The sequence below is a fragment of the Mytilus trossulus genome, chromosome 3, assembly GCF_036588685.1.
Source record: "Mytilus trossulus isolate FHL-02 chromosome 3, PNRI_Mtr1.1.1.hap1, whole genome shotgun sequence".
NCBI classification, from domain to species: domain Eukaryota; kingdom Metazoa; phylum Mollusca; class Bivalvia; order Mytilida; family Mytilidae; genus Mytilus; species Mytilus trossulus.
Window position 1 is genome coordinate 67,483,557 of NC_086375.1, and position 274,304 is coordinate 67,757,860.

The following is a 274,304-nucleotide window of genomic DNA, read 5'->3' on the forward strand; positions in this document are numbered from 1 at the left end:
GGCTTGCTTGCATTGTTTATATAAATGTTTGCTCAAGCATTGTAATAAAGATTCTATAAGATTTTTATACGCCCGTCAAAATTTTGAAGGGACGTATTATTGTATACAAATGATTATTGCTTAAAACTTTACACACTTCTTCGCTCATGGTGCAGCTGTTTATTGTCATTTACAGAACCATTAAATATAACTATTCTTATTTTACATACCGGTAACACAATTTATTTATGCCTGTTGCTAATCCTTTTTAACAATGTTGGATTTTTTTTATCAAAGATAATTCTTTTACAAACAAGTTTTTAAAAGTACCCTATTTCACAACAGTTAAGTTTTGTCATAACGTTTGTCATAAAGGTATTCATAGAAATTGTCGGACATATTCTGAAATATTAACGAATGCAAACCTGATTCTCATGGAAATACGAATTTAATCATTCTAAAACAATGACACAACGTTAAGGGACACAGACGTCGCATTCACAAGTTGAAAAACTGTGTGAACGATCGACCAAAGTCCGTTTTCAGAGACAAAGAGGCCTTGAAATGTCTATCATCTCTTCATGATAAGAATGTTGTTATTCCTGCGGACAAAGCTTCAAATAATATTGTCTTTGTATGTAAATCGTATTACTACGAATGTCTTGTAAAAGAATTGTGTATAAAGGAGCACTCAGGTTCTTCCACATACAAGGACGTATCATTTGACAAGGATGAGATTTTAGCAAATCATAAGTCCTTCATTGTTTCGATAAACATTACATTGAACACCAAATCGGAGGACTTACTTTGTTTGTATTGGATACCAAAGCTTCAAAAAATTCCGTACAAACAACGGTATATTGCTGGCTCATCTTCATGTTCCACTAAAGAATTGTCCATTAGGTTGACTAAAATTCTGTCCGCAGTGAAAGATGGTCTTCAGAAATACTGTGAAACTGTCTACTCGCGTATCGGTAATAACCATATGTGGCCTCTTTGAAAATCTAAAGAACTTTTAGACAATTTTAAAGCTCGGTCTTTTCTGAAATTTGTTCTATCAAAACTTTTGATTTTTCAAACCTGTATGCCACCATTTCCCATGTGAAATTGAAAAATTGCCTAAAAGAAATAATCCACAATGCTTTTCAACATGGAAGCATATAAATTTATTACTTTGACATTTCATAAGGCATATTTCGTTAATAGTGACAAACAAAAAGGTAGAACAAGTGGTCAGTATGATGGAGTTTCTTATCGAAAACATAGTTGTTGCGTTTAGAGGTGGACTTTTCCAACAAATTGTCGGCATTCCTATGGGAACGAACTGTGCGCCTCTTCTTGCCGACATGTTCTTATTTTCATATGAATCAGAGTTCCTCCAGACAATTATCAAAAACAAGAGGATCAAAGAAGCCAGATTATTTAATTTCCCTTTCAGATATATTGATGATGTTCTTTCCATAAACAATCCGAACTTTTCTGATTGGGTTCCATTAATATATCCCCCAGAACTAGAGTTTAAAGAAACAACAGACACGGCTAAATTCCTCCGCCTCATCTTTAGACTTATATCTCGAATTTGACTTACAATCATCTCAGTACAAGAATCTAAGACAAACGAGACGATTTGAATTTTGATTAAAAATCCCCCCCTAACTAGCCATATACCAACTTCACCTGCATATGGGATATATATTTCACAACTTATTTGATATAGTAGCGGGTCGAGGGTTGGTAGCGTTTCTTTATTGTCTGTTGCCTGGTTTATCAGATACTATACTGTGACTGCTATGCGGAGGGCAATATATACTACTAGACTGCTGGTAAACAGTTGTCTCACTAATCAATCAATATTCAGCTCAACTGCCGCCGCGGTCTTGTTTTTATAGGTAACGATAGCTAAAAGGGGGTGGGGTAGGTAGTTTAACTAGCTGTATAAATGGCGATTTGGCGTTTCAATAAATACAAAGTCGTATTTAATAAGTAGACTGACGAGCTATTGAGCATTACATATTTATATGATTTATATAATCAATACGTTTAACAAATAACTGTTACAACAAGACTCTGTTTTCGCTAACTTTATAAAAGGACGAAATATATATAGTCAGTTAAAACTGGTTACTTCTCTGGTACCTATGATAGTTATAAAAAAGGGGAGGTGCTGGGGTAGCTCTGGTTCAAAACGGGCAAGTGAACAGGACTGGTAATAACTAAAAGTACTTAATAAATAATCAAAGCATATAATCCCTACAGATCCTTACACATTTCAGCATAAATGGAAGACTTAAGTTAATATATTTAAGGAATATTTATAGGTTTTCGCGGTGTTCCGCAATCGGCGGTTCTGTATAAATATTCACAATAAACTTTCTTATTTAGCTAGCGTGATCCTAATAAGCCTTTGTAATAAAAAGATCAAGAATAAATATTAATAATGATCCTCAAAATCCTAAAATATTAGAACCTAACCTTAATAAAATAACTGAATATATATATTTTATATTTCTACTACATGTAGTTTGTTTATAAATGAACAATATGGTTGCCTAGGAGGAACAAGACTGCATCAGAGAGAATGTCGCGCATGAATTTATAGTACACGACACACTTTGGACATGATTTTGGACACACTTTTGACGTTTCTAACGTCAAATGACGTAACGACACAAACTGCACTTTACACATACTGGGACTTTTATAAGAACCTTGTAAATAAACAATGGCGGCCCCAGGGTTGAAGTGACCCGTTAATAAAAAGGGATAAAAGCTACATGTCTGAGATACTTATGATGGTTGATACCAGTATATATAACGTGACGGTACCCAAATTGCACCTATTTTGACAGTTTTTTCACCTACGTTTTTTATGATCAAGAAATAAATATTCTTAATGTGTTTATTTTGTAGCCCTATCCTTCTTTATACACCTTATCTCTATTACCCTACTCGGCCGGCCGACCCGGCAGCTTGACCTTTTGACGCATACACAATCATTTTTCCATAGTCACTAAGTGGCGTCAGATGTTTTGTTTTATGACGTCAAAATTTTACGGGAACCTGTGTGATATCCAGTAATGGCGGACAAATAGCGATAAGGTGTATTGTATAGGTACACCAATTTAAGTTTAAATCCATATTGAGTCATAAAAAAATGGGTTTGAATCAACCTCAAAACTATCCATGATTCTGTAATGAGGAGTACCATTAAACGTATTTACACTTTTGGTATTTAGCTGTATTTTGACGTCAAGCAACAATCACTTTTTAGTTGTGACGTCATATGTTTTGAATTATGAAGTCAAAGTTCACGGGAACCTGTGTGATGTTATGTAATGGCGGACAAATTTGCATACATTCACATCGTCAAAAGTCGAATAACCGAGCTTTTGTTTAATTTCTTCATATATTTTGAACAATTGGATATTAGTCCATGCTTACTCTTTATATTTTACGAAATGGATACTTATAACAAATTGTATTTGCTATTTTTAAAAAGATGACGTTTTGATGACGTAGCACGATGACGTTATTCATACATTTTGCTTTTTCAGTAAACAGTCCATCGGCATCAGTTGATAAAAACTGTGAAGGTTTTGTGTATATCTAAATATGTTTACCTATGTTGAAAGACGTGCATAGTATCAAATCATAAAAATACAAATTGTTTAGTCTTTTTATCTTCTTATATTTCCGTTGCTATTTTTTTCTAAAGAGATGCAATTTGGGTACCTTTACGTTAACTACAACAAGGAACCAGAGAATCACGTTAGTTTTACTTGACTATAAGTACTGGTGGACTTTAAGTCCCCGAGGGTATCACCAGTGCAGTAGCCAGTACTTCGGTACTGGCATGAAAATACGGATTTTGTGTTATTAAAACTTGCTGTTACAAAATATTAGAAATTATTATAAATTAAGGAATGTATCTCCCTCATGCAAAGCTCTGATTCCTTTCACGGATTTGGCTATACTTTTTGGACCTTTTGGATTATAGCTCTTCATCTTTTTTATAAGTTTTGTATTTCAAATATTTTGGCCACGAGCATCACTGAAGAGACATGTATTATCGAAATGTGCATCTGGTACAAGAAAATTGGTACCGTTAATTTTATTAAATGTACAACTCGTACAATAAAAATTTAAAAGTAAATTCTACACTTGTCACATACATCATACAACTAAAAAATAAATATAGTCTGAAACGTCGCACGATACTGGTGTCACCTAACGTTAACGTAAGGGTACCCAAATTGCACCGAGTACCCAAATTGCACCTATTTAGAAAAAATAGCCACGGAAATCTTACAAGATTTCCTAGAGACTTAAAAATTTGTATTTTTATGATTTGATACTATGCACGTCTTTCAACATAGGTAAACATATTTAGATATACACAAAACGTTCACAGTATTTATCAACAGGTGGACTGTTTACTGAAAAAAACAAAATGTACGAAAACGTCATCATGCGACGTCATCAAAACGTCATCTTTTTAAAATTAGCAAATACAATATATTATAAGTATTTATTTCGTAAAATATGAAGAGTAAGCATAGACTTATATCCAATTGTTCAAAATATTTGAAGAAATTAAGCAAAAGCTCTGTTATTAGACTTTTGACGATGTGAAATAAAGCATGGATGCAATTTGGGTACTCCTCATTACAGAATCATGGACAGTTTGGAGGTTGATTCAAACCCATTTTTTTATGACTCAAAATGGGATTAAAACTTAAATTGGTGTACCTATACAATAAAGAAGAATAGGGCTACAAAATAGACACATTAATGACATTTATTTCTTGATCATACAAAAACGTAGGTGAAAAAACTGTCAAAATAGGTGCAATTTGGGTACCGTCACGTTACACACTCAAAGACGTAAGACAAAATAAAAACGTTGGAATGCATGTTGTTCTGATGACTTAGTCTTTTTACACTTAATTATATAAAGGATTGATTTTTTTCCCTTAGAAAAGACTAATTTTTTTCTTAGATAAAAGATGTTCAGCTTTAGTTTTATTAACAAATTAAAAATAAAAAAGTAACTTGAAGTGAAACCATTTAAAAATTATATACACTATAATTATAAAGGCAATCGATTTTGTTTATGGATACACTATGCAAGTTGCAAATGCATTCATTTTTGCACTTCAGAATGGCAAGGTGAAAGGAGTAGTCTACGGCATATCTAGTATGGCAGTTCTGCACAAATATATGCAAAGGAATTAGCGGAAACAATTATTATAGCTGTTTTTCCATTAATTTGTATTTTAGCGGATCCGACTATTATAGTCCGAAAAACACTTCAGTTCCGCGAGGAAATCTCTCTCCCCACCCCTTCTTTATGAATCAAAAGAGCTTCAACATACAACATTATTTTTAAAGTTTTCTTATTAAGCAACTGAATAAAATACCCGTATTTCAAATCGTCTGTGAAATCCGCAATCATGACAGTTAGACGGAACGTTAGAAGCATATTTTATTAAATAACGTCAAAATCGTATGTGGGGACATTGTATCGGACATTTTAGTTTTATCTGATATCTCGTATATTAGACATAATTTATGGGAATTTAATATCAAAATAGAGATAAATTTTTGTACTTTTATCCAAGATAATGATTTTTATGTAGCGAATGGCACTGTATTAAATAAACATCATGAAAAAAACAGAAAACGTAACCCTACGTTTAATTTGGTTTGAAGGGGACAAAATGTCGGACATTGCTAATCAACTCCAATAAAAAGAATTTGTTTTAAAAAATACTGATTATTGCATGAGGCGAAAGTGTGATCTTTGTACAAAATACTAGTATAAGAATGATTTACTTTCGACATGGGGATTGCTCTGGAATTTCCTTTTTGGGGACAATTTAAAAAAAATTACGGCAACCTTTCGCGCATGGGACACATAATTTGTATCATCTTGATCGCTTTTTTTCATATTTCCGTCTTTTCGAGAGAGAAAAATCGACATTAAGTCATCGCCTACTTATAAATTGCTTGTTCTAAACAAACTTTTATATCGTTTGGTAAAAAGAATTATATGTTTTTTACGGTATTCAGAATTTCACAAAACTAAAAGTGTAACGCGGGACAAGGAAATCATATTGCAAACTAAAGGTTTTATTGAGTTTTAATTAATGAAGATGGTCTGTTACATATACAAAATTGCAATAATCTGAAAGAAGAGTTTAAAAGCTTTAAAATGATATACAACACTTTATATAATATAATTTTTATGTTTAAAAATTAACAAGATGAATGTGTCGTGTCCGTGATTTCACCAAAGTAACACCAGTAGCGTGCGACGTTTCTCTAGATTTGTCCCCATTTCCCGTATTTACACTTGTATGCAAATTTGTCCGCCATTACAGAACATAACACAGGTTCCCGTAAACTTTGACTTCATAATTCAAAACATATGACGTCACAACTAAAAAGTGATTGTTGCTTGACGTCAAAAGGTTATTCGGAGGCAAAATATAGCTAAATACCAAAAGTGTAAATACGTTTATTGCCTTCCCATCTATAATAGTATTTACATTTCATCACACAATATAAAGAACGTGATCCACAAAAGAAATGATCAAAAATGAACAATTTAGAATTACAAAACCGTAACATTATTCAAGAGCTTGCAGCTCCTACTCGGACTTTGTAAAACGTCATCAGTGTCTGCGTAGAAAATTGACGAACCAGGGATATGTCAAGCAAGGCCTCGTCCTTTTTCTAAAAGAAAGTTTATCGGAAGGTACCAAGGCCTTGTTGATAAATATTCCGTATCAACTTCACATGATGGGATATATTATACACGATGATCTTGATTTATAGATTCTGCGTACTTGTGTTGTTTATCAAATGAACAACGTGTTTAATAGTGCTTTAATTTATTTGTCTTTGATCAATTATTAATATTACTTTTACTGTTGAATGGTTCTATGTGATATCTGTTTGACGTGGCTCGGTACTTCTACATCTCGTCAATGTGTTTGTATTGTCATTCATTTTTTGGTGGTGCGTTTTATATATGCGACTTTTTGTATTTCTTTGGTTCTTATAACGTGACTCTGTACTTTAATAGATCCCGTCAGTATGGTATTGTTCTATTTTATGTCCTTATGATATATTTCTATTATGAATAAAAAAATACGTTGAACCACAAACGTCAAAATCATTCAATCGCGTAGACGAATTAAAAACTATTTGTGGATTCTTATAAATTCTATATATAACTTTTGGACTAGTTTAAATCTCGGTTTATTTCTGAAATTTATTCTTACATACTTTTGATTTTTTAACCCTGTATGCTAACATTGCATATGTAAATTTAAAAAAAATGGTTATATGCACATTCAACGACAAATCTGTGTGACGTATAAAATTTTCTGACGTCAGACACACAAATCAATGAATGTGTTTGTAGATAGATATTTTTGTGTTCTGTTAAATGGTTCCTTTTAAAATTGTTATACGATGATGACTAATGTACCCATATTTTGACTATTTCATTTATTGTGTCTGTTTAGTTAACGCATCAATGAAAATATAACGGAATCAAAGTGAGAGGGTTGGCGCTATAAAACCAGGTCTAATCCACCATTTTCTACATTTGAAAATGCCTGTACCAAGCCATAAATATGACAATTGTTTTACATTCGTTTGAGTTTTTGATTTTGCCATGTGATTATGGACTTTCCGAATTGAAAGAATAGAACAAAAACAAAGAAAAAAGAACGCAAACAATTGTTTAGCAACAAACTTGAGACACAAGCAAAAAAGAAGGAATATGGGTAAGCGTTGAAGAAGCAGCTGCAAAACCTCAGGTTTAACTAATACCAAGAAAAGACAACTGATCATAAATCAAATCTTGTTTCACTCCAAAGTTATTAACTCTAAAATTCCATCTAAAGGACTGATTAAGTTTCAAGACAAAAAAAAAAACAGTTGAGCTCATAACAACTATTTGACAACTTGAAAAAAATTATTCAAAGCAATTTCACTGAAAATATACCACCACAAGTAGTCACTTTGAATAATGCTACAGAAAATACAGTACATGTTAAGAAGGCAAAAATAGCAAAAAAGAACAAAAAATCAAAGCTCACAAATGCTGACCAACAACTGATGAACTGGCGTTTCAAGTAAATAAAGATTATGTTGTGGCCTTCACTGATCGTTGGTACCCAGGCAGGTGTTCTGAATTGGTAGATAAAGATACTGCCTTTTTTGAAATTTTACACCCATCAGGCAAAACTTACAAGTGGCCTGCAAAGGTAGAGACTGAGAGAGTACATGTAGCAGGTGTTCTTTGTGAAATAAATATTAAACCTATATCAAATGCAAGGCTATGGGTAGTACCAGAACAACAACTGGTTGATAAAATGTTTAATGAATAAAACCTGTATTTTGTTTATTATCTTTAATGAACCCTGAAATTGAATGTCCATGTGTTGTTATCTTTTAAGATTTTAAATATAATGATATAATGACATATAATTGCAATCAAATATTTACTTATGTATTAAATTGTTTATAGACCTTAATTTTTGTGTTAATTTTGTTTAAAAAGTATGTTGGATTTCCATGGATTTTGATTTACTCTATGTGTATGCTGATCACCATGCAGGTTGCAAACTGAAAGAAATTCAGACGTCATTTTTTCAAAAAACTAATTCAGCATTTTTTTCTATCATTTTGACTATTGAAAACTGCCACCAGCATCCACCTTGGATGACCATATTGCATTTTGAATCAGGGTATACATCAATACTGTTCTGAACTTTCCCAATAATTACATGGATATAAGCTTTTCCTAAAGAGTTGTCGAAAAAGAATAATTTATTTTGGGGAAAGACCATTTGTAGGGAAAAAAATGGTTTTGAGTGTAAACTGCCACAAGCAGCACTCTTAAACGGCCATATTGGATATTGTATCATGATTTAAATCAATGCTGTCCTCAAATTTCCTTTTATTTCCACATATGTGCTGTTCCTGATGTTTTCTGGTAAAAAATCTTCAATTTTGGGAGATTTTTTTTTTTTATGATTTTGAGGAATAAAAATTGCCCTCGTCGGCCATTTTGTACTTTTTAAGCCAGAGTATGAATCTAAGATTTTTTTAATTCTGTTTAATTTTATACATATATGTACTGCAACAAATTTCATGGGTATTGCATTTGTGGTTTGTTTTAAATTTAGGTTTGAAAAGTGGGTTTTGTTCAATTTGGGACAAATTTCCTCAGTGGCACCGAAAAATGACAAAGTCCACACTCTGTCACGCCCACTTTGCGACTTATGTTCAACTGAGTTGTTCATGCAAAAGTATGATTTTTACACAAGTCTTCATAAAGTCTTTGAGTTGATACTAAAGTAGTTAGTAGCCATACAAAATTTCATTTCCTGACCAATGGGACGCAAATTTGTGTAAAATTTTCATATTTTCCAAAATAATAGCCAAAATCTGCAACTTAAATCTTTCATAACTTTTTTATTTTTAGATCAATTTTCAAACTGTTTTTTTTTTTGTTTCTTTCTGTTCGTGATAACAAGAGCTATATAATCAAGTTATCAAATATGGTATAGCACACATACATTAATTTCTCCTAGAGTCCCTACTTATGGTAATTGAAAAAAAAAATCAAACCAAAAACTATTGAAATAAAAAGTATTTGACCAAGTCAAAACAAATAAATATTTTGTGTCCTTCTTATACCCAGTTTAAAAAAGGGTAGGTATCGAAATCATTTCATTTTGAGAAATATTTTATTCATACTATATAGAGAGCATAGACTAGACTTTGACAGTCATTTACAAAAAAACCAACATAAAATGTAATGGAAGACAAAAATAGTAATGAAATTAACGAGAATTGGTGGCAGGAAACAGACACATTATTTTTTTGACCCAGTTTAATATCAAAGACAATGTGAAGTGAGCAATACAGACACCTAGGAGTCTCTAGTTTTGCATTCCGTACTGATTTCTAGTTGACGTGTACACTGAATTTCCAGAGAGCAGAATATTTAGACAATAGTAATTTCATTGAAGGATCTCCATTTGAGAGTGATCAAGATGTGGAACTTTCAAATCCAGAATCAATAACCGATATTGATAAAGGTTTAGATCAGAATTTTTGTATTTTCCAAATTCCACCTGGGGTGATTTTAAAGGAATTAAGGGATCTTTTTTTTAAATACATGCAAAACATGTGCAACATTTTTAGCTTATCTGGCCCTAAGGACCAAGTGAGCTTTTCTCGTCACTTGGCATCCGGTCTGTCGTCGTCCTGCGTCCGGCGTTAACTTTTACAAAAAACTACTGGGCCAAATTAAACCAAAGTTGGTCACAATCATCATTAGGTTATCTAGTTTAAAAAGGCCAACCAACCAAAATGACCGCCATGGCTAAAAATAGAACATATGGGTAAAATACAATATTTGGCTTTTATCTCAAAAACCAAAACTTTAAGAGCAAATCAGACATGGGGTAATATTGTTTATCAGGTCAAGATTTATCTGCCATGAAATTTTCAGATATATCGGACAACCCGTTGTTAAATTGCTGCCCCTGAATTGGTAATTTTATGGAATTTTTGCTGTTTTTGGCAGATCACCGGACACATTTTTCAAACTATATAACCTTATGATAATTATATCCATGTTTGGTTTAATTTGGCCCAGCAGTTTCAGGAGAAGATTTTTGTAAAAGATTACTAAGATTTACGAAAAATAGTAAAAAAATGATTATAAAGGGCAATAACTCCTTAAGGGGTCAACTGACCATTTTGGTCATGTTGACTTATTTGTTAATCTTACTCTCTATCTATAATAATATTCAAGATTATAACCAAAAACAGCAAAAATTCCTTAAAATTACCAATTCAGGGGCAGCACTCTAACAAGGGGTTGTCTAATTCATTTGAAAATTTCAGGACAGATATATCTTTACCTGATACACATTATTAAATCATGTCGGATTTGCTCTAAATGCTTGGTTTCTTGAGATAAAAGCCAAAAAATGCATTTTACCCCTATGTTCTATTTTTGGTCATGGCGGCCATGTTAGTTGGTTGGCCGTGTCACCGGACACATTTTTCAAACTGACCCTTACTATGATTATGGCCAAGTTTGGTTTAATTTGGCCCAGTAGTTTTAGAGGAGGAGATTTTTGTAAAACATAACTTAGATTTACGAAAAATGGTTACAAATTGACTATAAAAGGCAATAACTCCTTAAGGGGTCAACTGATCATTTTGGTCATGTTGACTTATTTGTATATCTTACTTTGCTGAACATTATTGCTGTTTACAGTTTATCTCTATCTATAATAATATTCAAGATAATAACCAAAAACGGCAAAATTTTCTTAACATTACCAATTCAGGGGCAGCAACCAATCAACTGACTGGTTGTCTGATTTGTCTGACAATTTCAGAGCAGATAGATCTTGCCATGATAAACAATTTTACGCCTCATCAGATTTGCTCTAAATGCTTTGCTTATCACTGATTATCACTGAGAATATAAGAGTTTCGGATATAAACAGATAAACGTGAAGAGGATTAAAATTACCTCTTGTCAAGTCATTCCGTCGAGTCCCTCAAACATGTCAGATTCAAGGAAGACGACGAATACTTGTTAGAGATGCATATCAGAGTTCCGATGAAGAATCCGCTAGAAATTATATCAACAGTGAAGCTATTTTAGAAAAGTCATTTCATTCTGCACACAATGAGAGAGAAAAGAAACAATTAAGATGAGTTTATGTGTCAAGAAACTTCCGTGAAGATAAGAATAATGATAAAAACAAAATGAAATTGCCAGAACCAAAACAAGCTCAAATAGAAAATCACTATGCATCCAGTACTAGTTCGTTTACTATGCAGTCGTTTGAATTGGCAGAGGGTTAACCATTGATGACCACTGAGAATTTAAGCGGGTCAGATATAAACACATACATCAAAGCAGACAACAAATACTTCGTAATAGGTTCCTACGAGAGTTCAGATGAAGAATGAGTCGAGAATAATATCAACAGCAAAGATATTTCAGAAAAGTAATTCGACTTTCCGCACGAAGATATGACAAGAGTTATCAAAAGTACCAGGATTATAATTTTATACGCCAGAGAATTATGATGAGTTTCGTGTTATGATTCAAGTTCATGAGATTCTATTGCACGAAGAAGCCTCCGTGAAAATATGAAAAGAAAGATGATTGAATATTTTACCATTAATTCGTACGAAAGTTCTGATTCAGGCTTTTAAACTTATTGTATTGTAACAATAAACAATTGAGTGAAAATGGACGTCATACTAAATAAACCCCAAAACATAAAAATAAACTAAAATTTAAAAAAAACATACGATTATGAACAAAGGCCAGAGTGGGACATGCGCAAAAATGTGGCGGGGTTAAACATGTTTTGTGACATCCCAACCTCCCCTTCACCTCAAGCCAATGTAGAATAAAGAACACACAATACAGTAAACATCAGTTTAAATGAAGTCCCTTGTGTATATATTTTTTTTAATTTGTTCTCAACTTTTGTTTCAAAGTGTTATCGGTCCTTGGACTAGCAAAACATGCTTTTAGATGCATGAATTTAGAGGATATATTATATATTTCACAAAATTATGGTACTTACAAATGAGTAATGAGGCAAAATTCGTCCAACATAGATGTTAATAAACTCATCATAGATACCAGGATTAAAATGTTATAGTTACGCCAGATGCTCGTCTACAAACGACTCATCAGTGACACTCGAATCAAAAAATGTTAAAAGGTCAAATAAAGTACGAAGTTAAAGAACCTTGAGGACCCAGCATTCAGCATCTTTATATCAGCATTCAAAAAAAACAACCGGATTGATGATAAATAAATAAACGTAAAACAAATATGGCAAATAAAAACCAACTAAAACTACTGAATAATGAAAATTTCATAACTGGACAATTACAATAGTTATCAAAGGTACCAGGATTATAATTTAGTACGCCAGACGCGCGGTTCATCTACATAAGACTCATCAGTGACGCTCATATCAAAATATTTATAAAGCCAAACAAGTACAATGTTGAAGAGCATTGAGGATCCAAAATTCCAAAAAGCCTGTAATTGGCGACTGGGATCTCCTAATATGATTGAAAGGGATGTGAATTTTGGTCCCCTGTATGTGTTTACATACAATTACTTTAATGAATCGATGCGACCATCTCGTTTAAGGTACTATACTCGAATCATTATCGGCTGCTCTTCTCTGGGTTGTTGTGGAGACAACGTGTGATTATGGTTACTGAGAATCTGTTCTCGACATCAGAATTGTCGATGACGACAATCCATGAATGGCTACTGTGACAGGGTCACTTTTGATTTGGTTTGAGGCCGCTTGCATTTACCATAACTTGAGTTGAAAGAGTACCCACCACATTAATGTTCTGATTCCAACGAGGAATCATAGTTTAACTGGATCAGAATGACAGAAAGCACTCGACTTTAAATAACAATTGGTCTTTTACGCTGAGAAATATTCTTTTTCTGTACACCAGCCAGTAAACTCTTAGGCGGTTGCTTTTTTTTCTTAAGTTTCGTCTGAGTTGAGGATGGAACTGGATTTTACAAAAACAAATTGAACAAGTTTCCCATTCAAACAATAGAAAATGTTGAAGTGACGCCACATGACAGACACGGTCAAAGATCAGAAGGCAAAGAAAAAGGGGGGACTCGAGAATAAATACGAAAATTGACAACAACACTTAAGTTAAAATTGACAACAACACTTAAGTTATCTACAATTTTTATTAAGTCGACATGTTTCGCCGATTAGATCGGCGTCATCAGGACATAGTATACATAAAAATAAGCTCTGAAGTACTAAAATGCGGCATCAAATATTTGACGTCATAGTGTTCTATTATTGTCCATGTTGTTATGGGTTACATGTATTGAATGTATTTAGTGAAAGAGAATGAAACATGATAATAAAGTCATACAGTTTTTGAAAATAAAATAAAATAAAATGTTTTAAAAATTGAAATGTTCTTATCTAATGTTTGTCACTGGTAAAAATGTCGTATATTCCTCGGACTTTCACTTGGTTCATCCACTTGTTTTCTGTGGGTTCATCTCTACATACTGTTTGTTGGCTTGAACTCTAAATTGGTCCCTTGTATGTTTTATAACACTTTGTAGTTTGGTAAGTTGGTATTTCTTCAACTAGATATCCGTAGCTGTTGGTGGTATATTTTAGCGGTCCTGTTGTTTTAACGTATATAACATCATCATCTGAATTTTCTGAATCACTGAGTTGTAGATCTTCTTTAAGTATGTCCATAGATGGCATTTCTGATGTTTCTTGAATTTTGAATGGAGATGGTGCTGTATATTTTGGTGAAAAGTCTTGTGGTGTCTGCGGAGTGTACTGATGCTGGCGATTTTTTTTTATCACATTTTAAACATTGGATTCGTGTCTTTAAATTTTTTTCCCTCCTGAATTTCCAAAGCATTCAACTTTTCTCGGAGTTGTTTTCGTTTTAGCCATATTATCTTCTTCTATTTAGAACCCAATGTTCGGCAGTTCCTAGTTTATGTAATAAGCTTATTATCTTATTAAAACTGTATTATCAGTAAACCGATATATATTAGTGTGGGCTTTGTCATCTTAATACTACTTTTTCTGTTTGGTCTGTTACCTGCGATATCCATTTGACGTGGCTCGGTACTTATACATCCCGTCAATGTGTTTGTTTTAACTTTCAATTTTGCTGGTATGTTTAGTACGTGTGACTTTTTGTGTGTTTTGAACATATGACGTGACCATGTACTTTTAAAGATCCCCTGTTTTTGAAAGAAGTATGTTCAGCAAGGTCCTAAAATGGCCCCCTTTTATAGCGTTAATTTCAAATTCGGATTTATTGACCAAGATCACAATAAATTAAAGCTTATATAGTGACTAGATAAGAAATAAGCTATTTTGTTGAAAAATTTACGGTTTTTACGTAATATTATGACGTCACAAGTTGTACTCATTGATTTTTCAAGAAAAAATCGATGAAAATGGGTAAATTTCAATATATTATTGGACAGGAAACATAGAGCGCATACGTCGACAACAAAGATCTTTTAAAATAATGTTGTAAAGACATTTCACATGTTTTATTTGAATATTAAGTTTGTCGATGTTTCCTGGTCCTTAATTTGGTTCAAATCTATCTCATTTTGTCAAATTTCACCAAAATCCTTTATCTTGACCTTTTTGGGATGTAAAAATCAATGTCTTAGATTTAAACTTTGACAAAAAAAAGTTCTGTTTAACTTTCTAACATGTATTTAAGGCAACTTAAAACCTGTATTGGCTTGTTACTATGAACTTCATAATTTGGGCCAAATATGGCCCTTATCGAACTTACCCCTTTAAACCTATTACGTCTGTTTGTTTTGTTTTACTCATCGTTGTCTAAATAATGACATTTAATACAAGAGAGAGGTTTAGTTAGCTATAACACCAGGTTTAATCCACCATTTTCTACATTTCGAAATGCCTGTTCCAAGCCATATATATGACAATTGTTTTCGATTCGTTTGATGTGTTCGAGTTTTTGATTTTGCCATTTGGTTATGGACTTTCCATTTTAAATTCTCATCAGAGTTCAGTATTTTGTGAAGTTACTTTTTGCTTATGGTAATTGAAAAAAAAACATCAAACCAAAAACTATTAAAATTAAGGAGAGGGTCGTCAAGATAATTAACAAATAAAAAGTATTTGACCAAGTCAAAACAAATAAATATTTTGTTTCCTGCTTAGACCCATTTTAAACAAGAACTATCTTTAAAAAGATATCCGACGTATTTAAATTTGAGTATATGTTTAAAACTATCATTTCGATAACCTTCAGAAGCACAATGACTTAATGATGCATGACCTCTTTAATATAAATCTCCATCTGAATGTAACTACAAGAAATTCTTTACTAAGTCTGATCAAGGCAATAATATATAAGAATATTGTGATGACACCTAAACATTTTATTTGTCAAAAAATCCAGTGCAAATAACAAGAAACAAATAAACATTTACTACTGTTTACATTAAACTTAATTCGTGGTTAACAAAGCTAGAAACTATTGGTAGTATAAGTAGTATCTTTCTGTTTACATTCATCAAAACCCCGCGTAATTCTCACATGCGTAGGTGCGTTCTAATAGTAATGTACGTTCGTACAACAAAGTTTACATTAAAAATTATATTTCCCGAATAAACAGCTGTCATGGATGCAAAGAGCTATTGGAGAGACATTTACTTTAATAAAAATATAAATCTTTGTAAGATCTAGTTCAAATATTTATAGTTTTTCATTTGCTTTCCATCACGATATAATTTTCGAGACGTATTTTCAAACACAACCAAATCACCCACCATGACAGCAGTTTGTCCAATCACAGAAAAGATTTTCGAGCATGCGTATTCTGTTGCCATAGTTAAGCGTCTTAAAGTTCAAAGGGCACAAACCGAAACTATACCGACTACGTCGGAAAAAAAGCGTAATAAATATTTTGTTTCCTGCTTATACCCAGTTTTAAAAACGGTAGGTATCAAAATCATTTCATTTTGAGGAACATTTTATTCATTCTATATAGAGGGCATAGACTAGACTTTGACAGTCATTTACCAAAAAAAGCATAAAATGTAATAAGGAAGACAAAAACATTTAAGAAATTAACGAGAATTGGTGGCCGTAAACAGACACATTATTTGTTTGGCCCAGTTTAATATCACAGACAATGGCAAGTGAGCAATACAGACACCTAGGAGTCTCTTGTTTTGCATTCCTTACTGATTTCTAGTTGACGTGTTCACTGAATTTCTAAAGAGTGGAATATTTAGACGATAGTAATTTCATTGAAGGATCTCCATTTGAGAGTGATCAAGATGAGGAACTTTCAAATCCAGAATCAGTAACCGATACTGATAAAGATTTAGATCAGAATTTTTGTATTTTCCCAATTTCACCTAAAAAGCGGATTGAGTGTGCGCAAGACTGAATGAACTTATCAAAAGAGGGGTGATTTCAAAGGAAGGTATATTTTCTAAATACTCGCAAAACATGTGCAACATTTTTTTATGATTCAAACTCATAGGATGATCATGAGGTTGTCGATTTTTTTTTGATTTTTTTATCACAACCAAATACTTTCGAGGAGAAAGAACCATCAACTTTATTAGGGAACCAATGCGGTACGGCCAAGCCTAAAGATGCATAAAACAGGCAGAGGACGCCCTTATCAATTTTGCAGGTCCCTCAAGAACAACGTTACACATCAAGGAGTGGTGTTAATAAATTTTGGTTACAAACATTTCTTAAATTAGAAACTGATAACTCAACAATTATTGTACCTTTTATAGATACCAAAACTGTCAACGTGTATAATGTTTCAATGCAAAATGATGGTACAGCATTAAAACTAGGCATTATATTTGATGATCAATTATCCAGTACAATTCGGAGTCAGATGAAGAGGAACATAATAATAATAATAATAATAAATTCTTTATTTAAAGAGGGTAAACTCAGTTAGTTATAATAAACTAATCTTCCCTGAGGCCCTCAAACAGCATGTAGCACACGAGATTGAAAACATGGAACTATTTTTTTTCTTGAAGTTGGACTTCAGGCGAGCTGTTACCACCAAAAGTGGTGGAAGTGTAAAAGTGTCGAAGAAAATTTTGTTTGTCTACATGTCAACTTTCAAATATTGCATTCTTATTTTTGTAATGATTATAGTTACGAAAAATTAATCAACATACTTGTAATGATGTTATAAGCCATTTTCAATTTACTTTATTTGTTATTGATTTTCATTTAATGTTAACTGTTTTATCACTTTCAATTCCTTGTTATTTGTTCAAAGCAAAATCAATTTGCTGTAATTGGACCACCGTCTTCAAAGGTACGACTTCACACCTACCAAATTATGCAAAACAGACATCATAAATATAATAGTCAAATTATGGCAACAGCAGTCATCACTGTGTTTCAATCTTAAAACCAAACTATTTCACACAAAAAATAGCACAACAGCATCTATGAAATTAAAAACATGCATTGCTTCGTGTGTCTGACGTCAGAAAAATTATACCTTACATAGAAAGAAATTTTGTCGTTCAATGTTTATACAAACCAATTTTATAATTTCCCATATAGGGAATGTTGGCATACTTCTGGGTTAAAAAATCAAAAGTATGTTAGAATTAATTTCAGAAAAAGATCGAGATTTAAAATGGTCCAGGAGTTCTTTAGAACACATTGACGGGATGTATAAGTACCGAGCCATGTCAAATGTATATCATAGAAAATAGTCCAAACATCAAAGGTAATATTAATAATAGAACAAGTGCCTGTAGCATCGCCCTTACACTTCACTAATACGTGACCATTTTCATGCAAACATGCAACGTGAATGTGATTGGTTATCAAATTATACAGAAATAATGCATGTTTAGTTTAAGAATAAATTAGTTCATCAAATGGATGCGATTTTCACTTTTGACACGAATAGGTCGGGTTGACATTTCTGTCATCGGAGATAATATTTAAATAAATTGGATAAAACGGATAAAACGGACCGTCAAGGAGGTCTAGAGAAGCACATCAGTGGAACCTTAACATTAATAAGTAATACTTACCAAAATTTCTCTAATTAAAAAACTATATAACTGAAATTTCACAAAGATAACGGTAAATAATTTTGTTGATGGTGATGATGCTGGTTAAAGTGGCGCGAAATAATATTCTTACTCCTATTGCATTACGTAAAAAAAAATGTATAGAATTGAAGTTGACTAAAGTTCAGAATAAAAAAAACGTGAATTTGCAAAAGCCTGGTAAAATATTAATGATAAAGTGTGTATAAACTTTCGTATACGAAATAACACCGTCCTCACGTATACTTCACTAAGAATTACATTTGAGGGGGAGGACAGGGGTAAGGGAGACAGGGCGAAAGGAGAGGAAGGCTGAGAGAAAGGAGAAAAAGTTGGAGAAAAAAATAAAATATGAAAAAAATAAAATATCTCTTTTTTCCAGTAAATTAAAAAAAAAAAATAAGGAGAAGAGGGGTAGGAGAAAGAAGAAGGTAGAAGGGTACCCCCTGTCCTCCTCCTCTTATTTGTGAATCGGTTTATTATCGACCGTTGATCTCAGGGTCAACGGAATTTTTAGCGTTGCGTTTAAATCATTGAGGCCATCTATTTTTATTGCGGGTTCCACATATTTTAATCGAAATTGAAAAAAATGGAATGTTGTTAGCAGAATCAAAACAGAATGATGAACATTGCAACATTTTTCATCAAAATATAAATAGGACGGAGGATCTGTGTATTCACATTATTTCTAAAACTCTCCTTATTCATGTGAAGCGTTTGCTTTACATAGAGGCTTGCTATGCTTATCATTGACGCCACAGTACTTCAACCAATCAGACATTGTTTATTTTGGGCATTAAACCTTTTTTGACTCAGATTTTGGAATATTTTAATCGAAATTATAGAAAAATGGAATGTTGTTAGTACATATAAAATAGAAAATGATAAATACTTTTAGCTAAAGATAATTTGGATGGGGGTTCTGTGTATTCACATTATTTGCACAACTCTCCTTACTGATGCCATATTTTGGAATTTCCGTGACCTAAATGGTTCGCGAAAATGAATATTTTTATATATAGTATAGTAAAAAAGAAATTGATAACCGTAAGAAAATAGTAAAAATGACATATATACCAATTTCCGAGTAAAATTCAAAACCGTATCAAATGGCAAAATGAAAAAAATCTAACCTGCAAACCTATGGAAAACAACAGTCACAGTCCTGGCTAGGTACAGGCCTTTTCATATGAAGAAAATGGTGGATTAAACCGGGTTTTATTGCTATCTAACTCTAAACATCTCATTAGAATGACGGACACTACAAAAAATCCATCATTCCGACAACGATGTGGGAACAAAACAAACAGACATAAAAGGTAAAAATGTTTAAAAAAACAACAACAAACAAGAGTATAGCAGTCGACCTTGTGTTATAATTTTAATCACTATATAAACAAACAAATATGTCCACAAAGAAACACAGTAAGGCACGTTTAAACACATTAGCTAAACTGAAATACTGAATACAAAATTTACCATTGCACCATAATGGGATGTATAAGTGCTGAGCCTCGTCAAATGGATATAACCAACAAAAAAGGGTAATAATCATAAAGACCAATAAAAGATTACTATAAAGATGATGAACAACGGCAGTACCTAGAACCTTTACTTCAAGACCATTGTGTATTATTTCAAATTATTTGTGAAGTTGATACGGAATATTCATCAACAAGGAATCATGCTATCTTTAATTGATTTTTTTAAAGGACGAGACGTTCTTTGACATACACCTGGTTCATCAACTTTCTACTCCGACACTAGTGACTTTTACAAAGTCTGAGTTGCAGCTACAATCTCTTGAATGCGGAATAAGTTTGGAAATGCAGGTGAAATTGTTATACTGCTCCTTAGGAAGGGGCTTTTAAGTTTAAAAGTTAAGCCCTTTTCAACTGATTTTTATAGTTCGTTCTTATGTTGTACTGTTACACTACTATCCTAGGTTAGGGGAGGGTTGTGATCCTGCTATCATTGCTATCATGTATAACCCCGCCACATATCGTGAAGTGTATAAATCTAACTAACAAGAACGTATAGCGGCAGCGAGAATGTACGGTTATTCTTTACTTCCAACATGCCGGGGCCGCAAATGAATTACTTTACAAGAAATAAAAGTGATCATAAATTTAAAGATAAAAATTGTGAGATAATAAATTAAAACTTCAAAGTTTCTATGTAATAATATTCAACAGTCCATGGATATTGACCTAAATGTCCATATGCAAATCACACATTTACTTTACTTTTTACTTCAACACACGTTAGTCCATGTTTTTATTTTCTTCTTTGCCTCACGCTCAGCTGCTCTAATTTCGACTTCCAAAGAATTCAGTTCTAACTGATGACGTTAGCTGATTGGTCTAGATGTCACACCATTTTTTGTTCGAATTATGGCTGATCGTGTCAGTCCATCTCTGCCTTAACTAGTTTGTCAATTACAGCACTTTCGTGTCTGCAGTAACGGACGTTGTTTGTTTTTATTTAAAGTTAAAATAATTGATAAAATGTTCACAATGTCCATCAATAATTTAGGAATCAAAATTAAATTCAAATTCAAATTATTTTTATTCAAGAAAACTCACAAAGAGCATAAAATGAACAATATAAATGCATATGTACATAAATATTGAGAAAGAGTTAAAGCTGACAAAGAGATCTAATACACACATAAAAAGGAAATATTATATCATATGGGAAGATAAATATCAAGGGAGACAACCCTGTTCTTATGTAAATACTCTATTAAATTACCATATCCATACAACAAATAAATATATATATATATATGACAGAACACTAAGATGATAATTTTTCTGTTGCTTTGCTATCAGTTTTGTAAAATATACTCAAACTTAGAAATCTAGATATATTTCTACATACATTGGCATGTTCATTACTCATAAGCCAAATAAATTTGTTATCTGTGTTCAGTTTTGAACTAATCTTATTATAATCGCAAAGGAATGAAAGCCTCATCTAAAGCATGGTCTGTTGTGTTATCGCGACTAGCGCTTGCTTTCAGCGAAAGTAGTTGAAAGCCTTCTGTGGCAATTAATGTTAAATTCTAGTACACATAGTACTAAGCAGTTCTACATGAAAGTTCTGGTGGGATCTTTAATTTTATTTATGTTGTAAAGTTCCTGGTAAGGCAAACATATTTATTATGTGGTGGAGTTCCTGGTAAGGCAAACATTATATATGTCTAGGGGTCCTGCTTCGACTTCTTGGTGTCTTGGGTCATTTCCTTCCAGTCCTTGAGTGGTAAGTCCTTGGTGAGAACTTCTCCAGGAAGTTTTACCTGAACCTCCCCAGTCCAGTCCCTCTGTGGAACAATGGCATTCCACCAAGACGTAGCAGAGAGGTTGTCAGTATTCACCTCAGAAACTTACAAAACCTTTGAATAGACTTATTAAGAAGGGATATAATTACGATACTGTTATCAAGTCATTAAAGATTGCATATTTTGGCGTTAATATTGAGTCACTGATAAGGTCTTTGCGTCGGAACTAAACACATTTATTCTAAAAACAGTTGTTGGCATGACACGGGTTATGTTCTTCTCATATATGTTATGATGGTATGGTACTAAACCCCTAACGGGAAGGATTGTGCCTGATGTTCATATGATGAAATCATAATCTTTCAGTCAGTTTAATTGAAGTCTGGAGCTGGCATGTCAGTTAACTGCAAGTAGTCTGTTGTTATTTATGTATTATTGTCATTTTGTTTATTTTCTTTGGTTACATCTTCTGACATCAGACTCGGACTTCTCTTGAACTGAATTTTAATGTGCGTATTGTTATGCGTTTACTTTTCTACATTGGTTAGAGGTATAGGGGGAGGGTTGAGATCTCACAAACATGTTTAACCCCGCCGCATTTTGCGCCTGTCCCAAGTCAGGAGCCTCTGGCCTTTGTTAGTCTTGTATTATTTTAATTTTAGTTTCTTGTGTACAATTTGGAAATTAGTATGGCGTTCATTATCACTGAACTAATACATATTTGTTTAGGGGCCAGCTGAAGGACGCCTCCGGGTGCTGGAATTTCTCGCTACATTGAAGACCTGTTGGTGACCTTCTGCTGTTGTTTTTTATTTGGTCGCGTTGTTGTCTCTTTGACACATTCCCCATTTCCATTCTCAATTTTATGATAGTAGTTATCAAAGGTACCAGGATTATAATTTAGTACGCCTTAGTTTTTCGAAAAATTCAAAGTTTTGTAAACAGGAAATTTATAAAAATGATCACATTATTGATATTCATATCAACACCGAAGTGTTGACTACTGGGCTTGTGATACACTCGGGGACGAAACGTCCACCAGCTGTGGCATCAACCCAGAAGTGTAAATAGTTATCAAAGGTACCAGGATAATAATTTAGTACGCCAGACGCGCATTTCGTCTACATAAGACTCGTCAGTGACGCTCATATCAAAATATTTATAAAACCAAACAAGTGCAAAGATGAAGAGCATTGATGATCCAAAATTTCAAAAAGTTGTTCTAAATACGGCTAAGGTAATCTATGCCTGGGGTAAGAAAAACCTTAGTTTTTCGAAAAATTCAAAGTTTTGTAAACAGGAAACGTATAAAAATTACCACATTATTGATATTCATGCCAACACCGAAGTGTTGACTACTTGGCTGGTCCCCTCGGGGACGCACAGCATGCGCCCGGAGCTATTTAATAGGAACATCTTATGTTGTTATCGTCGCCAGTAACTGTTTTGGTGTAGGGATATAAGTCGGTCCCGGTTAATTTGGTTTTTCAGGGGTGTATGGTATTGTTGAAATCTTAGGCTGTACTGCTGGGTAGGAACAGGTGGTTTGGTTGGTGAGAATGCTCCAGTAGAAGTTGGAGAATGAGCTAAGGTACTTATGGTAACGGCCGGCGCTGTAGGTGGTGCTGATGGTTTAGGTGAAAAGGCCTTTGGACTTGTTGGTACAACTGTAACTGGTGCAGATGATGGTGTGCTGCTTGAAGATGATTTTTCTGGTTTCTTACCAACTGATGAGGAAATGTTTTAAAGAATTCTAAGCCGAAATAGTGGGTTTCAAACTGCTTTTCTTTTGATTATTCTACTTGATTTTTAGTTAGTGGAGTAAAACGTTCTGTCGATGGTTAGGTATAAATAAAGGCAACAGTAGTATACCGCTGTTCAAAACTCATAAATCCATGGACAAAAAACAAAATCGGGGTATCAAACTAAAACCGAGGGAAACGCATTTAATATAAGAGGAGAACAACGACATAACACCGAACGTAACACACACAGAAACGGACCAAGCATCAGACAAAACACCACGAGAATAACAAATATAACATGAAAACCAAATACATGAATTTGGGATAGACAAGTACCGTGCCACGTCTTATCTCAATATCTCAAAAATAAGAGAAAACACAAACGACTCAACGTTAAAATGCAACACACACATAAACGAACAATAATATAACAATGGCCATCTTCCTGACTTGGTACAGGACACTTTTAAAGGGGAATAAAAGTGGTTGGTTGAACCTGGTTTTGTGGCATGCCAAACCTCGCACTTTAATGGCAAAGTTAAATATAACATTGAGATGACAACATAATATTACAGGACTTCAATACAAATAAATAGAAGAACATATTAGACATATTAAAAATCACTCTCTAATCGATGAATATTTGTAATGTATTTTTCTGGAAGTCCTAGTAATTTCATGGCCCATGTTACCCTGTCACTAGATGTTTTATCAAGCAACTTGATGTTTTCGTATAGCGGATTGTTAACTGATCAAATGATCAACTATTGCAAATTGGGGAATGGTGTGCTGTGATGAATGCTTTCATGAAGAGACACGTGTATCGTTTACTAGTACTGTTGTGCATGGAAATGAAGGACTGTTCAACCAATGCACCTTAGGTCTCGTGAAGGTATGCAGGGTTGTCAAAAGAAAGAAAGAAATATAAATGCCAACAACACTTTAAAAGTAATCTGATTAAATCGACGTCATCAGGAAAAGTGTTACTTGTGTCATCAACTCGAACTCTGGGCGTTCATCTCTTCATACTGTTTGCTGGCTTAAACTTTGAACTGGTCCAGCCTATATTTTTTAGCTGTTTAAAGTCGGGCAAGTTTATTCTTGTGCTATATTTTGGCGGTCCTGTGGTTTTAACTTATATTAAATCGTCATCTGAATCCTCCGAATCGCTGATGTGTAAGTCTTCTTTGGGTACATCCATGGTTGACATATCTTGTGTCTTTTGTAAATTAATCGGAGTTGAGACCACGATCCTATATGTTGGTGTCATTTCATGTTTGGTACGGGCTTCTACTGGTGGAATCCATTGTGTAATTGGTTCAGATGCGGCTTTCAGTATTGCCGTTTTCTCCATGAAGTCAGTAGCTGTGTTTTTTCAAATGTTTGGTTGTGATGTGTTGCTTAGCTCCTTAGTAAAACACCTTTAAAAGCAATCGTCCCACAAGAAATTGTCGTAAAAAGAGACATTAAACTTTTGAGATGTTTCTGTTAACAGACCTGCAAGTTCAAATTTAAATATACATAAATAACATTGATAGTATGAGGGGACGACCATTTGATATTCGGGGAAGGGGGGCTGGGAATTTTGAAATACAAAAATAAATGGTTTGTTCTGTGGTAATTTTAAGTCGGCAGGTCTATTATTAAGCTCTTTTATAAAAGCTATTCTAAAGTATGAGATGGCACCAGATTCTTAAAATAGGATTCATTTAACTTTACTATTTTATTGTCTCTGTAACACTTACCTCACTTTTATCAGAGGGTCGAAACTCCATTTAGGCAATTTCTTCATGTAGGAAATTTCAAAACCAAAAGCTTCTCTTCATATCAAATTGTTTTTTTCACGGCGAGTGTCTTGCAAGAAGAAAGTTCTGTTCTTGGACGTAGCCCCTTTTATTCGTGGCCCATGTTTCTTATTTATTTTTAGTTTTCGGTGTTATTTGTCTTATTGTTCGTTTTTTCTTGTTATATCTTTTCCCGGGTTTGTCTTTTGTTCATTGGTTACCCTTCTGTATTCTCTTAGTGTTGCATTCCTTTTGTAATTTAGTAATTTTGTTTTAAACTTGATTATGAGTTTTATTTCATTTAAGACTTTAAAGCTACTTTGTTCAACTATCTAGTGCTTTAAACTGTATCCCAGTTATAAGAAGCTAAACCAAGTTGTATTTGAAATATAATAAAATATTTACTTGACATAGTTATATCAATGATATCCTGCCCCCTCTTGACTTATTTTGAAAAAAAACATATATAAAAAGATTAAATTCTGCAAGTCGAAACACCAAAAAAAAAAGAGAAAAAAAGCAGTCACACACTAAACTATGTGAATTGCATTTTTTGCTTTATCCTACATATTTGTCTTTTGATTTTGTCACTAAAAACTAAAGTCCGTTACAGTAACACTGTATATATACATTTTGCTCTGTGAGACCAAAATATTGACAAAAAGTATTAAAACCGAATTTGCGTTTTCAGATTAAGAAAGGATCTGTGAAACACCCAGAAAGCACGATGTTGCATCATTTGTTCTATAGCTTCTTGCGGCCTTCAGCAGCTTCCGGCCCCTTCGTAATTTTTTTAGACTCGCTCCGCTCAGCATAAACTGTTTGGCAATACTTTTGAAAGAGACGTTCCCCATTTCAATTCTCAACTTTAGTTACAGCCAAAATTTAATACCAATATGTATACATAGCTCAGTGAAATCATTTGGGAATTCAGTAGATTCATTTCTGCAGAGGACGATAATTAATTCTGATTAAATGGAATGACATGCCTATATATGTATTATTTTTGTCGGAATTGTATGTTTTCAAATATTTTGAATAAAGTTGGGAAAATAAATAATCAGTCCCTTGTTTTTATGAAAATGAAAAATCTTGCTTCAACAGTGCAGAAAATAAATAATCGGTACTCTTAGTTTTAAAAAAATAAATAACCGATCCAAAACAAATCATCCTCCCCCCCCCCCCCCCCCCCCTATCTGTTATCTGTTAAAAACGTTTAACTTGAATGGATGTTATGAACCTCTGAAGTCTTGTATTATAGGACTATCCGTATAGTTATGCCCTCATAAAAATGGGGAAATAATTGAAATAAATAGATTTAACGAAAAATCAACTGATTTTGAAATTGTCCTGTCCCCAATTACTTATGAACGAAACAGAAATGACTTTTTTTAAATCTAATTTTGTTTATGATATCACAACTAAAAGAACCAGCTTATGTTCAATGTTGCAATGTTTGTCCACATTTGAAGCTTTATGTTATCATTTAGAACAAAGGACTACTCGATCATGACCTAAATGTTATCTAATTAGGGATTTACGTAGATGATTGGTTTGCAAAATAATGTAAAACGTATTCATTATTTCTAAAAATGATATTTTCAATGCTTATAGTGTGTCATCTCATTGTATTATTTTTAAAATTATAAGATCAACAAATATAAATCGTTGTAATAAAGAGTTTAAAATTCACAATTCACCGTCTTATATTTTATTTTAAAATCGGGAGGTTAATGGAATAGCCTGAAAATGGCGACCATGTGTGTTTGAAACCGGCAATGCACCGGCATATAATTTAAATTTCAACGAATCGACTATATTAATAACAAACACACGCATCGCTGTTAATTTATAAAGCGTTTGCATTTGTAGAAACAGGTATTGCATGACAATATAACATACAACATTTGAAAAAATACGAAGCGTGGGTATTTTTTTCTTTTCTGAAAAAAAAAGCACAAATAATGACAACAAACATTGTCTGATTTAGCTGATGATAGGCAATGAGTTATCGTTACCGTTGCGTTAAATGAAGCTTTATTTATTGCATGCATATTTAGATGATCAGCGGTATATCTCATGAAGCATCTTTTACGTCAAACATAATGTTTATATATTCAAGGGAGGCAACTGTTATCATTTTGATCTAGCAACTTATCAGTTTCATTTGTACTATAATACGCAAATGCTGATGTTGCAGTTGCATGCATTAAAAAAATTCCATACTACTCAAATTAACACTGTTTTATACTCAGCTGCCACTTGGAGTTATGCAAGATGGGATATCCCCTTTATAGATTATGAGATTGTCTGCTGTCTCTATTGTATGGGCTTTGTGGAGAAATAAGGATTTCACTGTATTCAAAACATTTTTCTTACAATACTTGGCCACCAAAACCGGAATCAGTTTGCTTTGTTTTAGGCTTTTGTTAAAATGTTGTCTAAGCTAATTTCATGCCTCCAGGGATCTACATGACCTGTTAAATGATTGTTCAAATATTTTCTGCCATCTGATCATCAAATGACCTGTGCCATCGTTAAAATTTATTTTGCCTGATGCCATTTTTTTTAGCAATTGCATAACCCTTAGGCTTTTTTGTATCAAATACAATTCTAAGTTGGTCTCATCGGGATCTTAGTTGATGTAAGATTTTTGATTTTTTGTAGACATGAAACATGAAAGGCATATTATTGTGCCGTGAAAAGCTAGAAATGAAGTCTAGCGGGACATGGGAAATTACATAGAAATGAGAATTGCTTACGTATATAGTGTAATCTGGATCCTTGATCAGAACCCCCCAATGAGACCCCCCTTTTAAAAATATTTACTGTTAACCTAAAGAAATAACATATCGTGATTCCTAATTCATTTCCTTGTTTACAATCAAATTGACTCGAAAGATGCTTGTTACACAGCATCAACTTGCAAGATAAAGTCATTAAAAACCTTTCTTTTGTCAGCGTTTGCCATAAAAATCTCTTCAACCAGGTTCAATCCACCATTTTTCTACATTTGAAAATGCCTGCACCAAGTCTGGAATATGACAGTTGTTGTCCATTCGTTTCATGTGTTTTGTCTTTGATTAGGGACTTTCAGATTGAATTTTCCTCAGAGTTCAGTATTTTTGTGATTTCACTTTTTACATTTATATATAACCCATACCAGTTGTTTTGTTGTTGCTGCAAATCGGCAATACCAGTAATAGGTTCATGACTTCTGAATTTAACAGTGTCCTTGAAAAATAAGCTCCACATGATTATTAAACCTTAAAACAATTATTAAAAATAGTTATAAAACTACATTTTAACCTTCATGACAAAATTTGGCCATTCTCCACTAAGGGCAACCATGAAGGCTTGGCCTTTGAATGGTAACAAATGGCAATGAATGAAAATATTGATACTTCTATAATGAAATAATTTAGATTTATAAACAATGTATCAGCCTGTACACCATTCCTTACATGGAAGGATGGAATACTTTCGATCACGCTACACTGTACAACTTAGACACGATTTGTGATGTTAAAGATCATCGATTGTTCAATTTTCATCCATGGAGATCCCTGGCCTCACTAAGAGAGATTAGGTTTTTCGGTCTGTGCTTTCTTTCGTCTGTCTGGAACACTTATAACAAATGCTGCTTTATTTCTACTTTTAGTTTCTCAAGTGTACATGTACATGTATATCAACTGATTGCCATGTTAAATGCTACTTCTTGAAACCTTCCTTTAAAACGATCCTTGAATTATGTGTGATACATTTATTGCAGCACAAGCATCTCATTCCTCTCCAATTTGCCAAATAGCAATGCTATATTCAACACAGTTACAATGTATATATGTTGCCCTCTTAGTCTAATTTTCCCTTAGGCAGGAAAGATGGAAAACTGAAATAACATACATCTTCTTTCTCTAGACCATTTTATAGGAATTTTCTTTAAAATTGTACAAATAAGGACTTGATGGTGTTTTAAAATTGTCATTCCTTAGTGGCTTTGTCTGATGTCAACATGTCAGACATTAACTCAAAAACGCTTTAACCAATTTAAATAAAACTTTGGTGAATTTTTTATATTTATTGACGTGAGCTCCCTTTTGTTATATTTATTGATGTGAGCTCCCTTTCATTTTTTTTTTATAGACTTTACGTTTAACAGTTATGGGGTTTTATTCATGAAAAAAAGTTTTTTTCCCAGTTTTAGGACAATTACTCAAAAATGCTTTTAGCAGTTTTCATGAACTTTGGTGAATATTTTATATCTATTGATGTAAGCTTCCTTTTCCAAATTTTATTTTCATGAATTTCTGATACAACATTGAAAAGTAAATGAACTTTATTCTTCAAAAATGTAATCGGCGTAATGCACTCATGGCACAGCTGTTTATTATTTTAGAGTTGGATCCTGTGAACAACTGGCCAATCTCTCAAACTTATCAAACTTCATGACATGAAGTTAAAATTTTCATCAGTTGTGTTCAAGTCTACTTCTACCATCAATGATATTTGATTTAAAAAATTACCCACCTCCCCAATTTGTTTAAGGAAAAAAAGGGAGGCCATGCCCCAGGGATCTGTGTAAAATATGAATAGCAACTAATCCTGTAATATTTTGATATATCAGACTCTTTTGTTATCTAAAGATCAGTTGAAATAGAATGTTAATACATGTAACTACTAAATTTATCTTATTTTCATTATCATGTTAAAGTATCATAGCATGGCCATTGGGTATACATTGTAATTAAATTGTTGTGTTGTAGTGTCATGGACAAATCAAAGGAACCAGATGCAGAAAAAACAGTGGAGAAAAAGAAAGAACCATCTCCTGGAACTTCTGATAAACAGACTGGATCATCAAAGAAGGTAAGATTACAGAAAACATTTTATGAGAGCATGTAGTTATTGTTTGGCCAGATTTTTTTAATAACATAAAGTATCAGTTGCTTGATTAGAATGATATAAGGAAGGGACAAACCCTATTAAGATTGGGTTGAATAGGTCAAGGTCACTTACTGAAAATTGAAGAAATTGTTTCTGAATGGTATCTTTCTAAGGCAGACATTTGTGCTTTTTGTACAGAATGTTTTGGTTTTCTGACGAACATTTGTGCTTATTCAGCATAAGATTTGTCACCAAGAACAGCAAATGTTTGAAAATATGCTTAGGTCTTCACTAACTTAAAAAGGCTTGGACAAAGATTAAAAAGGCGGGATTCGTTTTGAAATTCAATGTGAGACTATGAACCTCCAACGAAACAAATGGTCAACAACTGTCATATCTTTGACTTGGTACATGCATTCTGCAAAGAAAAGTTCCTACTAATCTACATAGGTATTGTCAAAACTTGCATTGTAATTAGGTGCCATGTTTTTTTTTTTTTATCATGTTGATGTTATGACTTAATGTCTCCTTAATCTAGCTGAGGGGGAGGACAGGGGTCAGGGAGAAAGGGGGTAGGAGAAAGGAGAGAAAGGAGAAAAAGTTGGAGAAAAAATAAAATATGAAAAATAAAATATCTCTCTCTTTTCCGGTAAATTAAAAAAAACAAAAAAGGAGAAGAGGGGTAGGAGAAAGGAGAAGAGGGGTGGGAGAAGGGAGAAGGGTACCCCCTGTCCTCCCCCTCCTAGCTATGTCCTTGGGTATTATTAGAGTGACAATAACATGTCTTATTCAATTGCAATATAAACATTGAAATAAATTGAATTATTTGCATAGACAAACTAAGTGTCTACGTTTGAAAAGTACTTGGGTGCCATTTTTATGTAACTTCAAAATTTTAGACTTTTTAGGCTTAAAAATGAACACAAGAGGAATAAAGTTTCCATTTAAAAACTCTGAATTTTAAAAAGTCTTTGGGTTTTTTTGTAACTGATTTGGTCATTTAGTGTTATAGAAAGGGATATTTTTAATGTGATTGTTTTTGGACACTATGGCATGTTTTATTTTGAAAAATTATAATTTCTCACATATATTCCAGTCAAAAAGACAGAAGCCTATTGTAGCTCCTATTGAGCCCCGCACACCATTGAAGAGGCAGAGGGCACCTGTAGAAAGATTCCAGTCTCCTGCAGAGGAATTACCGACACCTAAACCTAAAACACCTCACCATGATGATGTGGAGGTTGTTTATAAAAAGGGGATTTTTCTGGCAGTTAGAGGAGATGAAGGTAATTCTAAAAGAGTCATCATCACTTTCTGTAGCAAAATAAGAATCAACCATAGAAAAAATCTTGCATTAAGTAAACATGTCATTTATGAAAATATTTCCATGCAAACTCCTCAGCTATTGAATCTCTCCAGAAAATTTCAACCCTTAGTATGACAAACAATTAATAGACAATTTTCGAATTTGATGCATTTCTATCAGTGAACATCATTCGTGCGTTTAGGTGCATTGTCACTTCCGTTTCAATGTTGAGCGAGTGGTTGGAAAACTATATATCTTTATTGTACGAATTATGAGTCAAATTGATTTCTCATAATTGACAATCAGCACTGAGCTGTCATTAAGGAATTGTGATTAAGTACCTACAAAACACCTATTATTTCTAGTTTATCCTGCACAATGACAGAGTTTTTTCTGGTGACGGATGAACTCGGAAGTGGTCTATTGTATTTGGCATTGGTAAACAATTCTTAATATTTCAGTCAAAATAAATCATGTGTTTGTTCTTGCAGGATGGAAATTTGATATTTTATTAAGTCATTTTGAAATGATTAAAAAAGCTTAAACAAAAAATAAAATTTATTATGTTTTGTTTTTTGCAGAAACCTTCTACTTGTGCAGAACACAACAGAATGTCTTCAACAACACTAAGAAGTTCAAGATTCAGTGGCTTGACATGGATGAGAAAACCAAGCATTACAAATTTGATTTCCTTGACTCGACAGATATTGAATGTGTCCTTACCAATATCAAGATGGATCGTGTAGCCAGGGAAACCTATACACTTCCAGATAGTGAGAAAACAAGGATTGAGATGATATTAACAAAGGCTATACGTAAGGAGAAAGGCATGCCTATTGACGACATAGATATCGTTCCTGCAAATGAGGTTGATGAGTCAGAAGAAGATGAAGATGAGACTGAAGATGATGAGGGTAAGTAACCAAGTTTATTTTTATACAAACCGTGTCAATTTGCAACGGGTATAGTTGTATAAACGTTCAATGGATAGATTCCAATTATATCTGTAGCTATTGACTTGATTGATGTTGTATAGTTCATAGTTCTAAGAACAGATTCTTTTTTCTGACAGATATTTTGAATTTGTTTTCTATCATTTTACTATTGTATTTGTGTACTTTTTGTTATGACTCCAAGCTTCAGTGTGCTTGCATAATGAAGTTCTTTGTATAAAAAAGAGAGCTGTTGGTAATTAATTATATAGTAGTGAATTACAGATCTACATGACAAATTCAAAATAAGACGAATCTCATGCTTTTTTTTTTAAACAATTGAAAAGACAACCATAATTATATTGACTATACTTAGCTTTGACAACAGAAACAAGATATTTATATTTCTGTGTGTTTGTGTTTCAGATTGGGAAGATGAACCAACTTCAAAGAAACAGAAGCTGTCAAAGTCTAAAACAACACCACCATCTAAAAAAGGTGTGAGGGTGTTCTTAAAATCTGGTAATGGTGAAGTAGTGTTTAGTGGAACAAGTTGTATAGATAACAAACTTTCAGATATTACCAAAATATCCAAATTTGATAGCACTAATGATTTGTTATCAGTAAAAAACTTGAATCTGATACCTTTTGAAAATATCAGAATCATGTGAGCTGTGATTTTAAATGGCTAAAAAATAAATATAAATCATGGTCTGTCATAATCTGTGTGAAACTCAAAAGTATGTAAATCCACTGTTCCAAGGTAAAATACAATGTTATATATTTGTACTCAGATTTTAGTGTAATTGTAAACAAAAATCTCCCTTAAATTACATTTGACGGTAGAGGCTTACCTATACGTTTTTTTCAGCTTCTTGCTGGTTGTAGTCTTTCATCTGATATATCTTAAAGTTTATCCCTCGTTGTTTTGTCAATTTCCCCGTTTGTCTTCTGTTTATGATAAATATTGCTACTATTTTGAAATTACACTAGAATTCCTGCATCAGTCTATATTTTTATAAGACACTGTACATAGTTAATATAGTATTTGTTTGTTGCTTAATGAGCTGTTTTATTTTCAGGAAAGTCATCAAGTAAAAAATCAACATCAAAAACCAAATCAGACAAAAAAGAAAAGAAAGGTAGGATAAACCTCAACTATAGTTAACACTTGTAATAGATTTAGTATCACTTTGAATCAAACTTAAGTATATCCTTTCCACAAGTAGACTTTTTACAGCAATGTCCATACATTGTTTATGGGCAAGAAGTGATAGATTTTTGCACATGTTTGATGAAAATAATGCTAAATAAATCTAATGGTCGTAATTTGCAACAAGATACATTTACCTATCTGGAAATAACATTACATGTAATCTGAATAAAAATACTTCTTGAAAATTAAAACGTATAAAGAAAAGGTATGCAGCCATTTAACAAATTGATAACGAGTCAACTCTTGATAAAATCTTATGTATTTGAATCTGAGTGGAGGCTAGTGAAACTAAATTTGAAACTATTGCAGATACCAAAAAGACACCAAAGAAGGATGGAAAAAAGGAAGGCAAATCTGATAAGAAAAGAGGACCAGACAAAAACTTGAAGCCTAACCTTAAGATTAAGGTTATAGAAAAAGATCCATTATTTGAAACAAAGTAAGTATATACGCAGTAATATGCCTTTATGAAATAGTAATAATAGAAAAAGACAAAACTGTTAACACTGGAAGCTAACCTACGTAGAAAGAAAAAAGTAACATTAAACTCTGTCATCATGATCTTGATTGAACACACTGTATGACAAGAAATTATTCTATTTTTGGTGGTCGTGATTAGTTGTCTGTTTTGAACATGGAGCAGTTTATTTGTCCATGTGTATGCACCGAACCTATTGAAATACTGAACTGTCAGAACTTTTGGAAGAGACTTCTAATTCACGTCAGCTTGCTATATATATGAGATCTAGTATCAGTGATTTTGCTAGCGCTCGTCACTTTCGTAATTACGAAAGGGTTTTCGCATTGACGAAAGTTTTTCAAATAAATTTCGTCACTTAAATTTAGAAAGTGTTCTAAACAATAAACTGAAGGTAAAGTGTCTTCCAAGGTAAATGATAAAATAATATATAGTGACATTTTATGTCAATAAGCTGAATAAGTTTTGAATGATGGCCAACCATTGTGACAAAAAATGTATAATTCATTTTGAATTATCTTTGTAGGGACCATGTACCATTTATTTCTAAGATGTCCCATACCAAGCTGGTATTCAGAGCAGTTTTACAGAATGATATGGAATCACTGAAACAGTTGTTAGAAGATGATCAACACATTTATGATGTAAGTTTTACTTTTAATTGAAATGCTTTCCAACAGTAATAATATTGAATAAGCTTTTCATCTGTATTACTAAGTCACTCTAGCGTTCTTTATGAATCATTAAAATATTTGAACAGCTGTTATTGTTTGCTTCCAAAAAATAAAATATAAAATGTATGGAAATGTATATTCAGCTTTCAGAGAAACAGAAAGGAGATCATGCATTTTTTTTTTAATTTTTGAGTAACTATATTGTTTTTTATTCAGGTTCAAATTCCCAAGTCAATAGCAGATGACAGAAGTCCTTTACAAATGGCTGTAGAAAACAATAATATTGAGATGATGACATTACTGAATAAAGATATCTCGGACACAAATAATAAAAGACTGAAGCAGTCTCCTCCACCTGTTCTATTAGAGGCACTTGGCACAGGATCGTAAGTTTTTAAAACTTTAATATTGCTAATGACGACTTGATACACTCCTACCAATTTAACAAAATGATTTTAAATATTACATAAGATAACCAATATTCATGTTTTTAATACACAAGAATTGTAAAGATTTTCAGCAAAACAGTAATAAAAGAAGTGAAAACATCATTACCTGTAAAGTACTTTGCTGTTAAGGTGTATAATAGATTTACATCTCAAGTTAATTTTCACAAGGAGATTTCCATCAAAATACATTATCTTTTTGTAGATGGCCCCAGTCAAACGGTCACCTTTCCAGTCATAATAGGAACTTAGGGTACACTTACTGAAAATCATACCCTAGGGTACACTTACTAAAGATCATACCCTATTTAGATATCACACTGTCAGAGTACTGTGTATGTAGGTGTGCTATACAACCATATAAAACATTCATAGAACTACAACATGTTTTTCCTGATTTAAATTTTGTTGCTCTCGATTAGCAATTAGTTAAGGGACATATATTTGTAAGTTTTTACCCACTGTACATCTTGTTTCTCAATTTATGGTATAACCCTTGAATTACTTGGTGTATCCTTTATCAGGAAGAGACCAATTAGTGTATTTGGCATAATTTTACATATTTGTTATTAAAGTTTTGGTTGATTATATATCATGTTTGTTATTTTTAGATATAATCCTGTATCTCTTGGTGTAACCTTTATCAGAAAGTTAACAGCAAGCAGAGGAAGCAGGGAAGGAAATGCAGCTTTTACTAAAGTAAGTTACAACATCACTATCTCTTTATGCCCCATTTATGATTTTCGGTCTGTTCGTTCGTCTGTCTGTCCTGCTTCATTTTAAAGTTTTTGGTCAAGGTAGTTTTTGATAGAAGTTGAAGTCCAATCAACTATCAACTTGAAAGTAAGAACACATGTTCCCTATGATATGATCTTTCTAATTTTAATACCAAATTAGAGTTTTGACCCCAATTGCACATTCCACTGAATATAAAAAATGATAGTGCAAGTGGGGCACCTGTTTACTATGGACAACATTTTTATTTTATCTTTCATTTTGCAAAAATATGATATGTTTAAGTACATTTTAAAGTTTCTTGTTGATACTGATCTATTCTTTTTCTATTTCAGGAAAAACATATTGATAATTCTGAGGTTTTGAATCAAGCTATGTTGAAAGGAGTGAAGAAAGAAACCATTGATGCATATATCAATACCATGCCGATCAACATGCAAGGCCGTGTGGTAATAATTAGGAATCTTGTAAACACTCTATTTTACTGTCTCCTAAAATATTGTTACTTCAATATCCCAACATATAACATTGAATGAGTTACTGTAAATTCAGAAATTATAGTGAGGTTTTTATTATTGCAAATAATGTGACAAGGTGAGAATCACAATAATTAGAACCCTCATTCCCATATCTGATACCTAAATATGTATGTAGATTTTCCTGAAATCAAAATCCGATCCTGCAGGGGCTGTATAGCCAGTGAAGGTCATTAAAAACTTCCATTGTGGAAATCACAATAGCCATAATCTTTGTCAATTTTCAAAAATCCCAATAATAAAGACTCGCAATAATTTCTGAATAAAGTACCCAAAATTTTCGCCTTAGTACCAGATTAGGCCTTAGTAAATTTGCCAAGAGATTAAGTATGTTTGATTACGTTTTTTAAAGCCATAGTAAATTCAGGTTTCCCTAAATATGGTTTATAATAATTTTTAAGGCTTATAATTTGTATTAACTTAACACAATTGTTCTGGGATGGTGAAAACAAATTAAAAATTATTTTACATGTAAAGGAAATTGGTTCAATTCACAAACTGTTGATCAATTTTAGTTTGATGGAATAACATTGAAATAGGTTTGTTTACATTTTTCGTAATATCAATTATTCAAAAACAAGCACTGCATCCTATTGTACTATTTATTTGATGACATTAAAATTATTCATACTCTACAATTTCAATGAAAATTAAAAGAATTATTTTAATACTCAATAGTTGTATCATAATACTGTGAACATACTTTTTTTTCAATTTGACAGAAAAATATCTTAAGAAACAGTTTAGAGTTGGCTGTTATGAGGGGCCATTTTGAATTGGCAGGTGCTATCATTAAAGAGAACAAAGATGGATATGGATATAATTTTCTTCATTTAGACGTAAGTAGTTGAAATTCTAAGCACTGCATCATATTGTACTATTTATTTGATTACATTAAAATTGTCCATACTAAAATTGTCCATACTCTACAATTTCATGTAATAGTATTCACGTATTTACACTTGTATGCAAATTTGTCCGCCATTACGTGAAATCACACAGGTTCCCGTAAACTTTGACATAACAATTCAAACAAATTGACGTCACAATAAAAAAGTGAATGTTGCTTGACGTCAAAAGGTTATTTCGGAGGCAATCTAAGGTCATTTGGAGACAAAATTCAGCTAAATACCAAAAGTGTAAATACGTTTATTAATCAATCAACTATATGGTTATTTGTAAAAATGAGACAACTGTTCTTTCATGGAACATTTGTTTATATGCATTGTAGGAATTTTTAATGACTACTGTATTATCAATATCTGTGTTGTAGATGAATTCATTATTAAAACTACTTTTAAAAGCAACATTTGAAGAAAAAAGTGTGTGTTTAAATTTGTATTGGGTTTAATTGTTTCCATGATAATTATGTTTTGTGTTGAAGGTATTAACAAAAACAACAGAAGATCTACCAGCCACCATAAGAGCAGACTCTGTCAGAAAGAAACCAGGAGATCAGTCTATGGTAAGTCTTTTAAGATAAATGAGTAATTATGGAAGGAGTCAGTGTGTAGGTAAAGGTATTATCTTTGGTTTGCAAGCTTGTTAGCTGAACTGGGAAAAACATTATAAGGTAAACTATACTACCCTCCTTTTGGAGAAGTATAGTCCTACAGACAGATAATTAGGTTATCTATTGGATTAATCTACTCTTAGAAGAGGGTAGTATACCTGACCTAATAATGACTTCAAGATTCAGCTATACTAGTAAGCAAGCTAACCAAAGATAAAACTTATACCTACACACTCAATGCATTTTGCTGTAAAGAATAAAACTAAACAGTATTGTTTGCAATGTTTCCTAGCATTCACCAGCAATAGAATAACATCAAGAATAGAGACCAGAAAACAATCATACTCAAAATATTTTTGAAGGTTAATTTTTTTATTTGTCTTTTCAATTTGAGAAAGTTTATTCTGAAGAACATTTCCAAACATAGATATATTAGATTATCTGGACGATGGTGTGATATGAATATTAAGTCCAGAAACGATTGAATATTTATAAAATTGCATTGCAGAAGAAGCCTTTGTATGCCTTGATGTTATGTATATTACACTTTTAACCAAATGAAAAGAAAGTGTGAAATAGTTAAAAACAAATAACTAAAACCCTGTTATTCTTTGAGTGTCTGGAATGGTTTGAAGTGTTTAAATTATGTTTTAAGTATAAATGAGTTCTTATATTATTTTATTATTATTGTATAGACACCAGTTAGGTATTAGTTTTCGATATATATTTTTTTTTGTATTTAACAGTTTAAATACTTATTAATGTCACAAGTATACTAGTTTTCATGATATTTTGCTTCTAGATGACACCACTTCACTGTGCTTGTATCAATCCAAACAAGAAGTACCTAGAGAGGCTGTTATCTATAGAACCAGACATTAACCTGGAGGATAAGAAGGGGAGAAAACCCATACACTATGCTGCAACCTGTCAAGGAACAGGACCTCTAGAAGTCCTACTTAAAAAGTAAAAATGTTAATGTAGTATAGAATTTGTTTTAAATCTGTACTTAAACAAAAGACTGCTGAATTGTTTTTGTCTTGCCTGCAATGATGTCACCAAAAGCAAGACATAGGGATTGCTTCTTTATCTCTGGCTCTGGTGTTCTGCTTAATGTGGTACCTAACACTACTGGGAGATAACTCTGTAAAATCAGCTATACGTTTCAATCATGTTGTATTGTTAAGGAAATATAAAGCTTTTCAATTAAAATTAGTATTTGTCAAAGTGCTATATATCCAACCATTTTTTTTCTGGAAGAAACTGATTGGTTCAAGTTTTTTAAATTTTTTATATTTTTTTCAAAGGGTCAAAGTAAATATTTTGTCAAAATTTTATGAAAATGAAATGAGCCAAATTAATTTTAGTCAAGGTGTGAGGTAACACCTAAAATAAGTTTGATAGGATATACTTGTCAAATGATGTGTTGTTTTTGAATATGCATGAATTAATTTAACAATCAATTAATAAAATGGAGTGTATATTCATTTGATTTATCATTTCATATGAGAAAATGATTTCTTTTGAATTTCAGACCTTTGTTAAACCAAACTCTTAGTTAGTGATACAAATTGTAAAAATGCATACTTTGATTTTAGCTTGTTTCTAATAACATGAATAATGATTGTTTCTATTGTCACATTGTTTTTGTAGAGGTGCTAGTCCATATGATGTAACCAGGAGAAAGTGTTCACCATTGTTTTAGCTTGTTTCTATTCTAATGTTGTTTTTGTAGAGGTGCTAGTCCATATGATGTAACAAGGAGGAAGTGTTCACCATTGTTTTATGCTTGTACAGCCAAAAGAGCCGAAAATGCTGATTTACTTCTCAAGAGGGCAAAGACAGGTATCTATCAGTTGCTCTTAATTAAAAAGCTTCACAAGTGGAATAAGTTTTAAAATTTCACTTCAGGGGCCCAAATGACTATATGTGAAAATTAAGTATTGAACATATGTGAATATTCTGTATAAAGTTAGGGACCCAGCCAAATTTTTAGTAGCAATGGCTAATTGGCTCCTGTTAAGGTGGCTCGGGTGTCTTCCTCCATCTTGGATTTTAAATAAGCAGATATCTTTGGTCTATATATTTGATTGAAGAATTTGATGAAATGTGCAAATTTTGAGAGTTGTATGTAAATTATGTAAAAGACTTTTGATATAAATATAGAAAATTGTGTGTTTTAACATAAGTTCAGTTGTAATTTTGTAAAAACGCCTTGTTTGTGTTTGATTAGATTTTTTCAAACTTTGCCAAATAAGGGGAGATAACACGGATAAAGTAAATTTTACAATAGAAAGTGTTATGAATTTACCTATTTCGATATGTAGCAAGAAAACAAGTTCGGTGACCCCATTTATTCTTTTGCTTATTTGAAAGCATGTTATAAGAGCAATATTCTCACATTTTATCTTAAAGTTCTTATAGTACGTTTTCGTTTTATCACACAAAATTTAATTTTCCATGAATAATCTATACAAAATCTGACAATTTTGCGCAACCTGTAGCGTGAAAAAAAGTCTGGTGACTCATACTTTTTAATACAGTTTTGAAAAAAGCATGATAAAAGCTTTATTTTGACAAGTTATCAAAAAATTCTGTCAGTTTTAATTGAGACACCCCAGCCACCTTAAGCTTATTCCCTGAACTGAATTGTTTATTTAAAATCACTATCAGGTCAAAAAAAGTAATTATGTATCCATTACCTAATGCAAATGCCATGTTCACTTCTGTAAAAGAAACTTTTGTTGGATTTTGATTATACTGGTATAAGTGCTGATATTAATGAGCATCAATCAATTGATAAATAGAATGTTAGCAGATTTATCATATGTTCATGAGCATCAATCAATTGATAAATAGAATGTCAGCAGATTTATCATACGTTGTGTTTACAGACAAAGCAGGTGCTGGAGATGTGTTTACAGAAAAGTTTGGTGTTGGTGGTATAAACAGACCTAACTGGGAGTCCATTTGTCCTATCCATGTAGCAGCAGAAGGAGGGGATGTGGTAGGTATATTATAAACACAAAATAACAAGTATTAAAACAGAGAAAACAAGTAATAAAACACAAAACAAATAGGAAAACACAGAAAACAAGTAATCCATGTAGCAGCTGAAGGAGGGGATGTGGTTAGTATATTATAAACACAAAAATACAACTATTTAAACAGAGAAAACAAGTATTCCATGTAGCAGCTGAAGGAGGGGATGTGGTAGGTATATTATAAACACAAAAAAACAAGTATCAAAACAGGAAAAAAAGTATTAAAACACAAAACAAATAGGAAAACATGAATGAAAACTCAGGAAACAAGTATGAAAACTCAGAGTACAAGTATTAGAATACAAAAAAACAAAGAATATTGTATTCTAAATACTAATCTAAAATATAAATCCCCACTATTACTATTCATTTTACTTTTTGCCCCTTTTTTTCAGGACCTCTTGAAAACACTTCTAAAGCATGGTGTAGATGTAAACAAACCTTTATCAGCAAGTAAAGGCAAACAATCACCATTAATGATAGCAGCTAGTAAAGGAAATCTGGAAATGGTTAGATTATTAGTTCAAAATGGTGCTGTTATTGAACAATTGGGTGAGAACATTGCATACAAATAATAATTCATGATATGTATAATAGTTAAATAGAAAAGTGTCTGATAGAATTTGCAGACGCTTTGGTGTCATTTGATTGATTAATATTAGTGGATGATTTTAATGACATGCTCATATATGTCTGATCGATATGTTGTCTTTAAATCTTAAATTTACTCTTACTTAGATAACTTGTATGTAACATTAGAAATACACTTTAAACATATTGTATGATAATCATATTTTAACATCATCCTGACTTAATATTATCTTTTATTTGTTTAATAAGATAAATACAAGAGAACAGCTTTAACCCATGCAGTAATGAATGGCAGTGTTACAGTAGCCTCCTACTTGTTATACCTTGGTTCTGACCCTAACCATGCTGATAGTTCTGGTAATACACTGGTACATTATGCTGCAGCCTATGGATGGTACTTTGTTCTAAAGCTACTTGTCAATGAAGGGGGTGCTGATCCTAAAATAGCAAATGATTGGAAGGTAAATATCTTTCTTGAAAAACTGACATTAGGGGAAAGGAAAAGGAAATCAAAACTTTTTGGTTTATGCTAGATGGTTATAGTTTTATAATAACTCCTTACTTTTTACAATTATCCCTTTAATAAAAAGCTTTATAGACTTTCAACAAATTCAAATTTACAACACAACAGAACAGAAAAGTATCATAGATGCATAACAGTGGGTGTTAAAGTATCTTAATTTATAACTCTTCACTATAAGCCAAATTTTATAAGCATCCTTACAATAAGAATAAGTGATTTGGTGGTAAAGTTCACTAAGACAGTTACCCAACAACATATAAAACTTTTTAAAAAAATTATGAAGAGTATATCATGTATATCAACAAATTGTTTTCCTGAAGACCAATTGTCAGTGTTGTAGGTCAAGTCAATATAACACTCATGTACTAAAGCATTTAACAAAAACAAAAAATGAAATCGCAATATCTAATTCAGCTTAGCAGTCTGGGTAAAAATAAGATAGATGTCTTTTTTTACTTAGACTGAAATGTAGAACTCTAATGCATATAACTGTTACAGAAGTATCAACTTTAGTGACATTTAAACATTTTATTGTAATTATATAGTTGACCCCAGTGGGTGTTGCCTTTATGAAAGGTCACATGGGATTGGTAGACTTTCTGTTGAAGATGCCTGGTGTTGATATCAATTTCAAAAACGATACAGGTAACTGAATTAATCTATAATTAATGTAAATACTGATAAATTATAACATGCATTTATTATTGCTGCGATTTTGTCATTTTAAACTAATGCGATAAATATTGTTGTGGTATTGTAAAAAATCTGGTGTGATGCATATAAAAAATTTCAAAATGCGAGTTTAAATTATTGCCATTATTACCCTGCTTAATTTTTTCGCAATAATAAAAAAATTGCAATAATTTCTGAATTTACAGCACTTTGCATAATCCTTCTTTATTAAAATGTACAAACCCCATTCATAAGTTCTTTGATCCCTTACAGCTTTTACATTGATGCTAGCAAGACAAAATTTTGTTTGGCTTGCTTGCTTTGTTTGTATCAATGTTTGCTCAAGCATGGCAATTAGGATAGGCGGGGCTTCAGCTTGTATACATCATACTTAAATTTTATTGGACGTTATGTTTGAGGTTAAGGACACTAAATTTTAAAACATCACATGACAAATATTCTCACATGTTTCCTTACCTGTAAATATACAATACAGCCAGGATTCTACTTCGTCAAAATTATCTCCCCATTACGCTAATTCATTTTCACAATCGTAGAAATGGAAGACAAAATATTTTGTTTTCAAAGATCCAACTTAAAGACTGTCGTCATGTACTTTAAGTAAAATAGCTATTCGAACACACCTACTCTAGATTTTGGGATTCATTGGATAGGTATTTCACTTGACCCCTATATTTCATCTATTAGTACTGTGATTTTTTTTATGTTATAATGTCAACCTGTAGCTTTGCTATATAAAAATGATAGAATCTGAAGCGAAATGATGTATCAAATATCTTGCTTTGTACTTTTTCAAGACAAAATATTCATCTCAAACACACCCTTACATAAAAAAGGTGCATTCAATTTTCTCTTTTCGACACAATTGTTACCCATTTTTTGGAATTTTTTCTTGAGTCACATAATGGAAGGGCAGACACAGAAATAATTGAACTAATATATTGATTATAATGTTATAAAAAACAATATTAGGTCAATGTCATAAAAATATAAACTTTTTTTGTACTCTGCGCAAAACTGTGGAAGGCCAGTTTCTCAGCCTCAAACAAGAAAAAAAGTTATTTTTCTTTCATTGACCAATTATTATATTTTTAAAGGTGAGGAAACATGTGAGGATATTCGTCATGTGATGTTTTAAAATTAAATGTCCTAAACCTCAAACATAACCTCCAAAAAAATTTAAGTATGATGTATACAAGCTGAAGCCCCGCCTATCTTAATTGCCATGCTTGAGCACACATTGATACAAACAAAGCAAGCAAGCCAAACAAAGATTTGTCTTGCTAGCATTAATGTAAAAGCTGTATTAATAAGAATGATTTGCGTTTATCTATTTGCTTACAGCGACTTAAATGACTTTATAGATAGATCACCTTTATTATGCTGGAATTATGATATGCCAAATCTTGTTAAAGAAAAATATATTAGAATAATCTGTTACAAGGACCTAGGGGAATCAACATATTATATATTTTTTCTCACTGAATATTTCAAGAAAGTTCAAAGTTTCTTTGTTGTAGCATTTAACAGTTCTGTACTAGATTTTTCACTATGTCTGAAGAAGAGTAAGAAATCTTGTTATTTATGTCTTGCTTGAAAGAATTAATATGATTTGAGTTTGTTTATTATTTATAATGATATTTACAGGAATGACTTTAATGAGTATAGCCTGTAGTAGTGCTTTACAGAAAGGTCTAGAGGATCAAGTTGTTTATCTGTTAAAGAAAGGAGGGGATCCCACAATCACTGATGTTAATGGCTTTAATGCTGTGAGTTTTTTTATTGATGCATACACATAATGTTGTCAGATTTTAAGGATTTTTGTAAAGTCTTTTACTGGATGGTCCTTTCTATAGGTTGCATTTCTGTAAATATTGACAATGCAATATCCCATAGGAACTCCTTTTACGACTTAAACTGTACCAATTTTACTATAAAGTTTTGAAAAAAATCTTATCCTAGAATTGAAAGTTCATATGCACCACAATTTTTTTCAAAGGTCAATTTATTGGGCTGTGCGGCATATTTTCAACATTTATATGCCCTGAACTTCTCAGAGTTTAAACTAACACTAATTTTCATTTCTTAACTACTCCTACCTCGAATGAAAGGTTACCACAGATTTCAATGTAAACAATATACAGTATGTTTACCTAAATTAGTTTTTTATGAATATTCAAGATCTTCCCAAAACAGGGGTGTTTTTGTAAACAGCTGTATTTACAAAGTGCAACCTATACATCCATACTTACAGACACAAATATATTTTCTCACAACCTGTAAAAGATTGATTGTTTTGTTTATCGAATCATTCAGAGAAATTTGTCTTCCTGCTGCTGTCATCCTTAGTTTCATTTTTTGCTGATTTACAATTCAATGAATATAAATGATGAGCACATGCATAATCCATTGCAAACAAGATATGTCTGCAAAGATTGTATGTAGATATCATTTTTACAAACCTACACGTGTTACATAATTCCAATTGACATCATTAGAAATAAAATCAAATGAGCAATACTTTATGTATTATAAGAATAATAATATTTTAATGAAAAAATTCAATATAAACATTGAAGATGTGGTATGGTTGCTAATGGGACAATCATCAATCAGAGTTCAAACGATGTGGAAGTAAGCATTTTGACGTCACTGTTTATGGCCTAATTTATAAAAATTTAATTCAACAAATCACATGCATCTAATTTGGAAATTTTCAACAAACTTTTGCCAACAACAAAACTGAAAAGAAAATGTTTTCACATGCAGAAGCTGAAAAAGATATATAATAATAAACCAATGTCACTTGACATATGCAAATAAGGTAGCTTTAATACTGAAACACTTTCTTGTAAATATTTTGTATTGATAATGAGATATTTTTTTCCAGTTGCATCATTTGGCAGCAAATAAAGTATCTGTTGGATATTATTCTAAAGAGGTATGTTACTACTAGACTTTAATTAATTTCCTTAAGTGCTGTTCCATATTTAAACACAGGAGGAGGTGAGAGGCACTCAAATTAATAAGTTGTGGGGGTTGCATTTTCTTTACAATAATGTTAGAATTCAAAGTGAAATGAAAATTTAATATTATGGGTGGTTGGGGTCTAAAAAAAGATTTTTTAAAAGTCGTAATCTATATAATGAATTTTATGATATAAGTAAATTTTTGCCATGTTTTACCACTACTTAAGTATTCTTGGAAAGATTTACTGGAAATTGTGCATAAGTTTTGCAATTGGTGAGTATAACCCGATATTTGATTAAAAGATATGTTATTCCAGAGGTATGGGGCTTTGACCCTCTGAAAAATATAAGACAAGTTTTTTAATGTCATGCAGAAGCTCAAGTGGGTTTTGATTAAATTTTTTGCATCTTATTTTCTAAACTGAACTGATTTGATGCTGTTTGTGTTTTTTCAGGAGGCCCAGAAACTTGTGAATGAAAAAATGGAACTTACAGTTAAAATAGCCCAATTATTAATTGATGCTGGATGTAAACCTACCCATAAAACAGACAATAGACAGACTGCTATTACTCTAGCCATAGTACAGGTAGCGTAAACATAGCTCATCTCATGTTATCCCAAATTATGCTTCAAATTTAACTGAAGTATATGGTATTTGAGAATTTAAAGTAAGAAGACATGATACAGTGTTGTTTTGTATGTCACTAGTCTGTGGAGTCTAATAATATATTTTGACCCATCTTGTATTTTCTCCATCTGTCAGATGGTCATTTATTAGTTTGATCTGGAAAGTATTTTCATGTCTCAGTTTATACTCATTTCAAAAACTTTTTACCAAAATCCTATAAATGTCTGTGTGGTGACAAGCTGATGTGACACTACAAATATCCAAACATATACTTAATGTAGCTTTTCAGTAGAACTTCTGTGCTTACAAAACAATAACAAAAAGCTAGATTTTTTTTTACTGAAGCTTTACCTTTTATCCGTCAGAAGTGAAATGGATATTATATTCCATGGTTTTGCCAATCACTGCATGCAAAGCCTATATAGATTTTTTATTCGTTAAACTTTTAAATGAGTGGTTCACTTGTACCTGGGAAACCCACAAAATTGATATCCAACAAATAAAAATGAATCCACAGTTAATTGAGTAAGATTTAGAGAAATATTGTCAGCATAACTTGACACCACTATATAAATGAATCCACAGTTAATTGAGTAAGATTTAGAGAAATATTGTCAACATAACTTGACACCACTATTTAAATAAACTCATCATAGATATCAGGACTAAATTTTGTATATACCTCAGACGCACGTTTCGTCTACAAAAGACTCATCAGTGACGCCTGAATCCAAAGAAGATAAAAAGGCCAAATAAAGTACGAATTGAAGAGCATTGAGGACCAAAATTCCTAAAAATAATGTACTGCATCAAAATTATTGAGGTTAAAGGATAAGAACAACTCCATTGTAGATACATAATTTCTAGATTTATTGGTAACTGCATGATAAATATATTTATAACTATTTTTTTATAGACTAACAGATGTATTATTTAACATTGTTAATTTTGGAGATAATCCTGTAAAAAATGAATATTACAATGAATGATGATTTAATATTCTCTCTCTTGCAGGCGAATATAAAATTAATTACATATTTGGTTGAGAAAGGAGGAGCTATATCAGCCGAGAAGAATCAACAGGGAGATAACCCACTTCATCTGTTAGCTAAGATGTGCATGAAAAATGATATGGCTACATTGGTTAAAACCCTCAATACAGAGGTATGACTTATAGTGAAATGATCAGTTATGATGGATCTGAGCTTTAAGAATTAATATGAATATTTTTGATAGGGATACTCAAGGAAAATATCATTTCAATATATCAAAATTAATAGAAATGCTACAGTGAAAAGTGAAGTGTTCAAATAAAACATTACTACTAATATATATTTAGTATAAATCATATTTTGTTATAAAAATTATATGAAATTTCAAAATATTTAAAAACTTCTTCACTCTTCTGCTTTCATGTGTAAAAAATAATTTAGAAATATGAAGGAAGATAGCACTTTGAAGCTAATGAATATCTGTCAGACTTGAAAACATTTAACATGGCAAATTTACTTCTATCTTAATGGAGAGAATGTTGCTTTTAATTGACTGAAATTGTTTTCAGAATGTGTCCGTAGAAATCAAAGAGAATGGTCTGACAGAAAAGATGGAAGTTGATGGTGACAATGATAAAGCATTGGACTTGAGAGCACCAGAAAATAATGTTCCAAAACCTTCCCTAAAGAAAGAAATGTCTAAAGCACGACCAGAATATATGAAACTTATGGCGTCAGATGTTAACCATAACGGTTTTACTCCATTATTGGTTGCTTGTGAACAGTATGCAACATTTAAGGTATTTGTTAAATATTTTCTATTAGCATGTTGTTAAGTTTAAGAAGATAATTTGATATAGGTTGCAAGAAAAAATTGAGTACAATTATTGCTTTATTAACTGAAAAAACAGTGAGCATGACTTTATGTCAGTTGATAGTCAAATGGATACTTCTAAAATGTTTCCATATCTGTTCCAAAGGATGAAATGTTAAACATGGATAGAGTGGAGATAAAAAGATCAAAGCATAGTAGTTATCTAGTAAATAAACATTGCTCAAATATAACAATAGCATGATTTGAGTTGTCCTAGAAATTTATTGTAAAAGAAACATGTCTTCAATTTTACAAACATACCTTTTCATCTGGGTTACTCAAAAGTTTCTGCCCTTTATCCTTTTTCATCCAAGTAGCAGAGGCTGGCCATACATGAAATATTTGCCACTGCACATTTAACAAATTAAGATATTTCATTTACTCTTTATCTAAGTCATTCTTTATTTATTGTATTGGTTATACTTTAATGAGACTACACCTCAACAACAATCTTTTTCACTACTGTAATCAAACCAATTTTCATGTGATACTGTAAACCAACTTATTTTTCGTGACTTTTGCGAATATAAATCGTCCCGAATATGTCAATCTTTGATCTTTCCTTAATAAATTTCATCAAGTCAATCAGATAATCGCGAAATTAAATAGTTGCAAAGTGGTCAAGAAAGGGTAAAACACAAAATAAAGTATCCGCGAAAATAAGTTGGTTTACAGTATTTATTTATGCAAAAAGAAAAAATAACATGAATATAAGTTGTCACGAATATGTACAACTTGGATCTTTAAAATCCACATTGGAAGATATCAAACAATGGAGTGAATATTTAGCTTTTCATTGAAGAAGGATAAAATGGACAATGAAGAATTTCAAGCAGCTTTGAAGAATGGCAGGGACTTTATAAAGGCTGTTTTAAATCTCTCAGGAGCAAATCCATCACAGACTGTTCAGAAGAAATATTTTGAAGGTGTGGAACCAGAAAATGAATCACAGAAATATACATCTTATGGTAAGTGTAATACCACACCACATTTATCTTGACATCTTAATAGATATTGTTCAGATTGATTTCAAGCAGGTGAGACATGTCTTTATATAACATCATATATTAGATTTTTCTTTTGCTTTTTGAAACACAAAATGCAGTCACAATTGAAAATGCAATGCAACTCATTGAAACATAAAAGAATGTTACTAAAAGAAAATATAAAAACAACTCTTAGCTAGAAATTAATTATGCTTATTGTATTACACAGGTAAATATTCAGCTGTCCACTTCATGGTGAAAGCTTGTTCCAACTCTAAAGAAGAAGGATGTAATGGAATAAACTTGATAATGAGTTACAAACCAGACTTAGAGGTCAAGAATTTATCAGGAGATACACCCTTGTCTTTAGCTGTTAAACTCAACAGTCTTTGTTCTGTAGAAATTCTGGTAAGACACATTCATCATTTATATCTTAAATTCAAAGCACTTTACATTTTCATGCAAGAAGACACTAATTTTAAATCTTTTAAACTATCCGATTGAGGATATTTCCTCTTAAAATCAAAGAGAGATATGCTTTAGTGAAACAGTAAACATGACAACACTTAAAACATCAATGTAATCATGGAAAGACAAGTTCTATACAATATTTAAAATGCAAATTGCTCAAGAAGGTAATCATTAATTCACAAACTTAGTAAACGTTCAATGACTTTTATTTATAGCTTGTGTGTAAGATGGCAAGTTAACACATCCATAACTTCTAGAATTATTTTTTATGTTTAATCTTTTCAATTTTCAATCAAGCATTTGCTATTTTTGCCTTTGAATGTAAACTTTCTGGGAACTCTTAAATAATGCACATCAACATATCACAATGAAATCGAGGGAGTGATTGAAATGTTACAAAAGTAGTTTCGGCAACATGGTCTATTGACGTGTAAACCAAGCAAACGTACTATCTCATTCAAGTATTTGTAGATATGCAAATCATATAAAATTTATCATATTATAGCTGTGCAGCTGCAGAAATAAAGTGTTACAAATATCTGTGTTAACAGTTTGATTTTAATCAGCTTCAACATGCAAAATAATCACTTGTTAAAAAACGAAAATCTTTATATTGTGTGCTCTCAGTTTTTGAAAAAATGATCTCATTACAGTTACAAGCTAAAGCCAACCCTAATGTGACGTATATTGTGGAGAAAGTTGGAGAGGACAAGATAGTAGAAGCCCCAATCTTACACTCTGCCACTAAGTGAGTACAAATTCTTTACTAAACAATTAAGCTTCATCAAAACTCTCATAAATTTTATGTAGTTTCAATTGTTGTTCAAAGATTTTTCCAAATAACCATTTAACTGAAAAGTTTAATGAGAAATATTCTGCAATGAAAGATGTAATACTATTGGAATTTTAAAAGATTTCCTTTCTATTTTAAAAGATGGTACAGAAGTGAATATTTTTAATTCGAGCTTGAAGACATTAGATTATAAGTTCTAAAAAAAAACGCCTCATCCAGGGAAAATCTACGATCAAAATTGTTGGCAGCTTTTTATATTACTTATTAGGAGTCAACTTTAAATGTCAGAAATAAATAATTTAGCCGAAAATCATTAAAGTCATTTACTAAATATATTTCACTTCTCGTGATCAGAGTATTTCATAACATCAGCAACAATTATTAATGAATACTTGAACATTGTAGATCTAAGTCAGTGGAAATAGTGGACAAACTGTTGGCCGCAGGAGCACAAGCAGACGGAAGAAATAGTAAAACAAAGAGAACATGTCTTCACATGACTGTTTCAGACAGAGGTAAGGTTGTATTCACTTTATGGTTACAAACTGAAAAAGGGGGAAAAAACAAGGAATATATGTTTTCAAAATTGTAAGATAGAAGTAGCCTCTGTTTGCAGCAGATGCACAATTGCAATACATGGAGAAAAAAAATTAAAGCAAAGAGAACATGACTGGCCCAAACAGTGCCTAATAGGGGTTAGTCTGTACTGTGAGAAATAATTGGAAGATTAAAACAGTATTACAATAAGATTTTTATGAAAGGAGATGAACATGTCTGCCTCAGCCAGAAAAGAGTTAAGTCTGTATAAACAGCAAAGGAACATGGAGATGGAGGAAATAGCAAACCAAAGAGAATGTATCTGAGACAATATCTGAAAAGGTCTACTTTCCATGTCCCCAACTTCACCAGCAATTATATTTTTAATCAACCATCTTTTTTGACAATATTAAGTTTCAGTATAAACTAAATTATATAATGCACCAACTCCTGCCAATTAAACACTCATTCTTGTATTTCTTCCAATAAAATATTGTAATTTAAATGTCCACCCCCCCCCCCCCCCCCCCCTAAAATCATGTTGTCCCCTATGTTTTTTTGAAAACTAAATCATTCAAATAATATCCAAATTAATTCAACAGGCGTCCGGTTCTCACATATATGATATATTATATAATAAACTTGCCCCTAATTTGTCTTTTTATATTATAACTAGAGCATGTAATAAAATTTGCAAATTTTAAGAGGAAAAAAAATTGTCCCCAGGGGTGATTTCCCTCCTGTTACCGTTAGGTTTTTTTTACCAGTGAAAACGTTTACAAGACCAAGAGTTATTTTCCCATTATGTATTTTGAAGAGCATCATTTTCTGAATGCATTAGTACAGAGAAATAGACGGAAAGGCACCCCGGTTTGAAAATTCAAGCCTATCCAAGGTACGAATTTAAAGAAAAATTCTTTATGGTGTTCTATGTGCAGATTACTGTGGATTCATTTATTTTCGTGGTTATCATTATTTTGCGGATTGAAAAAGTGGATATTTGATTTCATAGTTTTGCCAATCTCTGCATACAAAGCCTATACAAAATTAATTTATTATGAATTAAATATTAAGATGAGTGGTTATCATGTACTCACAAAAATTGGTATCCAACAACTAATAATGAATTCACAGTATGTTTGAGGAAGCTGGCTTGTCATGTTTTGGATTTTTTGTCAGATTTTCGGAATCCTCTGGTTTTATACATTTGAATGCCTTGAAGAAATTTGCCCAGTGACCCCCATTTTTCTTTTTGAAATTCTTTAACATGTATAATGATAAGCCATCTATAGAAGTCTTATAAATTTTAATTACTTTTTAACAGTTTTTCAGAACTTTAACTTGTCAGTGATAAAGCTATGAAAAGTCGAGAGAGAATATTTTCCTGCCAAAATTTCAGTGGGTCATATCGAAAACAAGCACGGAAACCTATATTAATTTGCTATTTGGATTCCTTTATTAATTCCTTCTCAATATAAACTAGTGTTTTGAAAAGTTAATTACCATGAAACTGAGAAGCGAACTTCCTTAAGTCTATATTTTGTTTTCTTTTTTTTTAGGTGATGAAGTTAAAGGAGTCCAAATAATGTCAAGCTTACTCAATTCTGGTGCTGATGTTAATGCTGTAGATTCAGACAAGCGTTCCGCACTACATTTATCAGTGAATTCTAACAGTGGATCCTCAGATTCTAGTACAGATTATGAAGAAGTTCTTATTAAGAAAGGAGCTAATATCTTTCAGAAATGTAGTAGTAATAGAATGCCAATACATTATGTCTTTAAAAAGATTGAATCGTAAGTTTACATAGCCTTTAAGCGAACTGTATTAGAAAATTGACTAAATTGTAAATGAAAAGCTTTGTAGGTTGTGAGATACTGTTGATTCATTTTATTTTTGTAGGTACCAAAAACATATTCGTAGATATTTGATTTCAGGGTTTTGCATAAGTCTGCATACAAGCCTTAAATAAATTTATCATTTGAAAACATTTAATTTAGCGGTTCAACTGTACCTATGAAAACCACAAAAGTTTGTATCCAACAAATAATAATGAATCCATAGTATCAATGTAATTATATAACAAAGGAATGGTGGTAGATTTCAATAAATTGCTATAGAAATAGATTAACATGATATAAAAATAAGGAAATGTGGTATGGTATAAGGTCTACCAAATACAAATATGTAAATACCTGCTGATCAATATTATTGGCGTTAACCCTGAGCAACCTTATATTATAAAAGGCCTTCGGATAACAAAATGAAAAAAACATTAAAAAAGAGAGAAATCAATATCCTGTTTAAGCTAATAACATTGAAGAAAAATAATTTATGCAAATAGCAATTATCAAAAACTACTGGAACTTCCTGATTTGTTCACATTGTTTTAAAGTTCAGTTGCATTTCTGCTCCTATATATTATAAATGTAGAAACTGTTGTGTGCATTTAGTATTGCTATTTTTTAAGAATTGACAAAAATATGAGATTAAATATTACAATTCCAGAAAAAGTATTAGCTGATGCAATGTTCTTGAGGTTAGAATTTAAAATTTACAAAGATTATTTGACATTTTATAGACCTGAACTAAAGACCCCAATAGATCCCATTGATGTACTGAGTTTGTTAACTCGGACCATGAAGGACCAGCAGATTGATGACCCAGACTGTAACCTCCAGACTCCCCTACACCTAGCAGCATATAGAGGGGCAACCATATGTTGTCTACATTTAATTAAGGTATATATTGGTACATATCATAAATAGATGGTCAATAATTAGTTTTATATAAATTGAGTTCATGCATAAATGTGGTAACATGTAAAAGGACAGCAATAGGATGTTATATCTTATTCAAATTAATCTTAACATTTTAAAAGTAATGGAAATTAACAATATTGATTGAATGAGGTAAAAAAAAAAAATTAAAAAAGTGAAATAAAGGTTACAAAAAATTCAATAAGTAATTTAGCAAGACTTGGTTTTCAAGGTTTTAAACTATGTGAGTTTATATGTTTCATTATTTGACATCTTTTGTTACAGAGAAAAGCAGTTGTTGACAAAAAAGATATTGACGGAAATACACCATTGTCATTTGCAGTATCAAATAAGCATGACAGGTATAATAGTTTTACTGTTTGCAAAAGTATGATTTTTTTTTTCGAAGTAGTGACACTCATCCATCAACTTTACCTAAGTCTTCTCTTAAAGTACTATTATCAATTGGAACAAAACTAAATGCATACAATGTTTTTTTTTTAAATGGGAATACAGCCCAAGTACATGTTCTCTGCCTTGAGTTTAATACATGATTCATATTATGTATAAAAAAACTTCTTATTTTCAGTTGTGCAATCATCTTGATCCAGAATGGAGCTAATGTCAAAAATAATGTGGTGTTTTCTCCCAAAGACAAGCCAGAACCTGACAAAAATAAGAAACCATTATGGCGATGGAAGCCTCTGGTTCTACCAGAGGTAACACCAGAAAAGAAAACCTACTCCATATTCCAAGAGGCCATACAAAAAGAATTACAGGGTGTAGCTCACATGGTCCTTGATGCTTCAGGAAATCTGGATAGTCGTGTTATAGAGGTACATACTGAAAAACATTATACAAATGAGTTTCTTTGAATTATGTTGAGATTACTTGAAAAGTCAACATATTACCATGATGATGTTAAAGTTAAATACTGATAAGAAAGTGACATGTCGATCAGGCATCTAATGTTTAGTCTTTTTATTCTTCAGTTAAAGACTCTCAAAGTTTAATAATCTGCATATTTTTCTTACTCAATTGTCACATACAAGTTTTTTCACTGAAATGTACTGTATTTCTGGACTAAAAACGCACCCCTAAATGGGGGGGAAGATTAAGAAGAAAAAACCTGCGGCTTATTTAATGATTTTAACGGTAAATGATTTGTTTATCAGTAGAAGTCAAGATGTTTATTCTTGTCAATAAAGTAATACTTAACGATACAAGAGAAAGATATCTGTACATTTTAGAGCCAAAAATGCTTTGTAGGCTCAATTAACTTTTATTTAAAATAAAAGATGGAATCTTGTCAGTAAAATAAACAGATCTAAAAATACATAAACCCTGTAGATTATGTTTAAACCAATTTTGAATAGTTGTTTTCCTCTTTATTATAGGCAGCTCTACGTGTGAACCAGTTTAACGTAGTACTACGATTACTCAGAAAGATCAATGATCGATCTCAACTACAGATTCTCAATGACCAACAACAAAACCTTTTCCATGTGTTAGCTTTACATACAGAACCAGGAACCCCAGGGGTAGTAGATTCTCTACAATTAAAGGTTGGTACTCTTTTTTGGAAAGTAAATTTCAGAAAAATGATTTTCAGATGTGTCTTCTTACAAGTTTCATTTGAACTTTACCCCATTTATATTGATAATAATGAAATAAATTTCAAAAATGAACAGAATGAACAAATAGATAATAAAATGATTTGCAGAAATCATACCTAAATGAACTAAAGATGCTTAGAAATTACTGAACAAAATGACTTGATGGTCAGCAGCTCATTTGCATACTGTGGATTCATTTTATATTTGTGGGTACCAATTTTCGCTGATTGATGAAAACTTGCATATTTGTGGATATGTAAATTCATTGTTTTGGCAAATTCTGCATACATTCCTTTAGAAAACAGAAATTTCGAACATTTAAATTTGTGGTTCCCCTGTCCCCATGAAATCCACGAAAATTGGTATCCAACAAATATATTAATGAATCCACAGTACTCTGGTTTAATAAATAAATGTTAAGAACTGGTGAATTTATAAAACATATAAATAAACATTATATATATTTTTTTCTAGGTAGCTCAGATGCTGTATGACAAAGGTGTCCCATTAAATCAGACTGATGAGAATGGATGTACACCATTACATTATGCAGCTCTCACACATCAGCAATATGATCTAGCCAAGTTTTTTGTCGGTAAGATATTTCAAAATAGTTGGAAAAGTTGAACAAATAAAATATTCTGAGGTTGATATTGAAGAAACCCTCATTTTCGTTTGATCTATGATTAATAGACAAACAAAAAAATCATAAAGGGAGTCATGATTATCAAAAAAAATTCTTTTAAAAAACTTGCTAATTTTGTGTTTATCATGGACATGTTGCATATTTTGTCAGATTTTTTGCTTTTCCTTGAATTTTATTGATTTAAGGCAATAAGAACTTCAATTATATGGTATGATAATTCAAAATATTGTGTTTATGATAAATTTTAATTTACTGAACTTGTAGTGTAAATTCTTTTTTTTTTTTTAGAAAAAGACACAGCTTTAGATTTGAATAGAAAAGATAAATTTGACAGAACAGTTATAGCAGCATTTTTCTGGGACCATCATAAAGTCACAAAACTTTCCAATTTAGAACTCAATACGTAAGTAATGTAAAGGAAAGAAGAAAATAAATATTTGTAGAAAATCTCCAATTATTTAAAATTTGATGTCCTCTTACACTTCGAACTATGGAGAGTAACATTATCAACAGAAACAATTTTAAAGTGCAAGCATGTATGAAAAAGTACACCAACCAGCACACACATACACTAAACTTGGTTAAACAGCAACAATTTGCATACAGGCAATCAACAAACAGTAAAGATAAGTTCATATCCAGGTCAATAGTTACAACATGATAGATTGCTACCTATGATATTTGTTACATCCAGACAGGAAAAGTCTGCAAAAGATTTTGTTTTTATGAATTTATGTTCTATTATCGTTATTTTACGAAGTGTTGCTTTGATATTACTGACTGATACTTTCCTTTCTCAGTACAGTGGAGTGATATGATAAATTATTGCTAGAAACTAAGAACGCACGTGCCGTTGTCAATGTACATGTAAATTTTATTGTGGTCATAGGTAAAATAGCAATAAACAGATTATTACTGGTCATCTCAACTCAATTGTCCTACTCACTTTTGCCGTACTGGCTCAAGTGAGGAAATCAATCTCATTGAGTTGACCAACTAAAATCTTTTAATATCTATTATTTTTAAAGTACAGCTCTTTGTAAGAACCAGGCAGGGTACCATATACATGTGATTTATGAGGGTTTCAGATTTTTTCTATAAATGGCCTAGAAGAAGCAGTAACTGAATACTGCTCAAAAAATAAATATGAGTGGGAAAATATGAGTGGTTGCCATGGTAACGGACACTCTATTTTTTGGTTGTGAAGCATAGTAAAATCTTTCTAAAATCAGCTAAATCACTACAATTCGGAGCCTGATTAGGAAAAGAATCAAGCATTTTTCATTAATTTTCATATGTAACATTGATACAACTAGGTTTTAGCATCATTTTAGTTAAGATTGCATGTAAACCAAATTTGTAGATTTTTTGAAAATTTTTGCCAAAAACTGCATATTTTCAACTTTTCTGAATTTTAGATTTTTGCGATATTATCAAATTTTCTATGGTGTTTTTCAGAAAAGAGCAACTGTGTATAGCATAGTTAGCACTTTAGTTACGAAGTTTGGATACTACTTTACCAAATAAAATAGAAAAAAGCTTGGGACTTTCTTTAGTTTTATCACCATAGCAACCGATTTTTTCCTTAGAAACGGAGTTATTATTTGCAGAATATTGCAGTTTTAGAGCTTAAATGTACTAAATTGTTTCATAACTGATAACAAAATTACATTTAAGCATGACCTTACTCTTAATTACCATCGTTAATAGTTACTGACTTCAATAGTTACCATGGAAATACATATTAACCATAGCAACATCTATTTTAAAATGTATCAAATTTAGAAATTTAGGTAAAAATACATATATTACAAATATAGACGGTGTTAATATTAAAATTGGAATATGACTGCATGCTTTGCTTCACTCACGATCTTGTCTGTTCTTTTCAGAAGGTTTAACAAATGTCATATATAATGAAACATTGGGATAAGAACAAAAGGTTAGGAAAAAAATTTGTAAGGGTTCCGCGGAACCCAGTGTCTCGCCTACTTTTGCTGTAAATCACAGGCTAAACAAAAATGAGGAAAAAAATCAATAAAAATATTCCTCTTGATACTATCTTATAATTGTAAGAAGCTTCTGTCCAAGTTTGGTAAAAATCTAGAATAATTAATGAATCTAATAAATGTTTTGAAAACTTTAACTGCAGACTGTATGTAATGTTCACTGGAAGAAAATCTAAGTCCATTTAAAAGTAAAATACAGAAAAAATGGAGTTGTCTTTTTACAAAATTTACTTCTGGATACTATCTAATGATCATAAATAAGCTTTTGTCCAAGTTAAGTACAAACCCAGGATAGTTTAAGAAAGTTATTAAAATTTTAAAAACTTTTACCACAGAGTGAATGTTATGTTTCCCGCAGAAAAACTAAGTCCATTTAAAAGTAAAATACAGAAAAAATGGATTTATTTGTTTACAAAATTTACTTCTGGATACTATCTTATGATCATAAACAAGTTTCTGTCCAAGTTTGGAACAAACCAAGGATAGTTTAAGAAAGTTATTAAAATTCTAAAAACTTTAACCTCAGAGTGAATGTAATGTTTCCCCGCAGAAAAAACTAAGTCCATTTATAAGTAAAATACAGAAAAAATAGAATTTTATTTTTACAAAATTTACTTCTGGATACTATCTTATGATCATAAACAAGCTTCTGACCAAGTTTGGTAGAAATCCAGTATAGTTTAAGAAAGTTATTAAAATTTCAAAAACTTTAACCACAGAGTGAATATTTGTGGACGCCGCCGACGACGCCGCCGACGCCGACGGAAAGTAGGATCGCTTAGTCTCGCTTTTTCGACTAAAGTCGAAGGCTCGACAAAAAGGGGGGGGGGGGTAGATTTATTTAAAAAATCAAAAAAAAATCATACATGTAGATTCTTGAAAAGATGACGTTTGGTCAGAGAGCCTGATTATGAATAGAATCAATTTCATTTTCAGAAATTTCATATACGTGTATAACATCGATATAACTTGGTTTTAGCTTCAGAGCTTAGTTGGTATTGCAGTTCAACCCAGAATTTTAGATTTTGTTAAAAAATACTAAAACACATTCATTTTTTCCGGAATCATAAAGTTTTGTTAAATTATCAAATTTCCTCGTGTGTTTTTTCCGAAAATTGAAAATATGTAAATCATAGCTAGCATTGTAGTAACAAAGTTTGAATACTACATGACCAAAATAAACAATACATTGCGTGGGGCTCTCTTAAATTATATCACCATGTTAACGTATTTTCTCCTTGGAGTTATTATTTGTTATTATTTGTTGAATTCTGCAGTATTGGGAATTCAATGTTTTCAATTGTTTCCAAACCATTATAAAAAGACCTGCATTGGAGCATATATAAGCTCTAAACTAGATCAGGATCATGCACAGCTAAGGTGTACATTAACTACCTCAGATATACTGCAAAGTTCAAATGTACTCTTAACTGATCATATCCTTTGAAAGGGGTGCAATTCCATAAAATAAAAATAAAAACAGATGCGTCATGTTACGCTTGTCGATTTTGCAAAGAATAATTAAATTTTAATAACTTCTCAATGTCATATCACAAATTCATAAAAAAAAAACTAAAGGGGGGTTAAGTTAATAGATATAAACCCGTCACCAAAGTTCGTAACTGCTCAAAGCATTGTCTGAAAACTGGAATATTCCACCTTTTTAGCTCACCTGGCCCAAAGGGCCAAGTGAGCTTTTCCCATCACTTTGCCTCCTGCGTGGTCGTCCATCGTTGTTAACTTTTACAAAAATCTTCTCTGAAACTATTGAGTCAAATTAAACCAAACTTGGCCACAATCATTATTGGGGTATCTAAATTGAATAATTTGTCCGGTGATCCGGCCAACCAACCAAGATGGCCGCCGTGGCTAAAAATAGAACATAGGGGTAGAATGCAATTTTTGGCTTATAACTCAAAAACCAAAGCATTTACATCAAATCTGACTGTGGTAAAATTGTTTATCAGGTCAAGATCTATCTGCCCTGAAATGAATCGGACAACCCGTTGTTGGGTTGCTGACCCTAAATTGGTAATTTTAATGAAATTTTACTGTTTTTGGTTATTTAGGCAACATTTAGATTTCAACAGTACTAGTAGTTATAGGTGTCTACACAATATGTCAAATTCTAAATTATTATTTATTTATCTATATAAAGATTTTCTTGAGGATTAATTAATATATAGTTGGGATCCTGCTAACATATTTAAGTTAAATTGCACAGGCTAAAATATTTAAGCTAAATTGGGCCAGGCACATACGTAGAGAATGTGGCGGGGTTAAAATTAACCCTGCCACATTCTCTATGAATGTGCCTGTCCTAAGTCAGGAGCATATAATTTAGTGGTTGTCGTCTGCTTATGTGTTACATATTTGTTTTTCGTTCACTTTTTGTAAATAAATATGTTTTCTTGTTTGAAGTGATTTACATTGTCATTTCGGGACCTTTAATAGCTGACTATGCGGCATGGGCTTTGTTCAATATTGAAGGCTGTATGCTAACCTATAGTTATTGTTTCATTTTGGTCTCTTGTATGTGAAGAGTTGTTTCAATTTGGCAATTATACCACATCTTCTTTTTTATATTAACAGAAATGATCAAAAATAAATACATGAAAGTCGAAAAATATTATATGGCATGTATGACAGAAAAAAAAGGGCTCCAGAAACGTTTTCCTTGAAGGTCAAATGGTCCCTTTTAAAAAGGAGTAGGTGCGATAAGGGCCGATTTTGGCCTCAAATTTCAGGTTCATCAAACGAAAGTTTTTGGACACTTTTTAAACACTCAAGAGTCTATTTCAATTGATTCGATTAGTTTAAGTGAAAGATTTTAACTGATGTATTCATTAAAAACGCTCTGATTCAAGCTTAAATATGAAAAATCTATCAAATATGCCAAAAAACGTATTCATCCTCAACCTTTATATATGTTATGTATTATCATCAAATACAACTTACATTTCAATATTATGAATGAACACGAATACGGCCACTTTTATTTTAGACGGAAACCGTCTATAGATTAACCAAAATGCTAAAATTTTGAAGATTTCAGTAATTTAGCATAACGTTATGATGCTAGATCGCGATATTTGTGCATTGTATTTTTAAAAACAGCTCATATTTATTTAGAAAAGGCATTTTTCTTTCCAAAATATAGCTTAAGGGTTAAATTTTCACAATTTCCTAAAACTGCTATATTTTTGGGCCAAAAAGGGGTCTTACTGAACCTACTCCTTTCTTCACTTAACCAGGTCATTTAAGGTAAACTATATATACAGTTCTAAACTCAGTGGCAGATCCAGAACTTTTTGTAAGGGCTGACACTGACATAAAGGGGGGCTGCTCCAGTCACACTTCAGTGATTCCCTATATAATCAACCAAATTTTTCCCACGAAAGTGGGGGGCGGGCCCCCCAGGATCCGTCTATGAAACTGATCTGGTTCTCGGTTTTAATAATTTTTAAAGTATCATACAAAGAAAAGTCACGCAAAACGGGCATAACTCGGGAACAGTTAAATTGACATCAACTAAATTCAAACTTGATCTCTGTTTTGTGGTAATAAGCATTGTGTATATAATGTTTCATAACATTTGGTTGAGGCAAACTAAAATTAGAAAATAGAAACAAACTTCCTGACGACTTAAGTACTGACGGACATGGGTGAAACAAATCTTCACAAGAAACGAATTGAAACAGAAATAAATAACCATGTGTCACCCTACGACCTTCAACAGTAAGTAAAGCACATACCACATAGTACCATATGAAGGCTTTGTAAACAGATATCAAACTAGTTGAAAAACAAATTACTTAAAATAAAAGACCATGATTTTTTAATCAGTAACTGTTGTTATGTTATTTGGCATCTGTCAATCAGTTCATTGATTTTTTTCCGCATATCAAAGAAAAACAGGCACATGTCTTAATGGTGTCTTCCTCCTATTCACACTTTTTTTAAAAATCACGATTTCTTTAATAAATGTTTTGATTATTTATAAATTGTTTTTATAACAATCAAGTTTAATTTAAAATTCACCTAAACGAAGTTTGATACACTGTTCATTTACAAACTGGGTTTACTGAGACTACACATCATCTAAAGGGATGGCAAAGCAAGTCGACGAAACATTCCAGCACCCGCGACCAAACATTTTAAACAAATAAAACTACTGAAACATGAGGAATCTAGGCCTCAACCATTATTCACTATATGCAGCATTAATACTCCACCATGAAGTAACAACAGTAGAGTTTGGCGATGCAGCCACCCACCTTATTCACGTTGAATAGAACTACTCAAGCTAGCGAACAATAAGCCAGCGATAGATTAAAAAACTTTAATAGACTAATATACGGTGAACTTCTGATGTGTGTGCTACAATATTAGTATTGTTTGTTTCATATTATAATGCTTGTGTGACTTTACTTTTGAATTTGTGTTATAAAAGAAATATAAGATAATTTGCTACATTTCTTTATTTCGATTGTTTATGCTATATGGTCACGTTTCTATCTCTTTCACTTAAGCATAATTTCCATTCTCAATTTTCTTCCATTTCTTTCATTTTTATTTGAATTAAAAATACAAATACAAAATTCAAACATATACAAAATGACCTATTTCCTATCCAAAAAAACATTGGCCAATTAAAAGTTGTTTAAGGATAATCCTTTGTTTGCATATGTTTTCCTCCTATTCCCACATGAAATTTTAAATTTTCTTACCAGATTGATTTATAAAAAAGCGGGAATAGGAGGCATGAACCGTCTAAATAATGTTGAATATCTTATTTATTTATGATTCTTTTTTTCTATAAAATTCGATTTTTTTGCATTAAATATCTATCTTTACCATAATATGTAAAAATAAAATATATAGCAGCACTCCTTCTAGTCTTTAGTGGCATTATATAGGTCTTTAGTGCACTAATGAGTCCTTAGCAGTGTTTAGACGTACCATTTACTTTTACGATTCTAGACCAAAATAAAATTTGAATTTTGAGATATTAAGAAAAATCCAGGAATACAAATTTTTAAGGAAACCATGCACCAAATTCAGCAGTCCTACATTATTAACTGTCTCTCCATCTAAAATGTCTATGCCATACTTAGTTATAACAATAACCAAATGACCCTTTCGTGAAATCAAGACATATGAGTTGAAAATATAGAGAAATATGATTGCTTGTTGAAAGAAGTCCATTTACAGGGCTGCAAAACAGATATTATAAAGTACAAAATAGTTTGTATCAAATCTGAACTTTTTTGTTCCCATGGTAACCAAAAGCAGATCAATTGTAAATTAACTATTTAACTGTTGAGTATAAAATTCAAACTCCATTATTTATATGTATATTATACCTAGAAAACCATGTATTTGATGCTGATTCTGAATTAATTCAGCAATTTCAGACCGGTTGCTAGGGCTTTTTTTGGTTGCTATTGTCTTTCAGCCACTTAAATTAAAGCTTATATATTTTTTTATCATTTTCAAACAAATCATAAGTTTTATTGTCTGTTAAATTACATTAATATAATAAAAATAGCAAACATTTTGATAATGAACCAGTATTGTGTTTTGACATTTTTATGAATTTTACCAATTTTTGTTGCCATGGTAACAAAACATTTCAAAAAAACCCATATGTTTTTTTCCTGTTTTTTTTTATTCAATGTATCAACTTTAAGATGCAGTCATAGTTTATAATGAACTTGTCTGCTCAATGTCAATTTTTCTTAATTTAATATATGATATTTAAGCTATTTTCAGAAAATGTCAAAATACAGATTTTTGCACCTTTTTAAATACCATTTTAGCCCTATATCCAAAAAAAATTTCACAACTTCAACATCAAAATATAAACTTCAAATAATGCCTAATAATATGTTAAAATTTTTTTCTTCTTGAAATTGTCATTATCATAAAATTGCTGCAACCAAAAAGTAGACATTTTCCAATTTTCATGTCTGATTTCATCAGAAATTCCTCAAAAAAATGGCTGCATGTTTCCATAGCAACCGTTCAACAAAATTAAAAAAAAAAGCTTGCAAACTTTATTTCAATCTTAGCTGCCTATTATATAAAAGAATAAAGCAGTTCTGAGACATGACATGAATCACCCCCTGCCTGGATCTTACAAATAGCTGTACTTAAAACATAAGATAATTGATTTCTGATTTATTGAATGAAAATGTAAAAATTTGTCAATAGAAAAATAAGAAGATATGGTATGATTGCCAATGATACAACTCTCCACAAGTATGAATTGAAAAGAGTTAACATTTATTTTTAATAATGGTTTCAATGAATTTCTAAAATAATATATTACTGATAGAGCTGTGTTCTGATGTTTCTTGTGTCATTTAACCAGTTCATTATGTACATGCATTAAAAGTTTTGTATTCTCAATTTTATGTCAAATTTTGACTGAATACTTTTTATTTACAGAAAATGGTTACAGTTATTTTTATCAAAGGGTTGTTCATTGGACATTTTGTTTGATCTCCCACTTCCAGAAGTGCCTGTATTTGATATGTTATCGAACACTCTCAGTAATTACTTTACAACAGCATGTGAATACAGGATTTCTCCTTTGATTTTTGCAATAAACTTTTGTGAAGTTGGAATTCTCAGATTTCTTCTGGAAAATGGAGCCAGTTCAAATTTTGCAGACAATCGTGGATTAACCCCACTCATGCATGCTGTAAAAAAGGTAAGGCAAAAAGAAAATTGCATGCCAGACATGATTTTTGTTTGTCACTTTTACATCAGAACTACACAAGATATATTGTCTTATTCATTTACCTTCTCTGCTGGGTTGTGGAATTGTGCTCACCTCGGCACAGAATAGCAATAATGTGTCTGGATAGGGTGACATGTCTTTTTGCATACTATTACCTCTTGAACTACAACATTATAGTAAATTCCAGTCCTAATTAAAGCAGAGTTTAAATTCATATCACATTATCATATTCTCATTATCATATTCTCACCCCGATTATGCACTTTATTTGTCTCTTGACTTTAAACAGCTATCCTTTATCATCATCTTATTCATTTAACATATTTTTTTAAGAATACCACTTCCCCTGTTTTGAAAAATTTTGCACATCACCCACCAGCATTTGTGTGATGTGCTTTTTTTTCACATTTCTCTATCCTTTGATTTGATAATGTTGAGATGACATCATTATTTCCACTCTCAATTTTATTAGTAATAATTAGACATTGAATAGAAGTCTCACTTTAAAGACATAAATATCAAAAAAATTAAAATAAACATGTTTGATATATTCTATTGATAAATGATTAAAACTTTATTTTTTAAGAATGATCTTGTTATGGTGAAAATATTGCTGAATTCTTCATACAAAAGTGAGACAAAATCAGAGAAAACCAAACTTTCCAGACAATTGTCGAGGAATGTATTTGCCATAACACCTATTGACGAGGAGGAGGAAGAAGATGATGAAGATGAAAATGAGGAGGAGAATGATGATCAGGATGAACAAGATGAAGAAGACATGGGTAGGCATTCAGATCGTGTCATATAAATTTAATTCTATAAATATATGATACTTTTATTTAATTATTTTTAATTGTCCAGTTCCTCGCACTGTTATTAATCCCCTACCAACAAAGACGAAGAGAAATTTATGTGTGCATTTCATCCCTCTCTCTGTCTGTCCATCCCATAGTCTGGCAATACATATCTACTTTTTTTTCTTAATGCATTAAAATTGGTTGGTATATTTTTTTTACCATGACAAATTACAGATCAAGTTCATATTTTGTTCTGGTCTGATGATTTTGTGCAGAGTTATAGTCCTTGGAAATTCCACGAAATTTAATCAGTTTTCCGTAATTTGCTTGAAGATATTGATTTGATATTCATTATTTTGTCTAACCATGACAAGTAACAGATCAGATTTGACTTTTTAAAGACATTTAAAATTATCTATTATCAGATGATGAAGACAATGAAGAGAAAAGAGCAGACGACGATGATGATCATGACACAGATAATGTAGATGAAGATGAGGAGGAGGAAGAGGATGAGAACAATGAAGACGATGATGAAATATCTCCTGAGAGTTTCCCATCACTCACTAGTCAACCATCAAAATCATCGACGCAGGAAGAAAAGAAATCAGATGAAGGTTCACATTATACTTTTTAAGAACTTTATTTCAGCCACTCAAAGTTTCACAATGCCTTCACTAGATATAAGAAGATGTGGTATGAGTTCCAATGAGACAACTCTCCATCCAAGTCACAATTTGTGAAAGTAAACCATTATAGGTTAAAGTTCTGTCTTCAACACAGCTCACACAAATAACTAACATCTTCAAGAACAGATTGGTTTGGAAAGCATATAATGTGTTCTCATTAAGATAATAGTGTCATGTGGTTTCTGTTAAAAATCGTTTTGAATATATAGCAATGATTAAAAGCAAAAAACAAGTTTTTGAGTCTTAGAGCTTTTATATTTATGCAAACTGTGGATTCATTATTATTTGTTAGATACCAATTTTCATGGGTAACTGTTGAACCACCAAATTTAATGTTCAACTAATGATAAATTTTCTAAAGGCTTGTATGAAGACTTTGACAAAACAATGCAATTAAATGCCACAATTAAGCAAGTTTTCCATTATGTATGAAAAGTGGTACCCACGAAAATAAATGAATCCACAGTACATTGTACCCAGTGAGGGAGTTTAAATATGCTAGTATTTAATAGAAATTGGTTACTTCAGAATATTGTTCATCACAATATAAATGGAATCCTATAAATAATTTAACCAGAGGAATTTGTGTTTTCAGAATTTGAAACAGTTGAAAAAACCAGTAGTGTTAAATTGAATGCAATGGATTCTCAGGGATGGACAGCAGTGCATCATTTGGTGTGTCCACTAGACTATGGAACCTTCGATAATGAAGAAATTTTATATGTCCTTGCCAAAGTTGGGGCTGATATCCAAACAAAAGACAATGCAGGATTATCTCCCTTAGACCATGCTTTAATCCGTGGAGCTACACAGCTAGCCAGACGTTTACAGATGTTATCTGGTGTGGAGGATAGCAAACTGGTATTGTCATTTTACACTATTATTACATGATCGTGTATTTATTATTTGTTTTATTTAAGCTGCTTTTCTGAAATTAGTTAGGTCAACTAAAAAAAAATGATTAATAAAAAAATACCTTCACAAAATTGAGTAGGAATAATGTAGGGTTACTTTGCTAGATCTCCATATTATGATAAACTTTGTTTGTGATATGCATTCTACATTGTAGGAAAAGCCAGTATTTCCATCTATAGAGGTGAAGGACAGTCTGCCTGTGCCATTGTCAGTAGATTATAAAATTGACTCAGAAGAATATCTTAAGACCATACAAGACAAGGAAATGGATGTGGAGGAAGAAACCAAATGTGAAGTTGACAGATACTGTGAATACAGAAAAGTGGGGTACGTCAAATATTTTAATGTACTGGGGATTCATTTATTTTTGTGGGTATCCATTTTCATGGATTAAAAAAAACTTGCATTTTCATGGAGATTTGAATTCCTGGTTTTGCCAATCTCTGCATACAAAACTAATAAAAAAAAGTTGTAATACTTGAAGGAAACCACAGAATTTGGTATCCAACAAATAATAATGAATCCACAGTAACTGAAAAATATAGATTAAGGCATGTTAAGAAATAAATGATAAGTTAAGAGTTGAGATGACAAAATCCTGGGTCCCTAATTCTGTAAATGTGGTTATTTTTTAGTTTTTATACCCCCGCTTTAAAAAAGGGGGGATATACTGTTTTACCTCTGTCTGTCCTTCCGTCAGTCAGTCCGTCCGTCCCATGAACATTTTTCATCACATTTTTCTCAGGAACTACAATACAAGGATTTCTGAAATTTGGTTTCAGGGTTTATCTAAGTCAGCTATACCGTGTGATGTGTTTTCAGATTGATCACTTGACAACTTCCTATTTACCAAACACTTGTATGATTTTACACATGATAGCCAAGTTGAAAATTTTCGTCACATTTTTCTCAGGAACTACAATACCAGGCTTTCTGAAATTTGGTTTCAGGATTTATATAAGTCAGCTATACCGTGTGATGCGTTTTCAGATTGATCACTTGACAACTTCCTGTTTACCGGACACTTGTATGATTTTACACATGAAAGCCAAGTTGAAAATTTTCGGCACATTTTTCTCAGGAACTACAATACAAGGATTTCTGAAATTTGGTTTCAGGATTTATATAAGTCAGCTATACCGTGTGATGCGTTTTTAGATTCATCACTCGACAACTTCCTGTTTACCAAACACTTGCATATTTTTACACTATTGATATTATCCACTTGGGGCGGGGGTTTCATCAGTGAGCAGTAGCTTGCAGTTTCACTTGTTCTTTTTGCAATTTAAATCCATAGGTATCCTTGGTGTTTTAATTTGTGCATCAAAGATAAGTGTCTGTAAAGTGGATTTATAGTACAAGGTATTAAAATTTCAGCACATTTTACTTATTGCTAAATGATTAATAGCAAAGATAGCACCTGCAAGAAAACATTATCATTTTTCATTATTAATTAATTATGCATTCAACTTGACATTTATTAAATCAATCTTCTAATAAATTCATTTTTAATTATTTATTTATATAAGTTTGAATTTTTCATTATTAATTAATCATTTTGAAATTTAGCTTAATCTTACTTTTCATTAATTTGTTTGAAATCCGTGATAAAAGAATTATGTTTTATTATTTGAAAGTGACTTATAGACCCAATGGGTCGGGTGTATTTTATTGTGTATGTAATATATTTGTACTTTATTGAAATGTGATTACACAGGTCACTATAATAAACATTTACTTACTTACTTACTTTTACTGTTCACAGTAGTTTGTGATGGTTGATGTTTATTTTGTTCCTGTTAATCTTTCTCCTTATTATGCATTTTTTAACTATGAAAATTTGAAACAAAAGACAAATGGTTAGTCAAAAAATGTTTTAGTTTTATTTTTTTTTTCAGAGAGGTTGTGATGGATGATTCTCAAAAGATACCATATGATGTTACCTTGTCTAAAGTAGATGTTTCTTCTGGTTCTTGGGGAATGTACAACTTCTATAAAATGCAGGTAGGTTAAATTTAATACAGAAAAAAATTATATAATAGTTATTACAATAAATTTATTTTATGTTTTATTCATAACAAAGGCTTCTGTAAAATAAAAGTAAGAGTACTATGAAATCATCTTGCTTAGAACTACAAAACTTATGAATAATTTTTTGGGCCCTTTATAGCTAGCTGTTAGGTGTTAGTCAAGGCTCCATGTTGAAGACCATACTTTAACCAAAATGGTTTACTTTTACAATTTGTGACTTGGTTGAAGAGTTGCTTCATTGGCACTCATACCACATCTTCTTATACCTATATTACTAAGTTTAATTTATATTCAGGTTGTGCATCAGAAGGCTCAGGATTTATATATATTATTTACACGGTGGGGAAGGATTGGTGATAGTGGACAATTTCAACATACACCATTCCAGAAGAAGTCAGAAGCCATTACAGAATTTGGAAAAATATTTAGATCAAAAACTGGAAATTACTGGTCAAATGTCAAGTTGTAAGTAAACTCTTTTTCTATTAGAAAATAAAACCAACTGTATACTTTCTCAATTATATAATTGTGTCTGTAATCAATGTCATTGCTGAAATTTTGTTTCTCTTTTCTGTAACTGTGATGATAACAGCTTTTAAAATTGTGGAATGACTTGGTGTATACTTGTTTTCTCTTTAACTAAAGCTAGCTGAGATTTGTTTGCAGGTACTTTACATCGTTGCCATCCAGTAAATTTCACTGGAGAAAAAATTCATGATCGAGTTAAGAGTAAGGTCTATTTTTCAATCAGTGGGGATGAAACATAACAATGCTTGTTATGTAAGGTGACCTATAGTTGTTAATTTCTGTGTCATTTTCTTGTGGACAGTTGTCTCATTGGCAATCGGGGGAAAAAAATTATTTAAAAAATATTTATTATGTTGATTTGTTGTAAAAAAATGTATTTTAAAAATGTCCATCTAAAATAAATCACAATATGCAACTACCCTTAATCCATTTAAAACACAAGGCCAGGATTTTTTAATTTGTTGGTTTACGCCGCCGACAGGATTCTGCTGATATCCAGAGTAAAAATAAATTTTCATGATTTTTTATTCCTGCCGAACGTTACAAATGCATTATCCCTGAAAAATGATTAAAATGTTCTTTTCTTATGAAATGAAATGCATTAATCACTAACAAAATTGATAACACTTTCTGTCAGTTTACGTTTCTAAAAATAGACAAATAAATTATAACTGACCTTTAAATGTCCTTTACACAAATAAATTTTGGGGAATGAAAACCTCTTATATCAGTTTTCGTGCTTGAAGATTTGCAAATTTTCTCGAGTTCATTAAGAGCTATTCGAATATGTTTTTCTTGTTTATGAAATGATGATTTAATTATGATTTAATTTTGTCCTTGTCCCTGCACCCAATGGATATTAATAAATTAAAAAGAAAAAATCTAAATTTGCAAATTTATTACTTGTGCTTTATGGTAACAGTGCGTGTTTTACAGTTGTATATCGTTATGACCTGGTTGTCATATTTGACTAGCAATAAATGGTCTGTTTCTTAGCAACTTAATGTTTCATGAAAGGAGCCCTTGTCAACTATCAAACTAGAATTCTATGACAGGGGTAGTTGCCTTTACATCAATTATAATTTGATTACAGATGTCAAAGTTGATAGATGGTAGCTTTTAATTCACTTAATGTTCTGTAATGACGGTAGCTTCATTAAATTTCTTTAGGTTCGAAAAGCAACCAAAGAAATATAGACTGGTGGAATCAGACAGATCATATGCCCAACCAACTAAAATAGATTTTAAGCTGCAGACAAACATTCCTTCCAAATTACCAAAATTTGTGCAGGATTTAGTGAAAGAAATGGTAAGTTTAGAAAGGTTTTACTGTCCATTGTCTATTGATATTGGGTAAATCCATTGAGCTGTAATGGAAATGAAATATTATGATTACAATAATTACTTTACATGTATGTTACAGAAGAATTTGTACTTTTGATTTGTAGAAACAATCACAAGGCATTCCAATGTCAAATGTTATTTCTCAATAAAAATCTGTATTTATGACAACATGTGCTTCTCAAGACAACTTCACAACAATGAATAGAAAAACAAAAGAAATATTTCCTACAACTTTTGATTTCACAGTTGAAACAGAAATATTTAATCATTATGATTGAAAGCTTCTGCACTTTCACACCCAATTAGAATTACAATAAGGAGCTTTGAATACCTAATTTGTCTAATTTTGATGACCTGAAAGTTACAGAAAGAGAATATAGTAAAGGTACTCAATTAAGATGTGCATATGTAAGTTTGGTTGTATACCAATGAAGATGTAAGTTTTATTGTATATACCACACATCAAGATCAATATTGGTGTTTATCCCACTGTTACTTTAAGAGGATGATTCCTATGGATTTTAAGTGTCAAAGATCAGGGGTTGAGAGTGTAACCTTATCAAGAAATCACGGCTGTCCAAACATTTACAGTATAACACAGAGGGCAGATACAAAGCACATATGTGTGTTACTACGAGATAATATTTAGTTTTCTCACAAAAATGATATTTGTAGTTCTGTTAGAATCTCTGCATTAAGAGATTTTGAATGACAGAATATCCCTTTATGTTTACAGAGCAGTATTAAGATGATGGAAGCAGCTATTAACAAAGAAGGATTTAATTATAACTTGATGCCTTTTGGGAGGCTGAAAAAAGAAACATTAATTGAAGCTAGAAAAGTATTAGCTGAAATAGGGTAAGCTGTTTATAATTTTGTGGAAGAAAATTTACGGGTGCAGGTCCTTTCGTAACTAGTCAATTCGTAACTTACTAGGTTGTTTCATACCTGAGACGTTTCCTAACCTTTTATCAATATATAATAATAATATGAGTTGTAGGTTACTTAAAAAATAATAAAAAGACCTATTGATGTACATATATATCTATATTTATTTATTAAATAATTGATTGCGCATAATTTTAAACTTTACAAGTACAGATTGGCACACATGCGAATAGAACCAAAGAATTTAAATTGTCCATCATCATTTAGATGTACCCTGTACATACAAAAAAACAGTCAAAGCCAAGGCCGATATTGATTGGTCCATGGAGTTGTTCTAACTGCAGTATTGCAGACCAACCCTTACCAACTGAGCAACAACCTAGACCACTAAGTCTTGTAGAATACAGTGATTCCAAATCAGATCATGATTTTGTCTCACATAGATCGGCCACACCAGTAGCCCATTTCAATGACTCGGACACAGGTCCGATGTTTAGCTCGCCAGATATAACAGTTGGCAGACCAAATATTTTCAGTGACAGTGACACCAACACAGGTTGGGTATTAAGCTCGCCAGATATACTAATTGGCAGACCAAACCTTTTCAGTGAAAATATTTACAGCTTTGTTTCCGATTTTCGCCATTTGCATTTGTCAAAATATTAATGTTTTATTTTCCTTCTATTTTTCTTCTACTGCATGATTTTCCTAAAAACAAATGCTGGGGTTTCTAGCGCAAATGAGACCTTGAATATCCTTGATTTATACGAGTAAAAATTAGAGAGGACCTGAATGAAAGCCTAATGCTTTAGGAGTCCTGATGAAAAATCCATTGTCATCGGGGCATATGTTGCGAATAGCAGTGGCAGATGGCATTCGTCATAAGATTAAATGGGAATTTAATTTTTACGAATTTTAGAAAAATCCTGTTCAATTCATATAAAATATTTCAAAATGCGAGTTTAAATTATTGCGTTTACAACTCTTTTGCATATTTCGCAATGATAATAATCTCTAAATAATTTCTGAATTTACAGTAATTATTTTTCACTGAATTTTTTTTTTCAACATAAACAAAAGTGTATTAACCATTTTTTATAAATAAATGTTGTCCAACACAGATAAGTCCCTTAAATTCTGATCTTTTTACTCCAATATCTATTATTATCAAACTAAATCACTGCAGTATGAGAATGTTTAAAAATATGTTTAATCTATCCTATTATTAAGAAACATTGAACTATAAGGTTAAGGTTCAAGATAAATTGTTGGATCTTTCTGTGATTGCAGTGGGCATGTAAAGAAATTAGAGAAGATAAATAATGACTACTCTATGACACATACAGAGAAGAATGTTCAAATGCAGGAACTAGGAGAAAAGGTAATGTATTGACAAAGTTTGCAGTCATTGACATTTATGTTACTTTCTCTAATTCTGCGTCAATTTATCCCTTTCTGCACCCATTATAAAAATAAAAAAACAATGAAGTACTGAAATCAACGAGTGGTTCTTTTGCTTTCAGCCCTTCATTGGTTAAAAGCTGATTATGACGTCAAATATTCTTACTTTCCTCTGAATTTCCTATTGTGACGGCACGAAAAAAGGCGACCATGTCTGATGACGTCACATAGAAAGAACACATCTTTTTGCAGATCATTTGAAAAGAAGGAATAAGTTTGCCTGCATAATGTAGGAAAATCATTAGAGAAACAGATTTCACCACCAAATCTTGTGTAATACAATTTTTATCCACTATTGACAGTTAAATTTAAGATATTCAAAACACCAGGACAAGCCTCTCGTTTTAAATTTGAAAATTAAACTGTCTCGAGTGGATAAATATCGTATTGCACCTGATACAGTGGTAGAATCTATATGTAACACCTATCTTTTATGAGACTTTTATATTTATGTAATCTTTTCCAAGGATGAATAGCAATGCCATTATAATTGGCTGTGTATATAAATTTATCCTAAGTGTAAGGCAATGGTCAATTGACCATGATCTCATTTTCATGATCGACTAACTGTAATCTCATCTTTATTGAATAAAGCAAAAATATTCTGTTTGGAGTAATTTGGAACAATGCTCTTTATTTGCTTTTTACTGGAAATAATATGAAGTACAAAGTTATTTTATATGTGGTGAAAACTTGATCGCATGGATTTTCAAGATATGATTTTGTAATCATAAGTTGTGCAGCAAGATATTTCAATGTATATAATCTTAGCATAAGAAGGTGATAATGATCAATGCTTGATGAAAATATGTAGCAAGATAATATTGAGTAGGTCTAGTTCATATGTATGCTTTGGGAGAGGTTTTACAGTATACATATATAGTGTGAACAAACCAGAAACAAGTGTATTTGTTTATCGGATAACTTATTCATTGGTTGTTGTTTTTTGTTGCTGTATATCAAAGTTGTTTTACTGTCATTGACATGAATACAATTTAGGCTAATAGTTTTCTCTTCTCAAGTGTTTGGTCAATTCTTGGCTTTTTTCGCTTACTATACAGAATGGGTTGTGCTGTGATTTGAAGGTCATATGTTAGTTGATGGTCATATGATAACATTTAGTTATGTAGTTGGTTTCTTTTTTATTAAGATGATTAAATGATGCCAATTTCTATGGTTTGGATTTTTGAAGTCAATTTCCTTGTGATTTTTTTAGGGTGTTAATAAACAATAACAATTTTACTCTGATTATTAAATATTTATTATTTATAATTATATGACAAACATTCTAATATATTATACACAATCAGTCATGATGAGCACTAAGACAAGCACAGTTTAGTAACAATAAGAGTTTTGAATATATATTTTGACTTCACTAATGTTTTGACTTCACAAATGTCACAATGCATCACTAAAGTTTATCTACGATAACTACCACATATCAGTTTGCTAATACAGTTTCTGACGTCTACAGAAGAACTCTGTATCAAAGGAGGAAGCAGAAGTTGTGTTGCTCCCTTGGATTTCTGTGTGTCATATGCAGGATTCTTCTTGCGGAAATTACGACGAATTCTGTTGGCACGATTGAAATTTCTGTAACTTCCCAATGCAGGCAATGGACTGTCATTGGTTCCTGAGCTACAAATGGATTGCTGTTCTTCATTTTGATGACTAGATGTTGTTTGTACCTGCTTAATAGGTGTTGATGTGGCAAGTGGTTGTACCTTGAAGCTGGTTATTGGCTTTACCTCCTTGTTGGATGATGTCACATGATCAACTTGCTCCTTCTTAACTGTAGAGAGCATGAAGTCTGATGAATTTGTGAAGGTAGACTGTGTAACATGTGTGAGAGAAGACTGTGTAGTAGTAGACTGTGTCTGAAGACTGGACTGGTCAGTAATGTTACTTGGTTGGGCAGGTATGCCATGACCTAAGTGAAGTATGAAGAAGTGACCACTTGGTACTGTCCTAGTTTGGTGACTGACATTTAGCCCTTCAGGCAATGAGTTCAAATAATCTTGTAGAATAGGTTGTACTGACTGGTAGTAAGACATGGTGTGTAGTATATGTTTAATGAGTATGATCATGAGGTCCAAAATTGCTGTACTTATAACTGGCCATGGAAGAAAAGTAATTTGTGATTATAAGCAACTTAGTTTGTGATTGGATACATTAAGAAAAACAAAAGTTATCATTGGAAGGTTATGAAATGTTAAGACAACAGAGACAATGATTAGTCATTATAATATATCCAAAGAAAGTTGAGAAATATTAAAATCTAACAAGGCAGATGATTGGCTATCTTTAGTTCAATGTTATAATAAGCTGTGAGTCAGCTTGGGTAACTGCATTACATTTAAATTACTAATTAGTAAATAATGATTGGTCTTTTGATGTATTGTTTACAAGTTATCAGCTTGGTGTAGAATAAAAACAGTTTGTAACACACAAGCTTTGGTTCATTATTTGTGGTTCTTTGTTATTACTCAACTTTAGATTAAGCTTGGCTTGATACAAGATTTTTATTATCAAAGAGATGTCTTGAAGAATTTAATTGAAATGTTAAAAGTACCATCCATTAAATTTACCAAATGAATTTCTTTGATGATAATAGATAAATACAGTTTATCAGTATAATATGCATAAATATACAGTTTACAAGTTGTATAGCGTTAACATACACATAAATAACAAACGTCAGAAATATATTAAATATTAAATTAAATTTCCTGTAGGAATTTTAGGTAACCCTTGGTAGGCAGTGAAAGTACTCAAAATTTCTGATGTATGCATTCATTATTAACACATAACTAAAGCAAAACAGAAATACAACACACGAATATCTACCCCCCTTTACAAAAAAAATCTTATAAAATAACAGGCCTTTTACCTTTAATATAAGGTAAAGGATTTTTCCTAAATATGCATTATCAAGTTGATTTAAGCTTGGCTTGATACATAGTTTTATTATGAAAGTGAAGTCTTGAAGAATTTAATTGAAATGTTGAAATTCCATTAAATTTATTAAATAAGGATGTTTTATAGATATTAATGAACATGTTATGTATAATTAAAGGGTCTTAAGTGAAAGTATTTAAAACTTACTTAAGTATGCATTCATTATAATTGAAAACATTTGAAATCAAAACTCAGCAAAACAAAATACAAAATATAAGAAAACAAATTAATAGCTTAACATAAAAGTCTTTTTGTCACAGAAAGTATAGAATTTTGTCTAAATGTGCATTAACAGGGTGCAATTATCATTTTCCTATTGATTGATTGCTTAACTTCGAGTAGCAAATATTTCATACATGTTCAGGACAAGAGCAAACAATAAATACAATAGGTAGGTCTTGTGATAGAGGACCTTCCAGGATGAAGGTCGCTGAAAATTGAAATACCACTGGAAAATTATGGTATTCTGGTTTGGGACAAACATTTTGCCTTGCAACAAGCCACCTACTAACCCCTCAAAAAGTTGTAACAAGGGTTCTTAACGTACAAAGAGTGTGTCACTCTACATAAGGCATCAGATGTAACGTTCCCATTCTGACCAAACATCTGACAAAATGTGTAATGTTTGCCATATTATTTGTCTTTAAATGAATATCAGATATTATTGTATAGCAATATAATATTTCCCACAGAACATAACCAAAAGTTAGCGTGCAATAAATTATAATATTGCACTAGTGCAATAAATCTTCGAAATTCATGATGTCATCAACGTTTAAATCTTAGTTTAAACCAATTTTTACCTTCAAATATAAAATTGCTATACCATTAAAGAGTTATTGCATGAATATGGGGAATGTTGTCCCGAGTAGAATTAATATTTGCACGAGCTTGCGAGTGAACAAAACAACATTATTTACAAATAACATGAATAAAAACAATATTTGATATTAGAATAAAAATAATATTCTACAATCTATTGATTTACAAAATAAGATATTTACCAGCCATACAGGTACTAAAACACATGTTAATAGTAACATGTAGCTTCACACAAAGAACATCCTTTCTCACATGATTGGTAGAGAAATAACGTTAAAATGGTGCAAAAAAAACAGAATTTTTTTAAGAATTCTTACATATAGCGAGAAAACTTTTCAGTATAAGTTTATTATATATTATGATTGAATCCAAATAAATACTGTAGAAGCAGAACTTTTCATTTATGATTTAATTTTGTTTATTTCGTGGAAAGAATATATCCAAGAAATTAAAAAAAAAAATACAAAAATTTAATGTTTTAATAATATCACTTCCATTTATTGGAATCCACGAAATCAAATTCCCATGAAATCTCATTAAGACACAAAAACTAGAAATTTTAACCCCACGAAATTAGTATTATATGTATTATTGATGTTGATATAATTGTATACCTATAGTTTATATAGACTGGTAATAAAGATCTATAATGTTTCGACAGTTATAGAGGATTTTGCTACTTTTCACTTGAAGAAGAGTTTCTAGTTGATTATGAATAAGAATTGCACTTGATTTACAATTTTTTTATGGCTATAGATTTTAAATAAATATCATTTCTATAATATGGCAGAATTTTTTTTATTAATATTTAGGGTCTAATCTTGTACTAAGATAAAGCAAGGACACCCGCACACATGTGTACTGCAAATAGGACCTTTTGATATATCTGCTTGGCATGCAGGATTTTGTTCATCGAAATTTCTTTCATTGGTTCCATTATTGTCTTTAAATTTAAATTGAGAGGGGAATTGTATGTGTGTGTGTGTTTATTAAGAGTGATTGAATGTAAATAATAATATAGCATTTTTTTTTTCCTTTTCAGATTGCCAAATTGTCCAATAACTACTATCACTGTATACCTCAGCAGGATTACGTGTTTGATAAAATCCGACCAATATGTGACAAAGAATCATACAAAAAACAACTAAAACATCTATCAAATCTGTTAGATATTGAATGTGCAGAGAAAATTGTTATTGGAGCCCAGTCGAAGATGTCTAGTAAGTTAACAGTTGAAAATATCACACATCCCATTTTAAGAAAATCTTTTTGCAAAATTTGTGATTCATTCATTTAGAAATTATTGTGTGCATTTATTATTTCAATTTTTGAAAAAAAAGGACAAAAATGCAAGATATTTGTATCTGGTATAGAATGCAAGTTCTTATCATTGCGATAATCACTCAGTTGCATTGTTTGCATTAATAAAAACCTCGCAATAATTTTGAATTTACAGAATACAAAATTTTGTAATTCAGACAAATAAAGCAAAACTGTATTTACGACAAAAGAAAGTTCTTTATTTTTTCACGTAATGTGCTGTTTTTCAAATTTCTGTTTATTCAAGATGTATTACTATTTCACTTTTGTAAGATATAAATTAGAGGTGTTTTACAACTTGTTTAATTAAATTATTTTATTTACAAAAGGTTAAAAAGTGGTTTTTGAAAGAAATCACTAGAGCCCAAGCTGATAATAATTTTAAGCTGTATTGGAACAATAGATTACAAGCTGATGGCCATAACATGTGTGTTTAGTTCAATCTGAGAAATACAGAAAAAAAGTAATTAGAGCTTGATTGAGATCGTCATCACCTACAACATTGAGTTGATTGATATGCTGAAGTTTTTAAATCATAATATTTATTAGTTTTATAGAAAATGTATATATTTTTTGATTTTTTTTAATCATATTTCTATTTTTCTTCACAATATTATGTTGATCTATATGAATTACAGGTATGAATCCACTTGACTATATTTACCAAGCTGTTGGATGTAAGATACAACTACTGACAGAAGACTGTGCTGAATCTCAGTATATACTCAAATACATACATGCATCTTGTAAGTTGTCAATACAAACATAGGCAAAAAGTGGTGTTGTATAAAATAATGCAAACATAATAAAGACTGAAGATGCAAAACGACTTTTGTACAAGTGTAAATTTACTAAGGGAATTTGGTTTAGATACATCACATTTCCAATCATTATTTCTTTATTACATCATGATGAAAATATTTTGAAACTTGCACAGTTTTAATATATATTTTTTTTTCTAACTTGCATATAGTCATGTATCTGTAGTTGAAAATGTTCTTCATTCAAAGATATTAAATTGTTGTTGGGATATAATAATGAAGTATATTATGCCATATTCTTACCAGTTTGCATTTTATAAGTCTGTAAAAAGAGCTATCTGACAAGTAGACAAATGAAATGGAAATAAAAAAAACAACAATTAAAATTTCTCAAGTCGCCAGAAGGTAAGAATGATTGCCTTTATCGCAAGGAAAAACATTTTAGGAAATATTATGATACTGTACTCTTAATTATGAATAATTAACTGAACCACAACATCGAAATTCTGAAAAAATGATCCCTCGCAAAACCAATACTGTAAGAAACATATGAAATCTTCAATAAGACATTATCCATTTTGAAACTGGAAAGTGGTTGTCCTTCATTTAACTCATAAAGAACCAATTGTTTTTCAGGCAAAGAAAATCATGTACATGCAATATATAAACTGTCCCGTCCAGGAGAAGATACCACAATTAGAAGTTTGAACATGGATAACCACAAGTTGTTATGGCATGGCAGCAGTATGTCTAACTTTATCAGTATACTACACCGTGGATTACTGGTAGCACCACCTGAAATACCAATGACAGGAGCTTTGTTTGGAGAGGTCAGTATCAGAATACTGTAAATTCAGAAATTATTGTGTGAATCTATTATTGCGATTTTGTTATTTGAGACTAAAATGTTATTTTATTTTTGCTACATTGAGAAATATCCTGTTAATTCATATAAATAAAAATCTAAAAGAAAGTTAAAACTACTGCGATTATAACCCTGTCGTATTTTTCGCAATAATAAAAACATTTCAATATTTTCTGAATTTACAGTACTTAGTGGATTATTAGTGGTCTCTGAAAGGGATGCTTTGGTGTCTTTTCTTCATTTTTTCTTTGTGAAGTTTGAAATGTTAATCTTTTATGAATGTTTTAAAATGTAATTTCATTTAAATAACAGTGTCTCACACATATTTTGACTCATGTTGTTTCATGCAGTACAGATTTTTTGACTCGTGTAGTTTCATGCAGTTGTGTACTGTCCCAATATTTTGCTGAACTCTATGTTCTAAATTTCATAAAAAATCAATATAACATACCAAACAAAATGCATAATTTTCATATTTTTGTTACATGTAAGTTAAATATAATAAATGAAATAATCTACCATAACACTCAAATATCTCATATCCAAAGAATCAATGTGCATTTACATTATGTCTGCGACAATTATTTGATCATTTGAACCAATAAACCTATTTTGAATATTCATTTTATAAAGTATGAATGTTAACCCTTTCAACGCTATACACGGCATATGCCGCGATGACATACGCCGTCCGCCACTGCTATTCGCGGCATATGCCGCTATGACAACGGATTTTTCATAAAGACTCTTAAACCATTCGGTTTTCATTCGGGTCCTCTCTAATTTTTCCTTGTATGAATCGAGGATATACAAGGTCTCATTTGCGCTTGAAATCCCGGCAATTTTTATTGTAAAATCATGCAGTAGAAGGAAAATTGAAGGAAAATAAAAACAAATATTTTGACAAATGCAAATGGCGGAAATCGGAAACGAAGCTGTAAATATGGAAATATTTCAGCATTTCTATGGGGAAACTTACAACGAGGATTAGTTAAAAGGTTTCTTGTTACCTCAATGTGTTTATTACATTCAATTTGTGTGGGAAATATGATTTGATCGATCATTACGAGATGTAGAAAAAGGGGGGAAAACGGAGGTTGACTGAAACCTTTGAGAACGGAGCCACTGATTTGTGCCACGATTACATAATCCGTTGTTTATGGTGCAATGCGCTACGGAACCGAGCAATTGATGTCTTCTTTATTATATGGCAGATAAAACAACAAAATAGATGAAGACTAAAAGTAGTTTTTATTAACCGGATTTTTGTGACAAAAATGTCGGTTATTGATTTGGGGATGCTCGGCGAGCGGGCGGCTGGGCGGGCGGTCGGTCGGGCGGGCGGCAATCAAATGTTGTCCGTGCATTAACTCATGAACCGTTCAACCAAACCTTTTAAAATTTTAATATGTTGTTACTGACAACTAAATGAAGGTCAAGTTCAATAATGGCGATTTTAACTTTTACCGTTCAAGAGTTATGGTTCTTGAAAGATTGAAAAATTGCGTTTCCAGTCGTGTCCGTGCATTTACGCATGAAGTTCTACCAAAGCTTCCCAAATTTTAATATGTTGTTACTGATGACTAAATGGAGGTCAAGTTCAATAATGACGATTTTGACTTTTACCGTTCAGGAGTTATGGTTCTTGAAAGATCGTAAAATGGTGTTTCCTTTCAAGTTGTTGCATTTACTCATGAATCATTCAATTTAAGCTTTTCAAATTTTAATATGTTAATACTGATGACAAAATAGAGGTCAAATTTGATATTGACGATTTTCGCTTTCACCCATCATCAGTAATGGTTCTTGTGATATTGCCAGGACACAAATAAATGTTAATAAATCCGGTTTGCTGTCGTTGTGACAGCCTCTTGTTCAAAATTCAACACAAATGTAATAAATTACACCTTTTACCTGTTAATTACCTGAAAATGCAGGTAACCTGATAAAAATTTTACTGAAATAACTGCCTAACATTACAGTTAATACTCTCCTGAGCATTTTTCATGCCATAACTTTCTCTGTATCTCTTATAATAAAAATGATACAGCAGTCTGAAAAGGAATATACTGTTCTAATGAATGAACACACAAAAAATGCAGCAGCAGCAACCATTTTTCTATTTTTTTGTGTAGCGTTGAAAGGGTTAAAATACATTTGAAAGACTATTAAATTGACATTTTAAAATGATATTTAATCCTATTTGATTGTTTTCTACAGGGTTTGTACACCTCAGATGCTTTCTTTAAATGTCAGATGTATTCTTATAATGCCAACCCATCATCTAATACCAGGCTGGCTTTACTTTGTCAGGTAAGACTATGTAACAGTTGTCAAATTACCAGATCACTTTTCCCACAGTGATATTTGTCATGAGATATTCTACCGATTTTGTTAGATATTATTTGTTCTGAAGTATGCAGTCAGCTAGTTGCAATTTAGAATGCATACAATGTTGATGTTTCCATTATGATATTACGATACAATGTGTTTTTGTCTTAAACATGTCTTATGATAACTCAAGTTTGAGTTATTTTGTTTTATTGTATTTTTTAAACAACATTTTATTCTACGAAGACAAGTTGCTTTCAAGGAACTATATTTTTCTGCCCATACTCAATTTGCTTAATGCAACATCATGGACAAACGTCTTGAAAACATCTTTTGTTATATGACACCAGAGGAGTGAAATTTTCAAGTTAACAACATGTGAAATTATTGGTTTTTATTTCACTGGGAAATCTCAGTAATACATTACAACTAATGTAATAATATGAAAGATTAGTTTAGATCTTGTTTGCCCTATATGATGTGGTTGTAAGAACTATAGACATTTTGGGTAATTACAGGTGGCTACTGGTAAGACATGTGAAGTGGATACTCAAGACGATATCGAAACAGATTTAACAGACTCTGATTATCAATGTAAACGTATTGATGGGAGCAAGATTCCCAATAAAGATTTTGATGTCACTTTGCCATATGGTAAATATTGCTATGTTTTTTCTTTAGAAGTGTGCAAGGAAGGATAACAGAAAAAGAGATTTCTTACCTCCAAGGATAGATTGTAGTTATGAATGTTAATTTCAGATTAAAAATATATTTATTTGATTTTGATAAGATTGAGGGTAAGGTACTGGTGACTATTCAGTTGTGTTGCATTTTGAAATCCCATCTTAATTTTATATTTGGTTGAAAAAACAATCAAAAGTTCTTCAGAGAAAAGTAAAACCCTAGCTGATTTTTTTACGACCTCAAAAGCAGTCGTATATTGGTATGACGTCGTCTTTGTTGTTCTAAAGACACATTGTTTTTTCCCCATTATAACTCTAGTTTAAGTAAATAGAAATCTATAAAAATTTAAACACAAGGTTTATGAACACAATAGGAAGGTTGGGATTAATTTTGGGAGTTTTGGATCCCAACAGTGTAGGAATTGGGGACTAAAAAGGGGCCCAAATAAGCATATTTCTTGGTTTTCACACCAAAACTTTAGTATTAGTAAATAGAAATCTATAAAATTTAAACACAGGGTTTATGACCATAAAAGGAAGGTTGGGATTGATTTTGGGAGTTTTGGTCACAACAGTTTAGGAATTAGAGGCCCAAAGGGTCCAACATTAAACTTTGTTTGATTTCATCAAAAATTTAATAATGAGGGTTCTTTGATATATATATACAGAATCTAACTGTGTATGTAGATTCTTAATTTTTGGTCCCGTTTTCAAATTGGTGTACATTAAGGTTCAAAGGGTCCAAAATTAAACTTAGTTTGATTTTAACAAAAATTAAATTCTTGGGGTTCTTTGATATGCTGAATCCAAACATGTACTTAGATGTACCGATTATCAGGTTATCTGCATGTTGATATCGTAAAATATCAGCTGCAAGACATAATATGAAGCTTTTTGTCGAGTGAGCGTAGCAAACGAGATCAACAAGCCTTCATATAATGTCAAGCAGCTGATATTTAAAGTCATAAGAAACGAGTGACCTGTGAAAAATAATGTTCTTCCAATTCTTGAACCAATGCGTACAAACATCATAAACTTAGTCTTCTGTGCTCGAATTTATAAGTTTTTTCGAGTAAATTTCGTATGATCGTCAATTTTTTTTTCAATCTGTCAGTGTTGTTGTGAAAATATGGCAGGTAATTAAAGTTCGTGTTTAGAAGCCGAAGTTAAACGATTGTCACCTGTTTGTCAACAATTGACGAAAAATAAACAAAAAAACATGGAAACTGAGCACGTGTTTAACATGTAAATTCAGATAATAGTTTATTTTAAGGACACCCATGCGTATTGTGGTCACCGGATTTTTACGAGATGGTTCACACTGAGGTCACCTTGCATATGGAAAATATGTCGGGGGAATTGCTTGCTGGAAGGAAGCAATTCAAATAAAGTAAACTTCTTCTAAATATGAATAAATTAAAGAACTTTCTTCAGAAAAAAGTATATGTACATAAGTTTTACAATGAAAACTATCCATTGAGTTATAAAAAACATACGCATTTTGCATTATTTTTTTTTGAATTGAGGTTTCTTATGACTTTAACAATATCAATATGCAGATAATCTGATAATCGATTTATCGGGCTATATTTGCGTGTTTCGGAAGTGTTTTCTTTGTTTCACCAGCACACAAAAGATGACTTGATAAGTTCGGGTCAAAGTTATTAACGTCGGTTCAAACATTATGACGTCGCTGATATGTCCGGGTCAAAGTTATTAAGGCCGGGTCAACGTATTTGACGTCACAAAGACATGATACGGAATAATATTAAGAGCTGAATAGAGTGATATAGACAGTGGGACGACCGATAATTTTGATTATAGGCCCAGTTTTCAAGTTGGTCCAAATAGGGGTCAAAAATTAAACTTTGTTTGATTTCAACAAAACATGAATATATCGGGTTCTTCAATATGCTGAATCTAACCATGTATTTAGATTTTTGATAATTGGGCCCGGTTATCAAATTGGTCCACATTGAGGTCTAAAGGGTCCAAAATTGAACTTTATTTGATTTCATAAAAAAATGAATTCTGGGGGTTCTTTGATATGCTGAATTTAACCATGTATTTAGATTTTGGATATTGGACCATAATAGGTAAATGTCCAATTTAAAAATTTTAAGTTTTTAAGTTTAAGTTCTTAGACCACATTCATTCTGTGTCAGAAACCTATGTTGTGTCAACCATTTAATCACAATCCAAATACAGAGCTGTATCAAGCTTGAATGTTGTGTCCGTACTTGCCCCAACTGTTCAGGCTTCCAACTCTGCTGTCATATAAAGCTGTGCCCTGTGAAGCATCTGGTTATTGAGAGGATTAATATTCAACAGGATAGTGAATTGCTCAAAAGCCCCAAAAAAAATTATGTTCATTGGACCACATTTATTCTGTGTTAGAAACCTATGCTGTGTCAACTATTTAATCACTATCCAAATTCAGAGCTGTATTCAGCTTGAATGTTGTGTCCATACTTGCCCCATTCGTTCAGGGTTCGACCTTTGTGGTCATATAAAGCTACGCCCTGTGGAGCATCTGGTTTTAGAATCTCTTATGAGGTCACTCCAAAAAACAGTAATCTGTCTTTACAGCACATTTCAGTCAGTATGTTTCTAATGGTAATATCTTTGGTTAGCTTGCTTGTTAGCTGAACCGTGAAGTCATTGTTAGGTAAGGTAAACTTCCCTCCTTTTAAAGTAGCTTAGTCCTACAGAGAGAGAGATTTTTTATCTGTTGGGCTAGTCTACTATTAAAAGAGGGAAGTTTACCTTACCTAACAATGACTTCACGGTTCAGCTAACAGGCAAGCTAACCAAAGATATTACCATTAGCTACATACTGACTGAAATGTGCTGTAAGAATATTTATTTTATATATACAGATATCATGAAAGGGCATTTGGAGAAAGTACTTCAGATGAAAAGTTTGAATTATTTCGACAGTGCAGAATATCTAATTTCATCAGTTAAAAAGCAAGAAAAAAATTATTCTTACCAGATAAAATGCTTGCAGTTAATTATGTGGATTTATGTAATATTTTAAGATCAATAAATTCATAAAATGATATTTCTAATTTTCAGGAGCAGTCATGCCTCTTGGTCAGCTTCAGAATAATCCCAAGAAAGAAAATTGGAGATCATTTAGAATGCCTTACAGGGAATTTATTATTAATGATGCCTCTCAGGTCTGTCTGCGGTATCTGGTGGAATTCAGCACAATTACATCCAGAAAATAGAGACTGTCACAAGTCATTTGGACTCGTTGTTGTCTCCCTTCTTGAGACAAGAGTTGTCTGCCCATCGAATGATAGATGTAGTAGATGTAGTACATGTACTGTTTTCATTGTTGATTGTATGGTCGTAATATTCACTAAGATATTGTTATTTTGTACAGAAAATATATTTTGGTTTAGTTTTATAACCTCATAATCATTTTGTTTATTTACGTCATAGATATTTGCTTATTTACTATCTTTTAAACTGAAATCATGTTCACCTTCTAGAAAAACATTTAATTAAGGATGAAATACAAATTTCATTTAAAAAAAAGAATTTTGATGTAAATAAAGTATTAGAGTTAGCTATAATTTTATGGTCATAGTTATTCATATATTAAAATTGTTGTATGAATTGCATAATAGATTAACAATTATAAAGCTTCATTTAAATGTCCACAAGATTAAGATTAGTAATCAATAATAAATCGAAGAAAAAAATATCTTAGAAATTTATTTGGAAAATTTAAAGTATTTTTTCCTTCATGTGAATATTTTGACACCATACGTATCATCACATCTTTATGATATAATGATAAAAAGGTTTTAAAGTTGAAAAGTTTAAAAAGAAAAACGGACTAAGCTTTCAATTTATTTATTTTACCATGCTTATTAATGCTTGGCATCAGGCAATTTTAAGGATCATGTAATTTAGATTTGAATAAATTTCATTTTGAAATCATGAAAAATATTGATTATATATTTTGCATTTATTACATTGATAGCCCTGATGTTGAATATGCTTGATGAAATACATGGACGTGAAGAAATGGTCAACAATAAACCATATACTATGTTGTCATATGACATTTGTATACATATTAATGTTATTGGTAATCAGAGTCATAAAGTTGGTTTATACAGTGGCTCAAATCATTATACTGTTGTATTTTTAGTGCTATTATTTCATCAATTTGTACATAAATCATTATTTCAATGTTCAATACATAAAACCCCTTTCAATGGACAAAGCAAATCATTAATGATGATCTATATCATAGACAGATACTGCACACAAATTTCATTGACAATAGTATACATTTTCGTATATTAAAAAACAAGTTCACAAGTTGATTTTCATACCAACTAAATTTATAATTTATAAAAATCAAACAGATCAGATATGTAATGAAATACCTGCATTGAATGTAAAAAATCAATCATGAAGGCTAGCTCCTTGTTTGTTTGTTTTTTTAATTATAATGGGTTGATTTGGTTAATATTGGTAAGTTCAGTGTGTTCTGCTTAAAAACTGGTATTTTTTAGGCTCACACTGAACTTTTGTTACTTTATTTTTCTAGACATTTTGCAAAAGCTACTATAATTTTATACTGTTTTGAAAGTTTTGTCTTTTTGATATCTTTGTTGTATTTTATTCTGAGGGATATTTTGTGCAATCCTTATATTGATAATATGTAATATGAAATAGGTTTCTTAAAAGTACTTATTTCATTTCTCTTTCTAGTAATATATTTTTGTAATTCTAATTTTTAATAAGATTTTTTTACCTAAGGTTGTTAAAATCTAGTAGTGTAAACTCTATTTTTCAAAGTTAAAAAGAAGAATAAAACGTGACCTGATTTGTAGAAAGACTTTTAAGTCACTTTCCTCTGACAAACTTCTTAATATTACCTCCAAGGTGTGTTGTCATATTTTAAGATCTTTAAAGTTTGCTTTGGTGTCATTATCTGGTATAAATGTTTTTTTATTTTATAAATAAATTGAGTGGTTTTTTTTGTAATTTGTTAAGCTTTGTGGTTTTGTATTGCTTTTATATATCAATGTAATAAATCAGGATTCAGACAGAACTTGGCTCTTCCCTATCTCTTTTACTCCTGTAAGAAATAAAACCAGAAACTAAACTTATTTTGTAAGTTATATAGTTCATAATGATTTATAGTGCTATCTTATATAACAAATATTGTGTATCAGGTAACATGACCTTGAGAAGTAATTACCATTGAATGGACCATTCACACTTCTAGAGCAATTGTTACGTCAATACTACACGACAACACATAAGTTATGTATGACAAATATTCCATCTTATTTACACCAATATTTAAAGAAAATCACATAAACTTTATATGAAACTCATCCAGTTTGACTGGCTTTAGGAGAAGTGTAGGGTTTAGTAAATTTGTTTATGTTAAAATGACCGTTGATGTGAAAAGATAAATAAATTGTTGTGTTATGTGTAGTGATTAATCGTAGAATCTCTTTGTTTCATACTTTCCCGTACTTTAATAACATTTTAGTCAGAGCCTAATTTAATCAATATAAATTATATTTTTAGAATAGAAGATGATGTCTTAAATAAGTTATCTTTATTTATAGACATGTTTGTGAATAAATTGTAATGAAGTGTTGTTAGAGTTCTATAGTAAATTGTAAAGCACAAACTAGTTAAATAAGTTCCCCAAAGGTTTTGAAGTTACAGTACACATCACTTCTAGATGTTATAATCTCTTCCAATACTTAATTCAGTACTGGGTCAGTTCAAACCAAACAAAAAATCTTGTGTTGAAGAATAACCAATGAAAAAGTATAATTACACGCAAACAACACTTTATATCTAATTTATAACATTCTTTAATAGTTTATAGCTTTAGACATACAATTGAATCTGTCACGGGCTCATGATATTTAGAGATGTTCACCTTTTAGAGAAGTTGGCATAGTGCATACTAACAAATCAGGTCTTTGAGCCTACATGTAGCTATCTTATAAGATAGTCTCAGGTCACTATCTAGTAGCCGATAGGGTGATTCAGCAAGCTATCTTGTAAGGTAGTCTCAAGTCACTATCTAGTAGCTGATAGGATGATTCAGCAAGCTATCTTGTAAGATAGTCTCACTATCTTATAGCTGATGTGGTGATGATAGATGACAGATTCCATTGTATAATATGAGGTTTTGTTTATTGTCATTCTTCACCATCACATGACCATATAATACATATTGTAGAATTAAATCATAAAGAATGAATTTTAATGTAAAGAAAAATTGTATTTTGTAATATCGTACAAATAAATATGTCACTAGGTGAGTTGAGTTTTTTTTTATGATTTGCCTAATTGATACTTTTATCCCATATGCCTGATTAGCTCACCAGGTGCTGTGAGCCTTTTCAGCTTTCTCATCACTTGGCATTAGTCTTCTGTTGTCATTGTCCATTAAGTTTTACAAAAATTGTCTCCTGAAACTATAATTGCAATTCCTTTTATCTTGAAAATTATAATATGTTGAGAGAAACTAGACACATAAAAAATAATCAGCAAGACAATATATTTAATTATTACATTGGTTGCAATGAATTACTTTGATTTCCCAGTGAAATAAAAACCGAAATTTCACATTCTTTTGACGTCATACAACAATCAGTCTTGTCAAGATGTCGATAACGTATGATCAAAACAAATTATAAATGCGTAGAAAAAGATATAATTCCTTACATTTTCTTCTTTAATTTTATATAAAAAAAAAGCCATTTGCCAATGTAATAAAAAGAATAACTAATCAAAGAATTCAAATATCAAAGCATATTCAACTTGTGATCTAACAACACTGATAATTAACTCATGCACATTCATGAATTAATGTGTTGTTCAGTCACTCGTTGAATATTTTTCTCTATTTGTCACTCGTTGAATATTTTTCTCTATTTGAATTCTTTGATTAGTAATTCATCAAATAATCTGAAATCAAAGGAGTTATTTCCCTTATATGACAAATTATTTTTTACTCTTTCTTGAACCAAGAAAGATGGAGAGAAATTGTAAAGATAAATAAACCAAGATCATGAATTTTATTCTATTCTTGATACAGGTTATGTTCTCAAATATTTAATGATGATATGATACAAAACCTCTAACAGGCATGATTGTGGTTAATATTAAGAGACGATCTTTCAAAGAGTTTAATTGAGGTCTGGAGCTGGCATGTCAGTTACTGCTAGTAGTCCTTTGTAAATTTATGTATCATTGCCATTTTGTTCAGTTTCTTTGTTACCTTTTCTGGCATGAGACTTGGACTTCTTTTAAATTGAGACTGAGTTTTACTGTATGTAGTGCTGTGTGTTTTTTTTTTTTACATTGGCTAGAGGGATGAGTTCTCAAAAAATATGTTTGACACTGCCACATTTTTGCGCCTGTCCCAATGAGTAGCATCTGGCTTTTGTTGGTCTTGTTTGATTTTTAATTCTAGTTCATTTATATATTTTGAAGTTTAGTATGATGACCATTATCACTGAACTAGTACACATTTTTAGCTCACCTGGCCCGAAGGGCCAAGTGAGCTTTTCTCATCACTTGGCGTCCGTCGTCGTCGTCCGTCGTCGTTAACTTTTACAAAAATCTTCTCCTCTGAAACTACTGGGCCAAATCAAACCAAACTTGGCCACAATCATCATTGGGGTATCTAGTTTAAAAAATGTGTGGCGTGACCCGGTCAACCAACCAAGATGGCCGCCATGGCTAAAAATAGAACAGGGGTAAAATGCAGTTTTTGGCTTATAACTCAAAAACCAAAGCATTTAGAGCAAATCTGACATGGGGTAAAAATGTTTATCAGGTCAAGATCTATCTGCCCTGAAATTTTCAGATGAATCGGTCAATCGGTTGTTGGGTTGCTGCCCCTGAATTGGTAATTTTGAAGAAATTTTGCTGTTTTTGGTTATTATCTTGAATATTATTATAGTTAGAGATAAACTGTAAACAGCAATAATGTTCAGCAAAGTAAGATCTACAAATAAGTCAACATGACCAAAATGGTCAGTTGACCCGTTTAGGAGTTATTGCCCTTTATAGTCAATTTTTAACCATTTTTCGTTAATTAAAGTAATCTTTTACAAAAATCTTCTCCTCTGAAACTACTTGGCCAAATTAATCCAAACTTGGCCACAATCATCTTTGGGGTATCTAGTTTAAAAAATGTGTGGCGTGACCTGGTCAACCAACCAAGATGGCCGCCACGGCTAAAAATAGAACAAAGGGGTAAAATGCAGTTTTTGGCTTATAACTCAAAAACCAAAGCATTTTGAGGAAATCTGACAGGGATAAAAATGTTTATCAGGTCAATATCTATCTGCCCTAAAATTTTCAGATGAATCGGTCAATCGGTTGTTGGGTTGCTGCCCCTGAATTGGTAATTTTGAGGAAATTTTGCTGTTTTTGGTTATTATCTTGAATATTATTATAGATAGAGATAAACTGTAACAGCAATAATGTTCAGCAAAGTAAGATCTACAAATAAGTCAACATGACCAAAATGGTCAGTTGACCCGTTTAGGAGTTATTGCCCTTTATAGTCAATTTTTAACCATTTTTCGTAAATTAAAGTAATCTTTTACAAAAATCTTCTCCTCTGAAACTACTTGGCCAAATTAATCCAAACTTGGCCACAATCATCTTTGGGGTATCTAGTTTAAAAAATGTGTGGCGTGACCTGGTCAACCAACCAAGATGGCCGCCACCGCTAAAAATAGAACATAGGGGTAAAATGCAGTTTTTGGCTTATAACTCAAAAACCAAAGCATTTTGAGGAAATCTGACATGGGATAAAAATGTTTATCAGGTCAAGAACTATCTGCCCTGAAATTTTCAGATGAATCGGTCAATCGGTTGTTGGGTTGCTGCCCCTGAATTGGTAATTTTGAGGAAATTTTGCTGTTTTTGGTTATTATCTTGAATATTATTATAGATAGAGATAAATTGTAAACAGCAATAATGTTTAGCAAAGTAAGATCTACAAATAAGTCAACATGACCAAAATGGTCAGTTGACCCCTTTAGGAGTTATTGCCCTTTATAGTCAATCTTTAACCATTTTTCATAAATCTAAGTAATCTTTTACAAAATCTCCAATGAAACTACTAGGCCACAATCATCTTTGGGGCATCTAGTTTGAAAAATGTGTCCGATGACCTGGCCATTCAACCAAAATGGCCGCCACGGCTAAAAATAGAACATAGGGGTAAAATGCAGTTTTTTGCTTATAACTATGAAACCAAAGCATCTAGAGCAAATCTGACAAGAAGTTAAATTGTTAATCAAGTCAATATCTATCTGCCCTGAATTTTTCAGATGAATTGGACAACTGGTTGTTGGGTTGCTGCCCTCCAATTGGTAATTTTTAAAGAAATTTTGCCGTTTTTGGTTATCTTGAATACTATTATAGATAGCGATAAACTGTAAACAGCAATAATGTTCAGCAAAGTAAGATCTACAAATAAGTCAACATGACCTAAATGGTCAATTGACCCCTTAAGGAGTTATTGCCCTTTATAGTCAATTTTTAACAATTTTCATTAATTTGGTAAATTTATGTAAATTTTTACCAAATATAGTTCTCTGTTACTAATGGGCAAAGTTCATGATAGATATAATTGTAAGAAGCAAAATCGTTCAGTAAAGTAAGAACTTCAAACACATCACCATCACCAAAATACAATTTTGTCATGAATCCATTTGTGTCCTTTGTTTAATATGCACATAGACCAAGGTGAGCGACACAGGCTCTTTAGAGCCTCTAGTTGTTTAGGGGCTGGCTGAAGCAGGCCTCCTGGTGAAGGATTTTCTCGCTGTAATGAAGAGCCATTGGAAGCTTTCAGCTGTTTTCTGCTCTTTGATCTTGATGTTGCCTCTTTGACATATTCCCCATTTTCATTCTAAATTTTATGCTGGAGCGTTTCCATAGTTAAAGATGCAGATGGAGCTAGGCAAATGGCACAGGCTCTTTAGAAAGATACATTTAAACCTCGTTAATTGAAACAGGCTCTTATGATGTTGCAATAACATCATATGTTATATAAGTAATTGCTTTTCATTAGTTTTTATACGACAACAAAAAACAAAAAAAATTTGGTCGTATATTGGTATGACATTGGCGTCGTCGTTGTCATCGGAAGACATTTGATTTTCACACTATAACTTAAGTATAAGTATATAGAAATCTATGAAATTTAAACACAAGGTTTATGACCATAAAAGGAAAGTTTGGATTGATTTTGGGAGTTTTGGTTCCAACAGTTTAGGAAAAAGGGCCCAAATAAGCATTTTTCTTGGTTTTTGCACAATAACTTTAGTATAAGAAAACAGGAATCTATGAAATTTTAAAATAAGGTTTAAGACCACAAAAGGAAGGTTGGGATTGATTTTGGGAGTTTTGGTCCCAACAGTTCAGGAATTAGGGACCAAAAGGGTCCAAAATTTAAATTTGTTTGATTTCATCAAAAAATGAATTATTGGGGTTCTTTGAGATGCAAACCTAACCCTGTGTTTAGATTCTTAATTTTTATACGCCCAGAACGGGACGTATTATGGTATACCGTTGTCCGTCCGTCCGTCTGTCCGTCTGTCGTCCACACTTCGGACAATAACTCAAAAACACCTTCACCAAATTCCATGAAACTTAAGTGAATTGTTTATATCTATTGACGTAAGCTCCCATTCGGTTTTTTTTAATTTCAGATTTTAAATTTTGGATTTATGGGGCTTTATTCATAAAAAGGGGGAATTTTCAACACTTCGGACAATAACTCAAAAAGGCTTTCACCAATGTCCATGAAACTTTGGTGAATTGTTTATATCTATTGACGTAAGCTCCCTTTCGTTTTTTTTTAATTTCAGATTTTAAGTTTTGGATTTATGGAGCTTTATTCACAAATAAAGGGGGATTTTTAACACTTCGGACAATTACACAAAAAGGCTTTCACCAATGTCCATGAAACTTTGGTGAATTGTTTATATCTATTGATGTAAGCTCCCTTTCAATTTTTAAAAATTTCAGATTTTAAGTTTTGGATTTATGGGGCTTTATTCATAAAAAAAGGGGGATTTTTAACACTTTGGACAATAAATCAAAAAGGCTTTTACCAATGTCCATGAAACTTTGGTGAATTGTTTATATCTATTAATGTAAGCTCCCTTTCAATTTTTATAAATTTCAGATTTTAAGTTTTGGATTTATGGGGCTTTATTCATAAAAAAAGGGTGATTTTTAACACTTCAGACAATAACTCAATTAAATAGTTGACACAGCATAGGTTTCTGACACAGAATGAATGTGTTCTAATGAACTTAAAATTTTTGTTTTCTCTTAGAGCAATTCACTATGCTGTTGAACATTAATCCTCTCAAAAAAATGTTTGACAAAATTTTCTTTTTATTTATGAAATTTAAAATGAGAAAAATTGAACCCAATTTTTTTAATCACATCCCCCTTTCCCTTATTCCAAAACTAATCTCAATTAAAATTTCTAATGGAGTTTGCAACAATAACTACTCAGTTAAATACATCATAAAATATTAAGATGTAAAAAACTGCTTGTTATCACTGAATGGTAAAGATTATTTTAATCTTTCAGTTGGTGGTAAAAAGTGAATATACATTGTATATTGTATATAACAAAGATTTAAGTTGATTCTGGACAAAGAAAGATAACTCTAATTAAAAAAAAATTTGCTATTTCACAATATTGTGCAATTAGATATTTCTTGCCATTGCGCAATACTGTGCAATTGAAAAGACTTGCTATTGCACAATACTTAATATAATAATTTAAGATCCTGATTTGGACCAACTTGAAAACTGGGCTCATAATCAAAAATTTAAGTACATGTTTGGATTCAGCATATCAAAGAACCCCAAGATTTAAATTTTTGTTAAAATCAAACTAAGTTTAATTTTGGACCCTTTGGACCTTAATGTAGACCAATTTGAAAACAGGACCAAAAGTTAAGAATCTACATACACAGTTAGATTCGGCATATCAAAGAACCCCAATTATTCAATTTTTATGAAATCAAACAAAGTTTAATTTTGGACCCTTTGGGCCCCTTATTTTGTTGGGACCAAAGCTCCCAAAATCAATACCAACCTTCCTTTTATGGTCATAAACCTTGTGTTTAAATTTCATAGATTTCTATTTACTTATACTAACGTTATGGTGCAAAATCGAAGAAAAATGCTTATTTGGGTCCCTTTTTGGCCCCTAATTCCTACACTGTTTGGACCTAAACTCCAAAAATCAATACCAACCTTCCTTTTGTGGTCATAAACATTGTGTTTAAATTTCATTGATTTCTATTTACTTAAGGAGGCTCGCGGGTATAAGATTTTTAGAAAAAAAATAAACATTTATTTTTCATTACAAATTTTATTAATTACCTTTAGTAGTTGTTACTTTATCATATGGTACAAAAATCATTCCAAAAAATTAATTCGTGTTGACCCCAGGTGACTTTTAAAATGTAGATATCATTGAAAAAGCTCCAAATTATCTCCCTTTGGTGCAAAAATGCCATTTTTTGGCATTAAAATTGAAATATCTTTTTTAAATCATCGGTGACCTATATTTTTTATTGTTGTTTTCGAATAAGCTGTACACAAACTAAATTATTGTTAAATTTAAGCGATTTCTGTAATTTAGTTCTTTTTTTATTTTGATATTACCGTTATTTCTCCTATTAGATCAACAGAAAAAAAGGACATTGACCAAAATGTATGCTTCTTTTGAAGGCAGATTGTGAGCGTAAATGAACGGTGACCCCATTTTTTTATTTCATTTTTCCATTAAGTATAAGATAAAGTTCATTTATAGAAAAATAAAGCGAAATCCTATATTAAATAAAAAAAATCATTTAGACCCGCAAGCCCCCTTAAACTAAAGTTATTGTGCGAAAAACCAAGAATAATGCTTATTTGGGCCCTTTTTTGGCCCCTAATTCCTAAACTGTTCAAACCAAAACTCCCAAAATCAATCCCAACCTTTCTTTGTGGTCATAAACCTTGTGTCAAAATTTCATAGATTTCTATTAACTTAAACTAAAGTTATAGTGCGAAAACCAAGAAAATGCTTATTTGGGCCCTTTTTGGCCCCTAATTCCTAAAATGTTGTGACAAAAACTCCCAAAATCAATACCAACCTTCTTTTTGTGGTCATAAACCTTGTGGTAAAATTTCATAGATTTCTATTCACTTTTTCTAAAGTTAGAGTGCAAAAAATATGCTGAATCTAAACATGTACTTAGATTTTTGATTATGGGCCCAGTTTTCAAGTTGGTCCAAATTGGGGTTCAAAATTAAACTTTGTTTGATTTCAACAAAAAATGAATATACAGGGTTCTAAAATATGCTGAAACTTTCCATGTATTTAGATTTTTAATATTTGGGCCTAGTTATCAAATTGGTCCACATTGAATCCTAAAGGGTCTTGAATTGAACATTATTTGATTTCATCAAAAATTGAATTCTTGGGGTTCTATGATATGCTGAATCTAACTATGTATTTAGATTTTGGATATTGGACCATAATAGGTAAATGTCCAATTTAAAATTTTTAAGTTTAAGTTCTTAGACCACATTCATTCTGTGTCATAAACCTATGTTGTGTCAACTGTTTTATCACAATCCAAATTCAGAGCTGTCTCTAGCTTAAGGTGGCCCGTGGGTACAAAAATTTAAGCAAAAAATTAAACCTTTATTTTTTCATTACAAATTTTATTTATTACTCTATTAGTTATAACTTTAAGATATGGTACAAAAATCAACCCAAAAAATCAATTCGGTTTGACCCCAGATGACTTTTAAAATGTTGATATCATTGAAAAAGCTCCAAATTATCTCCCTTTGGTGCAAAAATGCCATTTTTTGGCATTAAATTTGAAATATCTATATTAACTCATCAGTGACCTATGTTTTTTATTATTGTTTTCAAATAAACTATACATAAACTAAATAATTGTAAAATTAAAGAGATTTCTTATATTAGGTTATTTTTTTATTTCGATATTACCTCTATTTCTCCTATTAGTTCAACAGAAAAAAAGGACATTAACAAAAATGTATGCTTCTTCCGGAGGCAGATTGTGAGCTTAAATGGACGGTGACCCCATTTTTTCATTTCATTTTTCTTTTAAGTATATGATAAAGTCTATTTCTGAAAAGATATAGCGAAATCCTATATTAGAAAAACAAATTGATTGATACCCAGGAGCCCCCTTAAATGTTGTGTCCATACTTGCCCCAACTGTTCAGGGTTCTACCTCTCTCTGGTTTACCCTTTTAACTCAAAAACTGTATGAGCTATGTAAACGATTGAGCATGTGCAAAAGCCAATAAGAAACAGATTGATAACGTCTAAGCATTTGGAGGGTTTTTTTAAAAATGCATTTTCTGTGGAAAAAATATTGTTTCAAAGACAAATATAGGAAGTACAAAACACTACATTTATATGTCATATCACATATATTTCTGACTTTATAGGTTTCAGAAGTTTGAGCTCAATGAAATTGGTATCTTCCTTTAGCAGTATAGATTTTATGTGTAGATTACAATGGACCGTAAATTTCCAAATAATTGATCATCTTTCTGAAAGGAGAAGGTCTGGTTAGGGCTGATTTTGGCCTCTAACTTCAGGTTCATCTAACGAAATATTTTGAACACTTTTTAAACACTTTAGTGTCTATTTCAATTGATTCAATTAGTTGATGTGAAAGATTTTAACTGATTAAGTCATTAAAAACGCTCCGATTCAACCTTAAATGTGAAAAATCTATCAAATATGCAAAAAATCTTCACTTTTCAGATGGCTTTTGTCAAAAATTAAAGTGGCCGCATCCGTGTTCATCCTCAACCTTCATATACCGATATGTCATTTATTATCATTAAATACAACTTACATTTCAATATTATGAATGGTCATGAATGCGACCACTCTCATTTAAGACGTACACCATCTATAATTTAACTAATATGCTAAAATTGTGAAAATTTCAGTAATCTAGCATGACTTAATGATAGTAGTACATAATATATGTGCATTGTATTATCAAAAACAGCCCATATTTGTGTGGCAGAAGCATTCTACTTTCCAATAAATAGCTAAAAGATTACATTTTCACAATTTTGTAGAACAACTATATTTTGGGGCCAAAAAGGGGTCTTACTGAATCTGCTCCTTTACACCAAGATTATACTGTATGTCAACTTATAAAAAAATCATGAAGCTATGAGTATGTGGATTTTTTAATAGGTGTGCTATTTTTTGGGGGAAAAAACATTTCATCTTGGTTTGCTGGCTGGCAAGCAGACCAACCTATCCCTGAAAGCAGCCATTGTGAAGGCATTAAACAACACAAAAAAGTCAACATACTAAAAAGGTCTTATCATAACCAAAATGGTGGTGTCCTTTCCACCACTTTCCATCGCATTCAAGTATTTAAAATGCTGTCAGACATGGAGCTGACAATGTCAGGGCTATATAGCCAGTCATTAAACACTGCCATCATCATCCAAAATGAGAGAAAATATATATGTTATGCTTTACATTATGCATTATTTTGGTTGTCCCAATTAGTAACAACTATTTCCAGATGCCACTAATTCAAAGCACCAACTTCCTAAATTATATACAACACAAACATGCCAACAGGAATTTAGACATCACAACTCAGTACTCCATTATATCTTACCTTTAAAACACTCAAACTCAGACTAAAAGAACTTCAACAAGACCTTGGCATTTATTAAGAATGCTATTGACAAACCAGTCACCATCAAGCCAAATATGATTCAGATTCTGGAATACATCAACAAACAAAACTACCCTATAGGAAGAAAGATGTCTGCTATGATTGAATTATTTACTGAAGTTTAATCTATACACCTTATCACTATTTGTCTGCCATTACTGGACATCACAAAAGACCATCATAATAGAAAATATCTAATGCCACAATGGAAAAGTGATTTTTGTATGCTGTTAAAAGTTTAAACAGGACAGATTGTCATGTCAAGAGGGACAGATTTCAAAATAGTGATAAGGTGTTTCACAAAGATATTTACTCAGTTTGGTCTATTTCAATTTGCTTAAGTTGTTTAGGAGAAGAGTTTCAGTACATTTATGACAAAAGGAACCTAGTGATGTGTATGATCACATGGCAAATTTATCTATAAAAAAAACCCAGAAAAAACAAATAATAGTTTATTTTTTTATTGGATCTGCTTACACTTTGTCATTTATTCATGTACATACATTTATTTGTTATCATTTACTGCATCATATCCCATTAGGAACATGTATATGGATTCATTGTGGAATATACTGTTCCCAGATCCCACTTACAAGAAGATGTTTACTCATAACTGTTTACAAAAGAAACAAGTAAGCTGAAGTCCCTAATTCATTTATTTCTTAAAAAAATAATATTGTAAAAAAAAATACAGTACTGTAAATACTGGAATGTAAATCTTTTCACTAGAAAATATTATTGAAAAGCTCTCTTTTAACTAGGTAAAGTCATGGATTTATTGACTCTTTAATAAACAGAATTTGATTTAAAAAGAGGTCTGAAAAAAACAGTACTACAAGCAAAAATTATATAATGACAGGCAAATCAAAACATAATAGATTTTAAAAGAAGTTTGTGGTATAGATAACAACAACTCACTGAAAATCTCTTTTGCTTCTATTCCTCATAATGCTGAAGGAAAAAAGTCCATCAGTAACTGTTTTGTATCAAAATAACGGAATGCAGAAAAACAACAACATTTTAACAGCAAAAACAAAGTAATGTAAAAAAAAACAACCAAAGCAAGTGAAAGTGTGAACACTGCATTCTATTTGGAACATTGATATTTCTCAGGAACATGATAAAAACTTATTTATGGTTTCATCAATAAATGCTAAGACCATACACATTTTTTATCTGCTTTTATTCTCAGTTTCAATTTGTGCCCAAAAAAATGTATGTTTCATTAGAATTTGTGAACTAGAACAAAAGAAATAATAACGGAAAAATACCACACATTATACTATAGTACTACTATGTATAATTAAACATTTTTCTAAAAGAAACAAATAAATACAAGTAATTTATACCACATTTATACTGTAGTCAAGAACCACATAAATAATAATTTAAAATATTTCCAAACAATTCTTTTCTCCTCAATTGCACAATTTTGTAAAAACAGATTGCTGTCTAATAACACCGACTCCTTTAGTACTATATATGTAAAATGACTAAATTTTACCAATAGAAAAGTAAATATTCAAGTCTATCTATAGTGGTATATCAACAGATAAAAATAAATGCATTCTCTAACTCACAAACTTTAAAAAAATAATATGCTTAACAATTTCTTGGAAATTCAGTGTTAACCAAGGTTTTATTTAGGCCTTAAATGCAATCAAAGTCTAAATTACACACATGTCTTAGCGAGAGAGAAAAATATTTAAAAATAGACCTTCTGGAACTCAAAATTCTACATTTAACAGACCAATTGATGTTTGAAAATATAACTTATTGCAGTAATATTGCACTAAAATAGAAGTACAGAAAAAAAAGAAAAAATATTTCAGTAACAATAGAATTACATAAGAAACGGCAAAAACTTAACCAATAAAAACTAAAAATGCATCTTCTAAACAAATTTCAGAACTAGAATCTAAAATTCTAAAGATAACAACTTAAATCTAGAACACTCAACTACTTGTGACAAAGTTCCTATTTTAAAAAGTCTAGAACACCAAATTGTGACTAAGTTCCTATTTAATAGGAAACATACTTAATGCTGCCTCCATAGCTCTTTCAGGTCATTATCCTAACTCTTTACTTTAAATTTGCTATTGGAATCTGAAATAACAGAAAATATATTAGAATGTAATTTCATAACTTGTAATGTTCATATATTTTGTCTTTATGCTAACAAATACACTTTTTTTTAATCTTTTAATATTGCCAGTCTTTCAAATATTTTTATCAAAGAGTATTACAAAGGAAAACAAGCACAAATGGGTCAATTATGCAAGTCTCTTCAAAATACGGCTTTAATCAAAATTTATTATTTTGTGTATCTATTGTCATCACTTTATTATTACCTTGATATCATTGTCCGCTGCTTTAAAACCAAACACTTTAGAAAAGAAGTAGAATTCACCATCTAATGCTGTTTGGATATTTTCTGCTTTACGGAATCCATGTTGTTCACCTTTTTAAAAAGAAAGAAATGGTAAACATATATATATAATGATAAAATATATCTGTTCATTTGTTATAATATAAATCTAGCAATTGTTAACTTCTGCTTAATCAAACATTTCTTTGTTATCTGCTTAGGTCAAGTTGTTGTCTCTTTAACATGCTCTACATTTCCATTCTCAATTTTATTTGTAAACTCTAAGGTAACATCCTGGGTTTACCTTAGCTTGTTTATGAATCCTTTATGGATGTTCCATTCCATTGGGTTTTTAATCTTAAACCTTTGCTCTTAAAAGACATTGTTTTAATTTAAAAGAAAACTGATGACAGGATACAATTTACAAATGTACGAGTCAGAAGCCTGTTGTCCAATGGTTATTCTTTGATTGCTGTATATCATATTTTATTATACATTTAAAGGTTTTTATAGCATTCTATATGGTATCTGTTTTTCTCATTGATGAAGTCCACAAGGTGACATAGAGCTGCTTACATCTACATTATTTGGTCTTTGGTGGAAATTGTCTCATTGGTAATCATACAACATCTTTTTATTCTTATATCAAGTTTATCAATTTAAATCTAGCATTTTGCAATTGTGTATGCAACACCATAATTTAAACTGAATTTGTTTCTCACCTTCAAATAAAACATGCATGGTAGGAATACCCTTTTCTTTCACAGCTTTGTACATCATCTCAGCTTGATTTGGTGGAACAATCTGTAATTAATAATATATGTGTCAATATATTCATTACAACTCTGTCATTTTGTAAAGCCTTAAATAAAAGAATGCACATGCTGAAATATCCTCCTATACTTGAGGCGAACACAGTACTACTTTATAAGTATACCATACAAATCATCATTGATTCATTAAACATCAACCATCACGGTTACATCCACATATAGATTATAATTTGATTCATTAATAATCATTTGTACCTGCTGAGTATTAATATCAACTAATCTTTTTTTGTTCTTTTAATAAAATTGAGAATGGAAATGGGGAATGTGTCAAAGAGACAACAACCCGACCAAAATAAAAAAACACACAACAGCAGAAGGTCACCAACAGGTCTTCAATGTAGCGAGAAATTCCCGCACCCGGAGGCGTCCTTCAGCTGGCCCCTAAACAAATATATACTAGTTCAGTGATAATGAACGCCAGACTAATTTCCAAATTGTACACAAGAAACTAAAATTTAAATAATACAAGACTAACAAAGGCCAGAGGCTCCTGACTTGGGACAGGCGCAAAAATGCGGCGGGGTTAAACATGTTTGTGAGATCTCAACCCTCCCCCTATACCTCTAACCAGTGTAGAAAAGTAAAAGCATAACAATACGCACATTAAAATTCAGTTCAAGAGAAGTCCGAGTCTGATGTCAGAAGATGTAACCAAAGAAAATAAACAAAATGACAATAATACATAAATAACAACAGACTACTAGCAGTTAACCCTGTCATGAATGAATCCCTTTATCAATCATTTTTTAATCATCATTGATTTTATCATCATTTGTCATACAGTAGACTCCACCTAATCTGATATGGGCTAAACAAATATATTGAAACTACAATACTTAATTGATAGGGGGTGCCTCTTGATTTCTGTTACCCCATCCTTTTCATATAATCTAAATTTCAAAAATGTAAACCTTTTCATATATTGAATAGGTAAAAATGTTACCTTTTCCCATATTGTTTGGGTTACGTTTGGTTTGTTTGTGTAATAGTGGAGAACCAAAGTGCCATAAGAGAGAAAATTGGTTGATAAAACACAGACAGGATCACCATGAAAGATAACAGACGAAGTAATGGAAATTTTATTGACCTTGTCATATATTTCTGATAGTTTTCCTGACCTATTCACATATTTTCAAGCTTGAAAAGGTGATCTATTCCAGCGACATATCCTATCACCTGGTTTATAGGAAGTGGACCCCCCCCCCCCCCCCTAGAATCTTCCATCCTTCATTTATCCTTAAATTCACCTTATCCTCATCACCCTGGAATAGAGCAATAGGACAATCCAGTTTTTCAATATAATTGATAGGTGATCTTTCTTTGTATATCTTTATACCATCTCCTGTGTATGGTGCTATCAGGTTGTCAAGGTAACGACTTTCAAACTTGTGAGTGTCTCCTGCTAATGCTTCAAGGTCACCTATTCCATAATGACTTGCTCCTAGAAATCAAATTGAGCACTGAGTATAATAAAACAATATAAAATTTACTTCAGAGAGAATTTTTTAAATTTTCAAATAAAAGTTAGGTACCTTCGAATTTAATCTTCTTCAAATTGCTTAAATATTTTCTTTTGAAAGGGTAAATTGTTACATGCCATTAATTTTTATTCTATCATTACTATTCTCTAGTACTCTCAGAAGTACAATGCTCACAATAGTCAGAGCACCGTTTTCTTTTAAACTATAGACAGATTCTGCCTGACAATGAACATCTATCTTTTTCTTTTGTAAATACAACCTAGATTCCATTTTTTTTTTTTAAATGCCAACTTTATTCCAATTGAGTGTTAATTTTTTGTATAATGCAATCCATATTTCAATTGATAGTTGCTTTTTTTAGAAATGCCACCTATGTTCTAATCTAGTTCCAATATATTTTACCTGCTCCAAACACATTTTTGAAAGTTAAGCAAGCCAGAGTGCTGTAACCACCTGCAGATCTACCATCGATACACAATTTACCATGATCTGCTTGACCTACATCTGCCAGATACTGGGCGCCATGACAACAATCATCAAGGTCATAAATACCCCATCTGCCACGAAAACAAAGGGACTTAATCATTACCTGCTTTAAACACATTTTTGAATGTTAAGCATGCTAGCGTAGTATATCCTCCTGCTGATCCTCCATCTATACATAACTTATTTTCATCCACTCGTCCAATATCACCAAGATACAAGGCACCAAAGCAACAGTCATCTATATCAGATACTCCCCATCTATTATAATATAGAAAAACATGCAAAGTACATGCTAAACTGTTATAGTAAAACCAGTCACCACCTGTAAATATGAGTACTGAAAATTCAGAAATCATTGCGATGTTTTAATTATTATTATTGTGAAAATGCGACCGGGTTATAATCACATTAATTTAAACTCTATTTTGAAATTTTTTATATGAATTAAACAGTCATTGTTCTCAATATCCCAAAATTTAAATCGCATTTCAGTCTAAAATTACTAAATCACAATAACAAATGCACGCAATAATTTCTGAATTAACTGTAATATTTTTACATCAAAAGGTGAACATCAGTAACAATGGTACCAAATAAAACATAAAAATTGTCCAGAGGAAGCTATAACAAGCAAATCAGGTCTTAGTTTTGACCTGGCCATGCATTAAACCCACAAAATCCCCCACTTGAGGTTATTAGGCTAACATGATACCACCAAGCAGATAGCAAAAGAAATTATTTTATTAAATATTTTTTTATGCCCCACCTACGATAGTAGAGGGGCATTATGTTTTCTGGTCTGTGCGTCTGTTCGTCCGTGCGTCCGTTCGTCCATCCGTCTGTCCCGCTTCAGGTTAAAGTTTTTGGTCACGGTAGTTTTTGATGAAGGTGAAGTCCAATCAACTTCAATGTTTAATTATTATTTTAAGTTATATGGTTCAGTACTGACCCCCCTATGAATCCACAGAGGGTTAGGCTGTAGGTCAAATTTGCTATGGATTTTATTCACCCATAGGGGGTCAGTGGTTAAATGTAGTCAACTCACTCACAATATTACAAATTTATCAAACGCAGGACTTTTTCTGCCTATGAAATTTACTAACAGTTTCAGGGTCCATAGGGGGTCCTTACATGACACCGTAAAACCTATCATACGAGATAATTTACCCACAGTGCCATAAAACATAATAGAAAATTAGAAACAATAAAGACAATTATTATTTTGTTGTTCAGCTGTATAATGTTGCTTTTTTTTTTAGGGAAAACAAGAATGTGTCCATAGTACACGGATGCCCCACTCGCACTATCATTTTACATGTTCCCTGGACCGTGAAATTGGGGTCAATACTTTAATTTGGCATTAAAATTAGAAAGATCATATCATAGTTAACATGTGTACTAAGTTTCAAGTTGATTGGACTTCAACATCATCAAAAACTACCTTGACCAAAAACTTTAACCTGAGCTTCACACTATCTTCTTCTTTGTTCAGTGGACCATGAAATTGGGGTCAATACTTTAATTTGACATTAAAATTAGAAAGATCATATCATAGGGAACATGTGTACTAAGTTTTAAATTGATTGGACTTCAACTTCATCAAAAACTACCTCGACCAAAAACTTTAACCTGAAGCAGAATGAACAAACGGACGAACAAACGGAGGCACAGACCAGAAAACATAATGCCCCTCTACTATCATAGGTGGGGCACAAAAATTGACATGGCTGTACTTTTTGTAATACAAGTGTTTAACATTTGTGTTAAACTTTTTCCAACACATTTAATCATTTTCATCATGAATGACACTCAAACACAATCAAATAAAGTAACTGTAGTAAATGATGTTGATTTGTATCTTTTCTTTAATATCAAACAAGTTTAATTTTCTGCAAATTAAGTTTCTACCTGTCAATGAGTATTTTATTACTTGATACTTTTATATTGTGATCATATACCGGTATATAGATAGTTGTCATATTATGTTCTATGTTTTAGTCATATCTATTAATTTCATGGGTTTCTAAACACTTTTAATTATTTATTTTTTCAAGGCCAATCACAATATTTTATGGTACCTGGTTTATCATCATAACGACACTGAACTCTAGTTTTAAGAAGCGAAATGAATACCTTTATGAGCTATAAATGGGGGAAACTTGGTAATACTTCAATCTTATTTAAAGAGAACTATGTTAAAATAAGATACTGTTGTCAGTTATCAAAATGGAAGATAAGAGTTTAAATAACTATATGTCAATGCCATACACACTTTTTTTACCAAAGTAAAATACTGTCAGATCAAATATTTATAAGCAAGGTAATCATCTTTCTACATTAAATTCTGCAATTTCAAGCATTAATGGTTATTTTGTCTCAAGTTTAAATAAAGTGGCAGTTATTTCATGTCATGACTATACCTTATCCTGACTTGTGCTGAAAAATTCAACATGTCATACCTTTAAATGGTTTCTAAAAGATTGATAGTAAAAAAACAGGTACTTCTGATCTGAACAACAGTGCAAATGTGCACTCCTATTACAATTTCATATACTTCTTTATTATTCAAAAGAAATTTTCAACAAGTCTTCTACAGTGATCCAAAGTCCCCAAGCTTTCATTTGTTATCAAAACTACCCATTCAAATGTTATACCTATTGACAAAAATACAGCTCTATGTAGGAACTATTTTGTTTAAAATATGTTTTTTTCTTGTATGTTCTTAATGATGACAGGGCCTGAATTAGTTGTTTTATTCCTTAAAAAAAGTTATTGAAAATGATGAAAATTAATTTAATACATAGCCTCTTTAAATAACATATTTTCTTATTGGTGAACATTTTTGTTGTACAGCAGACAAACAGTTGTCATTGATGTCCATAAAAAGTATGAACAGTCAAGGTGCATGTCATCAGTACAAATGTGTTTTAATATCATACTAACTTTGCCCTCAGTTTGTGTCTGTATGTTTTACCATAACCAGTGCTGCCCCTGTAGTTTACATCTAGTACAGCAAACCCACGTGACGTGAAATATTGTTTTTTCAAACTCAAAACATTGGATGTTTGAGAAGTTGGTCCACCATGAACCTGAACCAGCAATGGAGGCTTTGTACCCTCAGGTGCTACAAAGTCCTTATTTTTAGGAGGATACAAATATCCGTAGGAGACATCATCATTTGTTGTTTTCCAGCTTATTTCCTCTGGAATACTGTAATAACCTGTGTCCATATCTAATGACTTTGATTCTTGAAGGACCTTAACCTACAGAAATTTAAAAAAAAAATCAAAATGAAACGAAAATATAATTGTTTCAAGCAACTGGTCAGCACATTTTCAGTTGGAACAATAGTTATTTAAAAAAAGGTTCTTAAGTGTCAATTACTTATAGAATGGAAAAAATATCAACTAGTTGAATATGGTTTTTTTTAAACATATATATACAGTTTCCATTTTCTGTTTAAGGGCCAGCTGAAGCCTGCCATATGGTGCAGGATTTTCTTGCTGTGTCGATGACCCATTGTTGGCCTTTGTTTGTTTGTTGGATTGTTGTCTCTTTGACTGTGGATTCATTTATTTTCGAGAGGTATCAATTTTAGTGAATTGCTAAAAACATGCATATTCATGGAAATTTGATTTCGTGGTTTTGCAAATCTCTTTAACACAACCTATTGAAACTATCTTATTCGTTGAACATTTGACTTTGTGGTCCACCTGTACCTACAAAACCCATGAAAATTAGTATCTAACGAATATTAATGAATCAACAGTATAAACTCTAAATAGAAAAACAAAACTTTACCATTAAACTGTGAAAAACAATATTAATTCGAGATGGCAGAAGATCAGAAAATGATCACAGTCGAAAGATATATCTAGTAATACTTACTTCTTTGGTTTCCAAATTAATTCTTATGACACATTCAAACTTTGTTGGACTCCCTGCTACACAATACACATGACCGTCTGCTGTCAGATTCAAACATGCATGACTTGTAAATCCTGTGTCAAGTTTCTGGTATTCTTTTGTATTCATGTTTAATAAACCAAGTTCCTAAAATGAATAAAACTTCAATGCAATAAATATACAATGACTTAGCAACTTTTTATTTCACCATATAATATATATTCATTTATTTGTGTGGGATTTGGTGAAATGAGGAAAAATTGTACATGTACTATTTTCAGGGATACTTAATTTTGATTTTGGTAAAGCCTGTATACAAGCCTGTAGAAAGTTTGTACCTTGAACATCATGTTCTGTGGTTCACATTTACTGATGAAATAAACAAAATTTGGTCCCATGAATAATAATGAATACACAGCTTTTGGAATTTCAAGGGACATTCTTTTATGTTTACTGCTTTTATATAATAGTGCACTTAAATAAAGACAAAAAAGCCATTTGTATGAAAAAAAAAAAAAAAAGAAGTCAAGAATTTGTTTTAAAAAAATCATAAAATAGAGTTAAAATTTCCACATAGACAAATATAAAGAAGATATTTGGAATATCACTTTCCTCTGTCAGATAAAGCAAGCAATACATTAGATTGTTGATTTTATTAGAAGACAACTAAACACATTAGAACTTACACTTCCAGAATTCAGTACTATTCTACCATTTCCTTTTGGATCTACTGCATAACCATAAAAAGCAAAGACCCAGTGTGGGCCTCCAGTTTCTTTGTCTCTAGGTAACAAATTAGTGTGGTCACCATTGGCATTTACATGATAAAGGTTCCACCATTCTGTTTGATCACCAATATATAGTAGTTCATTGTTTGGTGTCCAAGATGGCTGCATTACACTTATGTCAGTACCAGAAACTATCTGTAACAAAAGGCAAACTTTAACTACATGTACATGTGTATGTTTTCAAATATTTTTTGAAAGGTGATAATTTTCCCTAATAGTATTTACATATTATTAGTTTCTTCCCCTAAATAATATATTCCCATGACTGCTTTTAATCATTTTAGCAACAGGACTGGAGTTCATTAAACTATAACTGTCAGGCCAATACACTAACAACTCAAAGATTTTTTTTCTAGGTGAAAATTGGGAGAAACATTGCAAAATATTTTTGCATTGTTCACACAACAGTGAAGTATTGCCTGTATGGTTGAAATATCAATTCCTTAGCCTGGTCTACCACTTGAAAAACTAAATCATGTTTGACTGACCTGTTTTGGATTAGACACAGCATCTCCTGCAGCTGACAAGTCACCTGTCCATAGTTCTGTACTGTCCCAGGGCTACAATAATCATATCTAATTTTTATAATGTGTTTTTATTTTTCCATCATAGTTTGAAACTTAATAATTTGTGATTTATAAATATTTTCTAGTGGGCTTGAACCTACCCAAGCTGTAAAATTGTTGTCTTCAATCTTTTTCAATTAGTATACCACCTTGAGAGGTGAACATTTGTCATTCAATTATTTCGGATATATTTCTGATAGTTTTTCCCATCTGTTCACATATTTTCAAGCTGAAAGCGTGACCTATTCCAGTGGCACGTCCTATCACCTTGTATATAGGAAGTTCCCACCCCCTTGAGGTATATTGTTAGAGTAAAATTCAATTGTATACTTCTTAATCCCTTAATCCTGAATAATCAGTGCAAAATTTCAGCATAAAACTATACTAATTATATGATGGAAGACCCTCATCTGAATACTTCTAGAAAACTAACAAAAAAAATAACTAATTACCATATTTGGATGATTCCATTGTACCCATGCTATCTTTTTACCATCTGGTGAAACTCTTGGGCTACTGTAAAAATCTGCTCCTTCTGCCTGAAATGACAATATTTAGACTACTGTAAATTCAAAAAGTATTGCAAATTTTTTATCATTATGAAAAATGGGACAGGGTTATAATCACAATAATTTAAACTCCCATTTTGAAATTTCTTGTATAAATTATACAGGATTTTTTTCAATACCACAAAAATTAAAATTGCAATCCAGTCTTAAATGACAAAATTGCAATAATTTCTGAATTTACAGTATTTACATTGAAAATATATAATTACCTGGTAAATTTAGTACAAATTTATCACCTCAATCACCCTTAACCTGCCAACCTGAATGCAAATTCACCAAACTGGAGCTTACTTAAATTCACTTTCAAAGTGATGCCAAGAATACTTGGACAAAAACATTGCCTGTGCAAAAAAAAATTGTAAACTGCTGGACTGGACATGGCAGATGTAAAAATTGCTTAATCACTAAAACTCATCAGGCTGCAGTCCAAATTTTAACTAGAGGCTCTAAAGAGCCTGTGTCGCTCACCTTGGTACATTTGTATATGTGAATATTCAACAAAGGACACAGATGGATTCGTGACAAAATTGTGTTTTGGTGATGGTGATATGTTTGTAGATCTAACTTTACTGAACATTCTTGCTGCGTACATATATCCCCATCTTTAATGATTGGCCCAGTAGTTTCAGTTGAAAGTGTTAGTAAAAATTTACAAATTTTATGAAAATTGTTAAAAATTGACTATCGATTCGTCTGAAATTTTCAGGGCAGATAGATCTTGACCTGATAAACAATTTAACCCATGCCAGTTTTGCTCTTAATGCTTTTGTTTTTGAGTTATAAGCCAAAAACTGCATTTTATCCCATGTTCTATTTTTAGCCATGGCAGCCATCTTGGTAGGTTGACCAGGTCAACGAACACAATTTTTAAACTAGATACCCCAATGATGATTGTGGCCAAGTTTGGTTTAATATGGCACAGTAGTTTCAGAGGAGAAGATTTTTGTAAAAGATAACTAAGATTTACGAAAAATGGTTAAAAATTGACTATAAAGGGCAATAACTCCTAAAGGGGTCATTTGACCATTTCGGTCATGTTGACTTATTTGTAAATCTTATTTTGCTGAACATTATTGCTGTTTACAGTTTATCTCTATCTATAATATTTTTCAAGATAATAACCAAAAACAGCAAAATTTTCTTAAAATTACCAATTTAGGGGTAGCAACCCAACAACAGGTTGTTCGATTCATCTGAAATTTTCGGGGCAGATAGATCTTGACCTGATAAACAATTTTACCCCATGTCAGAATTGCTCTAAATGCTTTGGTTTTTGAGTTATAAGCCAAAAACTGCATTTTACCCCTATGTTCTATTTTTAGCCATGGCGGCCATCTTGGTTGGTTGACCGGGTCACCGGACACAATTTTTAAACAAGATACCCCAATGATGATTGTGGCCAAGTTTGGTTTAATTTGGCCTAGTAGTTTCAGAGGAGAAGATTTTTGTAAAAGTTAACGCCGGACGCAGGACGACGACGACGGACGACGACGGACGACGACAGACACCGGACGCAAAGTGATGAGAAAAGCTCACTTGGCCCTTTGGGCCAGGTGAGCTAAAAATAGTTCTCTTGAATTGAAGCCAATAAACTTTGAAGAAAATTTAAAGGTTGTTTAATTTCCTTATAAATATTGAAAATAGTATATATCAACAATTTTCATCAATGACAGATAAAACATTCAAGATATATCTATGTATATATTTGTAATATTAATAAATCTTACCAAAACAAATTGTTGCTTGGTAACAGGATCTATGGTAACTACTGTATTAACAGGTTCTTTGGCCTTCTTGCTTTCTACAACACTATGATCCTCTCTCACACAGTAGATTTTACTAGTCTAAAAAATCATAGAACAACTAATCATTTTTGTGCCAAATGTTAGGTACTGAAATCAAAACATATCTTGTGAAAAAAGCTTTGTTAATTAATTTACCTTAAGATTAACCTTTGACTTACCCTATAAAAAAGATGTGGTATAATTGCCAATGAGACAACTGTTCACAAGATACCAAAATGACACAGAAATTACCAACTATAGGTCACTGTCATCCAAATAGGCCAACTCCTGAGGTTTTAGCAATTGAAACCCACCCCCTTTCATTTTGATGATCAATGCTTTTGAATGGGGACATGTAGTTGGAATTCCCCTTTATCCTGGGCAAGGAAGCCCACCTTTTATAAATGGCTGGAAATGCACCTGGTTTGTATGCACATTAAGCTAGTTTAACCCATCATATTGTGGGTCTGTACCAGGCCAGGCTATCAGGTCACATATATTGTTTGTTTATTGTTGCTTTGCGAAAATACAAAAAAAATGTACATAAAAAAATATTTTAGTTAAGGGGACAGCTGGAGTCCTTTTCCAAGTACACAATTTCCTCGCTGTGTTAAACACCCATTCGTGGCCTTCAGCTGTTTTTTTTTTACTTTTTGGTCAGGTTGATGTCTCCCTGACACATTCTTAATTTCCATTCTCTATTTAATGCACACATGTTAACTTTTGAGTTAAATATATATGTTATTTTAGATTCAAAAAGTTTGTACTTTAGACAAGGTCATTGATAAAGATATTATTTGTCATTGACACACTTATAATTATACAAGTGACAATCTCCTCATGACGTTTATTAGAACAACTTTATTTCTAGTGTGTTGACCCTTGATTTTTTCATAGTCAGCTGACCATGGATGGTGACTCTAAGTAATAAATGATTAAAATATAATTAGTAAATCATTATTTTGAAGATGTGTTTTTTTTCTATATGTAGTACTCATTACATTAATGTTTCCCTTTCACTTTAATGCAGTTAAGTACAGAATAAGACAATTTGTTAATATAAGAGTAGTTTAAAAATTAATAAGTTAATTTACTACAGCTAAAAATAAAAAAAAATATCCTTTTTTTATTTTTAAAAACTAATTAGATTTAGGTTGATATGAACTTGTAAATTATAAAGCATATGTCACAGTCAGACTCAAATAAACAAGAACAATGAACCACAGTGTTTCACTATATACAATGTATTTGAAAAACTTAAATCTCACATATAATGTATACTTTACTTTATCAATAAAAGGTAATCATAAATATAGAAATCAATAACAAAATTATACACACATCTCCTGAACTTAACTTTCTTTAAAGGGAACACCTCCATTTTATCAGTTTTACTGTGGATGTATGGCTAGATCAATTAAAGTTTACAATTAACTCATAATAAACAAGAATGTGTCCAAAATACACGGATGCCCCACTCGCACTATCATTTTCCATGTTCTATGGACTGTGAAATTGGATAAAAAATATAATAAGGCATTAAAATTAGAAAGATAATATCATAGGGAACAAGTGTACTAAGTTTCAAGTTGATTGGACTTCAACATCACCAAAAACTACCTTGACCAAAAACTTTAACCTGAAACATGCACTTAAATTTTCTATGTTCAGTGGACCATGAAATTGGGGTCAAAAGTTTAATTTGGCTTTAAAATTAGAAAGATCATATCATAAGGAACATGTGTACTAAGTTTCAAGTTGATTGGACTCCAACTTCATCAAAAACTACCTTGACCAAAAACTTTAACCTGAAGCGGGACAGACGGACGAACGAACAGACGGACGGACGGACGAACGGACGAAGGGACCCACAGACCAGAAAACATAATGCCCCTCTACTATTGTAGGTGGGGCATAATATAGTATTAATGTATGGACTTTTTCATATCGGCCCTGTAACATGCCCGAGGTATTAATAATGGCTAAGGATGGTTGTAATGGTCCTGAGGCAACGCCGAGGGTCATTACAACTGTCCGAGGCCATTATTAATATTAAGGGCATGTTACATGGCCAATATGAAAAAGTCCATATGTTGATACTTTTATTAACCAACTAAGGCACCTTTATTCAAGAACAGTCTTTGCGTCTCGGATCCAAAATTATACAGCTATCCACAAACTACAACAGGACCAATACAGAAAAAAAACAGTTTTATAACATTTTTATTAAATGGTTTTAATTCTTCGATTAAACAAGGAGTAAGAAACTTACCGTGAAGGAGATACAGGAATTTCATAGCTGAGCTTCAACTTGTCTTTTCGCATTCAATTTTGCATGGAATTTGGTCAACATTGTGACTGTCAGATGTAATTTCTGATTTCTCATCCAAGTACTTAATTTTATGCTATTAAAATTCATTTCATCTAGCAAATATAAAGTAGCTGGGAAGAATAAATCAGACAGTTTAACTATTCTAAAAGTCTGCATTCTGAGGATTGAACAACGGAAATGAAACAGTGATAATAATAATGGAAAGTCGTACTCGAAAAAGGCTGTGAAATATTTCCATTTCAAGTCGTTACAAAACAATGAACATCATTTAAACTTGGTTTTATGATATTAAGTTTTAAAAAAAAATAAACAAGAATGTGTCCCCAGTACACGGATGCCCCACTCGCACTATCATTTTCTATGTTCAGTGGACCGTGAAATTGGGGTCAGAACTCTAATTTGACATTAAAATTAGAAAGATCATACCATAAGGAACATATATACTAAGTTTCAGGTTGATTGGATTTCAACTTCATTAAAAACTACCTCGACCAAAAACTTTAACCTGAAACGGGACGAACAAACGGACGAACGGACGAATGAACAGACGAACTAACGGAGGCACAGACCAGAAAACATAATGCCCCTCTACTATCGTAGGAGGGGCATAAAAATGTCACACTTATTTAAAGAAATAAACAACATTTTGATATAATCGATGTCCCGTTTCATCTGTTCATAATGCATGCCTGTGATTCGTAATGCACTGGTGTGATTTCGTAATGCATGACTGAGATTTCGTTATGACTGGCTGTAGCAATTGCTCCGTTCATAATGACCAGATGTCGAAATTTTCCTTTTATAAAGCATGGGCATTTCTATACATATTGTAGTAAATTGGTTAATAATTAACTGTAAACTTTAGTTGCTCTAGCCAGGGCTCTTACCCTTATTGATAAAATTCAAATGAAACTATTGTTGTGAAAGCTGTTTCATAATGGCATTTCTCTAAGCATTTTGTTCTATTTCAAGTGCTATATATTTTTTATAATATTTTAAAACAATCAGCATATTCATATTATTAAAGCTAAGCATTTTCATTTAGGGTCAGACTAGATATATGATAAGACCTTATCCCAAAGGTTGCAATAATATTTCACTAATTCTTACAAGATTTATCTTTTTCCTGAAATGTTGATTATTTTTATTTATTCAACGTGTGATTTTTTTTTATCTCAGTTCTTCATTAAAATTCAATTATGAATAACGATGTCAAATTTTCTTGCTTTTCTTTGAATTTCCTTTTTTGGCAACAAGCTTTTTGACATCACATAGAAAGAACACACCTTTTTGCAGATCATTTGAAAAGAAATAATAAGTTTGCCTGCATTTTTTTAAAAAATCATTAGAGAAACAGATTCCACTACCAAATCTTGTGTAATACGATATTTATCCACTCCTGACAATCAAATTTTAAAATTAAAAACGTGAGGCTAGTTGATCTTTTAAATATTTAAAATTTGACTGTCAAGAGTGGATAAATATATCATATCTACTCGATGCAGTGGTAAAATCCTTTTCTTGTACAAAATGTACAAGCTTCTGAAAAATCAGAGATTTAAGATTATTTTGGAAGTTTTTCCAATGTTGCTCTTATACTCATTATGACCCTTAGTGGTAGTGCGGTCTGAGTGTGTCATCTTCAATGATGAATACCCTGTCAATACTGAGGTTGTGAATACAAACCCCTATGTAGGCGGCAAGGTGTATTTGACTCCAATGTTAATTGACAAGATTGTAGTTTTCCTGCTAAAGATTGGTGCTTCTATTATTAAGATAATTCCCCTTCCTCCTACAATAAAAACTTGCCACAAAATTATAGCCAGATGAGTATACATAAATACTTGACACAACTTGTACTACATGTACCTTAGCATTGAATGACCCATCAGCATATCTCCATGTTTTTTCTCCTTTGGTAATGAGCTGGGGTGTTTCTTCAGGGGAACTTTGAGAATACATCTGCTGGTCTTTATAATTTGAGAAATAGACCACTTTGTTGTTGACGAAGATAGCTCCTCCACCATATTCGTGTACTCTGGTCCTAGCATTGTAATCTTTAGGTGTCCAGGAGGTATTTTTATCCTCACCTACTTTCTGTGAACACACTACAATTCGACCTCCTTCATCAAACCTTAATTCTCCCCAATAAACTGTATCTACAAACATAAATAAAAAAAACTAAGTTTTCATAAGTATACAATGTACTTTCAGAAATGTTTTCTAGATAATTTTGTTGGCAAAATGTTGACTAAGTAGTGTTTTTCTTACATGACATACATGTACCATTTGTTATTCCACGGACATATTAAGATTTAAAGGGATGAGGACCAAAAGACACCTAATAATGTGCAAGAGTATAAATATAGTACCTTAATACTTTCAATTTTTTCTGTGCTTGGCCTTAAACATCACATTAATTTAGTAATACTAATATATTACGCAAAGTTGTAAGTGCATGATACCTTTCTTTGGGAAATTCTTCAGAATTTTCAATACCAATGGAGCAAACTCTTGAGTAGTGTTTCATTAATAGTTTACATGTATTACAATCCTGTGTTTAAATAATGAACAGGGGCAGATCCAGCCATTTAAAAAAAAAGGGGGGTTCCAAACCCAGTATAAAGGGGGGTTCCAACTAAATGTCCCCATCTAAATGCATTGACTCCCCTAAATCCACCAACGATTGAAAGTTTTGTTTGGATATGAATAGAAGAGATTTAATGTCTTTATTGTTATTTTCTTATTACATTTTAAAAGAGCATTTTCAAGTTGACTTTTGTGTCAATATTTCATGGAAAAATCAATGACAATACTGGACACTGCAGGCCAATAGCCAGGAATTTCCAAAAGGGGGCGGGGTTCCATGGACACAGTGTACAATTCATCATACTGAACTTTAACAGTCACAATTCAAACAGAACGTTGACTTTGTTTGTTTGATTTTAAGTAGGGTATCTTAAAGTCCCCTGGCTACCAATGTGCAATGTATCATTGTATGAATACATCTTTATATCGCTATTTCCGGCTAACCTGAGAATCCTTTCCGTTTAAAATATTGACATTATACAGCAATCACTTGTTCATTGTGGTGTCAATATTATGTATTGTGACTTCAAAATTTAACGTGAAGCTGTGTCATGTCCAGTAAATAGCGATAAGGTTTATATAATATGTATAGCTCTCATAAAGTGGATGCCCAAGGAACTCCCCTTTTTTAGGGGGTGTGTGGGTGGTCGTAGCCTGTTAAGGTATACATAAGATTATTTATATCCAATAAAACAAATCAATATTGTAGTGCTTATATAATACCAGAGACATATCTGATCATACTATTAAATATTATTACTAACCGGCGTTTTCTGGGCAGCTGTCTACATGAACTTCTTGAAATTTCACACTACTTTCAGAAACAATTTTACTTGTAATTGGTGACCTCCAAGATCCATATTCACTTGTTGTTATGCTCATTTTAAATGTAAATTTGTCCACTTCTGTGTGCGCTATTCTGCTTAGAAGTCGAAGTGAAAGTTGAGTCCCAAAAACTTTTGTTAGTACTTGCATTCGGAGTCTATTCGGAACTCCTCTATTTTTATGGATATATTACCATAACAGAATTGACATGAAAGCCTGATGCAAGACTTATTACTAGATGACTATATGTAACTTAAGTGATATTCTAAATTACTAGGTGAGGACATAAAATATAATTTAAGTATGTGTTTTGATTCTATAATGTCATTAATGACTTTGATGTCATGTAAGGGGTAGTAACATGTTTTAAAATCCAAGGGCATTAACTCAGAAAGAGCACTTTCCTACATAAAAAAAAGATGAATTTTTCATGCAGCAGAAGTAAAATTTTTGGGTCATCCATCTAATGGGATGTGCATGCATCATTTATAAATTCCAATGTCTCCCTTTTTCACAAAATTAGTAAATGTAGATGGTATCGCAATCATTTTGGAATTCTGTGATGCTTGAACAGAGAATCAGCGCCTGCACTTGACCTATAATGAGCGGGGATATAGGACTTTAAGCTCGGGATTTCGGGATTGACCCTTTTCGGGATCTGGAAATCCTTTTTTTTTGGATTTCGGGACATCAGGATTTACTTTATTTAAATTCGGGACCTCAGAATTTCGTTTAATAAGTCAGGGATTTCGGGATCAGGACGCCTTCTATCCCCCCATCTATAATGTCATATCTTTTAATGAAATAATGAAAAAACTCTCCTCATAATGAAATCCTTATCTAAACTACATATGATCACACTAGCAAATTCTACGGGGCAATGGATTACATAAATGGGTGGAATCAGAAAAAATGAGGCAAAAGTGTGACGAGCATGGTCAAAAATAAACATATTTTTTGGGGTTCAGGATTTGTCTCACCACCTTCACCATATCATTTATTTTATGAAACTTAAGTGTCCAGACAAAGCATTAAGACATTAAGAATAATTTTAACTTTTAATAACTAACAAAATCAGTAATTTGAACAAATACAACTAAACATATACACTTGATTTACATCAAATAAGAATACATTAAAAGCATAAACATATTTCCTATTAATGCCAGGTTGATTAAGGAACATTTAGATACCAAATTCTCTATACATTATCGCCATCAATTTGAAAAAAATCCTGTTTTAGCACTTTATGTATGGCAGATTATGAATGACCTGGTTATAAAAGTTTAAATACAGAAAAAAATTACTTAAGAATATTAACAAAAACACCTTTCCATTAAAGACGCAACTTTTGGTAACAATCAGCAAAAAAAAATATACCAATATAGGCTACACTTTTAAAGTAATCATCTTTTTAGAAAAGCATCCATTTCTGGGATTTTGTCACACTCCTGACATATTTGACACATATCATATATATCAAAAAATATATAACATGAATGCATTTATCACATGTTGGAAGAAAAGTATCAAAAACCAGAAGGCAATTCTATGGAAATTTCATGAAATTATTGAATATATAGAATATGTTCTCTTTTTTTTTTAATCAACATAAGGGTGGAATCAGAAAAAATTAAGATTTTAACATATTGGGGCATATTGTTTCCCCCATTATATTTAGGAAAGTAAATTAAATGTCAAACCAACAAGTTCAATACCAGCTAACTTGCAGCCAAATTTCATTTAGATATCTTGTACCAGCCAAAAGTTTTATTAAAAAAACATGTCAAATTTGTCAGGAGTGTGACGCTTTTTGTGTGACAGGATTTTTTTTTAATAATTTACATGTTGAGTAAAAATTATTATGATGAATGCATGTATATGAAGATGGTTTATAATCATTCTTCAATACTTGATTTTGTAGAGTATAGATTGGTGTTATCATTGCACAAATATTATGTAAATAAATATACATTGTGAAACGGTATGTACCAAAAATTAATGTTGGCAAAATTTGATAATTTCTAAATTAAAGTGTTATGGTTGTATTTTAAAGGAGTATTTGTGTGTAAAACTGGTAAGTATTTATTGTATACATGTATAAGCTATCCATAAAAGGCTATACAGACATCCTGAGGTGCATAATTCACATATTGGATTAACTTCTATACAAGCACCCAAAAATGTCAGGAGTGTGACAACTGTCAAATTTATATAATGCTTTTCATCTTACATTGTTATTTATCTTTCAGAAGCACCTGTTCCATAGAGAAGAAAAACATTTAGTGCAGCTGTGATAATCTATATGTTGAATCTACACACTTGATTTTTAGATGTCAGGAGTGTGACACTTTTTTTATACATTCAATGACATATATTGTTTAAATTTTGTATTTACTAACCTTCTTCTATCAAAATTTTGACACCAAGTAACAATGGATCATTTTTTTTAATATGTAATTAAAATTTAAACAATGTCATTGAATGTATAAAAAAAGTGTCACACTCCTGACATCTAAAAATCAAGTGTGTAGATTCAACATATAGATTATCACAGCTGCAATAAATGTTTTTCTTCTCTATGGAATAGGTGCTTCTGAAAAATAAATAACAATGTAAGATGAAAAGCATTATATAAATTTGGTACATGTTTAAAGACAGTTGTCACACTCCTGACATTTTTGGGTGCTTGTATAGAAGTTAATCCAATATGTGAATTATGCACCTCAGGATGTCTGTATAGCCTTTTATGGATAGCTTATACATGTATACAATAAATACTTACCAGTTTTACACACAAATACTCCTTTAAAATACAACCATAACACTTTAATTTAGAAATTATCAAATTTTGCCAATATTAATTTTTGGTACATACCTTTTCATAATGTATATTTATTTACATAATATTTGTGCAATGATAACACCAATCTATACTCTACAAAACCTAGTATTGAAGAATGATTATAAACCATCTTCATATACATGCATTCATCATAATAATTTTTACTCAACATGTAAATTATTAAAAAAAAATCCTGTCACACAAAAAGCGTCACACTCCTGACAAATTTGACATGTTTTTTTAATAAAACTTTTGGCTGGTACAAGATATCTAAATGAAATTTGGCTGCAAGTTAGCTGGTATTGAACTTGTTGGTTTGACATTTAATTTACTTTCCTAAATATAATGGGGCAAACAATATGCCCCAATATGTTAAAATCTTCATTTTTTCTGATTCCACCCAAATATGATACAGTAGACTACAAAATAAATTAATTCCACAAAAAAGACAAACAAGACATTCTAATCAAACAGCTTCCAAATTCCATCCTGCAAAACACAGTACAGAAAAGAATCATAATTTCCCAAGAACTATTACAGACTGGAACAAACTACCGGATTACATGGTAAATTGTACTTCAGTTGAGACTTCAGCAGTCTCTTTCAAATATTCAATTTCAAAGCATCAATATTAACTCAATTACAACATCTTACTTTATTATACAAAACATTTTATATTTTTTATTTTTTTCATATTTTAAAAAAAAAAATTACATTTAATTCAATCTATGTCTTGTTTTAAGTTTCCTCCTGTGACATAATCTTCAATTTGTTGAAGGCGGTCACTATATGGTAGAATAGAAAAGAATAGAAATATATGATATATATAACTATTCTAAAAGGGTACAACATCAATACAAAAATGACAATAAATGAACAGATGTAACTATAAATATTTTGGATAACAGATATCCTTCATCAGTATGAGCATGATATCAAATGAATCAGATCAATCTGTTTTAATTATTAAACTATAGCAATCTTGAACTCTATACAATAAAAAAGTGAAACAGGTTCACCCAAAAACATATGTAGAGACACTAGTAATTTTTTTAATTTCCAAAAGACATGCCTTTTTTAAACTTTGGTGATTTGTTTATACAAATGTACCTATTGACATAAGCTCCCTTTTGATTTTTATAAATTTTATTTTATACATTTGGGAGAAAAAGCAACAGGCTCATGGCACAGCTGTTTATTCCTTATAGTTTTGAAGTATGGGGAATGACTAAAAGGATGTTTATGATGTACATTAAAGGTTGGGATTATACATGTATAGTGTAATAGACAACTTTTATAATTACTGACTTGTAACTCTGACATGTCTGAAGTTTATCCTTTTCAACAGGTTACCTTCTTTGTTATAGGACATGCTGGTACTCTGTCAAGAAAGAACAGCTTAAGATTAAGCTTACATTCTTTGCAATTTTGGAAAATATTCAAATGATTTATATTCTAGAGTTTACTTCATTTAGTTTGTCTTTCTTGACAGAGTACCACAATTCTACCACATAATAGATAACCTGTCTAAAAAGGATGTACTCTTGAGTCAAAAGTCAGTTATGAAAATGGTCCTTAAAGATTTTTTTATTGTAAATGATTGAAGGATTGTGGTTTTACTGTATACATGGGTCCTCACCATGCATTAACTATGTAGACAAAAACACTGGCAAGTTTAATATCACAAAAGCTAGTGAGATTTTTTTGAATAAATATGATAAATGGTAATGCAAGAATGTCAGAATACAAATGTTCTGTAGTATCAAAATGGCTATGAACAAACTGCTTTTTTTAAAATTTTATGATTGATATTTCAGGTGGCATGTTTCTGTAATGGGAAACTTTTTGAGTCAATTAGAAAAGCCAGGAAAAGGTATTTATAATTCATATACATGTATGTAACATGTAAGTGGAAAGATTGATTGATTTGTTGGTTTTAATGCTCTTTTCCTATTAGTAAAATGTAGTAGGTCATTCATTAATGACTTAGTACTAATCATATTGATAATATGTAGCAAAACTATTGCAACAATCATTTTCCATTGATGCAATTTTTTATTTGTCTTTGTAGATAGAACAAAAAAACAATTTAAAATTTAGAATTTTTATAAGTGGAAACACTCACCTTGTGCTAATTTTTCTGTTTGAATGATGTTATTCAATTTAAGAATTACTCAATTAGAAAATTGATGGTTGCTGAAACACAATATCATATGTCTGAAACCAGCATGTTTTTCTTTCATTCTTTTTTATTGCCAAGCAAATGGTTTTTTAATGACATAAAATATATAACAGTACCTCACATCTCCTTTTATTTACAAATGTATATGAAATGGATAAAAAATTTAAGGCAAATTCTTATTATACAATTATTTTTTCTGAATTTCATGCATATACAAATAATTAGATTCGGTAAGATTGCAATGAGGCAACTCTCATGTAATGTACATAATTTGTTGTCCCACTGATTGTATCACTCTGCTCAGTTCTTAATAGAATTACATAATACGACTTTGTGGCGAAAAATTTGTTGACTCAGCCTTTACAACTTTGAATCAGAATATTTCATGAAAAGAACAGTTTTCTTATCTGTCATTCAGTATTACATAACATACTCTTAAGAGTAAATAAATATACCACATTGGGCTAGCACCCTTATATCTCACTTATAAAATAAATAAGTTTTTGATATTTGAAATGCTAGAAACTTTTTAAATGGAAAAAAGTAAAATCACAAAAATACTGAACTCCGAGGAAAATTCAAAACAAAAAGTCCCCATTCAAATGGCAAAATCTAAAGATAAAACACATCAAACGAATGGATAACAACTGTCATGTTCCTGACTTGGTACAGACATTTTCTTATATTCCTGACTTGGTACAGGCATTTTCTTATATTCCTGACTTGGTACAAGTATTTTCTTATGTAGAAAATGGTGGATTGAACCTGTGGTTTTATAGTAAGCTAAACCTCTCACTTGTATGACAGAATTCATAATTGTATTATCTAATTTTGAAATATATTTTCAATTGCACATTTTTTGCTTTCTGTTTTTTTGTGTTTTTTTTTTATTTAATTCACTTTAATCAGTTGGTAGAAACATCTGTATCAGTTGTGTATATGTATGTTTGTACTCCTCTTTACTGTTTTGAAGCAGACTAAAAGCTTGCATTAGTCTATAATGTTTTGTAGAAATAATTAACTCATCAGAAAAGACAAAAAAAGAGAACCAAACTAAAGAAGAAATTATAGCTCAACATGCAGCTAAGCTGAAAAACAAGGAAGAAAAAAGGGAACAATTTCTTGACTACATGAATGGAAAAGACTGTCTGGGTTGTAAAGTTGTAGCAACAGTTAATCCTTTGGTTCTAGCTGGTATTACAGGCTACTACTACAAGAAACAGAATATAAAGTTTTTAAAGCCGTCATGGAGATATTGTATTCATGCGACATATGGAACCCTTATTTTTGGTAACTATTGTCTTTTTTTTCTTGCTAGTCATCTGATTTATTATTTATTTGGCAAAAGATTGTAAATTTGTTATCACTATCCCCAAGTATACAAGTTCTTTTATAAAAAAAATACCACTAAATGAATACAGTTTAAAACAGAAACTATAAAGAATCTATAGATATAAGATACAAAAGTAAATACAAAAAATTTAATACCCTGCCTTCCTCATCTATTTAGAAATCTATAAAATTAGAACCAACGTCTTATTTAACAAAAATGGATATAGCTTACCCTGTAGATTGTTTTAGATAGCACGACAACAACAGTATATCAGTAATGAACCAAAACTTAATAAGGTGACAATAAACAAAACACGAGGAGTAAAATGACATTTCTCTACAAAGTGTCATAACATGGCATGTTTATCTCATGAGTACAGGAAAGTAAACTCAACTGTAAAACATAGACTGTATACATTGTATTATGTTTAAGGAAACACATGTAAAAATGAGAATGGGAATGGGGACTTTGTCAAAGAGACAACAACCCATCCATAGAAAAAACAACAGTAGAAGGTCACCAATAGGTCTTCAATGCAGCGAGAAATTCTCACACCCGGAGATATCCTTCAGCTGGCATGTATGGTGGTATGCACAATTGATAAGGTCTTTAGCAATAAAAGGGAGATAATTTAGATTTTAAGCATTAACTGACTTTGAATTCATTATTATTTGTTGTATACCAATTTTTATGTATTTCATAAATACAGGTGAACCATGAATTTAGATGTTAAACAAATTATAAAGTTTTTGAAGGCTTGTAGACTTTTGCAAAACCACTAAATCAATAAACACACTAATGTATAATGTTTCCCACAATCCACTTAAGCTGATACCCACAAAAGCAAATGAATTCACAGCACTATAAAGCAGAGTTGTCAAAATCTTGTTTTCCCTGGTGATCCTTGTAGAAAAATCTGCTGGTCCTCATTATTATTCTGTTGCAAAATACAAAACTTGGGTCAGTCCTTTGTAAATTTTGGTAGCCAAATCTTTGAAAAACCACTTTTTGAGAATTCTTGAGTACTTATTTACAAATAATGAGAATTTATCTTCCATTTCAGGTTTAGTGTGGATGTCATTCATGGGATTAACAGGATCCTATTCTATAAAGAGATCAAATGAAACATTCACAGAATACTTACAAAGAGATAACCAGACAGTAATGAACAATGCAAGGGCATTATTTAAATCTGACCGGACAGACAAAGTGAAGGAGTAATTTTTAATTGTGTTACATATGATTTTACCTTTGATAAAGTATTTTGTTCGCCATTCAGTTGTTATTTGCTTGTTATAAGATTAATTTGTAATTATTACTTTGTTTACAGATAATGTCAAGATGCCATAAGATATTTCTCAAATTTGTCATAGATTAGCATTGTTATAGATGCCATGCAAAGAGTCTTTTAAGATTGATGACCCTCAACTTAGATGTACCAAACACCTTGCTTGACATAACATGTAATCGTTCATATATTATTATCCTTTGAGACTACTGTACAAATTTTGGCTGACAAATAATTAATTATTTTGTATTGAACATTTTCTGTGATAATTACAGTGGTTCATAAAATATTAAACCCCTTTGAAATACCAAGGTTAATTTACAGTAATTGTTTGAAGTTTGTGTCGCTGAAATCATTTTCTGTGTGGTGATTTGTGATTTGACATATACATCAGACAGGGTTAACCTGACCGTGATAGCATTTCATGGATTATTAATTATGATTAAAGCTTTATGGCCAAGTCTGTTTCTCAGATACTATAAGCAATGGGTCAACTCTATTTGGTGTATTGAATGATGGTATTTTTAGCATGTCTGTCTGGCAAGGTTTTATCTGACATTGACCTCATTTTCATGGTTCTTTGGTGAATAATAAGTCTTTATGGTTTAACCTTTTTCTCAGATACTAAAACCATTAGGTCAGCTATACTTGGTTTATTGAATAATTGTAAGGTGTATGTGTCTGTCAGACAGGGTTGGTTTTGAACTCATTTGCATAGGACATTCATAATGATAAGTTTATGTAAATCCTTTAGTAAAACCTTTTACCCTAAAAACTTTTCACATGAATTCAATCATGACCAGTAAAGCAGACAGGACATTGCAGGATGTGCACTCTTGTCTAATCTGTATGTAGGAAAATGTCAATGCCTAAAAAACAATTTGCATACCACATTTTAGGGACCTTGGTGGGTGGCCCATTGGTCTAAGAAGTGGAAATACTGTATTACTAGCCTGTCAACACTGAGGTTGTTAGTTCAAATCCTGCAGGTGGCAGGTGCATTCAACTCTAATCTTAATTGATAAGAATTGTCAGTTTTATTACTAAAAGTCAGTGGTTCTCTTTGGACACTCCTGCTTCTTCCACCAATAAAAACTGACCACCACAACAAAAAGTGTTGAATGTAACTTTAAAGGGGCACTAGCTAAAATATGATTTTGTTTTGTTCTATCATTAATGAAAGTGAAATAGTGAAATAAAAATTTGCTTTTAGGAGCCAATTTTGTTAAAATAAGGAAAGAAACATTGCTAATAAATTATTCACCTGCACTTGAATAATTCTACCTTATCAAATCTGTATTCATGTGATCTTCAATTGAACCCTTTCACTAGAGATGAGTTACACATGAACTAGGCATGTCCAGCTTGTAAAAGGAAAAGAATGACACCATTGAGAGTGACACAATGTTAAACCATTTGATTGACTGATAAGATCTACAAAACTAATTCTTATACAGTTTAACATATTGCTTTAACTTATAATGATATGAAATCAAACAGACAAAAAAAGTTCAATTGCATGAGTTTGCTATCTATTTAGAACTATGTGTATGCTTATATCAGATTATATGACCTTTGTCAGTTTTTGGAAGGTCACATTGAAGGGAACAGAGACATATACTAGAATGTCTATTGTATTTATACATGTCTCTGATGGGAATAAGATTGTGTCTAGACTAAAATATACAAGAAATGTCGATACATTATTTCGTTTTATTGAATTTTTTTAAAACTTTTTTATGTAGATATACAATTTAGTATGTTTTAAAGTTGAATATGAGAATTTGAGTCAAATCAGTAAACACAAATATGACAGCTAGTGCCCCTTTCAACATTAAATAATCAATTAACCATACAAACTTTGCCATACTTTAGGGCAATTAAATGCAGAAAGTTGGTTGCTATTAGTACAGAAAAAAATCAATAACAATATAAAAAAAAAAAAAAAAAAAAAAAAAAAAAGATGTGGTATGATTGCCAATGAGACAACTCTCCACAAGAGACCAAAATTGCACAGAAATTATCAATTATAGGTCAATGTAAGGCCTTCAACAATAAGCAAAGCCCATACCTCAAAGTCAGCTATGAAAGGCCCCGAAATAACTATGTAAAACAATTCAAACGAGAAAACTAACAGTCTTTTTTATTTAAAATAAAAAAAATGAGCTTATATTTCACATTATTTGAAGTCTGATATACTGATTATTTACTTGTGCATGTGTATGATGTTATCAGTCAAGCCAGGGAAGCTACGAATCATGAGAAAAATTTGATGTTATTTCTTACTAATGAATAAACCCTATATTGTTAAAAGTGCACTGTAATCTAGAGACGAAAATTTGGGTCCAGGACAAAATCTGATGAGCCATTTACACTTTCTTTACAAAGCTTAGTTTGATAATGCACTACGGAATGAAGAGAACTCAGAACTACAGGTATATTTTTTTAAAGCCAGCTTGTTTATGATCACAGCAATTATTGAGTCAACAGGTCAAATGTCTATGTCAAAACAGCAGTTGAAAAGACTAAATTTTGGAAGCAAAATTTGGTATTTCTGATTACATTTTTGAAGCATGCAATAACCTGTAACTGCCTTGAAAATGCAGCAACTTAAACAATTTGTTTGCAATTCAAATTTCAGTAGAAAGAAGACCTGGATGCTTTATACTTTGTATGCAGATACCTTATGTACGAAGTTTTCGTCTGTCATATGCCAATTGTCATTGACCTCATATTCATGGTTCATGGACTGCTTTGAAAAAAAGTTTTTTATCATCCGAAATACACATTTATTATGAGTAATAGGATCATTTTATTTGGACTATGGGTTCCTTGGTCTATATAGCCATGAGGCAGGGTTCACCTGTAGTGTACTTGACCTCATGTTATTGGTCAGGGATTAAAGTTAAGTTTTTGTAGTCAAGGTCGTATCTCAGTTACTGTAACCAATACCTCAACATTATTTCCTGTATGGAATCTTTCCTAAGTGTACTATTGGACTGACAGGTTTCGTCTCACCTTGACCCCATTTGCATGGTTTATTTGTCAATGTTATTTTTTATATGGTCAATTTTTCAATGCTTTTAGCAGTAGGGTCACTATAGTTGGTTATTGACTGATTGTAAAGCGTAAGTGTCTGCCTGCCAGGTTTCACCCGATCATGATTCAATGGATTTGATGAGATTTTCATGATTTTGCCAGTTCATCATATAATATGGGCAAAAGGTCAGCTGTATTTGGTGTATTGAGTAATCGCATGGCAAAATTGTGTCAGACAGTGTTAATCTGACCTTTGTCTGATTTTTATGGTTCACTGGTCAATGTTATTTTTTTGCAATTAAGTCTGAATCTCACATACTTTAAGCAATAGTCTTAACTATATTTGGTGCAAGGTGAATTATTCTGTCTATCTGACCTTGAACTTGTTTCCCCTAAGTGTTGATCTTCACAATTCAACCCTCATGCAAAAAATATTCAGACATTTGTGGATTTGCACTCTTGATCTTTTCTAATAGGATAGAGGTCAAGGTCACATTGAAGATCAATAGAGTTCCAGGATCTTCCAGTATTGGTATGACTACTGTTTTGAATAAAGTTTATGATTTGGATTTTTTTTAACAATATCTGCTGAGCTTTAAAACAGAACGATAGAAATCTTATAATAATTCTTATTGTGAAGAACCACACTGATTGCCAATTTATTTGTTGAGTTTGGAGGATTGGTATTTCAACAGACATTCCGGTATTCCAATTGGTAATAATTGTGCACCCAACTTCGTCTTAGAATGTGGTTTTAAAAACGGAACCTAACCTATTCCCAAAGATGAATGTGTGAATTATTTTTGCTATAAGACGTGTCTGGGTATTTGTTTACCCAGTGTTCATGTATTTAGTTACGAAATTTTATTTGTAATTTTAATTGGATATTGTTTAAAACTGTTGATTCTTATTGTTTGTATTTGTGGTTCTTTTTTTCAGTTTCTATTCGTTTGTTAAAGTAATCACCCAGTTCATTTGTATGATTTTATTTTAAAGAAAACTATGTGCACAGGATTTTTTCGTTTTACACAGTTTTAGTTGGAAGAAAGGCCAACAACATAGTTACTTCCACTTATACAATTCTACATTAATGTTCTTGTTATTGCTATAAAATATATCAAATAACATAATTAGAAACCTAATCTGGATTTATATCCAACTTTAGACATTTACCTATGGCGTTACATTTTGTGGCGTTGATACATTCGTGTAACAGACAATGTCATACAGTTCGTAATTCTGTACAGCTGTTTTTTGTGTACTGTCCTTAATTAATTATAGTTATTCATTGTAATACTGTGGTTAACATGTCGAAACTTACTTTTTATCTTTATTTTATTTTTCTCTGTCTGGGGTGTTCTTGCATTTATTTGTGCTGCATTCCCGTCATGTTATGTTGCCATTTTAGCGGTATATATAACTTGGCCATAAAGCGTAGAGGTTTGACTAGTCACAAAATTATGTTCAAAAAGTAAAATCACAAAAATACTGAACTTAGAGGAAAATCAATTCGGAAAGTCCATGATCACATGGCAAAATCAAATAACAAAATGCATCAAAAAGGAATGGACAAGAACTGTCATATTCCTGACTTGGTACAGGCATTTTCAAATGTGGATTAAACCTGGTTCTATAGCGCTTACCCTCTCACTTTTATGACAGTTTCATCAAATTCCGTTATATTTACATTGATACGTCAAATAAACAGACCCATCACTTTTTCATAAAATGTCCTGTACCATTTCAGAAATATGGCAGTTGTTATCTAATACTTCGTTCTATGTATGATGCATTGTTTCGTTGTTTTCTTCTTATAATTAATGCGTTTCCCTCGGTTTAAGTTTGTAATTTGGTTTGTTTTCTTTCTATCGATTTACGACTTTTCAACAGCGGAATACTACTGAATACGACAGAAAATTAAAAAAATATATATCAGAAGATCAAAGATCAAGAAATCTCTTATAAGAAACCCCTATTTGACTTTACACCTCAATTAACTCTTTAATAGAATTGTTTGTTCTTAAAATGACGTCACAACTGTTTTTTGGGTTTTAAAGAGTTTTTGCAAATTGTCTTGAAAAAAAGATAGACAAAATTTGATGATTGGCAAGAATTCAAGATCTACAAAAATGTTGATTTTACATCCGATACCATTATTTTTGCTGTTATATGACAATCTTTTGATCAACACGACATGCGACTATGACTATGACTAAAAATAAAAATAGTGAAACTCAAGGTGTGAATAAACGTATATTATTAGGAATATATTACACGTTTCGGATGAGATGTCTACACGCAGAGACATATCATTTATGTCTACGGGTATATCCAAACTTCCAAACCGATCTTTGAGGGGTTTTTTTAAGTTATTGTTTGAACGAAATCCTCATCTTATTATCGATTACAACTCATTGACCCAATCATTATATTCCGTAGCTGTTGTTTTTATTATGATTGTTCATCTTCAGACAAAACCATGTCACGGTTACAACAATTCCCCAAGTAAATGACATGTTTGACCGCACATAAATATGTTTGACCTGGCAATATTCTATATGTGCCTGTCGTAGCCAGGATCTTGTTATTCAGTGGTTTTAGTTGGTTGATGTGGATGCCTTAAATGGCTGACTTTACATTCATGGTATAGGACTTAGCTATTTTTGAAGGTCGTATGATGCCCAAACGTTGCTGCCTACAACCCTATTGTTTGTACTCGGGTGGATTTTTGCCTGATAGCATATCTCAAATGCTCAATTCGTAAATACATACATCTACATGCATGTTTTGATTAACCTCTTTGGTTAAGTTAATACCTTAATCATGTTTTGTTAGTTCAAGGACAGATAACACTTTAGAAAAAAGTTTATAAAACTATTTATTAAAAATAAATTATCCGTTCAAACATTCAATAGTTCAAATTCCTTTTTATGCCCCATTAATGGTCATTATGTTTTCTGGTATGTGCATCCGTTCGTTCGTTCGTCCATTCGTTTGTCCTGCTTCGGTTAAAGCTTTTGGTTGAGGTAGTTTTTGATGAAGTTGAAGTCCAATCAACTTGAAACTTGGTACATATGTTCCCTATGATATGATCTTTCTAATTTGAGTGCCAAATTAGAGATTTTACCCCATTTTCACGGTCAACTGAACATAGAAAGTTATGAGGCGGATGGGGCATCCGTCTACTATGTGGACACATTCTTGTTTTAATATACTTGAATTACTTTATCATACTTCTATTCCGGTTTTTTTCCGTTGGTGTCCGCTTCCTATAAAAAATCCTAAATCGAATACTTGTATGAAGTATTGAATGAATTAATTTGAAAAACAATTTGCATAATATCTCGTGGTTTCATATTTACACACATTGCATAGTAACTCGTAGGAAATAAAGGCAACAGTAGTATACCGCTGTTCAAAACTCATAAATCCATGGACAAAAAACAAAATCGGGGTAACAAACTAAAACCGAGGGAAACGCATTAAATATAAGAGGAGAACAACGACACAACACCGAAACGCAACACACACAGAAACGGACCAAGCAACAGACAAAACACCACGAGAATAACAAATTTAACATCAAAACCAAATACATGAATTTGGGATAGACAAGTACCGTGCCACGTCTTATCTCAATACCTCAAAAATAAGAGAAAACACAAACGTCTCAACGTTAAAATGCAACACACACAGAAACGAACAATATTATAACAATGGCCATCTTCCTGACTTGGTACAGGACACTTTTAAAGGGGAATAAAAGTGGTGGGTTGAACCTGGTTTTATGGCATGCCAAACCTCGCACTTTAATGGCAAAGTTAAATATAAACATTGAAATGACAACATAATATTACAGGACTACAATACAAATAAAAAGGAGAACATATTAGACAAAGAAAAGCATGATTAATAGATAACAAAAAGTATCAGGTTTAAAATTCGATACGCCAAAAACGCGCCTTGTCCACACAAGACTCACCAGTGATGCCCAGATATAAAAGATCGAAAGTGAAAAAAGTACAAAGTTGTACAGCACTGAAGATCAAAAGTTGAAAAGGTTTTGCCAAATACGGCATTGTTTGTATGCCCGGGATAAGAACAGAACAATTCATGCTATTGCAAACAGTAAATTTTATCAAATGAATATGAAAGAGATATGCATAATGAAACTGAAGTATTAACTAATTACAGAAAAATAAACCCGAATACATAACGCCCAGATATACAAGATCGAAAGTGAAAAAGTACAAAGTTGTACAGCACTGAAGATCAAAAGTTGAAAAGGTTTTGCCAAATACGGCATTGTTTTTATGCCCGGGATAAGAACACTATTATATAGAACGATTCATGCTATTGCAAACAGTAAATTTTAACAAATGAATGTGAAAGAGATATTCATAATGAAACTGAAGTATTAACTTATTACAGAATACTTTTTCTGAAATCATTTGAAATTTAGTTTGGAAGAAAGAACTTTACTGCAATATTTTTAGAATTTTCCTGATTTAGTGAGACTTTGGTCTACAAGCAGTTAATATAACAGCATTTGATGAAGGCGAGACAAAATGTCTATAGTGCCCAACCAACTGTCATATCAGACAAAGGTGTAACTATGGATTTTTATTACAAGGTAAATTAAAAAATGACAATATCACAGTTCTATAACATTGTTATATTTGTATCAAAGAGTAATGTCATGTGAGAGGTTTAGCCAGCTATACGCCAGGTTTAAACCACCATTTTCTACATTAAAACATGCCTGTACGAAGTCAGGAATATGACAGTTAATTGTTATCCATTCATTTGATGTGTTTGATCGTTTGGTTTTGCCATTTGACTTGATACTTTCTGTTATGAATTTTCCTCGGAGTTCAGTATTTTTGTGAATTAACCGTGTACTCTATTGTCGAAATTGTGGACACTTGGTTCAAAATTATATTTATTTCAAAAAGTGTTTTGTAACCGCAGAGAAAAACTTCAGTATGATATTTCCCAATCTGCTCAGTTTAATGTCCCAACTTGTATTTTCAGTTCGGACATTGAGCGTCATGTTTAGCTTATTATTTAATAGTTGACAATCAACAGCAGTTGAGTATATCTTTTCGATACAATCAGCCCTATTATATTTGCCAAAACTATTTTTTTAATTGTAAAAGTTTTTAATTATTACAGATAAAAAAAATCCCCACTCAGGGTTTACAACAGGTCCGCTATTGTCCACAATTTTTTGTTTACATTCTTTGCTTTGTAGAACTAAATCACTTCATTTCAAATATTCATTCTGGTTGTTCGGCGGTATATTACTGAGTATGTCAAAAAGTAAAGACACAATCATGAGAATGTATTAATCACAAGGACAATTGTTCTTAAGATATAATTATCCTTCTCTTTAAACAAGTACAAATAATAATTTATCAAAATTCAAGATAGATTGGTATAAAAATTACATTACACATCAAACGATTTTTATCATTGCAACAGACAAATTTTTAAAATCTTATTGTTTACTAAAAATCAAAGGTAAGTGAACTAGTGACCAACATAATTAGATGAAAAAAAATCTATCTCAATAATATCCGATTATTTTATTATTACAAATTGTCCTGGCTAGTATACTTGATCTTTGGTATTTTAACAAACAAGTTCATTCATTACACATACAGGTTGTTTATGTAGGTATCTTTTTATCAAACATATTGGCAACGCGCGTCTTTTCAATTATCAAAAAGTATGAAAGTCTAATTTAAAAATTATTCACAATGTCTCTACAGGATACTTAGTTTCCAAGTATAGGTCGTCTAACATATCATTTGTTCAAATATATAGGATAGTGTTCCCTATCACTAGGAAATATAAAAACGATTCGATTGATAAAATACGAGAACAAGAGGATTTGTTTCACATTTTGTAAAAGTTGCAGAGATCTCATTAGCAAGCAAATGAATTTTAGAAATTATAAATACAGAAATAAATTGACCAAAGGTAAATCCATCCTGTTTTTATCCTGGTAAGTGTGATTACAGAAGGATCTCTTTGAATCATTATCCAATCTTTCGAAATACCCCCAAGTACATATCCATGTGTGCACTTCGAGGTTCTAACAGTATTCTGGCTTATTTCTCGCAGAAACGTGTGTACTTTGAGGTTCTAACAGCATTCTGGCTTATTTCTCGCAGAAACGTGTGCACTTTGAGGTTTTAACAGTATTCTGGCTTATTTTTCGCAGAAACGTGTGCACTTTGAGGTTCTAACAGCATTCTGGCTTATTTCTCGTAGAAACGTGTGCACTTTGAGGTTCTAACATTATTCTTGCTTATTTCTCTCAGAAACGATGAACCTGTCGAAGCATTTGCTCTCGCTCATTTTAGAGTTCCTGCGATTCCCTTAGCTTTTGTTAATTACTTATAATCGAGGTTCAAGATTTCAAAATCAGTAGTTTAGTTGACACATATTTTATTGTCTAAATATACAATAGGATTGGAGACAAGTTATAACAACTTTAGATAATCCTGTCTATATATAGATATAAGTACAATATACAAAACTTCAAAATGACAGCAATTATATTTCAGTACAATATGAAATAAACTCATCATAGATACCAGGACTAGATTCTGTATATACGCCGGACGTGCGTTTCGTCTACAAAAGACTCATCAGTGACACTCGATTAAAAAAAAGTCAAACAGGCCAAATAAAGTACGGAGTTGAAGAGCATTGAGAACCAAAATTCCTAAAAGCCAAATACAGCTAAGATAATCTATGCCTGAGGTAGAAAAGCCTTAGTATTACAAAAATTCAAAATTTAAAAATATATACAATAAATATATTATTTTTGAACAGTAACAATTGGATACGAGTACACTAAAAGATACAACAATATTAATCAAAGAATGTTTTTGTATGACGTATATAAGAAAGTCAGTAAACTACAACAGTTAATAATTGATATTTTAGATCGCAAATTTGATAATGTTTTGATACATTTTTGGTATTTATAGTAAAGAATAAAATGAAAATCATCATAAAAATACCCTTAATAAAGATATGAGATGAATATCAAATTGATATTATGAAAATCTGTAGAATTGTTAAAGAAAACTTTAATAATATAATCATATGTTTATACCGGTTCGTGTGTTGTTGGTGTCAATTAAAGGATTAAGTATAAGTAAATGTACACTAATAAACACATTTGGAAACTCAAAGTCAGAAAAGTAAACGGGTTTGTGTCAATATGTAGCATATACCTACCTATTTTATGTTTGGAGACTAATACTTGATCACTATAATAATGAAACCATTTACTCTATTGGATATGTTCCTGTCTGCTTTGATGTTTTAGCACTTTTTCTATTTTGATATGACATACACAATTTAGCATGACACCCAAACATCTTGCCTTCTTTCTTATTATCATATTTTATGTATTTGATCTTTTATTTAGACATTTTAGACTAAGAAAATTGATACTAATTTTGTCAAGGTTTCGAAAAAAGTGAAATACGTTTTTACTTATATCATTCTTGCGAGTTTCTAAACTAAAGAATGACATTCAATTAATTTGACGGACTTTTCTATCGTATTGTACTTTATTCTTAATGAGTGTCAAAATGAACTTGTATGCTTCTCTTTGTTGTTTCCTGAAAATGCTAATACTTTGAACATATCAATACTATTACATTAATACCATATACTAGTAAGCCTTTATATTTTGAGCTCTGGTATAAATATATCTCTTATTTCAATGTGAGATCAATTAAAACTATAAATTATAGTACTATAGTACTTAGTCATTTATTTTTTGCCGAAAGTAATTGTCACCTATAGAACAACGTGTGTGTGTGGGGGGGGGGGGGGGGGGGATACAGGTCCATGTGGAATATCTTGTTAAAGTTTCAATATTAAATCACTAACAACTCAAACAAAATTTCAAAGTAAATATTGGAAAAAAGTAAATGTAATCGCCACATTAAAAACAAGATTTAATCTTAATTATTATTTGACATCTCTAAATGACAATCAAGATCATGACATGGAGGCAATATATTCAGGATGACAGGAACGAAAATTAACAACTTTGCAATCAGATACATAAACAATACCATATTTAGAGTATCTCTACGCAATATTGTTTCTTTTATAAAGAAAATATTCAGTTGTTAACAAATAGTTCGTTTCTATGTATTTTGGCCTTTATTTTGATTTTTTTCTGCACTTCAGTGTTTCTGTTGTTCTTTTGTTTCCCTCTTATAGTTGTGATTCCCAGGGTTTAAGTTTAGAACTTGTTTTCTCTAATTCGATTATTCACTGTTTAACAGCAGTATATCGCTGTTTCCTTTATTTCAATGAGTTAGTAATAGTGTGTTTTTTAAAATTATTCAGTTGCATATTCAGTTTACGGACCGATCTTTCCCAACATTAAATAATCTTTTGACAAAGTAATTTTTGTACATTTTACCAGAGATTTATATGTCTGATTTTATCAAGCGATCAGTTGTAAAGTATGTATACAGAGAATCGTACATAAGAAAATGACAGGAATTTGTTTTGGCAATATAAAATGTAAAGCAGATATTTATGATATAATCATAAAAAATCTCAGATATTAAAAAAAAAAATATACATTCGCTGTTTGTATAACGTTTTACTACGTAAAGGGTATGTCGTACCCGTACTTTGCAGTGTTTTTAAAAACATAGTTTTATATTTACATAAGATAAGCCTGGTTGTGACATTTTGAAACTTGTGTACAATATACTTCAATAAAGAAAGTTATAAATGAAACAATCAAAATATTCTGATTGAAAAAGAAAGGTCAAAATATACAATAAATGTTATTGCAAAATTTAATTAATGAGTAAATTTTTGACAAGTACAATCCTAATATTGTTTCCATTTTAATCCATTATTAATATTTCAGAGGGTAATTTTATCTCAGTATTTATACATAAGTTTATATGTTTCTGGGTGCTTTACACTTAGTCGGAAGTAGTGTAAAATTCCAACTGCACATTAAGATCTCTATGTACAATAACAGAGGAATATTTATAACGTATGTCATGCCCATTTCTTTAAGTACAACCACAGGTCATGGAGCTAAGGGTTGTCCTGTTTCTTGGAATACTTCCAAATTTATTCTTTGTAAAAGCATCTTTTCTCGGTGGTACGATAAGCTGGAGAGTTATTCCTCATCATAATGTAAGTAAAGATGTGACAAATTGATAAATTACGAAGTTGTATGTAACATTTTGTTCGCTTTTATGTCTGTTATGAATTTTATGTAAGAAATGATGACGACATGAAGGTACAAAAATTCAATGTGGTGATATTTCACAAGCATAAACTTATGTTTTTTTCTGACTTCTTACACGTGAATTACTGATATTTGTGCAACTTAATACGGTCCAGAAGCTCTTTTGAGCAGTACTTGATATACCGAATAATGCAGTTCTAAATATAAAGAAATTGTGGGTTTTTTTTATTTGAAATTAAGTTGTAAAATATTCATTGCTTCTCACAATCCCACCTTGCATAAACAAACAAACAAACAAAATCGCTTAATAGGTCAATTATTTATTAAATTCTGTACTAAGATCTGTAGTATTTTACTTTTGTAAAATCAATTGACGAGCCATTTTTTCGTTATTTTTTTTTACAGAAACATTAAAAAAACTATTTAAAAAAAATATGTAAACCACAATGACTTTATCGGCGGCAAACGTTTTAATGAGAAAACGTCGAAGGGGAGCTGTGGTGTAGTGGGTAGCGCATCGGACGACCACTAACACAAAGGTTCCTGGTTCGATCGTCCCATCGGGGACAACATTTCAGGGACTGAATGCTCGGCTCAGCCTTGACACCTTTTGCGAGTATGGTCTTTAAAAACGATGATAGCCCGTCGGAATGGGACGATAAATAGCTGACCCGTGCTTAAAGAGGGCCATATCTCTTGCACTTAAAAGACAACCTTGTAGATTTCTTTAAAAAAAAAAGCAGGCAATTGCGGCTACAATGCAGCACTCGCACCTGCAAAGTGGAAAGGGGTTAATATAAGTGGCAATCCACTATAAATAAATATTTTTTAGACTAAAACGTCGAAGTAATGTCTCGTAACGTAATCTTGATATGGGACTTTCCGTTTGAATATTACTCTCAGTTCAGTTTTTTGGAGATTTTATTTTTTGTCGCCTGTTATTAAATATCGGCAACAGTAGTACATCGCTTTTCGAAAGTCCTTAATCGATTTAGAAAAAAACAAATCCGGGATACTAAAATTAAATTTTCAATATTATCATTTGGTAATATAAAGTTTTTTTTTTATGATTTATATGTTAAAAGTGTATTCATTTGTATCAAACAAAATGGTGTATGCAAGGTTTGTCGTCACTTTTGCACTCTTCATTCCCAATATAAACCTTCAATACTGATATACAGATTTTTTTCCCTGGTAAAAAAGTTTGATTTTTTTTTATTCAGAAATATGGAGCTCTTATTTCAAACTCCGATTTATTCCCCGGCTTTGGCTATATTTTCGTCTATTTGGTTTCATCAGTTTTTGAATTTTTTTTTTAAAGATTTGACTTTTTAATTTTGTTTTAGCCTCGAGCATCACCGAAGAGGCATTAATCATCGAAATGCACATCATATGGTCAGTAAAAAGTTGTACTGTTAGTGTTGAAATCAATGTATCACCTTTCGTTACTTCCAATGTCGCACTAATGCAACACGAGCTGCCTACGTTTCCAATAAACTAGAGTTCACATTCAGTTTAAAAGGGCTGATGTTGCCGATATTAGTTTTGTGTAGTGATTGATCTAGTATATATCCCATGTACCTTTATTTGATTCGGTGTTTTTTTCTTACTGTTGATTTTTATATTATATTTATATACGCTGTGCACAAAAAAGTAAAAAAAAAATAGAACAAAAACGGTGCATATTCAATATGAACATTTAGCGCAATTTCAGCATTACTTTTGTCTATAATTAGTTATCTAAGGTACCAGGATTATGATTTAGTACGCCAGACGCGCGTTTCGTCTACATAAGACTCATCAGTGACGCTCATATCAAAATATTTATAAAGCCAAATAAGTACAAAGTTGAAGAGGATTGAGGATCCAAAATTCCAAAAAGGTTGTGCCAAATACGACTAAGGTAATCTATGCCTGGGATAAGAAAATCCGTAGTTTTCGAAAAATTCAAAGTTTTGTAAACAGGAAATTTATAAAAATGACCACATTATTGATATTCATGTCAACACCAAAGTGTTGACTACTGGGCTGGTGATACCCTCGGGGACGAAACTTATACAAAACAACACCAATATTGAAATATTGTATTGTGTTTTTGAAAATATAATATTCGCAAATGTGTAATGTCATGAAAATGAAGCCATTAGGGCTACTCTTGTCATTCACTTGGTTTTTACACCAAGTAAAAAGTTAGTTTTTTTTTGTGTTTATCTTTTTCATTGGCATAACCATTGTTACCCAAGAAACTATATCATGGCAATTTTATGAAGGGTAGGATTTTTCTTTATTTTAATTAATAACTGTTCCAACAGTTTAATGAGGAAGAAGGAATTTAACCCCGAATTCGTTGACCGATACGATATGTCTGTATTTCAGCTCAATTCAGACATATTTTCCTCGTCCTAAATCTTTATATAAAAGAAAAGTCATCTGATAAGTGATTCAGCCGATTATCCGATTGTGACATCTTGACTGAGTGTTATATGCATGGTTGGTGATGCATGCATTGCATGACGGTATGTGATTTCCGCGCCGGCAGGAGCGGGATAGTTAAAAATCACGTACCTTGCCTTAGACGCTTTCTGGTGCAAGAAAATTGGTACCGTTAATTTTATTTCACTGCCGACGCACTCTTTTTCGATCACTTTGGAGATCATGTGATTCCCTTACTTTTTGTTAGGTACCTTTTTGGTCATGATTGTTAAGTCTATTTGCAGTCTGCTTAAAAAATATTTGCTACATTTAACCAGTTATGAGACTGGTAAAAAAATTATCCACAGTTTAAAAAATTAACCAATATTTATTCAATATTTGCCATTGAACAGGGTTTTCTTTATCAGATTTCAAATATTAAGATTTTTATGAAGCATTTTTGAAAATGTCTGCATTACTCATTATATATGTAAAAGTTTAAAAATTATATTAAAAACTTTACATTCTTTGTATCACTATATTCAGCACACCTTTATATTGATTTCCATAACATCTAAATAAAACATAATCCGTGTTTACATTGTTCGCTTCTGGAGTCTTCAGGGGTTCACGATTGTTTCTTTATTCAAGTGATGTCAAACAAAATTACATATATTTAATAAATCTGTTGATCAACAAAAATGACAAATAATCTCTTTATTTACAAACACGAACGGGCTTAAAGACACTAATCTATCAAAAGCAAAATCTTTATTCGTCATATTATGTATCAAAATTATCAAGAAATGTGACAAATTAGTACGACAACTTTTTCTTTCATTTTTGATGTGGTCAGACACCTAATGCCTCCTTGTATGAATTTCTAACGGGTATTTTTATGATATAATACCTGAAGTAATAATGATAACAATTCCGAAAATGAACTGACTTTAAGTTAAGGCAAGTTGGTAAATCGTGCTGGGACATATAAGATCCCAGTCTATTCTTCTTACATGAATACAGTACAATCCTGATTAAAAATTAGACGAGCATTTATAAGAAAAGAAAATCGAATGTAAAGTTTAAGACAGCTTCTGAACAGTGAAAGATAGCACTTCTGAAAATTTTACAATCATGGCAAAAATACTGTGTGTAAAACTGATCAAAGCAAAACGGCGAAAATGGCAATTGTTATCAAATAGTTCGTTTCTGTGTGAGTAGCGTTTTCGTTTGTAGTTTTTGTTGCAGTTCTTATGTTTTTAGTGTCGGCTTTAGTTTGTAATCTTAATTTTTTTTTTTTCTCAATCGATTTATGCCTTTCGAACAGTAGTATATATAACAGTAGTATATATAAGTACGTCTGAGTCAGTGACAACCCTACAACAGATGTATCCATCGGATCGCCATCAATGATGGTGATACATGGCTGTGTACATAATGTATATACAACTCGTCTAAACATCAACCCAACAATGTTAGATCTGTAAATTTGCTTTCGCAAATTTTTGGTTCTTCCCTCGCCGGGATTCGAACCCATGCTACTGTGATATCGTGACACCAAATCGCCTGCACTGCAGCCGTCCCGCTAGACCACACGACCACCTGGGCTCTGTTGCCTTTAAAAACATAAAGGGATTCTTAAAAAGATTGCATAATAACCATAACCAGAGTACATGATATCAACCCCTTCCAGTTTGTTATGGAGTGTGTGTTGCCATGTCTTGATTAATTTGCTATTTCATAAAGAAAATAATAATGTGTATTTCCATTTTGAATTTTCCTTAATATTTTTTTTCCTCATTATCTTTCAACTAGTGACGGTACCTCTACCAGAAGCTTTTCGGTTCTTATGATAATAATCATTCTCACAGAGAAACTTGCTTCCTTAATTATTTTACTTTCAAAAAATACTTTCCAATAGTGTCAGTATCACTACAAATGGACTTAAATGGACCGTTTGAATGGTTTTACACTAGTAGTTTTGGGGCCCTTTATAGCTTGTTGTTCGGTGTGAGCTCCGTGTTGAAGGCCGTACTTTAACCTATAATGGTTTACTTTTTAAATTGTTATTTGGATGGAGAGTTGTCTCATTGGCACTCACACCACATCTTCCTATAATTATTTAAGTACCCAATGGTACAAATAAATATCATATAAACAATTATTGCTAATTGACTTATTTAGTACAAATTGAACGTTTTATTTGGCAGATCCAGTCCATAAATTATGAAAGGTATAATTAAATATTGCAGCTCATTCAATCTATTTTACCTTAGTTTGACTGTTGTGTATAAGATATATATACAATGTACCTCCCAATTATCAATTTCCCCTTTCTCATCAGTAACATATCCTCTGCCCCTTAGTATGGTGTTTACATTTCTCAATTGAAACGTTATTCTCGTGCTTGTTCACACTATACGGACTTCATATACAGGAGTGTGCTCCTTATGCAGAAACTGCTCCAACAAAGTTATGAGGAGGACTAATTAAAAATAACACTCCGTAAATTTTACGATAGTTCTTTGTCCAAACTAACTAAGGACATTTTTACCACGTATTAGATTGTGGTTTGTCATTACTTCGTCTGATCTTTTAATTACCGAACGTGACTTATTCCGAGTGTGAATTCGCATTGCTATAAGACGTACTTTTCTAACCAAAATTCATGTATTTAGTTTTGATGTTATACTTGTTATTGTATTCTAATTTTGATTAATGTCTTAACGTGTTTTCTGTTATATTCGTATGTTATGGTAAAGACAATTAATTATCCCCTTCATTTATTAGATTTTAGTTAGGTTCAACGAAATTTATACAATATATTTGGTTTACAGTTTGAATCAGATTAAATACCGACATAGCTAGATAATACAATTAATTATCTAATTACTACCACAATTTGATATTAAAAAGTATTGTAATTTTCTTTGTTTTTAATAAATGTAATACCAATATCACAAATCTAATCTTGAATCAATCCTAATTCTATCTTATTTTTGGGAAATATTATTAGAAATTCAAATGTGACGTAACTTTTTGTATTTTTTTTTAGAATTTCAAATGTGACGTCACTTTGTGCGTTGAGGCTTTGGCTAACTCGGTTGTGTACTATTATGTGCTGGATTAGGTTGTTTTATGTAATTTATCTGTTTTATACTGTAGTTACTGTGCACAATATTTTGGAACTTTTGGTCCTCAGTGCTCTTCAACCTTGAACTTCTTTTGGCTTTCGAACTTTCTTCATGTCGAACTTTTTTCATGTGACTGGTTAGTTTTGTGTGGACGAGACGCACGTCTGGCGTATTAAATTTTATACCTTGTACCTTTTGTTATCTATTATTCGTGTGTTTATCTGTCCTATATGTTCTCACATTTATTCGTATGTAGTCCTAACATGTAATGTTGTCATTTTAATGTTATATTTAACATTGCTATTAAAGCGGGTGGTTTTGCATGCCACGAAACCAGGTTCAAACCACCATTTTGTTCTTAAAATGTCCTGTACCAAGTCAGAAGAATGGCCATAGTTATGTTATAGTTTGGTTCTGTGTGTGTTACATTTTAATGTTGTGTTTCTTCTGTTGTGTCGTTTGATCTCCTCTTATATTTGATGCTTTCCCCTCAGTTTAAGTTTGTAACCCGGATTTGTTTTGGTTTTTTTTTCTCAATCGATGTATGAGTTTCGAACAGCGGTATACTACAGTTGCCTTTATTTATATGTTTTTCTGTTTATATTCTCTTAAGGGTGAAAAGAAACCTGAATGACACTTTCGTAAATACGAGCTTTAAATCAAATATATTCTTAATTGTTACATTATGGAATTTTTGCAGACAATACAGTTTATATGTAGGACAACATGGGAGAAAAGCACAGGTCCTTGTGGGAATCCTTGTTTATCATCAGATATAGGAAAGACTAAACCATCCAGTATCTTTGACAACATTTTCTGGCAATATGAAAACGGAACAATCACAGATACGAAGAACAATCTTAACTATGTTTTGACGACAGTAAGCGACAATCCATCATACGAACAGGGAGAAAACAAATTGTTGATGCCCTTGGCAAACGTATCCAGATTTACGTTAAGGTATGATACTGATTTAGCGCATGCACTGTTTTTAAGGTTAAAATATCATTCTTACAAATAAAATTTCGATGAAAAATTGATACACATCATTGAGACACTAATAACACAAGACAACTTTATCAAAATGACATTTTATTCAAATTTTTAAACTTATCTACGACAATAACTGTTATTCTGATATTTTTGTGGAACAAATAAAAAAAGTAAATATGTTGAGGACTTTATTTTCAATTGTCTCACTTCAAACAATGAACTTATGGATACTAAGACCTTGCTGATAAATATGTCTTATTAACTCCACAAATAACACACGTTGGTCTTGGAACGTAGATTATAGGTTCTGACGTTATTTATCATCTTAACTACGTGTTATATTGTTCTTTTTTTTGTCTTCGTATTTACAATTATTAATTTTACTGATTATCTTACTTTTGGTAATACCCATTTGACGTGGCTCGGTACTTATACATCATGTCATTGTGTTGTTGTGCTATGTTAAATTAAATGGTTGTATTCTTGTCTTCCGTTTTTGCTAATGTGCTTTGTCTTTATGCTTTTATTTTTTCTTTGTTGACATATTTGATTGTTTTATAGTGATTACGATTATAACACAATGTTGACTGTCGTAACCCTATTTTTGACATTTTTAAATATTATGACTGTCAGTTTTCTTCACACATAATTGTCAATATAATGGAATTTTATACGACTGTTATACAACTAAGAGGTTATGTTAGCTATTAAACTTGGTTAAATCCGCCATTTTCTACATAAGACCAGACGTGTATCAATTCAAGAATGTGACAATTGTTATCCATTCGATTGCTGTGTTTGAGTTTTTTTATTATGCCATTTTAATCGGGACTTATCGTTTTGAATTAATCTCTGAGTTCGTTGTTTTTGTTATTTTACTTCTGATCATACGTTTTTAGACTGAATAATATTTCATGGATATCAACGGGTACTGCCAAGGCTCCGGTTAATGTTGCGCTGAAGATAAAAGTTAACACATGTATTAGAAATGATACCAATATGCCAAATGCTAGTCCTATATCTGCACTGCCACCATATATAGGGTAAGTTTCCACAATGTTTAAAAAAAGTTAGATCAATTTATTAAAAAAACAAATTGGACTACAATAATTATGAGTAGAGATTGAATTTTACCGTATGTGGTTTTAATTAATAGCATTAATAGAGGAGGTATGATTAGAACATTTTTATATAGTATTTTTAAATAACAGAATGTTCCACAAGAATGTTTTAATTTTTGCTTGTTAATTAATAAACAGTGATTAGTTAATAGAATACAAAACCGTAATAATTATGATATTATAACACATTTGTCATGGTTATAAGACGCTAAATATATTCTGAAGATTTTGGGAAGGGACACGAAAAATTTAGTGTTATTATAAACATTTGATCCAAGAAGAAATTTCTATTGAAAAATGAAAATAAGAAATGATAGAAAGATTTAATAATGTTTAGGCCGTTTGTATGAATTCATTTTTGTTGCATTTCAGTGTTTTTGATGTTTCATTGTTTTCCTCTTATAGTTAACGAGTTTCCCTCGGGTTTAGTTAGTAAACCGGATTAGTTTTCTTCTCTTTATCGCTGTACGATTTTTGAACAGCGTAATACTACTGCTGCCCTTATAAGATAAATTTTAAATGGTCTTAACGACTAGATATATTGCATCTTGAATGGATCATATTTCATATTACTTTAATCTTTCTGATTATCTTAGCCGTATTTGGCACAACTTTTTTGGGAATTTCAGGTCCTCAATGCTCTTCAACTTTGTACTTGTTTAGCTTTATAACTATTTTGATCTGAGCGTCACTGATGAGTCTTATGGAAACGATAAGCGCGTCTGTAGTATTAAATCTAATTTCAGAATACAGCACAGTTGCCACACAGTGATCAAAATACCTGTGATTGATCCGGATGATGATAGGGTCGGTTGCAGATGGGCAGAATCCCAAGACTGTGATCAGTCGTGTACAGATCTACCAAATGCTGAATTAAATCAGGTACGAACAGATAATTGGTTAATATTTCCTTATTGAAATTAGCTTGGAATTCACTGATATATTGTTGACGTTTATCAAATGAGAAGACTTTCTGTATTTTTTCTCTTTTTGAGATGTTGGACAACTCGAAAGACTAAGGGTTTTGCTACCCTCTAGAGTGACTTAGACTTATCTGGCACATTTTTAATGTTTGGTTTGTAATGTTCTTCAACTTTAAGTTTCTTTTGGCCTTCCAATAATCATTGAGTCAAGTGTTACTGATGAGTCATATATAGACGAATTGTGCGACCGAGGCACTAAATTATAATTCCTGGTACCTGATGTGTTTTTTTAATTCATAGTTGACAAAACATTAAAATTATCCAAATATTCTTTTGAACTTTAAAATGAAACAGTTAATTGATTGGAACCATTTCAATGTTTTAAACTTTAGTAAGCAATTCGCATGTAAAATTGTATAAAGTACTTAACCCACAAAATCCAGGATGATTGATATTGCACAAATTATCATGAATCAACAGTATATATAAAGAGGAATTATAAAACAAAAATCCTCTATCAAGTTCTTTGAAGTATAGAATAAAGGACGTTTTATTTTTTATATAGACTTTACAGTAAATGAAATGATTGTTTTTGATTGTTCAATCCTTATCCTTCAGAAAGATTGCACGATAGAGATTGACGCTAATACTCAAAATGGTTACCGGCCTGGTCAGAAATACCGTGTGACATTAATGGTTGACGATTACCCAAGATATGATGTTTTCATGAATAATAAAGCTGTAACACCACAACAAAGAATAAGTAGCACACCTGTACAGGTAACTATTATAGTAACAGAACTTATACCAAAATGTAATATGGATAAAGTTAGATATTCAATTGCAGGCAAGAGTATAAGAGTATTGTTTAAATGAAATTTTGTAATAACCGACATATGGTCATTATTAGTGAAATATCAAATGAACCTGGGTTTCAGTATCGTGTACATTTTTTATGTTATGTTTTAGCCTTTATTGTTTTTGTCGCCTGTAACATATGTCCTATTTCATTAGCTGCCTTCTCCCGTGACTATTGAGATGTAGGCGCATTTGTGAAATGAATTGATTGAGACATGATGTCACTGCTTTACTTATTAAAAATTGTGAAACTCTATTTAGAGCTTGACGTATGGCATAGAAACACTCTTTTTAATCCTGTCTCATTAATGTATGTAAATGGTTTCACACTAGTAATTTTGGGGCCCTTTATAGCTTGTTGTTCGGTGTGAGCCAATGCTCCGTGTTGAAGGCCGTACTTTAACCTATAATGGTTTACTTTTTAAATTGTTTTTTGGATGGAGAGTTGTCTCATTGGCACTCACACCACATCTTCCTATATCTACTTAAGGTTCCACTAAAGTCAAAATATAGGACACTTCATAAACATGTAAACTTTGCCTGTATTTGTCAACCTTTAATGAATAAAGTCAAAAACTATGAAAACATATGTTCATTTAAACATACTTAACATATACACACTATGTAAATTGTAAATAAACTTGAAATTGTTATGTTGTGGCCAAACCGGTTCTTGGGGTGAACACCAAATTTTCCAAAAAATCTATAGGCCTGCGAGACGACTGAATTTGCTTAAAATTTGTATGGACGAATACTGTTACATGTAATGCAGGGCAAGCTCATGTTGATTTGTCAAATACATATGTTTTAATGGCATATTTGTCCAATTTCTGTATAGTACCTTCGATATTCGTTCACTTAGATACATGAAATTGACTGAAACCCGAAAATCAATACATTTTATGAAAAATCAACATGAGCTTGCCCTGCATTATATAAAACAGTATCCGTCCATAACAATTTTAAACAAATTAAGTCGTCTAGCAGGCCTCCAGATTTTTTTGAAAATTTAGTGTTCACCCCAAAAAACGGTTTGGCCACAATATAACAATTTCAAGTTTATCTACAATTTACAATGTGTTTTTATGTTAAGTATGTTTAAATGAACATATTTTCTCATAGTTTTTGACTTTATTCATTATAAGTTGATACATACAGGCAAAGTTAAGATGTTTATGAAGTGTCCTATATATTGACTTTAGTGGAACCTTAATGAAGGTAAGGATTAAAAATGACAGACACACTTTTAACATTGTTATATTTAAATGTTATATTCTAATCTTTATTTCTTACAGTTTACTATACACATTGTAAATGGACCAACCAGTTGCAATTCTGATATGAAATTCGTGGCATTGACATTACCTGAAAACATCCGAGTACCATATCCTCCAAATAGACCACATCTCATTAATGGTGTTTATCTGGAAACTCCAGATGTAAAGTATGTGTACACCTATTGTGAATTATGTGCACAACTCATTTAGCTATTAACGTTGCAGCGTATTTATGTTTCCCGGTCCTTAATAAAACTTTCAAAGACTACTAGGCTTAATTTTTGTACACCAGACGTTCGATTTGTCTAAACAAACCGCATCAGTGGCGCTCAAATGAAAAAGGTTAAAGGATCAAATAAAGAACGAATTTGAAGAGCATTTGGCACCTTATTGCGAAAGCTTTATGCAAACACAATTAAGGTTATCTTTTTCTTCGGTAGAACATCCTTAATATGTTTAAGAATAATGATCCTAATGCAGGTAAATCGAGGGAAGCATTTCGACATTCATTAAGTGTTGATTCTAATAACGAATTATTCAAACAAAAAAAGCAGTGAGTAAAGTATGGTGGCTAATCAGTTCAAAATTACTGTCAAATTAGTTAAATCAATTTGCAATTTAACTTGTAAAATCCGAAATGAAGTCATTAAATGTGAAAATCTTGTTCCTAAGAATACATCTACCCTAGTGGATGAAATTCCCATTTATGTATTTATAATCTAGTTAAACAAAGGAAAAAAACAAATAGTTGATGTCTTAACAATATAAGTTTTTAAATATTTTTTCAATTGTTTGCTTTTAGCAAAACATCTTTTGTGGTTAGTTTATCTAAGGGATGTACATACCAGCAGCTACCGGATGACACTGGAAGAACAAATGTAACCCGACTTTACGAGGTTTGTAAAGTTACCCCTAGAGACATGATCGGTGATGCTTTATTTTGTGTCTGGGCTATGAATGGTTACGGGTAAGTTTTTAAAAACATTCATTATTATGTATAAATACACTCTTTCACTTACTGCTTTAGAGGACACGTGTATATTCTTTCAATATCGGTGGCACCCGATATGTTTTCAGAATTATGGAAACATAAAAACCACACGCTTTCAATTTGCATGCGCCCGAAGCGCTTTTCTAGGATTTAACTTTAAAAGGACCGCTCAAAGCAGATAATTTGATAGCCAAGAATGTAAATGTACCGAAACAGTTGAAGAGCTTTAAAAAAAGAGCCAAATCTATCTAAGGTAAAATTTGACTGTGGGAGTTAAAAACTTAGTTTCTTTATATTTCAAAATCTACAGAAGGGCAATTTTAACGAGGTTTAGTATATATCATGTCTGCTCAGAAGTACTGATTACTGAGATGATGATACCCTCGAGGACTGATAGCCTACCAGCAGAAGTAGTAAAATCTAACTCCGGAAACCCTCTATTGACAGTGTTGTTAAATATCATAATTTGAAGAAAACCTTACTTAAAGCTTTTCTTTATTATCATTAATTCATTTAAGATGTTTTTTGTCGTGTTTATATCAACAAATAGAGCCAAAAACATTGTTTAACTGAACGAATTGTGGCTATGCTACCTAAATTGTTGTTTTGTCTAATTAGTTCTTTACTTTACAGTTTAATTTGATTTTGAATGGAGATAAAAAATTAACATGCTACACTTCATATTATGAAAAACAGTGAAAAAGGTTCTACGGAAAATCTCTTTTTATTAACTTTTCTTCAGTGGAAAATCTCTTTTTATATAGGTCAAATGTTAACATTATGCTTGGCTGCAAAATATAGAAAAAAAATCTAATTTTGTGTCTATGGATTTCTCGTCATCAGATACGCTCAAACGACAATTACGAAAATACATAAAAATTATTCGGAAGAAAGAAAAAAAAAGCAAAAATAAGAAGGTAATTCACCATTACAGAAAAGAGTCCCTTTAAAGAGGTTTCATTTTCCGTGTTAGTATACCTTGAGTTAGCCTACAATCAACAGTTCTGATGAAAAATGTTTAGAAGACAGTGCATGTATTCTTATTTCATTTTCAGACTCGCCACAAATTAAATTATCAGGAGTCAAATGCGTTATAGATTTGAACATGTATATCTTAAATTATATCTCATTTGCAATACAGTATAACAATGAAGTTTTATGCAATCATTGTCATAAGGTTTCCTTTTTTTGAAAAGTTTTATTTATATTATTTGTTTACAGTGTAACAAGTCAACCAAGATGCGTCGATGTTATTGTTGCTGGTAAGATTTTATGTCCCCCCCCCCCCCCCCATTATACTGATATACAAGTGTATGAGGTATATAAAGGGTTTTTTTCACCTATGTGTTGCATACAGATGGGGTTATTTTAGAATAAGAATGTATTGATGGAATTGATGAATAGATAGATGGATGTATACCATAAATGTCTTAATTTTACCCTTTGAGTGTTTGTTCCCTATAATGTCATAGGGTGCGAAATTATATTAAAACGCCGGTGAAAAATAGTGTGAACTTTTTTAACACTTTTATTACTGTTAAATGCTTAGCATTCATTTAAGGGCATACGATACAGTTTTGATCCCATATTGAAATTTTGCTAACAATTTTGCATAAAGGCTATTTTTTGCCTTATTTAATCAAATATGTAATAAAAAATATACTTGCATGTGCTACTTTGTGAGTATGATGAGCTCAAAATTTTATATATTTGCTCAAAATTCGGATTTTAGGACGTGTTTTTTTCTTTCGACAGAAATACATAACTTTTTTTTGGTTTTAAAAGATAAACACAATCTGTTTTTTTGTTTAATTATTTGTAAACTTTTTTTATAAATATCCTTAAAATTTGTGCATTTTGTTTTTTCAAATAAGTCATATTTATTAAATGTTCATGAATGTAGAAAAACATCATAGTTTGCATGTATATTTATCAAATTAAAAAAATTGCATTATTTACGTTTTCGTGAAAATTGGCACACATTATCCTCTTACTTAATCAAATCAAATGGTATTAAAAAAAAGAGGGGTACATGAACTCATTTTCAAGTTAAATCAGTTTGAATGATAATTTAAATATCAGTCGAAAACTGCATCTTTTCCCTATAAGTCATAGTTTGACGTCGCAAAAATAACAATTTGCGTTAGCAAAGTCATTACCTCCCTCTAACTGTACCGTATGTCCTTAAGAAGCAAACATACAGCAAAATAAGGTTGACAGAAATTTACAATGTACTGTGATGAATAACTGGTCAATACTAGTACTATGTTAGTGTATTATCAAACACCAATATCATTTAGACACCAAATGTTACAGTTCTCTGACAAATTTTCAATTATTATTTTTCAAAAGTATTTATATATTTATATAGATTGAGTTTGTTTATTTGCAAGAAAGGACTCCAAAAATATTCGAGCGTACCAAAATCAAAACATTAACTACGTTAATTTTAATTGCAAAATTTGTACTTCTACATCTATACACAGATGTTTGAGTTTTCTACGTAAGTCAATACCACAAAATTAAAAAAAGGGACGAAAGATATCAAAGGGACAGTCAAACTCATATATCTAAAATAAACTCACATCGCCATGGCTAAAAATAAAAGACAAACAGACAAACAATAGTACACATGACACAACATAGAAAACTAAAGAATAAACAACACGAACCCCACCAAAAACTAGGGGTGATCTCATGTGCTCCGGAAGGGTAAGCAGATCCTGTTCCACATGTGGCACCCGTCGTGTTGCTTATGTGAAAACAAATCCGGTAAATAGTCTATTTCGGTAGGTCACATTCATGAAAGGAAAAGGGATTGTAGTTACGACGTAAGGAACATATCCGATATCGTTTGTGAAACGGTTACTAGTATTCCATAACGGTCAACCAACTCAGGATGGCGTCCGTTAAATTAACGAAGGGATGATTTCAACTTCACCATTTGGAACTCTTGGTTTAATAGCTTCCTTGTGAGCAACAACCCTCTATCAAGAAAATCATGATAGGAAATGCAAGCACGGGAATAACGTATCAACTGGGAGATATATACCCCGTATGCAGGTGCTGCTGGAATGTTGCTACTTAGAAATGGAAAATTCACAATTGTAAAGTTGAAATCATCTCTTTTGTCGTAAAGTTTTGTTTTCAACCGACCCTCATTGTCAATTTCTAGATGTAAGTCAAGATAATAGGCAGACTCAATTGTATCTGTAGTATCCTTTATCTCTAGTTTTAACATTCACGTAGATTCGCATGGACCCTGGTAGAAACAAGACCAGGACATTGACAGGGCAGTCGTCGACAACTATGTATGAGTCACATAGAACAAAATGTGTTATTATGTTAACATACTGTTAAATACTGGTTGGGTTTTTTTTAAGCTTTTTTCATATTTTTGGGGATGAAAATCAAAACACTATAAGTTTTGTCAATATATGACATAAATTCATATCAATATCCCGTCTTATTTGACATTTGAATTTTCAAAGGAAAATTACAATCTTATATGTGATATGATGAGTATCTTATCTCAATTTTCAAAACATTATAAAAACACATGTTCCTTTTAGGTCGAAATGAATGTTCTACAGCACCTTGCATGGGAAACGAAACATGCTACAATCTGTTTATGAGTCATTCCTGTCGGTGTGAAAACGGATACAAACGTCCATTCTGTATACAAGGTTGGTAACAATTGTTCGTGTAATGGTTGTTCGTGTAATATTTTCCGATCACAAAAGCGTTGAATGTCCCTCTGGTATTTTCCGCTTCTCTGCTTCAAGAGTTGAATTTCAGATTATATGTTAATTTATTTGGTTTATATGTCAATCAAATATATGACAAGATATGATTGAATTTTGTTCCTGATCAGTGATAATTTGTTTCAAAATAGTAATAATTATAATTCAATTGCGATATGACATAAAGATTGTTGATTTGGTGTCAGCCTTCCGTCTTAAATGATGCATGCAACCTTCGAAGAAAAGTATTGGAAATTATTCCTTACCTAACCATTTCCTGGTCTGTTTTCTAGTTGGATATATAAGATACAGGATAAAATGATAGAGTAAACTAGTATTTAAGAGTAAACTAGTTTTTAAGTAATAGAAAATCAAATTCAGTCACATAGTAAGGTAGAATTCACCTACACAATTAAGACGACAGTAGTTCAACGATGTTCAAATATCGTTTTAGACCAGAAAGACACTTAAGGAATGACTGTAATATTTTTTCTGTCTATGAAGAAATGACATAAAAAGTTTGGTGCACACTGGATAACGCGCGAAGCGGGTTATTTAACAGTGTGCACCAAATTTTTATGTTATTTCGAATAGACAGAAAAAATATTACAGTCATTTCTTATAATTTAATTCTAAATTTCATTTTAAACCGTAGAAAACCATGAAAAAAACGTTGATGACGTCACGATCATATGACTAAATTATGTCTATGGGCTCATAACAAAATAACGTCAGCCAATCAGAAGACGCGTTACATCAAAAATTAAATTATAAATCAATGTAACAAACAAAAATAGGGTGCGTCGATATCGCATGTTCCTCGCGCTAGGCATGCATCGTCCAACAATGTCACAATCCAGATCGAAACACAATCTGTAGAGTAACAAATCAAACGACATAACTGGTATCTGAAGATCTAAGACTGCAAAACATGCAGCTAGTGAGGTGAGACACCGACACATCATATCATTCAACCAATTATTGTACTATAGTGAATTTTTGTATTCTTGTCTATCTTTTTTCCCAAGGTTATTTGTCTATTTTAATATTTTTGTTTCTTTGTTGACATTTTTGGTTTGTTTTTATAGTATTTAAAATTAAAACACTATGTTGACTGTTATATCACTATTTTTGACATTTTTACCGACAAGTCCGTTTGTTTTGTTCACACATATATGTCAATATAAAGGAATTTATGTGACGGTCATACAAGCGAGAGATCTAGCTGGCTATAAAGCCAGGTTTAATCAACCATTTTCTACATAAGAAAATGCATGTACCAAATCAGGAATGTGAAAGTTGCTATCCATTCGTTTGATGTGTATCAGCTTTTGATTTTGCAATATATTTAGGAACTTTCCGTTGTAAGTTTTCCTCGGATTTTTGTGTTGTTGTTGATATTTTGCTTTTCAGTATATTATGTGAAATATTTTATTCGATCTAAAAAAATCATTTGGCTTTTCTCCCTCATTATTTAGGACTCATTTTGATTACCGTTGATGTATAATTTCTTGCAAATATAATTTACAATAGTTCACTTCTTATTCAAGTTTTTTAGCTAAAATTATTAAGATAAAATCTCAAATTAAACGATTGAATCAAGTGTACATAAAATACGACGTTTTCTATTATTATTTTATGTATATTTTTCAGAACCAACATATATAACAGTAAGTAATACACATATCTATTCATTAGTATGAAATAAAGTCATGAAAATAGGAATGGATAATTTTTCAATAGTATAATTCAGTTATTTTATTTATCTTTTTTATCTTCACATTTCTTTTGCTTAATTTATATGTATGCTCTTTTCAAAACAACTGTCATTTTGGTTGTGAAAGATCTAAACAAAAACATGGAAAACAGCACACTTTCAAAGCGGAATGGATCATACAACTCCTCAAAGACACTAGATTTTTATCAAACATTAATTTATTTTAGGAACCTAAATCCCCTATAGATATGGTAACTGGGATAATAGTTGGCAGCATTATTCTTCTTCTACTTATAACTGGACTGACATGGTATCTGTATAAAACTCATAAACAATCGTCCGAAACAGGACCCGCTGGGCAAGAAACATGGGTTACAAAAACCAGGAATGTAAAACTTTAATATAAACAGAAAGAAAATTATTGCAACATTACTAGTATACTATCCATTCAGAGCACCCGTGTTTGTAGGTTCTTGTAGCTCACTATGTAATGTTTTGTACACCTCCTCCTCCTTTTACGTTGAGTTTTTGCCATTCTGATGTCTGATTTTCTTCGACTTGTAAGTTTCAATGTCCCCTTGGTATCATCTCATTAGCCTCAATTGTTTTGTAATATTATGAATTCAGATGTAAAAATAGATATTAAACGATATTCAAAGGACATAATTGATAAAGATGTGTCTTTTGCAAATAATGACTCAAAATGCCTGTACCAAGTCAGGAATATGACAGTTCTTGTCCATTCGTTTTGTTATGTGTTTTGTCATTTGATTTTGCCATGTAATTATAGACTTTCAGATTAGACTTTCCTCCTGAGTTCAGTATTTTTGTGATTTTACTTTTCACAACACAAACTAGCCGGTAATGACATCGAATGCTAATGAACGATGTCCACCAATTCGAAAGCAGGAAAGTAACCATTGTACAATTTTATCGCCAATATTAACATATATAGTTGCGAACCCCACTATCGAATGCTAGAGTCGAAACAAGAAGTAAAATAACAAAAATACCGCACTCCAAAGAACATTCTAAACGGAAAGCTAATGGCAAAATCAAAAGCTCAAACACATCAAACTAATGGATGATAAGAGTCGAACCCCTGGTTCATCAACTTTCTGCTCAGACACTGAAATGAATCACCGGAGCGAAATTGATTGAATGTAAACGAAGAAAAAACTAAAATCACAAAAATACAGAGCTCTGAGGAAAATTCAAAACAGAAAGTCCCTAATCAAATGATAAAACAAATCAAACGAATGGACAACAACTCTCATATTTCTGACTTGGAACAGGAATTTTCAAATGTAGTAAATGGCGATTTGAACCTGGTAAAAAAGCGCCAAACCTCTCACTTGTAAGACAGACGCATCAAATTCCAATGTTTTCAACGATGCGTGAACAAAACAGACTGATAGGTGAAATTGTCAAAATAGGTATAACAGTCACCACCGTGTCACAATCTCAATTAGAAGAAAAACAAAAAAATATTTAACACAGAAGCACATAAAAGCATCTTTCAAATTTAACAACCGCATTCATTGCTTACTTATATTTTTTGTTTAAATCAACCCATATGGGATCGAAATATATGATGTCCTGTGAATGAATGACAAGGTATACATCAACTCTAGTGTAGATTCGCGTGTTTGACGTCAGAATGTAAACGTCACACAGGAAGAGATATAAAATAATTGTATCGTTCAAAGTATTTTCAAAATTATGATAAAACAATAACATAAAGGCATGATGTTTGAAAGTACGAAGCTAGGTCATGTGTACCAAAGAACACAAAATGCCACACGAACAAAACTCACCAGCAAAAATGAAAGATAATACAAACAACAGATTGACGGGATGTAGAAGTAACAAGCCACGTCAAATGGATATCACCGAAAACAGACCAAAAGTAATATTAGCTATAGAACAAAGATAAATAAAAGAACAATATAACACGTTATTAAGATGATTAACGACGCCAGTACGCAGAATCTATACATCAAGACCATCATGTATTATTTGTGAAGTTGATGCAGAATAGTTATCAACAAGTTCTTTGTACAAAGATGACTGTGTATGTCAAATTCGAGGTATAAATCCAAATATGAGGCGGATGAGACGTGTCTGTTATTTCTTTAATTTCTAGTTCCAGGAGATATATTAATGGAACCCAATCATAAAAGTTTGGATTGTTAATGGAAAGAGAACCATCAATATATCTGAAAGTGAAATTAATTACAAGTGTCTGAAGGAACTCCGATTTATATGAAAATATGAAATGATCAGTAAGGAGAGGCGCACAGTTCGTTCCCATAGGAATACCGACAATTTGTTGAAAAAGTCTACCTCGAAATTCAATGTTGTCGGTTAGAAACTTCAGCATACTAATCACGTGTTCCTCTGTGTATCATGTTTTACCCTTTTGTTTACTATTCCCAAAAGTTGTTTTATAATATCCCAAAGAAATAAATTAATAGTGTATGCTACTATTTTTATGTTGAGAGGCATTGTGGATTATTTCTTTCAGGCGATTTTTCAATTTCACATGGGGAATGATTGTATAAAGGGTTGAAAAATCCAAAATTTTGATAGAACTAATTTCAGAAATAGACCAAGATTTAAAATTATCCAGAAGTTCTTTAGAAATTTTAAGAATCCACATATGGTAAATACCACTACTGGTGTTTTAAAATTATCATTTGACCCGTTTACAGAAGATTTACATGACCTATGTCGATGATTTATGAATTTTGAGACATCTAGAGGATAAATAAATGACAATCACCAAACCACTATTAGTTGATTCCTAATCACTTGATATAACTTATAACCGTAGGAATAAAACGACAATTTCACAAGCAAGGGATCAGTTCACCCTTCCGCAGTACTTGAGCTCATCACCGTTTAGGTGGAGTTTGTTTTGCTTGGTCTTTTAGTTGTTTTTCGTGTTTGTTATGATCTTGACTGTAAACTTAACAAAAGTTTCAAAGTCGATAGAACATGACTGAGGGGAGGGGTCCAAATATTCTCTATTGAAATGAGATGTTCTTTTGATTGTACAACTGAAAACGAATTAACAATGACCTACCACTAATGGTTGCCCTTGAACTGACCTAACCACAAACTAATACATGATAACTAAGCAAAAATTTCATAGTTAATAGACCACGACTAAGGGGGCTAGGCCAAATTGTCTCCATGGAAATGAGATATGCCAATGCTGATACAACTGCATATCATATATCATTGATCTACCATTAATGGTTTCGCAGAAACTGACCTAATCACAAACTAATTCATGTAAAATAAGCAAAAGTTTCCAAGTCGATAGACCATGGCTAAGGGAGCAGGGCCAAATAATCTCTATAAATAGTAGAACATATAGGACAGAGAAACACACGAATAATAGATAACAAAAGGTACCAGGGTTATAATTTAGTATGCCAGACACGCATTTCCTCTACATATGACTCATCAGTGACACTCATATCAAAATATTTAGAAAGCCTAAAGTACTAAGTTGAAGAGCATTGAGAACCCATAATTCCAAAAAGTCGTGCCAAATACGTCTAAGGTAATCTATTCCAGAGATAAGAAAATCCTTAGTTTAACGAAAAAATATAAGTTTTGTAAACAGGAAATTTATAAAAATCACCACATAATTGATATGCATGTCAACACTGAAATGAGACGTGCCAAAGCTAATTCAACAGTATACCAAATATCATTGACCTACAACAAGGGGTTCACCACTAAACTAGTCCTAATCAGAAACTTATACATTGTTGACGACACTGACAACAGCATACCTGTGTCACTTTTTGATTCCATTGGATGTGTACTCATCGATATTTTAGTCTTAGATAAGTGCTGTTATTGGCTATGAACTAACTGTTGTACTGCAACACCACATTTCTAGTCTAGGGGATTGGTTTTGGATCAGCAAACTTTTTGTAACCTTCCACATTCTGTATGTGCCTGTCCAAAGCCTGCAATCTAGTGGTTTGTTGCTGTATATTATATTGGTTTTTCGTTTGTTGTGTATATAAACAGGCCACTAGTTTTCCTGATTGAAATGTTTCATTTTTGTCATTTCAAGCCTTTTATATCATACTATGACCTTTTGTTGTTAATTTTACCCTCATTTGGTTTCTGGTTTTCTTAAAGGCAATGATACCACATCTTTATATTTCTATATGGCAATTTATTAAGGCCCTTTAACAAGCCTAATCTGCCATTGTAAAAATAAATCTATTTGCATTAAAATAGAGATCTTGACACACTGAACATTTTTGCACATTTCATTATTTTGTTTTACCTTTTCAAAATATAGACATTTAATGCATCATACACTTCAGTTATTTCAGAACAGACACTAAGTGATGGATAAAGCTCACATGGCCTTTAAGCTAATCATGGAAATAATTGATCCCGCTGTTTATAATACTAATTTTAAGTCAGTGAAGCTGTTGTGTTGTTATAGAAATATTTAACCCATATAACTATTTCAGCTAATGCCAATTTGCTATATTCTTATTTCTTAAATACTGAAATTATTCATGGGACTCAAAAAATAAAAATAACCAAGAATATATTTACAAATTGTGTAGTTAATATATGAATGGTACAGTTCTTATCACAGTAATTCATAATAAATATAAATGTCAAAACACACCATCCATCAATAACTATTTCATAAATTGGCAGCTATAAATATTTTGAGACATGATTTTCATGAAAGTATTTCTATCTTTTGTAATTATCTCAAGATGGTAATACATTTGGAAGTTCTACACAAATCAGATGTTTATGTTTAATAAATCATACAGTTAAAACACTGTATACAAAACGTTATATTGCACTATTTCATATGACAGCACCGATTGTAATTACTTAGCTATATACTTGCTGAGATAATTAGAATTTAATTGAGCTTCCCATTGTCATAAAAAATGTTAAGCAGCTTGTTACAAAAACTCAAAATATTACTAAAATTTCTTTAAATACATATGAACAAATGGTTCGAAACTGCAATATTCATAAATCTAGATGTCTTTATCATTGCAATCACAAAACTACTTGCTGGTCTGATATTTGACAATGTTCTAAGATTTCTATTTAAATCTATGGAATAGCACTTGATATAAGTTTGTCCTCTTTGGAGTCACCATCATGATTACATGACAGGGTTAATAGCCAGTCAGTAACTTCAGATAAATCACAGTCAATCTCTGTACCGTCTAAACTTTCTGTTATACACTGTATACAGTAGGATAGGTTTTCTAAACACTTCTAAAACACATGAAAAAAACATAATAAGAAGACATTTAATACTAAGCAATTTCAAAACTGTGATCAATCTTTATTTGGCACTGTGTGTTCTCCCTTTCTGATATGTTTTTTGGGTTCTTAGTGCATATTTAAAGAGTCAAGCCTTTTCCAACTACTTTTTATACCTTGTTCAGCACTGTACCATGTTATGCCAGACTGTTTAACCTTTAAAAACAAATGAACTCTGCCACATTTTTTTTTTATATTTTAGTGTTTTAGCACAATCTCTTAAATTTGTGAAGGTTAGGGCTTTCTCAGTCTACTTTTTGGTTTGATTTTTCCTTATTGTTGAAGGCTGTATGAGGCCCGTACCATACAACAAGTCAGACCAAAACATAATACAAAATGTGCACAATAGAATTATGTTATAGAGTTGGGTGATCATTTTCGCCATATCTTTCCATGTTTTCTTCAGTTTATGTTCAGGTCTTTATGTTTTTGAAGTATACTGATATTTCTATATAAAGATAACTTCAAATGCAAAATATTCTTAGCTTGAAAACATACTGTGGATTCATTTATTTTCGTGGGTACCAATTTTCGTGGATTAAGAAACACTTGCATATTCGTGGATATTTAATTTCGTGGTTTTGCTGAAGTCTGCATACAAACCTTTAGAAAAATTATCATTCGTTGAATATTTAATTTCGTGGTTTTACTGTGCCCACGAAATCCACGAAAATTGGTATCCAACGAATAATAAAGAATCCACAGAATCTGTTTTGAGAAAAATCATCTGAAAATTTGGATTAAAGGGTGTATGAAATTTCCTATTTTTTTGTCAACAGGGGACACATATTCGCCGTTTTTACATACCTATTTAAAACCAAATAACTGCAGCTTTAAACAAATTTATCAAATAAATTTTATTATATACAAATAGCAGACATTTGAAAGGTGTAAAAAAAATGAAATTTAGGGCAATCAGTCAAAAAATTACTAAGGAATGATTCTTTGAAATCGTTTTTTTTTATTCAGGAAATTGGCTGAAAATCGTTGTCCATTTTTCGGTCCTTTGCCGTAAGTACCGAAATTTAGTCTCATTTTCAAAAATAATCATATTTGTTATAAAAATATAATTTAATGGCATATTTCTTCCATTTCAACCATCCTTTTAGTTTTTACACCTCAAAATCATAAAACGGCGAAATTGTGTCCACGGCGAATATGAGCGCCCCACTCTACTGATTCTTTGAATGTAACATTAATATTTTCTAAGTAACATATATACTAGATCAAAACAACAAACACACAAACTACTTGACTGACACAATTATCAATATACATCCCAACTCTCTTCTGTACTGGACTCAGTCAAATTTGAAAAGTATATTCAAAAGAAAAACATCAATAAAAAGAGATGTTACACTGCCAGACAAATTATCAGACTCAGAGCTAATCTGTGTTTGCACAACCTTCAAATGCTGCATGCTACATTATGACGTTTATTTTAGTTTTTATTAACCTCCTGTACTCAAAGAGGGCATACTACGGACAAAACCAATGTAGTTAAGAAAGACATGAGAGTGTAAAAGAATAACATAAACAAAATACCTGATTATGAGAAATTAAACTAAGGAAACTTTTCTCTAAAACTTCAATTGTCAGTAGTTCTTCTTTCAGTAATGTTGCAAGTAAATGAGAATATTTTTTCCATGATTCCTGAAAAGAAAAAAACACAAATGAAACAAATTTGCAATAAACTTGAGAATGGAAATGGGGAATGTGTCAAAGAGACAACAACCCGACCATAGAAAAAACAACAGCAGAAGGTCACCAACAGGTCTTCAATGTAGTGAGAAATTCCGGCACCCGGAGGCATCCTTCAGCTGGCCCCTGAACAAATATATACTAGTTCAGTGATAATGAACGCCATACTAATTTCCAAATTGTATACAAGAAACTAAAATGCAAGTATTGTATAAGTCATCAGCAGGCTTAATTGATCTCAACAGTTATATTTCAATGTTCCTACATTTCAGCTCATACTCGGATAAAAACAACTGACTCAGTAAAGAAATTCAAATACAAAATTTATACAAACCGCTGGATTTTTAGAATCTTCCAGTAGCTGTACAATAAATGCACAGATACATCTGTTAAATGGAGTAACTGGTTTCAACTCTTGTTTCCATAGTGACATAAACATTTCTAACTGGAGCTCCTCCCATTTATCTGTATCATTTGCCACTGTAAAGTAGATATTTTAAGAGCTTTTACAATCATTGACAACAAATTTTTAACCTTAGTTTTTAGTTTATGAATATTCATTTAATATTCTCATAAAAACAAACTCATAATTTGTTTAAATGGTCAATTACCTCATTTGTACTTTTAGTATTTGAAATAAATTATTGTAATAATCTTTAATTGGTGTGACACTGTGTCCATGAAACAAAGCCTGGATCATTCAGTCTTCCACATTTTGACCAAAATCAAATGTTAATGCTGATGGTTTAACATCTAGTGGCAAATTATTTGCATATTTAGGATGAAGACATGTTACTGCAATATGAATATGAACCCTGCCTTAAACTAATGGGACACAGCAGATTTTTAATGTGCTAATTCACAGAAGTTTTTCACATTCCACATGAAGACATGTCACCCTAACCATATACATTATTCTTAATCTGAGCTGACCAGTCTTTCATTATACTACTAGATACTCTGTGCTTTGCGGAGAAGTAGTAAATATCTATTCTAAATTGTTTAGTTTAAAGTAGCCAATGATCAAACACACTTGCTCCTGCTTTCTAGGTGAGCAATCTAAGAATCTAGTACTATTTTAATATATCGAAACTTACCTAATGAAACTGCTAAATCAAATACCAGTCTTCCCAAACAGTTATATATACTTGGTATAACATCCTGTTGGAAAATATGGCAAAACAAATTAACATCAGGCTTGTCAGGTAGAAATATAAATATGGTAAGGAGAACAACCTGTAGTTAAGAGGTAGTAATGTAAATTCATTATGACAAATAACATTGGCCATAAACAACAAAATTCATAAATTCATTGATTCAAGCATCTCAAATGTGAGTTCCAATAGATATAGGAAGATGAGGTGTGAGTGCCAATGACACAACTCTCCATCCAAATAACAATTAAAAAAAAGTAAAACATTATAGGTCAATGTACGGCCTTCAACACAGAGCCTTACTCATTTTTTATAGCATCTTTATTGAAAAGAAATTACTGATTCACCCCCTTCCCTTAAAAAAAATAAAATACACATGAACTAAACTAAACACTCTATATGTGTGTTTTTATTAGCAATATGGTAAACTCTTAATCTTATATCTAAAAGGAATATATTAGTATTTATGAAGCATTAAATCCCATTATATGTATACCTGTCTATTGTTGATGATATCCTTGACCTCCATTAGTGTTAACGATACTTTATTCCATTCAACATGATGTCCTTTAACAAACAATTCTCTAACAACTTCCTAAAAATAAGAACGTCTTTCAGTGGAAGAATTTAATAATTGCCCAATGTGATAGCACAAGACTGACAACCATTCATATAATACACTGTTCATTATAAATAAATTGGGAGAGTATTTCAAAAACATACTGTTATCATGTTATCTTTTTTGTGCTTCCAAACTGATGTTTGTTTGAAATTCTTACTAAGGTACCATAAATGATATGACATCTAATTAGCTTGCAGACACAAATGGAGGACAATCATTTCTTTTTGGCTTTTGTACAAAAACTATCTGTACAACTAAGTTCACTGAATATACTGATCAAAATATTGAAGTGAAGTGGAGTTCATCCAGACATGCTCTAATATTTTTTTCCCCCCTATTTAATGTTAAAGAGTCCAACCAACAGTTTCATAAATTAATAAATTGAAAATACATTAATATATGAACAGAAGAGATATATATGCAATTTTTCTTACTGTAAAAATTAAAATTTAAAAAGAAAATCTTTCCATTCAATTAAATTCAAGAATTGATACAAGTTATAAAAGTTGAAGATCTTACTTTTAAATCAATTAATACTTCTGATGGATGTCTGACGTTATCATCATGTTGCTTAGCAACTGATATAAAATCTGGTTCCTTGACTGGTTCAACCTGACAGGACTCACTTGGGTTTGTGACTCTCTTGAGAATTTTATCATATTCTGTATGTAAATCATTCTGGTACATATCTGAAGAACAAATTAAAACATACAAAAATTCATCTTAAACATCTAACCCAAAAGTTATAACCTATTAAAATTAACAAATTCAGCCGCATGTACGTTTTTTTTTTAATTCACTGCAATATTCTACAAGAATAACTTTTATAAATTTAAGCAACAACTTACTTGCTGAAATCATCAATTTAAAATAATAATTTCAACCTAGTTTTTTTCCTTATTTTGATGTGTTTATTAACCCATTGATAGATTCTCTCCTTCACTACTTACTGGCTGTGATGTGTTTATTAACCCATTGATAGATTCTCTCCTTGGCTACTTACTCGCTGTGATGTGTTTATTTATCCATTGACTGATCCTCTCCTCAGCCAGTCTCCTAGAGATATCTACTGAGATAGCTATAACAGCTTTTGTTTGCTCCTCTGGTAGTAGTAATGGTATAATGGCTTCAACTTTGATTTTGCAAAACCTAAATTCGAAGGAATATACAGCCATAAAAATTTCTCATATAGAATCTATTTCAGTTGGTTTTCTTTTTCTTAAGTAGTCAGTCACTAAATAGATCCAAGTCTTAATCTTGTGTATATCTGCAGCAATTTTTTGGTTCATAGAAATTTTCCAGTCCCAATGCTTATGAAAATTTATCCCAATTTGATCATTGAACAATATTTTATACCTTCACTATATTTTCTTTGTTTGATCAAAAACCAAATGGGTGTATATCAATTACTGATAGTTCTTTAATACATTTAATTTTAATACTGTTGATAATTCTTTATTCATTTATACGAACCCACTTGCATCTTCAAATGTTACAGATTTAAGCTGGCTCACAGATTCCATTGAGAGTTTTACAATATCTTGCAGATGTTTATCCTGTAAAAAAGAATATAAAGATATTTGGGGTAAATTTTACTTTGACAACAACCCAAAAATAAAGACAAAACAATATTTATCTGGAAGTTTTCAATGAATGAACTCAAAATCGAATCATAACTTTCAAGGTGTTCTTAAATTTCTTTTTTTTAAGCAGATCAACCATTTGTTTTTAAAATGATCATGTAGTGGATTCATTAATATTTTGTGGACACCAATATTTAATAGTTTTGTGTGTAAAGACTAATCAAAACTTTAAATGTAGAACAGGAATAACTTTTCTTAAGGCTTGTTCTCAGATTTTGATTTAAACAGTAAAGAACCAATTATCTAAGAAAAATGCAAATTTTCCTGAATCTGTAAGAATTGAAAACAACAAAACTAAACGAATCCACAGTAACTGTAAATTTTCTAGAATTCTTGATTTTTGATTTTTTTTTAGTAATAATTGAGGCAGAGATTTAAAGAACAGTTATAAACTGACAATGGTCCTTTGGGTCAGATCCATTTTCATAAATTCATAAACAAAACAAACATTTTAATATTTTAGACAATTTACCTTAGCCTTGCTACTAGGCGAGCTACTAGCATAAGTTTCCATTAATTTCTGAAGTGCTATCCGACAGCTGGCTATGGATTTCTGTAAAGCAGCAGATCTAAATTTCTTTATAAAGTTTGATGCTGTTCTTTCTGCTACAAAGTCTACTATCCTCTTCATTGAGGCAGGATGGTTGTGGAAAAAGTTCTCTTCTAATTGAAGCTGTACAACAGATAATGATAGTAAGATTATATTTACATGTTCAAACAGATTTTATGAACTTCACAGGAGATATAAGTATTAAACAATTTTATACTTTTTTGTACACCATCACAGTTCAAAGGTGTCCACTGTAATCAGATATAAATATGATCTCATCTTATAATGAACACATTTACCAAAAGGTTTCTTCATAAATATATATGCAAATCAGTGCTAACAAAATCCTATCATTTCTGATCCATAACAAGTATAAAACGTATATCTGTAATACATTTGAAGTTACTATACATGTTTTACCTGTATCTGCCTATCAGTAACAGACTGTGGTGTCTCTGTTTCAGCAGACACTGGTGTAATTTTCCTAATGGTTGCTGTTTTATTACTGGTGCCTATTGCAAACTCTACTAATAATGTCTTTATTTCACCTATAAAACAAATGAAACATATAGCAAATTTTTTTTTTATTGTAGACAGTTACAATAAGATATTTAACAATCATAAGAATTGCAGGAATCTTGTCTTTATAAAACATCTTTTTACTAAATAATTTATAGATACTTAAGGTTACAAGACATACTCAGATGGACAAATAAAATGGTATATCATAAAAACTCAGTACCGTAGATACTCGCCTATTAGTCGATCCGACCATAAGTCGGATGCCCTTTTCAGCTCCAAATTTTGAGGATTTAGTCTTGACCCTCGTATAAGTCGGACAAAATTGGGACATTTTTTTTGGCAGCTTCAGGACAGTTACTGAAAGCCGGTAAAACCAATGCAAATACAGGAATTATATTTATTTTCTGCATGAATGTTTGTTTGATTTGAATTTAGTTGATGTTGATTTTGATAATTTATATAGCTGTTAATAATAAAGATGTATTTATTCCTGTTGTTTTGTTCAATGTTTGATTACAGATTAGCCATGTGTTGTTTACGTAATGCTTCAATGATTTTGTAGGGTATGACTAACAACCTATTGTTTGAGAAAAGCGAACATAAACCAATATAAACCTTAATTTTTTTTACATCCTTTTACATAGTTGGTACATTGTAATCTCGTTTACATTTTTGGTTCTTGGCTCTTTCTTTTGGGTTTATGCACAAACCATTTGACCATGAAAATCAATACACAAACCGGAAACAGTCGACAATTCAACACAAATTGTCAGAAAAAGGTTAACAGAGAACAAATAAAACCCAAAGACAGCATTGTAGTCATTTATTTTCGCCAAAAACTTTTAATTTAGGGATTTATGTAGGTTTGGTAATCACAAACGTAGTTTTGACCAGGAAATTCACTCCTGACCACTTTTCTCGAGCTTGGATTTTTCCTCTGGTCGCTAGATCTCGCTTATAAGTCGGGACCCCTCTCTGGGTTCTGAATTTTACTCCCAAACTTCCGACTTATAAGCGAGTATCTACGGTAATTGACAAGTTCCAAAAAATAATGTACTTGTTTCAGATATATACACATTTTCAAGTTTATGGGACTGAAAATCATGCATTTTTTAAAAGTGTTATCTACAACTTAACAAATTTTCAACCATAAAGCAGAAATGATACAGCAGGGTTTTTTAATGCATAACTGTACTTTAGGTCACACTGATAGTCTGAGATAAAACAAAGTGTCTAGAGCTATATGGTGTTTCAACTTTTATCTACTTATTTGAATAGTATAAATTTTATCACACCATCATGACTTCAATTCATTTGAATGAACCAGAACTATTGTTATTTGGATGGAGAGTTGTCTCATTGGCACTCACACCACATCTTCCTATATCTATTGCACATTAAGTACTGCAAAGTATATCCCAAATTCTTTTTCAAATGATCAAAAAAGTCCACGCTCAGTGTGTGACACCATTTAAAATAACACCATTTTATGAGAACTCACCAACATAAGGGCAACATGTGTAATATAATTTCTGGTCAATAAATCCCATGGCATCCTACAAATATAAATATATTTTGTCACTTGATGATTAATTTCAGTCCATAATTTTTCCCTCATAATATTACCTGCAAGGAATTTAATCAAACAAAAATTTGATCAAACCCTACAAATGAGAAGGTGCAATTACCATTTGATATTCTAGTTTAACCCAGGTGCATAACAGGTTTATGCATTGATATAGTAATCTGTTAAAAAAAATCCTTGTTTACTGAAAAACTTCGAAATGTTTAATCAGACTTTAAATGTCTTTATCTGATTATTTAATGACTCACACCAGCAGTGTTGACATTTTCTAGTATGTATGAAATGTAAAACTTACCAATGTTTGATCAGACTTCTTTGATGATTTACTCAGTATAGACTGAACACTTTCTGGTATGTCAGAGAAGAAATATCCTTCTGGTATCACAGCATTCTGTAAAAGAAAACACCAAATAAATAGTATTATCGCTCTTTTACAAAATTTTCCTTTCTCTGCAGAGTTCTTCTTCTCTTGTTACAGAAAGCCATCAACGTACTGATGTTTACTTTCCGGCGCATGCCTGGTAAATGTTTTTAAAATAAATTTATGTGAATAATTTTTGTCAAAACATAATTTATCAAAATATTTCTTGTTCAAAGTTTTGTCATATATTTTCGTATCATTTTTTGTTGTTGAGTGATATGAAATTTATAGCTAGAAACTAAGGGGGCATGTGGCGTTCCTAATGAAATTGACAACTTTGTCATAGGTAAAATAGTCATAAACAGATTATCATTGGTCATCTTAACTCAATTGCTTTTCTCACTTTCGCTGTATCGACTCAAGCAAGCGAGAAAAACCAATCTTGTTGAGATGATTATCAATAATCTATAACTATTGATAAGATGATGTTTTAATGCCACTTTCAGCACTATTGGCTGTTTCTTGGAGGTCAGTTCATATTGGAGGAGGAAGCTGAGAGTTCCCAGATAGAACCTGCAATAATTGGTAAGAAAACCAACAATCCTTATCAATTAAGGTTGGAGTTTGATTGCCTGCCAATTGCAGTGTACAAACTAACCACCTCAGTGTTGACAGATAGTGATACAGTAGTTTGACTGCTGAGACCACTCAGCCACCAAGACACTAAATAGTAATAAAATCCTTACATGTATTCAAAACAATTTTAAGGAAATCACTTTACTGTAAATTCAGAAATTAATGCGAGGTTTTTATCATTGCCAAAAATGCGACTGAGTTGTAAACGCAATAATTTAAACTCGCATTTTGAAATATTTTATATGAATTTAACAGGATTTTTCTAAAAATCGTAAAAATTAAAATCACATTTAAGCCTAAAATGACATAATCGCAATAATAAATGCACGCAATATTTTCTGAATTTACAGTATTACAATGATGCATGTTCTCTTGATCACATAAAAATAATAAGACCAGAATAAGACTCTAAATGATATTGAGATATGATGTCTTACCTCCAATAACCAGCTGATCATTGTAATGACTAGGATATGACTGTAATATGTATTACTACTGGTCATCTCTTCCCACATAAACCTAAAATATACACAATGTCATTACGGTCAGTCATTTATCGCTAAATTTACACAAAATATACTAGTATAATTGGTCTGTTTTTTCCAGATGTACTTTTATTATTCATGGTTGTCCCAGATTAGGGGAGGGTTGGGATCTTGTTGACATGTTTTACTCTGCCACATAGTTTATGAATGTGACTGTCTGTCCCAAGTCAGGAGCCTGTAATTCATAAGTTGTCATTGGTTGCTGTGTAACATTATTAATTTACATTTTTTTTTGGTACACTAATTAGGCTGTCAGTTTTCTCGTTTGAATTGTTTTATATTTAAGGGGCCTTTTAAACCCACTATGCAGTATGGACTTTGCTCATTGTTGAAAGACGTTTAGTGACCCTATAATTGTTAATGTTCTGTGTCAATTAGCCTCTTATGAAGAGTTGTCTCATTGCCCATCATTCCACATCTTCTTTTTCATATTTACAGGCATGTATTTCTGATTATCCTGTATATTTCCTTGTCACATAATTCTAACATTGTCTAAGAAAGAACATCTCTGACTTATTGACAAATTAAGTTTCCTGCCCTGAAAATAAATGAAGTATTTGCCATCAGATGTACAGTATACATTTTTTGTAAGACAAAAAATTTTATACATTTTTTGTAAAACGAAAAACTAACTTTATACCATATCTATAAAACTACCAACTTTTCAATACTGTGGATTTATTTATTTCCAAGGGTAACAAATTTCATGGATTGCTGAAAACTTGCATATTTATGGATATTTGATTTCGTGGTTTTGCCAATCTCTGTATAGAAAGCCTATTAAAAATAGGTTATTTGTTGAACATTTGATTCAGCTGTACCGACAAAACCCACGAAAATTGGTATCCAACAAAAAATAATTAACACAAATTAAAAAAATATTTTGAGCAGTTCTTAATTACATACATTGATAACATTAGTTACCTGTGTATAAATAATAGCATACAAAGTACAAGTTGATAATAGTCCAGATTTGGGGCCATTAAATCCATCATACTTAGGAACTCTACTACCCATGGAACTGTTAATGTTAGATGTTTCATGTAAACTGCAACACGTAAACATTCATGCAAATCTATTGGTGGATGTTCCTGAAATAAGAAAAAAAACCTTTCGTACAGATGAGAAATAAGGATGATTTTCAGTCTAAATTTTTCTGTTTTACCTAGTTAGGGATGAATCCAAGTCCTCCTGCATTCAAAGTCACCACATAACCATATATTCTAAGAGCTCTTTGGATTGCAAAGCATTTTTTGTCATAGTGTTAATTTAGATACAAATTCTTTATTTTCTACTGAATATTCAATTAAAATTACACACATTTTTTTTTAACTCTTTGTTGGATTGTTGTCTCTATTTTCATTCTCTATTACTAGTATATTGTAAAAGCATTACATCAAAAAGTCAAAGTTCTTTAAAGGTTTGATTATATACAACTTACATGTTTTCTGAGTGCCATATAGGCTGCTTCTGTGTCATCAGGTAGTTTAGATGTGTTCTTGTATGGTAGAAATGTCACAAAACCTAGAAACTTTCCTACCAGTTTTAATGTAAGTAAGATAGATATAAACTTCTCTTTCTGGTCCTGAAAAAAGCAATACATGAAGTATACATTAAGTTTTTTTTCTGTTTAAAAATTTATAAAAGGTTACTAAAATATTATTTTACAAAGTATGTAACAATTTTGTTCTCTTATCTCTATTTCTTTCTTCTCTTGATAGATACAAATTCTTGCATTCTAACCCTTTTCTCCCAAAATAGTGCTTGCATGTTAAATCTTTTAATAAGTATTTCTCTCTACACAATAAAACATTCTTTGTTAGTCTTGTATGATTTTGTTATTTCAGTTTCTCGTGTATAATTCATAGTTTAGTTTGACGTCCATTAACTAGTGTACATATTGATTTAGTAGCCAGCTGAAGGACTACGCCGAGAGGGAGTTTCTCACTGCATTGAAGATCCATTGGTGGCCTTTGACTGTTGTCAGCTCTAAGGTCAGGTTGTTGTCTCTTTGACACATTCCTCATTTCCATTTTCAATTTTAAGATCTTGTTTCAACATCATTATTTAATGTTAACATTACCTCATCAGATTCTTGCTCTGTTTCTGTTTCTTCTGACAAATTGGACTCAAAATCTGTACTGTTTAACTATAAAATAGATGTTGATGCAGTATATTTGATAAAATCATTTATGAAAAGTTTGTTACATTTCTGAATTTTTATCCATTATCTTTAACATTACATCTCTCATCAGGTAAATTTTAAACAAATGATTTCTTTAGTAACTTTAATTTCCAAATATATATCCTGAAACAATTTACTCATCCTACAAAGAAGATTTTCCCATTGAATATTGTGGAGAGGCTACTTATCTGTACCTCAGAAACTTTCCCTACAAAAGTATTGGTAAGATGCTGGTTAAACACAGGACATGATGCAGCTACAATGAATTTATGGAAGAATTCTTGACAACCAGGAAATGATGGTTCTGGACAAGGACCTCCAGAACTAGATGGCTTGATAAATCTTTCCTGTAATCTGAAAATAATTTACAATGTATCAGGTTAAAAGTCATCAGGCAAAAACATTCACAGCTAGTTTTTTGTATATTTTCCTTGATGTCTGGTAATTACTTGTTAGTGAATTGATATTTTTTTCATTGTCATTGGAGAAATTAAAATATGTGTTAGAAAAAAAAATTGTATAAGAAAAATAATTTGAATCATAATTTCCTGTCAATATGCACATCTACATAGTTTTTGTCCTTATTATCTACAAAGTTTCATGAAATTCATAGATGCCAACCCCCTTTTGACACAATCAGTAACAAACTATCAAATTTTCTGAATTTTTGAAAAGTTTTCAGTAATCCTTCATAAACGTGCATTTACCAATAAAAATTACTGACGAGTGGTTGCAAAGTGATGTGCACTAAAATTTGTCGTTTAACATGTTATCTGTAGTATGTATTCCATTCATTAATTGTTCAGATGTTTTTCATTTTGTCAAGGAGGAGTAGAGAAAGGGGGAAAAGCTAATTCATAAAATGCAAGTTTGCCTCTTCGGACCCAACAATAGGTTGATAACTCCTGAGAAACCGGAAGCATTACATAGGTGTTTTCTTAATACCGGACCAGGACGGAAAAGTCATGATGAAAATCTGCGTTTTACAAAATTGAACGGCGATGATTGGAAATCCATAACTATTCGACTTTGACCGTAATAGCGTAGTTTTTATCGCAAATTCAGAAAAACTATGGAAAAATCGTAATGGTTGGCATCTATGGAAATTATGTTTTGTGGTTTCAGAGGAGTTGGAATGAGCTGTTGCAGAAGTACATTGAAACAAATAATTTCAAAGGGGCCTAACTCCTAGAAAAAAAATTGAATCGTAATTTCCTGTCTACATAGCATGTTCTTATTTTCTGAAAAGGTTTCATGAAATTTTGTTTTGTGGTTTGAGAGGAGTGGCGATGACAAAGGGTTGCAGTAGTATATTGGGAAAATAAGTTCAAACGAGCCTAACTCCTAAAACTAGAGGCTCTAAAGAGCCTGTGTCGCTCACCTTGGTATATGTGAATATTAAACAAAGGAAACAGATGGATTCATGACAAAATTGTGTTTTGGTGATGGTGATGTGTTTGTAAATCTTACTTTACTAAACAGTCTTGCTGCTTACAATTATTTCTGTCTATAATGAACTTGGCACAGTGGTATCAGTGGAAAATGTTAATAAAAATTTACAAATTTTATGAAAATTGTTAAAAATTGACTATAAAGGACAACAACTCCTTAGGGGGTCAATTGACCATTTCGGTCATGTTGACTTATTTGTTAATCTTACTTTTCTGAACATTATTGCTGTTTACAGTTTATCTTTATCTATAATAATATTCAAGATAATAACCAAAAACAGCAAAATTTCCTTAAAATTACCGATTCATGGGCAGCAACCCAACAATGGGTTGTCAGATTCATCTGAAAAGTACAGGGCAGATAGATATTGATAAACAATTTAACCCCTTGCCCGATTTGCTCTTAATGCTTTGGTTTTTGAGTTGTAAGTCAAAAACTGCATTTTACCCCTATGTTCTATTTTTAGCCGTGGTTGCCAACTTGGTTGGTTGACCGAGTCACGCCACACATTTTTTAAACTAGATACCTCAAAGGTGATTGTTGCCAAGTTTGGATTAATTTGGCCCAATAGCATCAGAGGAGAAGATTTTTGTAAAAGATAACTAAGATTTACGAAAAATGGTTAAAAATTGACTATAAAGGGCAATAACTCCTAGAGGGGTCAACTGACCATTTCGGTCATGTTGACTTATTTGTAAATCTTACTTTGCTGAACATTATTGCTGTTTACAGTTTATCTCTATCTATAATAATATTCAAAAAAATAACCAAAAACAGCAAAATTTCCTTAAAATTACCAGTTCAGGGGCATCAACCCAACAACGGGTTGTCCGATTCATTTGAAAATATCAGGGCAGATAGATCTTGACCTGATAAAGAATTATACCCCCATGTCAGATTTGCTCTAAATGCTTTGGTTTTTGAGTTATAAGCCAAAAACTGCATTTTACCCCTATGTTCTATTTTTAGCCATGGCGACCATCTTGGTTGGTTTGGCGGGTCACGCCACACATTTTTGATTGTGGCCAAGTTTGGTTTAATTTGGCCCAGTAGTTTCAGAGGAGAAGATTTTTGTAAAAGCTAACGACGACGGACGACGACGCCGGACGCCGTACCCCAAGTGATGGGAAAAGCTCACTTGGCCCTTTGGGCCAGGTGAGCTAATCAAAGTGCTGGATAGCACCTCTGGAAAGTTTGCAACTTTAGCTGTGTATTATTCCAAAAAGGTTATAGACGTGTATTATTTCAAATATGTATTTCAACACAGCTTTGATGTATTAAACTAAACCATTGTCTCGTCAGTAATTATCAAAAATCTCTTTTTCATGTTTATCATAAAAAGTTTGGATATTTTCTCACGATTGCAACCTTAAACTGTCATGACTGTAGATCTAAAATAATGAAATATACATGCAGAAAGCTCTGTTAATTTCTTTAAGTACCCATGCCATGTCAACTTCAAGGGCCTGTGAATTAGTATTTTTCTATTGGTTTAAGTCCTTCATATTTGTTTTTAGTAAATTAACATGTAAGTTTTTGTTTGTTTGAATTGTTCCATATGTTTCATATCGGGGCCTGTTAAAGCTGTCTACATGTATATGGTACAAACGTTAACATTTCTCATTATTGACGACCTTTAGAGTGGCCTATAGTTATTAATACATTTTCATTCTTTGAACTCTTTTGGATAGCATTGGTTCTTTGCAAAAAATACTGCATCCTTACTTATAAATAAGACAGTTACAGTAACTTAAATCAATACAACTGTAAAGAAAGTGAATTTATATTAAAGGCTTTTATCAAAAATAGGGAACATGTCCATGGGACTCAAATGATGCCCTCGCTAGCATTAACGTTATAAACTCATGAACTGTAAATGTGACACTACCAAAATTTTCACTTGATCTGAATTATGGATTAATAAACACTGTGTATTCATTCTAATTATACAGTATTGTGCAATAGAATTGTAAGATCTTGACATTTGTTTTGTGTCAGAAACCAAAATGTTATGTCAACAATTTGATCGCAATCCAAATTCAGAGCTGTATCAAGCTTGAATGTTGTGTCCATACTTGTCCCAACTGTTCAGGGTTCGACTTCTGCGGTCGTATAAAGCTGTGCCCTGCAGAGCATCTGGTTTCATTTGTAACAAAGCACAACCCTAGAGCAGTAAAACTAAATCCACAAATTCAAACTTGATCAGTGTTTGTGGTAATGAGAATTGTGTATAAGTTTCATAACATTTGGTTAAGACAAACTATACTAATTAGAGAACATTTATCTGAAGCTTAAGTTTCCAGCAACTTTTCTTTTTGTAAAGTCGCATTAAACGCGAGAATGGTACAAGTTTAGTGTTACGCAACAAAAATTCAAACTTGACATGTGAATTGTGGTTATAAGCATTGCGTATCAGTTTCATACAATTTGGTTCAGGCAAACTAAAGTAAGAAAACAGAAACGAATTTTGGGATCTATACGGAGGTACTTATAAGTAAGGGAAGAATGTACATACTTACAGAAGAACAAGGATAAAAGTAAATACGGTGGGAGCATAACAACAGCAGTATGACCACATGATTAGAGTATTTGCATTATTCACGTATCAGGATACATGCACGGATCGACGTATACGTATCGGGTAGATTTGCTTACAATAATGATTTTACCCCGATCTCAATAAAATTTTAAGGCATTATGAAATATTTTCATCGGGACCAGCAAGCCTTAATTTATCCTTTCCTCATATAAGTGTTATACGATACGTCGATACGGATACGCCAGCAAATACTTGATTAATGCAAATGCTCTAATAAAAGGTTTATATATACGCTAGATTCATAATTTTGTTGTTGTAAGCCATTCGTTTGATATATTATGGTAATCATTGCCTCTGTGTTTGGATGACAAAGCAATTGAATTTCTATTAAAAAAGGGCATGCTATGCACATGTTTGTCTATAATCTATATAAATTTTGAGGTGAAATGCAGCCATTTAAGCCAGAGGGTACACATCATCATAATTTCAAGAACCTTAATCATTTCTACAGCACTTGTCTTAATACCCTGAGCTATGGTATTCAAGAAGTAGATCCTGAGCTATGGTATTCAAGAAGTAGATGCTGACCTGGTTGCTTTAAATATGTATGCTATATTATACGAATTTGCGATAATACACCAGAGGTGGTATGATGTAAATTATTGGAAGAAGACTGAAGAAGAATTGACGTTAGTCAATGTTTTTTCTGCTGTCAGTTTAATCCACTTGAGCATGCTGATTGAGTGAAGGCCCTTATATCCACATTGGAATGTATTTAAAAAAAGTTTTCAACTGATTTTTGGCATCAAAACCTTTGAAGTTTCGGTCGATGTTTAGACAAAAACAATGCATTTTAAAATTATTATTATTTTTTTATGAAATCCAGTACCGTATTTACATGTACTCGTCCATTACTGAGACATTAGACATATAATTATCGAGTATTTTATATTCTATCACTTGTGTTTTGTTATAAAATCATTATCACTTGTCAGTTATCCGACGGCTTGCACCTCATTCCCGATTTTTTCGATACTCTCAGGCTTTTACCACGTTTACGTATGTACATAATAAACAGGTAAAAGTAGAGCGGGAAATGCTCATTCATGAAATTTTCATGAATGAAACTGACGCAATCCGGCGTAGATTTCTTGTGATTTTCTCTTCAGCGTATGACAGATCCACGAAGTAGTGTTTGAGATACTCATTTTCAAAATGAAGTTAAATTCATCTGAATCATAAGTGAACATTCAAATTTTTTTTATTAAAGCTGTAATCTTTTCAGTCAAATGAGAAGTTACTCAAAATTTAAAAGAACCTTCCAAGAATCAGAATTCAAACACTAGTACTAGTACTAAATTATCTCGGATAAATGGCGATAATCTGTCACCATAAGTTTGAGGCCGATGGCTATGGAAAGTAGGCAATAGCAAGCTATAGCAAACTTTCCAAAAAATGAATTGTTATCTCCTGTCCATTGAAAAATCAGTGTAGTATGTCCTTAATATCTGAAAAGGTTTCAGAAAATTCTGTTGTATGGTTTTAGAGGAGTTGCGATGACAAACTGTTGCAGTAGAACATTAAAGTAAATTACTTCAAAGGGGCTAAACTCCTAGAAAAATAATTGAAATGCAATTTCCTGTCGTTATGCACAACTACATAGTATGTCCTTATTATCTAAAACAGTTTTGTGAAATTCTGTTGTGTGGTTTGAGAGGAGATGCAATGACAAGAAACAGGACTGACGGATGGACCAAAAACATTATACCCTCCGCAACCCATTGCTTGGGGTATAATAAGGTTTCATAACATTAACTTGATCTTTTTTAATGCAAAGGTTGGAAATCAAATGTATGTTTAAGATACCAAAAACTTGTCTATCATTTGTCTGATACCTTCCAGTTTACCTTTTAAATTTTTCAGGATTTGCTTGTTTTAGCTGACTAAGTAATAATATGTTATCTTCATCTCCTGACATCCTAATGCTACCATCTCCTTTACACATCTACAGTCAAAACATAAATAAGTGATAAACAAGTCTTAAAACATTCTCAGTTGCTTAGACTTCGCTTTTCAAATTACATATAGGAACAAAAAGTCATGTGGGGTAAACATCCATGAGACAGCAACCAAAATAAGTAAAGAGATTGAAAGTCTTTAACCTCATACACGCATAGAAATAATTTGCCATTTCAAAATCTAATGCATTCTGGGTAATATTTTCAAAAGTATACACCAAAATTTTGTGATTAGTTAAATTTGTTATAAATAATTGAATTTCAACCAAAGATGTAACAACTTTTTCCTTTTGGTGTAGGAACAGTAAGATTACCCATAGTACTTGAAAAAGGCAAATTGTTGTATAGCTAAATAAAATGTTTGTGCTTACATTCATTACTGAGTAAAACTAGAGTATATTTATGATTTCAAACACAACTGAAAAAAAACTTACACTAATGAGCTGTGACTGGAATAGTCTTGCAAAGTGTAGATGATTGGCTAATTCTGTTTTATAACTGACTAGAGCTCTAATTCTATCACCCATCTTCCCTGAGATTGTCCAGCCTGGGGTGTGATGATTTGTTTCCCACTCTCGTAGTAGTTCATAAAATGCATCTCTAGAAAATGATTAAATGCAAAATATAAAATCAAATTCTATTACAATTAAATTTGTATCATATCTTTACAGAAATTCAAACTTGAAACTACAATGTATGAAATATATTTGAGAATAAATAGTGTGTCTACATTTTACGCTTCCTTTTAAATTCTAACATAAATGCATACAGTTGAGAAGGTATTTATAGTTCTACTAGGAAATAAAGGCAGAAACTGAAAACAAAACAATATGTGACGAGTGAACCAACACCTTCTAACGGAAAAGCTGGTAGAGTAACCAAGATGGATACCGAAGTATGCTGCGGTTGTCTTAAAACCTCATGGAAATATAATATGTAGTGACAACAACATCTGGGTTACCGCAAGGTGATAGTTTTAATGAGTCGACATGTTTCCCCGCTAATGCAGCGTCATCAGGACAATATTACAGAGTTTACATGTTCATAAAGTGTATATAATGCGGTTGTATTAATTATGACGTAAAAGAATAAAAGTGAAAGTGAAAATGTAAAATAGTGTTCGTAATGTAGCAAGAATAAAAGTTAAGTTTCTAGTGGTAATATTGTAGAAATGATGGAAGTGGCTCATAAAATGTCAGTTCATTTCCAAATTGGACAACACCCCATTGGCCATCCCGTACCAATTCAACTGGCTTCGCTCCGAGGGAGGTACTGCTTCCATTGAAAACAAAACAGTTTAAATTTATGCATTTCAAGTTTTATATACAATAACGCATAAACCAAGTTTTTTTAAATACCTTTGCTTTTTAAATAAATGAAATGTTCTGTCATTAGGAAAGTTCTTCCTGTTGTCTGTTTCAGCTTGAAATGAAACACTTCCAATAGGTGACCTTGGGTATACAGGTCCACACTAAAAACAATACAATATTACTGAAGTTATTTGTCATGATCTTCAAAAATCATTTTGTAAATAGATCATTCTTTGGATTCATTATTATTCATGGAATATCATTTTTATTGATTTTGTGGGTACAGTTTAACAACAAATTAAAAATTGTCTGTTATCTTGTATGCAGGATATGGCAAAAACCATAAAATCAAATATACAAGAAAATTCAAGTTTTCATCAAAGCACAAAAATAATAAAATCCATAGTATAAACCTATTATTTATAGTTAAGAACTGTACATTCTGAAATTATTGCATGCATTCATTATTGCGATTTTTTCATTTAATACTAAAATGTGATTTTTATTTTTGCAATATTGAGAGAAATCCTTTTTAATTCATATAAAAAATTTCAAACTGAGTTTAAATTAGGGCTATTCCAGAAAAAAATTAATGGGAGGGGGGGGGGGAGGTGTTGGAAGGCAGTTTTAGTCAGCACCCGCCACCCAGACAATTGTAATTGAGAATTATAGTGCATTGTAGTGTGAAAAGTTGCTCCGATACCCATCACCCATGTATAATTTATACAATGTGCCTTCCAACCCCCCATCCATTTTTTTCTGGAATAGCCCTCATTTCAATTTTAACCCTGTCGATTTTGTGCTTTAATAAAAACATCCCAATAATTTCTGAATTTACAGTATCTGAATTTTAATCATTTATCAATGATTAATTTTTAATACTTCAAGCCTAAATTTCAGTGTATTTTGGTTTTTACCTTTGTTTATAAATATACTTTACCAAAAACACTTTTTATTCATACTGAAACATATGTTAACAAGAATGTGTCCACAGTACACGGATGCCCCACTTGCACTATCATTTTTTATGTTTAGTGGACCGTGAAATTGGAATAAATTCTCTAATTTGGCTTTAAAATTAGAATCATCTTATCAAAGGGAACATGTATACTAAGTTTCAAGTTGATTGGACTTCAACTTCATCAAAAACTACCTTGACCAAAAACTTTAACCTTAAGCGGGACAGTTGGACGAACAAACGGACAGACGAACGGACGCACAGACCAGAAAACATAATGCCCATCTACTATCGTAGGTGGGGCATAAAAAGACAACTTATAAGTAGAACTTACAAAATCTGCTGAATCCTTACAAAGATCTTTCAGTCTAGTTGCAAGTCTTGGTGAGAAAATAACAAGTCTCTGATTCTCTGCTAAAAGGCGTAATGTTCCTTTGTCTATATGCTGTAACATTCTGTAACCAAATTGAAAATTTTGATTTTTTTGTTATCAAGCATGAAAAGGACAAGACAAATTGAAAGTACAAATACATTGATAAAAATTAATAAAAGTTTCCTTGTGTCCTTTCTATTTTTAGTACAAAATAACCAATCTCAGTTTTGCAAGTTTTTAATTTACTAGCTTCAATTTTCAATCTGTATGGTCCGCATTGACTTTTTTTTATAAAATTTTGTATTTTGTTCATTTTTTCACTTCTGGGTTATCTAATTCACTGATTTAGGTGTAAAGTGAACACTAAGTTTTGAGGTGAAAATAAATTATGAGCAGTCAGTTTATCACACACAATTCAGATTTGCAACTGTACATTAGGAAAAACAATCAATAAAGTCAGGGCTGTTCCAGAAAATACTATGTCCCCCTCAGGGAAGGCAACTTTTTTTAATATTATGTGGGTGGTTGTAATTAAAATACCAAAATGCAAAGGGAGTGCTGTTCTAATTAAATTTTATTTCTGTGGGTGGTGGGGGTTAAAAAAAGTGCCGTCCCTGGGGGGGACATAGTATTTTCTGGAACAGCCCTCAGATTTTCTTTATATTTGGGAAAATATTGCTGCTTGATTAGTGAAAAATAAAATACTTAGCTTTTGTACTTACCCCAACTGATTTTCCAGAACTTTAACAGAAAAGTACACTGCATTATGTATGGAGGTAAAATAATTCTCATCAATTATATCTGTAAAGGTTATAAAGCATATAGTATCACGAAGAAAGTCACATTGATGGATATTGGATAAATAGTTTTCTGGTCCTAAATACGGATGAAATATTTGCCAGAGGACATTTAGCAAACATCAAATAAATAAGTTCTTCTATGAAACTATGAAAATTACAGACGATATGGTTTTAAGAATGTACAGTGACCTATACTTGTAAACTTCTATTTCATTTGGTCTCTGATGGAATTTTCTAATTGACAATCATACTAAGCCTTCTTATTCTATGTGTATATATATACCTTCCTGACATAAATCAAAATTGCAATACTGCTGTTGGGATGTACAATTATATGGCCACTTCCACTCTGGATTTTTGTTAGACATATTTCTATTTGTTCGCATCTGATAAGTTCAGCCTTTTTCAACTGATTTTTATAGTTTGTTCTTATGTTGTACTGTTACACCTTTGTCCCAGGTTAGGGGAAGGGTTGGATCTCGCTCACAGGTTTAATCCCATACCATTCTGTATGTATATGCCTATCAGAAGTCAGGAGCCTGTAATTCAGTGGTTGTCGCTTGATGCTGTGTTACATATTTGTTTTTTGTTAATTTTTTTTTACATAAAGTAGGCCATTGGTTTATGTTGTTAGAATTGTGTTCAATATTTTATTTCAGACCCTTTTAAAGCTGACTATGCCTTATTGGCTTTTCTATTTGTTGAGGGCCATTCAGTGACCTAAAGTGTTAATTTCTGTGTTTTTTTGGCCTTTTGAGTAGAGTTGTCTCATTGGCAATCATACCACATCTTCTTTTTTATATTGTATAAATTAAACAAACTTATACATAATAAAAGAACCACAGTAATTACCAGTAATATAAACTTACCATCAGTAAGGTCATTGATAAGGTCAAGGTCAGAACTTTTAGATGTCAACAATTGTATTATGAAATACAACTCAACTATAATGTTTGGCAATAAGTTTTCTGAAAAAATAAAGAAAAAATTCTTTCATCTTTGAATTTTTTTTTACACAGGATTGTCGGTACATTATGTAGATAATTTATCTTTATTACATTAATAACTATTTAAAAGAATTTAGCCATAATTCAAATAGTAAGACACAAAGTGTCAGGCAGCTAGAGCATTTATAATGTTTGAAAAAAACGAAACTTTTACTAGTATGAAAAACAATGCCTTGCCTGAAGTTTAAAGTATTTACAAAACAAACCTTTTAAGCATGAGGAATAAATATTGGCTAAAATATCTAGTTTTTCTGTGTGTGTGACCTTTGAGATCTCAGCCAATGGGACCTCTACAATACTACTTAATCTTTCTAGCCCTCCTGGTTTAGTTGGTGTCATAGGTACCAGTACATCAGTACCAAAATCCTTTAAAATCTTTTCTCTTTCTAATCTGTAAAATTCAGGAAAGTGAAGCAGTGGTATTGTAAACAATTTTAGAGAAATTATAAAATTGAGTTTTCTGTGTTTTTTATCCTTTCTTAACAATGTTTTGCTTGCCTTGAACATGTATTTACTTTCTCTGTATTGTTATAACACTCGTCAGAATAACATTTCACTGGTCCCATAAGCAAGAACCATTTGATAATTTTCTTGTCTGATACAATTTTCCTATGGTACCAAATCTTTGGACAAGTACATTGTATTATTGCCAAGCCCTGTTAACCTATTATCAAAATCAAAAAACTAGTTTCTGTATAAATAACTGTGGATTTATTTATTTTCATGGGTACCAATTTTTTCGTGGTTTAAGGAAAACTTACATGTTTGTGGATATTTATTTTGGTTGTTTTGCCGAAGTCTGCATACATGCCTATGGGAAACTTGCTATTCGTTGACCATTTAATTTCGTGGTTCACGAAAATTGGTATCCAACGAATAACAATGAATCCACAGTAAAACACATTTTCACACATAAGCTTCCATGTTAAGAAAAAATATGCAAAAATGATAAAAAAAAGTTTCACATTGAAATTACAGATATGATTTTAAAGAATCTTTTAAGTCTATTTACTCTTGCAAATTACAAGATGATATGTGTGAAAACTCTAGAAAAAAAGTAAATGACCTTTTGCCCAATTAAACTATCTTAATTTACCAAGAGTCCATTTTAGAATTTACAATATGTTTAATATTGACAAACCTTAACAGTTCCTTTTCTGGTTCTAAGATCTCCCCATTCTTAAGTTTATTGTTAACTTTCTCCTCTGCCTCCAAGAATATTTTATTTTGCTGACCACCTGTGACCTGTGTAGGGTTTATTCTTCTTGTGGGAGCTTTAGGTTCAGTCTGTAAGGTAGTAAAACTTATCCGACGGCTCTTGGTGATTTCTATATTTTTAGTAGGTCTTGGTGTTCCCATTTCAAAGTTGGGGGATTCTAGCATATTCATTGATGCTCTGCAAGATTAATAGTCAATTAAAACATGTATTCTAATAGCATCAATCATGCTTTATTTTCTTCTTTTTCTAATCAATATAACCAAGTTTTTACACTATTTTGTAAATAATAATGTGTAAGACATCCAACATAGCATATATAAAGAAAGTGAGTATTGTAAATTTTGCAAAGGAATGTCTTTAATCTCAATCACTTTTGTCTGAATTATTTTGGAGAGTTGTATACAAATCTTTTATTTTTAATCTCCCTTTCAATTTTATTTAAGTAGAAGTTGTCTTTTCTATAAATCATACAAGTTTGTAATGTTGAATTTTATTTTTTTAACACAAAATTATACAGTCAATAAATAAAAAAGATTAGATTCATTTGAATGTTACATGTACATTAGATCTAATTATAACTGTTATATATTAATTTACTTATAAACATGAACATGATAAACAGAGAATACTAAATACATGTAAAATATAGCTGATATCATATTTTTTTTTAATAGAAGATGGTTCTAACATGTCTAAGACAAACTACAATGTACCTATCTAAAATTTAGAGAGGGAGACTTAAAAACATGCAATTTTATCAAAATGCTGCAACAAATTAATCCTTCCTCTATTCATTATACTACAAAATATGTCATCAATACTGATTATATACATGTATAGCTACCTGACAGCAAGACCAGGTTCTCCTCCCATAGGAGGAAAATCACTGACACTAGCTAAGCTAAAGACAGGCGCAGGACTCTTCTGATGAAAGTCATTAGGATCTAATGAATGCTTCCGTCTCCCTCCAGACCTTTGTGTTATAGCTGGAGATGGTGAGTTGTCAGTAGATCTATTTTTACTGCTTGATGAATAAGGAGAATTCTTCTTTTTAGTGACTTCTGGTGAAATAAATTCACCCAGACTAAATTTTTGTTTTGATTTATGGGCATCAGTTTGATATTTGGCATTGTGGACATTTTTAGATGAACTGCCACCTAAAGATGACCGTCCTTTTTGTTTGACATCTGAAGAATGTTTGTTGCTTCCAAGATAAGATGGAGAGTCAAATGAAACATTTGGTGAAAAAACAGATGCTGATGAGCTTTTTATATCTTCCAACCCATCCCCAGGACTGGCACCAAACAGTTGTACACGTTTGCCACTTTCAGATTTTGATGACCCATTAAGAGATTTTTTCAGTTTTTGTGCTGATGGTGTCTTGGCAGGAGAATTAGCAGCAGATCTTGATGATTGAAGCAGATGTAACGTCTGATCTCGAAGATAGTTTAGAAAAAAAGGAACAAATTCTTGCTGAAGTTTTCCAAAATCTTGAAGTTGTCCACAAGAACTATCCTGTGAAATAAAAGAATCATACATTTTACATTACACTTTTGTTTTCATTGCATAAATTAACATGATTAGAATGGACTATGATTTCATTTAAAAATATTTTTTCACAACAGAATTTGTGACTTTGAAACTAACACCTGGAATAAACAATAAAAAGTTGCCCAACTTGTAAAAAAAAACAAGTCAACACTACTTCTGTATCTAGAGGACACAACAAGAAACTGTCTTTACACATGTATGATGTACAAAGGTGAAACAAGACATAAGATCAACCTTTTTCACCCAACAATTGCACCAAAAAAGACTGACACCAAAAATATCCAACAAGTCAATTAAAGACAAAAAAGCATACATGTCCCTCATCAGGCCTACTTAAGTATATGCTAGTGCAGTATATGAGACCCATACCAACAAAATAGTACCAAAGATAGGATATGCCGGTTCAAAGAAGAGCAGCAAGGTATGTTTCTAACAGATACCACAACATCTTATAGGTTACATTCACAATACATTGTAGTTTTGAGTTATATGCTTGAGCTTTTTGTATGGTCTTCCCTACAAGAAGGAAACCCAGCGGCTTAATAATGATGTATGAGCTACATGTACACTTAATAATGATGTATACATGAGCTACATTGCACAGAACAATCGGGGGACGTTTTTCCATACATGTACATTGATTTTGGATTTTATAATAAAAATGATGCCCCATAAATATCGAAAACTTGATTAAATTATATGTAATTTAATTAATTTTATTGTTTTATTGTATAATATCAAAGTTTTTCTTAGGCCAGACTTTTTTTATTATCTGTTTAACGAGATCCGCCGACTCCACATTGTCCGATTTCAGAATAAAAATAAAAGTAGTGCTTCCTACTTTTATTTTTATTTTTTCCGCCGACTGTAACGAAATCCTCAAAAAAAAAAAAAAGTACGAGTTCGGGTCTGCGATTATTAATTTATCTCTTGTTGCATGGTCAAACAAAACGGCGACTTCCGGGAAGGGACCGTTTTTTTACATTAAACTTTAAGTCTGATCACTAGAGAGAAGTTCGTGTTCACTCAAATTTGTTAAGGTGATATGAACCTGACAAAATAATAATTAAAGTAACATAAAAAGGGTATGTACTCAAAGGGACAATATCCATTGTCAGAAAAATGAAATAAAATTGGCATGTACATGACACCGTTTCCATGGCAACGACCTCTGAATATACCATATTTGTGTATATTCGTAGAAGAAGGATATAAGGATAAAAATCAACAAAAAAGAGTAAATGCATTTGTTGGAAATTGATTTATTGGTAGTATTCACATGTCAATGGCATCAGCATTCAGTAAATAACAAAAAAATATGAGATTACACAAACTTGTTCAAATAAGATATTCCAGAATTTCCAAATTTAATAAATTTTCACTGATTTTATAACAACCATGGCCCATATATATGACATAAAATATAATTTGCAATAATTAATCTTCTTTTTTTTTGTTATCATCTTAAAGCCTTTACAGTAAGCTAAATTATTACAGAAAAAAAAGTATGGGTACATGATTTCGAAAAAAAGTTACAATAACAGGAAAAATATAACTTTACCATCTCAAATTATGATGAACTTGTCCACCTAATAATGGTGCAGTAGACAGTACATAATAAAAGTATAAAATGATTTTACCTTTAAAATGTGGTTACTTTGCCCTAAAGATAAATTTTGTAAACCTAAAATTTCAAATCAAGCCAAAAGATGGCAGCAAAATTTTGACTGGTTATATAGTGGAAATTTGGAGGGAAAATTTTCCCGTACTTTTCACTATTTTATCTTTTAAAATGTTTTAAGAAAGTTTATGTCCAAGTTATTGGGAATAAAATATTCTATTTTTTATCTTCGTCCAAAGAAATAATTTTAAATCTGAATATTCGAACATTCCCTTATGTGTGTATAATTCTGCTTTACTAGATGTATGATTTATTTTTGCTATTTTCTGAAATCAGAAAAAAAGTATATGTTAGGTAAGAAAGATCCAGCAGGACCTTTCTTGGTATTTGAATGGTATTTGCCCAAGATTTAGATACCCCCCCCCCCCCCCCTTTTCACTATATAAATTAGGAATGAGACAGAGAATATCCCCCTTTTAAAGATATAACATTGGTTATCTTCCATTTACACTTTTGGTCTGCAATCATATTCTTTTATGTACAGCCTAAGTAGTGTACAGTAGAAGTGTAAAGTTTAATGAAACATCCAATTACCCTATGTCAAGCTAAAAATGAACATAAAAAGTACCCTTATTACCCATATGATAGGATAATTTTTTGCCTTTAAGGGGTCATTATTTTAGGACACAGCCCTTACTCAATTACAATTTCTTTTTTCATCTAAATGTTGATAAATCGTAACAAATCTAACATAAGTTTGGTTATCTTCCCTGTACACTTTTGGTCTGCAATCGTAATCTTTTATGTACAGCATAAGTAGGGTACAGTAGATTTGTAAAGTTTTAAAAAAAGTACCCTTATTACCCATATGATAGGATATATTTTTCTGCCTTTAAGTGGTCATTATTTTACGACACCGCCCTTACTCAAGTTGCAATTTCTTTTTACATCTAAATTTTGATATATTGTAAAAAAAAAATCAACTACAAATAAAATCAAGCTTAGTAGTCTATTTTGTCAATAAAACTATATATACATGTGTATTATAGTTCATTCCTCCAAGTCATTCAGATAGATTGATGTTGCCTGAATTATTTTTTTTGACTTTGTAACCCGAGCTTTTGATGGATGTCCACATAATTCTGTAAATAGATTCTCTATTCCTTGTTGTCTGTCTCTTTTATGTGCCAGTTTAAGATGGCTTAGACCTAATCCACTGCTAGCAATTTTCGTAGCCATACAGTTCGTTATAGTTTTGCTATTTGTTAGAGGTCTCAGTGTTGTAAGCAAACCTTTTGTACAGTTTCTGTGTTGATACAACTGCATTACAGATTCATTAGTGCCAGAGAATTTGGATTTCAATACAAGACTAGGTGATATTTTCTCAAATAAGCGACGTAGAGCCACAACATCTTCCATGGAATCATGAGCACTATACAGTTCACCAAATAAAGCGTTATAAATTTTTGGCTGTGAATATGATGGTTGATTTGGTATACACTCTTTGAAAAGAGGAAGTGTGTCAATAAATCCTTTCACTGATGACATAAAGTTATTAAGTAGATCATTTTTTTCAAGTGCATTAATTAATATTGGAACATCAAAAATTTTGGAGTTATGCCCAACAAGTACAGTGTTGTGAATTTCTTTCAGAAAGAGAATAAAAGCTTTTAAGGCATTAGAAATTCCAATACTCTGAACTTCTCTATCCTCATGGTACATTTTCCCATTCTGAAACTTCAAACCAGTCACTTCTGAGGCTTGTGGTAATATAGGTCTAGCTGGTTTTATGTATCTATTGAATTTTGTGTTTTGGCTGTTGACAGCAGACAACTGTATTATGTGAGAATCTCTGCCTGAAATAAAAATAATATAATCTAGAGGTTCAAAGTTACCTGTTAGACAAATTACATTTAGTATTAGTTACCACCTTGTTCAAAATATTGTCATAAGTTCAGAAGCATCAAATGTCAGTAACAGCAACCCAAGTTAGATTGGAAGCTGACCTTCTATCCCTGATGCATCTTTATGCAAGGTTGCTTGATCCTACCAAATATAGTCTAAATGCTGATATATGAACTTGAACATTGAATAAAGCAAAATGTGATGAAGTTTTAAATGTATGTCACAGTGATCTATGTTGATCAGTTGCCCAGCTCTGTTCTTTCAGGCTCCTTCCACATTTTTTACAAGAACTTCTGTTTTGAAAAGTTGGGATGACATTAAATGTATTAGAAGAATCCTTTAAATTTCTATAATTCAAACAATTGTTATCAAATTAAAAGAACAATGCTTTTTTGGTCCTTTATAGCTTGTTCAAATGCTCCATGTTGCAGACTTAGATGTAGAGGTGTCACATTGGCATTCAAACCACATCTACTCATATATAGAAATATAATAACATTACATGTATGTTTCATTGTAACACATTATTCTGATTGGTTAACAATAATGGGCTTTGCTCATTGTTGAAGGCCGTACGGTGACCTATAGTTGTTAATGTTTGTGTCATTTTGGTCTTTTGTGGATAGTTGTCTCATTGGCAATCATACCACATCTTCTTTTTTATACTTCAGACAATTCTTTTACACCCCAGCAAATCTACAAAAAGAGGTATTGAATTCTTAGATACATAAAGCCTTTCATCATAATGAGTAATCCTTACCAAGTCCTGTTGTTTCAACATCAAAGTATGTCATGCAACTGTCATTCAAGGTCTTTGGTTCCAAAGGAAGATATTCTGGAGTAATAACTGGGGCAGGAATAGACTGAATATCATCCGATATTGCTGCATCAAGAGAACATCCTGTTTGATAGGAGACACCTTCTCTGACTTCTGCAGATGCAAGCTTTTGGTGCCTAAATGAAATAAGATTTATTTCAATTATCAAGAAAAATAGTTACCAAATCTTTTTTTTTTACCATTTGGGTCTTTATGCTTTAAATATTCAATATTATTTGTCTTGAAAACTACCATTTAAGTTATAAAAATATGAAATCTAATTTCAATAAAAGCTTTTTACTGATTTAATTGAAACGAAACAGCAAATATATATGGTGTTTCAGTATTAATCTATGAGTTACAAGAGGCTTTTGGAGGTTAATTGCTAGAAGTTGTACTTTTCAAGGGTTATTCCTTTTTGAAAAATAAGGTTATTCAATAGATGTGGTTTTGTAAGGTTATCCCACAATGAAAAATATGTTTTTTCAATGGACATTATATTTTTTTTTATACACAGGTAAATAAATGGGATATATTTTGAAATAAAATATGCATTAATTACATCTTAGCTTTCTTTTCCAGTCGTTTTCTTTTAAATGCTCTTGTAGTTGCCAATGCCCTCTGCTTTGATCGCTGATAATCTCTTAATCTGGCAAGGCGCTGAGTATGGTAACCTGGTGAAAGCCCCAACTTCTTATTAACCTGAAAAATGAAAAATAACAAATAAGACTTCATATTTATATTAACTATTTTTTCTTACGAAAAAACAAAATAATAAGTGCTATTAAGTAAACAGATCTACACTACAAGAGTAATTATTCTTTTGAATGCTGACCTACAAAAACAAGACAGAGGTGTTGTCAACATTATGTGAAGTTTTCAGATAAGTTCTTATCTTTACAATTTATGCTGCTTCTACATACAAAGATATTTGCCTTGGATGTTTATTTGAATTTGATGAGCCACAGTCAAAGTCCCATAACTCTTAAAAAGTTGTTGTAATAAAAAAGGTTGGGAAATATGCAAATCTGCTATGTCTTCAGACAAATGGGTGGCCACAAGGACACCACAAACACTATATACTGCCCCCTTTTCAAGTAGGGGCTCTAACAAATATACTGTGGATTCATTTATTTTCGTGGATATCAATTTATGTGGTTTGCTGAAAACTTGCAAATTTGTGGGTATTTGATTTCATAGTTTTTCCCATCTCTGTATACATAGCCTATTACAAATATGTTCTTCATGAAAAATTTAAATGGTTCACATGTACCCTCGAAACCCACGAAAATTAGTATCCCACAAATAATAATGAATTCAATGTAGTAAAACTTACATTAACTAGGTATCTGTGACCTGTGTTCTTCTGGGCAACACTTGCTGCAACTCTGTAATTCAAATTTCCAGAAGAACTGTAATGAACATGCTTTGGTGCTTTAGCAGAAACCATTCTGTTGAAACTCTCATTAGCTTGAGTACTACCGACAGTTGACAATTTAAGGCTGTTCTTAGCATATCCTTCAAAAACACTTTCCAGAGACTTTTGTAGACCTGAACCCGACAGAGGTTTTCCTTGAGGAAATGATTTAAAAACAGACTTTGGATTGCTGAGAAATTTACACCATCGACTTGAGCAGCATTGATGATCGCCAAAAGGATGTTTCGAAAGTGCATTGAGATCTTTTGCTATTTGTTCTGGATTACCTTCACCTTGTGCTATTATATAGTTAAAACAACTTTGTAAATATTTGATTATTCTAACTGTTAAAACAGGATGATTTTTCTTGAGAGAGTAAAGACTGTTTCCAAGAATCTTCTTTAAGTGATTTCTATCAGATATCTTTTCAATGCTATTACTGATGTTTGCCCGTACTCGTCCTATTGTTGTTGAATCCTCATCTCCAACTAATGCAGCTACTGTACAGCCTTTACTCTGTACATCTTTCACCATTTCTATCACCATATCAGCCTCCATCCCCTTTGAACTACCTTCCCAGTTACGGTAGCATGCATGCTCTCTTGGACTTTCATTTCTGGATTCTGCTCTACTGCAAACTCTGCACTCTTTTGATCTTACGGAGTAGTTTATAATTTTTCCCGTCTCTGGACCAATCATGGAACAATGACCTAGTAATTAAAAACAAGTTCTTAAATCAAACTGTTTATGATATGTATTTATTATGGCAAGCCGTTTTACTATTTATTCTAACTTCAAGATATCTTATGTAATCTGTTTTTTATAAGATATCTGAGATATTTTCTTTACTACATATCAAAACATAAGATATTTAATAAATAATTTTAATCTTATAAATAATATTTATATACATAAGTCAAGGTCAGATGGCACCTGACAGTTGGACATGTTCACCTTAACTTTTTTCTCAATTGGACACTGAACCATGAAAATATGGTCAAAGTCAATAGACATGTGACAGAAGGAAATTTCTTAACATAAGGCAGCTTAATACAAAGTATGAACATACAGGTCTTCAATCTTTTAAAATATAAAGCTTTTAAGAAGAAAGTTAACACCACCGAGAATGCCAGATCACTATCCCTATCTTTAGCTTTCTGCAACAAAAGTCTCAAGCTTGACAAAAATAAGGAAATGAGTAATGATCAGCAATAGCCAATACAACAACTATTCATCATTTCCAAATGGCATATTTGTAAATGTAGTTAATGTTTGTTTAATTGATATTTGACCTTATAACAGTCCATTGACTCAACCTGACTAGAAAGATATAAATATTTGACATGAAAGACCATCATGTTTTTTTTGTTTCTTGGTGTTATCTGTAATATGATGTTATGTCAATGTATATTTTCATTCTTATAACTGATGGTGTTTAGTTATACCTGATTTGCTGTCATATGCTCTACCACTTCCTCTTTTCTGCCATCCTGCATCTACAGCAACCACAAGTGAACCCTTCTTTCTGTAATTTATAAAAGTACTAGTAAATAAACTAAACATAATACAAAATGTAACTGGAGATGTCAAAGATTGTATAAATCAAGAGAATAGTCAATCGTAGTCAGAAATATATTGTCTTTGTGTCCAAACCTATATTAACCATAAGCATTATTGGATCAAATCATTTAGTCAAATGTTAGAAATCTAAATAACTTTAAGTCACATTCCAAATTCTTATAATGAAAACTGAAGGTCTCAGTTACTGAATAATAAAAATAATGTGTTTCTTATTTTTTTTACAGTGCATGAAAAATTTAAATTCAATCAATGCTAACTATATTGTACTGTTATACCACTGCCCAAGGTTAGGGGGGATTATGATCCAACTAACATGATCACCCCCACCCCCCCACACACACACACTATATTATGTATGTATGTGCCTTTCCCAGGTCAGGAGCCGGTAATTCAGTGGTTGTCATTTGTTTATGTGTTACATATTTGTTTTTTGTAGATTTTTTTTAATGTAAAATAAGGCTTTTAGTTTTCTTGTTTGACTGTTTTACATGGTCATTTCAGGCCTTTTTTTAGCTGACTATGAGGTATGGGCTTTGCTCATTGTCAAAGGCTTCACAGTGACCTGTAGTTGTTAATCTCTGTGTTTAATTTGGTCTCTTGTGGAGAGTTGTCTCATTTGCAACCACATCTTCTTTTTTATCATTATAATTTAAATTATAAGTATCCCATTGTTGAATTTGAGTTTAGTTTAATGTTTTCATTTTTATTATTTTTAGGTACATACTGTTCTACAGCTGCCAATTCTTTCTCCAGTGCTTCATTTGTTGATTCCTTGGCTACCTCTTCAACAACATTCCCTACTTCTTTCAGTCTTGCACTAACCAGTTTATAACTAAATGCTGGAATATTTAGCTCTGATAGGAAACTATTAGCTTGTCTTTCTCCAAGTCCAGAGTGAACAAGGGCTGTAATAAAAAAATCAAAGATACAATGATCTAAATAATGATGCAGTAAAATTTTGATGAATATTTGCATACTTTTTGATCTCGCAATGCTGATGTTTTTTTTCAATCATATTTTATAGTTTTAAAATTATACCAACAAAAAAAGTTGATGTCCCACCATTTTATAATTTTTTTCAAGATATTGCTGATATTAATCTAAGAGTATAAGTTATACAAAAGTCTGGCATGAACTGTGCTCCCATAGAGTGCTAACAAGGCCATTTTCCATAAATCTAATATTTTCAAGGGGCATAACTTTTCGACAAAAAGTCAATCATCCAGCATTTCAAAACTAGCTCTATAGTACAAATTTTATAAAAATCTTGCAAGAACTCTATCTGTGAAAATGCTAGCAAGTTTATATGACCTAATAAATATAATGGCTCAGATATAGTAATGTATGACATAAACTTTAAACAACTAAGTGAACCCTGAAAATGTAGGTGATAGTGAAAAAAATTTGCCTGGATGCTGATTGACTATATTTACATGACTGGATAATATTGTGCATACATGTCCATGTACCTGTTGCAAGTTTACTGTTGACATCCCATACTCTGTCATGACGCTTTCCAGTAGGAACACTGTTTACATGCATACAAATGGTATTAAAACACTGTACCTGAAGAAAAAAAAATAGTTGATTTTATAAAGAGACAAATGGTCAAATATCAGTACTTGTATGACAAAAATCTCATCAAAATTAGATGTCATTACTCTCTCTCCATCTTTTCAATGTTACTTTTCAATGACAAAAATGCAGACATAGAAAAAATGGTCAGTAAGTCATGTCATACCGTTATATAAAGTAACATCCTCGGTTTGTTATTAAAACACTTGAAGCATGTCATATTAAAATCCTTCTTTTTTTTTTATTATAATGCTTCTTTAGGTATGAACATGCATATCAAATTATCTTTTCCCATTTCACATTGGAATTTAATTTACACTATACCTAAAGATTTTTGTTAAAACACATATATGTATTCCAATGATGACGATTAATCATTAAAATTCAGGGCTGTTCTTGAATCAAAGATTCAAATTATTTTTGATGGATAGAAAGACAAGCTGAATTCATTCGAAATGTTCAGACATTTTAGATTTTTTGTTTAAATCTGAATTACTTACTTTCAGTAGACATCCAAGACCATATGTCTGTATGTCAATAGTATGTCCAAGCTGTAGGGGCAAACCACATTTAAGACATGCTCTTAGACCAGTGGCAAGGACATCTAGCTCAACAATTCTTCTCCCTTCTCTCCAGTCTTCAGATGACCTAGTCTGTTTTCCTTCACAAGAAACCTCTTCCTCCCTTGTTGCATTTGAGATGTTTGGAACTGCAATTATAAAAAACAATAATAAATGCAGGTGCAATGTTCATGTATACATTTTATATTCATTCATATACATGTATATATAAAGTTTATATACTCTGAGTGATGATACTCCACTAGGATGCATTGCCGTCATTTTTGGAATAATTGTGCATTTATTAACCATCACAGTCACATCATTATTGGTGTCATTAATCGTAAACATAAATGAATAATAAAAGATACAATGACGGAGAGACCCATATAAGTTCAGGAGTTATTATAATACACTAAAACCTATGAAGGTTTAGTTTTGGGGCATGTCAACATTTCACATGCAACTGTTGTCTTAAATTAAAGTCATATGAAATTTAAAAATAAAACATACAATGTTTCATACAAAAGTACATGTACATATTTGAAAGGCTTTTCTGTAAATTTATTAAAATATATGCCCTCCCTCTTTCAATTTGTTTTTGTCAGGTTTTCTTTGTGCACTGTGGCAATAAACATAGAATAAAGAAAATTATTTTAAGTCTGGTTACATGATATATATTACAAATATAAGCTTCGTTTTGTTGTCAAACCCCCAAAAGGAGACTAGTATATATATACATACATTACATATAAACTGTTCAAAAAGTTACAAAATTTCATTGAATTCAAATCAAGAAAGTCAAACCTATAATAAAGACCCACCCATATAAAGCCTTGTTATTGGAAGTAGCTTAGTTTTAATAATCAGAAATTTTTGTTTTTGTTTTTATCATATTTATTAGAATCGGATGATGCACTTTCAATTGTATAAAATTTGAGGTGTGATACATGTTATGTATTTACAGATTTTAATAGAATATATTTATTATTATGATTATTACTAGCTATTTTTATCAATCATGCTCCCCACCCCCAGAAAAATAATTTTAGGCAACATTTCTATTTAAATTCAAAGGGATTTATTTCCTAAACACATATTTTGGTCAGGCAGATGACAAATACAAATATTTTGAATCCAGATTTTCCCCAACAACCTGTGTAAGTATTAAATTTTGATAAAATTATTTGATTGGTAGCATTAAACCCCAACCCCCCCCCCTGAAGTGAAATTATATATTCCGGTAAGTGATGAATAAGTACAATATATCCCGTCTTAAAATGCTGGAGACACGCATAAACGTTGAATAAATGTTCTTATGTAAATTTTAACATTGTACCGAGCAACAATTTTTTTTTTGGATAGGGAAAGGAGGCATGGATTATCTAGATCTAGAATAAAGAAGGAGTTCAAATTTGTGCAAGTCATTCGTTCTGCATACTCAGTCAATTCTATGATTTTATTTCCCTGTGTCCTATACATGTACATCGAATCCAGATCTGTTCACCCAAAATTATGTTTACGTCCAATTATGTTTGTCCCTTTCACACCTTACATGTTCGCACCCAAAGTCCTTTTGCACACTTTTTATTGGTTTTGTGATTTATAATAATTTAGTAATTGAGTTTTGGTATAAAGTATATTGGTATAAATAATTTTTGTTCATTTCTTCAAAATAAAGTGTTATTATGACATGTTTTTTTTTTGTATTGTGATCTTTTATGTTTTTCATTTAAATTCTTCAATGTTTTACTCATACCTGGCTACAGTATTTATATCAAAGCAAGAGACCAAATTAAGCTTTAACCAATTAACAGCAATCATACATGTACATAAATAACATTTAATAATTAATCATCATTTGATAAAAAATAAACAACATTTGATATGTCTCTTATGACACAATTTTATTTTGGAAATTTATATAATTTTTTTAGGGAATATATATACATATGAAAAAATATATCTAATAATTCAACAAAAATTGGGTGCAAATATGTAAGGCGCAAATGGACGTAGGGCGCATAGGTGTGTGGTACATATAGATTATGGGGTTTTCTACACAATGTGACATTGATATTTTAAAATATCAGCTACAAGCCACAAAGTGAACCTTTTTTACGAGGGAATGATCTACATGTCAGTGGTGGATCCAGAACTTTTCCTAAGGGGGGGGGGGCTCTGACTGACCTAAGAGGGGGCCTGCTCCAGTCATGCTTCAATGATTCCCTATATAATCAACCAAATTTTTCCCACAAAAGGGGGGGGGCCCGGGCCCCCCTGGATCCTATGAATGTTTCTCATTATGTCGAGTGGCTGATATTTTATGATATCGATTTATATTAAAGAAGAAAACTTGATTATCTTTTTATTGTTCTGTTACTGGTCTTTTCCCTCGTCCTAAGACAGTTTTACACTTGACAAAAGCAAGCTTGATAACATCTCTTGTATTGTGACATCCCTGATAACTTCTCCTTTCACATTGTGACGTGGCTGATAATGCATGGTCTTGTTATTAAGCCTTGATAGGAGAATTACAGAGCGACTGAGCAGGGTTATATGGGCATAGGGAAGGACAATACACATGTTTATTGAACAAAATAGTCCAAATAATTATAAGGTCTGGCAATGCTATTTTAATTTTTTTGGGACAACCTCATAGGAAGGAGTCCCAGAAAAAAAATAGCCTTGCCAGTCATAATTATTTTGACAAGGCGTGAAACAGACTTGATCCCTTCACATCCTGGGGCTAACTTCAACTTTTACAGTTAATAAAGATTATGAGAAAGTATTTGATTTTTAATGAAAAGGACCTTTGAAAGTGGAATTAAAATATGACTTGTCATGCTAGTCCAGGACATTTATTCTTGAAGGCAAATGTTAACCTTACTCAGTTACTGGTATTAAAACTCATTAGTCCAAGATTGCTCTGACGTCCAACGGTTTTTTGCCACAACTTGCACAAGCTGGCCAGTGAGGGCCCCTCAGTCCAAGATTTTCTGGCGAAACAGTCGTTGGATGTAAAAACAATCTCGGACTAATACTATATAAAGATTACCTTTATGGTCAACATAATTTTACGTATATAATTTATTCATTGTAGTTGTAAAACTTGTGTTGATGTTGTCGTGTATTTTTCGGGAATCAAATAGATTACTTACTGGAAAAATAGTTGTGATCATTAGAGTAAGTCGATGTTTTGGTCCATCGAGCATGTTGACTCTCTGACACCTTCAGATATCTTTTAGATTTGAAGCCATGCTTACGTATTCTTGTCATCACTGCAGCTACCAACGTTACGTTACAGCAGACGACTGTTGTTGTTTACAAATGGCGCCGGAAATTAAACGATGTCGTAATCGTGCGATCGCAAAATTATTTCCATCAAACAACAATAAAACAACTTTCATTTATAACAAAAGTTTCAATATATTCAATCGTTTAATAAATTTTGTATTCATTATTTATTTGTACAATAATAAGTTTTGTATTTTACCGACAGTTCGAGTTGCGCAGAAAATTCAAATTCGTCAGGTTCATATCTCCTTAAGTGTAATAGAGATGAGGCAATCGGGGTCATGTTGTCCAATGAGTTACCGGAAGATGTTGGCATCAGCCGCATTATAACCAACGAGGCAGATGTTGAACCTGACATGCCGGTCAACGTTTTGGAAGAGTTTGGGTTTATATTTTTCCTTTGAAGTAGTATCGTAGTATGCATATTAAAATATTATCAAAGATATCAATTAAAATCATTAATGCTTTTTGAATTTTGTGTATGGATGGGACCAAATCATTTGAAAAACCACTTTTTTTATTCACGTTCACCCCCTTTCACTTTCGCACCCTACAGGAGGGGGAGGACAGGGGGGGTACCCTTCTCCCACCCCATTTCTCCTTTCTCCTACCCCATTCTCCTTTCTCCCATTAGAATAAAACATCTCCTTTTGATATTTTTTCTTGAAATATTAGATCATTTTTTAAAAGGAGAGATATTTTATTTTTTCTCCTTTCTTCAACTTTTTCTCCTTTCTCCCAGCCTTCCTCTCCTTTCTCTCACCCTCTTTCTCCTTTCTCCTACCCCCTTTACCCCTGTCCTCCCCGTCCTACAGTACACGTTTGCACCCTACACCGGAATAAAACTTAGGAAACTCAAGCTGATAGCCCAGACCAAATTATTCCTAAATGATGTTTGTATTTTGAACTAAATTTTATCAGCTCCCAATCTAGAGGTCTGTTTTCTTCCATTGTTCTTGTATTTTGATAAATTCTTAAAAAAAAAAAAAAAAAAAAAAAAGGTCACTTAGATTGGTTTTATTATTATTTTTAGTGTCGACTGGACCAATTTTGCACTTTTTTTTTTTTTTTATTTCGTCCCCTTGACCCTATTTTTTTACAAATTTTCTCGTTAAACAGATAATAAAAAAAGTCTGGCCTTAGTGGTTAGTGTTTTTTCAGGTATTCGGCGGTGTTCAGTGGTGTGCAGTGGTGTTCGGTGGTGAAAAGACCAACCCCATGTAAATAATGTTGAAACTGTGTGTATGCACAGGGGCTTGTTACAATGGCCGGGTTTACTATCCATACGAACCCCTAAAAAAACACAAGGGAGGAAGCTAATTTGCGACAAGGCTTCAAATTATTGTTGTAATTTTTTTCTAAGACTTTCACTTACTTTGTGACCTGGATAAATATGTTCCCACTTGAATTATCTCTCCGATGACATATATTTGTTACCTTAAGTAACCTATATAACTATTGTAATCCTTAAAACAAACTCGAAATTTCTGAAATAGAACGAATCGAGGCCCTAAATTTGAAAATGAAAGTACTAAAACGACACCTATCGGAAAATATATTTTTCGGCACTCTGGTATTTACCATAAATGTTATGCTTTTCGGAAGTCAATAATGTAAAAATTGGTGGGAATTTTTCGGAATATACTGTTTTTCATCGTCATATTCATGAAAACTCCCGAGACAGCCGAAAATATATTTTCGGGTAGATGTCGCTTTAGTACTTTCATTTTCAAATTTAGGGCCTCGATTCGTTCTATTTCAGAAATGTCGAGTTTGTTTTAAGGATTACAATAGTTATATAGGTTACAGGGCTTTCCATTGAAATTGAAGTAGAAGGCTCAATTAAAATTATAGGCGGCTGTAACATGCGTTCGGCGAAGCCGGACGCCCACCAAGCTGTAAGCTTGGTGCCTTACGGCAGGGGGTCTGGGGGCCGCTCAAGGCCCCCAGAAGCTCTGGCATAAATAGATCAAAATCCTGCATTCTCGCAATCTCCTGGCACCTAATTTCATCTTTCAAATGACCATTTTTTATGTATGAAATTAAAGAAAGAAAAAAAAAAAACTCAAAGAAATTTCATTTTTTTTTATGTTAGTTTTTTTTATTTTCATTACCTTATGCTTAAAATTCATTTACTTTTAAAGGAGTTTTATTTAAATAATCATCCGGTTTGTTAGAAATCTTGATCGATTTATTTTGCATAACTACGTGGATTTGTAAACAAATAATCCCCCCTTTTCTCTCTAAAGACTGTTACGCGTATTTAAATCATACAATTATTTCTCAAGCATTGACAGAAAATTGATATATCCTCTGATTTTCTCTTTTTTTTTTTTTTTTTTGTAAACTGTTCAATAAGTCGGATACATTAATCATTTGGAAATGTTATTTATTTGAGGTCGAGTCGACAATATTTACTTTCGTTTTTGACCTTGATTCTCTGAACACCATGTGGGCTTTGAAAATGAACTTCAAAAGATACTGTTTTCCAGATTCTGAACAATATGATCTACTACACTTTCTTTAATTTGACTAATATTATTCCATAACATAAGATTGTCATCCTATCTGATTGTCTTCACGTTTAATCAAGCCAAAAAAAGCCAACGAGTTAATGACCATCGGAACGTCTCTATTGTTATCATTCAAAGACCACCGGAACGTCTCTCTTGTTATCTTTGAAAAGAAACGATGCATTCTGACTTTAAATAGACAACCAATCAGTGACCTGAATTCATGTGAACTATATTTAGCCCAAGGTAAACACTGACTTTTCATCCTTGTTTATCGTGACCGCGACTTTGCGACAATACGTCTCTCGGCTGCCTGTAAACATTTGAAAAAGATAATTTTTTTTCTTTTTGAATTTATATTTTTGTCAGTGAAGTAGCCGGCACTTGAAGCCACCGTAAGCGGCGGATTTCCGCCGGCTACCGGCTTCAATGGAAAGCCCTGAGGTTACTTAAGGTAACAAATATATGTCATCGGAGAGATAATTCAAGTGGGAACATATTTATCCAGGTCACAAAGTAAGTGAAAGTCTTAGAAAATAATTACAACAATAATTTGAAGCCTTGTCGCAAATTAGCTTCCTCCCTTGTGTTTTTTTAGGGGTTCGTATGGATAGTAAACCCGGCAATTGTAACAAGCCCCTGTGGTGTATGTTGGGGTCACGCCAAGGAACCGAAATCGAAATAACTGAATAGCTGAGAATAGTGGAGTGATTCAGCGCTCAGTTACACACTATTATCTATATGACAGATTATTTTTTAATGATTACCCTTTACCTGAAGATGATCTATATTATATATAATATTTCTTATGCCTATACATAATTTAAATTTGACGCTATTTTACTAGAAATTAGGAGAATTGAAAAAAGCTCTGGTCAGTAAAGCTTCATAATTAAGTGAATACCAGATAAGATTTAAATTTAATCCAATGGACAACTGTATTCGGCGTAATTTCGCCTTTTAACAGAAGGTCCAATACCGCTGCCATATTTTTTAAATTCCCGCCATGTGGAGAAATCGACTTCCGGTGTAAACATTGATATGATGAAGCCTACTACCATCAATCACTTTAAAATCAAAATAAACCAGAAAGAACCATAAATATATTTTTTTTACATTTGATCATTTGCTAAAAGTCATTTTGTGTCTGGTAAAAATTAACCACGGAAGCCTCTAGACCAAGAATCAAGTTTTGAGCTAATATAGTCCAGTCAAACTTAGTTTATCCTCAAACTAATTGCAACAGAAAATGTTTCAGTTCTTATCTATAGCATTAAGCCTTCAGTAAATATACGAAGAAAAAAGTCCCCTAAAATCTAACTTGAGGAAAACTCAAAATCATTATTTTTAATTTACTGTGGAAATTTACATTATCATAAGGGTTGGGATAACTCCGCATAAATTACCGTTTTTGTCAGTTTTTGGTTGATTTTCTTTAACTGAATGCAAACTCTACTCTTGTATCATTCGTGTAGTTTTTGTACTCCAATATCATTTATAAATATACATGTATAATGAAGATTAAAAGATACCTGCCATTTCTGTTCAAAGGGAAATAATTCAATATTACATAAGATTAAATTTTGGCTACAAAAAGGTCAATAACTTTACAACGATAGTTAAAATCGTGAATATTGAACTTGACCTTCACCATTAGTTAGAGGACAAAGTGTTTTCAGACCCTGTTTGGAAGCCGCCGTACATCCTCAAGTCAATAAGCAAATTTTCTGTCGAAAATCCGGTTAAAAAATGAAGATTAATGGAAACTGAGATTGTTATAGAAGTCTCAGATGGAAATTATAGCACAAACATAAAATGAGTCAGTCTAACTCAAAAAGAAATTTTGATGCAAGATTTTGTTTTATACACATTATCAATAATTGTGGTTAAAAATTAACTGTCGGTAAAGCTGTGAACGATTTTCAAATTTTGCAAATATGGCCATTTTATGTTAAATATGTCGATAAAGACTTGTTTTTGACAATAAACAAATCAAGTGTAAAATTTCAGGAATAGAGCACTTTAGTGTCATTCTTCGTCAATACCTTTTCGTTTTGGATTACTTTTAAGATAAATATTCACAGTATGATGTGTGCATCCGATATGCATATATACGCAGTATATACGATTTTATTATTTCGACACAAAGCAAGGATAAACAACTTCAAATAGGTTATTGACAAAATACCAGTGACCCTTTAAACACGATCTGGCTATCTATTTCGAACCTATTACATGAAATTGAGAACGGAAATGGGGAATGAGTCCAAGAGACAACAACCCGACCATAGAACAGACAACAGCAGAACACGTATTTAGTATCAATGAACTTCACAAATAATATAGGATGATCTTGAGATTCTCGTTACTGACGTTTTGTTTTATTATATACTTTGTCGGCTTCCTTTTATTTGCCTTTGTTCTATTATTTTCCTTTTTGGTCGTATTACCCTTGGTGTCCTTGGTGTGGCTCGGTATTTGTACATCCAAATTTTGTTGGGTTTTTTGTTTGGCACGTTTCTGGAGCTGTTGCGTCGGATGCATGACGTTCGATAGTATTATTTTTATTTTATATAAAGGAGCTACCATTTGATTTTTAGGGGGGCCGGGGGGGGGGGGGCTGGGAGGAAAAATTGTGTCCTGCCTTTTTTTTTTATTTATTATCTCTGTTCTGCCTTTTTAGTTTTCAGTCTATTCGGTCCTGCTTTTTTTTCTTAGCTTATCCTGACTCTTTTACAACAATTGTCATCCTGTCTTTTTTTTTTGCCAAGTTACTCATCCTGCCTTGTTTTTTACTCAAAATCCTGTTCTGCCTTTTTTTCAAATTTCATCCTAGTCCCCCCATACAAATCAAATTGTATCTCCCTGACCGTATATTTATCTTTACTCATATCGGTGAACTTGATTGTAAAAGAGAGGGCGACAATTACTAGGGACGAAAAAAACATTTAAACTCATAAGTCGAACCTTATCTGACAACGCCATGGCTCTTTATCAATATGATCGTTTTTTGATATTGATAGATTTATGGAAAAATAGAAAATCTAGCTGACAGAAAGTTTTGATTTAAGTTCGATTGAGAACTTCTTTTGATTTCATTAAAGATACGACTAAGACTACTTTTACTTAACCAATCGGTTATATCTGCAATAACGCATGAGACGTTAACGGCACAACATTGCGTCTCAAATGGTAACGTCAAATTTTTACGTTTCATGGCGATTACCGAATATTTGGGATAAGTTTTGTATTTCGCTTGCAGTTTTTGTTTTGCACATCAATATGGATACTTCTTATAATGTTTTATAGTACTGAATATGCATTGAATATTTCCCAAAGAAGGTAACGTAACCAACAAACAACAAAATATATCGTATGTGGGTAATGCTTATCTTTATGAAATGAGAAGTTATATACGGTACGATAAGACAACTCTCTACCAGAGACAAATTAACATAAAACGTATTAATGTGCAATGTTTTCCAATTTAGATCCGAAAAGGAGGAGGATATATATTTTGCTTTAATATAAAAAGTTTGTCGAGAAAAACAAGTTAAACGGGTCTTGCTAATAAAATTCACTATACTTTCTTCAGTCAGGATACTACTTCGTCAAAATTATCTCCCCATTACGCCAGTTCATTTTCACAATCGTAGAAATGGAAGCCATTGTAGGGATGACGCGCTACCAATTTTGCTCTTGGAAACCGATAAATTTATCCACATTGCACAATTAAGATCCTTATATTTCAGTTGTATTTTAAAAGACAAATGTATCAACTAGCTTATAAGCATCAGTTAATGATCTTGGCTGCATTGATTCAACTTAAAACTAGTGTCTGATCGGTTGTCAGGTGGAATTTTCGAAAATCCATAAACATTTAAAAAAAATCTAATTAAATATTTTGTGGAAGGGCAGACTAGATTTTTTTTAGTGTAGGAAGACTATAAACCCTAGTTATCGCACACAAAAAATATATAATTTTTCGAAGATATGCATTTTCATCATCAAACTTGAAAGACTGTCGTTTCAGTAAAAATATAACTATTCGAACACCCCTTCTCTGTTTTTGTGACTCATTAGATAGGTATTTCACTTGACCCATATGTTTCATCTTTAAGTACTGTGATTGTTGTGTGTTATAAACTCAACCTTTAGCTTTGATATATGAAAATGATAGAATCTGAAGCGAGACGATGTATGAAATATTCTTACTTTGTACGATATCAAGACAAAATATTCAACTCAAACACGCCCTAACATAAAAAGGTGAACTCTATTTTCTCTTTTCGATGCAATTAATACCCATTTTTTGGATTTTTTTCTTTAGTCACATAATGGAAGGGTAGACACGAAAATTACTGAACTAATAGACTGATATGTTTTCCGTCCGTGGTAATTTTTTCAAGAAAATCGGAGGTTATGCATTTTCTTCATCCAACTTGAAAGATACCCATGTCGTCGACTTGATATCAAATTGTTCTAGATAAATTGAAAACTTATGCAAATGGTGTTTTTAAAATAAAACATCTCGTTATTGAGAAGAAAATTGTAATTTTGTTTGATTCTATTAACTTTTAAATTTTTTGTCACTATAGTAAACAATACAGTTAACATTTATCGCCTTCTCTAACAAAGAGCTTCGATTCTTTTGTTCTATTTCAACCTGGTTTCGAACTGGCTTTAATAGCGGTACAATTAGATTATGAAATGAAACGATTGTCACAAAAAAATGTTAATTATAATTCGTCTCATATGTTTACAAGCTGTGTATGATGTGGAGAGGTATATAGCCACGCTTTAGGCCCAATTTTATTTTCACTTTCAATTCTATACACATGAATCTTATTGCAGAGAAATAAAAAAAAATTGCAGTCAGTTTACGCTTCTGAAAATTTGATAAAGATGATTTGTTATCCTCTTGTGATACAAAACTTTTTCACAACTTAAGAATCTCATCGAAACGAACAAACTCAGTCATCAGATTTTTTTTATGATACTTTGTGGTATTGTTGATAGTATCTGATTATCAAGAAAATTTCATCTGAGGAACTATATACAGATGATCCACCATAAATAGTACCCCGAATCGACAACGTTGAAAACGTACGAAAATCGTCCAGTGGACAAACTTGCAAGACATTTCATTTCTTTGAAAACGAAGTCGTTTTGACTACGCAAGTTATCAAAAAGTATGTGGCTGTTTTGTAAAGTTAAAGCACAATTACGGAAAAGGACTGTTTAGCATGCAACTAATCTAAATTTTTAATAAATAACGTCGCAAATGACAATTTATTTGTAAAAAACGGCGAAATCCGACATTGGACATCTTGCAAGACATTTGCCAGAAGCCGTTGCATTTTTATATGTAGTGGAGTGCTTCAAAAATTCGATTTTAATATGGTCTATGTATGCACATATGTGAGCCGAATTTACACAAACGAAATATCATATATCTTATATTTTAAAACCTATAAATTTTGATAACTTAACATCTTCCAAAATCTGACCAATATGAACACTATTTGTTTTTGCCAAAAAATAGCGTTGATCGTATCAGAAACACATATCCAGTAATATTGTTATACTTTATATATGAAGCATATCATTCATTCGAATTTTCGTGGATATAACACTATTTTGAAGAACACAAAGTCGAAAGACCTCTGCTAAAGTGATTATGCGTATAGTCAACGGTTACGTCTGACACGCATATTTTTGACATTTTGTCAATATGTTGTCCTTATTTTAGACTAAAGTAATTAAAATATGATAAAACTTTCAGATTAATTGTAAGTAATATATTTTTCGTTATAAGTTAACACATAAAATATTTAAAAAAAACATGACTGACCTAAATTGACAATTTCTGAAAATTGCCTTTATTTAATATCACCATTTATATTTTAAGTTGATTCAATCAGTATATATACTCAAGTCAATTGAATATATTTTTTCTGAAGGCGTGGAGTAAAATTATTTCCATTATGCGTGTCTATATACAAAAATACATAATATCTTTATTTATAGTTATCGAGACACTTACGTTAAGCACTAATAAAATAACAATTAAATTCTCCCACTTTTAACCGGATGTGGATTTTTAAGTACATATAAAGGAAGAAATATGCAGGATGAACACAGGAATAAAGTTGTTAGTGATTTTTCTTACACTAACAGAAGGATCATGGTCATTTAGAATTGGTGCCTTTAATTTAAAAGTGTTTGGCCGAAAGAAAGCGGACAACCAACAGGTGCTTGGATACATTGTAAAGGTATTTTTTTTAAAGTTACAGATAGGGAGCAGTTATTTTGTACTTGTTATTCACTTAAAATTCATGTTTTAAAAACAAAACAAAATACTTAAGTAAAGTTGTGTGCATGTTACAGATTGATATAGTCATTGTGAATCAATTTTACTTTTAGTTTTAGTGTCATTTATTATTGAAGATGAGATTTACTTTTACAATAATTCTCCCATTCTTTTTTCAGATAATAAAGCGATATGATATTATCTTCCTGCAAGAAATCAGAGACAACAGTGGTGATTCTATCACAGTACTTGAAAACGCGTTAAACAGGTAGTTTACAAAATAGAACTATGAAGTATAACAATAGAGCTGGGGTGTAAAGTATTTGAAATATTGCTAAGTAATAGGTTAATATAACCTCCTTGATATAACAAACGATCGCTGGAGGGTATGTCGAAAAACTCGAGAAGAATTACCGAGAACTTGAGGATCATGTACTAATTTTCCAATTTACATATGATATGAATTAAATGCAATTAATTTGTCATGCAACGAGCAATATATGTATCGGTTTTCCGTCCAATACTATAAAAGTGTTGGTGAACAAACGGACGGTAGAATATTCTCATCAAAAGGATAACTTAGTTTATAACTATCAAGATCCCCGCTTTTTTTTATCAATTTATTAATCATTGTTAATTTACAGAAACAACAAAAGTTTGCTCTCAAAGATCATAGTAAATGAACGTTTGGTACTAACCACAATAAATATAAGAAAATGTGGAATGAGTGCCAACGAGACTGACAACTCTCCATCCAAGTCATAAGTTATATAATTTTAGTAACCATTATAGGTCAAAGTACGAATGCACTGAACGCTATACGCAATCATAAACCTTTGCGGGAATAACATGAATTTGTCTCGTTTTATTAAATTTATATAATTAAGAAATTTTTCAATGAATTAAGCAGACATTGGAGATCATTGTAAGTTTTGATGAAGATTTAAAATTGAACTAGACATCTACTTATTGTAACTAATGTTTACGTGTATTTAAAAAAGTTATGTATGCAACATAATATGAATGTCAGGTTGATAGACTAATAAGTATAATGATAATCACGATTTATAGAGCACCAGGTTCTAAGTATGACAAGATCGTTAGTAAGAGACTCGGAGACACAGCATCGAAAGAACAGTACATTTTCTTATATAGGTGAGAATTGACTTATGTATACACAACTTTAAAATATATTTTTGTTTAGTTTTCATCATTGGGTAATATTAGACTGAGTGAATAATTCTACTCATCTTTTTTTAAATAATAAATTGTAACTGCTGACCAAATATATGCTTTACCTCGCAATAAAAACACCCGAGGAAATTGAGAAATTTTCTTATTTTTCAACTGATAGACGAGAACAGATAACCATTCATGCACATCTGAACAGGAAATTTTGCAAACAGCTATTTTATGACAAAAGAAAAAAAATGCATTTACCTCTTTTATTTTTTGAAGGACATATTATTGGTTGAATTTTGTTTAGGTGAACATTGTATAAATACTATATAGCACATAAATCGGTGAAAAACGTTGTTTAACTTATCTTAATATCTCTTTATCCCTAATTTCAAATACTGTAAGATCTTTTTCGGCCAACAACGTGATGACGTTGTTTATGTCGACTTTTTGAGGTATTCTTTCACCAAGTTAACCACTTTGAATGTTATCTTGAAAACGAAGTTGGTGACCCTGTATTTTTTTTCCAATATTGAAACGGAAATTCATGCATCAATAGCATATTGTTTTTACAGAATAAATAGCATTTGTTTAAAATGGTAGATTTAACGATTTTGAGACAAATTTAAGAATGGTTTAATTACGATTTTGGCCCTTTTATATATATACAGATGATCACTTATTTTGAAAGAATTCAGTCAGTAATATTTCGGAAAATAAAAGAGATAAACCAAAATGCATTATTTTTTTGAATTTTCAGTTATATTTCAACGACCAAATGTTGTACCCAAAATTTTACCAAAATATTTGACAACACACATGTAATGCATGTATCTTGACCTTAAAGGGAGATTTCAAATGCTAATAATCAGGTTTCCAACAATCTATGGTACATGTGACACTTTATACGAAACAATAATCCAAGGATCTATTATTATTTTAAAGGCAGTTTTAACATTCAACAAAGTGTCATCGAAACATGACTTTACCTAATCCTAGGTAAGATTTATGTGACAAATCAACTAAACAGTAATTGATAGAGTTTGATACATGCACATTGTTGTGAATAAAAAGTTACATTTCTCAGAATTGCAACATTGATGGAATTTATATTTATTGAATGATTTTTATTTGTCGTTGCATTCCTTCATAGATTTGTCTATTGCAGTAATACTAGTCCGAGATAACTCAGACGTCCGACGGCTGTTTAGCCAGACAATCTTGTCTGGCTAAACAGCCGTCTGAATCTTGTCTGGCTAAACAGCCGTCGGACGTCAGAGTAATCTTGTCTGGCTAAACAGACAATCTTGTCTGGCTAAACAGCCGTCGGACGTCAGAGTAATCTCGGACTACAGTAATACATTAAAGTCCACATATCAATTGGTTTGTATATCAACTTTTCTCTAGTTTCTCGTTTAAGTATTATACTTTGAACTTTCGATCTTCGATAACTAGTTTAATACTCTTATTAAAAGTCTATTGTTTTCATCATTTTTTGCAGAAGACACAGCGGTATAACGATCGTTTCATCTTACGTTTACCATGACCCGCAAAATGTGTTTGAACGTGAACCATACATAGTTAAAATCCAGTCCACGAAAACAGGTAAGCTATTCGGAAGTCTTTAACATTTGGAACTACAATTTGATTCATGTGTAAGACTCTCTGCCATTTATTTTTGTCTCTGTCACGGGGTGTACCTGTCGTCGGGACAAACATCGTTTTCTTTAAATTCGCTGAAAAAAACTACTTTCAGATATACAAAGGAAAACTATTTTGTAAAGACAACGTTGTTGGTTTTTTTTAACATTTTGATTAGAAACAAATGTGTTCACTTCCCGTTTCACTCTCGATTCTTAAAAACAAAAGAAAAGTCGGTGGCTAAAAGGTGTTACAATATTGCCTCGAATGGTTTGGTTTCGTGTTCTCTCGCATTTTTATGTATTTATAGAAAGATCTGATAATTCATATTTATGGAAAAAGTATTGCTTAATAAATACTGGGACTATAATAATAGTCAAAGATAAAGACAAAACAAATTTTTATTCCTTTTTAGCTCACCTGGTCCGAAGGGCCAAGTGAGCTTTTCCCATCACTTTGCGTCCGTCGTCCGTCGTCTGTCATCGTCCGTCGTCTGTCATCGTCCGTCGTCGTTAACTTTTACAAAAATCTTCTCCTCTGAAACTACTGGGCCAAATTAAACCAAACTTGGCCACAATCATCATTAGGATATCTAGTTTATAAAATGTGTGGCGTGACCCAGCCAATCAACCAAGATGGAGACCACCGCTAAAAATATAACATATAGGTAAAATGCAGTTTTTGGCTTATAACTCAAAAACCAATGCATTTAAAGCAAAGCTGCCATGAAGTAAAATTGTTTATCAGGTCAAGATCTATCTGCCCTGTAATTTTTAGATGAATCGGACAACCCGTGGTTCGGTTGCTAGGGCAGTAATTTTAAGGAAATTTTGCTGTTTTTGGTTCAGTAAAGTAAGATGTACAAACACATCACCATCACCAAAACACAATTTTGTCATTAATCCATCTAGGTCCTTTGTTTAATATTCACATATACCATATACCAAGGTGAGCGACACAGGCTCTCTAGAGCCTCTAGTTTTGTATCAAGTAGTTTATTTGTTGAAATGAGGGATGTAGAAATTTTATATTTTAGTTCTAACAGAGTTTGTTCTTGCTGGAATTCATGTTAAACCATTACAAGCAATACAGGAGATAACTGCACTAGAAACCGTCCATAGAGACATTGTATCAAAAATGAAAACTCAGGAAATACTATTTCTTGGTGATATGAATGCCGAATGTAGTTATGCCCCTAAAAAGTACCTCAATTTTATTCCAATTAGAACATCTGACAAATATCATTGGTTGATTAGTGACAATATTGACACTACGGTTTCCAAAGGAACAGATTGTGCATATGACAGGTAAGAAATAGAAAAACTGCATGTTTGAAATTTGCATGGTTCTATAAGCTTAGATAGAATAGAAACATGCTTAGGTCGGCCAGCTACAAGTATTGCAAATAAAATCAGTTTTCTTTAAGTAACATCTGTGACCTATCGAATTAGACTATTTACCGGATTTGTTATCACATAAGCAACACGACGGGTGCCACATGTGGAGCAGGATCTGCTTACCCTTCCGGAGCACCTGAGATCACTCCTAGTTTTTGTGGGGTTCGTGTTGTTTGTTCTCTAGTTTTCTATGTTGTGTCATGTGTACTATAGTTTGTCTGTTTGTCTTTTTTCATTTTTAGCCATGGCGTTGTCAGTTTATTTTAGATTTATGAGTTTGACTGTCCCTTTGGTATCTTTCGTCCCTCTTTTACAGTATAAAGATGAGAAGATATGGTATGACTGCAAATGAAACAAATATCCACCGAGAACAAATGACGTAGATGTTAACAATTGAATGTGAGCCATGAAATGGAGACTGAAAGAGGTTGTTCTTATGTTCTGAAATGTCGTCAGATGACAAAATGTATAACAATTCAAACAAGAAATCTAAGGCATAATTGATATTCAAAACAAGAAACGAAAATTAAATATGATAGATAGTGGCAAACTTCAACCACTGAATAATAGTATATTGGATAAGGATAGGTATACACAAGATGTTGAAGGGATAGCGTTGAATAGTATAGCTTAAAATATGTAAACGAGCTTTCAATCCAATCCTAACACATCTGTGTAACACCTCATCATAAGAAAATGAACCTGTTTACATCATTTGAATAAGGCTTCACTCATCAGATCGACACACCACAATAACTTACAAAAAGACTAAAGACACTAAGTACCGATCTAAGAGTACTCGCAAGTACTGTAAACTTACCAAAATACCGAACTCCGAGGAAAAGCCTTAACAGAATGTCCCTTATCGAATGTCAAATCAAATGCTCAAACACATTAAACGAATAGATCACGACTGTCATATAACTGACTTACCAGCATTTTCTTCAGAAGAAACCGTTGGATTAAACCTGGTTTTATAGCTACCTGAACGTCTCACTTGTATGACAATCACATAAAATTCCATTTTATTGATAAAGACTAGTGAACAAAACAATCAGACATTTAAGGTATAATTGTTAAAAAAGGGGTTCAGCTGTCAACATTGTGTTATATTCTTAATCAATATAAGACTAACAATTATGTCTACAAAGAAACACAAAATGCATATAGACAAAGCACATTTGCAAAGATTCAAAGACAAACATGCAAACATTTAACCATAACAAAACAACGTTATGAAGGGATGTACGAAAAGATAAAATCACAAAAAATTCTGTACTCCGAGGAAAATTCAAATCGGCAAGTCCATAATCAAATATCAAAAGCAAAAGCTCATGCAAACACATCAAACGAATGAAGAACAGCTATCATACTCCTCACTTGGTACAGTCATTTTCTTAGGTAGAAATGGTGGATTAAACCAATACCGAGCCGAAAAGTAAAAGTAATTCATGCAGTACATAGAATCTTTACTTCAAGATCATCTAGTATTATTTGTGAAGTTGATAGAATATTTACCAATAAGATGATATTGTAAAAGGACGAAACGTCCTTTTACATGCCCATACAGACTAACACTTTTAGAAGTTTTAATTTAGATTAGGTTATAAGTGAGATGATTCAATTTATAGTGACTGTGATTCTATATTCAGTCGACATCGACATCACGGGGGGGGGGTCTCTTCCTATATAAAGGTATATACATATGTGCCGCTGGAATGGGTCCCTTTTTTGATCCGTCAAATATATCAATGGGGTGCAATTTTACCGAGGAAATATATCAATAGGTAGTGTTTTTGATGTATAATAAGATTGTATATGCATATAGGTACTATTTGAGCTGATAAATATATGAATGGGTTATGATTTCGCTGTGAAATATATGTATAGGTAGGGATTTCACAATTATTCAATATATGAATGGGGGGTGTTTTTAAAATCCCAGCTGCACACCTGTACCCAAAATCCCATGTTGAGACCCCCCCCCCCCCCCCCCCCCCCGTGATCGACATGGACATCACAGGTGTGGTTACAAGGTTTCAAATTATTATTCTACTATTACGTACCTAGTGTTAACATTGTACATAGTCAAAACATTGTACATGGCTTTGCTTTTAAAGCTTTAAAACTATTTACATATTTTACTTGTGACTTATTATTTTTCTTTTTCATTCTTCTTCATAAATTTAGATTCATATTGCATGGAGATAAATTCTTGTATGCCATAGTGGAAGGCAGTAGCAACATATTTGAGTTTGATAAAGAATACAGATTAACAAATACAGAGGTCAGTTTGAATTTAGTATACATTTTTACTGGAATAACTTGGTTACTATAGTATGTTTGTAAGGTGAAAAGAAATGAAAAAGGAAATAACATCCAGTTCTATGTTACGGAATACACTACTAGCATACATTTATATTTAAAACATGTTACAATTACATATATGGAGTTCAAGCGAAAAGATCTGGATTTATTTGCTTGCCCGTCTTTAATCAGCATTAAACATCACATATGAATCCAATCTTAAAATGTTTTGAAGGCGATATCATGATGACCATATGAGATGGAACTTATTCCAAATATACATACATAAAGCCTGCAATCATACAAACTCAATAAATAATACCAGAGATATAAAATACAATTACATGTCTCTGCTAGTACATGAAAGCAGTTTAATTAAATAATGGTTATACAATTGTTTTTAGTTGTACATATAAAAACTCACTGAATGCTGTATTTCCCATGTATTTTCAGGCTCTTTCTGTTAGTGACCACTACCCAATCGAGTTGGAAATGAAAACAGTAACAAGTTCCGCTCCATACATTCCGTTTACAATGTTCACAACTGTTTGTTTTGGATCTGTTATTTGCTCATGTATTTACTGTTTACGTGGCTAATGTTTTAGGGATTTTATTATTTTGATAAAATTTATATAAAGTGTGTTTTATTAAGGTTTATTATCGAAAAAAAAGTGTGCAATAACGAAGAAAGCGAAATTAAAGGTAGAACGCTGTGATACTATTGTAATCTCTCACCAAATGTTCAGTGCAACACATGTTTGTGTAGAGGTACAAACAAAGAACAAATAATGAATCAACTTGTTCTGTGTTATAAAATTTACCGACTGACATGAGAACTTTTAAATGGCTGGTCAGTATAAAATAATGAAAGAATAGGAGCCACACGTTTCAGACATACATCAAAGTCTATCAAAGTTTATTGTCCCTTTTCCCTTTTGACAAAAAATCTAAACGATGTCGTTACCATGCATACTGTTTTTAGCTCACCTGGCCCGAAGGGCCAAGTGAGCTTTTCTCATCACTTGGCGTCCGGCGTCCGTCGTCGTCGTCCGTCGTCGTCGTCCGTCGTCGTCCTGCGTTAACTTTTACAAAAATCTTCTCCTCTGAAACTACTGGGCCAAATTTAACCAAACTTGGCCACAATCATCATTGGGGTATCTAGTTTAAAAATTGTGTCCGGTGACCCCGCCAACTAACCAAGATGGCCGCCATGGCTATAAATAGAACATAGGGGTAAAATGCAGTTTTTGGCTTATAACTCAAAAACCAAAGCATTTAGGGCAAATCTGACATGGGTTAATATTGTTAATCAGGTTAAGATCTATCTGCCCTGAAATTTTCAGATGAATCTGACATTCCGTTGTTAGGTTGCTGCCCCTGAATTGGTAATTTTAAGGAAATTTTGTTGTTTTTGGTTATTATCTTGAATATTATTTCAGATAGAGATAAACTGTAAAAAGCAATAATGTTCAGCAAAGTAAGATCTACAAATAAGTCAACATGACCAAAATGATCAGTTGACCACTTTAGGAGTTATTGCCCTTTATAGTCAATTTTTAACCATTTTTCGTAAATCTTAGTAATCTTTTAGAAAAATCTTCTCTTCTGAAACTGCTGGGCCAAATTATTTGAAACTTGGCCACAATCGTCATTGGGGTATCTAGTTTAAAAATTGTGTTCGGTGACCCCGCCAACTAACCAAGATGACCGCCATGGCTATAAATAGAACATAGGGGTAAAATGCAGTTTTTGGCTTATAACTCAAAAACCAAAGCATTTAGAGCAATCTGACATTGGGTAAAATAGTTAATCAGGTGAAGATCTATCTGCCCTGAAATTTTCAGATGAATTGGACAACCTGTTTTTGGGTTGCGGCCCCTGAATTGGTAATTTTAAGGAAATTTTGCTGTTTTTGGTTATTATATTGAATATTATTATAGATATAGGTAAACTGTTAACAGCAATAATGTTCAGCAAGGTCAGATTTACAAATAAGTCAACATGACCAAAATGGTCAGTTGACCTCTTTAGGAGTTATTGCCCTTTAAAGTCAATTTTTAACCATTTTTCGTAAATTTTATATATATCTTTTACTAAAATCTTCTTCTCTGAATCTGCTGTGCCAAATTGATCCAAACTTGGCCACAATCATCTTTGGGGTTTCTTGTTTAAAAAATGTGTCCGGTGACCTGGCCATCAAACCAAGATGGCCGCCACGGCTAAAAATAGAACATAGGGGTAAAATGCAGTTTTTGGCTTATAACTCAAAAACCAAAGCATTTAGAGCAAATCTGACATGGGTAAAATTGTTAATCAGGTGAAGATCTATCTGCCCTGAAATTTTCAGATGAATTGGACAACCTGTTTTGAATTGGTAATTTTAAGGAAATTTTGCTGTTTTATATTGAATATTATTATAGATATAGGTAAACTGTAAACAGCAATAATGTTCAGCAAAGTAAGATCTACAAATAAGTCAACATGAACGAAATGGTCAATTGACCCCTGTTGGAGTTATTGACCTTTGTAGTCAATTTTCAATCTGCTTCCTTTGTTTAATATTCACATAGACCAAGGTGAGCGACACAGGCTCTTTAGAGCCTCTAGTTTTATAATCTATTCTGTTTATTTTTATTAACATACTATATAGTAAAAAATCATTTCTGTAGATCACCGAAAGGGGAAGTGGTCTAGAACACAGTATTATTTTATTTAGGGGGTTCACTATACACGAAAAATTTTATTAGTCTTCACTTCAAGGTAAATCGAGCAAATTTTATTAAATAAGGCTTTTTACAGTTTTTTTACTTTACTACGGGCTCATAAGGATCTTAAATCTGATTTTATTGCTGTGTCCACAATAGACACAGCAATATTATTCTACGTATTTCACCTGTATCGGTTTGGACAATTCCATGGACTATTCCATACACACACCATTATGCTTAAGGGGTTTTCATATGTCATGTCAAGATGATATAGGCTATTTACCGTTGTTTGCCACAAAAAAAATCTGGTAAAGTCACTTTTCTGAAAAACCAATATAAATATAGTTTACATATTTATATATTTAATCTAACTGTGTTCATTGACCCGAATGTTTTAATGACAACACACACCGAAAATTCGTTTTGGTCTATTCCATGACATTTGCGCGGGAAATATTCATCAGAGACTTAATTTTAATGGACGTTCATTTGGAAAATTTTACTATCTATTTTATGTGAACAATTGTCATATGTGTTTGTGTTTCGTACATTTAAAGGATCAACGTTATTTAAATTCCGTATATCTTCATTTGACATCAGGTTGGTACGTATTTAGTCTCTTCTCTAGTCTATAATCTAAATAGTCCGAGATTACTCTGACGTCCGACGGCTGTTTTGCCAGACAAGCTGGGGCCGTGGGACGTCAGAGCTTGTCCCATATCAAAAAGTGGATATTTGCCCACCCAAAATAGATGCGCGACTTTGACGCTTCAGGAGCCGACTGAAGGCCTTGGAATTTTATAAATCGGGCATCAGTCTCTTCATTTTTCATTTATCTCTTCATTTATGTAAGTTTCACCTACCTGCCAACCTTTATTTTTCTATATTTTAACAGTTTTCATAGTGACCCCCCTATTTCAGCATTTTCACGATCATTTTTTAATATTATCACGTGACCACGAGAAAACAGGGCAAATGACCATAATGTAACACCTCGTTCATTTACGATGCACCTGCCTAAAGATCCGAGAGCTTCCGATCGTTATCGTGGTCGGAACTAAATGTTGATTACCGAAAAAACGTGGTTGCTTCTAGATGTTAATCATCGATCTCCTATAAAGGAGGTAAAACAATATAAATATTTGCATATTTGAGTCTCGAGGCTACGAACTCTCTCGTAACTTGACGTCCATATTTGAAAGTGAAAGTGAAAATGCTGAAATGGAGGGGTCACTATGAAAACTGTTAAAATATAGTAAAATAAAGGTTGGCAGGTAGGTGAAACTTACATAAATGAAGAGATAAATGAAAAATGAAGAGACTGATGCCCGATTTATAAAATTCCAAGGCCCTCAGTCGGCTCCAGAAGCGTCAAAGTCGCGCATCTATTTTGGGTGGGCAAATATCCACTTTTTGATATGGGACAAGCTCTGACGTCCCACGGCCCCAGCTTGTCTGGCAAAACAGCCGTCAGACGTCAGAGTAATCTCGGACTATAATCTAAACTGAAGGCCGCGAAGAAACACATGTCATGATGACACGTGCTGCACAATCCCACACATTTCAACGAACAAAAAAGTTACTATTGAATAGACTTTATCAGCTGTTTATAGTCATCTATATGCATTTCATCCCCTACTGTCAGTCATGATAACACTGGCATTAACAGCGGAAACCGTGTATTCGCGAATTCTGTCTTTTGCCTGGACGATTCCATACAACATTGTATATTAGGGGTTTATATTATGGACGATTCCATATAACATTGTAGTTCAGGGGTTGTTTACATGTTTAGTTGTATCTGGTATCTTATGAAAACGATGTACATTATTTCTACATATTTGTATATGTTGAAGGAAACAGCTCAATTTCATGATAATTTGGTATACAGAAACATGACATAAGTTTTTTGTACAATTTTGGTTTGTATAAATGACCTACATTACAGCCCTGAAATTATTGGTGCATTTAATGAGGGGGGATAGGAGGGGTTTACTCTTTAACGGATTTACTGTACGCATGTAAATACTGGTGGAGGATATTCAGTGTATTTTTATACACCGTACTAAGCTGGGTTTGCCTTGATTGGAAGAATATATTTACAGACAGCTACAAATGTATTGTATAGATGAAGCAGCTGTATTTAGACTTGGCATTTTAATACCTAGGAATTCCCAAAATACATTGTTGACATGGAATTTACCATCAATTTGGAATAAGCATGATATAGTCATACTGTCATACACATCAATATTTCTTTATTTTAACCAATATTTATTTATAAATGCAGTAGTGGATCCAGGAATTTCCATAAGTGGGGCCCACTGACTGACATAAGAGGGGGCCCGCTCCAGTCACGCTTCAGTGATTCCCTATATAAGCAACCAAATTTTTTCCCAAAAAGGGGGGGGGGGGCCCCTGGCCCCCCCCCCCCTCCTTAATCCGCCTCTGAAATGCAAAGAGTATGAAATGTATAGTTTAGCAATGATTGTGTATATCCCTCCTGTAAATGTGCTTTAAATTTTGGTGTATCTATTTGGTATTATTCATTTCTTTAAAAACATGATTTTATCATATTTTACAGAAACGTATCCTACAATTGTCATTTTTGTTTTGTTTATCTGTCTGTTTTGGTGTGATAAAATGGCAGCTCATAAATTGCCATGTTCAGTCATGCAGTGGACTTACTGAAATAAGTGATTTTTAAATCACTTATTTTAGTAAAAAATTCAATTTGCAAGGTTTAGTCACAAACTGGGATTTTGTAGTTTTTCAAAACTTAAAACAAATAGATTTAAATGATATTTTTTATTTAGTACATGTACATTTAAAAAAAAAAAAAACACTTTTTGCTACTTATAAGTCAAATGTAAGTAGCAAGGTGTATGCCTTTGATGCTATCATTTAGCTAAAAATTCTATTTTAGTTGAAAAAATGCTATAATAATGGCTTTACATATTGAACTGATACTTTTTTAAATGATTTTTCCCAGCAATGGGAGTATTTTTCCTGTGAAGTTCAAGGCTTCATCTTTCAGATTTTGTAATAAAATTTTACTGTTTGCGATAAAAATATTCACTGTTTAGGGTTGTTGAAATTAGGTCTTACATAGTTGATGCGTATCCGATCTGTGATTTGTATATATTTCAATGGTGCTCTCGGTAAGGCCAAAAAAATATATGTTTGTTTACGGGTACCTGACCGATCCTATTTTGAGAACCCACCCTAAGCCATTTTATTGCCGTTGTAAGAAATAATCCAATCATTATAAATAGGGGAGCTCTCGCCCCATGGACAACTCGGACCATGCAAGACGGACCACACAATTCAAAATTTTGATGATGTAACCTTAAACAGACATGTTAGTTTTCTCCTTTGAATTGTTTTACAATTTGTCTTATCAGGGCCTTTTATAGCTGACTGGGGTATGGGCTTTGCTCATTGTAACATGTACAACAATCAAACATCAACCCACACTAAACTGAATGTAATTGAAAGACATCTAGAGGTTGATATCAGAGACGGATTTAGGGGGGGCGGGCCCCTGCTATTTGAGAAAAAATTTGGTTGCTTATATAGGGAATCACTGAATCGTGACTGGAGCGAGCCCCCTCTTAGGTCAGTCAGTTGGCTCCCACTTTAGAAAATTTCTGGATCCGCCACTGGATATACAGTATCCAACAGAAGATAAAAAAGGGAACAATATGGTGAATTTTAAAGATTAATATTATTTCATGTACATGCATTTGAAATATTTAAGATATATTGTTTCTATTTTTTTAGTTCTAGGTTCCACGTTGACCTAGCTTCCATTTTAGAAAACTGTGATTTAAATGCTAGTCTATTAGAGGGATATTTCCTTTTCATTGGTTGTAGATATGGAATCTTATTTTACCATGAAGTCAGATTTGAAAATGACTTTGGGAATGAAGATATCGTAAAGACTGAATGTCAGTTTTAGTCTTATATATGTACTTTATAATTTTAGTCTTGCATGTAAATAATCATGTGTACATATATCACTGATTCAGTGGCAATGGTAAATAGACACTGACAAGTCTTAGATAATATTTTATAGTTTTGAATGTTTTGTCGGTTGACTAAAATTAGGTGGAGGTTTGTGTGTTCTTATTTCCAACAGAGGTAAACTCAACACATATCAATATGTGCATGAAGCAAATTGATAGTTGCTAGATACAAAATGATTTTACCACAAGAAAATTTTAACCTGTGTATATATACTTAAAAAAAAAAATCATGTCTTTTTCAGGACTTCTGAATCCAACCATGTAGTTAAAATATGATAAAAAAAATCATGTCTTTTTCAGGACTTCTGAATCCAACCATGTAGTATGGAATGTTTTTGAGATGTGGTTTTGGTCGATGGATGTTAATGAAGGACCTGTAGTACAAAGTATATCACTGAATTTAGCTCTTTGTCTAAGTGTATTATTGAATACTTTGCTTTGAGCTCAGTTCATTGTTATGCAAATCATTCTTTGTGAAATAAAGATTTGACAGAAAACTCTCATGTACAAGGATTTTTCAAAGTAGTATCACCTCTATTTACAATGTAAGTATTAGGGAGATAAAAGCATTCTATTTTGATTTGAACCAAACATATTATAAAAAAAGAACAAATTTACCCGAGAATGCTACTACCACTACTAGCAATATGATGCTAGGTTGTTTTAATACATCTGTACTAGCTGCCTACTGATGACTCGGTTCTGAGTGTAAATGGTCCTTCAACTATGCCGGGAAAAATTAAAAGGCATATCTAGGCTTATCAATTTCAAAAACAATATTTCATTGTACATGTTTGAAATTTTTAAACAACCACAGAAATTTTTGCAGTTGAAATATATGTAGGTATCCTGTCTTTGTCGTCCCAAGACGGATGGTTTCCAGATAATAATTTCAGTATAAGAAAAAAGGAAGCCTTAAAATTATAACATACTGTGGATTCATTTATTTTCGTGGGTACCAATTTTCGTGGATTAAAGAAAATTTGCATTTTCGTGGATATTTAATTTCGTGGTTTTGCCGAAGTCTGCATACTAGCCTATAGAAAATTTGTTAATCGTTGAACATTTAATTTCGTGGTAAGACTCTACCCACGAAAGCCAATAAAAATTGGTATCCAAAGAATAATTATGAATCCACAGTAATATTTATAATCATAAAAGGAAGCTTGGGATTGTTTTTTTTTTGGGGGGGGGGGGGGGGTATATATATAGTCCCTAAGGTTTAGGAATAAGGGTTTCAAAGGTGACCAAAACAAGCATTAATCTAGTGTCTGTACAAAAAGTCGTGTATTAGTATTTCAATTGTTCTGAAATTGTACCATAATATTGAATACCATAAGTAGAAGGTTGAGGTCTATTTTGTGGGTTATGGGGCAAACAGTCTAGGATTTAAGGGCTAAAAACAAACATTTTTGTAGATTCCAGACAATAAATTGGAGTTATTTCTTTGTCCAGAATGGTTGTTGAATTACCTAAGACCAATGCTTTATGAAATCTTCTTTAAAATTTGGAGTTTAGATTTCTCTGTCCAGAATAGTAGTTGAATCAACTTAAAAAAATGCTATACATGTATATACAATATACAATGCAAAATTCACTTTACTACCAACTGATATTTAAGCAGTCTTTAATAGCCATTTAGTGATTACAAGCACTTTGATTATCATTCTAGGGTTATGCCCTTTCACAAATGGAAAAATTTCTCAAGTTTGTCTCAACTAAATTTAGTGAAATATGTATATAATGCTTATAACCTCTAAACTCAGTTTAAGTTCAATTTTTGGCAGCTTCACTTTATGTACCTTTTTAACGTTATATGCTAGCGGGGGCATCATCACCATGACTGTATGACATTTATATTTTAATACTTTGTTTTATTAAAATGAGTAGTTGAATAATTATCATGATTATTGTTGCAAACTCCATTAGAAATTTGATTTGAGATCATTTTTATACGCACGCAAAAATTGAAAACTTTTTGGTTGTACATTGGTATCACGTTGGCGTCATGGTCTTCATCCAAAGACATTTGGTTTTCGCACTCTAACTTAAGTAAAAGTCAATAGAAATATATGAAATTTAGACACAAGGTTTATGACCATGAAAGGAAGGCTGGGATTGATTTTGGGTATTTTGGTCTCAACAGTTTAGGAATAAGGGCCCAAATTAGCATTGTTCATGGTTTTTGCTCTATAACTCAAGTATTAGTAAACAGAAATCTTTGATATTTTAACATACCCGTAAGGTCTATGGCCACACAAGGAGGGTTGGAATAGATTTTGGTTGTTTAAGTCCCAACAGTATAGGATTTAGGAACCAAAAACAGGTCCCAAATAAGCATTTTTCTTGGGTTTTTTAACAATACCTTTAGCATAAGTTAATAGAAATCTTTAAAGGTTATGACCACAAAAGGAAGGTTTGGATTATTTTTGGGAGTTTTGGTCCCAAGGAATAAGAGGCCAAAATTAAACTTTGTTTGCTTTCATCAAAAAAATGAATTATTGTGCTTCTTTGATATGCCAAATCTAACCGTGTAAAGATTCTTAATTTTTGGTCCTGTTTTTAAATTGATCTACATTAAGGTCCAGAGGGTCCAAAATTAAACTTAGTTTGATTTTAACAAAAATTGAATTTTTGGGGTTCTTTGATATGGTGAGTCTTAACATGTACTTAGATTTTTGATTATGGGCCCAGTTTTCAAGTTGGTCCTAATCGGGGTCAAAAATTATTATACCAAGTATTGTGCAATAGCAAGAAATTTTCAATTGCACAGTATTCTGCAATAGCAAGAAATCTTTAATTGCACAGAATTGTTCAATTGCACAGTATTGCACAATAGCATGAAATCTCCAATTGCACAGTATTGTGCAATAGCAAGAAATTTTTAATTGCATTGTATTGCACAATAGCAAGAAATATCTAATTGCACAATAGCAAGAAATTTTCAATTGCACAGTATTGCCAATAACCAGGAATATTCAATTGCACAGTATTGTCCCGTTTTCAAATTGGTCTACATTAAGATCCAAAGGGACAAAAATCGAACTTTGTTTCATTTCAACAAAAATTGAATATATGGGGTTCTTCAATATGCCGAATCTAACCGTGTATTTAGATTTTTAATATTTGGGCCCGGTTATCAAATTGGTCCACATGGAGGTCTAAAGGGTCTAAAATTAAACATTATTTGATTTCATCAAAAATTGAATTCTTCGGGTTCTATGATATTCTGAATTTAACCATGTATTTAGATTTTGGATATTGGACCAAAATAGGTAAATGTCCAATTTAAAATTTTTAAGTTGAAGTTTTTTAATAGACCACATTCAATCTGTGTCAGAAACCTATGGTGTGTCAACTATTTAACCACAATCTAAATTCAGAGCTGTATCCAGCTTGAGTGTTGTGTCCATACTAGCCCCAACCGTTCAGGTTTCCACTTCTGCAGTCGTATAAAGCTGTGGAGTATCTGTCCCATTCATTTGTTATTTCTTAATTTGTGTGAATTAACATTGTTACAGTAAATGTTAATTACTACACTTGCATACCACAACAAATACTGTATTGGTACATGTATCACTTATATTTGTATCCATATAACAAAACAAAAAATGAAAAGGAATAATTTTGCAATACCTTTTGAGTACTAAATAGCTTTTTAGGTATTTAGACATATTAAGACTTATTAAGTAGATGTTGATGATATCTGCTTGACATGCTTCAAATTCGATCAGATTACTTTTGGAGCAGTTATGAGTCTTTGAAGCATGCTCACAAAGGTTCTTTTGGTGAAATCATTTTTATATTGGTCAAAATTTGTCTTTGCTTCGACCAGCTTTGGAGGAGATATAAAGAATTGATATAAATCAGCACAGAGGTTTACTTCCTATCTTATTTAGCCCCAATAATCATGTCAGACATAAGCCATTGTCATTACTTAAAACCAATAAATGTATTCTAATCTGAGGAAGAAATTCGACATTTTAACAAAAACATTTACTAATGATACTGACGATCCACCACAAAGTAATGTAAATAGAACCATACCAATAGTAAGCAAATACATATAAAAAAAGATGAGGTATGATTGCCAATGAGACAATTCTCCACAAGAGACCAAATCGACACAGAAATTAACAATTGCTCTCCCAGCTACAAAACGTATCCAAAACCAAAGATGTAGAACATGTTCTATCATAATCATTTGGTAACTAATGTAATTACTGTCTCCCCATGTCTGTATTGAACATAAAAAAATATCAAATAAATAACACTCCTAATGCTCAGATCGGTTGTCACCGTGCAACACAGTTATTAACACCATATAGGAAAAACATGGAACTTTATTGTCATTAGACACTGTCAAACATCCTAACATACTATCCACACTCATCTGTGTCCACACTTGTTTCATAGCAAAAAGTTAATTCACAATAATACTTAACGCCGAGAAAAACTCAAAACGGAAAGTCCCTAATCAAACAGCAAAATTAAAAGCTCAAACACATCAAACGGATGAACAACAAATGTCATATTCTTGACTTGGTACAGGCATTTTCACAACTAGCTAAACCTTTCATATGACAGTCGCATAACATTCCATTATATGGTCTTATATTGACAACGTTGTGTGAATAAAACAAACAGATATATTAGTAGTAGGTAGAAATGTCAAAAATAGGGGTACAGCAGTCGACATTGTGTTATTATCTTAATCACACAAAAAAATATGAAAACAATCATTTATCAAGGCACAATAACACAATGACGAGATGTACAGAGCCACGTCATGTATACCAAAGAAACACAAAAAGGCATATAGACAAAGCACATTAGCAAACATGAAGATAAAGATGCAAAATTAGCATAGTACAATAACACAATGCCGGGATGTATAAGTACAGAGCCACGTCGTACAGTATGTAAAAAAGAAACACAAAAGGACATATAGACAAAGCATATTTAATAGCAACAATGAAAGACAAGAATAACAAATATATCATAGAACAATAATACAATGAAGGGATGTACTAGTACAAGGCCGCGTCATATGTAACAAAGAAACACAAAAGTCAAATATATAGTCAAAGAATATAAGCAAAAATGAAAGCCAAGAATAATTCTTATCATAGAACAATAGCGGGACATAAAAGTACGCAACCATCTCAAATGGATACCATCAAAAATATACTAAACAGTAAAAGGGATATTCATAATAGGTAAAAATAAAAAAATAAGGGTACAGCAGTCTACATTGTGTTATTATCATAATCACTTTAAAAACAAACAAATATATAAACAAACTTTACTATGGCACAAAAGCACAAATACGAGATGTACAAGTGCAGAGCTGAGTTCTATGTTTAAAATAAAGGCATACAGACAGAGCAAATTAGCAAAAATTAAAGATACCAATGCAAATTTATCATAATACACTAACACAATGGCGGGATGTTTAAGTACAGAGCCACGTCATTCGGTATGTAAAAAATGAACACAAAAGGACATAAAGATAAAGCATATTAGCAAAAATTAAAACAAACATTTACCATGGCACGAAAAAAAAAGACCCGAAATTCCAAAAAGTTGTGCCAAATACGGCTAAGGTAATTTATTCCTGGGATAAGAAAATCCGTATTTTTTCGAAAAAATTAAAGTTTAGTAGCAGGAAATTTATACAAATGACCATACAATTGATATTCATGTCAGCACCGAAGTGCTAACTACTGGGCTGGTGATACCCTCGGGGACGAAACGTCCTCCAGCAGTGGCATCGACCCAGTGGTGTATATAGTTATCAAAGGTACCAGGATTATAATTTAATACGCCAGACGCGCGTTTCGTCTACATAAGACTCTTCAGTGACGCTCATATCAAAATACTTAACAAAGCCAAACAAGTACAAAGTTGAAGAGCATTGAGGACCCAAAATTCCAGAAAATTGTGCCAAATACGGCTAAGGTAATCTATTCCGACATAACAGGTAAAATTGTCAAAATAGGGGTACATCAGTCATTATCGTGTCTCTACCTCAGTTAGAACAAAAACAAACAAATAGTTAACAAAGAAGCTATAACATGTATCAATCAAATTTAACAAGCACATTCATTGCTTTTTACTCAGTATATATATACATGTATTTTTAAATCAACCCTTAAAGGATTGACATATTTGAAGTCCTGTGACTGGATGGCAAGGTTCACATCAACTCTTCATGTAGAGTCGCGTGTTTTACGTCAGAATGTAAACGTAACACAAGAAGAAATATAAAATAATATTGTCGTTCAAAGTATTTTAAAACTTAAATAAAGAGCAATAAAATAATGGCATTATAATAGAACAATAATAACATAATGGCGGGATGTTTAACAGTACAGAGCCATGTCATATGTTCCAAATAAACTCATCATAGATACCAGGATTAAATTTTGTATTTACGCCAAACGCGCGTTTTGTCTACAAAAGACTCGAGAAACACACAAAAAACCACACATACAAAACACACCGGCAAAAATGAAAGACAATACAAACAGCACATGACGGGATGTATTAGTACCGAGCCACGTCAAATGGATATCACCGAAAACAGACCAAACAATTCTACAATTATGTCTCAGACGGCTGCATTACTCTTAGTCATTAAACTGTACAATCTGACCATATTGCAGAATACTTGAACATCCAAAAAGAAAAAATGTTGAAATAGAAGAAATGGATGAAACCTGTAACTTTAAAAAAGCAGATTTGAAAAAATGGAAAGAATAAAAAAAAAATGCGAGATTCCAAAATTTTATATATTTATTAGAGAGGGAAAGGTACAAGATTTGTATAACAGATTTGAAAAAGACATTATGGAATGAATGGAAGAGCCAATTTCAAAAATTGAAAAAAAGAAAGTTCTTTGCTCATAGGTACCCGTTTTGGTGAGATGACGAGGTAAAAGATATTAAAAAAAAAGCCTTAATCAAGCACAACGCAAATTCAAAGTTAAAAGTACTCCAAATGATTTTGAAAATCTCAAACAAGCAGAAATTAAGTTCAACAAAGTGAAGGATTTGGCTCCAAGAGAGGAATGGGGAAATAATCTAACAGAAAAGCTTTCAAACGCAAAATGACAAAGAAGAAAAATAATAGCATGGTACTTCCATTTGTTGATGGAAATGGAAACGTAACATTTCAAGAAGAAGTAAAATGTCAAGAACTAGAAACAGCTTTCTCCAAGGGAAAACCCTTAAATCCCATTTCCTTTTAATAATGAAGAATTTTTATAAAGAAATAATGGACAAATATCATTCAATCTCAGAGGATATACTAGTAGAACAACATTTAGAGAATGACAATGATATTGATATCAACTTTGCCATAGAACAAGATGAGCTGGCTGGTGCAGTTTACAGACTAGAAAATAAAACTTGTCCAAGACCTGATAATTATTTTTCATTGCTATTTATTAATGGAGATGATAGTCTGCATAACACTTTATTATATATAATGAACAAATCATGGGATGAAGGTTCCTTACCAAAATCACGGAAACAAGCAAATGTCAAGTTCATCAAAAAGATTGGTAAATCAAACTACAATAATCCGTCATCATATCGTCCTATTAGCTTAACAAGCATACAATGTAAGCTAATGGAGAGAATAGTAACATCAAGGTTAAAAGGTTATGTAGAGTAAACATTTATATTAGATAAAGAACAAGAAGGTTTTCGACATTTCGCTCCACTGAAAAAGCTTTATTATCATTTGTTCAAACATCTTTAATGGATTTAAGGAAGTTGGCTTGTCATGTTTTGGATTTTTTTGTCAGATTTTCAGAATCCTCTGGTTTTATCCATTTAAATGCCTTGAAAAAATTTGCCCGGTGACCCCCATTTTTCTTTTTAAAATTCCTTAACATGTATAATAATAAGCCATCTGTAAAAGTCCTATAAAATTTTAATTACTTTTTAACAGTTTTTGAGAACTCTAACTTGTCAATGATAAAGCTATGAAAAGTCCAGAGAGATTATTTTTCCCGCCAAAATTTAAATGGCTCATATCTCAAAAACAAGCACGGTAACCTATATTTTTTTTTTGCTTTTTGGATTCCTTTATTGATTCCTTATTATTATAAACTAGTGTTTTGAAAGTTAATTACTTTAAAACTGAGAAGCGAGCTCCCTTAATAGAGATGAACAAGGATCAGTAATATATCCCCCTCACTTTTCAACATCTTTATTATTGATATTTTTGCTAAAATTTCCTCTAACGAATGTAAATTTGCTGATGATGGGACAATTTGGAAAACAGGCAAAGACGAACATGAATTAATGAAAGAGTTACAAAAAGACATTAACTCTATCCATGAATGGTCAACAAAATGGAGAATAAACCTTAGTATAGAAAAAAACAGAATTTTGTTTTGTTTTCCAGAAATGGAATGACAAAGGAGGACATCAAAATAATGTCACAAGGAAAGCAATTAAATTACAATCCCAACCCTAAATTTTTAGGCGTTACTTTGATGAAAAATGTAATTTCAATAAACACATAGACACCGTTGAGCAAAAAGCACAAAAATCCTTAGGGATAATCAGAAACATCAAGGGAATAGCAAAGGTATCTACAAAAAATTAATACAAAGCATAACGTTATATGCTAGCAGTGAATGGCAAATCAACAACAACACGCATAGAAATTAATTAAATGCTATTCAAAGAAAATGACCAGGCTTATGTCTCAACCAAACAACAACAGCTAGTATAGAAATCACAGAAGTAGTAGCAGGAATACATCCACTGGACCTCAAAAGAGAAGAAACCGGTAAAAGACAAATTGCAAAAATAAAATCATATAAAATCACTATCCCTATTAAACAAATTTTTGAAGATTGGAAAAATATAAATGAACCTGAAAAAATAATCTCACCAATTGGAAGAATGGTATTACAGTCTGAAGATATGAAGAGCTCAACAGAGATTGATTCTGATGGCAAAGAGTCTGAATTTGAATTCCGAGGGTTAGCAGCCTCAAACTCACCACCAGAGTATTGGAAAAATCGCGGAAGACTATTAATTTAGAAAAAATACATCAGCTAAAAAAGAATACAACATTATATTTCACTGATGGCTCCTGCAGAGGAAACCCAGGTCCATACGGGGATGGGGCAGCTATTTTAATACCAAACAGCACATAACATGTGGACTTAACACACTCAGCTAGTTTCTAATAGAGGATCTATTTTATTAGAGAAATTAGAAACTATCAAGCTGGTATAAACAGATTTTCTTCTAATTCCAAACAACAGAAAAAACACAGAATCCATCAAAATTTTCTCAGACAGCCAATCAGCAATTGGAATTCTAACTTTAAATTGGAAATCGGTTAATTACGGCAAAACTATTGATGATATTAAAATCGGTATTTTGGCACTAAAATCTGAAGGAATCATTGTTCCCATTGAATGGATCCCTTGACAACTGAAATACAAGGTAATGAACTAGCAGACCAACTAACTAAAAAAGCAGCACAGAAGGCAGAAAAAATAGAAAGCATTCCAATATTCACAAAACAAAGACATACAAAAAGGAGGAAAATACAGTGTAATGTTAAAATGGCAAAAGCGATGGGACAACAGTGATAAAGGAAGAAGATATTCCTTTCAACAAAAAGTAAAACATACACTTCCAAAATACCGTCAACTGAAATGTTTAAACCGTCAACTGAAATGTTTAAATCGTCAACTGAAATATATACGATATCAACTAGTTTAAGAACAGAATATTGTTATTTAAATTCGTACAAATAAATGATATGCCCAGCACTCAACGGCAAATGCAGCTATGGACAAAAAGAAACAGTTGACCATTATCTACTGTATTTTGAAAATTATGAGGAGACTAGAGAGAAACTCCGCTCTGCACTCTACTTCATAACATCAAAACTAACACATGAATCAGAAGTATTATTAGCAACAACAGAAAATGAAAATTACAAATATCACGTAGAAGATATTCAACATTTGTTAGGGGTCTTTATTAAAGATACTGGAAGGTTCACAAAAAAGATGGTTCAGGTGTCATAAGGGTTATTTTTTTTTTTTTTTTTTTTTTTTTATTGATTTAATTATCTATTTATTTATTAATTTTTTTCTTCATTGCCACATCATAAATACAAAAAGAGGGACCAAAGATACCAAAGGGACAGTCAAACTCGTAAATCTAAAACAAACTGACAACGCCAAACTTACTTATAAATGAGTTTTATACAATAGCGACATAAAGTTACCATAGTGATCTAAATACAGAGAGATTATAGTGTCAAGTTGACACTCACTAAAGACTAAAGACTGTAAAAGTAATATTAATAATAGAACAAAGACAAATAAAAAAAAAGTATAACACGTTATTAAGATATTAAAGCAAGACCTTATTTTCTTACCTTCTTTTACTTTAGGGTCCCGACATTTTTGGTTTAGTATTAGGGGTCTCAGTCCATAAATTTTAAAGTATGTTTATGTAATATTATACAATATTAACTTCTCCATGTTGTAAGTGTATATGTCAACAACTGATTTGAAAAAAAAACATGTGTGTATTTTCGATGCAAAGACCCTATATACGTAAATCAATATTAAAGCCAACATATACCATCGTTAATTACTATATCCCTTCTACATTAGTCTATTTAAAAGTTTTGTTAACTTGAGAGGTGAATGCCGACATTGCTGGTCTTTGTAAAGAGATTGGATCTGAAATACCCGAACGTATAAGATGTCTGCGTCTTAAATTATAATTACAAATGATGTCATTGTACCGATAATGACGACAAAAGGAACATATCCGATATCATCTGTGAAACGGTTATTCCATATTAAATAAGGTGAAATGATTTTTCAGTAATACAAAGATTTCTATCGCTTAAATCTAATACGTTGAAACATACACGAGCGACTATAATACATGTTATATAAGACATTCTAGGCAGGGTTATATGTATTTTTTTAACATACACAAATTACTGCACGCATTGAAATCCCTAAGGAATGGAATAGTACTCATTTGCTGTTATATGTGTACACTTGAAAAAAAACCACATTTGTATAAAGCGATATGTATAAAGCGATATCATGACCAGCGGGGGTATTGCGCATATCATATGCTTACATGTCTACGTAGATACTTAGGGTGCATGGTTATAATATTATTTTGTATCCATTATCTGAACAAGTCTAATATCTAGTTAAAACATCAGTTCCTATGTTAATACCACGAGCCTCTGATGATAGATATAAGCGTTACAGTATTTGACCTAACACGAAAATAATGAAGCGGTTGTGTTTTTTGCATGCCAATTTCCGTTGTCTCATATCGTCATATCGTTAAAAATCAATATTAAGTTAATTAGTCAAGATTATAAACACATCCGTAGTACTATCAAAATATTTTTAGTTTGCAAGAAATTATAAAAATAAAATAAAATGCAGAGACAAATAAAACCACAGGTAGTCAACTTCAACTGTTTTCAACAAACTTAAAGTCAACCCCGTGTTACTATAAGGTCAAACGATACAGTTTTTAATTCCAAGGTGATTTTTTTAAAAGAAAATTTGTAACCAGCTATTTTTCACTTTGTCAATTGAAATATGTAACTTGAAAAAGCAATATACCTTCATGTGCTACTTTCAGAGTTGATTGTGTCGAAATTTTAGACATTCTCTCAAAATGTTTTTTTTTTCTACATAACTATCCTTTTGATGGGTGCTTTGTGTTTTGGATAGGCTTTCCTAACTTTTTAGTTTCTAAAATAAACACAAGCGGATTTTGGCAAAAGTTTGGGGGAATATTCTTTACATCATAATGCTATAAATTTGTGTAAACTCTTTCTTTGTTAATAATTTGTTTTACTAATGTTTCAGGATGTCATGAAAAAGGCCTTCTTTTTGCTACATATATTAATCTAATTAAAAAAAATATCATAGGGGAATTTTTCTAAAATATTCTTCATATATAAGCATACCTGATGTCATTTAAAAATCAGTTAAGACATGCTTCTTTTCCCGGTGTTTTCTTGTTTACGTCGCGAAAATAACATGACACTTCGAATCATATATTTATTTTTATTTAGTGCTAATATAGATTTTTACAGTTACATCGTAGCATCCGAGTTCTGATGATATAGTTAATTAAACTACATGTATTGATACCGTTTATTTAATTGTATTTATGATAATCTATATTTTCTAGGATTTATCTGGACTTCATCGTATAATATTCTCGGCTTACTCACTGCATTTTTTCAAATTGCAAATGGACTCGCGCAATACTAAATTATCGACAGATTAAGACAAACGCCTTCAAGAAAGTTTAATTTCAAACAAAATTCTTTTTTAATGCTCTATGTTCATTTTAACATCTCTTTATGCCGAGCGCGAGTGACACAAACTGTACATTTTAAATTCTCTTATACCTTTATTTCACTTAGTTTTAAGCCGGCTCTAAAATTTTCTTCCAACAATTTCAGTTATTTAAAAATTAATATTTTATTTTGAAAACTCCTTTTTTATCAGATGTTGCAGTTAAAAGAGGTACAGTTCAATTATGTGACCATACAAAATTAATTTCTAACACTTAATACAAGGGACAGTAATGGTTATGGAAACGGTAATAATTTTCATAAAAACATCCCTATAATGTTTCTATACTAGTATATGAGAATCAAAAATTATCTGCACTTTGTTTCATCTGCCGTGTAAAACATCAACGGTTAAATGTTTAACAGTATAAACATGTCTATTAATGCTATGAATAACTAAGGAAGCATATTTTAAACTAAATTAGTAAAATAAAAGAGATTTGAATCAATTTAGAAAAAAACATTGTTATTTAAATAACACATGGAAAAAGGAAGTTGAAACAATCTTCATTTTCTCAGTTTTGGTTGTTTATAGAGTATGGGTAAGTAATTTGAATTTTATCTTTTCTATATTTTATGATGTTTGAATTGGTTTCCTCCCTATATTGCCTGTTATTTATGTGTCTGCCTATGTTTTTTCAAGCAATTACAACACTGCATGGCAACACTACCAGTATTGGTTTATTAACAATCCAACTATCCTCTTTCAGCTGCTGTGGTTTCCTTGGTTTTGGTTCATTTTTTTCTCAATCGGTTTATGACTCTTTAAAACTGGTATACTACTGTTGCCTTTATTTATGTAATCTGCAATAGTGTACCGCTTGTCTGACATACATCATGAAGATAAAACTAAGTTGAGGTGGTATATATTTGCCAATGACCCTTTGACCAATTACCCAGAGTCCAAATAACATGGATGTAAGTACCACAAGGCCTTTAACAATGAACAAACAGCAGAAACTGTCCTTACCAAGATATTTCAGTTTAACATGCGAAACGCCACACAAAATTTTACTACTAAGTAGACGATTTTTCGTTTCCTACTATTAATTTTCGCTTTATAGACAGCGATGTTCCTTCGGCACCGTCTGAAGTTGTTTATATAAATCCCAACTTTCTTATTTGATGGTACGTAATTTCTTTCTAGACTTTCTGAAGCACCACAGAGATATCTTTGTAAACAGTTTGCAACGGAATAATAAGAACTATTGAAGACTTCTTCTTTGTGTGCAGAAAATAGTTTATATCTTCATCCATAGATAAGTTTGAATTTATATACATATAAACCCACAACCGATTAACACGTATATGTAATGTACATCATTCTTTAATTTAAGGTGGTACCTAACGCCTTGACTGAAATTAATTTGGCTCGTTTAATTTTCATAAAAGAATTTAGTAATATTTACTTTGACCATTTGATAAAAATATAAAAAAATCATAAAAACACACACTTTCTCGGTAAAATTCGATGGATATATTGCAGTTTCAGAAATCCTAATTTTGATCATTGAAAAGCTTTATATTTCCTTAACAATACAACCAGATGCAAATATTTAGCTGATTTTACAGAGTTATCTCCCTGTAGTGTTAGATACCACCTTAAAGTTCTATTATTTACTATAAGCCTATCCATTCTTTTCGTATTACTTCACAGTTAAAAAGTATAATTCTTACATGATTTAAAACATCTGTTTGAACAAACGTCTTTGCTAGCCTTTCACTTAAACATGTTCTCTGTGTAACATCTAACTGACATTAATATGACAATAGACAATAGTTTAGACAATAATTTTATTGGCACAAACGCATTTACAATAAATGGTAATGACCCGTAACCGAATGGATAAACAATTTGCAATACATGGTAACCGTAGTAAAATACAAACAATTATATAATTATGTATATGTGAATAAAAGATTAAAGTTATAATGAAAATCTATTGCAATAGATTACTTCTTGCATTTAAACATTTTGTTACAAAAGATGAAGATACTTTTAGTGCCGTCTAAGATGTATTATTAAGTATAAGATTTATTTTATGTTTATCGCACTATGTATTTTTCCAGTAATTTTGAACATTTTCAATACAAAAGTCTCTCTAATACTGGAGTTTATTTCTTAAAACATCAACATACCCTGCCCTTTCACTCATTTTGTAAACACTCTGGAAAAATGCTAATTTTGGAGATTCTGAAATATTTGCATGTTGTTCCTGAAAACCCTGGTAAAATAGTCTTTGTTTTATAAAACCAGGGGTTTAAAGGTTAGGTTATCATTTGGCAAATATGATAAACCTTAGGTTTGAAAAATAATATTTAACCTTTTAACCCATGGGTTGCATTTTTTTAGCATTATATATTTGGTGAACTAAACTTCCTTCTAAAGTGATTAAATGGTCCCAGAATTTAATTCTAGATAAGTTTATCCTATTTTTCAATGGTAGACCTGCAAATTCGGAACGACATGCATCATTTGAGGCCTTACAGTGTATTCCAAAGATTTCTTTTACTAGTAATAATAAATTTTATATGCAACTTTTCATAGGCATCACTGTCTTTAAATGTCGAAATAATACCCCAGATTTCGCTTGAACAAAGGAGAATAGGGGCTACTAAGGAATCAAAAAGTTTTTCCAGAAGTTTACTAGGGTTATCTAATCCTATTGTTTTCTTTATTTTAAAATATGCTTTCCTAGCTTTTTCCATAAGCGAAGTGATGGCGACATTGAAACTGCCATCTAATATAAATACCAAAGTAACAATAAGTACTAACTGTCTCTAAGGTTTTGCCATAATAATAAAATTCGTTACCAAATGTGATACCACATTTGATTTCAGCTAAACATTCTCCTTCAAAATTTTAAATGTTGAAGATTGATGAACTTAAGTTAAATCATATGCCACAGGATTTTAAACTTAAATATGGAACTTGAAGGTAATGAGACTAAAAGGTAAAACCGACGACTACCACACCTAGCCCTTTGTGTCACACAAAGCTGTGAAATTTCATTATCAACTGTTAATACAATATTATAGTTTAGTACTACATTTTGTATAAATGTATAGAGATCTGTCCATTTTTCCATTTGATTTTCTAGACTACCAATAATTTTCTTAGTATTTTCTAATGTCCGACGTTTAATAAAAATATGAAATTTCGCTTCTGCCATCACTACACAACGAACAAATTTGAATATCTCTGTTTCCCTAGAATTTTGACATATCGTGCAGAACATATATTTATGTAGCAATTCTGGCTGTCATACATTCATTCTTAATTGACACGGTTTCTTAACATGCGGATATTCATATATAATGAAATGTTCCTTGAAAAAGTTCATCATTTTGGTTGTTTCAATAGTATTCCAATTATTTTTCTGTTAACATAATAACTTATTAATTGTTACAGTTTATGTCAAATTTTATCAATATGAAAAAAGAAATAAACTTTCCATGTATATAAAATAGAGAATGGAAATGGGGAATGTATCAAAGAGACAACAACCCGACCATAGGAAATATATATGTATTCATGTGATTCCTATCTAATGTCTACTTTTTGATTTTTTAAGGTTTAGTCTTATTTCATGAACACCGTCTTAGCGCGCCTACACAGTTGATCATTTGTTTTACTACCAGTAGTTAGCATATAAGCAGACATAATACATAGCGGTGTTGGCTGTTTGATACAAATCCGACATAAACATTCACTAGCATCTTCTTTGCGGTTAATATAGTCGATAAAACAACTTCTATCATCCCTTGACAATATGTAAGTTCTCTACCCTAGCAATTTCCCTTATTGACATATATTGTGTTCTAATTGACTTCTAGTATATACATATAAGAATATTTCCTTCCGGAGTGTTCCTGGTGAATAAAGTTTATGTGTTCAGACTTCCTGGAACAGTTTACAGCGCAACATGTACCGTTTCTGTTATTGTTTATGATACCATTCTTATCACTCTCACTTTCTTTACTAATCAATTCTAATTCCAATAGACGTATTCATTTTTAATTTATATTTTATCAATGTTTGTACCATTTTGTTTATATAATGTTTTCGAAAAACTAAGAATTTTCTTATCCCAGGAATAGATTACCTTAGCCGTATTTGGCACATTTTTTTGGAATTTTGGATCCTCAATGCTCTTCAACTTTGTACTTGTTTGGCTTTATAAATATTTTGATATGAGCGTCACTGATGAGTCTTATGTAGACGAAACGCGCGTCTGGCGTACTAAATTATAATCCTGGTACCTTTGATAACTATTATGTTCTATAGACTCTATGTTCTGATATTGCTGAAGATAATTTTTTTCAAGTTTTTATTATATCAGCTTGGGATAACATACGTTTTTCAATTGCCTCTGCCAGTACAGATCCTTACATATTTGAATCTTTCTCGACTTTCTTAATTACGCATATTTTCCATGATGTCGAAAAACAAAATTACCAAAAAGTATAGACAAAATCGGGCAGCCATTTAAAGTTTATATATAAATAATTTTTTTTGTACAAACATTAACTTACCTATCATGAAGCGTGTTGTTAAATTTTAAAGCCAATGCTGTTGAATGTTTTCTGTTATTTTATTCTTGATTGGTATTTTGTGTACAAATGAAAATATTCTAGATTTTGCAAATGTGAACAATGACAAAAGCAAGAAACACTATCGTTTTTTTTTTAATGTAATTCGTTTCAATTACTTGTTTGAAAAAAACGGTTTACTACACCCAAGCTATCAGAAACTATCTGGACAGTTGTGAAGTGCTGACGGATAAGGGATGATACTATTCGGCCTGTAAAATTAATAGTTCTAGTAGTGTAGTAAATCTATGAGACCAAAGCTAAACAAATATAATATGCAAATAAACTCCATGATAGATACCAGGACTAAATTTTATATATACGCCAGACGCGCGTTTCGTCTACAAAAGACTCATCAGTGACGCTCGAATCCAAAAAAAAAATATATATAGTGCATGCAATTAAACCAAAAACAAGACGATCATGACGCGTCTTGCTTAAAAAAAATGTAATCCTAGCATCCATGATGAGTTTAAAATAAATAATATAAAAAAGCTCAACATATATAATTGTGATGATCTGGATTATTAAGTTGAACTGCTTTTAGTTTGATATAATTCTTTTTATCTTTTTTCATATTTTAAAGATTACTCAAAACATTTTGGATTTCTTAAACATCACTTTCGAGATCAATGTCAAATAAGACAAAAGGAAGCCGAAATTGTAGCCATTGAATCAGCCGTCCATGAATTAATTCACAAAATATTGCAATTAGTCGAAGAAGAATGTTCTTGGTTTAAAATATCTAGAATATTGCCTTCAGGAAGCTTTTATGAAGGAACTAAAATAGGAAACTTAGACGAATTCGACTATATGATCGTTTTGCAAGCTCTTTCACAGGATGATATTGAACTTCAAGATGGATGTAGTCCTTGGTATAAAAGAATAAAATTAACAGATAAAAGTAACTATTTCGAGAGATATTGTAGTGCTGTTGCTGGTTCCGGACACCCCCTTACAGTTATCGCTATCATTTGTCTAATCCAAGGTTCATCATCTCAGAATTTTGGAAAACTGTGTCCAAATTACAAAAATCGTCAACATTATTTGTTGAACTACCCGAAGGAATCTTAACCCACCAAGAAAATAAAAGTGATAAATTGCTATTTACATATATCAAAAGGTCAGGAATTCCTGAATCAGCTTACGAAGACGAAGACTGTAGGGTGATTGTTCCAGTACATAGAATGGATATCGGAATTGATCTAATGATGGCAATAGAACATCCATGTCTGGAGTCAGTAGCAAAATGTGAAGGTTTTCCATCGGAGTATAAAGAACTTTTGATGAAGCTTGGTTGTCATATTGTTATCAAATCCTGTCACATTCAACACTTTCCAGAGCCAGCATGTTACTTTATTTCATTTGCATCACTAGAGCTTGAAATGATGAAAAACCTTGACAAACATCACAAAAAATGCTACAAGATTTTAAAATCGCTTTTAACTAGTGAATTGAATTTCAGCGGGAAATGCATGCATTTATCATCTTATGTTCTTAAAACGGCTTTCTTGTTTCATGTTTATGGGGAAAACGGATGCACTTATTCCAGGTTAAATGCAAAATGCATTTTTGAAGTTCTAAACTATCTGTCTTCCTGTTTTTATAACCTAAGAATGCCATGTTTCTTCGCCAGAGACATGAATACTTGGGGTCATATCCTTGAATTTCCAGTCATTAGGGGGACAGCATTTGATTATATTGATTTATTTAAATCTAAAATAATTGCATTTTCTTTCTTGTGGATGAAATTGTGGTATAAAATTGTCCATTTTGTCAAGACCACAATATCAGAGTACAATAATGAAAACATCGATGAATGGTACACAATTACTGATAAATGTGGCTACATGAAGACCACCATATATTATATCCTGGAAAAATATACAGATTGGACAAACTCTGAAGTGCTAAAGGGTGTAGGTATAATGACCAACGAGGAGCTTAACGGTAAAAACTTAGCCTCCTGCTCCGATGAACAGTTTTCATACTTCGTTGAGGATTTACAGAAAGTGTATAACATTAAATTAGATTTTCTTTTGTGAAATTAATATTTGTATGTAGCTGCATAGTGCAGGGAAGTGTTAAAAAGAAGGAAATTTAAACAAAAAATATATTTGTTACTTGGCGAAAAAATGATAAAGTGGTGAAAACTATATTGTTTTGACGAAAGGGGTGGCGAAAAAAATTGTTGACCTAGGAGAAACCCTGCCTACATTACAATACGAATAAAATGCTTGTTGCTTTTTGTTTTACAACTTTTTTTGCCATTTCAGAATTTTATCAATTTTTTATATGTTATTTGCAAATATAGGTGTAGACACTCATCGCATCTAGGAAAATGATTAATGATATTAGGTTGGAATTAGAGACCATTGTTTAAGTATATTTTTGTAAATAAAGCATTACAGTTTATAATTCAATTGATAATAATTTCTGCCAAGAATTATAATCAAGCTTTGGAATGAAACCCTCATAATTTTTTATTATGCATATATGTTACAGTGAATTTGAATTAAAGGGGGGCCTGTGGAATCCCTGCTTTTTCTTCAGAGATTTTGCATAACCACTGAAATTATATATATAATTCCTGAAAATGGCCAGTGATTTTACATGATCACTGAAAAGTATTTTACAATTCCTTTCAGGGATTATCAATAAAAAAAATATTCTCTGCTTGGTAAAAATGTTTCAAATACAGACGAATAAATCTTACAATATTAAGTAACCTCTTGGTGGACAGATTTTATTCCTGTCAATTTTTAAAATCTTTTTTTATAAAGAGTGAACAGTTTTTCTGGTGATATTCTATTTCACTGTGTGAAACCAAATTAAACTATAATCAAATAAGTATTTTAAATTGAAATAGATAATACTAGTACGATCATAAATGCACATATCTTGTTATTTGCTTTAAAACAAAGGGGATGTAAGTTAACGAACAAGGAATTCAAGCTTAACAAAGAAATACAACTTAACGTCCAAGAACATGAACTGAACATATGCTTGACAGATGGACCACAATTGAAGGAGGCTGCAGGGTGATCGTTGAAAAGGATTTTGCCAGTGATTATGCGTAATTCCTGAAAATTTTAGTAATTATATATATCACTAAAGCTAATAGTGATTATAATTTATTCCTGAACTTTTTAGGGATTCTACATAATCCCTAATTCTACAAATTCACTTTAACATATATACATATTTATTTCTATTTTTTAATCAAATATGCCAAAGTAAATGTCATTTTTATTGCTCAAAGTCATTTTTTTTTATCAAACTTTCGATCAAATATAACAAAACGAATCAGCCAAATAATTGTTTGTTTTGTTTTGTCAAATCCAAAAATAAGAAAATACGCAATAAAGTCATATTGTGTTACACTACCATAGACACATAAGAGATGTACATCTAAGCTTATTCATGGAAATATTCTTTATAAAGCACAAAGGTGTCAGTATTCACCTCAGAAACTTACAAAACCTTTAAATAGACTGATGAAGAAGGGATATAATTACGATACTGTTGTCAAGTCATTAAAGATTGCATATTTTGGCGTTAATATTGAGTCACTGATAAGGTCTTTGCGTCGGAACTAAAGACATTTATTCTAAAAACAGTTGTTGGCATGACACGGGTTATGTTCTTCTCATATATGTTATGATGGTATGCTACTAAACCCCTAACGGGAAGGATTGTGCCTGATGTTCATATGATGAAATCATAATCTTTCAGTCAGTTTAATTGAAGTCTGGAGCTGGCATGTCAGTTAACTGCTTGTAGTCTGTCGTTATTTATGTATTATTGTCATTTTGTTTATTTTCTTTGGTTACATCTTCTGACATCAGACTCGGGCTTCTCTTGAACTGAATTTTAATGTGCGTATTGTTATGCGTTTATTTTTCTACATTGGTTAGAGGTATAGGGGGAGAGTTGAGATCTCACAAACATGTTTAACCCCGCCGCATTTTTGCGCCTGTCCCAAGTCAGGAGCCTCTGGCCTTTGTTAGTCTTGTATTATTTTTATATCAGTTTCTTGTGTACAATTTGGAAATTAGTATGGCGTTCATTATCACTGAACTAGTATATATTTGTTTAGGGGCCAGCTGAAGGACGCCTCCGGGTGCGGGAATTTCTCGCTACATTGAAGACCTGTTGGTGACCTTCTGCTGTTGTTTTTTATTTGGTCGGGTTGTTGTCTCTTTGACACATTCCCCATTTCCATTCTCAATTTTATTATTCATGGACGATCATGTAACATTTGGACTACACTTATGTTACGTCTTGGACAATGGCAAATCGACATTTGAGCTAAAATCCGTTCATGTACATATTAATTACAAGTTTTGTATCTATATTAATTACAAGTTTTGTATCTATATTAATATTAATATTCGATATGGAATAAAATGATATTCTATTTATAAATTGTTCTTGATTTATGTTTCCCTGTCGTTCGCAAAATTTTGAGCAAGTGTACATACCACTTAACAATATTCCTCTTAACATGCATGAAATATATGTCACTGGACGTTAAACAAACCAACAATCAATTAATATACATACGTACAAGGTGCAAGTTTAAAAGAGCTAGGTGAAGATAAAAAATAATGCATGCAATTGATTGTTCTCAAAGATTGGTGTTTGTTCAGAATTTACAGCATACAACATTTAAAAACTGGAATCTCGTGAAATTGTCTGATCTCAATTTCAAACTCATTTCCATTAAATAACTCAGGTCTGCAGACAAATCTTGATAAACAGGCCTCTAAATAACATGATTAATTTTTGTTCCCATTATGCAAGCAGATGGCTTTTAATAATTGTTTACAATTGATTATCTTACAATATGACGGACGTGATTTTACACAACAATTTACCCTTTGAATCAAATCACTAGTTTTGTTACATTATCGCCCTGTCAGGTCTCGTTTCTTATCAACTGGTAACGCTATACTCATATGGTAAGCATGAAATAATTACATGAAACCGAATGCATTTATTTTTAACAATAGTTCTTATGGAAAAAAGACGTTATTATGAGTGCATCCGTATTTTTTTAAGTTACCATTATTAGCCTTTTTGTTTTTAAATTGAAATCCATTTTCCCAGAATTGTTGTATATCAAGATTTCATTAATGATATTTCTTTCTTTCCAAGATTTTAAAACAAAAATTGTGGTAATATTGTCAATGAGACAACTCTCCACAACAGCGAAATCACAAAGAAAGTAACAACTATTGGTCACATCAAGGACTTCAACAATGAACAAACCCATCCTTGTTTATCCACATAACACTACGGAGATGATATATACTTTCATCTCATGATTGTATATACTTAATATCTTTATCAGCATTTGATATAGATCTACATATTCCAGACCATACTTTTTTTTGTCCTTTTTGGTTTATAGCTGTTCATCATTTTAATAAAGCTTTGATTTTTAAATATTTTGGCCTCTGGCATCACCGAAGAGACACATATTGTCAAAATGCGGACCTGGTACATAAAAGTTGGAAATTACGCCAAGCTTGAGTATCATGGATGGTCCTGTTACGATTATCGAGATAAGAATAATTGTTCCAACCTGTTCCTTTTTTTGCATTTAAAAATGAGTCAGACTAGGTTTTAAAGCAGTAATATCTTTTCATTCTATTTCCACATCTCAAATTTGATATTTTTCATTTTTTAGATATAGGAAGATGTGGTGTGAGTGCCAATGAGACAACTCTCCATCCAAATAACAATTCAAAAAGTAAACCATTATAGGTTAAAGTACGGCCTTCAACACGGAGCCTTGGCTCACACCGAACAACAAGCTATAAAGGGCCCCAAAATTACTAGTGTAAAACCATTCAAACGGGAAAACCAACGGTCTAATCTATATAAACAAAACGAGAAACGAGAGACACGTATATATTACATAAACAAACGACAACTACTGTACATCAGATTCCTGACTTAGGATAGGTGCAAACATTTGCAGCGGGATTAAACGTTTTAATGGATCCAAACCTTCTCCCTTTTTCTGAAACAATAGCATAACATCACAACATAGAAAAACATACGATAAAAAATCAATTGGCAGACTTAACTCAATCAAAAAACGTATGATTACACAATGAACGAATAAATTTGATCTGCGATATCTGAATACAAATGCAAAGTTAATAAAATATTAGAGACAAACATTCATGACCAAAAAGCTAACAAACAAATTCAAACTCAGGACATCACTGAGAAATATTTAACCAATCAATGTTCACTTTAGAAAAAAAACGTTTTTTTATAATCTTGAATTTTATACAAATGTTGTAAGAATAAGTGAAAAATTGAAGATATTACAAATAATCAAAGCTGGTGTACAGACAAGATCCGCCTGTTAGTGAATCTTCAAGAAATAGATATATAAAAAAAATATTGGAAACTTCAATGTAATAGACGACTTTAGCGAAAATTCATACATAATAGCCATGAATCTTTTCCTAGATAGCACCCACAAAGTATTGATAGCAGTACATCGAAAAATATATGATACAAATTACAATTTCCTAAAAGCGGACTTAAATAAGTTTTTCCTCTTATTTCACAGAAGCAAGCTGTTCAAAAACCAACGGTAAGAAAAACAACATGTCTGTTATAAGACTGATGATGTCACAAAAAATGCTAACATATATACAAACGAAGAATTAGTTGCAAATATGGAATTTCCAACCTAACGAATTCAAGAAATGAAGGAAGAATGTACATGAATTGAAAATAAACAATATTTTTAATTGTTTTTTTCTAACGAACTCAAATTTAAGTTTAGAGACGAAAAGATTTGAGTATTTTATTGATCTCCGACATTTAAGCAGTGGAGTTCATCACATAAGCAGCTGTTATATCAAAATAATGACGTGAGCATTTTGTATAAGAAACTCGTTCAGAACTGACTTTACCATTTGGACCTTGAGATATATCCGTTGTAACAGGTCGCAGGATTGATAAAATTACTCAAACTATAATTCAATACATTCGGGTGAACATGACTTTCTTACGACGATTACTTCCTTGAAATTAGATTATTTTACATCATTGTATAAGTCGATATAAGGAATACACAATGAAAGGAATACAAAAGGAAAAGTTAGATTATTATTCTGAATTAACTTCCCCTAAAATTAAAATAAAAGGTAATCGAATAAGGGGTAAACAGTGCGCATAATTTAAAATTCATATTTTTTAACGTTGCATAGTTCAATGATTTTATCATACTGCATTTATAAGAAAACTGGTACTGTATTTGTAGTTAATCACATCTGTTATATTAATTATTCTTTTTTTTATAACAAACTAAGAATCTAACTTCAGTTAGGGATTCAACACGCTCGTTAAGATATTTATATTATGTATATGCTTACCTTATCCTAAAATAATAGAAAGTTAGGGTATTTTAAATATTTACGAGCAATCTATAACATTTACATGTATGTTTCCGTATTTTTGATTGGTTGACAACAACCGAAAGGCGTTCCAAAATTAGATTTTAGTTTTCGATATATACCATATTATTTACAGTACGTGTTTTCCATGATACTGCCACAACAATTAATATTAATACAAACGAACTATTTGATATACTGTAGTATATCTTAAATGTTAAGGTTGTATCAGTAACCAATGTAGTTTGATAAAGCCAACAGCAGTATAACTCCACTGAAAAATTCGTAAAAGTAATGCAAAGCTAAATACAAATGAATCAGTTTATATTTTTTACTACATGGAGAAAAAAGTAAAATCACAAAAATACTGAACACTAAGGAAATTTCAAAACGGACAGTTCCTAATCAAATGGCAAAATCAAAAGCTCAAACACATCAACCATGGATAAATAAAGGCATCAGTAGTAGACCACTGTTAGAAAGTCATAAATCGATTGAGAGATAACAACTATCATAATTTCATCTTTCAAACACTGTTATATAATAATTTCCTTGAAGACTATATAGATAAGATGTGGTATAAACACCAATGAGACAATTCTCCATCCAAGTCACAATTTATACAAATTTAACTATTACAGGTCAAAAGGCTTTCAACAGGGAGCATTGGTTCACATCGAACATCTAGCTATAATGGCCCCAAAATGACCAGTGTACAACATCTCAACATCAAAAATAATAGTCTAATCGATATTAAAAAAAAACCTCAGAGAAACACATATGAACCACATCAACAAACGACAACCACTGAGGAACAGCATCACAACACAAGGAACAAACTGTCATTTAATATTTGAAAAAATACAACGAATGCATAAAAAATATAGACCTATACTAGTTTACTTTTACAAATTGTGACACTTGGATGGAGAGTTGTCTCGATGAATCGCACAGAGGACCCACACGCACCAGAAACGTCAAAAGTCAAAAATCCGATTACATGCTGAATTAATACCGAGTCACGTCAATAGTCATAAGACTTAAATAAACTTAAGGAAGTTCGCTTGTCATGTTTTAGGATTTTGTCAGTTTTTTCGGAATTCTCTGGTTTAATCCATTGAAATGACTTAAAAAAATTTGACCTTCGACTCCCTGTTTCTTTTTATAAATCTTTTTCGTGTATAATGATAAGCCATCTGTAAAAGTCTTATAAAATTATAATTGTTTTTTAATTGTTTTGGAGAACTTGAACTTGTCATTGATAAAGCTATGAAAAGTCAAGAGAAATTTTTCCCGCCAAAATTGCAATGGCTAATATCTCAAAAACAAGCACATTGACCTTTATCTTTTTTGCTCTTTTGATTCCTTTATTAATCCCATATCAATATAAACTAGTGTTTCAAAAGCTAATAATTTTGAAAATTAGTAGCAAACTCCCTTAACAAAAAATAGAGGGTCAACTGTAAGGTAAATGAAAAGGTGCACAACTTCAGCACGAAGAATCTTTAACCCAAAACCATAGTGTATTATTTGTAAGATAGTGACTATTAATCTGTTAGATCTGAGAACTTTCCGATAAATTATATAAGAAAAAAGGACGAGACGTTTTTTGACAAAAATATGGCTCTTTAATTTTTTTGCTCAGACACCGATGATGTCAGTTTACAAATTTTGAGTAGTAGCTGCAAGACCTTGACTATCGTATGCTTTGGGAAATGTATAGTCATACACGAGTAAAGTTTTATTTCAACTGATCGGGTGGAGCTTACGTTTTAATTTGCATGAGGACAGTCTATTTGAAGATGTGTGTAAAAAGGATGATTGCCGTTATAATTATTATTGAATTTTAATCAGTGTCACCAATCACATATACAAAAGAACTAAGTGTATGATATGGGACGAATAACTGGACACTAAAAAAAGAGGGCCGAAAGATACCAAAGGGCCAGTCGAACTCATAAATCGAAAATAAACTGACAACGCCATGGCTAAAAATGAAAAAGACAAACAGACAAACAATAGTACACATGACACAACATAAAAAACTAAAGAATAAACAACACGAACCCCACCAAAAACTAGAGGTAATCTCAGGTGCTCCGGAATGGTAGGTAGATCCTGCTACACATGTGGCACCCGTTGTGTTGCTTATGTGATAACAAATCCGGTAAATAGTCTAATTAGGTAGGTCACTTTTATGAAAGGGAAGGGGATTGTAGTTACGACGTAAGGAACATATCCGATATCATTTGTGAAACAGTTATTCCATAATGGTCAACCAACTCGTGATGGAGTCCGTAAAATTTACGAAGGGATGATTTCAACCTCACCATTTGAAACTCTTGGTTTAATAGCTTCCTTGTGAATGCAACCCTCTATCTAATTGATGAGTTCATCCCAAAACTCCTGTCTATAGATGGACTGGTCTTATATAGGCGAACTTCTTAAACTCCGCCCAGTCAAGTGAAATATATCTAGTGATATATTGCTACTAATTTGAGGAATTTCAAAATCTAAATCGTATCGTTTGTCATTGCTTCTGGTAAATGTAAATGTCTTAAGATGAGGCTGGTGAAACTAAATCTTTTTACCTTTATTGCTGGAGGATTTATTAATGAAACTAAATTTGGATTGTAATAGTAAGAAAATCATCGATATACATGTATGGGAAATTAAATGGTCTAGCTTCTATGCAGGAAAGGTACACATAGGAATGCTGTCAACCTGCTGATAACTATTTCAACGGTGTATCATGGTTTTTTTTCAGGCTCAAAATGAATAAATATGCAGAATTATATACCGAAAATTACATTTGTTGCGTTTGGTGCCATTTTTTTTAAAGGAGGAAAGCATTATAGATTATTTAGACGGGTTACGTTTTGGTAAAGATTAAAAAATAGAAAAAAGGTCTCAATATTCTCAGGCAAAATAAAATAAAGGATATGAGGTTGAAGACACAAAGGGAAAAGTGAGGTGAGAATCCAATAAAATATTTTATGAGTTTAGAGACAATCAACTATTCAAAACAAAAATCCCAAATTAGATGATGTATCCTGCCGTAGTCTAAAATCGGTCATTTTGTTCGTTTGTTCGGTATTTGTGTTTAAACTTATCATAGGGGGAAATTACGCATTGACGTCACAACGCTTCTTCCAGCGCACAAAATTAGTGCAGAATACGTTTTTCTATCATTTTGAATAAACAATTATTTCTAAAGATATGTTTTCATTGTTATTCTAATTTATTGCTCATAAATGCAAATTTTCTAATGACCGTTTCAAACCTGATTTCCGAATGTTCGAAACATTTCACAACTCCACAAAATTCTACTTCTGGCCTCCATGGCTTCGTGTACATATCATTTATCGTCATCAATCTTGTGGTAGACAACAAAGGTCAAGCAATTACTATTTTTATGAATTTCAAAATGACAAGCACCTTACTTCTTAGGCGATTCTCCCGCGAAAAAACCCATCCAAAATGAAAGGAAAACTATATGAAAAAACGATGTTTATGCCATAATTTTGTTGGTTTATAAAAAACGATTTACATTTATTTTTCATGGATTGTTTTTTATTCAATATAAAAAAATTAATATTCTGTCCTTTATGTCCGTAGGTAAATATTCATACACAATCCTATTGATGTCAAATGTCATTGTTAAACATGAGGTTTCCCCAACGTATTGCAAACTATTTCACAGCAATATCACACAACCAAATAAGATATAATTGCCCAAGACTGAAAAAAATCACCTAATTGACAATAGAGCAATTTGTGTGGGTAGAACGAATCAACGTGGTTTTGACGCCATTGGAATTTGAATGTAAACAAACAGTGTCAGTAGCTTTAGTATTGAACAACATCATACATTGAGTGACTGAGAAACAATTATAAGTAACTAAGCTTGACAATGCATGGTAACAAAAAATAAAAAAAATAAAAGTCTAAAGAAAAAAATTCTGCTAAGGTGAACGACTTACCAACATAGCGAGAGATCTAGAAATAAAGTTAAAATTTCTAACTGTGGCAAAAAATTACTACTAAAATCTACATTCCATAAAATACAATGAATCCTATTAACTTACATAATGCTTTTTCCCATAATGATATATCAAAACTAGAACTAGAGTGTCAATAGAAGGGTTAATATAATATAGAGTTGACTAGATGCAATAAAGGAGAATTATAGTTTCATGAGTGTCTATTTTAAAAAAAATCTTTATATATGGAAGATTTTGGTAAGGTTTTAAGTAATTTGTGGTAACGAAGTCCCTGGCTTAATAACTTACCAGTAAAACATAGATAACGTTAGTTAAAATCAAAAACGTCACAACAAACACGGGCATAGCGAACGAGTTGAGAAATATAAACACCGTAAGATGGTGCCAAATGATCATCACCATCTAAAAAAAAAAAAAATAACAATAGGGAACGAAAATTCCTTTTGTCGTAATTTTATTGTGGATTTTTCCGTTTTAAACTGAAATATCCAAATCGCGGAGAGGACAGTTATAAGTTTGTAACCCGGATGTGTCTTCTCTCAATCGATTTATGACTGTTGAACAGCAGTATACTTCTGTTGCCTTTATTTGTCAATGTGCAATGTGGAACATTTTCTATTATTAGTTATCCCATCTTATATGGTGATGTTACCTTAATTAGCACCATATTATTGTACTTATCAATCTCGACTTGTTCCCCTCGCTCGTGTATGTAACACCGTATTCTATTTCAACGAAAGAAATCTATGTATAACTGAAAAACTGTTACACCAGGTTTTTCCATTTCACATTTCTTCCAAAATAATGGTGATGCCCTGATTACTATCAAAACGGGGATTGGTTGTTTTTTCGGACAAATATCCCTTAATTGCTATATTTGGGTAGAATAAGTTTCAGCTATAGTGTAAATTAAATAACATATTAGTTACAGTTAAATGCTTGATACAATATACACATATTTGCTATTTATGCTATAAATAAATAAGGAAGTACAAATGTATAATTTATACTGAAATGGAAGTGTAAAACCTCAGCGTAAAACAATCTTCTTTAATCTATCAAGTTTATATAACTCAATATTGTATGTCGACGATTTAAGACTATGGGTAAGTAATATAATTATATCTTCCTTTTATTTAACATTATTTAATGAAGTTTTTATTGAGTTTCAAATCCTGTGGCATCTCAGTAGTGCTGTGCACATCTGACCACTTGCTTCTGACATACTTTCATTGCTAGTGACAGACCATTTAGGAATGTGGCGGGGTTGGACATGTTAATGAGCTATCAACCCCGCCCCTTAACTAGGACTGTGGTATATCAACACAATATTTTAAAGATCAGATATAAAAAAGAAGATGTGGTATGATTGCCAATGAGACAACTATCCACAAAAGACCAAAATGACACAGACTTTATCAACTATAGGTAACCGTACGGCCTTCAACAATGAGCAAAGCCCATACCGCATAGTCAGTTATAAAAGGCCCCTGTAAAACAATGTAAAACAAATGGAGATGACTTAACTCGTCAGAACAAAATTAAAATAATTCACGTCAATTTTCAAAAGACAAATAGTAAAATTGAGAATGGAAATGGGAAATGTGGCAAAGAGACAACAACCCGGCCAAATAAAAAAATAACAGCAGAAGGTCACCAACAGGTCTTCAATGTAGCGAGAAATTCCCGCACCCGGAAGCGTCCTTCTGCTGTTGTTTTTTATTTGGTCGGGTTGTTGTCTCTTTGACACATTCCCCATTTCTATTCTCAATTTTATCTGTTTCTCGTGTTTAAACAATAGAAATCTTTTATTTGAAATAAAAGACTTATGTTTAAACTAAATAAGTCAAAAGAAATTAACTGTTAACGTAAACAAACAAATGTAAAGTAAATTATTGACACTTGACACGCTTAAAGGGGCTCTAGCTGTCAACATCACATTCACCGATTTAACTCAAATTCTCATATATGATTTATAACATACTAAAACACGTATCCAATTTATAATAAGTTTTGAATAAAAAGTTAATAGTGCATAAACTAGATAACATATATCAGAATTACTTTTTATAAGTTCAGACGCCATCAAGTTAACAACCGAGACGACCCCAGAAACTACGATAACACAGTATAAACATACACATAAGCATAAATAGACATGGTTCTCGTGCAAACCGATATTTCTATGTCTATTAGATTTCATTTATTTGGCGCAACTTTTAGGGATTTTGGATCCTCAATGCTTTTCAACTTTGTACTTGTTTGGCTTTATGAATATTTTGATGTGAGCGTCACTGATGAGTCTTATGTAGACGAAACGCGCGTCTGGCGTACTAAATCATAATCCTGGTACCTTTGATAACTATATAAGTAAGGTTAATAAATGAGTTATTTTTTTATTTTACCTGTGTAAGAATGTTTTTTTTGTGGATCGAATAAGTCAATCATATGATTTACGTTTGTTTCACTTTCAATGTTGATATTCTTTTGTTTTAATAACCGAACACGTATCAAACATGTGTAATCCATCCCTAGCTAAGTGGTAAAATTGAAATTCACATGAATACGGATTCAATGAGGTCGAATTATTTACTTGCAAGTGATTAATTCATCATCGATGTTTCTTAGCTTATTTTGACCAAATTGATCCATACTGGCTGCTAAAAGCGAATTGTTATTTTACTTTTTCACTTTAAATAATGATTGAACCAAAAAATTGGAACTTATTTTCTTTAGTTATCTCAAAGCAAGTAACGATACTATATCGGTGTTATTTACCTGCCTGCAGTATTAATCATGGAAGTGATCTATAAGGATGTAATCGTGCATTAAATTCGAATGTAATGAATAAATCTTATAAACAACAAATCGAACATGAATACTTAACCTATAGCTGAGAAGATATTTATTTTATATTCTGATTTTTCCATTGTGTTCTCCATTTAACATTTAGTTTTTGCTTAACTATCAATCTTTTTTTATATCTTTTGTATCTTTCTTTTTTTAAAGCTTACTCTAATCAATGCGGATTCCTTAGAAATCTTGTTCGCAATAAGTGTCAAATAGAACAAAAGGAATTAGAAACAGTAGCCATTGAATCAGCCGTCAAAGAATTAATTCACAAAATATTGCGATCAGTCGAAACAGAATATCCGTGTTTTAAAATCTCTAAAATCGTTCCATCAGGAAGTTTTTATGAAAAAACTAAAATAGGAAACTTAGACGAATTCGACTATATGATAGTTTTGCACGCGCTTTCAGGAGATGATATTGAACTTCATGATGGATGTAATCCTTGGTATAAAAGAATTGAGTTAAAAGATGGCAATCACTGTTTCAAAATATATTGTTGTAGTGTTCATTATGAGAATACTCCTAAGTTCATTGTCTCAGAATTTTGGAAGAATGTGTCAAAACTTCAAAAATTGTCAAAATTGTCTGTTGAAATACCCCAAAGGATTTTAACACATGAAGAAAACGAAAGTGATAAATTGCTTTTTACATATGTCAAGAAGACAGGAATTTCTGAACCAACCAGCCAAGACAAAGACCGTTGGTTAATGGTTCCCATAAAAAGAATGCATATAGGAATTGATCTTATGATGTCAATAGATCATCCATGTCTGGAGTCAGTAGCAAAATGTGAAGGTTTTCCATCGGAGTATAAAGAACTTCTGATGAAGCTTGGTTGTCACATTGTTATCAAATCCTGTCATACTCAACACTTTCCCGAGCCGACATGTTACTTTATTTCTTTTGCAGCTCTAGAGCTAGAACTTATGAAAAACCTCGACGAACATCACAAGAAATGCTACAAGATATTAAAATGTCTTCTTACTGGAGAAATGAACTTCAAAGGAAAATGCATGAATTTATCATCTTATGTACTTAAAACAGCTTTCCTTTTTCATGTTTATGGTAGCAAAGGATGCACTTATTCCATTTTGGATGCAAAATGCATAAACAAAGTTCTAGACTATCTGTCTTCCTGTTTTCATAACCTACGTATGCCATGTTTCTTCGCACGAGACATGAATACTTGGGGACATATTTTGGAATTTCCAATCCATAGCTGGACAGGATGGGATTTTTATGACTCCAGAAGATTTGCATTCTGCTACTTGTGGGTGAAATTGTGGTATCAAATTGTCCATTTCGTCAAGACCGCCATCTCAGTGGAAAATATTCCAGACATGAGCGAATGGTACACAATTACTGATAAATGTGAATACATGAAGAGCACCATTTATTACTTACTAGAAAAATACACAGACTGGCACAACACAGACGTGCAAACAGGAGTAGTGACCAATGAGGAGCTTAAAGGTAAAAACCTTACCTCCTGCTCCGATGAACAGTTTTCTGATTTTGTAAAGAAATTGCAGAAACTTTATAACATAAACTTAAATTTTCTTTTGTAGATTCGGCATTCAATTCAATGTTTTATTCAAGAAACAATAATCTCTCAAATAGTTCGGTTTTCAGTTATAGATTTACAACACTTTAATATATGTAGGATCAAATCTATGGCCGGTTCCAAATCTATGGTAGATTCCTAATCTATGGTAAATCTATGGTAAATGTGACGTTACAAACGCTAAAGAACTCAAATCTATGGCAGATTTTTATTTTCTCCAAATCTATGGCAGATCTGGGGGAGAGAGTTACATATAACGTCACAATTGAATAACGCCATATTACATCTTCGCCGCCGCTAACGATGGCGGAACCCATATATTTGAACACTATTCAAGATGAAGTTATTTTCCTGACAAAAAGTAGCCGGTGGTTTAAAGGAAGATATGACCTACTATTCCGAAGAGGGACAAGATTTGCTGTACCGGTCAATGCCCGCGATGAATAAGGGCACCGCTATTTTCAGTATCGCATATTTTTAAAAGGGAGTTTTGGTAGTTGTCGTCTACGGTCTAAAGCTGGCAAAGATTATAAAGTGAAAAATCAAATTACCGGATACAAATTTATTTCAAATAAAAAAGATGAATTAACGATATCGCTGAAATAAATATTATTTGAAAAATCAAACTGTTGATTTTTATTTGTTACATGTTCCCGTTGTCGTATATTTCCTTTTCCCCTTTCTTAAGACAAGTCATTGGTCGAAAATGTAATGCATTGTTTTCCATTTGCAAAACAAATTGCCATAGATTTTGAAACAATAAAAATCCGGCATAGATTAAGAAACTTCAAAACTTGTCATAGATTAGGATTGTAAAAAATATGCCATAGATTTGGAATGGCATGACATCACATTTACCAGATATTAGGAATCTGCCATAGATTTAAAATTTGGAACGCACCATAGATTTGAGTCCTACATTGTATTCCATTTGCCAAAAAAATGCCATAGATTTTGAAACAATAAAATCCGCCATAGATTAGGAAACTACAAAACTTGCCATAGATTAGGATTGTAAAAAATCTGCCATAGATATGGAATGACATGACGTCACATTTACCATAGATTAGGAATCTGCCATAGATTTGGAACCCAACATAGATTTGAGTCCTACATATATACAGTTAAGCCCGAGTAAATCGGACCCTGAATAAACCGGTTTCCTGTCCATTCCGGCCGAAAATTAAAGTTCCATTTTCCCCCTTCAAAGTCTCTCTTCTTCTTTTTCGTCCATTTACTGACTACATTCAACTTTGAATATACTGGAAAATTGGTTCTGCATGGTTGCAAACGGGATAAAAACAAAGTTCAACTTTATTTCTTAAAGTTGGTCATAAGAGATTTGAATGTCTCAAATGACTTTGCTCTGGCAATCTCAGGGGAAGCTTGTTCCAGTCTTTGATGGTGTTAACAAAGAAGGACCATTTCCTGCAGTCTTTGGTTGCTGTTTGTACCATGTATCCATGCTGTTGTGTCTTTCTGGATATTCTGATAGGTCTTTGGAGGTACATTTGGAGTCTTTGTTGATGGCTACTTTGTCGTTGACCATCTTGTACATCATTGCGAGCCTGGCCTCTCTGTATCTTTCTTGTAGACTTTTCCAATCCAACTCCCTAATCATATCTGTGACACTTGATCTATTTCTGTGGCGCTTTGTGACGTATCGTGCAGCCCTCCTTTGAGCTTTTTCAATTTGGTAAATATGTTTCTGATATTATGGGTCCCATACTGTTGTGGCATATTCTAGTTAGGACCTTACTAGAGTTTTGTAAGCTTGCTCTTTGATGCTTTTAGAGCCAATGTGTAAATTTCTGTGGCTTTGCTGGTAATGTTGTTGGTGTGTTCTCCCCAGTCTAGTTCGTTTGTGAGGGTACAGCTTTTATACTTAATTGATGTTTCATGTTTTAGTACGTGGCCGTGTAATACGTAGTCCCATTTGATTGGCTTTTTGTTTCTGGAGACAGTCAGTACGCTACACTTTTCTGGGTGAAACTCAATTTTCGACTTCTCCTCCCACAGTGCTAGTTTATCTAGATCCGACTGTAGGTGTTGGCAATCAGTATCTGAGGCGATGGTTAGGTAGACTACTGTATCATCAGCAAAGAGACGAACTGTTGAATTTAGGTCATTTGCTAGGTCATTTGCTAGGTCATTTATTTAAAATAAAAATAGGCTAGGGCACAAGACTTACCATTGTGGCACCCCAGATTCTACGTTTGCTGTGTCCGACTGTTCACCGTCAACTACTCCTACTTGTGTTCTATTTGTCAGGAACGTTTCTATCCAGATGTTGGTCTTTCCCCTGATTCCATAATGATTGAGTTTGTGTAAGAGTATGCTATGAGATACCTAGTCGAATGCTTTTGAAAAGTCCGATATCAGTAGGTCACACTGTTTCCCAATTGAAGATACTTTGTTAGGTCATCAATGCATTCTAAGAGTTGAGTCTCGCAGGATCGTTAACTAAGAAATCCATGTTGTAGTGGATAAAGAATGTTGTTTGTCTCAGCATGTTTCATAATGTGGCTAGTAACAATGTGTTCGGTGATCTTGCAGCAAATACATGTGAGAGATATTGGTCTGTAAATTGCTGGTTTGTACTTTTTGCCTTTTTGTATGCTGGTGTGACTGTTGCTGTCCGCCAGTTAAAACACAATGTGTAAACCGAACCCTGTGTATTCCGAATTCCGGTCTTATTATGCAGTCCCAATACTCTTAATTACCTTAATTTTTACCTGTCTAAACCGGTTTGTCTAATTAATTTCAAGCCCGATATGCAATCAAAACATACTTATCTATACAATATGGCTTTTCATGATAATCAATTAGTCAGGTGTTAAACTGCTTACTTGAAATCGTACAGTAGTGAGCTGTATTATTTATTAAAACATTATAAACTAGTCAATTCAACGTAAAGACACACCGAATATGCCTCGAATTGAACTAACATTGTAAATTAAATAAAAAAAAAATCGCTGAGTAAGAAATTTACATCATGATTTCGAAATCCTGGATTCCCTGATGTGAACCCCTAAACCAATGACCCTGATAATGAAAAACACCCAGAAGACAACAATCAATGTGTATTGTACACTGTACGACAAAGCTTCGTAAGTGATGAAATTACGTTTGATAATATTCTGACTTTTTAATCATCATTCCAACGTTTCAAATTAATGATCATGGAAGTAAATCGTAATTCTCGTCTCTCAATCCAAACAACGCGAGTATGGTGCAAAAACAAACAATGAAAAACGGAATGAAAGTATTTTAATTTATTAGATATAATTAACAATCAGAGTCAAACTTTTACATGCAAAATATCGGACTTCACAAGTCATTTACTTCCGGTCAAAACGGAAACCTAAATAAACCAGCTCACTGTCCAAACTGGCCCTTTTTCATAGTCCTGTAGACGGCTGGTTTATACAGGTTTTACTGTAGAGATTTATAGAAATCTATTTAAACGTTGTTAAAGTTTTACAATTGTATTACATTGACCAGTACGAATAAATAGGTAGTTGTTGATTGTAGTCTGCCAGTGTGGACACAAATGAGTGTGGATTGTAATGGATTAATGTTACTTGTAGAAATTTGTACGTTATTTTGGTTTTTCATACTGTCCGTGGCATGATATGAATTGTAATCTAAAGTGGATACTTTCCCTTTATTCAATGAAAATTTAGAGCAGATCTAACAGGCTTTTTGAAAGAATTAGTGGGCTTAATCGTAAATATACTAGCATTCTGTTTGGTATTTAAAACCCTATTGTATCGTTTATGCATGCTTTTGTTTAAAAGTGTGAAATGGTTTCTAACAAAAAGCTGTTTGTATATCTTTCTCAGAGGCTTCTAAGCTAACTTGTGTTTCATGGAAATAGCTTTGTTGGATTTAATTTAATTTTTTAATCAAACAGATTAAAGAATTCGTCTGAATTCATTATTCAAGTCAAAAACGGTTTCTGAGAATAATTTATTTGTGTTTTTTTTTACAAAATGGTTCTAAGTTAAACTGTGGTTTACAGTGGCGAGCCTCTTTATTTTTAGATGAATTACACAATCAAAGTAAGTAGGGTTACAGGCTAGGGTCTATTTGTATGAGTGGTCATTTACGGTATAAACATATCGTATAAAATTTCACACTGCAAATGTTAACTTATAACGCATTTTCTCTTCACTTTTTAAACGTTGATTAGCATTGTATGATGGAAAAGTCATATAGATGTCAGTCTTTCGACCATATTTGAATTTTGAACAGGAACTTCTGGCCTTTCCGGGGCAATTCAGTCCCCAGTTGGTATGAGTTCGCAGTCCTAAATCGGAAAAGGATTTAAAATTATATTTATAGCTATATGTGTCTCTATTATTATCTTTGATTGTCCTTTAAAAAGTTTTAGTAATGTCTTAAAAATATGTTATAAAGGTATCAAACGCCTCCTTTGTGATTCATATTATTTTGCAACATCAGGAGAAGCGATATAACCGGGACGATGAAAAAAAAATGAAAATGTAGAGATATGTGATCCTATTGCGCTAAAAAATGTCTACCAATAAACGTTAGTCGGAAAATCATGTATAAAACTATTATACTTGCAAAGTGAGTGTTATTCAATTTGATCCCGTTCTACATTGGAAAAAAACACCAACTAACACGAAAAACACAGACCCAACCTCTCACTTTACCTAATGTTAGTTAAAGGGGATATTGATACACATAATGTTAATGAGGCAATAACACATACGAATTGATTTTGGTAAATGTGCTCACAATATACAGGAAAATTTTATCAATGTGATGACGAAAAACATGAATTGTGTTCAATAAGTAACGACACACTTGACCCTTTTTCCAATGTGCTAAAGATCACCAGGTTTTTTTTTTGTCAATGTGGTAACGGCAATACAAGGGCACATTGTTTACATGTTGTAACAATACATGGGAAATATTTTAACAATATAATAGCGATGTACAAGAAATATGCTATCAATGTGATAACAATGAACAGGCATATGGATTTTTGAATTTTTCGAAAAACTAAGGATTTTCTTAACCCAGGCATAGATTATCTTAGCCGTATTTGGCACAACTTTTTAGAATTTTGGATCTTCAATGCTTTTCAACTTTGTACTTGTTTGGCTTTATAAATATTTTGATATGAACGTCACTGATGAGTCTAATTTAGACGAAACGCGCGTCTGGCGTACTAAATTATAATCCTGGTACCTTTGATAACTATTTACACCACTGGGTCGATGCCACTGCTGGTGGACGTTTCGTCCCCGATGGTATCACCAGCCCATTAGTCAACACTTCGGTGTTGACATGAATATTTATAATGTGGTCATTGTTTTATAAATTTCCTGTTTACCAAACTTTGAATTTTTCGAAAAACTAAGGATTTTCTTATCCCAGGCATAGATTACCTTAGCCATATTTAGCACAACTATTTTGAATTTTGGATCCTCAATGCTCTTCATCTTTGTACTTGTTTGGCTTTATAAATATTTTGATATGAGCGTCACTGATGAGTCATATGTAGTCGAAACGCGCGTCTTGATTACTAAATTATAATCCTGGTACATTTGATAACTATATGCTGGTCAATATGGTAGCGATGCAAATGCATAATTTTGTCAAAGCGGGCAAGATACACAGAAACATCGTTATGTAGTAAAGATAACAAAAACATTTGTTTTCTTTTTTAATCTTGAAAAGACAGCGTTGAAAGTATTATCTATCTGTTAATTATAAAAAGGACGTTATAAAACAAGGTAATATTTTATTGTTCATTCAACTCTAGATGATTGGAATTTTAACGTAGAAGCGGTGTCTTCCGTATTACGAAATTGCGTACTGATACATATAAACTTCTTCTTCACAGCATCATTGATGTCAGAAGACATAGCAATAAGGACAATAAAATCGCTAGCACTGTTCAGGACACGGAGAATATTTCCAGCATGCATGAAAAATCTTGAAGTTTCTGATGACACATTGTTTAGTCCGGAATCAGGGAAAAGCCTTCCAATAAATATAATGAGAGAATTTGGTAGAAATGCAAGTATGTTTGTCAGACAAAGCACAAGAAAGATCTTGCACAACTTGATTTGAACATTTTTAATGCTTCGGTTTCGACTTACATTACTAGCACCTAGGGCAGAAAGCATTCTCTTGTTAAGGTATATTCCATGGAGAATGAGTCCATTCATTACGCAAAACAAGACTATTGGGACTGGTCCAGTTAAGATTTTCGAGATAAGAATAATTGTACCTGCCTGCTCCTCATTTTGCATATAAAATTGCGTCCAAATAGGTTTAAAGGCAGTATCATTTGTTCCTTCTACCTTAATCTCTGCAAATTTGATGTTTATTACTTTTGGTATATTAGTTAAAACTGCCAGAAATAAAGAAATAAACAGGAAAATCATTGGATACTTCACTGTAATAGATGACTTGAGGTGAAATGGGTATTTAATAGCTATGAATCTTTCAACAGATAGTACACATAAAATATTAATAGCAGTACATCGAAAAATGTATGATACAAATATCAGATTCCAATATCGGACTTGGATAAGTATTTTCTCTGATGCTTCAGAAACAAACTGTTGAAGAATCAAAGACAGTGAAGCCAACATATCTGAAATTAAGCTGATTATGTCTGAGACAATCAGTGCCAACATATATACAAACGAAGAGTTAGTACGGCTTTGTTCAAATAAAACTAATGCAACTAAGGAATTTCCAACCAAACCAACAGAACAAACTGGTGGAAGAATATACACATTTTGGATATAATCGATCTGTTTCAGGGTGTTTTTTAACGAATCCTCATTTGAGTGTTTTACCTCATGCATATTCTTATCAGGACTATTACTAGTCACATTTAAAATAGAAGTGAAGTTTATAATATCAGCGACAGTTACTTTAGATCCATGTTGAAAGCCATTAGTAGAAGATTCTTGTCCATATCTGACAATATCACTTTGGTCTGACGTATTATTTGTTGTAGCAGTTAGCTGGGCTGATAACAATACTAAAATCAAAGTGTGGGTGAACATCTTTATCTCAGTATGTTGTCTTCGTTTTATTGAAATGATTCTAAGGCAATGTTATAACTTCCCCTGAAAAATAAAATAAAACTAGTTATCGAATTCAAAGCATTTACATTGCATGATACTGCTAATGAAATCGCATACAAAATACTTTTAAAGATGAAGCTTAAATTTAAAACTTCATCTGTTAATTTGGACAATGTTGTCATAACAGAGAGTCCATTAACAGTAATAAAAAAAACACATCAATATAGTGTTTATATGTTTGTCTATCGTGTTTATTGAGAACCCAACCCTATAAATAAGAAAAAACTACCCAATTAGTGGACTGCTCGGATAAGATTAAGAGTGTAAGACATGTAAGACATGTGTCAGAAATATATACACATGGGGGGAGGCACATAGATAATGAGTCAAGGTTAAAAACATGCTTGTGAGTTCTCCCCTTTCTTTGAAAACAGCGGTGTATTGTCACAACTTAAACACAAACTTGAAAAACAGTTGCAGTTGATAAAACAAAGAAAAGTGCAAAGCATCAATACTAGAGTTCTAGAGGTGAAAGCTTGTGTAAAACCAATTACAACTAATAAATAAATCATGTTTTCCAAGAACAAAGTTTCAATAAGCACACATCAAACGGATTTTAAGTAACGACTACATAAACCGTCGGAAAACGCATGACCTTGTCCAATGCCACAATATAAAACAGCAGTATCGACATAATATAAGAATATGATTACTTTAGACTGTATAATGTTTAAAGATAGTTGGTATTCTATGTAATTCAGGAAATAGCATAGGAATGTATGTTGGATATATAGGATACGAACTTTTAACTTGCATCATCCATCTACTGACACCTCAAAGAGTGTTGCAAGCGTTTTAAACGCACATAATGTGTATCACTTTTGACTTACAAGCATCGGATCTTCCTTATTTTCGATAAAACAGGTCTGCTCATATTTACATCCAAAGCAGATTTCCCTTGCGTTGTATTCATAAAACTACTCATATAGATACGCAAAGAACAATTTCTCAAACACTGTGGTAATGATTTTTCTTTAGAACATGACAAACGAGGTCAAAGTCAGGTAAAAATATACCCGGAAACTTAAACTAACCGCCAAAAATGATAATTAAATATGAAATTAAACATAATAGAGCTTAAGGAGGCTCGCGGGTATAAAATTTTCAGAAAAAAATCAAACGTTTATTTTGCATTACAAATTTTATTAATTTCCTTAAGAAGTTGTTACTTTATCATATGGTACAAAAATTATTCCAAAAAATCAATACATGTTGGCCCCAGGTGACTTTTAAAATGTAGATATAATTGAAAAAGCTCCAAATTATCTCCCTTTGGTGCAAACATGCCATTTTTTGGCATTAAAATTTAAATATCTTTTTTAATCAATCGGTGACCTATATTTTTTATTGTTATTTTCTAAAAAGCTGTACATAAACTAAATAATTGTAAAATTTTAGCCATTTCTGTAATTTAGTTCTTTTTTAATTTCTATATTACCGCTTTTTCTCCTATTAGTTCAACAGAAAAAAAGGACATAAGCAAAAATGTATGCGTTTTTCGAAGGCAGATTGTGAGCGTAAATGAACGGTGACCCCATTATTTTATTTCATTTTTCTATTAGGTATAAGATAAAGTTAATTTATAGAAAAATATAGCGAAATCTTATATTAAATAAAAAAATTGATTTAGACCCGCGAGCCCCCTTAAAAAGTAAACTCACACAAATACTGAACTCCCAGTGGAAAAACAGAAAGTCCCTAATCAAAAGGCAAAATCAAAAGTTTAAACACATCAAACGAATGGAAACCAACTGTCATATTGCAGACTTTGTACAGGCGTTTTATTATTTAGAAAATGCTGGACTAAACATGTCTAGCTTAAACTCCCATTTGTATGACAGGCGCATCAAATTCCATTACATTGACAACGATGTGTGAACAAAACAAACACACATTATAGGTAAAAATGTCAAAATAGGAGAACAGCAATCATTGTATTATAACCTTGATCACTATAAAATCAAACAAATATGTAACAAAGAAGCACAAAAAGGCATATACACAAAGCAAACCAGCAAAACATAAAGACAAGACGACAAAAAGTTATCAAAGTACAATAACGCAATGACGGGATGTATAAGTACAGAACCATGTCATATGTATCAAAGAAACACAAAAAGCCATATAGACAAAGCCCGTTAGCAAAACTGAAAGACAGGAATATACATTTTTTTTTACGATATCACAATAACACAATAACGGGATGTTTAAGTACAGAGCCACGTCAAATGTATGAAAGAAACTCAAAAAGGCATAAAGGCAAAGCACATTAGCAAACAAGAACTATCTTTAAAAAAGATATCCGACGTATTTAAATTTGAGTATATGTTTAAAACTATAATTTCGATAATCTTCAGAAGCACAATGACTTAATGATGCAGGATATCTTTAATAAAATCTCCATCTGAATGTATCTACAAGAAATTCTTTACTAAGCCTGGTTATATTAGAAAGGCAATAATATATAAGAATATTGTGATGACACCTAAAATTTTCATTTGTCAAAAAATCTAGTGCAAATAAAAAGAAACAAATATACATTTTCTACTGTTTACATTAAACTTAATTCATGGTAAACAAAGCTAGAAACTATCGGTAGTATAGTAGTATCTTTCTATTTACATTCACCAAAACCCCGCGGAAATCTCACATGCTTAGGTGTGTTCTAAACGTCATGTACGTTCGTACAACAAAGTTAACATTAAAAATTATATAATTATAAAATTGTCCCGAATAAACAGCTGTCATGGATGCAAAGAGCTATTGGAGGAACAATTATTTTAATAAATATAAATCTTTGTAAGATCTAGTTCAAATATTTATAGTTTTTCACTTGCTTTCCATTACGATATAATTATCGAGACGTTTTTTCAAACACAACCAAATCACTCACCGTGACAGCATTTTGTCCAAGCACTGAAAGGATTTTCGAGCATGCGTAGTCTGTTGCCATAGTGAAGCGTCCTTAAGTTCAAAGTGCAAAACCGAAACTATACCGACTACGTCGGAAAAACGATAGAAAAATACAAAAAATATCATAGAACAATAAAACAATGACGAGATATATAAGTAATGAGTCACGTCAAATTACCAAAAATAAAGGCGACAGTAGTATACCACTGATCGAAATTCATTAATCGATAGAGAACAATTGAATCCGGATTACAAACTAAAACTGAGTGAATCGTTTCAAATATAAGAAAACTACGACACAACAGAAACACAATATTAAAATGTAACACACACAGAAACGAACTATAATATAACAATGGCCATTTTCCTGCCTTGGTACAAAACTAGACTTAACAGTAAAGGGAATGTTAATAAAGACAAATTAAAGAAAACTGTAACACGTTATTAAGGGCATACGATACAGTTTTGATCCTGTATTTACAAGTTCATGAAAATTTGCATTTAGGCTATTTTTTACCTGATTAAATCAAATATGTACCTTCATGTGCTACTTTTTGCGTAAAATGAGGTAGAAATTTTGTATATTTGCTCGAAATTCAGATTTGTGGCCGTAATTTCTTTTTCGAAAGAAAGACATAACTTTTTTGTTATAAAAGATAAAAACAAATTGTTTTTTGTTAAATAATCGGAAATTTCTGTATTTTATAAACATCTTTAAAAAATATGCATTTTTTTATTCAGAAATGACTCATATTTATCAAATGTTCATGAATTGAGGAAAAAACGTAATTTTTTACTGCATGTTTATCACAATTAAAAAAATTCCTCTATTTACAGTTTTATAAAATTTGAGTCACATAATCTCCATGCAAAATGAAACCAAATGCCGTTTTGAAAAATAGGGGTCCTTGAACTCGTTTTAAATTAAATCAGTTTGAATGATACAAACTAGTCGAAAAATGCATCTTTTCTCGATATGTCACAGTTTGACGTCGCGAAAATAACAAATTACGTTAGCAACGTCTTTACCTTCCCTGTAACTGTATCGTATGCCCTTAAGATGATAAACACGTCAGTACCCAGAATATATACTACAAGACCACCGTGTATCATTTTTGTATTTGATACGGGATATTTATCAACAAGGTCTTGGTACCTCCCGATGAACCCTTTTGAAAAAGGACGAGACGTTCTTTGACAGTTCTTGTCCATTCGTTTTTTATGCGTTTTGTTACTTTGTTACTTTAACATTAATGAACTGAAAGCAAAAGATTTCTAATTGATTTTATCACTTGATTTAAGATACGCGTAAAGCTATTCACTTTCCAAATCATTAATGAAAATATTTATATAGGCCTCTGGAAAATCGCGAATTCAAAACAGCTCGAATTGAGATTGTGTTAGGAAATCGCGAAATAAAGACGGCGCGAAAATTTCCCGGTTTACAGTATTTGATTTTTTTTCGAATTGATTTTCCTCTAAGTTCAGTATTTTTGTGATTTTGTTTTTGATATACCCCCCTGGTTCGTTAACTTTCTGCTCAGACACTGGTGACGTTTTTCAAAGTCTGTGTAGAAGCTGCAAGCTCTAGAATACCGAACAAGTTGGAAAATGTATATCCCATATGCGGGGAAAGTTAGTATATTGTTACCAAGGTAGGGGAAATTGATAATTTCAAAATTGTAATCGTCTCGTTAAGCATAGATTCCTTTACTGAGATGACCGTGTATGTCAAAGTAATTGATATAATTAATCTCAATCGAATTATAACTTTTAACAGCGGTATACTACTGTTGCCTTTAGTTCATGTTGAAAAGTTGTTCAAATCTCTCAAACATCTTTTTGTTTAGTTCTATTAAATTTATTGTTTAATTATTCTGATAAACTTTCAGCAATACAACATAGTAATGTAATAACTTCAAAGTGCACCTTTGAATATGTAGAACAGAAAATTTTAGTAAAGATTGAAGACAAATTTAACTAACCTTGATGTGAAGTAACTTCAGGCGGAATCGGCACAATCTCTTTTAAACTAGAAATCTAACAGCTCCTCACTACGGACAGTCACAATATAATACAATGGGGTTGTACAGGTTTGTGAAAACTCAATCACTTAACATGCGACAATGGTGAAACAAAACATCTTAAGAAGAAACTGTAAAATAACAGTTGAACATGATTTAATTTATGAGATCGGCACGAGGACCCTAAAACCTTACAAGGACAATAGGCTTACAGTCCTGGTCGATCATTAGTCGCACTTACCGAAAGTTAGTTTAAAGTCTATATAACAACTAAGAAATAAATCATTTTTCAGACAACATTATCAATCAGCACATATGCAACAAAACTAACATACAGACGTCATAAACTTTCTGAAAAAAGTAAAAACCTATGGTAATGTAAAAATATAATCATAGTAAATACGACAGGATGCCGGACCTTACCTTTTCAGGAATGCAAAACAAAACAATTTGTGTTGCTTAAATTTATCAAACACACACTGATGAACACATTGATCATATATACTAGGATTAGTAAAAAATATACCAAATGAAATACGAATTTGCAGAGCAATAATCATAAAAAATACCGAAAGATTTTACCAAATAAAACTAACATAATACGTTTATCTACGATTCTAGTAATAAAAACTTTCTGTATTTCTCACCAAAGGTAAAAAAAAATACTTTTATTATTAAGTGAAACGGAATGATTACAGCCGATCAATGTTCGATTTACTGTACACATTTGTATTTAAGTTGAATAATCAGATTTTACGCCAAACAAAATTTTCAGAATTTACAACAGTGATTAGAACATACAAAAATTTTGACTTGTATCTGTTATGTTAGGTGTTGTAGAACATGCTTTTTCGTCATTATATTTTCATTCATTTATATTTTCTTACAAATATTCTGCTATTAAACAACTTTTAATCTTACCTTATCGATGGATTGTTTCAATTTGGTTTATGATTAGCAAATGCTGTGATTATTAATATCAACTCATTTAACCAATGAAAATTATTTTCTTTCAATAGATTAAAATGAAAATCGAGTAAACATTCCTCCTTATACACGTGAGTACTAACTAATCAAAATTTACATCTGGTTAGTTATGGTTAGTTAGAGGCGCATTTCGACAATACATGTCTCTTCAGTGATGCTCAGTGAAAGTGTTCTTTATATGATTTTCAATTAGTGCTATTGAACATGCATAGTAACAATAAGTATTGTATATTGGTCGACTTTGTCAAGGTGCAGGGAAAGGAGTAGGTCCGGTAAGACCCCTTTTTGGCCCCAAAATATAACAGTTTTACAAAATTGTTAAAATGTAAACTTTTATTTATTTATTAGACAGTTGAATGCTGCTGCTACATAAATATGGGCTGTTTTTGACAATACAATGCACATTTATCGGGTTGTAGCACCATTAAGTCATGCTAAATTACTGAAATCTTCAAAATTCTATCATTTTAGTTAAATTTAAGACGGTTTCCGTGTAAAACGAAAGTGACCGCATTCGTGTTCATCCTTAATATTTAAATGTAAGTTGTATTTTATGATAATACATAACATATATCAAGGTTGTGGATGAACACGGATGCGGCCACTTTCATTTTTGACAAAAACCATTTTAAAACTGACGTTTTTTGGCATATTTGAGAGATTTTTCATATTTGAGCTTGAATCGGATCGTTTTTAATGACTAAATTAGTTAAAATCTTTCACAAAAACTAATTGAATCAAGCGAAATAGACACTTAAGTGTTTAAAAAGTGGTCAAAATCTTTCGTCAGATGAAACTGAAATTTTAGGCCAAAATCGGTCCTTACCGGACCTACTCCTTTGGTTCCAGATGAAATGATAGAATAATTATAATGAAATTTCTTAATATGAGTATAACCAGGAAAGAGAATGTGTTGGTAATTGTATAGCTGTTGTTCAAATAGTGATGCATTCTGTCACATTATATGGTCTGTTAATTTTTCTCAGTTAAATAACCACTTTACAGACATTCGTCACAAAAATAAAATTAGATGCCAAAATCTTATTTTCTGTACACTGCATCTTTGGGCGTTATCTTTGTTGCTTAATTAAGATAACAGTAATTTACCAATGTTCAAATCTCATAAACCTAATTAGAAGATAAGTAACAAAAAAAAACTAAGGATAATCGCATGAACTTCTAATGGGATGATAACGTCGACAGGTAAAGCGTCTTCTGCTTTGCATGTATTACCCGAAATGAGAATCTACATTCAGTTAAAATGACATAATCGGAAATAAGTCAGTAAACTAACATATGTAACCGTTAAGCCAATTTGTTTTTGTGACCGCAAAACTATTGTAGTGTCGATTACAATTTTCTTCGTCATAACTAAGCAATAGAATATTGCATGTAAGGAGCACTACCACTATCCTGCTAGTAAAGTTTGCATACTGTGAACATGCACAAGTATGGTGGCGTTTCCTAACTGAGATATGGGGGTAGAGGATATGTTTGGCAGCAATTATCAACAACATTATATCAAAACCTTTTATATCAAAACTGTTTTTCTTTTTTGTGTGTTTGATGTCTACATTGTTTTAAAATCTTGCTGTCTGTCAATAGCAACAATCTGGGTTGTTTGAAAACAAAGCTTTACTACATAAGATATAATTTCAGCTTCCCACTTGTTGAAACAAGCATTATAATCATATTTATTTGGATCAAAATATTTCCCACTCTAACATTCAATGGTGCACACCTTCGCATTTAGATGTAGGTACGAGCCTGGATTCAATTAGGTCGAATTAATTACTTGCAAGTGAATAATTAATCTACGATATCTCTTTGCTTATTTTGAACTGATAAAAGAAAATAATTATTTCACCATTTTACTTAACGATTAAACCAAAAAATAAGTGTTTTTTTTTTTTTATCTCGTAGCTAATGCTCTTTTTAATTTTAAGCGTTCTTGCTGTAAATAAAAAAAAACCAATGACACATACGAGTAAAGGAGCTTTGATCCTTCTTTTCCTTGGAGTTCAGTTAAGTGTAATAGTTCACTTAATTTGTTTAGAATTGTTGTTTAAATCGGTCATATGTTTAACAAGTGCAGAGAAGGAAAACTTGATCTTGGCAATTTCAAATGTTTAATTTAGATTGTGTTTATTTGTATTAATCTATGACTGCCTACAACGTGATAAACTTATGTTATTTAAGACACCTATACATAATGTTGATTTGATTGTTTTTAGATTGTGAAAAGCAGCATTTAGAAAATGAGCTTTGACATTTTACCAAATTATATTGTTTGATAATAGCATTTAACGATCAATCAAATTTTTAAACAATAGAATAGATTATGTAACCAGAAAATTAAAAATGATGCAAAACTACCTTGGGAAAAATAAAAATAGGAAATAAGTTTTGATTTGTTTCAGCAATGCCTTAAACAAATGTGAGTCTCTTCTATATACTTCCAACTGGGTATGATGCTAGACTGATATGACGGGGAAATGTATGTTAATAGCCGGTAATGTAAATTAAGGTCATGTTTACGTTTCAAATGGTTATGACGTGTAATGTATGTTGATGTTTACAGCAGGTACTGTAAAGGTCATGTTGACGTTTGCAGGAGTATGACAAGTAAAGCGAAATGATGTTTACAACAGGGAATGTAAAAATCATGTTGACGTTTGAAATGGCATGACGTTTAATGTATGTTGATGTTTGTTTACAACAGGCAATATAAATGCCATGACGTGTAATATATGTTGATGTTTGTTTTCAACAGGCAATGTAAATGCCATGTTAACGTTTGAAATGGCATGACGTGTAATGTATGTTGATGTTTGTTTACAACAGGCAATGTAAATGCCATGTTGACGTTTGAAATGGTATGACGTGTAATGTATGTTGATGTTTACAGCACGTGATGTTAAGGTCATGTCGAAGTTTGAAATGGTATGACGAGTAAAGCATATTGATGTTTGTTTACAGCAGGTAATGAAAAGGTAATGTTGACTTCTGATATGGCATGACTTGTTATGTATGTTGATGTTTGTTTTCAACAGGCAATGTAAATGCCATGTTGACGTTTGAAATGGCATGACGTGTAATGTATGTTGATGTTTGTTTACAACAGGCAATGTAAATGCCATGTTGACGTTTGAAATGGTATGACGTGTAATGTATGTTGATGTTTACAGCACGTAATGTTAAGGTCATGTCGAAGTTTGAAATGGTATGACGAGAAAAGCATATTGATGTTTGTTTACAGCAGGTAATGAAAAGGTAATGTTGACTTCTGATATGGCATGACTTGTTATGCATGTTGATGCTGATAGCAAAAATGTTTATCGCGTCAACTTACCTGTTCTCACTCCGTTTTGCATAGTACTCTTTTCTAACTAAGCATGTTTCCTGTTTACATATCAGGACTAATGACATTTTAACTTAAACAGTTGAATACTACTACAGTATTCGTGAAACTATCAATTAAGGTATCCCGGGGCGCTGCTACATCAAGTAATATTGAATTTAAAATCCATAAAGTGCATGAGTGCATAAGTGTTTGATCCAATACAATCAGAACTATTTCTAACTTGAGGAATATAAAGCTTTTAATCGCATTCAAACCAGAGCTGCAAAATTCGCAAACTTAGACTCACCTCTGAAGATCTAGACAACGAGATTAAAGTAAAATGTCCCAAGTCAGATGCCAGTAGAACGTGGTTATCGTTAGTTCATACCGATCATATTTGTTTTTTGTAAATTGTTTGTTATAACTCAGGCCGTTTGTTTTTTTTAAACTTTTTTTATTTTTCATATCAGGGCCTTCCATTACCGACTTAACGGTATGTTTTTCTCATTGTTGAAGGTAGAACTGTTGTCTATAATTGTAGAAATTCATCTCATTATTTTCATATTTTTGCTAACATTCATTCCGTTAACGAATGCTCGACGTACTACCAACGACAAGAAACAGTGTATCTATTATTTAGCAGTTCCATACTTTTTTTTCTAGCAACTGTCTCAAAACTTTAAAAAAAAAATCAAAATGCATATTTCAAAATACAGTGTTCTGTAGTTGTTCCTTTCCTGGTCCTTTTTCATTGATTGATAGATCTTTCCCAAATTGTCTTTTTAAGTAAAATCATTATAGATACCAGGATTGAAATTTTGATGTATTGCGACGAGCCTATTTCTAAAGCCTTATCAGTAATATTTCGAGATGAGCCCATTGTATATAACATCCAAGTACGGAAGCCACGTTTTACTCAAGCAAGGATGTATCTATGATTAAAACACCTTTAATCAGTAAATTCACAGTAATCCTTACAAATGCAATCCGATTAAAAGGAGTATCTAAAATCGAGCTTTTTCGAGATGAATTATAAGTTATCAAAACAACTTTTGTTGGTCTTCTTCGAAGATGAAATAAGCTTAATAGAAAATTATGGAATTAATGTCAAATTTCCACTTCAAAAGCAGTTGTGAATACATATCTTCTTTATCCAGTTGATATTATTTGGTTTAATAAGCTTTGCTTAATTACACTCGCATTACAATATTAATCTGTGGAAGTCACGTTAACCTGAGTGCAAGAAAATAAATCTCAAAATTCTATGCAAAATAGCAGAACAAGCTTAGAAATGATGCAAACATGTATTTGATCTTTTTCAAAACTCATTTAATATATTTGATTCACCCAGTACAAAAAGTGTAGCAAACATTTCGTTTTGATGTATCTAAACACTCTTCACAAGATGAGCAATACAAATATGCATGTTTCATCGGCGCTGTGCGATGCCAAAATATAAAAACAAATCTTAAACTTATACAAACGTTAAAGACCTAATAAAGCCCAAAACAGACAAAAAATGTACCAAAATCAGGAAAATAAGATAAGGCTATGCTATTAAGAGTTTTAAATCATCTTTTTTCACCTGCTACCAAAACCTACTGCAAAATCACTCAGCCTCTCATAGAAAATTCAATACAATATTCTTCTCCTTGTCTTTAAATAAATACAAAATTGTAAAACAGCAAATTTCAGTCCTTGAATGTCAGAACCGACGTACTAGCTAATATGCTGGTTATACCCTTCTAATGGTAGTGACAATAGAACCAGCACTAATCCAACTACACCAGAAAAAAACGCTAATCCACTGAAACTCAACCAAAAACAACAGCATTAATCAAACAAATCAAAATAAATAAACGAACGAACAAAATAAAACAATAAACAAATAAATAAAACAAAACAAACTGTGATACGTCGGTCTTTATTTGATAAAGTTTTTGAGTAGGAACATCAGTTATTTGCTTTTTTGTCAATTGCTATTGTTTTTACATTTAAGGCCATACTGAGTTTCAAGCAAATCTATGACAACGTTAACGCTTTTTAATGGCAATAAGCAAGATCGTTTTTATATGGGGATCACATTACAGAAACTGCTTGATAAAGGAACTATGTCTTGGCCATTTACTTAGCAACTCAACATATACTCTTATGCCATTTACTGAACAAGAAATTCTTAATATCCATAGGTCTGTTCTAGGTTCCTTTGGAATTTGTATTCAGATTAAAAGCCTTATGATGTATTGCAGTAGTATCAACACATTTTACTTTTATACACTTAAGCATTCCCCATTCCAAATCAAAAGACAAAACTGAATGAGCTGTCCTGCTTTGTTTCAATAAAATTAAAAGACAACACACATACAAAAGAGATGACCACTTGTTTTTGGTGTTGCCAAGTCTTTGGTTTTCTATGTTGTGTTTTGTGTACTGTTGTTTTTCTGTTGTCCTTTTGTCGAGCTTTCGACTTTAGTCGAAAAAGCGAGACTAAGCGATCATACATTCTGTCGTCGTCGGCGGCGTCAACAAATATTCACTCTGTGGTTAAAGTTTTTGAAATTTTAATAACTTTCTTAAACTATACCTGGATTTCTACCAAACGTTGACAGAAACTTGTTTATGATCATAAGATAGTATCCAGAAGTAAATTTTGTAAAAAAAAATCCAATTTTTCCGTATTTTACTATAAATGGACTTAGTTTTATCTGTTGGGAAACAAAACATTCACTCTGTGGTTAAAGTTTTTAGAATTTTAATAACTTTCTCAAACTATCCTGGGTTTGTACCAAGCTTGACAGAAGCTTGTTTATGATCATAAAATAATATCCAGAAGTAAAGTTTGTAAAAATAAAATTCTATTTTTTCCGTATTTTACTTTTAAATGGACTTAGTTTTTCTGCGGGGAACCATTACATTCACTCTGTGGTTAAAGTTTTTAAAATTTTAATAACTTTCTTAAACAATCCTGGATTTGTACCAAACTTGGACAGAAGCTTATTTATGATCATAAAATTATATCCAGAAGAAAAGTTTGTAAAAAGATTACTCCGTTTTTTCTGTAATTTACTTTTAAATGGACTTAGATTTTCTTACAATCATAAAACAGTAACCAGAGGAATATTTTTATTGATTTTTTTCCTCATTATTGTTGAGCCTGCGATTTACAGTAAAAATAGGAGAGACACTGGGTTCCGCGGAACCCTTTCAAATTTTTTGTCATAGCTATGACAGTAAATTTTTGACCTCTGAGTTTTTAATGTTCCTTTTATATCTTTCGCCTCTCTTTTGTTTTAGTGATGGATGAATCTTACTTTGTAAAAATCAATCTTTTTAAAAAATTATCTGAAACTAATATCATCAAGATGCTTGATTTCTTAATTTGCATACTTTCTACGTTTAGATGATGTGTTTAACAAAACAAAAAAACAATCGACATTCCCTTACTGACTTCTTCCATTAGTGATATAGACTGGCTTCGTACATGAGCTTCTCAAGAAAATAAAAAAGAACTTCACGTTCCGCTATAAAAAAAATCCACTCACTAAAATATTTAAAGTGTGTTGTTTATGTTCAAAGCATCTTTGACATGACATTGCCAGTTTGTTTTCTACTTTTAAGTTTGGATATCCCTATAATAATATTTTTCGTCTCTCTTTCTTTCATGGACTAGAATGAAATAAGAGGAGCACTGATTCATTGATTATTGTTCATTGTTCCTTGTACTTGTTGTTTTCGAATTATATAGTTTTGTACGGTTTGTATAAGGCAGTTATTAAATTTCCCTTTTAGAGATCAATGGCATTGTTGATACTCAAAAACGAATTCAATACGGAAATATTTGCATGTACCTCTAATCCGATTAAAAAAATATTTGAAAACAAGGTTTTTCGAAATGAATTTTGAGTTATTATAACAATTCCTTTCCATTGTTTCATTGTTTACGAAGATAAAAATGAGCTTGACAGAGAAGTTAAATTCATTTTATGTTCAATTTCCATTTCAAATGCTGTTTTAAATGCATAACTTAATCCGTGTGAACCCTATTTTATTTAATAATCTTTGCTTTATAATTATAAAGCTTGCAATAGTAAGCTGTGGTGTAGTTAACCAGATTATAAGAAAGGACGATCTTCAAACTTTAAGCAGAAAAAAACCCAGACTATCTAAGGATCAAAGCAGATATTGTCTTTTATCCTTTAGAACTCATTTAGACTCAGTATCACATCCAGTACAGATTTCGAACAAGAGGGAAACGTATAATGTAACTAAGTGCAGTTTAATAACAAAAAATAATGCATGAAATACTACCCGAGGAAAACTTTTGTTTAAGCTGTAATTGGCAAAACTATTCAGAAATGTGATTCCTCAATGCTTTCTGACTTCCTACTTTACTAGCATTTTTTATTTTTTTTATTGAGCAGCTCTGAAAGGTTTGTTTAGACGGAACACGCGTCCATCGTACATCATTATTATTCCTTGTATCTATGGTGAGTTACTTTGTGAATCCCTGATTATTGGTAAAAGATGTGAGATCTTATTAATGCGATTCTAAGATTTTTTTAAAAGTTAATCACTACTTAAATCATAAATGCAAGTTTTGTGGCACAACTTTTTGGAAATTTGAATCTTCAATGCTCTTTAACTTTGTACTTGTTTGGCTTTATAAATATTTGATATGAGCGTCACTGATGAGTCTTATGTAGACGAAACGCGCGTCTGGCGTACTTAATTATAATCCTGGTACCTTTGATAGCTATTTACTATTGCAAATCTGCTGCTTTTGAGCAAAACAAAACTATCCCAACAATTTGTAAATTTACAATAAAATTTGTAATTTAACAGCACAACGATATCAATAGGTGTAGCAGGGATATTTGTTCTTTTTTATGTGCTTCATTTTACATGCCTTATGTACAAATTTTATTGCACCAGATAATTATTTCGACATTTAAGGTCTTCTATTAGTCAAATTAATCATATATAATATTCAGCAAATTTCAATAAAACAATATCCGTATTTATAAACCAGAGCCAATGTTACAGCGACTGTGTTTGTTATACCCTCGATGTCTTACAGTCAATCAGCAGAGGTATCGGTCAAAAAGTAAAATCACAGAAATACTGAAGTCCGAGGAAAATTTTTAAACGGAAAGTCCCTAGTCAAATTGCAATTAAAGAAAAAG

General features: G+C 31.9%; 9 protein-coding genes across 12 annotated transcripts; 6 read left to right on the plus strand and 3 right to left on the minus strand.

Moving 5' to 3' along the window:
* Positions 1–27,231: 27,231 nt before the first annotated feature.
* On the plus strand, positions 27,232–89,814 carry LOC134712197 (poly [ADP-ribose] polymerase tankyrase-like). 2 transcript variants are annotated; one of them, XM_063573511.1, is made up of 51 exons: positions 27,232–27,378; positions 30,264–30,366; positions 31,481–31,670; positions 32,272–32,604; positions 33,049–33,144; positions 33,705–33,764; positions 34,148–34,277; positions 34,843–34,960; positions 35,207–35,376; positions 36,048–36,135; positions 36,507–36,620; positions 37,430–37,546; positions 38,092–38,172; positions 39,023–39,186; positions 39,956–40,065; positions 41,115–41,227; positions 41,660–41,816; positions 42,105–42,316; positions 42,924–43,023; positions 44,719–44,840; positions 45,962–46,012; positions 46,496–46,627; positions 47,684–47,833; positions 48,231–48,461; positions 49,338–49,503; positions 49,751–49,929; positions 50,646–50,740; positions 51,191–51,300; positions 52,882–53,116; positions 53,902–54,061; positions 54,365–54,441; positions 54,669–54,915; positions 55,477–55,644; positions 56,170–56,290; positions 56,630–56,744; positions 64,804–65,068; positions 65,685–65,883; positions 66,324–66,515; positions 67,183–67,448; positions 67,657–67,829; positions 69,401–69,506; positions 69,829–69,998; positions 71,232–71,370; positions 72,142–72,263; positions 73,584–73,674; positions 78,580–78,757; positions 79,496–79,603; positions 80,255–80,448; positions 82,704–82,796; positions 83,333–83,468; positions 86,576–89,814. In XM_063573511.1, the coding sequence occupies exons 2-51, from the start codon at positions 30,268–30,270 to the stop codon at positions 86,728–86,730; spliced, it is 7,398 nt and encodes a 2,465-aa protein (XP_063429581.1). In that variant the 5' UTR covers positions 27,232–27,378; positions 30,264–30,267; the 3' UTR covers positions 86,731–89,814. The 2 variants fall into 2 exon arrangements, with proteins under 2 accessions (XP_063429581.1, XP_063429582.1); XM_063573512.1 differs by having other exon boundaries at positions 33,049–33,120.
* An 11,164-nt stretch (positions 89,815–100,978) lies between these two features.
* LOC134712198 (uncharacterized) lies at positions 100,979–117,977 on the minus strand. Of its 2 annotated transcripts, none has more exons than XM_063573515.1 (13): positions 117,767–117,977; positions 116,283–116,572; positions 112,025–112,141; positions 110,181–110,267; positions 109,651–109,722; positions 109,061–109,297; positions 108,357–108,521; positions 107,412–107,731; positions 104,385–104,539; positions 103,749–103,942; positions 102,391–102,472; positions 101,652–101,761; positions 100,979–101,406 (listed from the first exon to the last, which is right to left on the minus strand). In XM_063573515.1, the coding sequence occupies exons 1-13, from the start codon at positions 117,975–117,977 to the stop codon at positions 101,383–101,385; spliced, it is 2,064 nt and encodes a 687-aa protein (XP_063429585.1). In that variant the 3' UTR covers positions 100,979–101,382. The 2 variants fall into 2 exon arrangements, with proteins under 2 accessions (XP_063429585.1, XP_063429583.1); XM_063573513.1 differs by lacking the exon at positions 104,385–104,539 and adding an exon at positions 104,572–104,726.
* A 2-nt stretch (positions 117,978–117,979) lies between these two features.
* On the plus strand, positions 117,980–125,461 carry LOC134712200 (uncharacterized). 2 transcript variants are annotated; one of them, XM_063573516.1, is made up of 4 exons: positions 117,980–118,104; positions 122,490–122,545; positions 123,866–124,144; positions 125,251–125,461. In XM_063573516.1, the coding sequence occupies exons 2-4, from the start codon at positions 122,506–122,508 to the stop codon at positions 125,406–125,408; spliced, it is 477 nt and encodes a 158-aa protein (XP_063429586.1). In that variant the 5' UTR covers positions 117,980–118,104; positions 122,490–122,505; the 3' UTR covers positions 125,409–125,461. The 2 variants fall into 2 exon arrangements, with proteins under 2 accessions (XP_063429586.1, XP_063429587.1); XM_063573517.1 differs by having other exon boundaries at positions 118,006–118,128.
* Positions 125,462–137,596: 12,135 nt separating this feature from the next.
* On the plus strand, positions 137,597–155,532 carry LOC134709662 (uncharacterized). The gene is made up of 11 exons (XM_063569810.1): positions 137,597–137,718; positions 144,020–144,279; positions 145,212–145,355; positions 146,180–146,315; positions 146,975–147,136; positions 148,510–148,658; positions 149,294–149,458; positions 150,704–150,744; positions 153,055–153,168; positions 154,879–154,895; positions 155,170–155,532. Exons 1-11 carry the CDS (start codon positions 137,611–137,613, stop codon positions 155,341–155,343), a joined length of 1,470 nt encoding a protein of 489 aa, XP_063425880.1. The 5' UTR covers positions 137,597–137,610; the 3' UTR covers positions 155,344–155,532.
* Positions 155,533–159,385: 3,853 nt separating this feature from the next.
* LOC134712201 (codanin-1-like) lies at positions 159,386–201,320 on the minus strand. The gene is made up of 27 exons (XM_063573518.1): positions 201,204–201,320; positions 184,307–184,977; positions 183,385–183,639; positions 182,450–182,634; positions 182,106–182,204; positions 181,159–181,237; positions 180,398–180,518; positions 179,154–179,266; positions 178,230–178,395; positions 177,685–177,782; positions 171,981–172,140; positions 171,685–171,750; positions 171,043–171,186; positions 170,526–170,692; positions 169,494–169,575; positions 168,355–168,450; positions 167,976–168,030; positions 166,373–166,500; positions 165,875–166,075; positions 165,233–165,315; positions 164,763–164,908; positions 164,279–164,448; positions 163,634–163,732; positions 163,081–163,144; positions 162,318–162,463; positions 161,828–161,935; positions 159,386–160,234 (listed from the first exon to the last, which is right to left on the minus strand). Exons 1-27 carry the CDS (start codon positions 201,285–201,287, stop codon positions 160,067–160,069), a joined length of 3,954 nt encoding a protein of 1,317 aa, XP_063429588.1. The 5' UTR covers positions 201,288–201,320; the 3' UTR covers positions 159,386–160,066.
* A 5,050-nt stretch (positions 201,321–206,370) lies between these two features.
* On the plus strand, positions 206,371–213,776 carry LOC134712206 (deoxyribonuclease-1-like). The gene is made up of 7 exons (XM_063573530.1): positions 206,371–206,574; positions 206,792–206,880; positions 207,684–207,767; positions 209,293–209,396; positions 210,469–210,739; positions 213,020–213,116; positions 213,590–213,776. The coding sequence occupies exons 1-7, from the start codon at positions 206,434–206,436 to the stop codon at positions 213,731–213,733; spliced, it is 930 nt and encodes a 309-aa protein (XP_063429600.1). The 5' UTR covers positions 206,371–206,433; the 3' UTR covers positions 213,734–213,776.
* A 21,420-nt stretch (positions 213,777–235,196) lies between these two features.
* Positions 235,197–238,909, plus strand: LOC134710977 (uncharacterized). The gene is made up of 3 exons (XM_063571400.1): positions 235,197–235,209; positions 237,451–237,880; positions 237,988–238,909. The coding sequence occupies exons 1-3, from the start codon at positions 235,197–235,199 to the stop codon at positions 238,907–238,909; spliced, it is 1,365 nt and encodes a 454-aa protein (XP_063427470.1).
* Positions 238,910–249,279: 10,370 nt separating this feature from the next.
* LOC134712202 (uncharacterized) lies at positions 249,280–252,807 on the plus strand. The gene is made up of 2 exons (XM_063573520.1): positions 249,280–249,401; positions 251,305–252,807. Exons 1-2 carry the CDS (start codon positions 249,398–249,400, stop codon positions 252,714–252,716), a joined length of 1,416 nt encoding a protein of 471 aa, XP_063429590.1. The 5' UTR covers positions 249,280–249,397; the 3' UTR covers positions 252,717–252,807.
* A 5,691-nt stretch (positions 252,808–258,498) lies between these two features.
* On the minus strand, positions 258,499–259,773 carry LOC134710978 (probable G-protein coupled receptor B0563.6). Its single transcript, XM_063571401.1, has one exon. The coding sequence runs from the start codon at positions 259,771–259,773 to the stop codon at positions 258,499–258,501; it is 1,275 nt and encodes a 424-aa protein (XP_063427471.1).
* Between the last annotated feature and the right edge of the window lie 14,531 nt (positions 259,774–274,304).

What these genes read in the sequence shown, in the direction of transcription:
- LOC134712200 (XM_063573516.1), top strand. Translation starts at nt 122,506, where the DNA reads ATGGGAAACTTTTTGAGTCAATTAGAAAAGCCAGGAAAAG. An exon ending in ATTAGAAAAGCCAGGAAAAG is followed by an intron (nt 122,546 to 123,865) that starts GTATTTATAATT and finishes AATGTTTTGTAG; the next exon opens with AAATAATTAACTCATCAGAA. An exon ending in ATATGGAACCCTTATTTTTG is followed by an intron (nt 124,145 to 125,250) that starts GTAACTATTGTC and finishes CTTCCATTTCAG; the next exon opens with GTTTAGTGTGGATGTCATTC.
- LOC134710978 (XM_063571401.1), bottom strand. Translation starts at nt 259,773, where the DNA reads ATGTTCACCCACACTTTGATTTTAGTATTGTTATCAGCCCAGCTAACT.
- LOC134712198 (XM_063573515.1), bottom strand. Translation starts at nt 117,977, where the DNA reads ATGCAAGTACTAACAAAAGTTTTTGGGACTCAACTTTCACTTCGACTT. An exon ending in CAGCTGCCCAGAAAACGCCG is followed by an intron (nt 116,573 to 117,766) that starts GTTAGTAATAAT and finishes TTATGTTTGTAG; the next exon opens with ATACAGTTTATTGGGGAGAA. An exon ending in AATGGAATCATCCAAATATG is followed by an intron (nt 109,723 to 110,180) that starts GTAATTAGTTAT and finishes TGATTATTGTAG; the next exon opens with CCCTGGGACAGTACAGAACT.
- LOC134710977 (XM_063571400.1), top strand. An exon ending in TCTCAGAATTTTGGAAAACT is followed by an intron (nt 237,881 to 237,987) that starts GTGTCCAAATTA and finishes ATATATCAAAAG; the next exon opens with GTCAGGAATTCCTGAATCAG.
- LOC134712197 (XM_063573511.1), top strand. Translation starts at nt 30,268, where the DNA reads ATGGACAAATCAAAGGAACCAGATGCAGAAAAAACAGTGGAGAAAAAG. An exon ending in TGCTGTTATTGAACAATTGG is followed by an intron (nt 41,817 to 42,104) that starts GTGAGAACATTG and finishes TTGTTTAATAAG; the next exon opens with ATAAATACAAGAGAACAGCT. An exon ending in TGGATAGTCGTGTTATAGAG is followed by an intron (nt 54,916 to 55,476) that starts GTACATACTGAA and finishes TCTTTATTATAG; the next exon opens with GCAGCTCTACGTGTGAACCA.
- LOC134712201 (XM_063573518.1), bottom strand. Translation starts at nt 201,287, where the DNA reads ATGGCAGCGGTATTGGACCTTCTGTTAAAAGGCGAAATTACGCCGAAT. An exon ending in GAACCTGGTCTTGCTGTCAG is followed by an intron (nt 183,640 to 184,306) that starts GTAGCTATACAT and finishes TTAATCTTGCAG; the next exon opens with AGCATCAATGAATATGCTAG. An exon ending in AAGTATTAATTGATTTAAAA is followed by an intron (nt 163,733 to 164,278) that starts GTAAGATCTTCA and finishes TCTTATTTTTAG; the next exon opens with GAAGTTGTTAGAGAATTGTT.
- LOC134709662 (XM_063569810.1), top strand. Translation starts at nt 137,611, where the DNA reads ATGGAGCTAAGGGTTGTCCTGTTTCTTGGAATACTTCCAAATTTATTC. An exon ending in CAAATGCTGAATTAAATCAG is followed by an intron (nt 146,316 to 146,974) that starts GTACGAACAGAT and finishes CTTATCCTTCAG; the next exon opens with AAAGATTGCACGATAGAGAT. An exon ending in TAAGTAGCACACCTGTACAG is followed by an intron (nt 147,137 to 148,509) that starts GTAACTATTATA and finishes TATTTCTTACAG; the next exon opens with TTTACTATACACATTGTAAA.
- LOC134712206 (XM_063573530.1), top strand. Translation starts at nt 206,434, where the DNA reads ATGAACACAGGAATAAAGTTGTTAGTGATTTTTCTTACACTAACAGAA. An exon ending in TGCTTGGATACATTGTAAAG is followed by an intron (nt 206,575 to 206,791) that starts GTATTTTTTTTA and finishes TTCTTTTTTCAG; the next exon opens with ATAATAAAGCGATATGATAT. An exon ending in CAGTACATTTTCTTATATAG is followed by an intron (nt 207,768 to 209,292) that starts GTGAGAATTGAC and finishes CATTTTTTGCAG; the next exon opens with AAGACACAGCGGTATAACGA.